This window comes from Paralichthys olivaceus, chromosome 2 (assembly GCF_024713975.1).
Source record: "Paralichthys olivaceus isolate ysfri-2021 chromosome 2, ASM2471397v2, whole genome shotgun sequence".
NCBI classification, from domain to species: Eukaryota; Metazoa; Chordata; class Actinopteri; order Pleuronectiformes; family Paralichthyidae; genus Paralichthys; species Paralichthys olivaceus.
In genome coordinates, this window is record NC_091094.1 from 25,228,915 (window position 1) to 25,474,444 (window position 245,530).

Genomic DNA, 245,530 nt, shown 5'->3' on the forward strand with positions numbered 1-245,530 from the left:
ACAACAACATAAATCTTGTCTGCAGATAAAGACAAAAATCAAGCCTCTGATCTGAAACAAGAAAAAACAAGAACATTTGATATTAAAAATATACTTGGCAGCATGAAGGGGGGGGGGGCATGGCTCACAGCCTGATGGTCCCAGGTTTGAAGCAGCTCCACCTTGAACAACAGAAGCGGTTAAAAAAGAAGGTGGAATGACAGTATGAAGAGGCCTAATGCTGCGTATATTGCCTGAACTTGATTACATGACAGTTTTGTTTCCACTACCCTGGTTTCATTTAAAATGTTCTTTGAGGGCCTCCTCCAGTACAGACCTTTGTCTCATAGTTACACGTCACACTCCTCCTTCCAGTTTCTGGCACAGGCCAACTACAAATAGTTTGCATTGTTCGGATGCATTGTTGCATCAACCAAAAGCTTAAGTTTAAACAGAGGTGACAACGAGACAATGAGAAACTTTTGAGGTTTCAAAATTCATCACACAATCAACCAGGACTGAAAATGACTTTATAATCCTTCAGGCAGTCTTTGTTGCTTCTACTTATGTGAAAGCTCTTTGTGACAAACCCAACCTTGGTATGACTGCAGTCATGTCAAGTTCATAGAGGCTCATGATGTGAGAATGTGTGAAAAGAAGTACATGTGTAAGTGGACCAGTGGAGCTACACCTTTTCACTATAATAAACTTTAGTAGCTTTTTGCCTGGATGGAATTTGACTTTTTGTCACATCCTGACATCTCCCAGCTCTGTTCTCTCTTTGCTTCAACTTAATGATACGTACGGTCAGGTCAAATCTGCACTCAGTTCCTGGACATCGGCTACATCACACTGAGCAAAGCGTTAATTCAGGCAGGTTTCGAAGTCAAGCTCAGCCACAATCCATCATCTCTGAGCCCTCAGCTGACCACCTCCTACATTCAATTGGCAAAGCTCATATTGTGCTGTTTCTAAGCTGCTTTACCCTGCCTCCCTTTCCTGCTCACACCCCAGCTCCTCCTTTTCACACTGAATCGGTCGTAATCAATATCACGTATTGTCATTGATGCTGCTCTGTTCTGTGCCGGGGTCATTTAGCTGCTGCTCACCCTGACTCACATGAAGGCTTATGCAAGAGTCTTCTCTCCCTACCAGAGGCTTTCCATGTATGCATAAGGAGGGGCAGGGAGGTTCCAAACCAGAGCCACACTGCTGAATATAAATAATTGAAATCAATTAAATTTGGACAAAAAAGACTGTAAATAAAAAATTTTGAAGGCATTTACAGAGCTAATTTCAAATTTCTTATTTCCAAAGTCCGAAAGATATTCAATTTAGTTAAAAATACCACCTCTTAGTCATGAACAGTATCTCTGCCGATCACAAATCTAGTGATGACCTATGAACAGCCTAATGTTTTTTGTGAGTTTGAAACAAATCAAGTTCATAGTTGTACTCAAACAAAGTTGGGACAAGTGGACGTCTGGTGATGTTTACATCCACCAAGAGAAAGCCTTTACTTTTTACTCTAATGCACTTTAGGTCAATTGTTTGCATAAATCATTTCTTAATGCTTAAAAATTAGATTTCAAATGTTACAAATTGCGAAATGTTACCCAGTTATAATGGAATACGATTTGAACAGGGAACAGGGTAAAACTCTGTGAAGACTAAATAAATCCCCACTTCAAGATAAGTGTCTCAAGGAGAAAACTGAATTTTAGTTTATTCCTATTTCAGAAATAACTTCAAAGGTTTTGGAGGGTTGCTGAGAAAATTTATGAGGGATGAACTTTTCAAAATCAAACAGCAAAGGAGAAGGAGAATTTAATTTATTATAATGATGCAGTACAGATTAAAAATGTTCTTAATATGGGTGAACAATATTGAGCCCAAACTGAGGGCTCATGGAGACTAAATCGGTTGAATTAGAATCCATCATTTTTTTCATTGGACTGCTGCAACATTTTCATACTCAGTATGCACTCTTACAATCACACAACTACATTACACACAATGCAGCTTCTTTTGACATATGCACCAGGACAACAGATTGCTATGTTGTGAACACACTCAAGACTGTAGCTCTCCACTGCACACAATGTTTTAATACAATAGTGTTTGCAATAGCACTTTGGCTGTTTGGCAACACCCCCTCACAGAAGATATTTGTAAACTAGCTTTGTGTTTTAAGTGTGCTGTTCTGTAACATTGGGGAATAATCCATAGTTCCCTCGGTGCATTCCAAAGTTTAGTGCAAATCTGACGAAACAAAACAGAAAGAAAACAAACAAACGAAGGACACCATAAGGCAACAAATATAAATATATCAAAAATAGTCATTAGAGAGCTATCTTCATTACAAAAAAGGTACAAAACCTTTGTCCTGCACCAGTGAAGTAGTCCATATGCTGATATTTTACTTCTAGTTCCTTCACTGAAGACAACACAGCCTCTTTGTAAATGTTTGCTTCCTCGAACCATGGATAGAAATTGCCATGTAAAAAGGTGGACTTGCCCTTTAAGATCGTCTTTTTTCAGTGGCTGTGAGCCACATTAGATGACCCTGATGAAGTCCACAAGTTGAAACACGTTGGTCTAACAATAAAGTTGTTCTGCATCCTGCAGTGTTGCTGGAGATTTGACCTCTTTATACATATACAGCACGACATGTTTACTGAAAACTCTGGCTCTTTTGATGTGGAGACACTGGGGGTGCACCACACGACAGGATGAGCTTGGAAAACATCCAACAGTCTTGATGAACTTTTCTCAGTGGGCGACCTCTCGCAGCCACAGGTGTTTTCAAAATGCAGCTGATAGGTAGATGTTGTCATAAATACGGCGAGAGCCTCTACAGCTGCTTCATTCTTCACATGGAACTGGACACATCATCACTGTCTGGGATTGTCTGAATATATTTAGCCGGAGCTCATAAACTGAGGTGTCAGTTTCTTTTATTGGGGGATGTAGTGAGATACATTTAGTGCTTGAACCTCCACACTGTCTGTCATCCTGACAAATCCAAGACGCCACAACATCACAACAGAGAGAGAGAGAGAGACTGCATGTAGCTAATCAGAAAGTATGAACCGAGACGTCATGTGTACGGCAGCACATACGAGTCTGTCTCCTGTGTCGGAGAGAGAGGGATTAAAAAGATGAACAGAAGAGGAAGAAAGGACATTTGTTTGAAAGCAGAAGAAAATAGAAAAGTGGGGAAAAAAAGTGAAAGGGTACAAGAGAAAAGGGAAGATGGAGAGGAAAAAAGGACAAGTGTAGAAAAGGGTTTTGTAATCTTGGTATAGTGGTGTTGTGCCGTCTCCATGGCGACAGGCACAAAGGCCTGTGGTTGGCCATTGATGGCTAATTGTATTCTTCACAGCTCTTTTGTTAATTGTTGTCTGCCCAGCTCCCACTTCCTGCTGGGCCACGGCACAAAGCCACGAACAGGAGGGATTAGAAATGGCACATCAGCTCCCCCAATGCACAGCCAAGCTCGCTCTACCTCATTCTCTCGCTCTCTTTCATTCTTTCTCCTCCTCTTTTTCTCCCCCTCTTCTTTCTCTATCACTCCCTGTCCCCATAGAGCCGCACCTCCTTTTATCTTCACACCGTCTGCACTCCCATGACCTCACCAATTTCTTTCTTTCTTTCTTTCTTTACATGAGGTCTTCACTTGTTTAGTCACATTTTTATGATGTCCTGTCAGCCTGCTGTCTTCATTGAAAGTGTTATTCACACATATAGATAAGATAAGCCCAGACCAATGCCGATAGATGGATGGTTGGTTGGTTGGATGGATGGATGAATTGATGGATGGGTGGATGGGTGGATGGATGATATGATTAATTGATGGATGGATGAATATATGGATATATCAAGTCAAGTCAAGAACAACAAACAAACTTATGGGAAACATTAATACTTAAACAAACATCAGTGTGATAAAATCAAAGCTACTTAAAATGACAGAAATCCTGTTATTTTGGCTTCTTAGTTTGGCTCATATCCCATCTATTAACATGGAGGACGCTGGGTTTATGGCATATTCTGCAGCCAGCCACCAGGGGGCAAACATGATCATTTGACTTTGCTTTTGAAGTTGTAATGTCATCCATCCTGCACATAAATTACATAATATATAATTTAACAGACTACAACATTTTACATATTATGACAGTGTTAGCAGCACTGTGCTAACAGCGTCAGCAGAGTTGTCAAAAACCCACCTTGTCTGCTAGTCCCATCAAACCAAACACAACCAAAACATTTCTATTGTTGTGGCAAACTTACAAAATAGCTTTAAGACACCAGAGTGGACAGAGAAGCAGCTAAAACCCCATTGTCTAATTTATCCACACTGGTGTTAAAATGCCTGAGGTCTTAAGAGTTTTATTTTAAAATCTGTCTCTGATTTGAAAAAGTGATAAAAAAAAAAAAATAAGTGTATGGTTTAATATTATTTTAATGTGTGGCAATAATACAAATGAGCATGGGTTCTGGATGAAATATTTTGTAAAAAAAAAATCATTCTGTGTAATGTCTTCCCCTTAAATTCTGTGTGTTTGGGTTGTTTTTTTTATTTTTTATAAAACTTTTATTACAAATGGTTTCCAGAACAGAGAATTGGTAGTTTTTTCATACACAAGGTCAACAAACAAGTTAAGTTTAATGTTCGTGGAACCGTTTTTTGAAAACACTCACTGCTGTCGAGTTTGTCAAATTGTTTTTATTTTTTTCTTCTGTTCTATAAGAGTGGTGGCAGATAATTTGGTGGGAACATTCTGTTTCACTTGTTAAACAATGACTCCCTTTCCCGACTTTAAATGTACCTTCTTAGACATTAACCCCCCAAAAATGTATTTGAGAGTATTGAGATGATAAGTCATCTAACTAAAAAAGCAAATGCTCTTAAAGATGGTAAAAATAAATAATGCAACCAACTCATTTATGAAATATTTCAGCCAAAATATTATTTTAGGTTGTTTACGATCTAAAGTGGTGTAGACACAATATAAAAGGAGCTTCAAGTGATTTGGTCACAGTTCACAGACGATGAGTTTAAATCACACTGAAAACACATGTGCAGAACAGGTTACACAGGTAACTTTCCACTGTCAATCATCAGCCTCTTCAGAGCCTCTTCAAGGTGGGAATGTTGCACCTTTATGCTACCTTATCATTCTGTATAAATGTTATGAAGCTGGAATAGGGGGTTACTGTGTTTCCACCTTCATGCTGGCAGTGGATTCACAGAGCTCGATCAATGTCAGTGTATAAGGGGGAGCCTGTGGTGAGACAGACACAACACATCTCTGATACGAAAATGCTGGCATGCTATCTACAATCACACACAAGGGGGGGGGGGGGGGGGGTGGTAATATCTCGGAACTTGTTTGGTTCAGTAGCATAATGAGGGCAAGACAACTTAACTTACTAATGTTGAACAATCGACAGCTGTTTCACTCCAGTCCACTTGATGCCGGTAATTCAGGAGACTATACAGTAGTGTTGATGCTATATCCATATATCAAACTATGGCAGTAGCTCTCTGTTGGCGGGTGTGTAGATTTGACAAAGTGCACCAAGTGTTTATACTGATGTTATGCTAAACCTGCCTCCAGAGGATGTTAAAAACTTCATGGATGTTTTGATGGGCCACTGACAGGAATAGAATTTAGATTGAAGTAAGGACACAGATTTTATATGCTATTGCTGAGATTGACCAGTTTAAATTAAATGCTATAATCAGCATCAGGTATGTTTAGCACATTAACGCCCCCCCCCCCCCTTTGAGTCTGTCTCTGGATTAAATATCGATGTATTGGAGGACAAGAGTCTGTCAGTGTTGATGGGAAGTAACCCCTCAATAGTCATCAATAGACTGATTCATTTGTGGTAGATCAAGAAACAGATTATCCCCCCCACCACCACCACCCACCCTCTCTCTCTCTCTCTCAGGCCTGCACCTGGAAATCAGTCCCTCTCCCTTTAAGTGGGAGGTGAGCGGCAGGGCGCTGCATGCAGACTGTGACAGTAGGAAACCCGCAGACAGAAAGTCACCGGGAGTGAGGAGGTGAGAGCACAGGTCCGCTCCGCCATCTCCAAAACGTTTACGCACAGCGCTGCAGCATTCCGCCTCCCTCCGTCTCTCTCTCTCTCTCTCACACACACACACTCTCTTCCAATCTCTTTACTCTTCATCGACAAAAGAGAAGAGAGAAAAAAAAATCCACGACTACTAGCCGGCTGGCTGTACTCTGAAGGACCGGGAGCAGCGCACGGAGCAGCCTCTGTCCCAAACCGCAGCGCTTTGCATGCGGTGAGCAGTCAAAGTGCTGAGAGGAAGAGGAGAAAGTTTTTTTTTCTTAATTTGTAGACTACATCAGTTTTTTTTTTACCCGTGGAGAGACCAGGGCGCACGAGGACTGGTGAGTGCTGGTTTACATTTCAGTGTCATCAAATGCACTTCATGCGTAAATATCCTCTGTCTTTAACAAACCCTGTTGGTTTCGAGAGTCCCAGCAGAAACTCTCCGTGTCGTGCAACGTTTGCTTTGAAAACTTCCACAACTCTCCTGACTGTAATGTGTGGAGCTGCGATGTTGGGATCAAACTATATATCAGACCATAGGGAGTTGTTTCAGAATTCCAAAAAACACCGTGCGCTAACTTCCCTGCATCCAAACACAACTTTACTCTAAACTGACTGAACTTCTCTACACCTCCACCACCAGCAGCAGCAGCTCCACCTCTTCTACTCTCTCCTGTCGCATCTTTATTTTCTGTTTCTTAATGTGCCAGAGGCTGCTGCTGCTGCTGCTCTGCATGGAGAGCAGCTCATTGGGGATGGTGAGGATGATGATGATGGTGATGATGGAGAAGGTGATAATGGTGGTGAGGATGATGTTAGATCTGCTGGCAGGTGCAAATGAGCGGCTATCAGCAGGTTCCCCTAGAATAGGTACAGGTGTCAACAGTATCACAATGATGTGAAGTTGTCCTAGAGTGGTCATGTTTTTATAAAATAACATCAAGAAGTACTAAAATAACATCTTGCCATGTGGTGGTTATCTAAAAGTGTAGTTTATAGACAGCGTAGGGTGACGAAATGACACTTGCTGTACAGAAGTGGTCATTTAGCACATAAAGCACATGAATCATGGGGAATTGTAGGTCAGTGTCGTCTATGGTCCCACCCAGAAGGTCCTTTAAGAGCCTTAAGGGGTCCTTAGCCTGAGAAAGGGCAGGAGTAAGTATCTGTCTGTCTGTGTGTGTGTGTGTGTGTGTTAAATGTGGATCAACAGTGAGGCAGAGTCGCTGTGAAACGCCTGAGGACAACCTCAGTGTGAGATCCGCTGCTGGACGGACAGACAGCAGGTCTGGGACCAGTTCAGAGGTGACGTCTCAGGCTCGGTGCAGAGTGAAAAGTGTGTGAAAGCTTGTGGGCATTCTGCCACGGCGGGGGTCGCACTGAGCAGTGAAGTTGTAGATTTGTGCGTATGTGTGTGTTTGCGTGCTTGTCTTTACAGTGGCTGGTTGAATACAAAGCTGTCCGTCAGTGGGGAGTCCCTGACCTTTCTTTCCGTCAGTCTCCTTTCTTTCCTCATCCGCTCTTCGCTCCCATCTTCACACCCCCTACTGCTGCCACCACTCCTTTTTCTTTCTTTCTTTCTTTTTTTCTTTTCTTTCTTTCGGCTTGAGAGAGGGACTGTCATGCTGCATCTCTATATCTCTAGTGGTGAACAGGACACACACACACACACACACAGGTGCTCAATCTCAAGGAGTGGTTTGGCATTTCACCTTTCACCTCTGCCCCTCCTCCTCTCCTCCTGCTTGTGCAGCTTTGTGTTTCCAGGTGAATGGGTTCATGGAGGAAAGGTGACCTGGGTGCTGTCTCCGTACTCTCTCTGTCAGTCGCTCGGGTTGAGTGCATCATTCACCGCAGTAGATACTCGTCAGTGATTGGCCGGAAGGTGTCAGTTTAAACTGTGTTTCAGGACACATCAACAGTTCAGGCACTTGTTTAAATCAAAATCGTATTAAACTGAAAAGGAAAAAAATAGCAGGTATGGTGGAGTCCATCACTTCTGTATTGGAAACACTGTGGAGTGAGTTATAGAGATTATAACACAGCGAGACGAGTTAAAAGGGGAAAAGCTCCGCAAAGAATTGTAAAACATAAAAAAAAATGTGTAAACTCATGCTCGGGTTAGTTTAATATTACCCAGAGCATTACATTCAAGTTAAAGTGTTAAACAACCAAGTAACGTGAAATAAAATACCTGGCGATCTTTGAAAGACAACAACATTTACTTTTTACCCTCCTCGGCACTCGCTGCACATTATTAAAATGATTCTAACCCATTTCCTTACTCGTGCCCTTTTTTTGCCCTCTAAACCAAAATGCAAATACCCTTTACAACAGCAGTAACTGTTTTTTTTTAAGATTGGCAGGTGTTGACTTCAGATATTAGCTATGCTATGGTAATAAATATCAGAGGCACAAACTGGGAATTTAAAAACAAACCAACCCAAACATTTGTTTACAGAAGAAAATGTTCAGAAATCAATAACAGTTAGTTTTATATCCTTTCCCCCCTAATGTTAGCATGTTATATTGATTAAGACTCGGAAATACTAGACTTCACCTCACTTTTTATTTTTGTATATCAGGACACTTTGTTCTTTATTTGTATCTTATTTAATACATGCGTAAGAATTTTGATTAATTTGTTAGATTGGGTATTTGATTTGTGTGTGTGCGTGTGTATGTCTGTTGTGAAGTGAGACTGTGCGGTGTCTGTGTCTGTGTGTGTGTGTATGTGCACTATTTCCTTCACATCCGACGTCTCCATAAGGGCAACAGAGCAGACAAAGGTTTTTTCCCATTTCTTCTACTGACCTCCTATATCCTCTGGACATTGTTCTCTGAATCCTATTGAACCAGGAGTCCACAGAGGAACACTACAATATAGAATAATGGTGTGTCTGTATGTGTGTGTGTGTGTGTGTGTATGTATATGTGTGTGTTTGTGTGTGTGTGTGTGTGTGTGTGTGTGCATGCTCCTCAGCCTCTCCTTCAGCACAGTGTGAGGCCAAGCCAATCACACAGCACAATGCTATGTACGGGGACGCCTTGTGATCTCTTTAAATAAAACCTTCTCGCTGCATTGTGTCTTTTGGAAGAAATCTCCAGAGCTGTGAACGTAAAAACACTCAGATGGTCGACTGACTGACATATCGCTGACATCGCTGACGCTAACAGTTTCATTTACACGCCGGCTCTGACTTCAGGCCGAACAGTAATTCAGAACCAGGATTTATAAACGGCGTCATGTTGTGAGAATCCCATCATTCTGTTGACTAAATTACTGCGATAAAATTAATAAAACTTGACTCGATGAGTTATTGAATTTTTTATTTTACATATATGAAGAGTTTGGGCTTTTGGAGCTTTTTAGAGTTTTAGAGCTGATTGATTCATTGACAATCAGTTGTAACTGTTTTTGAGTTATTTTAAAAGTAAGAGATTGTTACTTAAAATTAATTCACAAAAATACGAGACAATGTTTTTTCTATGATAAATCAAGACATATTGTGATTCTTTCTCATTCTCCTTCATTTAACCGAATAAAACGTCTCATTGAATTTAATATCTATAAAGCGAGACCTGCAAGACTTCATATGCTGCAAAAACAATAATTGAGAAGCAAAGGATCTTGAAGAGTATTATTTTATAGATCCTTTTAAACGGTTGAGAAGACCAAAAGTAACTTCTAACAATTTCAGGTTCTTCAGTGCGTTCAAGCGTTACCCACATATACACAGAACAGCAGGCACAGGATAAAAAGGGTAAATTCTGCTCTGATCTGCACTCAACACGTGCTCACAGGACTTTTCTGTCTTATACACTCATGCTACATGTTTTAAACTTCAGTAAAGTGATGTGAATTCGACTTTTCACACTATTGTATTTGTTGTGTTTTACTCTCTTACAGTAAATAGAAAAGAAATTGTCTTGAGACAATATGCTGCAAACATATTTGTTGGCAGACCAGCAGTCATAACTTGACACCATTATGATTAGTTGATCAGTTTAGTTAACGTCATCATTTTGAAAGCAAAGATGTCAAAACCTCTCCGGCTCCAGCTTTGCATATTCTGCTTTTCTTTGCCTTGTACGATAGTGCACTGAATGTGTCTGCATGTCAGACTGTTGGTCAAATCAAAAAGGAAAGGTTAATATTGGTCTCTGGAAAATGTACAGATAAAATGTGAAGTTATCAATTAAGGTGTTTGACCATTGTAGTTTTTTGTATTTTGTGAGAGACGCTATTGAGGTGAAGGGTCTGATATGGGTTTGTTCTCTATGGATCCATGTTTGTGTTCAGGCCTCATATGGGAATCAAGTGTCTCTCTTCTTTTCTGTGCTTTAAAAAGTGGATAAAAGTTTTATCTGGGTAAATTCTTCTTTATACGTCCATCTACACAGTTTCTGTGGCTCATAGTTTCTTCTTCTGCATTATGGAAGAGGCTGTTGTCCTCATGCTGAGCCATTATGACCTGAGAACACAGTTGTCAGTGATTCTTTATGTCAGTATCACACACAAGACATATACATCCAGTGGTAAGTGCTGAGAAACTGGAGTTGAATGTGTTTTAAATAATAGCTGACGTGAGAAGGTCATCTTGGTCTTTGTTTAAGTATCAAGACACATCTGATCTTCACTTCTTCACATCTTTTTATCTGGGAGGCAAACAGGATGAGGAAGAGCTGTAATTATAAGCGGAGATGTTAAATGTGTCAGGAGAAGCTGCTAGAGTTCGTGTCTTTGTTAAGGAAACACAAAGGTGGAGCACTTCTTTCATGTTCGGCTTCCATCTTCACATCTCTCCTCTTTCCTCACTGGATTTTTAAAAAAGACACTCTCCACTTGTTGCCTTGTGGAGATCAGAAACACACACTTGTTTGCACACACACAGACACATACATAGGGACACAAAGTTGTTCACACTGGGCGGGTGATAAAAGTCCAAGTCCTACTCTTGTGATGAGCCACTCTTAGAGACAACAGCCCACACAAACACTCACACAACCCCTGTGAGCATCTACACACATTCAAGGTAAGATTCCTGCTTCACATGCAGAAACCTTCCTCTTTTTTCTACGAACCCTCAACCAGATGAGTGAGATGTGTTTGACTCACAGGCTTAAGTCTCTTGTTGACTTTTCATGCGTTTGTTTCTGTGGCAGATTCTTTTGAGACGTGTGTAAAAAAAAACAAAAGCAGCAGTGATCAGAATCCACCTGCTCAGGTTTCTGTTCCTATAAAGGTTTTTGAGTAAGTAGGAGATCTTGCTCTGTCCTGCACATACATGGTGAACGTACCCTCTGCCAGCTGTGCCTTGAATGTTCGCTCAGTGGTCCGTGCAGCTTGACATAAGCTCATAATAACATGTTAATAATGCAGGAGTGAAGCCTGTGCGTTCAGCGCTGGCTGGTCTCTTTATCAAATGCTGTAAATCAGTTTTGGCAAAGAAAGAACGGAAGCATCCTTGAACGCTGCCTTGCATTTCCCATGGCACTTTTCAGCAGTCTTTAATCCCTAGAAAAAAAACACACACACACAGGCACTCAAATTTTCTAAACTTTCCCTGCGCCTGTGTCGAACGTGTGCACTGTTGTCTGTTTTCATTCAGCATGCAAACGTCACAATACAAGCTCCTACAGGACTAAGGTGTGTTACATTAAATACAGAGACAAGAGGGAAGCTTTTGTCGGGAAGTATGTGGCGTGTTTCAGGTTCTGCTCTTGGGAAAGGGCTGTAACTGCAGGTTTCTTTTGTCTGGTTGTTCCCGTAACGCTGGACACACAACAGCCCCATATTGTTTGGCACACGGGACAGGAATACGCAGGTTTACATGCTTTATGTGCCACAATAAAATGCTGTAAAAGCTGCTTCTTCCTTTACAGAGGGAAAAGAATAAAAATGTCAGAAGTTATATATATATAATTTAGAGTTGCTATGACCATAATACATTTATAGCTTAAAAAGGATTGTGCTGGATGTAATTAAGAGGTTATTATGACCAAAATAATTAGGATTATAAGTTTAACAATTTACACTTCCAGAAAGACAGAGGGGCTATAAACTTTTATACGTCTCTGCCCCTTTTACTTGTTCTTCAGCGTTATCCGACAGATTTTCTTTCTCATTAGCAAAGACCGTGGATAAAGGTGCATAATTAGCTGGTTTCCATCCTCTTTCCAACTCATTTGTTTATTCCTGCACCAATCGAGAGAATTCACAATCACTCTATTGATAGATGAGCTTGGCGTGCACAAATAAAAACATGCAAGTTTCCTGGTTCATTTACATGACTTTCCCGTCTTGAACTAAACAGTGTCGCTCGTTGTCATAGTTTGTTGATTTAGTTTTCTATGAAATATAACACTCATGCACATGTGTCTGTGTGGTCGTTTGCAAATGACCAGAGACCGTTTGTTTGTGACACCTTAGTCCACTGGCATGATTTGCATTTTGCACTTCAAAATCTGTGAAATCTGAAGGGACAGTCGGCCATTATGTGCCTGCTTTGTATAAGTTGGTTTCTTGTTTGAATATGGCATTTGTGGTGTGTAAGAAACTTGTTTATGCAACAAAATGTCTATGTCAATTTTTTACGGCAGTGTCTCTTCAGACCTTGTGTGATTCTTTCAATAAAGGTCAACTTATTTCTGACGACATTGGGAAAATTACCAGCTCACTCGCACATCCTGCACATTGAGATAAGTTATCTCTGTCTCTGTCATGTACACCTTGCCATTCATATTCAGATGTAAATAATAAGTGATCGGTGAACAGAAAATGTATCCTGTATGACATAAGTCCAAAAGGTTGTATGAGCACAAACACCGTCCTGCTACACGCCGTCAGTACAAACCCTAAACTTTTGTTCCTATACTTCCTCTGCTGGCTGTTCCCAGGCCGCTGGCTGTGCCCCTGCTGGAAGATAAGGATTTTTCCGTGTTTTAATTCTTTTTCATGTGTCTTGGTTATTATCATTAGTTGAAGTGTAACACAATTGAGGGAGAAACCACCCTGATAAATTTCAGCATGTTGCATTTAACCAATTTATCAGCCTGTCACCTCCACAAACAAAGACTCCTGCAGACTGTAAGGACGTCAGTACCGAGAAGAAGAGAGAAGAAAAAGAAGAGTCATTTTCCAAAACAGATGTTTACTGTAGCTTATGTAATTGTTATATATTTTTCCTATCATAATTTTTAATGTTATTTAAACAGGAGAAATAGTGTGAAATAGAGGTTTGTTGGGGCTGCTGTAAATACCAAACTTCAGCATTTACAGCAGCAGGAAGTTTGTTGGCCTGAGTCACAGTAAACTACATTGTGTGTTTGTGCGCTCATGGTGATAAAGACACGTCCCGGTGCAAAAGTGTGGCACACTGATGTGTTTTAAATAGTTTATGGGCAACAGCAGTGGCACACAGGATGATACAGTATGTCACACAGTACTTGTTAGCTGGATCAGATCATTGTTGGTTTTGGTATTTTAATGGATTTTACTCAGAAAGTAGTACATAAAGAAAAATCACTGGGCTTGTCCTTTTACACAACATTGTCTGTTTTATCAGCCATCATCATCCCCTGTGTCTTACATTTCTACCTTTAATCCTTTATTACTCATTTGTTTAGTTGCATCCAGGATAGCGGTTCAGTGCAGGTACACAGGCATTGATCTTGTGATCAACAATCAGAGAGACAAAGCTGTCGTGCAATCATGGTGGTAGCAAAGAAAACTGTCAGGTTACATTTTATATGCAGCAATGAAGCCTGTGTAGAGACAAGTTCAATGGATGGATCAACCAAACATTCGACATTTAACTGTTTTCCGTTATGTACCAATTGTCAAAAGGGATGCAATGGATCTATTGGCAGAAACTAAATGTAAAAAATTCATAGTGTGTTTCATCTAAATTGACCCAATTGTTGTTTTCTTTACCCTATAATGGGTCTGCCATGTTTTTTACAATAGTCCCAACTGGACAAACTAAAACCTTTTGAGCTTTTATGACAACTGAAGCTACCGCAGGTTGTCTTTCATGTTTGGAAGGGGAGGGTGAGGTGAGGGGTTTTCAGCTGCAACAAGCAACTTCTCCACTAGATGCGCCTAAATTCTACACACTGAACCTTTAACTGAAACTTGATCTAACCAGGTCATTTTTGTGTCTAATCTAAAATAAACCTCAACCACAGCCTCATAACATGTTTTCCCCTCCAACAATAATTTGTAACAGTTTTGGAACGTGCAGAAAAAAAGGGTTGGTGTGTCACCTCAGAAAACGCTTATATGTGTTATTTTAGAGGGCGTAGACGTATTTCAATGAATCCATTTAAAATATCTTAATTTTGTTTAATCTATGCTCTGCCATGTTCCTGACCTGAGGCTTACTGGTCTGGGTTCTGAAAAATAATTATATTATGGTTTTCGTCAAAGTTGGTAATGTCGGCATATTTGACTACCGTACATGCAGTAGCGTGAACACTGAGCAAAACACTGACCCCTACTTTCCGCTGTCACTTTACCACATGCTCATGCTATGGTTCATATAGTTTTTTACCATCCACACAGACACTAAGACCTTATAGTTTCAGCTGTGGAAGGCAATTCAGTTTTCTCTCTCATGCACAAAAGTTCTTTCACTCTTCACTTTTCCTGTCACTCGGTATCTGTTGACAGAGACAGCCATAGACTGAATTAATTGAAACTGTGTAACTCTGTGTAAAGTGCTTTGATTGGTCGATTAGATTGGAACTTCTTTATAAATACAGTTCATTTACCAACAACTGCATGACAGGTTTCCACAAACTCAGTACTTCATCTCACATTAGCCTGTTCAGGTCGGTTACTTCGCTCTGACTCCGGGTCGGGTTCGGGGAATATATAAATGCGGCCTGAGCTGCACTCTGGTGTATTTACTCTTTCTGCCTGCTGTTTGGTGCTGAGCAGGTAGAGTGTATTGGCCTTTTTAGAGCTTATTTGTTGAAAACAGCTGCCGGCTGTGGCTGAAAAACACCTTCTAAAGGCTGAGAGAGAAAACCAAAGCATTCGAGTTGTGGGCTGGACAGCTGTAAAGCTCTGTGAAGCTGAGGGGAAGCTGCAGATCAGGTGCTAATTCTCGGTACATTCTTACACATTACAGTACACTGATATTACAAAACACTCGTTATAACAATGTTACTTGTACAGTAAACAAACTCTGGTGTCTGCTGACATTTTCTCCTTCCTGTCTGTGGTCCTGTGTTCATCGCCTCTCTGCCACGTAACTCGACATTTCTGTTTGAATGGATTTCCCTTAGTTGTATAACATAAGGGTTAATGGAGCATAGCTTGATTCATTATTTTCCCCCCACGAGTGTTCCTTCTGTGTTTTCCTTTTTCCAGACGATCTGCGGATGTATCAGCTGTGTAGTCAGTTGTGTGGTCAAGGCCTGTTTGGAGCCAGGCAGCGTGTCATTACGGCGGCCGGCCAGCAACTTCAAACATGATCCTCAGCTTATTGGAGCTGGTTAAGACCTATGGTACTAAGTTGTTTGTAGCATAAGCGGCTATGCTTGTGAAACACACATACACACACACACACACACACACACACACACACACACACACACACACACAGAGAGCGAAGACCTCCTGTGATTTCTCAATGCGGAGTCGAACAGGCCCTCAGCAGAATCACCTGTTGTGTTTCTTACTGCTCAAAGGCGTTTCCATAGTAACACCTCAGAGCCCAGGCCCTTTGGTCTATAAGACCCTCAGCAAACATAGAACCCCACCACCACCATCACAAACTCCATAAAAACACACACACACTCACACACACATTGTGCACACGTGGGTGCTTTTAAGAAGCAGCGGTGAATGGAGTGAGGATATAAAGTGTGCCGGGCTAAAGGAGAGAGCACATTGTGAGAGTCGGGCCTCCTTTGTCTGCGCTAGCCTGAAGGAGCAGGGGGTGGGGGGGCTTTGTGAAGGAAGAGGAAGAAAAAAAAAAGTGGCCTTCATACGCATCCTTTCTTCCCTTTCTCTTGTTCTATCGCTTTATTGGGAGTGCGTTTTGTCGTCTCTCCCCCATCCTCCCTCTCCTCCTCCTCTCTGATAAATGCCACAGTAGCCTTTCGCTAGACGCCACAATAGACGACCTGTTTCAGAGAACGCAAAGGGGTGGGGGGTGGACGAGAGAGAGGGATGAGAGGGAGAGAGGCATGAAAGGAAAAAAATGGCTGCTTTTTAACCTGTGCGTCTGAAAAGCAGAAGAATAAAGGGGCCGTGACTAAAGCCTGAGTCTTGTTCTCCGCTCTTTTCTCTCTCGTCAGTCTTTGTGAAGGGCACAGTTGTGTCATCGGCCTATTTATACATCTTATTTAGAGAGAGAGAGAGAAAGAGAGAGATGTAGCAGGATGGCAACATAGCAGACACGTTATAGGCATGTTATGATTGGTTTTAAAGACGTTAAGTCACATCAAGTCAGCAGAGCTCTGACTTTAATAAACTGAACACTAAATTATCACTTACTGAGCTGTATGTCATTTATCTTGATTTATTTAGATCCCTAAAATGAGTAAATATAGCAATACCATTCTATAAAGTAATTTATTATATGTGAAAGTGTACTGAATCAGAAGTATCAAAAGTAAAAGTGAAATGGACATCAGTAGTGGAAGCACAAAATAAAACGTAATACAATAGTGGCTTAGATTGTAGTGGACTTTTTAAACTCTTGTAGCTCTATGGAGCAATTATTACCTGTGTTTTCAGATTTTTGACATGATTGTACCGCTACCATTGTATAAAACATGTTTTCTCCATTTCTTAATCATTTTTATTTTATCTGGTTATGCCGCAACAAAACACCTTAAAATACACACAGATCACAGTGGAGGCATTACCTGGTGAGTGCTGTGTGACGGGAGTGCGGCTCGTGGGGCTGAACCCGGCTTGAGTCTGACAGAAAAGTCCGAACAGTCAATGAGTGTTTTCCTGTCACGCAGTTGTTGTTACATGTCACATGTGTTCAAAGTTTTCTTCATATAAGCTACAAATTCTAACCGTCACTGCTGGTCCTTCAGCCAATGTGAACTCAAATATTATGTTTGATAGTTTAGTCCGAGCTCCACCCTCTGCACCCTCACCCTGGCGTATTGTTTCTGGTCTCGATGACACTGAAAATCACAGTTTGATCATGAAAGTGCATTTAAGCAGCGTATCAGCTTAAACGTGCACTTACCGTGGTTCACATACTGTTGACGGGAAACGATAACTGAATGAAGTAGAATCTGTGAGATGTCACTTTAAAAGTCCTTGTGTTTTTTTCTGAGCATTGATATTTCTGTGCTTGTACAAACCTTCACAACTTTTCAAATGTGTTGATCCTTCTGTGCTCACGCTGCTCTACTTTTTCATTCCATTTAGTTCGGTTGATGAAAGAGATAACACCATTCATTACTTTATAAAGTACTTTCTAAGCAGGAGATATATGGTTTACACTGCACCAGGTTAAATAGAGAAATCAAAGAAGCTGTTGTGTTCAGCCATTTTCCAGTTCTTTGGAAACTCAACCAGACCTCACTCAGAGATGAATGAAACAGAAACCAGAGTGAAGATGATTCTGAAGAACGTTCATGTTGGACGACAGAGCGGGCTCCTCCTGATCGCTGATTGGACGCTGCACTGTGATTGGGTTCTAACTTTCCAATCAGACTGAGGTGTGAAAGTTCGAACTTTTAACCTCAGTGTCACAAGCGGTTTTCTGTTTCATAACATTTATACAGGAGATCATGTGGCTTTTATTTACTCTCAAGCGCAAAACCATACCGATGTTCAAATTGACCAATCGAAGGAGGAAAATTCATTTTGACAAGCGAGCGGGTACAAGCTCAGCCTGCGTGCACATACACAGACTACATAAACACCATAAACACCATAGGTTCACACATGCATTTCTTTCTTCTGTCTTTCTGAAACCTCACAGCTGATATAGTATGTCCCCCGAGTTTATTCGCCTAATATTATTTTCTACTAATTTGTGAATATATTACAAGCTTAGAAACGTATTGCCCCTTGTTTTTGAGCAAAATATTTATATTAGGCATTAGTTATTAATGTGTGTGAATGAATCAGCATCATATATCACTTTGTTCTTTTGACCTTGTTAGGTCATTCTTACACATATTTCTATCCTCTTCCTCTGGTATTGATTTAAAATGTATTGCATCATTTGGTATGATGGACTAAAGTGTGAGATAGAGATGTGATGCAGCGTATACGTCCGTGTGTGTGTATGTGTGTGTATGTGTGTGTGTGTGTGTGTGTGTGTAGTGGGCGGGCCTCTATGGGGGCAGCCCCTGAACTCCAAGAGGAAACAGGGAGTAAAATGTAGTCTTTGTGATGTCTCTATCACTCTATCGCAGCGCTGGAGTTCTCAACACTGGTCTTTGTGTGATGAACTGACCACAGAACAACAGCTCCATATTGGGGCTTGTAGCTCTCTGGGTCCGATTCTCCACACACACACACACACACACACACACACACACACACACACACACACACGCAAATACTCAGAACAAGAAAAAAAAGCCCTAACAAAAATTTTTGAGGAAACTGAGTGTGTATTCTTGATGAGCTCATTCTTTGGACTGTGCACTATGGTTCAGTACCCTTGACATCAAAAGGCCAAGAGAACAGAGGAAGAGAGGGGAAGGAAAGAAGAAGAGAGCAAGGCTTTTGTGTCTCTAGTCCTGAGAGCTCATTCTCTAATGAGGCCCAGTCAGCAACGCAAGGAAGCTTTGTTCAAGAACTCTCTGTGTGTGTGTGTGTGTGTGTGTGTGTGTGTGTGTGAACGTGTGCATGTGTTGGACACTTGATGTCAGTAAAATATGATTAAAAAAACAAGGTAAAGAAGCAATGTGAGATATCAGATGTGTAAGGCAAAAAGGTAAAAGTAAAAATCTGTGTGAAGGTGTTCTTGTACACATTAGCTGGCGTAAAATCTGTTTTATCGAGTTTTTGCTGTAGGTGTTCCCTGAATTCCCTAAATGTTATTGAGTGTTGCTGATCACATTGGATGAATAATTGACCAAGCTGAGCTCATTGTACCACCTAATTGTGTGACTCCTGATGTCAACCCCACACCGCTCAATAGAGGAGTGAATGCCAAGTGAGGCCCCATAGCAGACAATCGCATGTGGATGCTCATGCAGCTCTATTTATCCTGGATTACACCAGATGCTGTAATTCATAGGTGTGTTTGCACACACATGCAGTGGGTCCATGTGGTTCAAGTGTACAATCTCCAGACATGGGGTCAATGCAGTAATGGAAAATAATCTGAATAATCTAGGTAATTTGAATTTCATGGGGTATAGTTTTCATCAAGCACACCATGAAGGGGGAAGAACAAAGAATTGAATTGTCTGTTTTAAATAGTCTCAACACAGTGTTGTAAATGTAATGTAAATGTGCTATAAAGCAGCTAACTGCAACACTGCAGTGGAATGAATGCTGAATATGTGAATAGTTACAATGTTCATATTCTGACCTGTTGTTAACTCAGATAGGTTCAGGATTTAGATTTTTATCCATTTACAGGAAGGATCAAAATTAGTGTTGTATAACTCTACAGTGACATTTGTATCTTTTTCTTGTTACTATTGGACTGCCAGTGAATTTAAGGGTCAGTGTCGGGTTAAAGTTCAAATAGTTTAACATTTGGCCTCCGATCTGTAAGAATGCGTGTCATGGTTGGTTCATGTGATGCTGCACTTTACAACAATGTTGCTTGACAGGTAAAGCCACTTTAACATACCTCAAACATGTCCTGTTTATCCCTTTTACACACTTTATGGCGAGCTGAAGACGAGGGCTTGTTAACTTACCACAAACTGAAATAAGATGATCAATATAAAATGTACGAGGGTGACAAAAAAATCGATTAAACAATTTTTACAAGGGTTAATTTTAGGTTTCACATTGTCACCCACCTGCAGCGGCTGTAAACAGATTGAAAGAGATTTAAAATATGTGCAGGCCAGTTCTATTCTGTTCTATTTATCACATGGACTCTGGCGGGCTCCATCTAATTTAACACATTTAAAAATGATTCAAAATTCTTTATAATTCTCATGATAACCTGAAATTGTCATAATTGCAGAGCTGTGTGCAGCTTTGCCCTGCTCTCTTTCTCTCTGTCTTTCTCTCTCACATACACATAAAGGTTTGCTTTTTTATTTCAGTTAAGTTTGAGTTAGTTCAACAAGTGATTTTATAGTTTTAGTTTAGTTTTTATTTTGAGGAAATGACTAGTTTCAGTTTAGTTTTTATTTAGTCTTAGTTTTTCCAGGTATTAAGAGAAAGCCTTGACTTGTAGACGCTGAAAAGTGATGAAACAATGTGTGACACCAAATATGGTTTAACAAGTCCTTTTATTTCATTCTTTAACCATCACCTGCAGGTCGGGCAGTAATCGAGGGAGAAAATGAAACAAAGCTGAATTGATTTTTTTTGTAATTTAATTTAAGTTAAGTTTAATTTAAGTTTTATTTCAGTTAACTAAATTATTTTTTCATTGCTAGTTTTAATTTTAGTCTCAGTTTTCGTTAATTATAATAACCCTGATACACATTGACACGTCCGTCACAGTCATATTGGCCATAGACAGCACTGGGATCTGTCCTGCCACGTCTGTGGCCCATTTGACTGTCTGTCAAAACTTCCATAAAGTTTTTACCATCTTTGGCAGGCAGACCTCTTTGTAACACCTGCTGTAGCTTGTCACACTGGTGAACAGGAGAGTGATCAGTGGGCAGTCACACTAATAACAGGTCAGGTCTCCCTCAGTTCTCAGCGTTGTGCACAGCTTGTCTGCCAGGTTTTATTCAGAAACAGCAATATGTTGACATGCTGCGTGGTCAGTTTTATTACAGTCTGTTAGCTGTGAAACCTGTGGCAAAGAATATCTGGTCAGATGGTTACAAAGACCCAGGAATGTAGAGATAGTGAACCAGGTCTGATTGAAATACATATATATATGTTTTACTGTTAACTGAATTGTATCAATCAGTCAAATCTGTTGTAGTGGTTAATGTACACTACTGGACACAGAGTGAGACAGCAGAAATTAATGACGGCACCAAAATAATGTCAAAAAATAGGTTTTTACCTAAGATGCACACACTATACAATAGACATGAAGCTAAATATGAGAAAGTGTTATTATTTGTACGTAGTCAGTTGTAACCATATTGCCACAGAAGCAGCGAGTACAACTGCACTTTGCTTGTAACGCACAAAAAATGTGCGTTACAAGGAGGGTATTTTTATTCTATGTGACAGTTTTCTAAAACCATCAGGTTTTAGGCATAATAATAAAAAAGGAGCTTCATGTTTGAAGGCACCTGGAATAGCTTGAGGTTCTTGAAAATGTCTCACCTCTTATCTGAAAGGTGACTTGATGTGACTATCGAGTAGTCAGATGGTAGGTGGGTGTTATTTCTAGTAAAGCAGCTCTAACATGTTAAACCAGAACTGACTCCGTGCTGTCGGTGCACGTCTTTGCCTGGTCTCCATCACTTTGTCTTTCTTACATCATGTTTCTCGCTGTACTGAAGCTTTGGTGTCGTCCCTCAGTTGTAAGTCGCTTTGGATAACAACATTTAAATATTGTTTGTCTATTACTGCTGCAAAGATCTGGACATTGAGACTACAGACTCAGATTTCACAGCTCCTTCTCTACTCAATTAAAGATTTTATTTAACAGCTTCAACAGCAAGTTATGATTCTAACTTTGTTGCGTCTATGTTGTGTTGTCCTCTGGCCTCGACTTTCATTATTCTGACCCCGCTCTCCCCAGCACCGGTCACATGTCCAGGAATAATAACTAAAGATTAAAGCCAACTTTGTTAGAAAGTGTCTTAACACAGTCACTGTTTTATGTTGGACCGGTATCACGCACATCGAGGCTGCGGTGAACGGTTACCTTTGGCAGCATGCTAATCATGCAAATGAAGCCCCTGTACTGTCGGATGTGAAGAGGCTCTTTGTACTACCCCCTCATGAGTGGAGAGATGGGGGTAGGAGGAGGTATAGGAAGGGGAGGTTGGCTAGGTCAGGGGTAGCAGAGAAGTACAGTAGAAAAGACGGGCGTTAGTGGTGAGGGAGCGCAAGTCACTATGACTTGTGTCGGTTGCTCAGTTCCAGTCTGGAAGCGCCGTTGGATCCCCTCACATCAACCCGGCTGCAGCAGGTCAGTACAGATGATGGAAAGAGAGGAGGGGTATGGAGGGATGACCGTGCCAGGAGTGTTGTTTTGATTTTAGTTTTAGACTTAAAAGCAGCATTGTTTTCAATTTACTTTCAGTGTCACACTTTCTTTATATTAAATAACAATTTCTTCTTTATCCTCAAACTTTTCACCAACTTAAATTTTTTCTCTGATGTGCTGAATCTACACACAGATAACCCTCTCTGATTACTAATCAGAGATTTAGGTTTAGAGAAACCAGTTGATTCACAAGAACCTTTTTATTAATTTACTAGAACCCGGACCAGGCCCTGTAGGTCCCAGCTGGCACAGAGTGCTGGATTGTTTTATCAACCTTAAGCAAATAAAGCTAACTGTGAAACATTTCCCTAATCATTTGTTTATACATTGCTTCACACTTGTCATAACAAGATGGCCCAGCATGTTGCAAGGTTACCGTAAGAGCGCTGTCACCAAACGTCGCTAACAATTGAACATTGTGTGAGAAACTTATTGTTAAATGTTTCCCCTTCAGGCAGAACTATGATGGAACTGGGTGTGGAGATATGCAAAGATGTAGGTGGGAGATATTTTACATTCTTTTTTTTATTTTGATAGATAGTTGTACCTGAGCCAGCTGACGGAGGCATACTGTTTCTCTCTGATGTGCTCCTGCAGAAAACATCCTGCCATTACACCTGTCAGTCTCAGGGATGACAATGAGAAAGTCTTTATTTGCTTATCACCAAGTAAACCTCTTTAGATTCCTAACACTTTATCCTGCTGCTCTCCACTGCTGAGACTCGCTCTCTCTCTCTGTCAATTGTGCACTCTCTGCTATTCTGCCTCAGGCACTAGTTGGAAAGTGACAAGGAGGATATAAACCTAACAAGCTGCTCCCAACGGGAGGGGAAAGAATGAAAAACACTGAGAGAAAGAATAAGGAAACAAAGGAAAAGAAGAAAAAAAGAAAGGTAGAGAACAACCGAAAAGGATTTGCTTCGCCAATCTCCCTGGGGGTGAAATGTTAGGTTTTTACGTGTTAGGACTTGTTGGGTAACTGACGGTTTTGTGTGAAGTGATTCTTGTGTCGTGGGAAGTGTAAGGTTTCAGTGTTGTGAGAGCTCAAAGGAGAGGAGCTGATTTTTATCTGAAGGTGGAGACATGTTCCCTGTGCCCATTGGCACCCTCCATCGCCTCCTCCTCTGCTGCAAGTGGAGCTTTTCAGTTCCCAGTGGGGAGACAAGTGCCTAAAAATCCTTTTTGGCCTCCTATGGCAGCCATGTTTTCCTATGTCCTGCACGAAAAATGCTACTACAAAGATCAATTCCCACATTTTTATTAAATAGTTCCAACGTTTTAATTGTTTCATTCCCATGTTTTTATTAATTTGTTTGCACATGATTAGTGTAAATATGCAGAGAGACTGCACAGACCAGTCTGTGTTCTATCATTCTCACTGTCCAAGGACAAGTCTCAGAGACACTTTGAAATTAAATAAAAACTAATTGTACCTAAGCACGCCACTTGCAATACAATATTTAACACTGTATTGTGCCTTAGCGCTAGGATGTGTGCAACTCAAAATAAGTAAATAGAAAACATATGGAAACTCGGTACTGTGTGGTGGTATCGTACCTTTTCAATTATGGATTTTGCTCTTTTCTGCACAGCTAAAGCACCAGTGCAACATGTGGCCCTGCAGTGAGTCTGTGGTGCAATGAACTAAGTGTTGTTTTGTTCCCGCAGCTATATCACACCCCCAGGAGATCACTTCAATATGATTCAAAAATAAGCTTTTCTTGTTTCTTCAACATGATCTTAGGTTTATTTTTACAATTTCCGTCTTCACCTTTAGCACTGACATGAACCATCATTTCAATATCCAAGTGACAAGCCAACAAGGAAATTCTATCAATGTGAACAATGAAAGTGATACGTAGGAACAATGACCGAAACTGACTCTCATTTCAAAGCAGTTACAAAAAGTTACGACTGTGTTGTGCTGGCTCTCTGTATACACAAAATTATCAAGACGTGAGAATTAATTGTAACTCATGCGCACACGATTATTATGATAATCAAAAGCAAATCACTTTTTTTTTTGTTTAGCCCACTTTCCGAATAATTTGTAAATTTGTCTCAAAGGACCTACAAGGTCAAAATAAATATGTCAAGGACATCGTCTGCCCTTAAAAGGATAGTTCAACCAAAAATGAAAATTCACTCATTATCTACTCACTACTATGCCGATAGAGGGGTGGGTGAAGTGTTTGAGTCCACAAAACACTGTAGGAGTTTCAGGGGTATGGGCAGCTTTATAGCTAAATCAATTGAAGTGAATGGTGATCACTTCTTCAATGTAAAAAAACAACAGAAACAATTATAAAATGGCTCCTTACTGCTCCTGTGGTGTCATCCAAGTGTCCGTTAGCCCAGACATTCAAATTTGACTGAAACAGCATTTACACCATGTATCAGATTTATATATATCAAACTTCTTTTTTCAAATAATATCCCAGATGTGTGAAGTAATCGGTCCGATTGCTCTAAATATATAAATACTGCCGTGACACTCGTGCGTAGTGCTACGTGATGGATGCACCTGAATGGAAGGATTAGGAGGAAACAACGGTTCAATGATTGCAAAGATTTTTTGTCCCATGAAAATGAATGATCAGCTGATATAGATTCTATAGATCTGTGATCTTGGATCTTTGTGCTGAACTGAGTCCAGTATCACCACTGACAGAATCGAACCAACAAGTTCCCTCACATTCTGACAGAGTGAAGCGATCATATTTTTGCCTCCACCTTTGAATTAGATTATTTTTTATTTCAGGCTCTGTTCTTTCAATCCTCCTCCCTCTCACTCACTGTATTAAAAGCAGCTGCAGCAGTGTATCAGGGTATTTTATTTATCAGTGACATCACTGCTGTCACATCAAATACATTTTCTTTGCGCACGCCATTTACGGCTTTTGTGCGCACGTAGTATGAATGCTACGCAATGTTTTATAAATGATTCAAAAACACCTTCAGGAGTCTCCAGCAGTAGTTTTCGGTCACTTTGTTTTACTTTGTGGAACTGCAGCTGCTCTGAGGTCGTTTATTCTGATTTCTTAGCGGCGTGTGGTGAGCACCTATAAATGCTGGTGTAGGTGATTGGAAAACAGGCCTGAATCAGATAACCTTGTAAGAAGGCATGGCTATTCAAGTCATGCAACACGCACACACACACACACACACATGCACACACACACAAGGTCGAGTTCCACATGGGTGCAGTCAGCTGCAGATAGGCTAAGTGTGTGTTTAACTAGATGAGTGTGATGTGGAGGGAAGCGATAACCTTGACTGGTTTGCATTGTTCTGGCTAAGACGCTAAAGGCATTGTTTAAAAAAAAAACCGCACACCTTGACACATTCCTTGCTGTCAACAGCTCTCTGGGTCGCTGAGATTCTGTGCATACCTCTGCATTGGGTTACACACACACGCGTGTATGTGTATGTGTGTGTGTGTGTGTGGAGGCGTGTGAAAGCCACCTGTGGCAGCTCTATAGTCCAGCCTCTGTGGAACGTAGAGGGGAGACCCAGGAATAACTTCCAGCGTGGGACAAAACTCAGTGTGCTGCCACTGACAGGCCGGACCCCCCACTGTCGCACAATCAACCCCTCGTCGATATCGACGGTTGTTGCTGCGTGTTGGCTAAACAGTTTGCCGCCTTTCCCTCTTGGACCCCCCGTTCTCATTCCTTCCTAATGTTCTGCAAAACCACACCAAACCTGAAAATAGCAATCAGACGAGATTAGGGTGATACATAACCTTGTGGGTTTAAAGCTGCCAATAGCTGATATTTTATTCCAGTGGTTACCACAGATGGCAAGTACAGGGTGTCAGGGTGGTGAGACACTACAGCTGAAGAACGAAGTTGTTCTGTTAAACCTTTGAAACAAGATTAAGACACAGTAAGTGTGATATTAAAGTCAACAGTAGTCAAGCAGGTGGCATCAGATGAGTTGGAGTTGTTGGTCCACCACTTACAGCTGATTTTAATGTGCTGCAGGGCAGCTGCGTGAAATGGTTTTCATACAATTCATGGTCTGAACACACACAGACACACACACACACACACACACACACACACACACACACACACACACACAAACTTCCATTAAGCTGTTAAAGTCGCTCTCCTTTTTGGTAACTGGCTCAATTGGTTGAACATAATTTTTCTGATTTGTACAGATTGGCTCATCAAGAAGTTTAAAGGAAAATATTTTCTTCCTGTCATTTACAGTAAAATGTCTTAAGCAAAAGTCACACAGAAGGAAAAGATATTTTCTCACATTCACGTTGTTTGAATATCATGTTAATATCTTTTGAAATATCCTTTGTCTTCTTGAACAATGGAATGAAGTAAAAACTAAGTTTTTCGGAGAGTTTTATTTAGTTTAATGTCTACTAAGAATGTTAATTGATTTAATAATTGTTAAAATAAAAGTAGAAGAAGGAATGGCCTCAATTTAATCAGTGATAATGATATATATCATGGTACAGTAAAAAGGTTTATATATAAAGTAAGATGGGGTTGTCTGAGTTTGAATAACTCAAAGAGCGCATCCTGTTACACAAGTTTGTGGAAGTTGCTTTGAGCAGTAGATGAAACAGTTGATTTACTAGCAGCTGCAGCAGTTAGCTAGTACATCCACTTGTGTTAAATATTTTACTTGATTCTACCAATTTGTCACCCCACTCTACAATTCAGCTGTTTTGAATCATAAGAACTCCAACGCTAACCCTCAACCTTAAATCTGCTCTTCTAGTTCTTTTATACATGTTATTCCCACTCAGTGCAACTGGAAGGCAGCAGCACATGTGAGATTGTGATTCCTTGTCATCGTTACACAATCGGCCCAATGGACAATAAGAAAATGTTGAAACCATGTCTAGCATCATGGTCCTGAATCAATACCTGAAAATTGTTATTATCCTGATTTCAAATTCTAGTTTTATCATCAATCTTGTATCTAACACATTGGTCATATGACTCACTTGACCATTAGGGAGTGAAATGGACCTTGTTAGTTTTGAGAGACTCAACAGTGTAATGATAATGGCAGAGGTATGTCAACATGGTCTGCATTCATATAACACTTTTCTAGTCTCAAAGTGCTTTACAGTACAGTTTTTTGTTCCATTTACACACATTCATTCATCTATGAGAACGGGAACAGCCATCAGGGGCAATTTGGGGAAGACAGGGATCTAACTGCAGACCTGGTTAGAGGACGATCCGCTGATGACTCACAATGTATTCACCTTTATTTGTAAGACACATATTATCATAGAGATACTAATACTTTAAATAGTTACGTTTGAGAGAGTTAAGTAAGGGGGGCATCTTCTTAGAAGAACTTAAAGGAACCTCAGAGAGTTTTAGACTTCTAGAGGTGCTGTGGAGCTGTTGATAGGCAAATGTTTTGTGTATATTTTAACAGTATCAGCAGGTACAGGTATGTACCCACATGAGTATGCAAGTGATGTCATACACATTCCAGCTGGCGGTGTCACTCTGTTTCACCGACAAATAGTTGGTGGTGGCAGTTTGCCAAGGAGATGTCTAATTGTGCCAGCTAAAGCTAAAGCTAAAAGCACAAGGGAGAGTGTAGCTATAGCAAACATGGTTTGTGTTGCACCAAGTTTTGATCTCATTGCCTCCTCTGTGGAGAAGATCTCCAGCGAGCGACCACAGAGACGCTGAACTCATTGCATCTCTGTTTGTAGCAAATGACCCCGTCTTTACTGTTTCCCCTTCAAAGCTGCATTTTTTTGTGCAGCGTAGAACGCACATAAACATGCACCTACACGTGCACACACGCACATATGACTTTGGAGCCTTAGACCCTGGCAGACAGGTGGCTTTGTTCAGAATCACAGTGTGCAGGCTGGGAGAGCTGGGTGAAGTGGAGTGGTGGGGGGCTCTAATCATTATTATGCTTCCCGCAGAATGGTGGCGCTCCGCTTTTTTTTTTTTTTGCCGTGTTCCCGAGTTGGTCGGCACATTCCGCTGGCATTGTTATCCGGCCTGTTTCCTCCGGCCGGCGGCTTTTGTCAGCCTCTCCCCCATTGTCCCGGCTTCCTTTGTTCCCCGGCTCCAACAATGGCTTTTTTTCTGCCTCTTTATATATATGTGCACTTTTTGCCCTTGTGTGTTCTGTTTGTTTTGTTCTGCTGTCTGCTGTGTTTTTCTTTCCTCCTGCTGCAGAGCTGGGAAATAACACACACGCATACGAACACACACACACACACATACAAGCCCAAGTTGATTGTTCAAGTTCACTGTGGTTCAAACCTCTCTCACTCTCTCTCTCCCTCACTGAGATGTTGTCTGCCTCCCTCCTCTATACCCTCCTATTATCTACTGTCGGACACACTCACTCGCACATACACACACTCAGACAATTAGCATCTGTGACTTTAGCTGATGGTAACACAACCAGCAGCAAACCTTTGACCACTGACCTAAAACAGTGGCCCCTAATTGGAAAGACACACTTCAGAAAGCAGAGACTCCAACCCCCCTTCCTGTCTGGATGAATCTAGTATAATTATAAGTTACATTTTTACAACAACATCTTCCAATCACCTCTGATCTTTCCTTCTTTTTATGACAGCCATCAATGAAAATCAATATTTGTTGCCTCAGTCATTTAGGCTCAGAGGCCGAAATCCCTCTTTCCCCAGGTGCACAGGGTGTGAATGTGAAACATCAGCGAAACTGCAATAGTAGCAACAGCAAAGTGGAAGTGATTGTAATGAGTGAAAAGATCATTAAGTGAAAGGGATGCTGAGAGTCAGTCATGTAAAAATACAGCAGCACAACATTCATGATTTTTGTATTAATTTGAAGAGAGAACAACATTTTATACCAGTTAAAGAACATTTACATTCAGGTCATGCAAAGAAAACAAATATTAATTTTTAAAACTTATCTAACCCACTAAAATCCATCATTCTTTCATTTCACATCCAAAGTTATCTATGTCATGGTCTATATTTTCGGATCATATTTCCATTGATTTCTCAGGGAATAATTATTGGATCTTTATGTAAGTAGACATGCTATTTATGAGGTTAGTGTGCAATTTGGTTCAGATCCAAATTAAAATAAGAATCAAGTGAATTTAAATGTGGTTTTATAAGGGGACTGGCAGAGGTATACGATCTACTAGTGGACATTGAAGTTTGTTCACTAAACTTTTCTTCCTTGGAGTGGCAGCCCCTCGCCAGTAGGGGGTACTGCAGCCCCCTCAGCACCCCTACGTCCAGTGTTCTAGGCTAAAGAGTATACTATTTATTTTGGTGTCCACGAGTTTTCATCAACTTAAGCTTTTTTTGGTTTGGACTGAAACGTTGCTCTGGTTTATGACCAAACACCCACAAAACCCAATATATTCCCATCAGCAACATCGCAATCGACACGTAGGACACCATGGCATACATTCCACAGTAGATACCATTTTGCTTTGCATTGAGCTCAAAGCACCGCTGTGCCTGACAGTTGTGCGTTGTGTTTGTCTTACAATAGAATGGTTGATCCCAGCCCTCCTGCGCTGCACCTCCTCTCCGGCGGGAATGTCAGCATGGCAGGTGTTGGTGTCAAAGTAGAACAGGAGGAGTTCGGTGAAGGAGGAGGCGTCATTACCAACGCGGAACCTCCTAAAACATTTCCCTCACGCAATTGGTCAGGAAGTCAGCCGCTGGAGGCCCGCCAACTAACCCCACCGCTGTCCCGCTCCCCTTCGGTAAGGACATCAGCTGGAGCATCACAGTTTATTATATGTCAAAGAAGTGAACGTGCTTTTCCTGAATCTGCTCTGATGATTTGTCTGTCTTTTTTCTCTGTGTCCTGCCAGGAGGGCTCGCCAGGTAAGGAGCTGACGCACAGGCAGAGCCCCATGGGACTGAAGGAGGTCAGGACACATGATCGACCAGAAGGGCAATCCAACTTCAAGGAAGGTGTGTCTAAAGAACATGTTCCCTCCTTCAGTGTCCGCGCTGCAGCGTCAGGACTAGTGTTCACAGAGCTGCCAATTCAAAAAAGAAAAATATCTCCAGTTTGTGAAGATAGTATTTAGAAGATGAATCATGGCTGTGCACATTGAAGAAGACTTAAGGCCTCCACATGCCAAATACACAAAAGCGGTATCTGTACAAAAGCTTTTAATAGATTTTTGTTATCCTGTTAATTACCTATTCTCATTGGACAGGCAGGCTACAAACATATGATGGTATAGAATATAATGTATTACTGCAAATTAAACCACCCATTAATGTCAGCAGCAGAATTGTGAAACCAAAACAATCATATGTATTATTAACAGATGTGTTACAGTTGTGTCCATATTAAATTACAGCTGAGGGAAACAATTAAGATTTAGCACAGCAGAACATTTTAGTTGGAAGAGCTGATTCTGTTCAACAAAACAAAATGCTGGAGATCAGGTAAAGAAGTAAAGTCAAAGTGCACATTAAGTGTAAGTTAGGCCTGAAAGAGCTGTTTAGAGGAGACATGCTCTCTGAAGACATTTAATAGTATGAGCACTGGTATAATATAGTATAATAAATAGATAATATAGATATAATATAATATAATATCAAGCAACTGACTGGGGCCATTTTACTTTATTTACTTTTAAGATTTAGAATAGTACTTTTAGTATCTTCCCAGTGTAGTATTAGCAAGGGGTAAATTCCGGAGAATTGGTTATGGAGTTTACCCAGAGTTTGCCTTTTACACATGCACAACACAGCAGGAGGTTCTCCGCACAGACACGTTAACAACAATAACAAATCCTCCGCATTATTCTGGCAAAAGACGGAGCAGCCAAGTGCAGCAGACAGAGACTAGGGGAAGTGACGTATTAACTCCGCTGCGGAGATCACATGATTTTGTTTACAGCACCCTCTTCGTCTACAGATGGAGAGATTCCATTCTTTTGTTTTCATTTTTGCGTCCTTTCACGCATCAGAAGAGTCATCAGCCCCCCCGCCCACAGGGAATCCGGCATGTGTTCTCACATCGACTTCTCCAGAATTTCTACAGACTTAATACTTAGAGGCCAGGCGTGTGTCTCAGCAGAGAATCTCATGTTCATGTCTGAATAGAGCTTTAGCCATGTAGTAATTTTGCACATTATTTAATTTGGCTTTAATGAAATAACGTTGTTCTGCAAAAGTAATTACTGGTGTCTTAATGTGTTACAGTGACACTTTGCTTGCTGTTACCAGCTAAGTTACAACAGCTAGGATTGTAGAGGTAGCCTGTGTTTCGTATGACCAACAGTTTTACAGTGTTAATCAGCATGAGTCAGCAGACTTTAAAACAGTGTACGAACCCGACCTGAGCCCAATAACCTGTACCTAGAGTAGATTAGAGCTTGTATTACCTTGTACACTAAGATATGCATCTTTGATAAAATGCAAAAGAGAAACTATTGTGAGGTCACATAAAAGTATTGCAAGAGAACGCAAAACTAATCCTCTTCGAGGGCTCTGTAGTGGACACCAAATTCTGCCATTTTTCCAATTTGCATATAGTGACTCTTTTTAACTGAGGTTTGATTTGTGTCTATCATTGATCTGAACACATTTCATCAAATCAATTCAAACTGAAGCTGATGCAGTTTTTTAGACCAGAGAGTGTTTGCTGCACTTTATACAACTCAGTACTCACCATTCGAAACCTTTGTATCAGTGCAGATCCACAGTCTGTGCACCTCTGACCTCATCATTCTCTCTCTTGTTCACACACTGCATATACAGGTCCATACAATTTTCTCATCGGCCAGGCTTTGATGACTCCACATCTGATGGGTTTAAGTGCACTACCTTCTGCTGCTATTCAGCATTAAACAATAAAGCCTGCTGGAAATCGATGTGTAGAGTGACAATTTTCGAGCAAAGCGAGGATGCTGTTTGGTTCCTGAATGGGTTTCAGGGAATCTGGGTGCTTTTTGTTTTTGTACGATTTTGTTCAGTCCCCCACATGCGGAGGAGAAGGCTGCTCTTCAAGATGCTCCTGAGACTCTGCCTGCCCTCAAGTCTTTCACCAGCCTGCACTCCTCGCCTTAAATTTTTCTCAAATTCTCCCTACTCACTGACCTTGGATTGTTCCTCTGCCCAAATATTGATCCACTCAAACACTCAAAACTTCTCCCAGACACACACTCTGCCCTTCGCCACCTCAAATGCCTTCTTCAATCAATGCCATTAGGGAGGCGGAGGAGAGGCTGAGAGAGAAGTTTGGCGTAAGATGGATTTTATTCGAAGGAAAATATTTTTCAGGCATCTAATGTAGCCTGTTGTGTCCTGTTAACAGTAATGCCCACCATTGAGAAGCTGCTGAATGCTGACTGGAAGGAGAAGCTTCTGGATAAAAGCACAGTGGGGCCAGGACAACTGAAAGGTCAGCTTTCAGACACCGTCTTATACCATTTATATAGAGTAGAATTATTTCACACACATTTGTGCAAGTACCTGCTTTATGTTTTAAATCTGCTATTAACATAATTTGCCTTAGTTCAAATGTGATACCTGGCTGTGTGAAATATTTTGTGGGTGAAATTATTGGTTTTTGCTTGTGTGCTTTCTAAAATGAGGATACATTGTGACAACAAACATAGTAAGATAACATTTAACATAACATCTGACCCCCCCCCCCCCCCCACACACAGGAACCCAAGAGTCTCTGGCGGAGAAGGAGCTCCAGTTGTTGATGATGATCAACCAGCTGAGTGGTCTGAGGGAGCAGCTGCTGGGGGCGCACTCTGAGCAGAGGAACATGGCCGCCCTGCTGCTGGAGAAGCAGCAGCAGCAGATGGAGCTGGCTCGACAGCAGCAGGAACAGGTACAATCCAGGCATCTGCCGTAGAACATCATCAAGACAAGCAAACATGGTGTCACTTTAAAACAAATTTCTGTGTCTGCACTGGCTGCTATCCTTATCTTGATAACAGCTGTAATTGGACCTTCTGACTAAACAGACCCAGGAACTGAGCCTGTTTGTGTGAAGAAGCGTGAAGATTATGCAAATCAGACGTGTATAACTGTAAATTGATCTCTGTTTGACGTGTCATATTTGCATTGATGTATTATTTTTCTGTGGTGTTCATGACTGTTTTGTTTGAATGAAAGTTAGAAAGGAGAAGTGAGGATATGATCAGTTTACACTCTGTCTTCACTTATATGGATATTTTGCAGAACAAGCTTTTTTCTTCCGTGTTTAGTCTCATTCATTCACAAACAGAGTTTTAACTCACTAAGATTTTGACAAACACCTTCTGAAGGGCAGATATTCAGAAACTCTGTGTGCACATGTGTAACGGAGCGCTTGGGAAAGAATGACATCACAGCTTAACTCATACATGCCCATGCACCAGAGACAGCAACAATGGCACGTAATTACCTGTTTGGGTAACACTGCTTTGTCTGTTTATACATTTGCATCTAAATTTATCTTTTCTGCTCCACATTACCGGTATTCATAACCTTGCTCTATATTACTCGGACCACAGTGTTCTTCTCTGGTATTCGATGAATCATTGATGTAGACTTTTTTCTTTGTGTTTTAGCATTTTACTATCTCCTCACTCTATTTACCTTTACTTTATTCTCATGGTACTACAACATTATTCTTGTAAATTTACAAGAATTTAGTTGTAATAATATTAGTTTAAGTCGTCATATATTTTTTCTCCTAAATGATTCACTCTTTTCTCGCAATATTCTCAGAATATGATGACTATATTTAATCAATTTTTCAGATATGTTTTCATATTCCTAATACTTCCCCATTGGTCAAAGACTCAAAACTAAAAGTAGGTTCCAAAAAGTTTCTTGGATTAGTTGCTGTCATTGAAAACATCCAAACTGGCTTCACTTAAATATAATATAATCAAATGTAGTAGTGTGGTGTGTTGTGGTGTTTCGAGCTGAGATGATGATTAAACAATGGACCATGGCCATCCACACTGGGTGCACTTGTGTCACTGTGTCAACTGAATACCCTCGTGTGTGAAAATGAACATGTCCTGTGTCTCAGATCGCCAAACAGCAGCAGCAGCTGATCCAGCAGCAGCACAAGATCAACCTGCTCCAGCAGCAGATCCAGGTCAGCTCCTCTCAAGACACTCACACATCGCCACACATCACAGCACGAGCAGCAGGGGATAACACCTCTGCATGAGCTGATCAGAAACCTGAGCTTTTATGTAAGGTGTGTTTGTCCTGCCCTGTCCCAGCAGGTGAACATGCCCTACGTGATGATCCCGGCTTTCCACACCAGCACCCAGCCCCTCCCGGTCACCTCTGACCCCCAGATGACCCTGCCATTGCAACCAATCCCCTGCAAGCCAGGTCAGTCATCAAGCTAGTAGAGCGGTGTCATGGTTACCAGACTCGTTTGATCCAAATGTGGAGGGTTTGAGATACACAGTTGATGGCTCAATTAAACTGGAAGAGGACACAAGATGATGTCATTCAAAAAGTGCCCACCAAATTACAACAATATGAAAAAGAGAATAGAAATAGGACAGCTCTGTCTCAAACTGATTGAATTGAGGAAGATTACAGTTTCCTCATCACACAGACCTGATATTTGAATCTGCCTCCTCGTCAGTTTCTTTTATGTCTGGTTCTTGTGTAAGAACTGGAATCTGATATTCCTCTCTCCAACTTGCGTGGCTGTGGCTCAGGAGTCAGAGCGGGTCGTCCACTAACCATAAGGTCGGCAAATTAATCCCAGTCTCCCCCAATCTGTCCAACAGATTCTCATGGGACCTTCTCATGGGACCATGCCCAAGAGGTGGTCCCATGATATATATGTTTTCAGGATGTAGCCTGAGAGGATAAGAAGTGCATTCTTATGTGAATCTACTGAAATGATTCTTCTATTATACAATTGAGGGCCTGTTTGATTTCTTTCTGGCACAAATCACTACACAATGGTTGACAATAATATCAGGTAGGATTTTACAACTCTGGAAATTCTTTTTATTTTGATCAGTAATTTGCTTGATTCTATTTAATCCAAGGCTTCCATACACTGACAGCACTGGGGTTTATCAGTTCTTTCATATTCTATTCTTACATGGCCTATTATGAAGGGTGAATGAGCACTTGACTAACCTGACAATGACTACGTTCTCTGAAGGCCAGAAAGTTAGTGCTGAAAAGTTGCTGTCACCGTCACTATGGCTCGTAGAGCCTCCATCCATGCTGGTACATCCTTGCGCTCGAGTGCTTTTCACGAGAAATTTCAGCATATTTGTGTACTTCAACTCAAGGCCTGTATTCCAGAGAAATGAAAAGGCATAGGTGAGATACAAACGTAGACTTCAATTGAACAATATGGCAAATAGCACCTTTCATACACTCATGCTTGTACAGTTAGCAGGCTATAGAGGGCACCGCTTAGGAGGGCGCAGCTTTGTGCAGTCTTGTTTTTTACAAGTCTTAAAAGCTGTGCTCGTGGGTGACCTTGTCTTCTCTATCTTTTCAAACCAAACTGATACAGACAGTCTTTAAAAGATTGTAGGTGGAATTCATGGATAGCCATTCATTTGCTTTCTTTATTTGAAGAAATGTGTGTGCTTCAGAATGTTTTGACGGATGAAGGCTGGAGGACTATGGAGTTGTGTGGAAGAGGCCAGCTGAAGCTACAAATTTGAAATCCTGTTTCCTCTGCTACACTCTTTAATTTCATGTTGGTAGAATCTTTTTATTTGCTTGTTCATTTGCATTATACTTTGTAGAGTTTCTGTCTCATTAGCACGTGGAGATAAAACATTTTCTAATTCAGAATTTTTAATGTGCTTTTTACATACAAAGAGTATGAACATGTAGTTGGTTTAAATGTATCTTAGCCCATGCAGTGTGCGCTAGAGTCCTGCACAGGTCCATTTTTGTAAATTCAAACCCGAAAAGCTCCACATGGAATGCAACCTGTTACCTTTAATTATCTCAAAAACTGCTTTCAGACATGCACTGAATTGGTAGAATCTTAAGACTGGAGGGGTTGTATGTGGGAACACCTCAAGTCAGCGGCTCTGGATTTTCTCTGGAGTTTATCGTGTAATTTTGAGTGGACATGAAGGGGTCAGAGGTGTAAGAACAAATCCGTACAGCTGACTCATATAAGATGATTTAGATGTTACATTCAAATTCTCACCCGCTGCCCACCTGTATTTAATTGTACCTGTGCCTGAACCTGTGAATTTAAGTGAATATGATTTTTAATCGTTACACAACTGATCCAGTGCAGGACTCGGATTTGCAGTGCACCACATCTGGATGTTGTGTTACTTCACCTTTACCCATGAATATCTCCGTCAGTGAGTTGTCAAATCTAAAATGCTTACACACATTCCGGCCTGATCTCTTTGTTGTTCTACTGAACGGGCAAGTCATGGCCTGTTTTGACTATTAGACGATTTACCACGAGCAAATAGAAATGTGTCTAAGATTCAAGATTATGCTTGATGATAACTGTCCCTTTAATAGTCACTGTTGCTATTTGAGTTAGACAAAGCTAAAAACTGCCAGAAATAAAGTAGTGAGCTGAATTTTTAAAGTAATCATGATATTCCTGCTGGACCCTGACACCATAGATCATCACTAGGCTGGTTTAAATCATATTTATTAGACTTGTTGCTATCATTAATAACATCTTTACACTCTTATTGTTTCATTATAACTGTCAGAGCTGAAACCTGATGGTGCATAACTATTCCTGGTCCCCCTCCCTTTTTCTCTGCTCACCCCAACCAGTCAAGGCAGATGGCCGCCCACATTGAGTCTGGTTCTAGAGGTTTCTTCCAGTTATTGAAGGGAGTCGGTAAAGTGCTGCTCATTGTGGCAACTGTTGGGTTTCTCTGTAATTTTTAAGGTCTTGACCTTCTATTTAAAGTGCCTTGAGATAATGTGTATTATGATTCAGCCCAAACAAATAAAACTGAACTGAATAATTTTGCAATTTGTTATATTCAGCACATTTAAATCTGTGTTTCTAAGTTTGATCTTCAACCAGTGACATTGTTTGTCATCCTCATTCTCCACAGCCATGGACTATCCTATGCAGCTGATACCGAACCCTCACCCCACCCCTGTGAAGAGGAGCAGCGGTTCTTTCCGACAGGTACAACGTCATCACAAAATTACAATGAATTATATGTCAACTGTGAAAATGTTCATCTCACTGCATCAAATTAAAGCCCTAAGTTCAACACAAACAGTATTTGTAATGCATTCACCACTGGAGCAGGAACAGTGGATTATGTGTTCACTTACTGTTTATGTATGAGTGTATGTATTGCGATCTGTGTGTAGGTGGTGTAGATAAAGGAAAGCTCTCCCGATTAAACAGATAATGTAGCCTCTTGGTATTTTGAAGCTGAAAAGCCTTTAGAATACACCACACCCTCTGTCAGAGGGTTAATGTTTGTAGTTTAAGTGTGTGTGAATGGGTTCCTCCGTGTGTGTGTGTGTGTGTGTGTAGTGTGTATGCAGGATGAAGTGTATTTGAATGACTTGTTCTCAAGCAGAGAAAGACCAACACAAAGGGGAGAGAGGATGAGGTGAGCATGAAGACAAAAGACCAGAAACGCTACAAAGGTGTGACAGATGCGCTCCGACACGCCAAATCTACCATGCAGAACCGGAATACGTGCACACTCTCGCCCTTTACAGTTAAGCCTCAATGTGTGTGAGTGGCCCCACCCTTATTCATCTGCTCTTACTGTGTGTTTAGGAGGCGAGTCAACCATTGAACCTGACCTCCAAGCCAAAGGGGATGGAGCTAGGGAAGACGCCCAGTCCACAGAGCCTAGAGCTGGGATCGCTGGCACTGCAGGGGGCTTACAGACTCAGGGACCTCCAGAGAGAAATGTCCCACAGTCCACAACGATCTGCCCTCAGTGAGTTCCATTGTGATGGGAATGCATAGTCACGAAGGAGACAGAAAAGAAAAACATCCTCACATCTTCTCTGAGGATGTGCAAATCAAAGTTGCGGTGTCAGAAACTCTCTGTTTTTTCGGCTTTGTTATGATTACAGGGTTTAAGAGGCCACCTTCGTGCTTACAGATCATGTTCTTAAAGATACTCTGAAGAGCTGGTGACTACTAGTAGTACTATGGAACAATGCTTTTGACAATATGTCCCCATTTGCACACAGGTTATGTGATAAACACACTATGTCCATACTACGTTTTCTGTGTTTTCAAATGAAAAAAATCTCTGTCCACACATGTTTTTTTGCTCTGCTTCAGTTTTAATCCCCGTCCATACCAACAAGACACTAAATACATATCACATGACCGCTCACGTGCACTGGGCATGGGTGTGTTTACAGGAATTGATTGAATATTATCTTGTCTCCTACACATGTAGACAGTTGTATCATTGTAAAAAAAAACTTTGGAGTAATGTGGACGCCGGGTGTATCAATAGGAGAGTTGTCTTTTCAAACAAATACAAACTCTGGTTTTCTCCTCAGTCTTGGTATTGATCTTATTATACCACTGATTCACAATTGTTGGTGGTAAAGCATCAACAAATTTTGCAACTTGTCAATAAAGACAGGGAAGAAAAGAATTCTGAGCTTGCAAACAATCCAACAAACAATTTATAATTCTTTTAAAAATTGGCTTTGGAGATTTTGGAGGAAGGAAATAAGGTTCCAGGGACATAATGTTGATGGAAACATAATGTAGAAAACAAGATACCTTTAAAGTCACTGTGTGTACAATGTCTTTAGAATTATTCGTAATCTTTCACTATCTAGTAGCATATTTGTTTTAATCGGCACATAGCAGCTTAAAATGAAAGGAGTAAAACCTTCACTGATTCAACCCACAGCTTTTATACTTGGTGGTGTTTTCCACCTCTTTCATTTAAAACATGTCATACAGGGCAATAAAAGCAATGCATTCCACATTTCTAAAGCATATGCTTTGCCATAAACAAAAGGAACAAAAGGGAAGTCAGCGTTGGCTCCAGTTGCCAGAGAGTTAATAGACAAGTGAGCTAGGAGAGCTTTCAGAACAGTACCACCCCCAGTGTTTGATTGACAGATGATGTGTGATCTGAGCAGACACACCACAGTAATGATCGCCTGGCAACAAACATGTGGTTAACTTCAAAGCAGGATCTCTGGGTTATCACCCTGGAAATGAAGCTTTTTGGACCTTTACATACGCAGGAACAGCTGAGTGGTAAAGCTACTTTATGTATGTAGAACTAGTAACTGTGAGACAAAAGCTCAGGCAGCAGACCCTCTACATAGCTAGTTCTTCTTTACTTTCACGACAGACTGACACAGATACCTTTAGGCTCTCGTCTGCACCAATCACAGCTGTACTTGAGATACTGTACTTTATATACACATGAAAGACAAAATGTACCATCATGTCACATGATAAGCAAGTAATGGACATACAGTATTTACCCAATGGAGACGTCCTCCTGCTTCTATTCTGGATCTGATTCAGGCTCAAACGTATGGATGGATTAAAGAAGTGCAATGATGTTCTGTCACGTACCATTTTCTGTGTTTTACTATCAGCTATCAGGACCTTCACACAGGTGGTCAAACGCTGGGTTAACTTGGCCAGTCAGAAGAAAGTTCACTTTTAAAGAGGCCTGAGCAAATATTGCCTGTTTCAGTAGAGGCTCAATGTGAGGTCTATATAACCGGCAGTTTGAGATGAATAAGAACTTTTTCTTGTAAGAACTGTGAATCTTGCAAAGCTATTGTTGGGGAATAAAAAAATGATTTTGTATATTTGAAAAGCACATTGTCATCGGTATATTTTCATCATAGCTGCCTCTGACAATTTATCTTCCTCTGGCTAATGCCATTTTTTCCTCAAAACGCTCCACATAGTTGTTTACTTCATGGTCGCTTGGTGCTTTTTGTCTGCAGGTTTCCTTGGAGACGGCGATGTGGTCACCCAGGCCATCCACGATGCCCAGCTGCTCCTGAAGAGCAACAGCAGCGGCGGGCGAGAAAGGGAGAGAGACAGGGACAGAGAGAGAGACGGCGGGGAAAAGATGGTGAGTTGATCCTCCCCCAGTTAACACACAAACACACACTTGGACTGCCCGATATCAGGAAGACATGCGATAACGTTGTTGAATGTTGCAAAGATGATATGTCTTGCGATAAATATACCAATGCTCAAGTATTTCTGCTTTGGTTTCTAACATAGACCCCATACAGTGATTAGCCTACGCAGACATTGAAAAACATGAAAAGCATTATTTCCATTTCAACAACATGGTTTTATTAAGAAAAATCCACTTGGCTAGGGACGCAGGGAGCCATGCACAGCTCCACTAAGTCCACTTACAGTGTTAATGAGTCTTTTCATACATATTTAGAACATAACAATTTTTACAGTTTTTTTGCAGCTATGTCAGTGATGTACTGCTCCTTTATATGTCTCTATCATTCACACTGTACACTGCGCCAACTGCATCAAGCCAAACTGAGCATACCCAGTCTGGATTTACACATATGTTAGTGAACAAGAAGGGCTGATGAATGTGCGCGCTTCTCTGAAGAAAGATTTAACAAATTTAAGTAAAGTGTCGATCATTATGTGATGATCAGTGTTGATATTTCGGCTTCATTTCAAACAAATGATTAAACTCTAGCGAGTCAGAGACGTCAGCTGAGTCTGTGAGAGAGAGAAGAGAAAGTTAGAGAGAGAGAGCGAGAGAGAGAAAAGTGAGCGATGTTACCTTTCCCTTTAGTTCTGGTTCTATAACAAAGAAGCTACGCAATTCTTTTATATTAATCAACTGCTAATAGATATTGATAACGACAAAATGTTTTTGGGCCATTTGGGGACAATAGCAACATGTTGTGGACACTGACATCACCTTTTACATTGATGTGGCTAGCATGTTAGCAGTTTGGAATTAGTGACAGAGCAACAGAGCAAGATTATCATTCATGTGGACTCAACCTGATGAATGTAAGTTCAATATTCACACTGTTTTAGCTCCGTTTTTGGCCTCCGCCAACTCCTGAGCAAGATATCCAGGTCTTTAGCTGCTAAATGCTGCAGTATGTCCATACTTACTAACATGTGGAGGTCTAATCAGGGGTCAGAGTCAGGTTTAGTGTTACAGGGAGTCTTGCCCCTCTTGAGGATTTAACTGACAGGAGATTATCCCAGCTGTAGTAACCACACAGTATTTTAGGTGTTGCCCTCTGGAAGGTGCAGATATGTAAACACTGCACAAAATAGACAAAGAAGTTATGTCTCTGCTGATTCCATTATTAATAAGAAAAGGGCTGTATTATTGAGTAAAGATTTTACTTGCTGCTGTTATTGTACTTTTTGTTATTCATGTTCTACACTAAAAAAATAATAAATAAAGTTGTTTTAACCACGTAACATTACATGGAAATTGTGCTCTTACAAATCTTAGGTCTCATCGTGCATCTATCTAGATTTGTCATTCATGTGCAATCTATTCAAACTACTTGAAATTATGTATTTCATCTGGAACCCAATTGTAACAATCCTTGTTTTCTATTTTTTGTTTTGGTTGTTTTAAAAATTGTCATCTATTCTGGTCTTGGTTTTCACGCTCTGAGGTGGCTCAAGCTCCGGTCCCTGCCTCATCCTGGAGCAACAGCTGCTGCAGCCTCACAATACCACAAAGGCCTCAGTGTGGCATTGACTGAGCCACCTGCCCTCTTCTCTTTGTCCTCCATAATACTGTACTCTGTGGCTCTCCTCCTCCACTCCATTATCCCGCTCCATCGGGCCTTTGCTGCTTTAACACCAGTACTGTTGACTGACCTATTTTGGTATTCCACTCCAGCGCATGTGGGATAAATAATGTTTTACAGCAGGAGAATAAATGATAGATAATATGGCGATGGTGCGATAGCTTTGCAAATTCAGAAGTTGTTACATTCCCATCTCTGCCTTGTCTCCTTCACCTTTCCTCCCTCAAACAATAAACATCATTCTTCCTCCTCCGTGGTGTTATAAATCCCTTTCTTTGCATTTACAGCTCTGCATTTAAACAGCAGCTGATAAAGCGAACGTTACCTTAAATAGCAACCCATGTAACACATGTGTGCCACAAACACACCCCTCAGGCATTGGGTCATCTTTTACTGCGGTCCAAATTCAAATATTCCCTTTGTGCTCGAGTGTGAATATTTGTGTGCATGTGCTGCGTGTCTGACTTCACCTGTCTTTGTCTTCTTTATGACCACAGGAGTATAAAGAGTCTCCTGAGCAGAGGGACGACAGACATGGCCGGCCCAACCCAGAGGACCACCTCAGCAGTGACTCTGAGGGTAGGTGTCCCCGGAGGAGCCTATTTAGTACTCTTCAGTGTTAGGAAGTAACACATTGATGCTAATAAGTAATAGGTAGTATAACTAGTGGTGTTATTTCAAAGCCAGTGCACTGGATACCATTATAAACTTGACTATTATTCCCTCCTCAAGATATCACTCTGACATGTAAGGTATCTTAAATTAACTTCCATCATCCCCAGATTCTTATATATCAATAAACATATTGTAAGGATGTAAATACAAAAGTATTTTTGTACGTTTCTTGTACAAATATCAGGATGGAATATGTAGGTGAGCAAAGTGAATCATTGTTCGTGCTAACATGTGTGCTAGCTGGTAGTCTTGACATACATGTGTCCATACAATGTTGTTTTTCAATAATCCACTTTAAATCCATTGTAAAGTTGAAAAAAACTCACGTGTCACAAGCAGGTATTAAGCCACAGAATCGTCTATATTGTATAACAAACTTTAACTAGTCATAGGAACCGTGTGACTGATATTAAATATATATATATATATATTAAATATCCAAAAGGCTACAGTGTACATCTTCAAAGAACAAATGAGAACACATAACTTGAGCTTATTCTTGCCTCATACAATTGTAACCGATCAACAGGATGTTTGTATGTGAAGAGAAACTTTACCTTTAATGAGTCTAACCAGTATTAGAATATTCACACCCAAAGGTTAATAACAAGTAGTGTACCCCTCCCTGTGACGGAGACATTACATTTAAGAAAGAATTGATGACATATTCCAGCTCCAGTTTAGTGTGGTCCTCTGACTGTAGCCCTCTCCCCTGTAGGTGCTCTGTCCGTTTCTGTCCCAGGCAGCTACGCTGAGGCCCGGCCCCCTCCCTCCTCAGGCCACATTAAGAGACCCATGAATGCCTTCATGGTGTGGGCCAAGGACGAGCGCAGGAGGATCCTGCAGGCCTTCCCTGACATGCACAACTCCTCCATCAGCAAGATCCTGGGTGAGCCCTGCACTGGGTAGGGGTGGGTTTCACTCTGTGTCTCTATTCTGAGACACTGTCTGGCACATGTGAGGACACAAATATACATCTGCTGCTCCGACCGACACACACACACGCATGCACACACACACCTATTTCTGTATGGTGTGATGGGGTGATGTTAATGAAAATGTAGTGATCATTAAAACAAACATGTTCAGTGTAATACCACATCTGTTATAAAGGACAAACAGTTTTCTCCTACATTTGGAAAACTGAAATCATAATGGAACAGTCTCATGCTAAGCACTTGGCCTGGTATCATGGTAAAATGTGGCCCTGGAAACATTTACTCCAGCAGTAACTACCACTTTTGGGGTCTGCCTCCCTCCCTGCCTATCTATCTGCCTGTTTCTCTGCTGCCCTGTCCGTCTGTTTGTCTGCTTCCTTGTCTGTCTGTCTGACTCCGTGTCTGTCTTTTTGTCTTTCTGCCTGTTCCTCTGCATTCCTGTCTGCCTGTGGACAGATTTCTCATTGTGATTGTGTCAAAACTGTAAAAAATACAAAGTGTGTACAGATGTGTTACAGGTGTGTCAACGATAGTCCTGGTCTGATCCCTGAGTACTCAAGTAGTACCATTAATAGTTTAATAGAGTACTCATGGATTGGAAAGTTGTTGGAACGTTGACTGCATTGCTGCAGGTGTGATCCCATCACAAGTTGGTCTCTAGTGTTGGCTCAGATCACATATGTCTCTGGATCATTAGATAAAATGAGGTCTCAGACTCGGTTGACCATGTTGGTTAGCAGAATGTAATGGTCACATTGATGTTATTTATCATCCACTGCTCAACAAAAAGTGAAACTGAAAAAGTGAGGAGTTTGCAGTGACTCTTCCTGCTGCAAACTGAGCATATTCTTTTCCTCTTGTTCTACTGTACTCTGCACTGAGAAAGGCCTCTGGAGACATATTTGTTGTTTACTGCTCGTGTTCAGGCCACAGTCACTTAATTTTAATGACTCGTCAAGACAGTTTTGGAACATTTAGGGATGTTTCATTATCTTGCAATTACCACTTGTGGCCAGAGCAACTGCTTATTCAGCAGAAGTCACACAGGCTAGTCTCACTTTAAAAGGGACTTGAGTCAAGTAAGTTTTAATTGTGATATTGAGGTAAGTTTGTAAAAAGTGTTGCCCATGATCTTCTTTATTTTGTATGAGATTGATACAAATCAAAAGATAACTGCATTTTAAAGGTTTTTTAAAGGCAACTTTTAAAGTTTGACCTAAATTTGACTTAATGTTAACTGAATTCTAACTTAAAGAAAATTTGACAAAAGGCAAAATTATGTTATCCATTTTGCCTCTATTGGACGCAGACAAGAAATGACATGAGAAAAGCCTTAACTGGTGTCTTGTGTTGAATCGTACACGTCTGTGTGAATGAATTCTCCTCGTCTGTTCATTCACTCTTACCCTCATGCTCCTTGTACCAATACATCTTTGTCTGTAGGTTCCAGGTGGAAGTCCATGTCCAACCAAGAGAAGCAGCCTTACTATGAAGAGCAGGCGAGGCTGAGCCGGCAGCACCTGGAGCGCTACCCAGACTACAAGTACAAACCCCGGCCCAAACGGACCTGCATTGTGGAGGGGCGGAGGCTGAGGGTGGGGGAGTACAAGGCCATGATGAAAAGCCGTCGGCAGGAACAGAGAGCGACCTACACACACAGGTAGAAACCAGTACACCCAAACACACACACAGGCCAGTTCGCTCTGAGTGTGCACACAACTTGAGATAATGTGGCTGAATTTGTCCCTGGAAGAAAACACTGACAATTCACTCAATTAACAGGAGTTTGCTCTACACCTCCCAGAGCTCTTCTTTATTCTTGAAACACAAACAAACGTAGAGTACTGATGCAGCTCGGCTGTTTTCACTCTGTCCTCGGGGATGAATAGCATCCGTCGCCATTGTTGCCGGTAAATCCTTCAACTCAGTTAAGCTGCAGCAGTTGGAGTTTGGAACTGTTAACAGTGGTTGGTTTTTAGTGGTTTTCTGCATCACTGATGTTTTTCTTTGAATCACAGATGTACTCACCTCATCTTTTCTCTGTGAGACTCTTTTGAGAAAGAAACATTTTTGTTACTTGATTGAAATCCAAAGGAGGTACAGAGATGTTTTTTATTTTGTCGTTCTGGTTTCTAGTTTGTGTTGTGTTGCTTTTAAACTGAGGACACTTAACAGAAATTAACAAACAATTTTGCACATCACTGTTGCAATATTGGTGTGGGAGGACACGTAAAACAGGTCATATTAACTTCAGTTTCAATAGCCAGACAGACAGTTAACCAAGTAAACAAGCATCCACACCTGTTCGATTTTACTGAGTCCTGTGTAATTCCACTGTTGCGTACTTTGACTTTGTACGTAAGTCCTTGATTTGAAACATAGGAAAGTGTTGAGGACTGGTTCACAGTCATTTTTAACCACAACTCAACGCATGGAAGGGTGCTATCATTAGCATGACTAACCTATTGCTTTAATGTGGGACAAAGCGTCACCACCACCAGGAATAACTTGCAATGCTATCCATTGACTGCATGTAAAAATGGATGGCATGACTGCTCCCCAAAAGTGAAGCCAAAGCCAAATCACCCCCTTAGATTGTGTCATTGTAGTTGTTATCACACTGATATACGCATGTTCATGTTCATAGTATCCATGTTTCTGAAAAGTTGAGTATTAATTTATTGTATAAAAATTGGGTGAAATGTGATGATTGACAGCTGAGACTGAAACGTTCAAGCATTAGATTGTTGAGACCTTGAAACCAACTGCAAACTGATCAAATGACGTTATTGGCTAAAGAAGGTAATGTTCGTATCTGGGATATTTTGGCTTTATTTCTGGATAGTGGCGTTGTCCATCCTTATACACAGTCTAAGTTAATAGTAGCAAGCTAATGCTAACTGGTTGAACTTAACCTTTTGATGTCTTCACGGTTGACAAAAATAGAAACAAAGGACCCTCCCAAATATTAATACTTATGTAGATTGATATTATAATCATCAGTTTAGTGTCTGAGAACTGTTGTCATTTTGATGAATTGCTCTAAATATAATTTGGGAAATAATATCCCTGACCTTCAGCTACAGCTGTGGTGTCCGATCACAATAATGGATTTGACTACAAAACAAATCAAAACATAGTTACTGAATTCATCCAGAATGGACTGAGAACCCTGGAGACAATTCATTTAAGCTGTTGACAACTTAACAGCACCATAATCTGTAGCTTTTACTCTGCACGAGCAGCGCATGGAACAGAATTTCTAATTCACTGGACATTTTTTGCATGTAGTGAATCTTGGTAATCGCAGTTAAACTTTTCCTTTACATTGTTCAGTACCAATTCTCCCTCCTTTGACTTTTTTGATCACAGAACTAGGTGCATTTTTTCATATTTCTACTTGATTTCACCAGCAGATATTTATATAAGCAGAGGTGCTTCACCTAACATGAATGCACGTCCAGAAGCAGAGGGGCCTTGAAATACTGTCGCTCCCTGCACCACGCCACTCGATTGTGGCCATAGAAAACATCCACGCAGAATCTCAGGCGCTCTGACCAAAATAGTTTTTCTCTTTTTTTTCAAAAACAAAAAAGTCTTTGCAATCTATATTTCCTCGCACAAAAATGAGAATTACAATTTTGGCTCAACTTCTTTTGAAAACCAACAATCCGAAAACATTATCATTCATATTAATTTGATGTATATTTAATAATACGGTCACCCAAACCTCACCAGCTCCATTATAAGTAAGATAATTTTATGTTTGACAACCATCATGTTACAGTCTAACTCTATGTCTTTTCAGTCAAACAGAGCCGCAGCAGATCCACTACTCCCACAATGATGGACAGTACGCTGGCAGCACTGGCTCGGTCTCCGTGGCAACCATGCCTTTTCACCCCGCGTTACTGGAACATTACCTGCCACAGGTCCCGCCCGCCCCACGTCAAGTGGAGGGCCACGCCACGCCCACTTCCCTGCCCAGGGAGAGAGAGAGGGAACGAAAGAGGGAGCAGCCTCTGTACAGCGAAGGAGAGGAAAGTGACAGGGGAGAAAGGAGTGAGGGGGAACTGGTGCTCCTGACAGACTGAAGGTGGGAGACCTGAAGAAAAAATTAAAAGGAAGATGGAGGGGCTGCGAGGGTCGCTGCGGAGGGGGTGGTGATCTTAGTTGACAGCCCGAGAGGACAAATGGAGGATGAACCATGGAAAACAGGGATGGCTCCTCTGTAGGGAAATGTCACACATGCTCCCTTGTCAATTCGTAGTCTCCAGCAAAAGCTGGCCCTACAAACACACACACACACACATGAACTTGTAAACTCTTATCTTACTTATTTCCCTTCATAGGCATCATTTCATCAGCTGCTTTGTATTAGAATACAGAATTGGATTTTAATGTCATTAATGTAACGTTTATGGTTTAATCCCTTGCTTATTTTTTATCACCATGTTGACTTGGTCAAACACAAAATACCCCCAGGGCTTAGATTCACCAGAGGAAAGTGTAAAATTAAAACCATAAAGGTTCCACAGAATCTGTTGGACAGCTGATGGAACAGCCAAGTTAAGGCTCTCTGGCTGGAGCAGTATGTCTACAAGTGATGAAGCTGTATGTTTTCAGTGTGTCAGTACTGTCCCCTGCTGGCAACGGTTGGTTACAGCTAAATCCAACCCTGAGTACTCATGGCTCACCTTGTCTGGGTTTGAAGACAGTTAATAATAAAAACATCACATAGGTGCTATACTGGTTAAAAAGCTGTGTAAATGGAAAAAGGTTAGACCTGCACACTGGTTCCAAAACACAACATAGGACAACATTGCACTCAAGGTAGACCTTTGCTATGTTAAAGGAAAAAATAGACCTAATGAAGATGAATTGCACTTGGATCAGTTTGTCAGTGTGCAGACATTATTGGAATTGGGCAAGTTATAATATCAATATGATCTCAGGCTTGCTGTTATATCTCTGAGCGTAAAGTGTAAGAGTCTTTTTGTGTCTTTTAATCAGTCTCACTAAAAAAAACTAAACAAGGGGGCAGGTATCTGGTAAATTGGTCGTTCAACATAGGTACACCAGAGTAAATATTCTAGGTCTGGGATCTCTCAGTGCACCTATAGGTTTTCAATCCAATATCAATAAAAACATTTTTAACCCTAAATATGCTGTAAATTGACAAACGTCTATTCCTCGCCCTCCCGACATCACACTGTACTGTTGAGCTGTGCTGCATTAGGCTGTATTTGTGTGTCTATCAGTTCTCATAGCACGGTGGGTCGACCCGAGGCCTACCTGTTTTTTATACCTCTGTGTTTGCTTCTTTGAGTGTTTATTGATTGTCGTGTTGAGCACCTCTTATCTGTGTATTCAAATGTCTTTTAAAATGCAGCCCCCCGCACCACTGCAAGAAATATTCATTGCTTTTTTCCCTTGAAAAACGATGTTCATTTTCTTGATGCTGGTGTGTTGGGGCTTGTTCCATTTTTTTTCGAATTTCCTGAACCTCCACTGGAATTCATTTCTGACTTGAAGACTGAATATGAAACTAAATTACATTTTTGCAGTGACAGATCAGTCAGTAGCCAAACAGTCTTCTCATTTCATCTTTCACTTTGTTCCACAAACAACTTACAGATAAGACAGATCATCCCTGTCCCTGTTTCACACTGGAGAGGAAGCAGCTGGTATAACCTTGCTCTCTTGTGATGGATTTGGAAAAAGACTAAAACAAAATACAAACAATGGTTATTGTGACAACTCCAACAACTCTGGCCAAAGTAAAAGGGACACACCACTGGTCAAATAATGAGAACAAGACACCTAAAATATCCACAAGGCCCCATGGCTGTGTTGCTACTTGACAAAAATTAACTTGCTTAGGTACATTGAGATTTATTGAAGCACTTAGAATAGGCCTATATACCATGTTCTTAGAAAGTAAGGTGTGATTTGTGGATGGATGTAATCACACTAAACTGGTTGATTTGGAAATTAAAAATTCTTCTCTTGTAGAAGCCTATACAAGTTATTTTTGTATACATTAGCTGTGCGGTTAGACATGTTGATTTGCCTCATGCTGCAAACTGTGCTTTAAACTCCCCTGAAGTTTCAAGTAAAACCACCTTAAGGGTGATTGCATTTTGAATAACTTAGGGAACAAGACAGCTTTTGTTCCAACAAGCATGCTACCTGATGCTTGCGGTTTACTTTCTGCTAAGTGGCTATAAATTCCAAAATTGACAGAATAACTCAGAAGATGAGAAATGCTGAGTAATCTGAGACTACAGAAGCTTAATTAGGATTCTGGTGCAGTTCAAACAATATGTAAGACCAAAAGAGCTGCGTGGCGTCCTCCCAGTCTAAATGAAGGAGGTACTGAGGTTTTTTTGTGCATTCCACAATTACTTATCAGCAGCTCAACACGAGGCCGCGTCAAGTAAATACAACCATAACAAAACGTGCTACAACCTCCTCGTCAGCATGATCAGCTAAAAGCATGTTGCTATTACCCTGTGGTAACCTGTGGCTAACACTTCTGGCCACATGGGTAGTGTTGGTGTCTTTGTTCTCATCACTCAATAAACGTGTTGACCAGTGGGACAATATAACAAAAACTCAACACAAGGTTGACAAATCAAAAAAAGCAGGGAAAGAAATTCCAGACGTCAGGGCTGTGTAGAGTAAGGATGCTGGCTTTTGTGTACAGAGATGGATATCAGAGGAAAGTGTTTATCTTATTTTGGTGGAGACACCATGAGGAGTCTCCGGCTGTTACCCCTGCTGATGTACATATAAAAAGAGACTATTTTGTTTATAAGAGCTTGTGTAATTTAAAGGTGTACATTTCTCTATGTTTTCAGAGTTGTGTGTTTTTTTTCTTGAAAGACAATAAATTGGTTGTGTAAATTGTGTTTTGTTTTTTTAAATGCACAAGTTTCAGGGTTGTGGGAAACTCTCCCTACAGGCCCTGGTTGGTTCAGTAATTACTTTGCTTTATATTTCAGCTCTCACAGAGGTCGTTCCCTGGGTTATACACCACCTCAGCTCAACATTCACATATTAGGACACCTTGTTCCATACCAGATTTTTTGCCTTGCCACATGTCAGTTAACCAAAAGCCAACCAGGACACTTTGAGAAGCAGATATTTTAACACTAACACTGCTGTGACATGTCGACTATATCTGGCAGGAGTAAGTGTGATCAGCTTAACACTTGGTTCATGGGATTGTGTGATGTAGTAATTGCATGGCCATGTTTCCTTTTAGTAAAATGCAATTATAAATGTTGCCAATCCATTTATAATTACTTAGAATGCCACACTTTAAGCATAGAATTAATCAATCAGTAACATGTCAACTGGTTTGCAGTTATTTGTTAGCATGACTTTAATGGTCGTGGTATTCCCAATTTAGAATGAGCGATAAGAAAAAGCCAGTCAGTCATAAAAATAATAAATCATGAGTTCTTCAATCGTAATTAAGCAGTTCTGATTGTAGATAATTGACTAATAACCATCGAAGTGAAGAGTGTAATTATGAGTGTGGGGATTTGACTGACATCACCTGAAACAACCCACGACTATCAACTGCAAAGATCCTGATTGGTGCACAGAAATACATGAATGTGCTGTTGCAAATCTCTCAGATGAAAAAAAAACTGAAGACAGAGAAAAGCACATTCATGCATGATCCCATTGATCATGGTAAAAAGCTAAAAGAAAAATAACACAAAATAGCTTTTCACTGACTTTAAATGAATATTTTTTTAAGTATGATGATAATCTGAAATTGTCCCTGTAAAACCTTTGAGATTACTTTCTTAATATTAATCTGCTGCAGATTCTGAAAGGTATACAAGTGTCACTCAACACACAGTAGCTCCCACTGGTGGTTTGGTAGTGAAATGCGTTTTGATAATTCTACTGGCACTGATGTAAATGGCATCAAAAGACTTCCGTTGTCTACCATCATGGAAGTCATCACCATGGTGTTTGTCAGCTTGTGTGTGTGTGCTTTTGGCAGGATGTCCTCCAACACAAGCTCCGCCTTTCTTCCTCCTGCCAGGGCCATGGAACAGGGTCAGCTGGCAGACAGACACAAACACAGGAGGGAACTGGAGTCTCAACAAAAGAAAAGTCCCATATTGGCTGTTTTATGAATTCCAAAGACATTCTGAGACCACAGAAACCACAAGTAGACAGGTTTTTCCTCATTTTATTCATTTTTATGGAAATATTTACTGTTAAATAATAACTGTTAAATAATTCTTGCAACTCCTACAGAGATGTGAAGGATCACTGTAGTGTAAAGTAAGCTTCACAGTATTTCTTACAGTATTTACATCCTCCATTTCCACTGGCCGCACACACTGACTCAGTGGATGAGCACATTACAAAGTAACATCTACAGGCCAAACGCTGGCTCGCTCTACATTTCATGTCAAAGCATTTACAAAAATTGAATATCGGCAATAACAAGAAACAAAAATAATCAGTTATCTGTACAGTGTTTGCACACAAAAATAGTTAATCTCAAATGAACTGCAATGCAAACTCTCTGAAGCTAACCATTTTGGTATGATTGGAAAACAATAAAAGAAAATGTGTGAAATACATTGTTAGATTCACCCAATAAATAAACCCTTTTTAAAACTGCTTTCAAACACCCTAAAAAGGCCAAACACAAAGAGGGGGAAATCTTTGATGGCCAGAATAGAATAGGAAATTCAGACAGACAGTCTGGAAACAGAGTGGTCACCACAGAAACTGTGAAAGTGTATCATGAACTTCATGAAATATTCACACTAGCTTCTCGTTTGGCTTAGTGTCACCTTACCTAGTATGTAGTGATGAAGTCAATGTTGATTCTTTTAAAGTTAATAAGAAACATCAATTATTCAGAGAATCAATGTGATACTTGCATGAAGTTTAACTTCTCCTTTTCATTCTATGGAGATTTTCAATTTTCCATTTCAGTTACACAAGAAATTGGTGACAAACATTCTGATTCTACACTACACGGTGGGTAGGGTGAGAAAAATTAGCGCAATCCTGTGAGGAATGTTTTTAGTTCAACCCTACAGCCTTTAACACTAGTGTCCAGACCAACTAGTTCCCGATTTCATTTCAGAGGAAATATAATAAACCTGCCCTAAAGTGTGTCAACAGATGAGGTCCACTCAGGGTCAGTGTCCATTAGGTGAATGGAGAAGCTCATCGAGTGCAAATGCCCTCTTCATCTGGGCTAAATTCCGAACAGGGTATTAGGATTGTGCATTCAAGCAGCAAGCTCACTAATTTGGCCTTTGTCTTCAAATCTACTAAGCAGATTACTCCACTACTAGGTCCCTAAAATAAGGGCCTCTCGATTATTCTCACACTAAAAATGAACTACTGCTGTGGATGATTGCGCTTGCGGGGTTTTTTTTCCCAAGAAAATTCTGTTGGTTGGTTTTTGCTCCCAAATAATTGTCTTCATATCAGTTCATCTTCCTCTAAGTAACTCTTCAACCCATTTAGCCTCACAGAGCCCTAAAATGAGTTATAATTCACATTCAGACAGCTCTAATCATCACCTCTGAGTCTCAGAACCATGGACACATTTCAGAAATAAATGTGATCCCTCTAAAACCACTATTATGACTAAAAAAACATCATCATCAGTTAGTCTCTGTCGGTTCTGTTGTTTAAAAGGCCGCAGCTCACCTGGGAAGTTATTTAACCTGTCAGTTGCACAAGACCTCGTGTGGGGGACAAACATTAAAGCTCAGTGTCAACCTCCTGGGGGGTCAATGTGTGTGTGTGTGTGTGTGTGTGTGTGTGTGTGTGTGTGAGAGAGAGAGAAGTCCCTCCTCTTTTCTGCAGCCCAGCATGAACTAACACTAACAGCTTCAGAGATTGTAGTTTACGTTGATCAATCCGGTCCGAACAGATCAGTGATACTTCCTTTATGGGGAGGAGGACTGATCCTGTCCTGTTCATTATGGGAGTGTGTGTGTGTGTGTGTGTGTGTGTGTGTGTGTGTGTGTGTGTGTGTGTGTGTGACGTTGAGATTTTAAAATAGTTTACCACCTCTCAGCCTGTTGTATCTTTTTTCTGCGACACGACTCAAAATGACCCGAAAACAGCTGAGATTTTTATCAATCTTTGAAAAAAAATAGACAATTCATAGACTAATCAATAATCAAAAATAAGTGATAGTAAATATGATCTTTAGTTTTAATCAAGTGATATCAATTGAGTTATTTCAGCCTGGAACTGGAGATGAAAGAACCAAAGAGAAATCCTGCATTCCAATCTGGGAATTTCAAGTTTGCAAGACATGGGTATCCATCAATCAGGGAAGGTCTGACAATAGATGTTAACAAGTTGCATTAAGGGAAATATAAAATCAGTGTTTCGGCAGTTTGAACCCATACTAGAGTAAAGTCAGGATATTTTAGTTTATTCAATTTTGATTTGATTTTTATTTATCCGTCTCGTCTCCCCCCTAAATGCAATATTCAATTGCCAGAGTACCTCTCTGGGCCAGACAACTAAAACTGCAGAGTAATAACTCCAGAGTGGACATGGTGCAAAGAGACCCAATGGGAATCGAACCATAGCCTCAAGCTGAGATGAGGAGCAGGTTACTAGAGCTTTACATTTGCAGAGTGAAGTCAAATTTGGAAATCTGAACATCCACATCCTTGTTCAAAAGTCTCCTCTCATGTTATCTGGTACATCCCTTCTCTGTAAACGTACTTCTTTCAAACTGCACAACTGTACACTATTTTCTAATTTTCAAGTTTCCAGACCGAAATGTGTTGCTGACTCAAGTGACATCACTTGAGTCAGCAACTTATATTCAATTTATATTTATAATTTCATGATGTGGAGCAACAAAAAGTTTTCATAACCTTTTCTTTCATATTTGCAATAGAACTTCAAATACTGGAGTCCCACTTTAAGGGCTCAAGCTTTTTGAAGTGTTGATTGAGGATCTTCTCTTCACTGGAAGGGACAGAGGTGATCTCATGATGGCCAGTGAGGCCCAGAAAACCCATTCCTGCCTCTTTTTTAAAGCTGACCCTCAACACAACTTACGCAACGTGTGATTATGTAAGACAAAATGAGTCTGTCTGCGATGTGACTGGATTACAGAGTGGAGCTGAGAGCAGTCTCTAATGTTAAGTTGTCCTGTAGAACAGGTGTTACTGTCTCACGTCCGCGGACAAAGTGAGGGATGAAACTTGACTGTGGTGGGAGGAGGTTAAAGATGGTAAAGTGAGGAGCAGTAAAGCATTAGAGGAGGGGGGGATTTTCCAACAGGTCTGGAAAGTTTAACAGAGCGTGTAGCTTTAACCATAAAAGTCAAGGAGGTGGAAAAAGAAATGGACAGAGATTAAAGTGGCCTTCACATGAGTCTCCTTCATATCTACTGCTGCTCCCCTGCTCTAACTAAAACAACCCAAAGTGAACAGAAGTTGACCTGAGATGTTAAATAATCTACAGTATACGCATAAAAAATGCACATTTAGTTACTCTATCACTGACTGCTAGAACACAATAGTGATTCAACCTACTGCCAGTCTTTGAGAAGCTTTTCCTTTTGCCGCTCCGCACACTCAAGTGTCAGGTTGGTCTTTCCAGGAGAAAAGTCCACAAGCTCAAAGAAAAGTGTTTTTCATATTTCAGCAGCAGCGACAGCAGTTTGCTCAATAGTTAGAGGAGGACCCGACAGAAGCTCAAACAGCATCAATCAGAGGTAAGAAGACCGCACAGTGCCACTCATAGCAATATATGCACAGGTGGACTCTGGGAAGTACAGTGCAGAATTACCACAGCAACAAGCACTTAGCACCAAAAACTGAGAAATGCGAATGACGGATCAGGTACATTAGAATTTTAACTGTTAAAAGGAGGAATGGTCTCACTGCACACCATATGTAGAATTTGAGGAATCCCAGGTGAAATGCGTCTGTAGCCAGTTTCTGTCTGTACTAAGGCCGTGGCATTAAGCCACAGATACAATGGACAGAGAACAGGACAAACTAACCCTCCTAACAGTGTCATCCCTCTTCTGACCTTCATTACCAGCGATGTTTTTGGCTCGTGTGACGGACAGTAAAGCAGGTTTTAATCAGTGATCTCTACCCAAACTCAGACTGCTGCACTCACTACAACTGGTTCAGCTGCCGAGGGAAAGCAAGGCGTCAGGTTTATAGAGATAAATTAAGAACATACACAAGCATACTCTCACATACACACAATGAACTCATGGAAGTTTTATAGTTGTTGAGCTAGAGTTGTGACAGATGTGGAGCCAAGTCTGGAGGAATAAAAGAGCAACTGTGCTTGTTGCAGAAAAAGGATGCCAGGTAGACCAAGCAGTGCTCCATTGGCAACTGGCTCACTGAGAAGAGTTCCCACCATAAAACCTGTTACACCCTCCTGCTCATCATCTCGCCTCATCCTCTTATCTCCTCTTATTCTGGGATCTGCATGGCCATTACTGCAGGTTTGGTCTTGAAGTACTGGTTGAAGCGAAGCACAGCGTATCTGCAACAAACATAAAAATAAAAATCCTATTTGTCAGTTGATTAAACAACAGTTGGAAGGACCGATTGCTCATTAAAATGTTTTCGCCCCAAGTAGAAACTAGTTAGCCTAGCATGCTAGGTTCCACCAGTTGCAGCCTGTCAAATTGGGGCGCTGGGGCACGGACAGCGGATTAGTGTTGGTTTATGTTTCTTTAAATCTATTTGGTCGAGCTCAACACCATCACTGAGATACTTTCACTGCAAGATGACCGGCAACTGGCGACTTCGGGTGGAACTGCTACAAATCCGATAATTTCTTAACAAAAACACCCTCTCATATGAAAAAAGAGAGGATAAAGGAGCTTGGTACAAACCAACCACAGATTTACAGATTCAGCAGCCAGCAAGTGATCGAGGACGAGCTTACACCCGGGGCTTCTCTCCTCTTGTTATGAGAAACAGAGTTGACTGACTGGATGTCATGTAATGTCATGCATGTAAGTCATGTCTTTTATTGCTTTCCCTGTTTGCTATTTTAAAGAGTCTGCACAGACGTACTGTGGATAACGACGGGGGTGTGAGACCTAAAATATCTCTCTGAAAAATGCAAACGCCATGACAGTTCCCACAGTCACTTAGACACAATGAGGCCACATTTTTGCAGCGATGAAGGCTACAAGAGTGGCATATTTTGTGTTGTGTTGGTTTTGTTGAGTCTAGTTTAAGTTTGTTTGTCCAATACATTTTATCACCAGTCGCCACTTGTTTCCACCTATCATAGTGGAATACAAACGTGCACATAAAACATACTAGTTCCCACAAGGAAAATGTATTATAGTTAGTTTAGCTTGCTAACGTTAACCCTGATTCACACCAGACTATACTCTCATTCATGTAATTTTAACATCTGCTGAGTCACTGGTAGTTCTCATACATTCATTGTTTTGTTTGTCTTAAATTATACAAAGGAGGATAACTATCTAGCATTAGCTGTCTCTCCTGCATGGGTCCAGTTGTGGAGTACAGTAAATCACCAAACAGTCAATACTCTTTTCGTTTGAATGCATTCAGGATAAAATAATTTAATAATTAGCTTTACCAGACAATGAACCTCTTTAGGGCCACTTCCTCTCTGTAAATCACTAGTGGAGACAAACCTGGGCTGCGTCAGAAAGTCCAATTAATCTCCTTTTCAAACCACTATTCCTTGATCCTGATGCAAAATGTCTCCACTCACCCTTCATTTTTTTTTTTTTCAAAGTACAGTAACTGCATTTGTAGCAGGAGATATGTGCAGACCGTGCAGTTCAGTGATAAAGGAAAGTTATTGCTGTACTTTTAAAGAAAAGTTTAATATGCTTGTTTTTTAACGTGACTCCAGACTGGACAGATCAGGAGCGCAGATGATCATGTGACGATTTCCGTTAGTTCTGAATCTTATCATGAGAATAAAACTGTTATTTTATTCCTATATACACTTGGACCTGCCCATGTGCAACTACAAGGTTGCATCACTTTTTTATGTTGCTGCCAAAAATGTCTTCTTCTTTCCTTTCGTATAGGATGGTCCTGTGTTTCCCATGCTTAAGGAGATAAAATAGGAACAAATGAATTGAATTTGAACAGCTCTTATCATGAAGGCCTCTGACATACTTCCAGGTCCTTTCACTCAGTTAGGAACCTTCCTGAGAAATGGACAATTTGACTCTGGTGTCTTATTGTTACCGGAGTGTGGGCAGGAGGTGTTAAGCTGAATGGACGCTTATAAGGGAAACGAGAGACAAGCTGACTTTGGGTTTTTCAGTTTCAACCTTTCATTAAGTTCTGTTTTACCCACACTGACAGATTCTTTTCAGACAAAGTCCAAAATGTAACTTGATGTAAGCAATAGTCTACACAGGGGGCACCACACAGTCACACACACTTACCCAAGGAAGTCAAAATCGATGGAGGAGTATTTTGCCTGGATGAGTGCCCAGAAGCCCCAAAAGAAGTGAGAAGCCTTGTGGGAGACAAATCAGATATCAGGTGTGGTTAAGTCATGTGAGACATAGGGTGCGAGCGTGTGTTTGCCAACATTTTCTTCCTCACCAGAGCAAACTTGTTGACCTGTACGTAGAGCGTCTCCAGCTCACGCGGGCTGACCTCCTCTGTCTTCTTGGTGAAGAGTTTGTAGGCCTGCAGGTAAACTTTGAGCCAGTCCATTTGCATTTCCTGACTGGGGTACAGCCCATAGTCCAACTCTGCCATACCTGATCACATTAACTTGTGTAAGAAGCTATACTGCAGTATATGGATTTATGATTTACTCTCACAGAAAAATCACGCTGTGGTTCAACAAACCTGCAAACTCGTTGAAGTGGTTGCCGATGTCGAAAGCCTGGTAGTTGTAGCTGGAGTATTCATAGTCTATGAACCGAACATGACCTGAAAACACATCACATGTACAGAGTATTAAGATTTAAGTGCTTAAACTTGGTATCTTCACTCCCAAAAAGCAACTAAGAACACATTTAGTCTGAGAAGGGTGCAGCTTTAATCCTAGTGAGGAAAAATGGAATGCCCGACTTCAGAACTCAACTAACCGTTGATGTTCCGATAAGGGCAGAGTGGCACCCAGTGGTGTTATTGGATGTCCTAACAACTCATACATTGACAGTTTTAGACTATAGCCGAGTTTTTAGACATTAACTGTAGAAAATTTATAGAAAAACGGGTCCTAACATTTTCCAGAGATTGCATTTCACGTATTAAGAATGCAGCAGGAGATTGTCCGAATCTTTAACAACAACAACAGAAATTTTCTGGAACATTTCTAATACTGGGTTGAGCATGCAGAAGGCAGGACATAACTTTGATGCCCTATACAAAATCCTGATTGTTTGCTGTCCTAAATGGTGGAACGAGCTCCCCATTGACATCAGGACAGCAGAAAGTCTTCATATCTTCTGCCGCAGACTAAAAACACATCTCTTCCGAATACACCTTGGTTGAGAAGTTGGTGTTCAATAACCATTGTCAACTATCAAAAATATATTATATATATTGCACTTACATGTAGCACTTGTAGTTTGGCTTTTTTTGGTACACGGTTGAATGCACTTTGGAAGTCGCTTTGGATAAAAGCGTCAGCTAAATTATATGTAATGTGTAACTCCACATCGCAGATACAGTATCTGTATGACGTTTAGTGCTGCAGTGTGATGAGATCACTCTGTTTGTTGTTGATAAACAAATCTGCAATGCCTTTTTACCATACCCACCCTCTTTGCTGTTGTGTATGATGTTCTTGCAGAGCAGGTCATTGTGGCAGAGCACCACAGGGGAGCCAAGTGTGGAGAGATGCTCCTTCATCCACACCATCTCCTGCTCCAGCACAGCCTTGCTGGGAACCTCCTGCTGGATCCTGGGCAGCGAACACAGAGACGTTTCAAGAGAGAAGAAAAGGTCAGCACACTTCAGGTTCTGCAAACACAACACTGGGCCCTGTGTGCATGGTAAAGGAACGTGACAGGAAAAAATCTAAGTATTGTGGATTTAAATAAACCACCCTTCATTGTTTTGGTATTGTTGCTGAGCAGGAACAAACTATGTGGGATGAGATCGACATGCACTGACAATGCACAGGCTCTGCGGGGCACTGCCCAGCTGTTCTCCTTGGATCACAGTGACATTATGTTGGACCTTTTCCAACTGTGTGCATGTCACAGGCCCAGTGAACGTTGACGTGTCAGATTCAGTTCACCTTTGTCTGTCTGACAGTCGTATAATTGGCTAGTCGAGAAATGGTTAAGTCACAGAGTCAGAGTCTTAGCCAACCAGGCCGGAGTGCTGAGCAGAGATCCCTGTGCTAACTGTAATGGGCTTATAAAACTTAATCCACGGTCACAGTCAGCCTGATAGCAGGAGATGAGAGACAACAGAGAGGGAGGCTGGGTATACAAACGCACACACGGAAAACATTACATAGTTTCCTGGAGACTTTCTCTAATCTTAATAATAATAATAACAATAATTATTACTACTACTATCCTGACTCCCTCCTTATAGTTAAAAAGATCCTACAAGGAACTTTTCATTATTGATGATTTTAGCACATCTGTGGACAAAGGCTGTAGTGTTTCCACTGTCACCTGCTGTAAAAACCTTGGTCCAGAAAGTATGTGTAATTGTTTGTTGAAGGATTAAAATAAAAGAGAAACTAAAAAGACAAATGTAGCAAGTTTAGGACACACACTAAGAAAACCATGACACTGCAGCACTCATTAGTTATTAGTTAATAATATAATATGTATTACTTTAAATACTCTTCTCAGACCACTGTCAAAAATAAAGATACATAAAATATGAACCCATTTGTCAGTAAAGACAATCTTGTAACAATATTATAACTGTAGCCCGGCTAGCTTCCCTCGCCTCTGTTTCCTCTCCATCTGCCTTAACATGGACTTTTCCACTCCGACTATCATAAATTGTTGCTCTGACTTCATGGGTAAACCGTCCCGGTGAAAGAATTGAGAATAGTTTATAGAAAAGGCAAATCTTCTCACTGATTGTCTCATTTGCTGTTGTAGGTCATAAAAAGGCGGCAATATTAAAATAAGACCTTTTCATAACTAGTTAACACCATGTAGGGGCTTTAAATTATTCATTTTATGAGGAATTGCTTTTTGTCCTCATAAGCAAGATAGGACTCGATTCTATGACTATGTAAAGAGATTTAGGTCTCCACAGCATTAGTAATGCCTAGACAACACACATCCTCTCCTCAGAGTCTTCCTGACTCGCTGCCTCACCTTCACCTGCTGCTCCTCCCAGATCATTCACCGGGAGGAGCAGCATTCACTCCCTGTCTCACACAATTATAGCACAGACGTCATAATGCTGATATGAGGGATGTAACCAGTGTTTAATGTCATCGCTAATAAAAGAACATGGTATTACACTGGAATATCACACGTCACACAGACATCTGCCGGTTCTTTGCAAAAGCCCATTAAAATGTGGGTTTTATACGCCGTGCTCCAGACGGTGTTGTAACAAGTGTCTGCTGTCCAGGAGTTGGGCAATCGAGCTGTCTGTGTTACCAAGGAAGAGAGGAAAGTGACCTGATACACAGAGCTAAGCAAACATCTGCTGGCCCACTGCATGCCTCAGACTCCATAATCCAGTGGCCTGTTACTGTTACAGTTATATAAGCCACATGTTGGACTTAATCTAATAGCCAACAGAACAAAGATATCAGCTGTGACTGGGCAGCTGGCCCGGTTATGAAACTGTCCACCTTTGTCCACAGGTTCAGTGTCAAGATACAACGTGGCCAATCTTCAGCGTGAACTCCAATTAACTCTACAGTGTCTGATCAGAAAACAAACTAATTATCATCAAGTGTTCCCTGCCAATAGCCAATATTAGCATTTGCAGCTGTCTACTCATAAATTTGCCAGAAACATTGTGTGGTCAGCATTACACTTTATTTCTTCACTTACAAAGTGAAGCATTGCTGATGTCAACTCTTGTCTTGCTTTTATTCCTATCACCTCTTTGCTTCTACTGAAGTTAACTTTCTATCCTCGAGGGGCGTATTGTATCCCTTTGGCTTGTAAATGAAATGATGACTGAAGTTGTTGGCAAGTGACCATCACCATCACCATCACATGTTGATAGGTACAGCACTTTTAACTTCAAAATAACAAGACTACAAGTCTAGACAGCCACGCTAGCAGGTCTGCTAGTCTGAACTTATGTATAGTAACACTATGTTTTCAATGCAAATATGCTAACTACATAAGCCCCCACAAAAGACAATGGTTTGTCCATTGACGATGGCTGACAGGCATCACGATGTTGAGCCAACATTGTAATAAGATCATTGTGACAGGATTACGACATACAAGATAAATGGGATAAATAAATGCATGATGGTATATGTTGCTCAGCCACCATCAGTTTTACACTACTTTTCACAATGCACTGTAGGATACAATAATTCTATATAGGATATAAAAAAATGCAACAAAATGCTCACAATATAGTGATTAGTGAGTGATTTCAGCAGTCATCATCTCTTTTCAAGCTTAGGTTTGGAGACTTTGAGATTGGCTAGTTTTGACGGCTAGATAATTACACGTTAACTTCATTTGATCTTTTTTGAATGGAGAGAGTACCTGTGTAACATCTGCTCCTACAGAGCTGCATCACGTTTAGCTTTGATGTTGCTAAGCCAGAGAGCATCTTGTCATTGTGCTATAATGCAACCTGAATCTCTCTCCAACCACATGATAGTTCATAGTACATGGGGTGGTATTTTGTGTCAGGTTGGGTTGAGGTAATTGATAAACACATTTTTGAGGGTTGTGTGGTGCAGACTGGCTTTCATAAAAGGTTCGGCAGGACTCCAGATCTGACCTGATGTTGGAGGCTTGCTCTGTGAACTCTGTGGCCACAAGAGAGAAGTATTTCCTCATCTTGATCCAGAGGTTGGGTTTCGGGATGCAGCCGTTGTGTGCATGGATTGCATGGATACGAGCCATCTCCCTGGCTATCATTCTGAGAGCACGCACACACACACACACACACACACACACACACACACACACACACACACACACACACACACACACACACACACACACACAAGAAAGAAAGAAAGAAAGAAAGATTACGACAGGATTTTCAACATATAACAATTACATTGTTTTCTCCATGATTAAAAATAATTCCAAGGATCCAGTGATATGCTTCAGGGTTAAGATAAGGGAAGTTCTGGGAATAAGTATAATGAAAACAACTGAGCACTTCATGTAATACACACCAAAGCCATTGAGCATTACCGAATAAAGAATTTAATTTGACTGCTTTGGGCACATTTCTGTTATAATACATACACACTAGCAATTCTTTTGTAATAGGGATGTCACGATATTAAATTTTGGTGCCACGATTATTGTCAGAGGAAATATCACGGATGTCACAATTTTCATGATTATTGATACTATAGAAGGACAAAGACACAACAAACAACATCTAATTGTATAGCTAATGAACTAAAATATGTATTATTATCATCAATATCCAGTTTGGCTATTTAAAAGTAATTTATGTAAGCTATTTTATGTAGTTGCCTTATTGTGGAAGGTTGGTCAATGAATTTGTGTTTCCTGTTGTCATAGGCAGTGTATCTGTATGGGACTTTTATTGTGAAGGGTCACTGAGGGAAGTTGTTCTGTTTTGGGAGCAAGGTGTTGTTTAGTTGTGGAAAAGTAAACTGTCCTGTTCAAGCCACATTCTTCATGTCCTTATTATACTATTACCTCTCAGTATAGGTAAATTAAACTCTCGGCTACATTTATAATGGTTAATAGAGAAGTGCGTGTCAGCCGCTCATGCGGAGCTGGTCAGGAACTGAAAGTAAACAAGGATTTCTCCTCTGATAGAGTTCTTTGTCCGGCCTTGGTGGAAATAAGACTTAAGTCAGTTCCCTTTTCTCAAGTAACGTTTCAGTGGCTGGTGCAGACAAAATGTGACTCGCGAGAGAGGCTGGACACCATAGTTAGATATCATAGTTTTTACAATTCTTATGGTTAGGAAAATGTGACGCTATGAAACTGTGGATATTATAAAATCAGTTAAGCGTGACATCCCTGTTTTGCACAAATGTATTTTTGTTTGTGTTTGTTATTTGTTTCATTTGTATCATCTGCATGTATCTAATCTGTGTATGCTTTACTTTGGTCTCTCCTGCTATGTTAAGGGCATTGAGCAAAAGTCTACCTCCCAATATTTTATTAATGTATCATCTCTGGGCTACGCCTGTAAAAATCCTGAGCAGCCCAATGACTCTACCATGTCCACACCTGAGCAGGGAAGGATCCCGGACATCCTGCGTCCCAAGAGCGTCACCCTGCATGAACTCATAGCAGATGCCGTTCTGAAAGGTGCAGTAGAGGCGGGGAGCACAGCCATTTGCATGTAGCACCTAAGCATGAGGCACACAAAAAAAACACAGCACATGAAACAAATCTGTGGTGCTTAAAGAGAGTGCACACACACCCATTTTTACACTACCTGAAAGCTTTTGAGCTCATTGTCTCTGTCCACAATCAGCTCTGTCTTGTTGCCGTATACTCGCACCAGCACCACATCGTCCGGACTTTCCTCCACGTAGCAGCCCACCAGCTTGTTGGTGGTTCCATCAGTGAAGAGCTGGGAAGAAAATGATTCATATGATATAGTGGAGCAGCCTGCAGTGTACAGCACCATGGTGGTTCCAAAGCAACATTCTTGAATCAGTATCACACGTATCTTCAGTCCACAGTTGCAACGGTGCATGTGATTGTTTAGGAATATAAATAAAGATAAAGGCTGCACCTAAGACTAAGACCAAGTCTCATCTCAAGCCAATGAGCAAATTCTTTCTTGTTGTTTCAACTGCTGTTTGGATAGTTACACCAATGACATTTTTCAAAAGCACCAACAGCATAACAGATGAGGGGCTGCAGCCAAAAAGGTTATTGCATCAGATATTTGTCAGATATACAAACAAACAGATATATAGGTAAATTCTTTTGGGTGACAGTCTCATTTAAAAAACTAATGATTGATGGGTAGCACGATTAGAAATCAACATACAAAATGAAATAAATAATAGATACATTTACCAAATGTTTCACTAGTCATGTAAGGGGATATGATAGTTAGAAGAAAACAATAGTACATTTTTTTCTAGTGCAGTAACATATAAGTCAGGAGGAAATGGTCTGATATGAAGTTAGATGCTAAAAAGTGTATGCAAAACACATGTACACAAACTGTATAAGTTGTCATGTTGAAATCTATATTATAATGGCAAAAATAAATATTATTTCAATGTCCATTAAGTTTATTGTAGTTATTTGTCATTAATTCTGTTATCATTTCCATTAGTCATGTTAACTTAAACTTCTGGTCAATTGTTTTTTTTTTTACATTTGCACAATGGAGGCACATTGAATCGTCTGCAGGTTGGTGCTGCTGTTGCATCAGTTACTGAATAAATGCTGCCCAAAGAAAAGTCTCCCCTGCATCTGAAGTTGGGCCTTAATTTTCTGGATCGCAGCACCACTCCAGTGGAAGCCTGTGGGCCAAGCCCATCCCACTGCAGCAAACACAATAACAACATATACATGTGCCCCCAGCCCAGACGCTCACTCACACATATCTGACATTCCACACGTGACTAACCACAAAGATGGGCGCACAGGCATCCCGGTTATGACCGTACATACACAAGCACACACGCCCTTGCTACCACATGACTGATCCTGTCTACCCGCCACACAATACGCCGCTAAGACCAGCAATCAATACATCAACAGACAGTGATAAGCTTGGACCCAGACAGAGGTAAACATTCATCCATATACTGTCTGACATTTTTTTTTTCCCCGATCAGTGGGTCTAGGTTCAGTGGTCTGGTAGCACGGCCTGGAACTGGCTTCCTTTGGCGGAGAAGACTCACTCTGTCTTCAGCGTGAGAAAGTTGTAAAAGGAGAGTGCTGCTCTGTTGCTACTGGCACAATCTGTCTGTTTTCAGGAACTCTGTGTGTGTGAGAGATGTTTGGAAATGACGGTTTGTATTTACAGTAAAAGTCTTCCTGTCCAGGTGGAGGAACTAAGCAGCTGTTTCTGTCAACTGTGCCCTGCTGCTTCACATCACATTTAACACTTCCCGCTTTCATCAAAACAACAGTCCCGCTGCTCGAGAACATCCTTCCTGACACATCCAAAATAACCAACACTAAACTTAATCTCACATCTTCGTCACTCGATCATCTGCTGTGACTTGAATATATTGACAGTCATGCAGCTTTGCCATGCCACACCTGGACAATAGCTTCCGGTGGGAAAAAGCTGCTTGGATGACAGTCATTGAGAAAAGCCACGGAAGTCATGGCTTTCAGCAAGCGAGGTGTTCTGGGTGGCAGGTGTGTTGTCAGATCCACAGAGATTAGCCAGCAGGATGTAAACACACGGTTGCCATAGCTGGGTGAGAGTCACAGCAGTAAATGGCATCACTCCATTGACTTTGATCTGACAACGAGAGATGAGTCACTTATGAGGAATCACCTTTGCATCTTCCTTTGTCTGACAGGCTGATCAACATACCTGACCAAACCACCACCATCAGCATTGGTCAAGTAGCTCATTAAAAATACATTGTGCCAAGCTTTGTGAGTCAGCAATGCCACTGTATTAGTCAACATCACATGTACTCTGAGGTTATGTAAATATAAGAATATCCCACTGACTTGCACATCCCTAAATATGTCAAATGTATGCAACACTACACTACACTCTGCATCATGAATAAGTCCATTTTATAATTTGTAAAAATATTTTTTCTATTTTCTAAAACCTCTCTCGATTTGTGGGTCATGAAAACACCAAGAACAATGACCGAAATAAGTTCATGACTTTATATTTTTATACCTGGCAAACTTGTATTATTACAAATGAATCTGAATGGAATGAACTATACGACTAAACTTCAAAAGACAAAGAGTCGAGACACTTGTAAATCAAAAATTTAAACTCTAAGTCTGCTAAGAATAATTTTTTTAAGTATTTGAGTGATATGATCACATCATATCACTGAGCTCAAGTCACATTGAGAAGTTCAGAAATGTTTATATTATTAAATACACTGCTCAAAAAATGTTTTTGTGAACACTTAATCTTCACAGTATAACACCAGTTCAACTGTCAGAAACAGACTCCATGAGGGTGGCATGAGGGACTGACGTCTTCTAGTGGGACCTGTGCTCACAGCCAGCACCATACAGCTCGATTGGCATTCGCCAGAGAACATTGAATTGGTAGGTTTGCCACTGGCACCCTGTTCTCTTCTACAGATGAGGGCAGTTACACTGAGCATATATGAAAGGCGTGAAAGAGTCTGGAGATGGTGGTGGATGTTATGCTGCCTGTAGCATCATCCAGCACAACCGGTTTGGCTGTGGGTCAGTGATGGTCTGGGGAGGCAGACCCTTGGAGGGTTGCACAGACCTACATGTCACTGCCAACCGTACCTTGACTGCTGTTAGGTACCGGGATGAAATCGTCAGAGCGATTGTCAGACCTTATGCTGGTGCACTGGGCCCCGGGTTCCTCCTGGTGCAGGACAATGCCCAGCCTCATGTGGCCAGAGTGTGTAGGCAGTTCCTGGATGATGAAGGCATTGATGCCATTGAATGGCCCTCATGTGCCCTTGACCTAAATCCAATAAGCACCTATGAGACTTTATGTATTGGTGTATCCTACAACACCAAGTACCACCACAGACTGTGCACGAGCTCACTGATGCCCTGATCCAGGTCTGGGAGGAGATGCCCTAGGACACCATTCGCCGACTCATCAGGAGCATGCCCAGACACTGTCGGGGCTGCATGCAGGCGGGGGCCATAAACCCTAATGAGTCACATTATGAGTTGTTGTGATGAAATTTGTGCAAGTTGGATCAGTCAGATTTAATATTTTTACTTTGATTGTCAGCGTGGTTTTGAATCCAGCCTTCAATGGGTTGATGATTTTGGTTTCTGTTGATGGTTGTTACGTCATTTTGTTCTCAAACAGAAAATTAGTCAGTCAAGGTGGTGGGAAGGAGGAGGAGGAGGAGGAAGAGGGCGTGGCACTGTAGGTCCCACGACAACGACAGGCATGCTATCCGGTTGTCAGATTTAGCTTCTTTCTCGATAAAAAAGAAATGTAAATGTAAATATATTTAACTATAAATATATTTAACCTACAGATGCCGCTATTCCGCCTCATTGCGATGCGGCCTTATTTTAACCTACTGTCTATGCATGCGGGGATGCGGAATATTTATATATTTATTTATTTTCGGGGGGACGTAGTCAAGGCGGGGGCCGTTGTTGTCAAGGCAGCCGCCTTAACTATAAAGCGCTGCGGGAAACCCTGCCTTCTGTTTTTTGAGCAGTGTATTTCATTTCAACAGTACCACAGAAATAGTTCAGACACCACACTTTACATAAAGTATATGGGCAGTATTACTTCACTACTTCTTAGCAACTAAGATAATAACACAAACAGGCACATAATGCAGCCACTTTATCTGAACTGTAGTTTCAGACTGATCGCATTAATCGCAACACAGACTGATGTTTCCCGTGCTCTTTCATTGGAAAGTGGTAGAGCTAATTATAAAACAGACATGGTGAAGGCAACAGATTAATATGCTATCTTGAAAAGAGGCCATAGTCATACTTTAGAATACTCCTGCACTTTTCTTTCTTTTGCTGCCTTGATATTCATTTGAAGAAATCTGTTGAATTTATCCTTTTTCTTTTGCTTGATTTTAAAAAGCCTGACCTTTCTGTGTGGAGTCTGCATGTTCTCCCTGTGTCTGTGTGGGTTTTCTCATGGTTCTCTGGCTCCCTAGCATAGTCCAAACATATGCAGGTTACATTCTTTGGAGACTCTAGACAGATGGAAGGTATTAATGTAAGACTGAAAGGCTGTTTGTTGGGTTGTATGTCAGCCCTGTGATGAGCTGGTGACCTGCCTAGGGTGTACTGTGCCTCTCGCACAGTGTGGGCTGGAATTGACTCCAGCAACCATTGAAAAAGCGATAAGCAGAGTAGAAATTTGATGGATTTTGATTTTTTTTAATTCTCATATCAATTAGTATAAATTCATAATGTGAAACTTGATGATTAACTGGTTTGCCAAATTTTAAAACATTAAAAAACTAATGTGACGAATTAATACTTTCATTTGTGAAAAGAAGCAATTAATTTTAATATATTTATTTACTATATTATTTTTAAGTTCTATATATTATATTTATATTTTTTTCTGTGATTTAGAAAGCCAATAATTTTTTTATCATAAGGATTTGATAACGACCTTAAGAATCATTGCTTTTTTTAGATAAGAAAAAAATCAATATTAGTTGGCTCTATGAAAAGTGCTTATTTTAAAAAAATTCCGATGTTATGGAGCCAAAATATTAATTGATTATGAAAACCATCAACAGTTGCAGCAATGCTTTTATATTAAGTACTTAATTAATATTTTCAACAGCAGCAGCAGTAGTTTAACTTAGTTCTGTAACTAATAACTAAACACTGTTGCAGCATTCTGTCCTGCGAGCATTGAGAGCAGTCTGTCACTGAAATCTGTGACTTCAGGATGAAGCTTCGTCCCACTGAGTTTTTTTTTCTGCAGATCTGGTTTTACAGTGTCTCTTTCATCCACAAGCAACAGTCCGTGAGAGCTTTTTGCTGTGACAACAAGAACCGAGTCTACAGGAGCAACAGTTCCTCTCATGCACCTCTTTGACCCTGGTTTCTGCTCCAGTCACTATGAATTCTCATGGACATCTTTTATGGAATTGAAAGGCATTAAAACTCAACACCTAGACCCTAATTTGTGACAATATTCTTTTATTATGGTACTATAATGTGCAATTTTACTTAAATATAACTAACTACTATTATCATTGCCATTACTACCTTCTATTGCCACTTCAGTTAAGCGTTAGTTTATTGTCTCATCTGTTCTGGTTCTGCCTTTACAACTAAGACACTTTATATTACTACTTTCAATTTAAATTCCATTGTTTAACCTTATAGTGCACTGTAATACTCTATTGTATATGGCACTGTTACGGTAACCTTGGAACAAGCTGACACAAGAATTTCATGGTCTTCCTATCTTAACAACTAGAGCAGTTACATATTTGTATATTTGCCCTAATGTCAACTGTATGTTTGCTATTTTTGTGTTTTCCCTTAAATGTACGGATGTCTCCTCTATATACATAATTTTGCCTTGTACGATGCAACTGAACTACAACATCAGTCATCAGCTTTATTTGTGGGCATTTGTTCTTTGTCCGAATGACAATATTCTCACGAAGACAAAAAGAATCGGATTATGGAACATGAGAGTTTAATTCTTCATTTTAGAGAGTATTGTTTGGACGTTGGGCTGAAATACAGGTCTTTCGATATTAAAACAGTTTTTAAGTCGATTAGTGTTGCAAATACCATGTGTGCATCAAACTGTAAACGGCATATGATATATCACTGAGCTGTTACACTTATACGTGTGGTAATCGTTTCTTTTGACAGTATGCAGTGACCTGTCATGTTTCTATTACTTAAACACTGAGGCTGAGTGCAGCCAGCTGTAACAGCCTCCATTAGGTGTGTCTTCTCCCCTGGGCAATTAACAATCCTCATGTTTCCCAACCAAACTGACCCCATGTCCCCACCAGCTGCCACTGACACCAGGGTGACAGTAGGCTTCCGTGCAGAGCACTGGCTGCCCCATGTTGTGTACTGTGGTCACATGAAGCTGTCTGATAATGGACATGACGTTAGCTCAACAGATATGATATCCCCCTCTTGTCTTCTGTGCTAATCCACTAACCGTCACTAGCTTGCTAGCATAGTTTGGAGTTCTAACTGGGGGCGTCTTGCTAGCTCAGCCCACACTGTTCCACTGAACGCCTCATTGATAAATGACAGGGAGAGCATGTCAGTGGGTGTCGTGTGTTAGTGAAGCACAGCGGGGTGTCGTGTTTCCACGGCTGCCTCACACCGCTGCAGAGCTGTCAGTCTCAGCCTGGCCACACGGTGCTGAGCTGCTGCAGCTAGCTTAGCGGTTAACGTTACCTTGGTCTTGACACGGCTAGAGTCCCATGCCGGTCTCAGCTCTTTGATGAGCCTCATCGCCCCCCCCGCCACGTCGTGTTCGTCCACGAAGATGGGGATTTTTCTGATGACCGGCGAGCCCACGGGCACATGGATCTGCGTCTCCATCCTGTAGCCGCGTATCTGGATCGTTAATCTCCGAGTCCTTCACTTCCAGAAACCGCAGCATGCAAAGTGTCGCTCGGTTTACAAGCAGCTCAATCCTCAGTGTGTGTGTGTGATTGATCGAGAGGTTGTTATCTTGCTAGCTGCAGCGGTGGTGATGAGGAGGAGGCTGAGGAAGATGACGGTGACACTGCCGGGTAGTGATGCTGGCCGCCGGTTTATCTTGGGAGCAGTCAGCCTGTACCACTTCCTCCTACTTGGCTCCGCCCTCCTGGGATCATCCGATTGTACCGCGGCCTGAGACGCACCACGACCGGACACGCCCACTCCCCCCCTTCCGAGTGCAGCCGAGTTGAGCCGAGTGAAAAGAGACGCTGCCTTCATGAGGAAATTATGGAATGAATGTGACTCCATTTATTTCTTTATTCAAAATGTACTCACACATATCACAAACTAAATATATGAATCTAGCCAGACTTCAAGTTTATTTGTGTCATCCCAGTCGTATCTGTAAAACTCTGTATCTCAGTGGGATGATCATGAAGTAAGATAAGATAAGATAAGATAAGATAAGATAAGATAAGATAAGATAAGATAAGACGAGATAAGATTCGAGGGGATGTCCATGATGGATGTCAGCTTTGCTAACACCCTCCTCCCCCCCACCTCCTCAATCAGGTCCAGGGGGCACTGCAGGACAGAGATGGCTATTTTTACCAGCTTGTTGAGCCTTTTTCTGTCCCTTTCAGTGCAGCTGCCCCCCCCATCACACCACAGCATACTGTGGAGGCCAGTACAGTGTCAAAAAAAGTCCTCAGCAGAGTCCTGCACACTCCAAAGGACTTCAGTCTCCTCAGAAGATGGAGGTGCTCCCTGGTTGTCCAGGTGAGAGAGGGATCTGTGCAGCAGGTACAGGACTGCATCGTCTAACCCGATGCCCAGACGATATGCGAACTGAAGGGGATCCAGTTCGGAGCTCGTAAGGGTCCGTAGGTGGTTCAGCACAATCCTCAGGTACACAAGGTTGGGATCAGAGCAGCCAAGTGCATGCATGTCCCAGAGTTAAAATGTTTAATAGTAATAATAAAAACACTGACTTCTAAAGGTCCAGTGTGTAAGATTTAGGTAAAAGGAATCTATTGGCAGAAATTGAAAATAAAGTAATCCTAGTCATGTTTTCACTAGTGTGTTTCATCTAAATTGTACTGATTATTGTTTTCTTTACTCTAGAATGAGCCCTTTATATACTTTATATTTACATCAGGTGGGGGTCCTCTCTACAGAGGCAGTCATGATCTTTACTGTCGTCCAAACTGTATAAACTAAACCTTTTGAGTTTTTATGACAACGGAAGGTTTCCACAGGTTCTTTTTCATGTTTGGAAGAGGAGGGTGAGATGAGGAGTATTCAGCTGCAAAATGCAACTTCAACACTAGATGTAACTAAATTCTACACACTGATCCTTGAAGGCCCATTCTGGACTTGTACAGTACATTTCAGATCTTTTGACTCCACATATGCCCAGTTTTACCTCAGTGAAGACCCGACTCACTATTCCACAGTCCCAGCTGAGGACCAGAGATGGCCAGGCTTTTGTCAGGGCTCCCGCTCTGTGGAACAATCTGGAAATCTTTCTGTTAATCATTTATCCTCTTTATATCCCTCTTAAAAATACATTTTATAGTTGTGCTCTGCCCTATTCCTGTTCTTACTAACTATTCAATCATTTCACAATGTTTTATTTTATCTTGTTTTTACTCATCAGCATCATCTGTCTTTTTATTTCTGTATCTGTGCTTATGTTGTGTAATCTTGCTTTTGATTGTTTCCCAATGTTTTACCTTTCATTTTTCATTTTTTAATTGGAAAACACATTGTTACTGTGTTTTGAAAGGTGATATATAAATACAGCTTGTTAATTATCATATTATAATCAAATTTAACAACATTACTTGGTTTCAGTTTCTTTTTTGTCTTATTATAGAGTAATAATTGCAGAACAAAGGTGTTATATATGTTGTGTTTGTTTCTTCTTGTGCATATTTAAGAGGTTATGTTGGGGGTTGTGCTAAATACAAGAAAACATGAGTATGAGGCGATTATAAGGTTTGGTAACTAGCAGCAAAATGACCACTAGTGAGTTTATTCAATCATAATAACACTCGTTTCTGTTTTATCTACTTGCAAACTGAGCATCTTTGAGTTTTTGGATGAAATAAGAAATACTGCAAGAAGATTACACCCCAGACTCTGGAAACTGACTGTGATGCACATTTTACACAATTCTCTTTCTTGTTTTGCTCCCTCACAACTTCAAAGATATTTGACACACTGAAGAGAGAAACAGGATATACAGGCTTTTTAAACCAGTTGGACTGGTTATCTACAGCTGCCATGGGATTACAAGTCACATCTCTGACATATTTCCAAACAAGCAGAATGTAAATGACTTCACCCATTACCAGTTTGGACCACTTGAAACTGCAAAAGCAAGAAAAATTAAGTCTCTAATCATGCAATCTGTGGAATTGTCTGCACTTATGTATGAATTTGTCTCATGATTTTATCAGACCTTCATCTAACTTACAATAATTAACAAACACAATTTGTTTTAACAAGTAATGCACATTTCCTTGTTCTTGTCGGTTTTTACACATCATTCTAACATTTACAGTGTAGGTAGGAAAAATGTGACACCCTCAGCTAAAGGCATGAGAAGTTAGGAGTAAACAACCCTGTCCAGTCAATGAAACCATCCTGAAGGTGTGAGGTAGCTAAACACACGAGAAGCATCTGCTGTTTTGAAACAGTTACCAAAAAGGTCTCAAAAGAAATCATTGATTTGCATGAATTTGCCAAGTGCTACAAAGTTTAGTCCACATTCAGACAAACTGTCCACGAATGAAGATGATTTAAAGGTCCAGTGTGCTGGATTTAGGTGAAAGGGAACTATTGGTAGAAATGTAATGTAGAATAATCCTCATGATGTTTTCACTAGTTTGTTACATCGTCCTTTATATTTAAATACTTTATATTTACATCGAGGGGACCCTCTCTGTGGAGGCCGCCATGTTTTTTACATTAGTCCAGACTGAACAAACTAAACATTTAGAGCTGAAGAACTGAAGCTACCACAGGTTCTTTTTCATGTTTGGAAGGAGAGGGTGAGGTGAGGGGTGTTCAGCTGCAACATGCAATTTCAACACTAGATATCACAAAATTCTACACACTGGACCTTTAATGGTGTGTGTTCTCATCGAAAAAATAAGTAAATCACTGTGCGTCCGAAGATTACCAAAGAGATTATTTAGTAATGATATATTTCTACCAGATGATCAAATGTCCGGGCGAAAAAATTCACTTCTTTCTCCACCAGCACTGTGAATATTCAGTGTGTGTTCAGTAAAGACCTGAAAACTTGTGTTTGTATGTTATCAGCCAAAGCAAACTGTGTCACTTTTTTATGAACAATCACCACTTTGTTCTGGAGGGTTCATATTGTCATGCACCTATTTTCTAGCTATTGTAGATATAAGCAAAACTACTACACCACCTGAGAGGAACACCACCATGCTTGCAGTACCAGCTCTCAGCCAAATGGTGGCAGTACAGTCGTAAAAAAACAGGCTGACGTGGTGCAAACAGGAATGGATGAGTCCCAGGTAAAGATGAAGTTTTGATATCTATACATTCAGTCATTTTACAGAAGAGATCAGAGAGATCCACTATCAGATTCATCAGGGTGTGTTGTACATGTCACTGTGACACTGTGTCCCCTGTGACTGTTGCTTGAAAACTTTCCTCTTTTACACCAATACTGTATATATGTTAACATAACGTTTTCACATTGTGGTGTTGGGATTACATAATTTCACTTGCTTTTTAATAGGGTTCCATTGCTAATGACATTCAACTAAAATCATTTTAAAAGACAAAAATGACTTTGCTATTCAATATTTTTTTCGAACTTCACTCCATGCACACAGAATATACGTTCTTCCAAGTTGGATGCTGCTCACCCTGACCTCCATCATCACCCTGCTGTTGTTCACCAAAAGAACCGCAGATGCCAGGCTTCATTACATCACACTTGTTTCCTGCATTATACAGGTAAACACTAGGCACTATGGTGACATGGACACACATGCCCTCGCTACATTTGAGCTTTAAAGACTGGGTTTTTACGTTTAATTTGAAAGAGAAGGAGAGGAAAGAGAGATGGAGGAGGAAGGAAGGAGAAGAGAAAGAAGAATCCCTTTTAACCCCCCGACCCCTTCTCCTTGCTCCTATTCTTCCTCTCTCTAAACCCTGTGTCTACCATCCGCTCATCCCACCCACCCCCTCCCCTCCACTCCTTGACCTCCACCTCAAACCTGTGGATATCCTCCCTTTTTAAAAAATAAAAACAAATACATTTATTATTATCATTCACACATCTCTTGTATCAAGTCTTCTATACAATACATGTAAGTAATGATCCCATATACAGTATTGATTGGGGTGTAGATACCAGGTACTGATATGACTAGATACTGATTGACAGATTATACCACCCAACGGGAGCAGGTTTCAGGTGTAGGTTGGTGTGCAGTGTCACACACCTCCCTCCCCTATGGATGAAGAGCCATTGGTATTCAAATGTAGTTACTTCTGGTTTTAAAAAAAACAAGATGGCGCTGGACAAAATTCCAACGGCTTTAAAACGGCAGCTCACAAACAAAGAGGGAGCTCTGTTCCATCGTTGCAGAGCTGCATCATTAGAGTTCAGATATTGATATAAGACACAGATTGCAGCCATTAGAAAAAGACTTTGAGTATATAATGAGTATTTTAGAATCTAAAGGAGGAAAAAATAAAAAATAATATATAAAATAAGAAATGAAATGGTCAACAGAATGATTCTTTCTTTTCAGTTTTATTAAAAAACATCAACTTGATCTACTGTTGATCTACTGAGTGGGCCATGTGGCTTTCATAGTACTGCCATACAAGCCAGTAACCAGTCAGATTTGACTTTACCCTCAGCTTACCCTCAAGTTTGGCCTGTATTGTTGATTACAAGGCCACAACACTAGATGATGCTGTTGTACAAAACTGAAGTTATGCCCCCCGACATCCACTGGTGGCCACTAACACCTGCTAACGTCTACTGGTAGTTGGTAACCTAAATTATGCAGAACACCTTTAAACATACAAGGGATATTCACCATATTGTCGTATATTCAAAAAATATATAATTTGATTTAAAACTGATGTCAATTTAACATGGATGGAAAAATAAGGGACCACTTAGCGACTTTGAAAGCTCTGAAAAGCTATATGTAAATGCAATGTAATATTATTATTATTACATGGGTCCTAGCAGCATTTAGTTTTCAGTGACTAAAAAGCAGCTGACTTACTCTTAAAACACAGATGTTATTATGGACTAGCATGTCTTCTGCTGTACCACCTCACACAGCTTCCTTTTACAAAGTGCACCTCCTGTTAGGTACACTTACAGTTAGTTTGAAATACCTGGATAGACATGAAGAGAAACTCTGAATGTGCATTTGTTGTGTGTTTCTAATTGTTTGAGGGAGCAGTGGATGGATACTGTGGGTGTTGAAGATATTGAAACAGCAAGGAATGTTAAAAAGGTGTTCACGTCCAAAATGTGAGCAACCAAAACGTATAAATGTTTACACATGAATACTGGCTACTTTTTGTTTTGCAGGACATAGCGGGATGTGGATGTTTTGGTGTCTGCAGTCACACCCAGACATTGTGCGTGAATGTTTCAGCTCAGAGCTGCACCTCTACCTGTAGCCACATGCCTCATCTGCTCTCCCTAAACTTCATTCAGGCTCTTCACCGGTTCTCAGGAATGCAGTTAGTAAATCCTGCATGTGTGTGTGTGAGGATGGGTAGCTGTGGATATGTGAGTGTATAGAAGACTCAAAGTGTGTGAGCCTCAGCCATGACCTTGTACACAGGTGGAACAGCTCAAAGGTAGAATGGAGTTCCTGCGATATCTCAAGAATGAGGAAATGTTTACTTTGTCACACACTATAGTGCTGTTTACACACACACACACACACACACACACACACACACATAGATCACACCTCTGTTGAAAGACTGAACACAGGGCCTGCCTCTTGTCTGACCTAATTTCTCATGTCAGGATTCATGTTGACACACTCCTCATCGATCACAGATTGCATGATTAGAATGAACTGGGGTGTTTGGTAAGAGGCACCATGCTTTACAACATCCACGTGAGAAGTATTTACTTTCACACACAACCTCATAACATTTACTCATGTACCCACAGAGAGGACGTGGATCTGTTTTAAAGTTGACAGATGTTTTATGAGAGACCGAACAATGTGCAGTTTATGATCGACAACAAAGTCCAAGAATGGAAGGTCATTTAGGATGTCTGACCATCTGGATAGTTTAGAGCACCCAAGGACTTTGATAGAATTTAGTGTTTGTCTGCTGCAATGTCCTTATATGTTTCTGTCTCCACTGCAAAGAGACACAAATCCCTCTTCTTGTTTAAATATTACAAATGAGCGTGAGCAGCTAATTTTCAGTTTAGCAAAATTATTTCTAAAAAAATATTTCAGTGTAAACTGCAAGCAATCAGATAAATATATGTTTTTTATTAAACTTTCCTATCAATTCAATCTTCCTCTATTAAATAGTACATTTCATTGTCCTCCTATTACACATTACTGTTCATGATACTTCACCCTATTTTACAGTAATATGAGTAATTAAAACCAAACTAATTGGAAAAACACTTGAACAAATATCAGTGTGATAAGAATTACTTAAAATGACAGAAACCATCTTTAGAAACATTTATTTAATGTGTGCTTTGAGCTTTTAGTTTGGTCCATATCCCAACTGCTAACATAGAGGAGGTGAGGTTTGTACGGCGGCAACCAAAATGTTTTGGTTTCACTTTTAGGGGTCTGTCATGTCATCCATGATTATGTAGAGTCTATGGTACACTTAAAATAATGCTCTTTTCACTCTCACTCCTCCATTAAAACATTTCTCCCCATGTCTTATCAACGACAGTCTTATCAGAGATTTAGGTTAGTGATTGTCCCACTCTAGATACTACAGATAGCCACACCTGAATACACAAAGCACTGAGATCACAACAGACTGTTTGCTCTATCTCAAAATGAAGCCAGATCAAACAGTCGGTCACACACAGTGGCTCGAATAAATAAACCTTTCTGTAACCCCAAAAGTACCACACTGGTCGTATCCTTTTTTTAAACCGTGCTGGAACCCCTGTGACAAAAGAGAGGGAAATTGATCAATGATCCAGACCAAGGTGTTTCCTTCAGTTGGTGAACAGCAAAACAGATCTGAAGGAGAGAGAATATTGGATTTACTGCACCTTCATCAGGTGCACAGAAACATGACCCTTGAATGCTAATGTCATGCTGTACCCTCTGCTGTTTAAATGGGTAACTGTTTGTTGTACTGTTTGCCATAGCAACTTAAAAGGTAAATAGATAATATGTCCGTTCCCTAAAGCAAGTTTTTGAATGTTTAAAAATGTTTTTACTGCAAAATTGATGCTAAAGATTTAAATGTTTATGCCATGTCAAGTCGGAACAACTTGGAAGGTTTCTGAAAATGTACACGAGTTGCTCATGTCAACAGATGTCCAAATCAACATCATTTTACAATCTTTAAAGGTCCAGTGTGTAAGATTTAGGTGAAGGGGAACTAATGGCTGAAATTTAATGTAGAATAATCCTCATCCTTTCTTTAGTTAATTTCATCTAAATTGTATGAATTGTACTTTTCTTTACCCAAGAATAGACCCTTTATATTTAAATACTATATATTTACATCGAGGGGACCCTCTCTGTGGAGGCCGCCATGTTTTTTTACATTAGTCCAGACTGAACAAACTAAACACCTTTTTAGTTTTTATGACAATTAAAGGCTACCACAGTTTCTTTTTCATGTTTGGAAGGAAAGGGTGAGGTGAGGGGTGTTCAGCTGCAACATGACATTTCAACACTCGATATCACAAAATTCTACACACTGAACCTTTAAATAGTAGCTTTTAATTTCAACTTTTCAAATGTTATACTTTTGTCACTTGCAAACTACATATCCATCTCTCCTAAACGTACCATGCTTTATAGCCAATATAGATAGTTTTACTTTTACATGCGTGTTTTAAATGATTTGTATGTCTGCCACACCTGACCCTTGTTCTTTGCTCTTCAGTAGATATCAGACAGAGGTGTCGTGGTGTTTAAGATTCTTTACACATAAATACAACACATGTTATTTACAGATTCCATTTTTTTCCACATTCTGCCTAAAAAGCACATGAACCCAAATGAAGTCAGAACAACGACCTCATAACTCTGAAAACGGGACCTTCTGGGGAGCATGTCAATGTACAGAGAAATGGTGTCTGTCCCTGTGAGAAGCGTTCAGCCTTGTGAAGAACAAGTGCACAACCTTTATTCACTCCTTGACATGACGTTCTGAAACACAGTGACCTGACCAGAAAAGGTCACAGATCAATAAAGAAGCGAGTGGACAATCCTTAAAAAATGGCCAATAGGTGTTTAGAGACCTTGTAGGACCTGACGTTTAGAGACCTTCATATCCCTGCAGGGTCAACGTGCCCTCAGTGAACTGGACACAGAGCATCTGCACACTTCAAAGACATGTTGCATGTGTGTGGGTTGGGAGTGTGTGGCTGTTTGTCTTTTTGTTGACCCTCAGAGGAGCATATGGCCAACACAAAGCCCAAACCTAGCTCCTATCAATACTGATACTGCCTGACTCCTCCTCTCAGAGGTGAACGGCAGGACGCACACACACACACACACACGCAAGGCAGCAGACCCCGCCTCATTTACAGCCCCTTCATCTTGCTCCCCATCCTTTCATTTTCAGATCGGCTCCTTTCACCCAGAACAGGCAGCAGCTGTAGGGCTGCCTCTCAGAGGGAGGCAGGACGACAGCAGCAGGACTGAGGGGACTGAGCTGCACATTAACTCCTAATTATCCCAAATAAACACACTCATATACACACACATGCAGAGGAAGAGCAGATTAAGTGAATATTTATCTTCACCCAAACAACTATTATGTGATTTATGTCACTCTAGGCTTATTTTGGTGCAATCATATAAAAACTCAGACAGAAGCACGACCTCACATGTGGAAAATCCCAAAGCAACGACTGATATTTCATTTTTTTGCTGCCATTTAAATTGCTCTGACAGCAAACTAACAATGTATATATAAGTACAACTGAAACCATTATTCAGTTATTAAAAGTGAGGATTTGGTGCATTTCTTTTGAATATTTGTGTTAATTTGTCTTTAACTATTTACATGTTTGCACTGGTGAAGGCATCACTCTTTTTTTTACATAGCAAACATTCATTGATAATCAGGAGATTGAACCATATTTAAAGTGGTCATATAGTTGCAGCTGAACTAGCACTGGTCTGCTGTTTTGATATTAATATATGTAATACCTGATATACATTTAATAATTTTAGTAATTATTTCAGATTATGCTTATCATATTATATATTATTATAATACTTATTAAATCATTGTTGACACATGATTCTAAATGTAATGAAGTGTGTTTACAGTTTGGTAATAGGACTTTTACTGAAGTGACAGATCTGAATAAAATACTACATATACTCTTCACTGCAGAGTGTACTTTTTATATTTTTATGAAGTCCTTTAAAAGTAGATTAAATATTTCCCAAAAGTCAACAAGATTTTTACAAAAAAAACATTTTTATGCTGTATTATGTCACATACTGAGGGCCACATAGTTGTTATTGTATCTACCAGGACAACGCCGCACTACAGTAAAGTGTAATGTTAGCATACCTTGACCTTGACTGTCTTATCACAGACTCCTCCTCCGAGACCTTAAAAGGAAGAACAGTTTCCTACACACAGCCAGAGGAGCTGAACTGAGCTCTGCCTGCCTCCACATGTTGGTGAAACAGGCCACATGTGATAAATGTCTTTTTATATCTTCAGGACAATTTCCATGTCTTTGAGAGAATACATTTGTTTGACTTAGGGCAACATTTGTTAACCAGCAGAGACTGACACAGTACACACCTTCCCCAAGGTAAAATCAAAGGATGAGTCACTGCACTTCCACCATATTCAGATTATTCCAGGGAACGAAAACAAAGACTAAACAATATATGAGGTTTTCCACTCATGTGATTTCAGATGACTCATCTTCCAGACAGGAGGCTTCATTAGTGAGTGGTATACAAAGGTGAAATTATATGGTCTTAACCCAGACAATCTTATCTTCAGTGGGACTGTGATTCACTTTAAGCGGTTTTATTGTCCATGTTTGTTAAGACAGGAGAGTTTTCATCTTTGCTGGTCTCCACACATTCCCATTCATAGACGTAACAAAGCTCCTGAGTTTCTACTTGTACGGTTGGTGTTGTTGGTGGAATGCAACCATGGTCGTTCCAAAGGGTTAGAAACATTAAGATCATGAGTCCAAATTCCCCTGATCTTTTATTATAGCCACCAAACTCTGTAGAATTCCAAGATGTTTTTCAGATAATGTATGTTTATTTAAAGGAAAACTTTCTTGTAGTTAGATTGATGTTAGTCTGAGCAGTGAATTTAAAGCTACTGATAAATGGTTGCCAGTATGTTACAGTGAATATGGTCTCATGTGAATGTGTTTGGAGTGTGAGTGCAGCAGAAACCATGAGCCACATTTTGACCGAAAATACCAAGAAGTTTTAATCCCAGGAACTTTTTGAGGAACTAAAACGTTCCTTTAGACATCCTTGCATTTCCACCTGGGAGGATTAGGCTCAGGATGGTTGATGCATTTTTTTTATTATACCTGACACAATTTCAATGTAGGTGATATTTACATCCTGATATATATATGCAATGAGAATGATTATTTGAAAACTATGTATAGATAATATGTTATGAAAAATGTATTTCAAAATGTATGATGGAGTTTTGATGGCAGTCTTCTCTTCTTGGCTTTTTCAATTCATTCTTTTCTGACTTGCTGAGGTTGTGTCCTGTTATGGCTGAATTGTATTGTCTAATTGAATCATTGTAGATGTGATTCACCTGAGGTGGTTGAAAGAGTTAACCACACTCGCCACCACAGAGTCTATCAGGCCTTTGGTGTACCCTATAAATATAGGTGGTTCTCTTTCAACCTGAATAAGACCCTACATGACATTGTATAATTAAAATCTTTGTTGCAGAAGTGAGTGCAGGCTCTATTGTTTTTGTTGATTTTCTTCAGACCACCTCGCACCATGTGATGTTTCCTTTTGTTTTTTTCTTCCCTGTACTTAACCAATCACAATTATTCAGCGCTTTAAGCCCCATCCTAAATTTGCATGCAGGCATACTTTTGGAAAGTACTACCTTCCTGAGCAGGGACTTTTTGTGGGTTACAGAATTTCCCCAGAACTAAATTTAGTCCTCACACCCTGCAGTGATAACAAGCTCCTCCAAACACTCCTGGTTCATGAGGAGAGCTCCTGTCATCAAAACACAGCTATGGATGAGCTGTGAATGTGTGTCGCTATCAACCAATTACTGTCTGACCACATGTTTGTCCGGGAAACTCCGTGTGATTAATGCTCTGAATGATTTAACTTGAATTGACTCATGTCACTTCTGCCGGTTCTGCAGGAGGTTTCTTCCACCCGGGAGTTTTTCCTCCCCACTGTTGCTCATGCTTACTCGATGTGGAACAAGTTGGATTTTGTCCTTCTTAAGATCTGGGACTTTTGGGTAGCACCGTGAGACAATTGTTTGTTGTGATACCATGCTATATAAATACATTTGATTTGATTCAGTTCCACAGTCTGAACAAGTAATGTAATTAGAGTTAAGTTAGATGCATATAGATGTGATGTATGGGGACTTTGTTTTTTAAATTTCAATTAACAACTGGATAGACTGATTAGGAGGGCCAGCTCCGTCCTGGGATGCCAAGATGACCCAGCGGACGTGGTGGGACAGAGAAGCTGTCTTCTTTGATGAACAACCAGTCTCATCTCCTGCAGGACACCATCACAAAACTGGGCAGCTCCTTCAGCGACAGACTGATTCACCATAAGTGTCTGAAAGAGAGGTATCGCAGGTTGTTCCTTCCTGCAGCAGTTAGACTGTACAACCAGCTCTCCCAGGAAAACTACATGCACCATCATTATGGACTTCACTTTAACACCTAAAATCTTAACTGTGCAATATTCATCTGTCTGGGCAATATCAACGGTTCATGTGCAATCCATTCACTGTACATATTCTCACACTGCACACATTTCCCTGTCTTTACACTGTTTATACATAGAATTACATTTATTTTCTTCTTTTCAATATATTTTATATTCCTCACACTTGCATGTTACTCACTCCTTGCTGATGCATTTTGACTATTGCTGCTGTAATACTGCAAATTTCCCAATTGTTGGACTGATAAATCTTATCTTATCGTATCTTAACAAAAATGTTTTTAAATTATGTAATGAGTATTCAGATCAGTGCGTAGCATCATCAGGTTTCTGTCCATTTAAAATAAGTGTCAACAGTAGACAAGACTCCATAAAAGCACCTATAGCCAAAAAAAGAATTTTTGTAAAGTTGTTTTTACATAATTTTACTTCTTTTTACATGGTATTTGCACATATTGAGCTTATATAGTGCTGCTAGATTTGTTTTAGATTACAAAAGAGCCAGACTAGTTGTGTTCAATAGGACAAAAAGTGCAAACAGTTACTATAAGTATTAGTCTAAATGTATTTTCCACATGATGGTGTACATCCTGTCTCGAAGATATTTATATAGTGGCTGCAGTAGGATTCTAGTGGAACAATAATATATTCTTCTTCTAAAAATAAACCACAGGAACAATGTGTGAATACTTGTAATACTAAGGACATGACCTCGGTGTTGTAATGTGAAATTTGATTGTGTGAGTAGGGCTTTAAAGGATTATTTTATAATCAACTAATCTCTCAGTAACCATGCAATTACAAAGAGGGTTCACAAATCCAAATCTATCAGGATGATCTTTTAACTCAGCTTTCTTTAGTTTCCACGTCCAGCGCGGGTCGAGAGGGGATTCAAATACTAATTCAGCAGATTAACCTCCCGCAGGACTCCAAGGCAGGAATCAGTTTTTACTCCCAAAAAATTGTAGACATAAATAAATTAATCACAGGGACCATCTTTCCAAAGTATTTATGACTCTACTGTTATTCTTTGGGAGGACCTGTTATGACGGATATGCTACTTCATTAGTGCAACTTTCTAAAAGCAAAGCCTTCTACAAAAATTAATCAAATGTAAATTTTATTATTTTCCTTTTTGCACATTCTGGTCTATAGTAACATGAATCTCAGTTATCTTTTATCTTGTCTTCATGTTTGTTTATATGATGGCATGAAATAATCAGTCATCAATAAAATAAGATAAGAATTAGATTTACAAATCACAGTTTGCCACATAGAGCTTAACAAAGTGCTGCACATGAGAGATATGCTACTTTTGAATTCTCAGCTGATTCATTTTCTGCCAGATGGCAAATCGTTTTGGCACAAGTTCTGATGTACTGAAATATTTTCACTGTGTATTGCTTCACGCTTTGTAATTCACCTGTGATTTGCGTGTATGTGGTCTAGTCATGGGAGCGTAATCAAGATGCTCCCTTTGCTCGTGGCTGTCAGGTATGTGATAAGTGGTGGGGTCAAGGTGTGGAAAGGTATTTCCGCTGGGAGTTGCTCAGTTTCAGTCACTCGGTAAGAAATGAGAAGAGTGGGCGACTGCAGTCAGAGGGTGCTGAGTGTCAGGAGTCTTTTTACATTTCATTGTTGTTGCTGCCACACAGGGAGTGAGTCAAATCAACTCAATAATCATTCCGGTAAAGGTGAAAACTAAAACCCACCATGACTCACTGTGGACTGTTGTGGATTGTTTTGTCACAGCTGACGCGTGCCACAGAATACCCTAAAACTCTGCAAACGCACAAACATGACTCAGTAGTTCTCACATCTGCCACACTGTGACACAGATATGAGATGGAAGCTGTATTGTGCCATCACTTGATATGTGAGTTGTTATAGAGATGAACAATAGCACCGACATCCTCGAATAACTAATTATAAATGGTGAAAGCCCCTTAGGCTACTTGTACTGTTACACACACATGTGGTCAGACTCTGCACTCAAAAGGGTGGAGTCGGTGCAGTAGTATTTCGTTCCCCTCTCGAGGGCATCAGATCTTGACTTGATGCGCCGGGAAGGAATCCAAGGTGAGGCTTCCAGGGAATTACGCTGCGTAAAACCAAAGGAGAGAGGACTTTCTGTTTCGAAATCATATCCTGTGTACATTTTCATAGTTGGGTTTGTATTTGGTGAAATCTACGAAGTAAAAAATCTGACTTTATGTGAAGTCATGGAGCGCCGCGCATTTCCCCCGTCGCGCTTCGACCCCTCGCCGCGAGCAGCGCGTAAAAGCCAGTGGCTCCGGAGCACTCTGGCACATCACCACTGCCCAGACCCCAGCGTGGAGAACGAAATCGTCGTCCTGGCCACAGGCATTGACCAATACCTGCAGGAGGTCTTCCACCACCTGGCCTACCCCAACCGGGACGACACAGTGACTGCGGAGGATTTCGCCACGCTGTGCGCGGTGCTGGGGCTCAACGGAGCGGGGAGGAGGACGAGGATAGCAAAGGACGGGACAGGAGATGGAGAGAAAGACGAGGAGGATGAAGAGTTTATCAATGTATGTTCTCGGCTGCCCTGCCAGCTGTCATTTAAAGACTTCCACTCTCGGCTCTGTGGGTATTTCCGTGTGCGCAGTGCGCGCAGAGGCACCGGGGATTATGCCTGGCGCTTGCCCCTCACTGAGGACACGGAGCTGGTGGAGAGACAGATCCGACTGCGGTGGCCGCGGGTCAGGCGGAGGAAAAGTGTCAGTTTTGATCTGCCCGGGGACCAGAGTGGATCTGTACCCAGTAAAAGCGGAACCTCAGGAGACCGTGAGACAGGTACTGTACCAGGACGACATGTTGTTAAATATTATTTTCACCATTCTATATATCATGATCTATGGTGACTATGTTGTTGTACCTTGTAAATGACTATTATCTCCTGACTAATACACAGCAGTCATTGTTGTGAGGGAGGTAAGAGGGGAGGAAACCCTGCAGGCTAAAAGCACCAATTACTGCAACTCGTTTCCCCTCCTGTCATTTTTCTCTCAAGCAACAGCACTCCCCCCTTTTCTCTGTTTGATGCCGTCACTCCTCTTCCATCTCCTGCACCATCTGCTCTGTCAACTTTCTTTCATACAGGAAGAATAGTGTGATCATTTACTCCCTCACAAGTCCTGCAGTCCCACTGAAGAACTTTGCCCTTGCAAGTGTATCTGGTACATAATTATTTAACACTATTGATCCATCAATGTGTAAACCCATTATTGTAGCTGCTTGAGGTGGAGCCAGTTTTAACTACTACTGTTTCATTCAGTGGTTCCCAGCCTAAGGGCCGGGCCCCTCATAATTGTCCCAGCATGTATCTGGAGGATCATGAGAAAAGTGATTCAAATCTTTTGTCTCAATGAGAGAAGAGGATGAATGTCTAATGTTAGTTTGAAGATAAGTTACCAACCACCAAGATATTTGCTACCACTATGGAAGTAAGTGACATATCAGTTGTGTACCTCAGCATCATTGGGTGTTTTGGCCTCGCAAGACACCCTCTTCTAAGACAGGCCCACCACTGGCTGATCAGACCTGGGTGTGTCCCCTCTAACATTCGGGCCCAGTTGGGGTCTTTCTTCCTGATCCAGAGCCATTGGTTGCAGCGTTCTGCAGTGTGTGATGTGATCCCCCCCCCCCCTCATGTCTATTACAGTACAATTTTCAATATATTTATTGATCATTATAATCTCATCATATGTTTTTGTAAAATCCGACTGTTTAAAATAACAAAGGACCTTCTCCAGGTGAGGTGTCAGCTCTAAGGGAGCTAGTGGAGGACCTCCGCTCGGCGCTGCAGGGGAGCGATGCTCGCTGCCTGGCCCTGGAGGTGGCTCTCCAAAGGGCGAGGAGCTGCACTCTCCCTTCTCCCTCCAGCGGCACCTCCACGGTTTCATCTCCCACAACTTCCATCACCTTTGTTCAGGGAAAACTGGTCCCAACGCACAGAATTAAAGGACAGTGCAGTGGGGCTGGAGGAGACGGGGTGAGGAGGGCGGCAAGGTCACAGGACATCAGGGACCCACTTCTGAGGGAGCTGAAGCTGATTCGCTCTTCGCGTGACGGACAGCTGGAGGAGGCCATCAAGTTCAATGAGCGTTTGGAGAAGGAGCTGCAGTGGGCGTATCAAGAAGTGCGCAAACTGCAGGGGGTGGAGTCTGCACTGAGGAAAGAGAACAATCACATCAGGTTAGTTTTTATTGGAGTTCTTAAAGTCGATTGCAAGAAGTATGGACTGCAGAGAAGATGATTTTGCGTGATCTCCATCAGGAGGCGAGCGGAGGAGGCCAGGGAGGCTCTGAGTTTGGGGCTACAGCGGGTTCGGCTGATCCAGGAGCAGGCACAGGCTGTTCCTCAGCTCCAGACCAGGATCAGTCAGCTAGAGACTGAGCTGCACCAGTACAGGTAGACACTGTGTGTGTGTGTGTGTGTATCCATTTAAACATCATTTGCCTCTGTGCTCTACTGATTTAAAAAGCCCTCAGTAACACACAAGTGACAACTTAATATGAGTGTAGAGTAAAATTCATAGTTAACAGAGAGACTTTGTAACCCTTGTCTGTGATTAAGATCATACACAGATTCATCTGTGCATTAAATACATTTCTGATGGCTGTAAAAGAAACATTTGACATAACACACCATAAAAATTAGAGTCACAGATGTCTCTTTTCTAAGTAAATAGTAAAAACATGACTCCCACAACTTCATTTATTGCTATTTCTCTCTCTCTCTTGATTCATGCTTATTATTCAGGATCCTTATTCAGGTTAAGGTCATCAGAAAATGCTGTTTACATGGCAGGGTCTTACTAATCGGCTTGACATCCGAATGTTGTTGACGCTGCATGATCTAAAACATCATATGTGGTATCTTTTGCGACTCTACTGTATGTGTGTGTGGTATAAGTACACAGGATTGTGGTACAACAACCTTTATTCTGTGTGAGAGCAGTGGAAAGAGGACGGTTTTTATTAGAAAGGTCAAATTCAGTGGATCCATTACAGAAGAGGTGAAATGACCCACATACAACAGCACAGAATTTCAGTTGTTCTCTACCTTTACCTCCCTCAGATCCTGCTGTAGCTGCCTCTCAGACTCCTCCTGTCAGCAAACCTATCCATTCAGAGCAGAAGACACCTGCAACGGGACAGGTGTGTGATGACTCACTGAGCAATTAAGGTTCAGAGATCTTGTGTTCTTAACACAGCTTTTGTTTGCAGTTTGTCTGGGGGATTTAGAAAGTTTTGTATTGGTGGGTAAAACATTACTCATCTGGCAATTATAATAATTACCTTCAATATTTGACAAAACACCAACTTCTACATGTGCATGTTCATAAAGTTGTCTTTGGGCAGTGGTTAACTAACTACCTCTGTTGTGTGCAGATGCAGAGTGTCTGCAGAGAGCAGTGGAGGGAAGAGCTGCCTCTGATGAAGAGGAGGAGGACAGGGGGCCAAGGGAGGAAGGAGAGTGGTGCCTGTTAGAGGTGAAGAAGCACACCAGCCAACTGCACAGCTGTGGGAAAGGGTTAGCAAACATTGAGCACACACACACACACACACACACACACAGATTCATCCTTTATCCCACCCCTGCATACATCAGCATCTCACCTTTTCTTTATCAGAACATGTTGTATTAGTCCCACATCATGTCTGGAGCTTCAGTGCATAACTTTCTTTGTTAATGGCCAAAACATCTTGATCAGCCCCTGGTGGCTGGTTGCAGTATAGGTCATAAACCCCTGACTTGTGATTGGTTGCATGTGTACCGCGGCTCTTCTCCACTATTACAGAGGAGGGTTATAAATCAGTCTTTCCCTGTCCTCTAGTGGCTTGTGTATATGTTTTGTGAATATATACATGGTTTAAAATCCCAAAGTCCGCAGAAGAGGGAGCTCTTCTCTCTCACAGTTTTCTGGAGGGTGATGAAACGCTCCAAGTGGAGTTTTCTAATACTTCCGCCCCATCATCACGCCCCGCGGCTAGTCCAACAAGCCCCCAAATAAGATGGCAAAGTGCAACCTAAGATGGGAGGAGTAGAGAGCAGCGTTTGTAATGCAAGTTACTATAAATTTAGTTTTTTGGTGCTGCCTTCAAAACACTACACAGAGTCCATCCAAGCTTAAGTCTCCCGGTCTACAAAGTTTACCTGTTTACTAAAGCTCAGCAGGTTTTGGGACATTTTTTTAAAATATGTTTTAAATGAATTACACCTGTATAATTAAAATAATTGTCAGTGTTGTGTTTAATTGCAGTGACATTCACAGCTATTCACAGCTTCCTTTCGTCCTGACTTTCTGGGACTCATCACCTGGCCAATCACAGCAGACTGGGCTTTCGAGCGAGGGGATAGGAGCTGAATCCAGCTGTGATAGTGTCCCGATGCTGCAGCAATGAATAGAATAAAGAAACTGAAGCGTTTTCTGAACATTGGAGCCTGTAAACCTTTTCGTAAGTAGTGCCCCAAATTAAAATTAAAAACCAAACAAGCATAAAAGGTTTCCTTTAATACGTCACAGATTCTTGCTCCAAATGACGTCATTAGCACAAGATGGCCGCACCCATATCCAGGGTATTTTGGCTTCACTTCACCGGCTACAATAGGTGCTAGCCATTATGCTACGTGAGAAATTCCAATTAGACTTTGTGAAGTCAGTGTAGATAGAGGTACAGTTACACACACACACACACACACACACACACACAGAAACTCACACAGCACACACACAACCATTAAATCTCCTTTGTCTTTTTCCAGATGTCAAAGCCAAACGGTCCACCATCTCTCTCCGAGTCACCTGCATGATAAAAACCTCACCAGCACTCCTACAGACAGCAGAGGGAGCCCCGGCTGGAGGGGACCAAACCAAGAGCAGCAAGAGAGAAGCAGGGGCCTTGAAAAAGAAAAGGTGAGAGACGGATGATGCTAACTGCAGTTAAATGAGTTCCTTTGAGACTAAGTAACATATTTAAATTGCTGTGGGCAACAGGGTCAGAGAATTAACTGACATTGATTCTGTGTTGTGGAAAATAGGATCGTATTTCAAAGTAACAGTGAATTACTCAAGGATGAACATTGAACATTACCTGTTAGATTAAATATCACCATTAAAGGTACAATGCTGCAGGTAGAAAGTTAAACTCAGTAACTCAAGTCTTTTGTTTTAGACAGAACATATTTAAATCTAAATGTATTTCCATTGTATTGGAAGCTGTGCTTGAAAGTACTTATATACACAAATATACATTTACATATACAGAAAATACAACTGCAACATAAAATACACCAAAACTGTATATTGTATGAGTAAATAATAATAAATAGTGACACGGTTTCATAAAGAAGGACTTTTTTTTCTCATGACCCCTCCACCCCAGAGACCCTGGCTTAAACCAGACAATAACAAGAACACCACCTTACGGCTGCTGCAGTTTTAACAATCACAGGATTGTAATTATGACAATGGGGGGGTAATCAGACTTCAATGTAGAGAACACTCATGCACAGACATGGGTTTAAGGCAAGAGCTGTTGTTTTTCTCAAATCCAATGTTCATACACAAGAAGTCAATTGAAAAGTAAGTAAAAGGCAGGCAGAAAACAAGTTTGCACACAAGTTTAACAAAACACTTCTGGCAGAGAAGGAAGGGCAGACTATTTTTATTATAATTATTATTATTACTTGGCAGAAAAGTGCAGGAACAGGAAACTCTTCAGGTCTATAGTCATATACTGAATACTATCATTTGTAATTTATATAGAGTAAATACATACTTTGAGTCACAAGTCACTTCTATAGGAGTATTTGAAGATCTGAATGCTGTTTCCAAAACTGGTTTAGCTTGTTTGCATGAATTTGTTCTTCCTCCCGGCAGTGGCCTGAGGAAGAGGAAGAGCAGACAAGGCTGGAGGAGAAAGAAAAGACGCGTCTGTCTCTGCTGGAGGAGAAACTCACCGCTGCCCTCACACTGCTGCTGCAGCTACGCAACAAGGTGCAGCACAAACACAGGACACACACTCCACACACCATTCACATCAGCAGCACGCAGACACACCTCTTCACTGCCATCTAGAGGTCATTCCAGGAGGCCATTTTGAGTCGCTGATCCAGATCCCAGTCATTTATGCTGGAGAGCTACTATCATCACAAATCCATTTACTCATGATTGTAATTGTGTGCAGACGGTTCTTTATACTTCTTATTGCATTCAAGGACAGTGGAGGTTCAGTTCAGGGGGTGTATCCCATAATGCTTCTGGGCAGATTGCTTTCACAGGTGTATCTTATACACAGTATGTGAACATGTTGCACTCATGATGTGATTTGATTTTTAAAGCTTGTTTTTCTTCCTGTAGAACATGTCGCGCAGGGTGCTGGGGAAAATTGTGATGGACGCTCTTGATGTCTGCAGTAGGGCTGGAGACGGTGAGTCAGTTCAACAGCTTTCAAATGGTCCCAATATTCACATTTTAGTGTTGCTTCACTTTTTAAAGGTACTTTTCAATTTCTCCACCCAGGACGATCCAGGGTCCTACAGGTAGCTGATGCTCTTTGCCTCCATCTGTCCTCTAGTGATCTTCTCGGAGACGGAGGGGACAATGGAGTTGGAGGAAGAGACAGCAGAGACAAACTCTGTGTTACATCTTCTGGGTGTCAAACCAACAGTCCCAACCCTCTACTCATCTCCTGTTGAACAAGCTACTTAGATGGTACTTTATCATTGTCCTACTGTTTTGGCTTGTTTGCACCCTTATAAATCTCCCAGTTGTGTATTACAAATTTTAAAACTGGTTTTAATGTATTTAAAGTTTAATTTTATTTACTTCATTAAATCTCTAAGCATTGTATTTAGAATTTATTTAATGTAAACAATTAAAGGGGAACTATTATGCTTTTTCTTACTTTCAGAGGTACATATAATAATAAAATCTTTTATACAAACACTTGGAACCTCGTGTAAAACTTAATGCACAAACCCTTGAAGAGAAGAAAGGGAACTGTGATTATTTCATTCTCTGTGCTTTCTTGATCTGGGGAATATACTTTCCACTGATAAAACCAAAACAGTAGTTTCACTCATTTTTCACAGGGTCACATAGTGTAGGCCACTTACAGAGTAAGTAACAGATAAACAACCCAGGGAAAGAGAATCATGGCAACTTATGAAGGAACGAAAGAAAACAAAAGAAAACAACTTTCTAAAAAGGAAAGCAACACTGACAAACAGCAATAACAATTAAAGTCACCATAACCTAACAGAAACTAAAGGGTCACACAAGCAACAACAGCACACACAAAAAGGATCACCAAAGTTAACACACACACACACACACACAGCTCAAATGTTGTTGCTGTCTGCTTCTCTCTGCCTTTTAAACACCGTGGCCTTGATTGGTGATTGTGCCCAGTCTTGCACACTCACACTGCAGGTGCAGAGAAAAGGGAGGCACCCGAATGCACACTGGGGAGAGAGAGCAGAGAGAAAACACAACACGTAACACATGAATATACATATTGCAAGTGAGTCAACTTTAAGGTTTCACTTGAAAAACCCACAATGGTGCTACAAGTAATTGCTGTTTAAATATAAGTCCTATATTCTCTCTATGTTAGCCCTGTTTTTGGTCAACTACTTCTGAGGGAAATGTCAGCAGTTTAAGCTTCACCAGCAAACTAGCAATTGATAATTATTTTTATTTTAGTTGTTACTTAAAACAAGTGCCTGCTGAAAACTACAGACATAAACTAGCTAGTTAGTGAACACTCTGGACGTTGAACCACCGGAAAGAAATCCTCCACAGGAGGTAGTGGAGACTAGCTGAGCTAAAACAGAGTGAATAATGGATTTCCATCCATCAGGTGGCCACAAACATGCCTCAAAAGGATTGCTTGGGTTGGCTGACATCTGTTGTTTGCTAACACATTCACATCTATTTAGATGGATAATAGCATTGTGCTCACAATTTGTTTCCCAGAGTTTCCATGTGGACAATAAAACTTGTTATTGCTAGTTTTACGCTCATGTTAATGGGAATACAGCTAGATTGAGTGCTTTTTGTGCCCGGTATAACTTTTAGTTATAAATGATAGTAAAATTTTCTGTAAAATGTGTCTATGTAGATGTGCCCAATAGGGTTCTTATATTTTAATTAATGTACTTGTGGGTGAACTTTCACTTCCTGTTGGGAAGTCATCTTGATCTAAACAAATAACATATCGATATAAATGACTACAAAAATTTTAAGGTACACTTTCAGCGTGTAAAAACCGAGTTAAGAAAACAATCAGTGCATTTCCACTTAGAGAAAAACAGACACACTGACAGGGGGATGGTATGAAATAATATAGTCCTTTATTTCCAGCAATTTACAAAGTCCTGCAGGGAGAAAGCCTTCCTCCTGCCTCACAGAGGGAGGGCTTTTACAAGAAGAACACACAGAGAACATAAAGACCTCAGCCCCAGCAAGACTGTACATGTTTCAACATCCGTTTTCTTCCTTATAGGCAATATAACTGGCTGGGACAGGTGGACGTTTAGAGTCTGAATAAAAGTCTCGATGTGGATGTTGGCAGCCTGAGGATCAGCATGGTTCCCTGTGAGTTCAGGGGCTCGAGGGTTTGAAGCACTGTGGTTAACAAGGCAGTAGTTGGATGAGAGGATTTAAAGGCTGCGTGTGTTATATACCAGAGGAAACCTCATTTTTTGCACTTGTACTGTTTGTAGATTGATATATTACTTCTACTGTTTCATAATTTGATTTCAGACCTTTCATGAGCCCTATAAATCCAACCTGCTGGTTTTCCTCTCAGCTCGTCCTGATCTTCGCAGATTCACATGAACAAAAGCTGACGCTGCCAGCCCTTACAGTCTTTATTACATTACACATCATAATCAACATAATGTACATCTTTTATTAATCAAAACTAATCAAAGAGATGCTACTCAGTGGCACACCTAGCTCCTGATTGGTTACTCTGACTTGAGCTTGGCTCTGATAGGTTAAGGCCTTTCTATGTTTTATAATACCTGCATGAGACAAGGTGTGTGTGTGTGCGTGCATGTGTGTGAAGTGTGTAAGACTGGTATTAGGCACTGTGCTATTCATTAGCATCACCAACATCCTATTGCGGCATATGCCAAAAAGCTCTACTGGCCTTTGCAAAAAAACAACAAAAAAAAAGAACACATTAAAGAGAAGAGAAAATGACAACAACATGATTATAAAGAAACTGAGCCAAAATGAAATTACAAAATAAACAACCTTATATATAGAATAAATATAGTATGTACAATTTGCTTTGTGTGCTTCTAAAAATAAATAGACAAAGCATTACTTGCCCTCTTATAGAAGTATTCACAACTTTCCATTGACATAGAGGCAGAATGCTGGCACCTGGTCAGTAAGAGAGTGGAGTATACAGACTGAAAGATGACGGATCGAAGGATGCAACTTTTTCAACATGGTAAATGCTGTAGAAAAGACAAATGTGACTCAGGGTGGACACAGAGCTGCACAGAGAAGTTGGGCAGTTGAGAGAATCCCTGTGGTGCCCTCTGTTGTCCATTTTGCAGATTACAGTACTTTTGTGTTTGACCAGCGTCAGAGAAGTTGCTTCATCTTTACAGTGTTTTTTTTTGCTCAGTGAAATTCATGACACAATAAAAGAATCATCAAGAGTTAAAAAGATTAGGGGAAGGAATAGAAAGAAAAAAATCACAACTTTAACATCATTGAAACATAGAAAAAAAACAGTCCGACCAAAACAAAAGATTTTTGACGGATTCAAAAAAAAAATCACAATTTGCACATTCTATGTGCCCTGCACATGCATTCTGCTGGCCCCTTTCAAACAGCACAGAAGTTTGACAAGCGCCGGATAAGCATCACATGCAGGTTTCTCCTAAGACACTGGGCTTCACCTCTGGGTAAACGTCTGTACTCGGTACAGCCTGTCAAGTCAGCTCACAGCTTCCTTTGTCATTCCCCATCTCACAGGTAAGCCCTCAGAGAGCGAGTCAGCTCAGGTCGGCTGAGTCTAGTGGAAGTTTATGTGTGTGTGTAATTATTTCATTATTTTTATGTATAATAAGAAGTTCTCTATAACTTAAAGGACCCAATCACACCAGACACTACCAGAGCAAAATGTATTTGTATGTCTGAATATAGATATCAGACAATTAGTAAAGAACTTTGTTTGCAACATGAACGTCTGACTAACAACTCACTAGAGACTGCTTCTCTATCACAAGGGCAGGCAGTTTATTCTAAATAAACCATTTAGTATAAAATGTATTGGTGTAACACAGCTAATATCTTAGCTTGCCTCAGATTCCTATATGATAGTGCCAAAATCCAACAAATTCAGCAGAGTAGGCAGTCATTGTTCCAGCGCAGCTACATTTGTTGCTGTTTTCTGCTGGTGTGACTGGGTCCTCAGACTGATTTAAGTTCTACCCTGATCTTTTAGTGAATCTGAATCTAATAGAAACAAAATAAAAACCAATAACACCAACATCCTCATCTGATAAAGAGACCTGTTAACCAACCTCACAGAACATAATCAGCAAGGCTTTCACTTGAACAATTAAGTGGTCCAGCGCGGCCTAAATGTTTTTTAAGAGTCTAAATCAAATACATACATTTCCCAAATTTCCACACAACCAGTACCTTCACTGTGGGGTCAGACTGTGCAAGCTGAACCCAACTGAGCACATCCCGTGAGCAGACTTAGGCAAATGAACTCACTTTCCTCCGCTGTACCAGCTGGGAAAGCTCTCCAGGTTTGTTCCAGACCATTGCAGCATGTTGAGCCTCTTGTCACTTACTGTAAGCTTGGCTTGGGCAACACAACAACAACTAGAAGCTTGTTCAAGTAGAGAGCTGGCAGATGGTTTCATACGGGGGGACTGGTGCTATTCTCACCCAATTAGGACAAACCGATTGGTACAAAAAAAATAATCTAAGTGAGCTGCAACAAACACTTAAAGTGTGTGCATTTTCCTTCCTTACAAACAGCTGTCTGCATTTTCCACACACTACTTTCCACAGTTTTGTGTTTGCTCACTTTTTAATGAAAGTTTCTGCCGCAGGACATATCACAACTGTACTTTTCAGCAAAATTGGTAAAAATGTAACCTCTGTGAACTCCAGAGGTTTGATGGATAAGAGACAGATTATTGTGTGAACAAACACACAGGTATCATTAATGGAAACATTTGAATAGAGAGGTGGAGCTGAGTCTGTCCTGTAGCAAGATGATTTTAGCATTTTTTAGGCATTGATCTGATTCCAGGCTCCTTTTTATGCAGGAATAACCTCAGAAATTCCAACATTGATTGCCTGCCCTGGCTCAAATTTAACTATCCAATGATGAAAAAGTGCTTTAGCTTGTTATGTTTGTGGTCCAGTCCCCTGTATTAAACCCTCCCCAAGCCTGTTCCCTCCCACAAAGTAAAACAGAGAGAGCCTCGTGTATTCTATTAAATCAAGAATGAAACACATTCGATTTCATGTAATATTCTTTCTGGATACATGGCAAAGCACTTGGTGATTTTTTTTAATGTAGTTTTTTTTGCCTTCTTTGTCGTCTTGGTTGTAAATTGATCTTCAAAAATGGTAGGGCTAAAAGTCCCCATTGAAAATAATGAGGACTGGTCATCCAAATAGAACAGATATCGATTCTTATCAAATACATTATTTACCCACAATTATAATCATTGTGAAAAGAGTGGTAATAACAGTAGTAGGACTAAGTTATTAAGTAATGGAGGAGTAGTGGAGTTTGTGGGGTTGGATCCATCAGGTGCAGGTTTGTTGGGTAGTTGACAAGGAGATGTGTATGTTTCCATGGTTTCTGCAGTGAAACTCAGATTCTGTCTGGATTCTTGGCAGCAGCTGTGGTGCGTCAGCATCCTGAAATCCTACTGCCCTACTGCCCTACTGCACTATACCCTCAATGAGAGCCCTACAAGAGATTAGCCCTTTATGTAGACATACATTCCAGTTTCAGATAATGGGTGAGGTTTATCACTGTCCATGTGTGCAAGTGTACAGTTTTGTTTTGTTTTTGTGCGTGTGTCTGTGCGTGCATTCAGTTGCCCACATTAGTGTCTGTGCCCCCGATGAACCAGTGCATGTGGAAGCAGAGGGCGAGGAAGCCGGTTCCCAGCAAGTCACCCAGGGCAGTCAGGTAGGGGATGGAGAAGTTGTCGGGGTCCATGCCTCGACCCCACATCCAGTGGACCATCCAGTCTGCCAGGTAGAGGAGGATAAGCACCTGGGGGAAGACAAAGAAGAAGCATTCTTCATTCTAGTGGAACCACACTTTCAGAAAAATAAAGATAGATATTCCTGGCTGGGGTCAGATTTTACACTTTCATTATCTAACAATAATGAGCCCAAATCAACCAATCTCACAATATTTTGTGAGATTCTATCTTACAAATTTTCAACAAAAATGGAAAGGTGACAGCCAATTGTAAAACAATACTGCAACTTTAACTCTTGAATGTTAAAAAAAAAACACTTCGTTGGAGGCTGATCTTGCACAAAAATGCACTTTTTCCCAGTTTTGAAATCATCAGGATAGTATAACTGTATGTGCCTACACAAGCAGGCACACAATGCACATACACTCTACAACAGATTTCAGATCTGTTTCCTTTGCAGAGGAGTGTTCAGTCACTACTTGGCAAATGTTTATATTTTATACCTTTTCTCCTTATACTTCTTTTAATATTTGTCTGATATTTTCTTATATTAAGACTTGTTTTTTAATTCAGTGTTTACTGTTTTTTACTTAAATCTGTGTGGATGGGGAGACCGAGAGTCTGAGAAATTTCATTTCCTCAATATGTCTGTGTATGTATTGCAGATATTGACAATAATGCTGACTTTGACTTTTGACTTTGACTTTGATCAACCATAATAACAGCAATCGCCCAGCTTTTGAAGGGAATAGGAGATGAAACTCTAATTGTTTTACTGAAGGTAATGACCAAAACACACCCTTGATGAAGAGACAACCGTGATCCTGGTGCAACAACCTTTATTTTGTCCTTAAGCTAGTATTTTAACATGCCCTTAATGCTCTCATATGCTCTAGACCTGCTTTGTCAGCCATTGTAACTAACATTACCAAGTTAGCAAGTACTGTTTAACTTTTTGCCATCATCCAGTAAATGTCCTTTATGACCACAGTGATGGCTATTTAGTAGAAAGTACACTGTCTTGCATTAAAGCTCTAAAAGTACTTGGTTAATGGAGATGATTACAAACAGGGAACTTCATTCTGAGATTCATTTCTAATAGGTTCTTTAAATAGTCCAAAAAACTTTTACAGCCCTAATTTACTTCAACAATAAAACAAAGATGGACAAATCAACTTCTTCTTTAACTGCTTGTACGGAAAACAAAGTGTATTCATATACACGGTGTATGTGTGCCTGTGTGTGTACCTGAAGAAGTGCAGCAGCCATGTAGAAGGAAATGAAGATGGGCGTCAGGGTGGTGTGTCCACCCCTAAGGGAGTTGATGGTGTAAAGGAAGACGAGGTGACCTGGGGCAACCAGGAGGAAGAGCACACGGGCCGAACGAGAGTTCACAGCTGGAAGAGAGAGAGGAGCCACTTTTAAACTAGCCACATTAGTAATGTTAAAAATGACTGTAACAGGTTTGAATTCTGAGAAAATTAGGCGTTGCTCTTTAAGGGCAGATGCTGGAACTAAAAGGCATAATGGAAAAATGAGCGGAAAACAAATGGAACATTCCACAGCTGCCCGGTGACTTACTGGAGCCTAAAAAGGAGGTGCAGGGTGTGGGGCACTTCCTGGGGGTGAGGTTGGGATCCCCAATGGGTAGACCGTTCATGTGCAGATAGGTGGAGATACGACTGGCCTGAACCGCCACCAGGTTTCCTCCCACACCTGACACACACACACACACACACAGGGTGTAAATATGGAAAAAGAGAAAAACACTCTTAGTATTGGCATCTGGCTTCGAGTCAGTATCTGTATCTTTTGCACAAGAAATAATAAGAACTTGGCATCATGGAGATGCAAAGTTTTTCCTCCACAATAGAAATATGTTACCTCCATCTGTCACTCTTAGAGAAAAGTCACGTGATAACACATATGCTTGCTCTGGCATACATCACACATCTAACATATCGTTAATAAAACAGATGAGATGTGCTGACATTTAAATACACAAAATTAAACTTCTCTATATTTATTCCCCATCTCCAAGAATAGAACGTCCACATTGACCTCTAACTTAGAACTGTATATTTTCTACGTAGTTATTTGACTAATTACCATATTATCTGCAGTTATATACACCACTCACTTGCCCTTTTTCTATAACTTCCCCCACATTCCCAAAAGGCATCTTTAATGGGTCATGTGAATGGAAAAGCTTCTGGTTTTCAGTTTCTTGGCTCCTTACCGTTGATGACCGGGGTGAAGACAGCCATGCCAGCAAAGTTTGGGTCGGTGACGGTCTTGTCGAGGATCAGACCACCGACACTAAAAAACAGAGACAAGTGGAAAGAACTGAAGTTATTGCTTTCTCTTCTCGGCCTGTGATTATAACAGAGGAAAACACAAAGAACAATCTGAGACATACAGACAATAAAGAAAAGGTATTTGCATAAATGGCATCAAGTTACAAATGGTGATCAACAGTGGAATATCACGTCAGTGCCTGAGAGTATGTTTCCAGTATATGGACAGTAAAAGTGATTTTCATTGATTCTGACTAAAGACAATGATGCCTGCTTGCTGTACCTGCTGATTGCCATGGCGATGATAACCGGCTCCCATCCAGAGTAGAGGACCTCTCGGGTTGATGGGATCTTCCTGGCTATCAGCACCCATAGGGGGCACATGGCCACAAACACTGCACACACCAACGGGTTGGCATAGTCATTGTAATCTGTAAGAGAAGAAGAAAAGGTGGCTTTACAAATCAGGCATATTTTACTGAGAAATCTGTGGATCAATCCTCTGAAATGAGAAGGTTTTTTGAGTTTAAAAACATGCTCACAGATAGTGATTGTAATATCTTTAACATACACTTTATCATGTCTTTAAACTTTTATTTCAGCAGGTTGACATCCATATAAAAAGAACTGTGTGGGCGTTATTATGACAGAGGACAAAATGTAGGGGGTCAAAAGCAACTGGACATTTGGCTTCTAAATGTTTCTTGTAATTTCAACATTACTTCATGTAGAAAAAAGCTCACACTTTGCTAAATGGCTCACACATGAAAATTGCTCTTTCAATAGAGGTGGAGACTTCTGTAAATATGAGGCCTGGAGAGGTGACATGAGGTGCAGAAGATAATTAAGAAGCTAGAGAGCAAGTGCACCCAGAAAATGTGTTGAACAAGCTGACTAACAAGTAGACTGAGGAGCATGACGTGTGGATGACTTGATCATTTACATGGTGAAGACTGCACAGATGTTTCATTGTCATGCTCCAAAGAGCAGAGTAAAGACAGAGAGACACCACAACAAGCAAGAGGGGAAGGAGGCTGCAGTGAAGCTCTGAGAGAGAAGCAAAGTGTCTGCTCAAGTCTGTCAAGGATTTCTCTAAACAATAATAAATCAGATGATCATGTATGTTAATCTTTCCAGTTACTTTTGAACCGCTTAACTTTGGACAAAATGTGTTGAAAGGATACATTAATGTAGTGTTCATGATTTTATTTTAATTTCTGAGTGTATATAAAACATGTAACTGTCTAAATACTGGCCCGGGGTATTTGTTTTAAGAGTCTATTGTTTGAAGTACTCGATCATTATTATCATACAAGAGTCCTTAGGTTAAATTAAATGTGACCAAAATCAAAAAAAGGACAGAGGAACTTAGTTGCTGGAGCCTGAAGTGGTAAATTACAGATTTAAAATATATTCAATGCAAATATTAGTGCACCAGTTAAAACCTTTTTATCTTGACTATAATAAAAATAAGCTTAAAAGAATTTCATATTTTCTAAATGGAATGTAAGTTACTTGTGCTTTAGAGGAAGAGCAGGATTGTGTGGACTGACAGTAAGTACCTTGTCTTGTCTCTAGGAGGCAGTGTTACAACTATATTAACACCACAGGAGACTACAAACCACCACAAACACTTCTTTAAAAAACAGAGTATGTCCACAAGACCCAAACACCAGCTGTGTTTTTGTGTGTATGAGACAAAATAACCCAAAAAAGCTTAATATAGCAGCAGACTGTGGCATTTAAAGTGAGTAAGAGTGTCGGGTTTGTGGACACAGACTGATGTAAGAGTTATGAAATGACTCCACACTCAGTCCTGTGTGCGCCAGGGTTTGTTTGTCTGTGGCGTGGAACCCAAGGAACTGTGGGTCGTTTGGCTGAGCCGGGGGTGTGTCGCTGGTGAGGATACTATCATGGAGCGAACAATACAGCTGCGGAGTTTCTCGCCATAAAACACAGCGAGGTCAGGTGTGGGCAGCTTTCATCCTTATTTACTGTGCACAGCTGGACACAGAGTCACATTTCCCTCACTGTACTCGCCTGGTACGAGATCATCTTCACAGAGGCTTTTGAAGTAGCATCAGAAATGTAGCCACTGTGATGAAGCTTTATCAGAACTATTGCTTCTGTATTAAGGATTCTTTCTTGCTGGTGGGTTTTTGAGACACTGGTGAATCATTAGAGGCTTGACACATTTGTGTATTTATGTCACATCCATGTTTTTATCCTTTTCTGCACTTGTTTCCATTGGCAGAAATTGTTTGGGAGAATTGGAGAATAAAGTGGTAATATTATGGAATTTGTACAAGAAAAACTTTACAAGGATAAAGTCACAATGACGTGTCATTTTACAGTTTGATTATCTGAAGATCAGTCTGTTGTCTGTGTTCAAATTTGGAATATGAAGCTAATTAAGTTACACTTTGGTAATAGTTGCACAAATAAGGTAATATTACTTTGTCACATCAGCTGCACTAAATCATAAGTATCATCTTTGAAATGATTGTGTAAGAAACTGTCTATTTTAAAGAAAGAACCAAACTTCCTTGGTGAAGGAGGAAATGTGTGGTAGTGGTGGTGGTATAAATAACTTTATTCTCATAATATTACAAGTTTCTACTCAATAAATACTTTAGTCTCGTAATATTACCACTTCCTTCTCAATTGCAACTAGTTGTAATCTTACGACAATATTCTCATAGTCTCAGATAATTGTTGACGGCCCTCACACTCAAAAAAAGACAATCTATCTTTATTAGCTTTATCTGTATGAGCAGTAATATTTTACCTTCTAATTTGATTTAATTTAATACGACTTTATTTTACTTCCCATCTCCTCATGAACTTCTTGCCCACCTCTTAACAGCTTAAAAATACACAAAACAACACAACCGTCCTCTCTTGAAAAACTGAGCACAATGCAACCATTGATGAGGGGAACTCTGAAAGTGTCAGATTTAACTCAACGTGAACTGGGTGTTTGACTGCATTACCTAGTTCCTTGTACAGTCCTGTTGAGATGCCTGCCAGCAGGGACAGGGTGATCAGGTCTCCCAGACTTGCAGCTATTGGTGTGGCCACATTGTCAGGGTTGATGCCCACCTTCCTGGATGCAATGATCACACCGATCATGATGAGCCCTGTGGGATTTTCAACATTGAGTGTTTTATGACAAATGACTTCAAACCAGTGTTAAGAGCAGAACACAGTTCAGAAGATTACAGGGTATTATCAAGGCTATAAAATATACAATACAGCCAATACTAATAGAAAATGAACAAAGCTAGTGAATGAATCAAAGCAATTTCTAATCATACTCTACAATAATTTCAAATTGCACTGCAAATACTTTTTTCTTTAATAATCCAATGTCGACCTGACATTTTGCAAAATCGACTTTAATCTTTGGTAGCATGGTTATAGAAACATGTCAGATGGGACAGCACGACGGTTCAGAGAAGAGACACTTTGATACTCATTGTTGTGAATGTCTGACTTTTCATTTAATGGCATCATGAGGTTGACATTTATGGTTTTAAATGAAATAACTCCAGAACTGCTGGATGGATTATTATGACATTTGCTGCACATGCTCATGTCCCCACCAGGATAAGAACAATTCGGTAAATAACTTTTTGTCTTGCTCCTTCAACTGGTCAAATAAAACTTAAGAAAAACAAAACAAATGTTCCTATATTAGCAGGCTAACATGGTTAATGTGACGGCGAACATCCTATGATAAACATTATTCCTGCCAAACATCTGTTAGGCATTATCCCTGGATCATATCAGCATGGTCACGTTAGCATTTCGCACCATTTTGTCTCACAGAGACTAACTCCGACTGGCTAACTAAAGCACAGAGTCACATGAATCACTGACAGGCCTGATGACATGTTTACACTGTGATTATAACTCACATCCTGTATAGTGACCAATTAACTTCAGTTTGAGACTTCCACTGCAGCTACTTATTTGTATGTCTACTGTTACAGGTATTTGTAGCATTTTGTTAAATGCTGTGTTTTTGGACAAGTGTTCCCCCCTTGGGAAAGAATGAGAAAATAAAGTGAAATGAAATGGTACCCAGCAGCAGAGAGGCTATGAAGGCAGTGGCCACGCTGGAGGCGCACAGCAGCACTGCGTGGCCGAGCCTGAAGCGTCCCTCTGGGATCCAGCCGAAGATCACAGCAGCTATGGAGGCCAGGAACCCCACCACTGTGGCCTGGACCTGAACACACACACATTACAGTGGTTCATGCAGCCATTGAATGCAGTCATCACAACTCCAGATGTTCTGAATACGTGACTGTGCTGTCACATCAGGGCACCAGTTCCTACTCACTGTTGAAGCTTTGCCTTCATGAATAAAAATGACATATTCACTTACTTAACACCATAAACCCAAGAGAAAACCTCCATCAGTCATTAATTCACTCACTCACAGTTATGCTTTTATTCTAAGAGAATATCATCTCTAAACACAAAATAATTAAAAGATTAACAAATTAACACATTTGGAAACTTTGGTGACATCATGAGCCCTGGTGTGAGCCCCTGTGAGGATTCTCCAGATATTACATAACAAGCCCACTTCAAATGACAGCCCCACAGGAGAGGTGACTGACTCTCTGAGACACAATGAAGACTTCATTTTGGTGATTGAATAGTGTTTAAATATTCATATTAATATATTCACATGCATATATATATAAAAACATATATATATGTATGTAGTATAAATACACCAGCAGAGGATATAGATATTTTCAGGTATTCCTGCTGATCGACCTCTGCTCATGTTGAGGCTGGTTGCATTAGAGCTATGTTACATCACCAAGCTCTGCAACGTCCAGCTGCTTTGACAGAGGGTTTGACTTCACGTGCTGGAAATATGGAACGTTTGTTAATCAAGTTTCTAGTCACATATTTTGTACAGTATCCGCTCAGTGAAGTAGTGCAAACAGCAGAGAGGAAGAGGCCGCAGTGTGAGCACAGGTAGTCAGTCATTATGAGGAAGTATTTGATGACACCAACCAGCAGCAGATGTCAAGGTTCACCAGCAGATGTTAGCAAACACCAGCAGAGGTTTGGGGACGTATCATCAGTTGTGTACAAATGTACAAACCTGGTTTTGTACATTTCAATTTTCAAAGTGTATTTTACTTTTGTCGCAGTTTACATTTTCCTAAAAAAGAGATTTGCCTTCCCGGCTTTAAGTTTATCTTTGTCTAAATTTTAAGACACACCATGTCAGTAGTGAAGCCCAGGGTCATAGGAAGTTACACCCTTAACTGAGGAAGGGCTGTGTCCCATAGCCATCATGTTTTGTTGAATAGTGGGTTTGCAGGATTTTTGAGAATATAACTTGCAGTTGTTTCCATTTTCAAGAAATTCTAGTCAGTATCAAGAGCTGGATCTAATTGTCTTTGTGCAAATGCTGATATAAGCTTGTTAGCTTCCAGTTCCCAATCCACAGTCCAGTTTTTTTAACCTGATTGGGTTGAACAACTTACTACACAGGGACGGCTGTAGTTCAAGAGATGGAGTAGGTCGTCCACTAATGTTGGTGGTTCGATCCCCTGGTTTGTCTGATCCACATGTCACATGATCAATAAGCTACATAAACCTAACGGCCCCTGATGGCTGCACATGTGGGTAAATAACATGAAACACAAGTGTTTTATTCTGAATCTGAATCAGATCACACAATAAGTGGGAGTTTTACTGTGAGTGTGATTGGCTTACTGGTTTCTGATCGGAACATGTGTTGAGAACATGTCATACATGTTGTATGTGCCCCATCATGATCGCTCCTGGTGTTTACCGTAAACACTATTGACTTATGTAACCACCCTGTTCCCTGGTCTGGCTGTAACTTGATCTCTTAAAAAACTTTGTAGATGAGAACCAGGGTCTCCTTTTCTAGTTTTCTCTTATTTTAATTTAGAGAACTTTATTTAGTTATGATGAAGAAATGTGACAATTTAATCGTGTAAAAATTGTAATCAGTTTTTTGTGCATGTATATGATAAAGATCCTGGACCCATGTCCCTGTCACAGAAGTGCAGCTAAATGACAAGAAACATCATCACTCTGCATCTTCACATCTAAATATAACGTGAATGCAAAAATTCACTTAAACTGAAAAGGATGCGATATTGGATTATCCACTAACTGCATGTAAACTGAGCTTTAGAGCAATATGACCATCCGACTGAAACATTTTTTAACTCATTATCTGATTCATTGCCGTAACCAGATTTCTCCCAGTAACGTGGTTTGTTAAGTGCAGGTTAACCGGGTCAGATGCTCCGTGACACTGGAGTTGAGTGTTGTGTGTCGTTTACCTGAATGAGGGCCAAGTTCCCCATGATCATCTTCCACATGTCCTTGGTTGTGTCCATCTGACCAATATTAGCCTGAAAGAGACAGAAGAACACACAAGGTCAACACATTATCGTCTGTGTGTGAGTGTGTGTGTGTGGGTGGGTGGGTGGGTGCACAGTGCGTGTACATGCCGTTGCCTCTTGGTCCCATCAGAACAATAAAATGTCAGTTCTCTGGACAAAGGCACTCTGATCTGATCCCCCACCCTGCGGCCGCCTCCACTTATCTCATCTCCTCTCTTTCACACCAACACGAGCGCGCACACACGTACACATACACACCAGTGGTCTCAAGCATCAAGTATCTGTAGCGACAGTGGGCTACTGTGTGTCCAGAGCAATGATCCTAATGCTCATCCACAGTGAGAGGAGACAAACAGAAGATCTCCTCTTCTTTTCTGTCCACTAACATTTACATATGCAAAGGGAAGGGAAACATCTGGAGACATGACAACTCATACAAGTCTGGGCTTCCTAACTCAGAGGATGAATTGTGATCTGAAAAAAGTAAACGGTTATAAAACTAAATACACTAAATTCAAATTTGATTAGGGAAGTGGAAATTCTGGTTTGTGAAAGATCGGGATGATCTAATCCACTGTAGTTGGAGGCAAAACCAAAGAGAACGTGCCCCAAATGTTCCAACAGTGTGTACACATTGAGTACGGCAACGTCGAAGCTCTCACGCAGCTCCCATCAAACCTGCTTACTGTCATTTCCTGCAAACAGCATTGAACCAACTGTTCATTACCTGCCGAGCTCCACAGCAACTAGCTGCTTAGCAACAATTTAGCGATTAGCTGGTGTAAATATCTCACTGCTTAAAATTCTAATATATTTGGCTCAATAAACTTGAGTAAATATTTGACTTGAAAATTAAACGGTGGCCAGAAACATGGCTGCAAATGTTCTGTGTACACATTCTGCTGTAATGTGTACGCAAGTGTTTGCTCACACGTTATCCATTATTCTTAGCTTTTTATGAGTAATCCAGCTTTAGTTTGAGGAACTTGTCCAAACTGTCAAATTAAAGATTAGCCTACAGGAGTATCTTCAGGACTGAATACTAATAGTGGGGTGGTCTCGATATTAGTACTGAATTCTGAGCTCTCAATCCCAATTCTCAGGTTTAAACACTGGCTTCCAGTTAACGGATTGATTGATATCAGAGCCTTATTAATTCTACAAGACACTAAACTGACTATATTTCTGACATTTGATTTATATAACGGGTCTCTCAGATCTGCAGGAGCTGGTCAGCTGTAGTGGTGCAGAGTTAAAACTAAACAGGGTGAAATGGCATTTAGCCACTATGCTGCCAACTGCTGGAGCCAGCTCCCAGTAGATATCAGATCTGCTCAAACTCTGTCTAACCTATTATATAATTTGAGCTTTTATACAGTTTCTATGGTGATTTTTTAAAAATATTTCTCTTACCATTTTACCTTTCTAATAAATGTTTACATTTTTTTGTCAAGCACACTCAATGACCTCTGTCTATGCATAATTTACCTTGCATTGCCTTAGTTATATGACTTTGTGGGTGTTGACGTGTGAGATAGTGTGAGTGAGAGAGTCAGTGTGTGTGTGTGTGTATCGCACCATCCCCACTCAGTATGTCTGGCAGCTTGACAGGGTAAACTCACCAGCTTGATTGACATGTTTTTAGGTTTGTACGTCATTATAAACTGCTTATCTCCCAGATACACAGCAATGACAACCATGCAAACATCACACCTTGTACATCAGCATCATGCTAATATGCGCATGGACATCTCCTTGTAATAACAGGCATGCCATCGCTCACAGGGTGGCACAAACACAGATAAGGTGGTTTAAGGCAGCCAGATAAGAGAGAACTAAACATCAGCACACAGGACTGGGAGCACCACTCAATCAATGAACTTACTGTACATGTGTCTCATGTCTAAGAGTCTCATGCAGCTGCATTCAGGCAGAACCTTTCATCTCTTAACCTCCTCAGGATCTCATTTAAGGAGTCATTATTTCATACAACAAATGCTTTAAAACTAAATTTGCTTGCAAACAAGTGATGCAGCACATGGATGAAGCTCACATAAGCATCGCCTGGTGTTGTGTGAATATGTTGCCAAGTCCTCTGCTTTTGGTGTGTGTGTGCGTGTGTGTGTGGATTAGTGTTTGGATCATCAGAGAAATGGTTGTGAAAATGATTTATGATGAATGACATAAGGTGTATGAGAGGCTGATATACCCTGAGATTTGAAAGCTTCAGTTGAATTATAACACCATTAATTTTCCACTGGAAAATCTGTTGTTTACAAGGTTGGAATCCAAACAAACATGAATTGAGTGTATGTCGACACATTTAATACACACAAAATGAGGATAAAGTAGGATTTTGTAGTGGTTGTAATCTCTGATTATCGTGTAACGTACACTGTTACACCTGCATTGCAACTTACAGGTGCTGCCAAGTTTCAATAATTCACAAAATATCCTTTTCCAAATCCGTACAATCAGTTAAGCTCCAAAACATGAGAGGGAATGAAAGAATACTGCGAAAACAGCCACTAATTTCTTTTTAGTCAGACCAATGATAATGAAAACAGGGGACAAGCCTCATTACAGTAAAATAGTCAAAGACAAAGAGGTTAAAAAGACAAAAAGGGGAAAAAATGAAAAAGAAAACACGGTCATGTGAAATGAAAACTCCTACAGCCAGCCAGTATGAGGGATTACATGATTTTTTTCAGTAATAAGCGCATTAGGAAACTTACAGTGGTCTTAATCTCCTCATAATTAGCGGCAGTGTGGAAAGAAACGTGGTCCCGCTGGGGCCAGCCAGCAGAGAGCCAACAGTAATGTCTCAGGACAAACACCAGACTCTGGCGTACTTTGTGATGATAGAAGTGAGAACACTTTTATGTTGAACTGAAAACCTTTGCTGTCAATATGAAATCGGCCTGTATCATGGTTTCTACATAGTATAGTTTGTATGTTACAGTGATTTATTTCAAGACATATTCAGTTATACTTTGAACACAGCTGTGATTCCAAAGATAAAGCAGCTAAGTCAGTTTTGAAGTGTTGGTGAAACACTGTTGAAGCAACTTCCAAATCCTACACTGATTCACCTTCACCTCCGTGTGCTGAATTAATATTGAAAAATAACTCAAACTAAACTAAAAAAAAGCTACCTGGGCCTTGTGTATTGGCCCATCAATCTAATACAGACTGGGATCATTCTTTTCCGTCTACGGAAACATCAGACTTGACCTATACACCACTTTACTAGTTTCATAAAACAGAATGTAACACTTAAGTGCTGTATATATACATTTAATAAATTGTAATTTTTACTATCAAAATAATAATGTGATTTTTCTATCCATTTAGATAAATGATGGATAAATGTATGTGTTGTTTTCCATTGTGTTTTCATACTGTAGACACTGTGTTCAAGGCCAATTTCCCACAAGGACAATGAAGTCTATCTTGTCCTATAATTTATCAAACAACACCAGACACCTGGTAGCAAAGAATAGGAAATCAATTTCAAGTGTGACATTCCTCCAAACTGCTGACCCTCTGTTTTAAGCTCCTGCCATTAGCTCTCCTTTTATCAAAGTGTTCAGGTACCGATGCACGACATAGAATGAAGACGTAGATTTAGAATAACATACTGCATAGATCGGCCCCATTACCACCAATACCTCATATTGGCTCATAACCAATCAGATCGTTGGATCCCTTTTTGAATTGTAAGACCTTGACTAAATAATATAATGAAGGTAAAAAATCAGTGCTAATACATTTAGTCGATACAATAAAGATTTGTACATTTGGTAACTTGCAGCTCTGTAGCTTGATATATAGGCATATAGAAACACAGCATTGGGAACATGAATGTGTTGAGTGTGATTCACTTGTGTCACCTGTCTAATTCTCAAAGTCTTGTTCCAACCAATTTTTTACGGTGTGAATAAGTTGAGCTGTCCTTGCTGGGTGGGCCGCTGCCTGCAATGCTGATCAGCCCCATCACCTGTTTCCTACAGGCCAGTGGAAAGAATGTGAGGATTGGTGCGCTTAAGAGCAACACTAATTTGGTAATAACGCTCTTATACCTTAATAACTAAGGAGTCTGCTGCTAACCTCTGGTTAGCTATGTTACAAGGTCAGTGACCCCCTCAAAGCACACAAAGGACAATGGTACTGTTCGCTCAGAAAGAGGCATTCTAGTGTTGGTACAAGTGACAGCATCAGGTTCTACTGGTGAAAAAACCTGTAACTCTAACAACACAGCAGAGTTAGCCTTTCGGCAGAATGGAAATACATTTTTGTTCACATCATTTCTTGCTACTCAGTCCGAGATAATTAACATATTCAGACAGAAGTTTGAAAGCTGAAACACAGGAAAGGAATGCTGCTATCAGTTTTTGTGAAACTCAGGTCATGTTGGCAATATGACCTCTGACCCCAGGAACAATCAGCTTTGATGGATCTTAGAGGTTATAGGCAATGAGACAGATTGGGTAACTACGGAGGGAACGACTGAAACAATCCTCCAAGTTATATTTTCACAGGTTCACAAGTTTTGTAGAATTATACAGAGGAAATAAATCAAATAATTAAACAGATATAAATACTGTGTAGACATTTTTCCAATTGATTAATGGAATATAATAGAAACTATTACGGAGATCAATATCAGTATTGCAGACTTTGCACAATGTACTTTTGTTGGTGGTGAAATCTGGAGATGCAGCCGTCGCTCCCTATTACATTCCAGGACCTTTTGCAGCACACGCTATCTGTCTCACACTTTCCTCAGCCAGGATTGAGCTGCTCAGCTCATTGGATTTATGTAAAGTTATTATGTCAAGTCATACTTAACTATCGGTGACTCACTAACAATGTAACCTGATCTGTCAGATTGAATAACTGTTGAACATGCAAGCTAGGTTAATAATACATATTTAATATTATGCTGAACTTAATTCAAAATCTTCTTTTGCTATTTAGCAATCAAGATGTTCATTGCACAATCAGTAAGACATTTTTATTAAATATTCTTAGCGTCAAGCTCACAAAGGGACTCACAATGCATGCACATTTTTTGCAAACTTAGTGCGACTATTAAACCACAAACACACACTGGTACATTTCTTACCGCTGTGGAAAGTCTGGATGCCAGGGTCATCTCTAGGTTGCCTTTGAGCCCCAGCAGCGCTGGTACTAGGATGAACACCTCCGACACCTCCACAAACACTGTCCAGTGCTGCAACAATGACATGTAATATCAAAAACAACAGTCAATACAATACAATATTGAAATGAACATATCTGATTCACAGAGACACACTGTCACATACACTGTCAAATGAATCCTTATTTGGGAGCAGAATGTCTCCGGGTCTGTGTAACCTTGTTCTTTCATATTGATTCAGTGGTGTACCCAGACCTATATGATGGAACAGATAGTCTGTCCTTACAGTATGTATCATGCTGGCTTTCCTTTAACAACAACAAGGTCAGTGGGTCTTCATGCTGAAATGATTTATTACCGCCCTCCTCCATTCATTCTCCTCTGTGCATGGTGAAGTTTCATGTTGCAGCTGAATACCCTTCAGGTCACCCTCCCCTTCCAATCATGAAAGAGAACCTGTGGTAGCCTTCAGTTGTCATAAAAACTCAAAAGATGTTTAGTTTGTCCAGTCTGGAAAACTGTAAAAAACATGGAGGCCTCCATAAAGAGGACTCGCTCCTGATGTAAATAAAAAGTGTTAAAATATAAAGGGCCTCATATCTCACTAGAATGTATGATGTATTACATCACTAGTTATGGTAAGAATGTTACTACTTAAGCAAGTACTGACAATTTTGTAAATACACATTGCTGGTGTAAATATCAAAATCAAATACAACTATTGGTATAAGTCTGCCTTCATGTATTCTCTTAAGAGTGTGTAGAGTTTCTAGCTTGGTTCCACACCTCTAAAGCACATATTTAATTTGTTGTTATCCAGGTCTAGTTTTGTTAGCTGGAGAAACAGTCATCGAACTGGATCTTCGTAAAGGCAGGATTAAGAATCTGAACATAAGCCTATATTCTTTCCTAGCTAAAGCTACAGTGCAACAATCTTGAAATACAGCAGTGGAAGAAGGGCGTCAACTGTGTCTTCAGAAATAACAACTGTTAAATCGGCTGTTCAAAGTATTTATTCCAAGCAAACAAAATGGTAGCAAGGAGCTAAATGTTTGCTGTCTACATGAGCCCCCCGAACCAAAGACGTAGTGTGTAGCAAAAAGTGCAACTTGAGCAGGTGGTGGGCTTACTTGAGAAAATTAAAAAACATGTCTAGCATGTGCAAGTGCACGTGATTGTTCAGCCATGCTTCCACATCCTAGTAGATGGCCTTTCATGACGCTTATAGTCTGTATTCTTAGACCTGATCCTTGATACCCTCCTCCCTGGCAGCTGGCCAGTCTTTTAGAGGTGGGTTGCCTGCGACTCCCAGGGCTTGGTCAAGTGCCACTTTCTGCTGAGCATCCATTGCAGTTGGTGCAGTGATAGCAGGTTTGTGTTCTACTGTGGCCAGAAACAAAGCAGTTGCTGAGGCCGAGGCCATCGATCTTTCTCCAGTAAAAGTGCTTATCTTTGGAGCTGCTCCCACAGGCCCCCAGCACTTACAGTCCAGTCTGCCCCTAGCTGAATCAATATTCACTGAGGCTGGCACAGAAAAGAAAAGAGAGGGAGAGGAGAGAAAATAGACAAGGGCAGGAAAATAGAGAGTAGCGGATGTTGAAGCAACATACAAACACAAGTGTCCTGCATTTCTCACACCAGCAAGCCTGCATATCTGTTTCAGTGTGTTGCTCCCACTGTGTATCCAGATGTACAGATCTGATAAGGGGTGTCGTCTTCACTTCACTGTGAGTTGTATCAGTAGGTGTGGCACCAAAACTCCAGTGTGGGTTAAACTCCTTCTGTCTATCCCCTTGCTGTCGTCAGGCCAAGCACAGCTCTCTTCTAACAGCCAACCCCTCAGCTTGGCTCAGTGCCCTCTGCCAACCCAGCAGACTTCTGAGCACCTCTGAGAGCGCTCCTCTCTTCTTTCACAGCCACAAGCTTTCAAGCTTTCTCTCTCTCTGTCTCTACTTCTGTCTCAATCCCCTATCTCCCTCTTTGCCTCCCCGTGGTGATATATGTTGTTGTCTCCATGGAACACTGGCTCCGAGCCAAACAAGCCCTCCCTCCTCATGGCGACCTCCTTGCTTCTAAGAACTCTACAGGACAACCCCAGTACCACTGTGTACAGACCTATAGGAGCTCTGGTATGCAAGCCCCACAAGGGTCGAGTTGCCCAGTTGAGTAACATGGCCCCATTTTATTTGTGATCACAGTACTTGCAGTACTAAGTGAGAGGCTGAACATGATGGCATGTAATGTAAACGGCACTCAGAGTGTCGCAGCACCAGGTGGTGTGTGTTTTATTTTCCTGATGCTGACGCACAAATAGTAGAGTTGGGGTCCAGCCTCATATGCTAACACACACCATGGAGGGTCAAATTTAAAGCCTGTACTGGAGTTAATCATGAAATGTGAGCTTCAGCAATGCAACAAGACCTTATTGACATTACATTGACGATCACGAGGACCTGCATTCAGTGAATTTAAGTTGGCTCTCTATCTGTGAGGGACAGATACAATTTTCTAGTGACACAAATGCAATAGAGTTTCATTTCAATGGTGTCATTAGGAGCATGGAAGCTCTGCCAAATGTTTTTGCAAAAGTCCTGATCAAGCTTTATGCCTAGTCTCAGAGAAGATTTCTACTACACCAGAGTTATTGTGTGTACAAACAAATAAACAGGGAGGAAAACCTTAATGAAAAAAATTTAATTACATTTTAAAAATGTGCTTTAGTCCCTGAGAAACATTTATTTGATGTTTTGATTTTCTTTCTTGTGGTTCATGTCCCATCCAAGGGTTAGATGAGGGTGGACAGATGGCAAAGCCTGACCTCTCTGACCAAGGAGACAAGCAACCTAGAACACTGCAAGGATTCTGGACAGAGTGAAAGATTAGCCAGTGCTTGGTGCAACACAAAAGCATTCTGACCTGCTAATCCTTTCAATCTCTATCACTCACATCCTAACCATGATGTGAGTGATAGTCAGGTGTTAATAGGTGTGAGCTAATAAGTTGTTAATGATTACTAGGCTGACCAATATGAATAGAAGCAGTCAATCAGTGCAAATGATTGGACACCATTGGCTGAAATGGATGAAATGGTTTTGGTCCATTAGATCATATATTCTTAACTTTGGGGGCTGACAGACTAATCCTGAAAAAATAAATAGAATACAGCTGCATACGTTTTGAGTATGAGCTGTAACAACTTCTGTCTCTCAGAGGCAGATAGTGAAACCAAGTAGCTGAAGATGATTCATTTTGAGAGAATAAACCCACGCTCTGTTTTCACAGTGGTTTCTGAGTAAAAACCAGACAAGTGGATGTGGTTGAAGTGAAATGGTGTCTGGTGGGCAGTGAGGGCTTGGCTGGTGTTTAACCTTTATGTCTACCATGATTTCCTGTTTACTGCTGCCTGTAGTTTTACTGTTTGTTTTTGAGGCTGAAGTCCCACCTATTTGCTTTATTTTTTCAGTCTACAGACACCACACGACAGACAATTTTTTGCAGTCTTGATTTATAGTTTGACCATAATACAGAATTGTAGGTGATAGAACCTAAAACTGTGTCTTGTGACTGCAAGTCACAAATCATCTATTTGAGCTTTAGCACTGGCAACGCATGACCTTTACAAACCATGTTTAACCTTTAGTCCAAGTGAGCCTGTCAGTCAGCCTCAGACTACATGTCTGGGGCTGTGAAGCTGTCTATCAACCCAGCTTAGACACAACCATGCCGACTTCCGTATGACAGAAGTCGACAGTGGCCGACCCGTTAACCCAAAGCAATAAAGAAGTGGGCGGGGTTTCATTTAAACCAGGTTAGAAAAAATACGAGCACCCTGGTGGTGAGAGACTGACAGTATTAGGTCATTCTGCCACTGCTGCTACCAAGTCACTGAGCAGAACTATGCAGACGCCTTGCTCCTCTATACCAGTCTGGACAGTCTTTTCTGGGCCACCCTTGAATTGGAATGTGGACAGAAGTTCTGTGTGTGTGTGTGTGTGTATTCTACAGATAGTCCAAGTGAACAATGTTCAGAAGGTCAGATTTCAAAGAAGTCTTAAACAGAGTGGTGTATAATGCCAAGTCATGCACTGATCCAAGCCGCAACTTCTAAACTCAGACAGACAGACAGGCACATTAATTACTGGCTCAAACATTTCAGAGTTTTCAAACTCACGTTTAGCAAAGGAACTGGCACGGTCAAACCAAACCAATGAGAGAGAAAGAGAGAGGGAGAGACAATTACCTTCCGGCAAGGGCAGGGAGGATTAGCTGAGTTAGCGATTCACGGTATCATGGAAGGGGAATTAGGCAGTGAGACAACCGGCTCGATGCTCGAGATGAACCCATAAAAACAGTTGCTTCCGACAAGCTTCACTTTGCATCTCATAGCAGACATTTCTTTAAGGTTTGCCCACAGTCACAAGGATGGCTGACTCGAGGGGAACGATAAGGCCCTGTACCATCTGTATCTCCTGCTTCCCTGCCCCACCTCTGAAGGAATTGTGCACTGAGTGTTTTGGAAACTGGAGAAACCGCAACAGCATGGTGCCTAAGTTGAGGCAGCATGAAAACTTCTTTGACCTCAAACCTCTGCATTCCTGGTTTAGTGAGGATACCTAACCACATAGTAATAGAGGCTTTGACACCGCACTGTGTTTTGTTTTCACTCAGACTCTAGCCCAAGTAGTGTTCTGCCATTTCAGGTGCTCAAAGAAACAACACTTATTCCCCTGCCTGTCCCCCTCCCCTGTGTGCCGAGTTCTTGGGGTCTGCCATGTTGGCATCAGTATGCGTGTACACAATGTGCCTGGATTGGTCTCCTGGCAGCCTGACACCTCCAGCTTTATCTGCACCACAAGCTGACTTTTAAGAAATATATGACCTGTCCGCATGACTCTGGCTGGCATTTCTACACCACACACTTAGATATACTCTGAGCAGAATGGTAACTACGATGAGTTCATATAGGAAAAGAAGGAAAGACAGACATTATCAAAGTATGTCACATTTCTAATGGAATGATGAGTGTGTGACACTTAACCATCCATTCCTAAAGGCATTCCAGCAGATAGGCAGCAGACATGCCACAGCCAACAGGGATTGCTTAACCAGTTAATTCAAATGCTCCATGGCCCCTTACTCAGTGCAACTCAGTTCACACAGTCTGCCTGGAGCACCGGCTCTGCTCACAAACACAACTACAGTGGATTAACTTAGATTAACTTTACTGGGGGGTTAAACAAAACAGAGATCCGGTTGTTTCTCACAAATAACTGGTCTGTAAGAAAAGGGAACCTCAGAACATCTGAACGAGGGTTTTTAGACATTTGAATACAACTACTACAATACTCTTAAATTGTTGGTGGGAAATTGTTTCAGCTGCTACACTTCTGAACCTCCATTAACTTCAAAACAGTAATGCCATCGATCATTTCCATTACTTGTTTACAGGGGCAGACCCTCTTTGTCGATATGAAGAATATTTTTTCAAGGGGGAACTAACTACACTGAATTGTTTATTTTGCTTTAGCAGTTTCTTATTAGATAAAAATTACATAATTAATTTTATTAGTAAATGCTGTTTACTCCCTATAGGATTTGGATCACTCACCTGGACGATGTCTAGCACCATTCCTGCTGCCACTGTCCCAAACCCGGCCAGCAGGAAGGGGAAAACCACCTGTAGGCCAATGGAGAAGGAGGTCTCCTTGAGTGGAACCGGTGGTTCAGGGCTCTGGTCGGTGCTGGTGTCGTCACTCTCGTTGCTCTGACTTGCGTTCTCCAGGAGAGCATCCTCTTCCCGTTGACCTTTGGCGTTGGCTCGGCAGTCCAGCGCCACCACAATCTCTGACCTCTCCTCATCCTCCCCGGTCTCACCGGCCCTCTCTGCGAAAGATGTGACCTCTGTGAGCTCAAACTCACCCCCGGTCCCTGGGCTCACCTCCTCAGAGCCCTGGGTGAGGATTACCGGGTGGACAGAGCAATTGGAATTGAGGTGGGCCGGTGTCAGGGGGCCTCCCTCCTTCTTCACCTCAATGGCCCCGGAGGACATGTCGATGTCGGGGAGTTTTTCTTGTTCTTTCAACCAAAGTACCATGCGGAAGCCTTTGGAAGACAGTGGGCTTGACAAAGAAAGGTCAGCGCACCTTGGCCTAATAGTTTTGGCAAAGTCAAAATGGAATTTTCTTCCTGATCTGGTTTTGAACCTGATCAGTCCAATTGATTTATCCCATTAAAGAGGTTTACAGGGAGTGAATGTTGCTATTAAAGACAAGGAGAAAACTGCTCTGTGAGAAAAAACCTGCAGCAAGGCACATGCAGCTGAGCGTCTGCAGAGCCCGTGTTCCTGTCGGTGCTTCGGGAGCAAATCCAGTATGTTCTCCATTCACTGCAAGGTGCTCAGGGTAGGCCGACAAAAAAAAGAAGAAAGCATAGCTGATCGACACAGAAGAGAAGGGAAGGCAATGGGCTCGGGGACTCACCACAGAAATCCCCTCCAGGCACTTGAAAACAGTCCTCCAAAGTGCAGTAACAGTTTAAATCACAGGTCTGAAGTGGCCAGAGTGCAGCGCAGGCTGGTCATGCTCTCAGTCCACTGATCGTGTCAGACTGGTTAGTGTACCGGGCTGGGAATGTCTCACCTTACACCACGTGGCTGCTTGGAGGTTTTCAAGTGAGATATTTAAAGGTCTGCAGTACAAGGATTGAATTACCGGCTGCAGAGAAGTACTTCCCCAACCAGGGTGGACAGTCACCTGGGAAAGGAACAAATTCATTGATTATTAATTAACTATTTATTTAAAAATTCTCCAGCTTTGTTTCAAGTTTATTCCCAAATAGCTAAATAGCTAGTTGATCTCAACTGCCTCTGAACGTGTATTTGAGGTGGAATTATCAATCCAAAATGTAAAAAATATAGTATAGTGGTGTTCAGTATTTTTTTTATTGAGTTTATAATACATGCAGAATAAATTAAAATAAAACAGCTTGAAGACAAATATTTGATAAAAGTGTGGATGGTGAAAACTTTGTAAGTATCATAACTTCCTTTTTGAGTTCCACAAACTCTGTGTAGGTCATTGTCACTGACACTCTGGCAGAAGTCAGTGAGAATACAACAGTGAGTTTAAAAACTGTTTCATCCAGTGACGAATTTCCTCCCACCGGCTAAAAATATTCCCCCATTAACAGAGGTGCAGCCTTACATCCTCTGGAATCACACGCACCACCTGCAAAGCAAACGCAATGCAAAGAAAACTAATCCTGCCACACCTTTCAAAATAAACAACACCAGCATCCTTTCACAAGCACATTCTGAAACCAGGGGGAAAATATGTCTTACGTTGAAACATTACCCACAAAAGGTTAATCTAAGAGAATTTAAAGGACACTTCCTTCCCAAATTATAGAAATGCAATCAACAGCCTACCAAATAGTATTTGAATATTTGATCTGTCTTCTATTCTACAATTATAAACTGTAAGGTTTATGGACATGCATGGCCAACACCAAATCAAACATAGCTGATGGATTAAGTAAACTATTCCTGTTTGTGAAAACAAATATGAGATATTTTGCAGGTGAGGCTGACACATTTCCCTCTTCATTCCTTAATTCCATTTTCTAAGCCAGTGGCTCACAAACTTTTGCACTTTAAGGACCCCTTCACCGACATTAACTAGACTGACAACCGCTATTTGAAAAGTTTTTTGCTTTTTTAATGTTTTGTGACAGGAACTGTATGAAATTCAGTCCTAAATTAGTCAAACAGTCCGTAGTTTGCCAGGGACCCCCCTGCAACCTCCCAAGAACCCTTAAGGACCCCCAGACCCCACTTTGAGAAACCCTGATCTACGCAAGCATTAAAGAAATCACCTGAATCATAAACAAACACTGATTTAGGAGGAACAATGGCTGAAAAACTATTTTGGGCCTATTGAAGTCAGTTTAGCCTCTGACCTGACAACACACATCTGGCACAGATGTCACAAACTCTGTTCCCTGACTTTGCGCTTACATAAATAAATACGTAACCACTTTTATTTTGAAGGCCACACTGCAGGCGTCCAGTGTCGCTGCTGCTGACTTCACACAGCTCTCATCCGCCTGCATGTTGCGACATCCGCACACAGACTGTGGCTTTCCCCGCTGGAACAATCCTCTGTTTAGTAGTCAGGACCAACACCGCCCGAACCCAACATGGCAAAGGCGTAAATTAGTGCTCCCCTGGTCAGGCCTGAATAGACGAGCCCTCCTTGTTCTATTCTGCTGCTCATTTAAACAGGGCCAGAGGGCTGCGTGTTCCAGCACCGGGGCTGCGCACCCGTGTCACTGCCACTATCACCACGAGTGTATAACTCATGCAAAAATCATGAAAGCGCATGCACCGTCGTTTTCCACTCTTTGTCATCCCCACACATATTTCATCCACCGAGGGAACAAGCTGTGGTTCCTACGGTCTCTGTCTCCAAGTGACACCAACTCATTCTCTTTCTGAAATAACAGCAGGTACACTCACACAGAGGGGGGGTGGGGGTGGGGGGGTTGAGTTACCTTTCAGTGTCAGCGGTCCACGGAGGAGATGAGTGAGAGAACAAGGACCCCGAGTAGCTGCTGCATGTGTCCCGCAGCTCCTGGTAACGCGCTGAGGCGTGGACGCCGGTGCGCACGCCTTATGTACAGTTACCGGCTTCGCGCAGCTCAATGGTTAATGCTGGTTAATGGTTAAACCCTCCCCTCCCGCGCGGTTAAGGGCTGTGTCCTATAGTCTCTCCCGGCCTCCGGTTACATTGCACCCGTCCAGTAGTGGTCCCTGCCGCCCGGCTGCCTGGATACATGCGCATCTATAATCGACCCGTCCGGTGCAGGGGGCCAGGAAGCCACAAGGCGGGCCCTCCTCCTCCTCCTCCTCCTCTACACTCTGAGATGACGATACAGGCAGAGTACCCCCCCTCTCCTCCCCTTTCCCACCACCACCTACCTCCCACCCCCTTTTTTTCTCCATTGCGCACAAGCAAGTCCCGTCCTTCTGCCCCCGTGCGTGTGGAAATGTGTGCCCGTGCGGTGCCAGCCTCCTCCACAAGCCTGCTAATTTACTACCAAGCCGAGATAGAAGTTTTAATTTAACAATAGGCCCATGTTTCTGAATGAGTGGCCATGCACGCTTGTCGCCACTGACTAACTGATCCCGGGTTGGATTTTAGTCACTCATCCACCAACTCATGGAATAAATAAAGTCTTACACAAGAGAAAGTGTTGAAGTTGAACATAGTGACCTAAAGCACAAGAAAGACACAGGGATTAAGGATAAAATTAGTTATTGAGAAAAACTAATTAATATTAGTATTCATTTTTGCAACCCACAATGAGTGCTTATAATGTGACTTTATGACTTCAACACCATTTATTGTGTTATTGATCTCCTACAACTACTGTATCCATATTGACAATAGAACATTTTTTAACTGTCTTCTGTTGAAAATGTGTTTATAGACTTGTGTGTGGAGTTCTCCAAGGCTCAATCCTTGGGCATGTGTCATAAAAAACACCCAATATTTACCCTAGTCCAATGAATGGATCTGCCTCTATTACATTTGGTGCAAAAGAATAAAGGTTGAGAATGGCTGCTCTACTCAACTCTATGTCCATCAAGACCAAACACCAAGCCAGAGATCTCTGTGCAATCATTGCCTCAGAGTTAAAACTAAATTTGCATTCATTTTTGCCACAACACAAATAACGCTATTTCCCTCATGTTATTATTTGTGTGTCGCAGATTCTTTGCTTTTTGCATTTCAGTTTGCTTTAAGTTATTTTACTCTGAGCTGCACTTATTAACTACAAAATTACATTAATTAACATGTGCAATTAATAAAACGTGTAGCACAGAGACTTGACATGTGAAATATGGCATGCCAAATCATTTGACCTCGCTGTTTGCACATCCTTTAGATGCAGAGCAATATCTGAAGCCATGTTTTTTGCCCTGTGACAAAAACAATATTTACTCTCCTTTTAGATCTAGTTTGGCTCTAGTTTTGTGTGAAATCTGCAGTAAAAACATTGACCTCATCTTGATAGTATTCTCTGGATTTGTATGAGTTTATTACTGCAGTTTTTGCTCTTTAATGTTCACATAGTCACACACAATTTTCACATTATATTATATATTAATAAGACCTCCTTTTCTCCTAGGGACTGTACAGTATGTGCATGTTTTGTTATATGACAGATAAATTGCCTCAGCCTCCTCATGCTGTTCCTAGGAGAGCAGCGGCTCTAACAACGTCCCCAGAGGACCTGCAGCTTTGTTGGGCTGTTTGCCTGTTGCTATACAGCCGCTCGGCTCAGCATCAGCAGCCCCGGCATTGCCCAGAGAGCAGCAGCTACAATCCATCCACACACCCCCACCCGAGCCCACCATTTGCTGGCAAAGTTGTGAGCGGAGCCTTTTTTTTTTTGCACATGGCGTAAACATCCAGTAATGGCAGGGGCATGAGTCAGTCACACTGCGGCACACTGTGGTCTGAGGGTGGATGTGTTTGTTGCTTTTTTACCTAGAATCATGGGTGAGCAGGAACTTGTGACTTGTTAGGGGGAGCCACCTGTTCCAACAGGCAGGTTTACTCAGTTACCTGGAACAGCCCTTCTACATAAGGCCTTTATCTGTTTTGTCACATTTGAGAGGGTTCTGTTTGGTTTTTAATCAGCAAAGATTTCCAGATAACACAGTTGGACTGTTTTCTGGAAGAGATATCTGTTCATCTATGGTTAGTGCAAATAACAAGAGTCACATTTCAACTTCATTCTGTGTTTTTTTGTCAGCAATCAGTTGTGTGTAATATCTCAGGCTTATTCACTTTCATTCAATTCAAAATGAATTTATGTCTATCTGTTACTGTGAAGGAGATATCCACCACTGCATTTTATTCAAAATAATTAACCAAACAAAATGAACTAAAACTATTTTTGACTGGTGCAGTTTACAGACCCATAAGCCTCTCTGTAAGGCAGCACTCACCCAGTTAGATCATTATGACCTCGTTTTTAAGCTTTAACCTTTTTGTGTTATTTGATGTGATTTTTTCCTTTTTGATTTGTTAAAAATGAAACAAATACAGTTATGTAATATTTAGTTGAAAATCTGATGACGATGCCGGTGAAGAGCTTAGACAAGTTAAGTTAAGTTTCTCTTCATGTTTTAACAGTTTTGTTGATGATGAAACCGACTTTATCTGCCAAATCTGCTCTTTGTTGTTAATATTTTAACTCATGTACAGTTTACACAAACACACAATCATTTGTAAAAATGAAATCACAGCCACATTGTTTGAGCTGAGCATGTCTGTCATTCATTGATAGGATGTCTGTCAAACTGAATGGAAACAGAATGGTATCTTTCATGTACTATCTTACAAAAATCTTTAAAGCTGCAAGAGTCAGTATTTCCCATCACAGCATCAAAGGACAACTGAATGTGATGAACCGTACGATAATTACCACAGACAATGTGGCTTTTCTCAGTATCCACAGCATTTGTTTTTGCGTAATTTAGCTCATTGCCCTCGACTAGCTGATGAACACTGCAGCATTATATTTTTCACAAGTCAGTGGAAATTAAAAGAGACCTTAAAAAAGAGGGAGTAACCTGTAGGCTAAAAAGTTTAAACGCCTATATTATTTGCCAATTTATGCAGGTATTTATAGATTTATTCACTGCTAACAATAAGTATAAAACAAATGCAAAATTATTTAGAAAAAAAATCCCCTCTAGACAACTGCTGTGAATCCAAGTAGACTGCAGAAAATAACTTTGATATAGTATTATTTTCCAAAAAGTCAATTATTCCCTAAGGTACAGCTGCTTTTTTTTAACATTGGTATTAATGATGGTTGTCAAATGTCTTACTGAGACAGAATCACCATGCAGTACCAGAATATGTCAATTAAAGCAGAAATGGAATCACTTTAATGATTTTTATTATTTACACCTTTTCTTGACACTTCAAAATGTCATAATTACTAAGTCGTCGCATGTTTTCTGCTGGAAAAACATGTAAAAAGTCTCTTGTTTCCTCCCGGGGCCATTTCAGTACGTTTTTTTCCACAGCCTTCCTAACCTCCTTAACTACCTTGGTATATAATTTCTGAAAGGGGCCTTAATGATCTTCAAGGAGCTGATGCAGTTACCTTGTTTCCAGATAGTCTGGCCTGGTGCTGCACACTGACTGTGGCCCTGTATGAATGCATGCATGGAGAGTGGAAACTCACGGGTTGTCCTTAAGAGGATTCAGGGGCTAAGAGGATTCATTCTTAGGTTCAGTACACATGATACAGTATTCAATAGACAAGCTGTGAGTCGTATTCATCACTAGCATTTCTAACAGGATATCCTTTGTGTGTCTAAAAACGCATCATCTGGTGAGTGTAAAATATGTGTCCTGAAGGAGTTTTCCCTGGTACGAGACACAATCCTTGTGCTTACCAAATTGAATCACACGTTTGTCCTGTATCTCTAAGTTGAAACCGGTAAAAAAGTCTTGACAAAGATCTTCTCCTGATCAGAGCAAAGCACTGATCACTTCTGTATTGTTCATACCACGAGGACAACTACAAACCTTTACATCTCAAGGTCTCGACCTTACTATGGGAGGTGCCTTGATATTATGTACATTACGATTGTGCGTGATACAAAATTAATTGAATTGAAAACCTGGGAAAAGATTGTTCATATTTAAAAAGGTTTTTCATCTGACGGTTTATCTTAAACTAGTTTTTAAATTAAAAAATTTTCACACAGAGAAAGTGCCTGGAAGAAAATTTAATTTTGGGAAAAACTGGCATTGATTTAATTCAACCTATCTCTATAGCACTTATCCGTTGAGGATCCGGGTCACCCTTCATTTGCCCCAATGCCACCCAGTTGACTTTGGGTGAGATAAAGGTCACAGGGCAAACAACCATTCACTCTCATATTCACACGTGTGCAATCATTTTAGAGACTCCAATCTCAAAGTGTTGGATTGTGGGAAGAAGCCACAAAGACACAGGGAGAACATGCAAACTTCACGCAGAAAGCCCTTATGAGCCGAACCAGGATTTGAACCTTCTTGCTGTAAGGTGACAGTGCTAATCACTGCACCACGCCGCCCTACACCTATCATCCCCCTCCCTTTTCCCAAAAAATGTATTTATCCAGAGAGAAGACATATTGTAATATTTTGAACCAAATGTTGAATACGGAACAGTGTGACCTTACTCATCTGGCAAATGTTCCGTGTAACTATACGAGAGGGTATGTAAGGTTAGGAAATCTACCTGGGGACGCCTCTCGGAAGATGTTTGCTTTAGAGCGACAAAAAGACACAGACTGGCATTGAAGGGTGAAATAGCTAACTGAATGAAGACGTGGTTTATGTGTGGACATACAGTACAGTGCACTATGGGGTCCTTCTGCTGGTTAATGATCCTCCAACCTCCTTTTCCAAACCAGGAAGTGAGGTGAGGAGGGGAGACAAAACAGCACTGGGCCCCAGCAACACATCGGCAAAGTGGCTGTCCCTGGCAACGCCAAGGCGGTCTCTGCCAGTTTTGGGCCACTTCTGTGCCGGGGGGCTTCTTTGAGCCCAGAAGAATGTCGGGGGGGAGATTTGGAAACCTTCCCTTAGCTCAGGATGAATGGCTGTCCACCAAACATACTCCCCCACTCTCACTCGCTTCCATCCCCTCCAATCTTCCAGTCCAGAAAGCTGCGACAGGCCCAAGTTTGAGTTTTCACTTTTTCTCCTCATTCTCCTGAGTCATACTCTGAGGAGAGACACCCCCATCGTCACCCAGTCACTTCTTAGCCAAAATGACTTTCAAAGATATCTAGATTTATCAACTTTATTACAGGAGACCAAGAGACCATGTAAAATGGTGGTAGATGGAGAATGTACACTAGCTAGTGCTAACTTGCTGTAGCTGTCTGTAGCTGTCTCTCAATGCAAGGCTGTGTCCTTCAGAGGACGCAGCCCACATAGGAGGCTGAGGGCCGAGTAGACCAAAGCAGAACCAAAGTAAGACAATCTGGTCCAAAGAGACTTCTCATGATCGACGTCATCAGCTTGTCCCACCCTTTTTTGCTGTTACCTAGCAACAGAGTTGCAGTTGAACACAACAAGGACATTTTTTATGCCCCTTGGATTTCAATTGAATTCAATCGAATACCTTTTAATTTTATTCATGAGTTTTTTTGCCATGCATTTTAAGAAGCAGTTTGTTTCCTAGCTAAGATACATGCTATAGAAGTAAAGTATTTTTTTTTCAAATGTGTCATCAAAACCTGTGAGGTGACGTTGCCACGTTGGAGAGGTTTGTAATTGTTAAGATCTTTAAAAGGTAAACTGTATGTGTGGAAAGCAGAAGAGCAGAGGTAGATAAAGGTTTGAAGGTTTATTGTATAAACTGTGTGATAATATGATTCAAACAAGAGATGGTTGCAGGTAAGTTGAGGTTGGTTTGCGATAAAAGTTCCAGGTTTCCATTTCCAGACCAGGTTCTTGGTTACTGATTTAGCATTCTGAATACACAGCTGTATGTTAAAGCAGGCAGGAGATGGCGGACACAGCAAATCAGAAATATAATCAAAGCTACACGACAACTAACCAAATGTTTCTCATACTAAAGCAGAAAGGAGTTGGTCGTACTATTTCTACCCCATTGTGAGACTGGAGGATGTGGCAGAGTCTGGTTGAATGAGCAGGGTTTGTATAGATCTGGAGGATTCTCAGGTGAGCAGCTGAGAAGGCAGGAAGCCGAGTTGATTGACAGCCATGCCCAGAAGGAACCCACAAGACACTCAGACAGGAGCAGGGACAAAAGCCAGAGGAACAACATGGAGGAGCAAAAGGTCCTGAGGCTTCACATCCCAACAGCAATTACTTGCTTGGTACATTATTTGTTTTGCATAAGTTCTCTTATTCTTCAGCTGTGAACATCAACACATGTTGACTGATAATCTCATTAAAACATGAAGCTTGCCAACGCAGTTCAATGACAACTAACTGAATACTACTATTACAACAAAAAACTAGATCCACTTTGAATGACATTTGAGTATTGACGTTGAGTGGACGCCCTGACCTTTGACCCCAGACTCTAGTAATGAATGAGCTGGGACCTTTCAAATGGTTGTAACATGGAAAAACCAGAGTGACGATTGATAAAGTTACTTATTCAGACAGACACTCTGCAACATAGAAATCTGTTTGTAAATGACAGAAAGGTGTTAGAGAGTAACTGGCAGCTTGGTGTGTGTGTGTGTGTGTGTGTGTGTGTGTGTGTGTGTGTGTGTGTGCATGGGTGGGTGAAGAGTAACCTCCTGCAGGCAGCACATGGTTCACCCATTAAACAAAACAGAGATCATCATCACATCATGGAGAGATGGAAATGGAAATATTTAGTTTGAGATCAGACCAGTGTGGAGCAGACCTGCCCTGTGTTAAGTGTTTTTTTTTTAAAGTTTTAACCTGTTGTGTATCTTGTATAGTTTGCATTACTGATTCGCCAATAATGTAATGTAATGAATTATTATCCTTCTGCTATTTTAGATTACGTTGTTGTCCATTTATTGGATTACAGTAAAACAATCAGTATGCAAGGACATGGTTGAGTTATATAATCCATTCAAACAAATGTCACACCTGCGTCTATTTCTGTCAGTTGGCTTTTCATTGTAATGTATTAGCACATGTGGACTGTTGTGAATTGTAATGTGTAACTCAAGCCAGTCTGAAGTCATGGTTTTCATAAAAATAAAAAGGATTACCTCATCAAAGAAAACACAAATTATCTGGACAATGGTTGGAAATCTTTGCTCAAACAATATTCAATTTAAGAAAAAAATGTAGATATTTTTTAAAAAATTAAACAGTCTAACCTATTAAAGGTTCAGTGTGTAGAATCTAGTGGTGAAGTTTCATGTTGCAGCTTAGTACCCCTCACCTCACCGTCCCCTTCCAAACATGAAAAGCTCAGCATGTGGTGAACTTCAGTTGTCATAGAAACTCAAAAGGTGTTTAGTTTGTCCAGTTTGGACGACTGTAAAAAAACATGACGGTCTCCATGGAGAGGACCCACTCCCTATGTAAATATAAAGTATTTAAATATAAAGGGCTCATTCTAGAGTAAAGAAACAACCATTTGTACAATTTAGATGAAATACACTAGTGAAAACATCACTAGGATTATTTTATATTCAATTTCTGCCAATAGATCCGTTTAAGTTAAATCTTCAAGGTCACTGGACTGCTTCTTGTTCATTCATGGAATGTGTATAATTGTATAATTTTTTTGACTATTAATTGGAAATTGAGCTTCAACGTTGAACTAGTCCAGTACTTGATCCCATGAAACACAACTTGTCATGAGTTAGTCTCAACTGACAACAATAATATTTCAACCCAATTTTACAGCATTAAATAAATGATTAATATCAAAATTATCAGAAACATGAACATACATCTGAGCGGTAATAATTACCGAAAATGACAGAAACCATCTTGTATCTTGAAAAATGTATTTGAAGTGTTTTGACTTTTTAGTTTATCCAATCTGTGGACATGGGAAAGAGTTTATGTCCTACATTGCAATCAAAAAGAAAAAAAATCTGCTTCTTGGTAGAGCCAGCATCCCATGTACTGAGGCTTGAATGTCATGTCTCGTCCGTCAAGCATAACAGATTTGTCCTCTGGGTTGGGAGTGTAAATAATACCATTCATCACATACTTTGAGCAGACTACTCCCACCACCACCATGTACCTATATTCACACACATAGACAGGCACATACGCACAAATATTGTTCTGAAATATTTCAGTGTGTAAATATACTTGTTCCCATATGTTATGCAACAGGTTCAAAAACCTTGAGCTCAGAAAAAGATCACAGCTGATTCAGGACACTGTGAGTTTGTGTCCCTTTTTTCCTTTTTTCCTCTGTCACACTCACAGTGACGCACAGTGAAGGGACATGAAGCAGAGTCTGCAGCATGTAGCAGCTGAAGGGTCTAATGACATGACTTGACAATGTTCTGCGTTACTGCAAATGAGATCATCTACAAAACATTAATACTAATATTGACCGGTTGTTATTCATCAGACTGTACCTTCCATGCAACATTCTTTTCACCATTTTCCTCTTTGAAGATTAAACTCAGTTAAAATGAACGGAGCAAACTAATTTATAAATATGTTGTGTCATTGTCTTGGCTCAGTTATTAGTGTGCCTTTACTATCTATCAGGGGCAGCATAAATAAACTGTGGCTGAACTTTCACTTATAAGATTATAGGCCATTTGCATTTTCTCTTTCCCTTTTCAGACATATTTTCCATTAAATACACATTTATTTCCGTCAGTCACGTATTTAAACTTTGTGTCAACATTCAGGCCAGTGTCACTGGTGTAGGCTAATACCCGCCCCCACTCAGTGTCTCTGCTGCTTTTTCAGGGAAATTAGTCTAACTGAGTTAATGTGGAAAAAACACAGAGAGGAATAGAGCAGCCACAGAGAGCGCTCAAGACACGCAGCCTGCCGCACTTGAATGCAATCAGCCCGTTTTAGATTGGATGATGTCTTGAATGTGTGTGTGTGTGCATGAGTCATTTATCCTCACACAGGAAGTTAGCGTAGATGTAGAGTAAGCTGTGAATAAGCATTGACCTCAAGAGCCTGAACAACCATCAAACCTGGCTGTAACATTCACTACACTAACATGCACAAAACATTCAGGTGTTTGCCCTTAATCCAGAAAAAGAAAACATTTCTTCTAAAATGCTCCATGTTTAATAAAAGCAAATTTTCTTCTATTAATTCCCTCTGCCATGTAGCCATGCAGCTCTGGTTAATGTAAAACAAATGAGGGCTCGGCTCTTCCTAACTTAACTGCCCCTCATTGGGTCCAAATAAATGACTTCATAATGTTTAAAAATAGTGTGTTTTTCCAGAAATGTGGGCTTTTATTTAGTGTATGCATCCCTGCCCCAGCTTTGGTTTGTGTCCGACACACAGAGCTGACAGTAAATTCTGTCACAAACGCTACACATGAGATGCTCATTACCAATGTGCTGTATACATGTAAAAAGAAGGCTCCTAAGACATGAACAATATCGGCATATCCTTCTTCTTAACAGAGAATCTGTTCTACCGCAATAGATACACAGCAAATTGCAAATCTGGAGTTTCAAAAATAAAACTCTTGCCATTCAAGCAGGTTTTCAGAGTACAAACATTCAAACAGTAGGTAGGAAGAAAAACAGATGACATTTTGGAAGAAGACAACAGCTACTTGAGACAATGCTGAGATACACACACTAATGTTTTGCCAGTCAGTGTATATAAAGATGGGTGGCGTGTGTCCACTTCCTCCCACTGTACCAGAATGACACAAAAATGTGGACACAGATGTGGGTGCTGCCATCTTGTGCTGGTGTTGGAATTTGGAACAAATATTATAGCCTCAAATAAACAAACATATCAGAAACAAGAGCATTTGAACTTGACGTGATGAGAACTACCAAAAATCACAGAAAATACTTGTATTTATCTTGCACTTTAACTTTTTAGTTTGGTCCAAATCACTTTAACTAACAAACAGACAGGGATTATGACCAATACTGCAGCCAACCACCAGGGGGCAATAGTCGTCCATCTTTATATGCAGTCTCTGGCAAACAATTCTGTTATGCATATTGATACAGATTTCTGATGACAGGACAGGCAGAGGACTGAATGCAGTCACATAAATATGTTGATGCAATAAAGCAGCTTTTTGGAAGAGACAACAGGCCTACAGTCAGATGTGTGGACACGATGGCAGAAAGGTCTCCAGGTGCAACAGGAAAATAAAACAGGAGGCTGATACACAGGAAAAATCATTGAATAGAGACAGAAATGTGAGCAGATGGTTTGACGGTGAGTGGGGACAAATGATATAATGCTGCTTTCCAGGCAACTCAGAGGCTGAGATTTTCTGATCTGCAATAAAGAATACAATGTCACATGGCACTCAAAGTCCCACTTCCTACTTCTTATCTTGCAGCAAGACTCCGATTTTATTGAGGGACAATTGTCTATTGTCACACAACAATGGCGGCATGGAGGTGTTGACTGTAAATGCAAAACTGTCAATCAAAGACTGACACATGGACAAACAAGATGTCAAACTGGCCAACTCAGGGTCCGGACAGTGTTTCCAAACTTCTCTGTTTTAGCGACTCTAAGAGATCAGACGTATCTGTAGCAAACATAGTTGTATGAATGTAGCCTTTGGCTCTGTGGAGCAGGGCAGCTTGGAAGATCATCATCTCATTTACCTACTTTTCTTCTGGGGTCTTCAACCCATAGATATCTCGGGGAAATAGTCAGACAAGTTCTAGAGTAAGAGAACTAATCACAGTCTCCAGGGCCATAAAGGAAAGTGGTTGGCTTGGGAGCAGGAGCAGTGGACTAGCTGGTTTAAGACAGGAAGGCTGCAGGCTCACTAACTCCAGCCAATTTGGCCGGAATGCAGGCTGAGGTGTTAGCATGCTGGAAGGTAGCGGAGCAAAGACTTGCTGACTGGAGTCCAGACTGGAGGCTAACAGGCCACACTGGGACACTGGCTGGTGGTTAGCACATTGAAAGACTGGCTGCTGGCCAAAGCACTCAGTCGACCCGCTGTCGCCAGGACTCACACTGAAACCCGACATGTACACACACACACTATCAGTGTGATCTGTCTTATCTAATACGTGTCTCCGCCCACCTGTTTCAACTACTCCCCATTTAAATCAACTCCAGGGCTCTGACCAGATCACTACATGCTGATAGCTAGTAATGCACTGGAAGCTAAGACTTGTTAGTTTGGTGTACTGAGCATTTTGCACTCAATACTTTTGATTATTGCAGTTTAAGGCAGGAAAATGACTCTTCATGTTGATGCACTGATTACTAATATCTGTCTTGTTGGTTATCTTTATGTAATCATGACAACTACTGTATGTGATAGCGTTAAACTGACAGCTAGTTTATCATCACAGCCACTTATAAGTACTATATGCAGTCAGCTTGCACAGCTTTGATTCAAAGAAGCTCTCACATGCTCATGTTGGAGTGCATGTGTGTGAACACTGCCATCTAGTGCCAAAGAAGTGCGATACAAAACACAATTCCCATTTATTCTATTGAATATGAAGACTCGTGTCCTATACGATTATTTGACATAACAGAGAATGATCAGGTAGGATCAAATAAACTGAATCCTTAATACAATGAAAATATTCTACAGGTGACAATAGTCTTGTGTTGTTTATAATGACAGTAAACATAAAACCATGTCTGAAGTCACAAAAACAAGTCTGCGATATCACAACTTGACTAAAAAGTTAGTAAGTGATGATAATTACTGCACAGCACATGTTGCACAAATGAAACACTGAATAAAAGAGACATTTGTATTGCTCAGGAATCAAATGTGTACAATCATCCTCTTATTTGCCTAAACCAACACGTAAACACATCACTTAAACATCCATTTGGTCATTTCATACATCTAATCTCTTCATATATGCAGTTCATTTAAACAGATCTATGGTAAAAATCACAAATGTGCACTGTTACAGCACAGATAAGTGGTAGTACAGCATTCTCAGTGTAATAACTACAATACACTAGACCAGAAATTATTGATATTAGAATCAACCTCCACTCACTGTTGATGCTTCAGTGCAAATGTTGTTACTGTACAGTTTTATAAATAAACCTCCCTCTTTTGTAATGACTTTCTTTATATAATATTGCATGTTTCATCAAACTAGATAAAAATCTTATATGGAAATCACACTGTCTACATATGCTCAGTTGTTAGCAAGCTGATCACAAATAAACACATTTTAACAAACATGAAATGCATGTACCCAAAAAACACAGGTCTTCCATGTATTTTCAGTCTATAGTACTAGACATGTTCGCTACAAAATGTTGTCTTACCCAAAGTATGCACAACAACGTACAACGCAGAAGTGTCACATACTGAAAGTATCAGGAGACATGAGTTGGGGTGAAGAAAGAGCCAGCTTCTCCATTGTGTGCTTCCATATGGGTCTCAGTGTCAGTGCAGTCCAACAGGGGGAAGTGTTATCTGTTGCACACGTCACGACTCCATCTGCCTCAGTGTTCTCAAAGCTTCGTACACACTGCACTACAGTCGGATTCAGGAGGGTTGCTGGAATCTGATTTGGGGTCAGTCTCAGTCTATAGGCTACACACACTCTTCTTCTTTCACATAGAGGATCTCGTGGGCTGAGCTGGGAACCTGAGAGAGAACAAAATATAAAGATAGTGAAGATTTAAAGGCTGGGAGAGTTTCTCTATTGACATAGTAAGTGAACACGGTCCCTTGTCAATAGCTGAACCTGTTTTAGGTCAGTCTGCCAGGTATTGTATTTTAAGAATAACAGGTACGAGTATTAAAACATAACCAGGTCACTTAGTGGAAGAGCAAACCAAATAGAATTAAGAGTTATCTACCTTAAAACAAAAGTCTTATTTTCTTTCAGACCATGATACAAGAATCAGGTTAATAACAATCAATACTGTCAATAATTAGATTAATTAATATTGAGATGTTGGATGACACTCATGTGCAAACTCAGTCACTTTTAGTGGGCTAAAGATTTTTCCACAAGGGGGAGCTGCTCAGTCACTCACAGAACAGTTTCATTAATTCTAAAGTGATAGGTGCAGTGTTTTTAATGTTGCAGGGTTTTGTTTCTCTCTGGCTGCTTTCTTTGTGCTTTTATCTCAAGGATTTACAGTCTTCAGTGAGTATTAAAGAACAATATAACATATTTTCTATATGTGAGTAGCCAACTTTTAGTTATTTCTGTATTAACTGATTGGAGGCGGACAGAGCTCACGTTACGTCATACAGTTCACCAGTCAGCATTTAGCAAGACTGAATCAACTGACTTACAATTGCAATGTCACAATTTTAGTCATGGATACTTGATGTTTTATATATGAATGAAATCAAGTGATTGGAGGCTTTAAATGTACAAAATGTAACTTTGGCGTCTCGCAATCAAAACAAGACCCAGTTTGAAGAAACAGTGAAGCAGCATGGTAACATTGGAGTGGTTGTCTTCACCACCATTCCCGATGAAAATCTATCTGACGAGACTCGTCATCATTATGAATCATGTTCATGGATGAGATAATTTACGTTTTATTCATGTTAGGCAGCAAATGAATCATCGTGATCTATTATGAGTGATCAATACAAACAGTAGAAGGGAAAAACAGCTGACAGGCTAACTGGCTAACAGTGTGTTATTCCTCCGTCATATGTCATCTGCCCCAAAAGTAAAAGCAGAAATAAGCAAAGCCACAGTTAAACAGATCGGTGTAATTAAAAGTCTACCAAAATGAAACGTCATTGTACCTTGAATATAATTGGGGATTTGTGTGTTTTGAACTTTGTTGGAAACATTTTGGATCAATAAACAAGTCAACAAAATAATAACATAGGTCTAATTGGTTTTAGATAATTAAATGAAGAAATGTCATAGAGGTACATACTACATCTTTGAGTAAACTAAGAAATACAGATTGAACATGGTAAGCTTGAAATTGCAGTTATTAATTTTTGTTAATTCGTTATCTTTAATTTCTCCAATTAAACAATCTATAAACCGGGATTAATATTAAGCTACTTCAGGATCAAATCTGATCTGAGATGAAGTGTCAATTGTCTGTGACCTTTCTTAAAGTGTCATATGTTGGGCTTAAGAGTTCCTTTCCTTGGCAACAGCAGCTGACAAACCTCAACTCTAACTAACCATAAACTACTTAATTTCTTCTAATTGTTTTTAAAATATTTTCCCTACAATTCTACTGTGGTGCAGGTTGAACTGAAGCTGCAGGTCTGAATCTGTAGCTCAGACGGTGTTTGGTTTCACATAGTTTGCATTAACGAGTCCTTGAAATCTCACGTTAGGCCACAATGTTGTACAATGTCCCTTATTTTGCACAATCCTCAAATGGTGGCTTTTCTCTACATCACCTGTTCTGGTCTCTAAGTGTTCAAATTAGTATTGAACAAATCTAATTTCCTTCACTGAAGGCAGGAATAAACTGGAGTAAACTCTGCACAGCACTTCACTTTCTTCTGGATACTTTTCTCTTACAATTGATTCTTTGTAATCCATAGTAATATACAAGGTATATTTGCTTTGATTCCAGCAGAAATTGTTTTCTAATATCCTGCCCGACCAATCAGTCGACGGAGCGGAGGCCTGATTATGACTGATTTACAATTTAGAGAGTCAATAAATCATCTGAGAGAGACTTAGATTTAAGATGAGAAACAGAAGAAACTTCTGTCCCTGAAAACACAGTTGAAGCTGGAGAAGGACTTGATGTCCATCGCCCCCTGGTGGCTGGCTGCAGTACAGGTCATAAACCCCGCCTTTTCCACTAATTTTCACCTTCTTTCATATATGTCACATATCTAAAATCAGACATGTCCTGTTTCAAAAAGATGCAGAATAATTTGTCCACGCCTTTGTCACATCCAGACTTGATTATTGTAATTCCTTATTATCAGGCTCCAGCAGTAAATCGTTGAAGACTCTGCAGCTTGTCCAGAATGCTGCAGCACTGGTCCTGACAAGAACCAGGAAAAGGGTTCACATTTGTCCAGTATTAGCTTCACTACACTGGCTTCCAGTTAAATCTAGAATAGAATTTAAAATTCTCCTCCTCACCTACAACGCCCTTAAAAATATGCCACAATTATAAAGAGCTCATAGTACCATATCTCCCCACTAGAGCACTGTACTCCCAGAATTCAGGCTTACTTGTTGTCCGTAAAGTCTCTAAAGGTAGAGTGGGAGCCAGAGCTTTCAGCTCTCAAGCTCCTCATCTTGCATTTTCAGTTAGGGAGGCAGACACACTCTCTACGTTTAAGAGTAGGCTTGAAAACTTCCTTTTTGATAAAGCTTATAGTTAGAGCTGGTCCAGGCCTGTCTTTGACCTGCTCTTAGTTATGCTGCTATAGGTCTAGAATGTTGAGGGATACATGACACATGGAGCTTCTCTTTCCTCTTCTCCCTCCTTATCACATCAAAGAAATGAATGTCTCATCAATACATGTTACTGACTTGACTTCTTCCCCAGAGTCCCTGTGCCTTATTGTTCGCAGATCCAGGGCCATCGTGGATTATGATGATGGATCGCGAATCAGAGATCGTGATAGTAATGGCAGATCCTGTATCGTGCTGGCTGATCGTGATCATATTGGCGGATCCTGTATCATGTTGCCATCTGATCATGGATAGTGGATATGCTACAAACTGTTTACTCTAAATAATGATGTTCTCCATTGCATGTGGCATCTATTGCACTTCTGTCCATCCTGGGAGAGGGATCCCTCACATGTGGCTCTCTCTGAGGTTTCTATGTTCTTTTCCCCTGTTTAAGTTTTTTTTAATTTGTTTTTTCCTTACTCTTATTAAGGGTTAAGAGCAGAGGATGTCACACCTTGTTAAAGCCCTATTAGAAAAATTGTGATTTATGAATACGGGCTATACAAATAAAATTTGATTGATTGACTGATTAGTGCTCATGTTTCTGATTCATTTGGTTTTGATTAATTATTTGATGTAAGGAAAACAAGGTGAAACATCATGACTGACACTTGACAGAGACTTGGGATTCGTCAAGCCATGCACCATCCCCTGATCACTTCTGTGCACACTGGCTCCAGGTGTGCAAGATGGCAGTGGTTTGGCTTCATATCTGGAACGCCTTGTCGGTTTTTATCAACAGTTTGAATACTATGGATGAGCAGGTTTAATTTTGATAATTGTGTAGTAGAGAGGTTACTCTTGGTCATTCCTGCGCTGTTATTGTATGTATTTGTTATTAGATAAAAGTGCCGGTTGTTTCATGACACTGCTCATCACAGGGAGAAGTAGGACGTTACTCTCCAGCACTGTGGTGTGAAGTGAGTAAAGCAGGGACAGATGTGCGTAGGTGTGATCCTCATGGACAGACATGCAGTGAGTAAGTCGACAGACAGCTACACACATCCACACACAAACGTGAACTCTCACTCAGCAGCAGCTGCTGCTCCACATAATGGGTGATATTATAAATAAACTAGAAATAAAAATATTTTATTCCTCTTTTCTAAACAGTGAGCATCAGCTGCTAAGTTACTGTAATTACTTTCTGCTCAACAGAACAAAACCTTTGCAGTTACACTGAGGCCTTCTGTACCTGGTTGACTCCCCCCACCACCAGGAGGCGGTCTCTGATGACAATGGAGGAGGCGGAGCATCTTGGGAAGCTCATGGGTGCCAACCTCTCCCACTTCTTCCTCTGAGGATCAAAGGCCTCCACTGTGTCCAGAGCCGAGGGTTCATGACCTAAAGGATATAGGAGGACATGAAAACACATACAGTCACAGCAGACATATCCAAACACGTATATTTCTTTTATACTGGCTCATATTTCGAACTTATATATCCTGAAAATCTCATTTATCTCAGATTTACATTTACATCAGAATTTAGCTAAAATGCTGCAGCTAATCAGGTGTTTGAACTATTTTTCTATCCAGGGGTTAAATTTTGAGGGTGGGGAGATATTTTCTATGAGGGCGAGTGTTCACCACAAACCGTAAACAGCTTTCATTGCAACTATTTCTCAAAAGAAAGCAGCACCAATTAACACGGTGGACGTCATGCTCCGTGGATGTCATGAGAAACTCAAAAAAGATGTTGCTGTTGAATTTGATAAATCTCTTTTTTTGATGCTGCAGCACAAAGTGAATTAATATACCTCCTCTGAATTATTTATGTTTTGTTTATTTTGATGAAGCCAGCATAAAAACGGATTTGAGGGAACTTTAGAACTTCAGAACTTTAAAGTCTCAAAAGACAATAACAAGTCAAATATATATTGTTCAGTCAGGAACACTATGTCATGATTTACCAATTAGATAAATAAAGAACCCCCCTGGGTGTAGCAGGCAGTGTACCTTTGTTTAGGATGAATATCGTTTGCGACCGTGTTTGGACTCGGTGCTAAAAGGTGGAGGCTGGGGTGGTGGAGGCAAGCTGCCGGCAGAAGGCGTAGATGCCAGTGTAGCTGAGCAGGGATCAGTGAGGATGAGGTCGTATTTAAAGAGACCGCTTTGGTGAGAGAATGGCTGTGATTGGTGGGTGGATGACGAGCACCCATAACCTATTGGTAGCTGGCAGCTGAGCACATGACTCAAGGTCTTGCATGAACTAACGCAATGCTTCATTAGTACTTTTCTTAAAGAGACAGCCAGTGCCTTGTTATTTTTTATTAATATAAGATATTAGAGTTTAGAGATTAAATTTCCAGTGCAAATATAATTGTATGTAAGTAATAAAATGCCTGAAATAATAAACTTGATAAGGCAGAAATAGCTCTGATGGTGCTGGAGTTGTTCCTAATGATTTCACTGCAGGCTATAATCCTATGCAATGGTTATCAGTTTGCTGTGCTGATGGTCGATTAATTGAAAAGTTACCTTGGGGACCTGCACCAATTGTACAGTACTAGCTGTCAATCACACGGTGTCTACATCCGAATGCATACAGTTGTTTATTGTCTATTTGACCCTAAATGGGACCATAATACAAAATGAACATCTTGACTTTTATAGAAACAGAGTCCTCATTCGAGAGAACAAAGTTTCAGACAGACAGACAGACAGACATTAAATGCTTCAGCTGATAAACCAGAATTATTGCACTGCGGTTGGATGCCTCCACCAACCAGTGCAGTTTCAGTGAACATATTTCTAAATACTTTTTTCCCCAGATTCCTGTAAGGTGACTGTGACCTTTGACCACTGAAATGTAATCACTTTATCTTTGAGTCCAATTGAATTTTACCAGATGTAATGAAATTCTCTACGGGCAGGCCTAATACATCACATTTACAGGGAATTGAGGCGTCTGTGAACTTGACCTTTGAACACGAATGTAATGAAAATCCCTTTAGTTATTTCATGAACTGTCTTCAAAACAACACCAGGTCATGTGACCTTGACCTTTTGACCTTCTAGCACAAAAGTGTTATCAGTTCATCTTTGTGTCTAAGTTAATGTTTGTACCAAATTTGACCATATTTCCTTGAGTTGATCTTAAGATATCAAGTTCAATAAAAACAAACATAAAAAGCAAAGTAATTAAGCTTTTTAGGGCGACAGTCATTTTATTTTGCTCTTATAATGGTCTCTCACCTCGAGAATTCATTCAACTCAAATAATTAACATGGGAGCCTTTTTAGTTTAATTATATTTTATATCATATATACTCATTAGTGGGCTTGCATTTGGCTCAGACCAAAACTCTCCCTGGATATAAAGGCAGCAGGAGAGCTGCCACAGGGAGAAACACATGAAGTAGAGACTGCCACATATGAAGATAGAGACAGACAGAACTAAGCTGCTGCTGCTGCTGCTGCTGCTGCTGTAAGGTTGTGTTTTTGGCTCTAAGGTTAGTTAAATCAAGTATTTTAGCTGTTTCTTTTAAATGAAACATGCTGAAAAGCTATTCTTTCTTCCCAGTCGGGAGTAAAGCTGACGCCCGCTCCTGTTCCTGGTCCCCGGACTCTGAGGCGCAGGCTCATGCTTTTCAATGGGGATTAACTTATTATTGGAGCCACCATCAAGTGGCCACTCAGTGAACTGCAGTTTTTTACACTTTGGCATCAGCTTCACCTCTCAGACCCGGCTGTTGCCGCTTGGTTTCTCCCTGTGGCAGCTCTCCTGCTGCCTTTAAATCCATAGAGAGTATTTGTCCAACTGGACTCAGCTGTACCAATTTACCCTCCCTAGTACAGCTGGAGGTGCTCTCCGAGGCACCCCCACGCCCACATCATTCATTCATTCACTCACTTCATCCTGACACCAATCACTCACTTCGTCTTGGATGATGTTGATTTTGATTTGTTTGTAATAGCTGCCACATTATTAACACTGATCACCACATACTGATCAATACTTCTCTTACATGAGCAATCGCTGTTTTTATAGCTGCCCATATTTACAGTCATTGACACATCGGTAAACACAGATTGGGTAAAACCAACTTGATCTAAACGAACACAAATAACAATCATGCTTATTTGCATATAGAGCGAGCTGAGAGCTGATCACAAGGGCTCACAACTCTTCCATAATAGCATTTGCTGATACTTGCGTGCGCCCCAGTGCAAATATATAGTCAATCGATGGTTGTTGGGGCGACGGTGACTGATTGGAAAATTTTGCAGAAGTTTTAGTTTACCATTTGTCTCTCTTACCAAGTCCTCCTGCTACGACCATCCGGCCGCGCAGGAACGCAGCAGCAAAGTCAGCCCTCTTTGTTTTCAGTGCCACCGTCTCCTCCGACTTCAACCACACACCTACAGACAAAGAAGAAGAAGAAACACGAGCATGAATTAGTAAATGTGTGAGTGTGGGTGGGCAAAGTTTTCAAAGTATTTGAGGGGAAGTCCAGTGGCACTGTAGTCCACCTTCAGATGAACACAATGCTGCTGAGCCTGTTTACGCAGAGTGACCTTCCACAAACAGGTCATCCACCAGGCAGCTGCAGTGAGGACTTGAACATACAGTGCACACACACACAGACACACCTGGCAAGGGCGCACAAAGGTTATAACAAACAGACAGAGAGGGGACAGGAAGGCTGGACCTGGAGGTCAGAGAGGACATCTTTGTTTGCCTGCTCACTCATCATTTTTATGACTGTACTTACATGAAAAAAACTGAACTGATGAATAAAAACACTGACACTGAGGTTGACAAGATCAGTTTTGTTTTTGTCTGGGCCATCTTCCTATTTAGTATGGAAATGAGGTTGTATGCCAAATATGGCTGCTCTTAACTCTGAACTCGGTCCGAAAGCATTAAAATTCAGCTGGACTCCTGCAAACTGCAGTTCATCTGAGAATCTTCAGAAACACCAGCTTTCCTGTTTAGTAGTGGGTTGTTGAAACCAGAGCAAAATGGCCCCACCCATACATACAGGGAGTCAGCTGTTTTCATTCTGGGCTGATGTCATCTGAAAGCAAAACTGAATTGTGGCGCAGTTGCTTCGCAATTGATATCAGCATTGAATGTGCAAAATGGAAAAAAAAACAAACCCAGAGAGAGGAAAAAAATTACCTCAAGCTGATGATACAACATGAAAAGATAAATAACATGTACCATTTATTTACACAGCAGCTCGAGCAGCAAAGGGTTACTGAGGCTGCTCTGGGGGAGAAAGTCAGGGAAGAAATGCTTAACTGAACAAGAACAGCACTTGCCTCCAACAAGACCTTACATTCCCCTTAAAGTCAGTCAATCACACCAAATTTTGATAACACTTTATATTAGGGAACACATATCAACCGTTAACTATAGTTGCTTATTAGCATGGATATTAGAGGCATATTGGCTCTTTATTAGTCATTATAAAGCACTTATTAATGCCTTATTCTTAATGACCTTATTCTGCAACTACTCCATTGATTAACAGTTTTCCCTTAATAACCTCCTAATTACTGCTTATTGATAGTAAGTAAGGAAGTTGTTGCACATGAACTACAATTAAGAGCTTGGATACGTTCACTTTGTGTGTTCCCTAATATAAAGTGTTACTCAAATTTTATATCATCCCTCTAAATATTGTTTTTCAAGATCCAATAATTATTCCTTGGGAGATGACAAAGTTGTGAAAAACTATTATTATTTACTATAATAATATAACAACAGCAGTTTTTGGATATTTCTTTATATAGCAGAGAGCTTCTGTTCCCTCTATGACTGGTTTCTTCCAATTAGGTAGTGACAATTATGGAGAGAGAGGCCCTTGTCCACAATCCATAAGTGGTCAGTGGACAGTGACCTTCTCTTGAGCACGCTGAGGAAATAATCAGCACTGTTTATTTATTGATTCCCCTCAACTTCTAGAGGGCGGGGGGGGGCCTGCCTACAGTGAAAGCAGAAAGTTCACGGTGACACTGGGAGCCCTTATCAGTCATTACAGATAACCTCATTACAGATTTAAATAGCTGTCTGTGGAGACTATGCTTAAGTAGGTGCACCAGAGGGTAGAAAGGACAGAGTCATCGTGCATTGGTTCATTAGTTGATAAAAAGAAGACTTTCTGTTCTGTGAAACGAGAGAGAGACAACCGTCTACACTTATTCTGAACATGTCTTTGCAGTGGATTATTTTACCCTCTAAATGAGCTGTGGAGGTTCAAAAGCTGGTCCTGTTATCATACATTGTAAGACAGCTGCTTATGTGCAGTGTGTTGGAAATAAGTATCACATTTCACTTCATCCACCAACCCAAGCCAAAACTCATATTTTACAATTATTGAAGTTTGTTTGTTAATGCTGCGGTAGACAGTTTTTTTTACTTTGGGTGGAGGGTAATAGGCCTCAGTCTAGTTGTAACAGTGCAACACTTCTTAAAGGGGTATTCCACAGTTTTTCAACCTGGGCCCAATGTCAATGAATGTAGGTGTGTAAATAAATGGTACATACAAAAACCTAATAACGCACTAATAACGCACTCAAATTGTTTTTGTGGGTTTTTTCTTAGAGGATGGCCATAGTTCTCGCCCCACAAGATGTCTCACTCACAAATGTGCAGCAGCTAGTTACACACCCACATTTACCAGCATAGGGCCCAGGTCCAATAACCAGGAATTCTGTGGTTCTATCCCAAACTCCTCCAGTCTGCTTGCCAAAGTGTCCTTGGGCAAAAAACTGACCCTGCAAATTGTCCCTGACGGCTTTGCCAGTAGTGTATGAATGGTGTGTGATTAAAACAAATTACAGTGCATAGAAGTGCTGTGTGAATGGGACTTTTCTATTTAAAGCACTTTGTGGGGTTGATATGACTAAAAAAGCACTATCTAGTCCATTTATCATTTACGTAAAGGATAATTTATTCTAAAGAGACATTTTAATTCTGCATTAAACAGGTAACTTGAAACTGACTATCATCAAATTTTAAATATCCTGACGGCTGTCCCATTCTATTGGATGGAGCCAGCCTGTCGGCACAGCAAGGATGGTAACAGGATGCCTACACATATTTGTTAGGCACAAAAGGGGAGGCTGGCTAAATGTTCCTTTTCTTGGTTGATTATTTGTAAAATGAATGCTGTATTTCTTTAATACACATCATGCTCAGACATTTACAACTGCGTCGGCTACTTGTTTTGCTGTGTTAGCTTGTTAGCTTTTATACTACTGTTCTACTCTGAGTTGAGTGCACTCAATGTGCAAACATTTAGCTGCTGTGAACATGAGGACACTCAGACCAGAACTGGTATTAACAACAGTGAATGACACATTCCACCTGCAGGACAAGCCCGTGTTGAGTTCATCTTGCATTGTGTTGCTTTAACAGCCAAATGTTTCCACTCGTCCCATAGATGCCACTCCTCTGTACAAATATCCCAACCAACCACTGGGAACTGTTCATTACAATGAGGCACAAATGATGCCTCAACTGCCCCCCCCCCCCCCCAATTGCTAATGCCAAAATGGAAATGCCACCACTGGGATTTAAAACGCAGGTGCAGTGGTGAAAAGACCTGCTTTTTGCTTATCTACCTATGAAAACAGCCATTGGCAGCTATAATCCCAAAACAACATAAAACAAGAATAAATCGAGCCGCAGGTGTAGAAGACATCACAGTTTTAATTTAATCTCCCTAATTAACCGACACTTAAAAGTCATAATAACGGCTGTTTTCTGAAACCTTATGCAGTGCAGAGGTGACATTTTACTTGATGCTCAAAGCTTCCACACTAATGCTTCTCTCCTGAAGTTTTCTCTATTTTAGGTTTTGTTGCTGCCAAGTCTTGTTTATCTGTAGGAAACCCAGACTGAGGAGAAGCGTGACAGAGTAAGAAAGATAACTTCATTAGGGAGCGAGGGAGGGAGAGAGCATTAGAAAGAGAGATTGAGGCAGAACAAGGAGAAAAAGCACAAGAAAAGCTTTTTTCTTTTTCTGAATCTCTCTCTTCTCTTATTATTTCTGATCCTTTTTTTCCATTTTCTTTCTCTACGTCTTCTACCTCATTGTCTTCTCATTCTCTTTTCAATCTCTCTGCTCTCTCCAATTTATTTTCAATCTTTTTCTTAAACTAAAGGCAGAGACAACAAGGTCAAGAGAAAAGCGAGGGAAAGATAAGTAGCCAGATGGTGAGTTTTGTTGCTCGTTGCAGCATTGTGATCAGGAGCTGTGTTTTCTTTTCCAGTCTGCTTAACTTACAGGGGAGACATCAGAGTAGAGAACACAGCTGGTTCTCACCTCTGAGGAAAATCCTCTCTATGTGTAATTTACTGTTGTGTTACATCAATCTATGACATTCAATTAATCCCATCCTATTTTGTGGTCAAGAACAAACTATCGAACCTCCAGACCTGCAGCAGTTACACAAACGCATTGTATCTTGCTCAGATTCATATTCTTTATTAACTGGGGATGATTTAATGATTTAAAGAGAGATCTACCTTTAACATCTTAGTTAATACTAAGTTTATTATGACCAAGTTTGGTTTCTAATGTAAAGATACAGATAATAAATCAATAATAATAAAAAATTCCATTCCCCCAAACAAAAGATGTAGCATGGAGCAAGCTGCTGACACAAATGTAAAAACCTCAGTAGATCAAACTGCCTTCATTTTTGGCCTTTAAGGTCTGACAGTGATGCATCCTCTGAATTGTAACACAGCTACAAACACCTGCATTGCATTCTGGTCAACAATCACTTCCTTTGCTGCAATTGATTAGTCAGTTTGGTAATTATTATTGTTACACCAACATTTTCATTCTTCTATTTCTCTTTATACTAGATGCTGGGAATACATACTGTGATATCATCATTTTTTTCCTTTTATCAAGCAATAGCAAATAAAACACAACATTGATCTATAAAGTGAGATCAGAATGCAAGCTACCACACTAGTGATTCTTTTTTAAACAGCGCTTACAGTGTTAGGGGCTGGTTTTTATCCTTTAAATTACAGTTGTGTCAACACATCCCGATGCAGACTTAGGGGTCAGTCTTTTGAGACTGAGCTGCGACTGCAGGCCTGATTCCTATTTGCTTGGGAGGGAATTTGCACCAAGATTTTCTTTGTAGGACGCAGGGAAAACACCAGCATGTTTTATTCTATTCTGCTGGGAGACAGGACAGGAGAATAAAGAGGCGGAGAGGCAGGGAAAATACAGAGAGAGAGATTACAGACGGAGAGAGGGAGTGACAATAGAACAGAGGAGATGAGGCGATCCTCTGAAGACCGGGCTTTGTAGTCTGTGTGGTGGTAATTTGGTCCTCAGCTCTCCTCTGTAATTGTCCCTCATGATTAAAACTAGAAACGGTGATTGGTTCTCCGTCTTTGATGGATTCTGTCTGTGAAATCCCAGAAGCTGCTGACTACACAGACAATCCTTCTGGACACAATCTCACTGTTACTTTGTTTTAATTACAAACTGCTCCACTGTTTTGACAGAAAAAATGTCTTTATTCTCAAATCTGTCTCATCCCATCTGCTTTTTTTTTCTCTTGGTCAGTTTTTACCATCTGAAGCTTGACATCAAGCACAACACAGGAACACTTGTTAATCGTTGGTCCTTGGAGGAATGCAACATTTGTGGTAACTGTTGCTGTTCCCTGAGCTGCATTTGATGAAAATGTTTCTAAATTAGATGCAGTTACAGCAGAAGAATTTGTTAATCTAGATTTCTTTTTCCTTAAAGGTAGGGGTGGTATGATGTTGTATATATTAATTATTGAAATGCTCTTTACATCTCAATAGCCATCAATAAATTACGTAATCTAAAAAGAAGAAAACGTCACGTCTGTGGCCCTCGAATGATTATAATACTGATACTAGCAGATATATGTTGGTTATTTAAACGTGGGTAAACAAGCTAAAAACAGCTATTGACTCCTTTCCCCTTTCCAGCATGCTGGATGTCACAAACACATCGTAACCTTTATTCAGACTGAATAAAATGATTGGCTGTCATACTGACTGTCACTAACTGACCTTCCTGCCTGCATGCACCCTTCCTATGCTCGCTTTGTGCACGACTGGCGTTCTCAGCCGGACAGACATACACAGCTGAAGCACAGATGATAGCCAGAAGTTGAGCCAGGGAAGATTTGGCTGCTAGCAGTTGTCAGTGCACGTGTATGTGTTTTGGTGACATAGCATTGACGAGAGATGGGAAGTGGTGGGTTGAATCAGTTGCATTTTTTCACAGTATGTGTAGCCTTCTCCTGCTAGCCTCTAACACTGCCAGAGCATGGGGGTCCAGTTCCCACCTTAACCCAAACCTAACCCTGGATCACCAGGTAAAACCATCACCACCAACCTGTACAGCCTCATTAAAAACAACCTTTGACGCTGTCACCCCACTAAAAAAGAAGAACATAAATGAAAGGAGATTAGCTCAATGGTATAATTCTCAAACATGTGTTTTAAAACAGACATCACGGAAACTAGAGAGAAAGTTGCATTCCACCAATCAATATGACTTTCACCTGGCCTGGAGGGATAGCCTGATAAATTACAAGAAAGCACTTAGAAATGCCAGAACCTCTTATTATTTATTATTAATAGAAAAAAATAAGAACAACCCCAGGTTCCTCTTCAGCACTGTAGCCAGGCTGACAGAAAGTCACACCTCTACTGACCCATCTATTCCTCTAACCCTAAAAAGGGATGATTTCATGAGCTTCTTTACAAATAAAATAATAACCATCATGGGAAAATCCACCACCTCCTCCCCGTGAATAGCACATACATAGATACATTGTCTGGTCCTGAAACCATAGAACCACCTGTAGCATCAGATTTATGTTTGAAACAATTTTCTTCTATTGATCTATTGACCTGAACTGACCTTATTAGTTTCATCACGTAAACCAACAACTTGTCTATTAGACTCAGTCCCAACTGGACTTTTTAAGGAAGTTTTGCCCCTGATTGACAGTTCCATATTAAATCAGATTAACATGTCTTTGTTAACCGTCTATGTACCTCAAGCTTTTAGCTAATTATAGACCCATATCCAACCTGCCCTTCATTTCAAAAATCCTAGAAGAAGCTGTTGCTGACCAGCTGTGTGATTACTTAGATAGTTACGGTTTGCTCGAAAAATTCCAGTCATGATTTAGAATCCTTCACAGCACAGAAGCAGCACTATTGAAAGTCACTAATGACCTTTTTCTGGCTTCAGATGATGGACTTGTCTCTGTACTCGTTCTGTTGGATCTTGTGCAGCATTTGACACCATAGATCGAAAGATCCTGTTACAGAGACTAGAACAACATATAGGGATGAAAGGAACTGCACTTGACTGGTTTAAATCATATTAATCAGATAGATTTCAATTTGTTAACGTCAACAATGACCCCTCCATGCACATGCAAGTTAGTCATAGTTAGTCATAGTTCCACAAGGTTCTGTCCTTGGACCGGTACTCTTCACCTTATATATGCTCCCCTTAGGCAACATCATGAGAAAGCACCACATACACTACCATTGTTGTGCAGACGACACCCAGCTGTACATTTCTATGAAGCCTGATGAATTTAATCACTTAGTTCAACTTCAGGAATGTCTCAAGAACATCAAGGCCTGAATGACCCAAAACTTCTTACTTCGAAACATCCTGTCTCAGAAGGATGCTGAGAAACTAGTCCATGCATTTGTTACCTCTAGACTAGATTACTGTAACTCTTTATTATCAGAATGCCCCAGGAAGACTGTAAAATGCCTCCAGTTGGTCCAAAATGCTGCAGCACAAGTGCTGACAGGAACTAGGAGAAGAGATCATATAACCCCAGTCTTAGCTTCTCTACATTGGCTCCCTGTAAAATTCAGAATAGAATTCAAGATCCTGCTCCTCACATTTAAAGCCCTCAACAATCAAGCCCCTTCATATATCAAAGACCTGATACACGACACTGTACTATCCAAATAGATCACTTCGTTCCTAAAACACAGGCTCTCTTGTTGTTCCAAGAGTCTGTAAGATTAGAACAGGGGGTAAAGCATTCAGCTACCAGGCTCCTCTCCTATGGAACCAGCTCCCACTCTGGGTTCTATGGTCAGACACCATCTCTGCATTTAAAGTTAAACTTAAAACATTCCTTTTTGATAAAGCCTATAGTTCTGGATCAGGTGAGTCCTGAACCATCCCTTAGTTATGCTGCTGTAGGTCTAGACTGCTGGGGGAACTCCCATCATGCACTGAGCACCTCTCCACTTTATTTATTTTAATACATGTCAATGACTATTTCACTTTTTCCTCCCATAGTCTCTCTCTCTCTTTTTCTCTCTCATTTCAGATATCTCTGACCCCGGAACCTCAGGACAACAACTATGACCATTATTACTATTATTACTTACAATACTTCAGTAATTAATTATTATATGAAGTGTGCCTGTTATCAATAATAACTAATAGTCTTTACACTGTTATTGTTTACATTTTAACTAGTCAGATCTGATACCTGATGGTGCTTAAGTGTTCCCGGTCTCTCTCGCCTCTCTCTCTCCCCCTCCTCCCCCTCCCCACTATTACTCTCTCTTCTCTCCCCTCTTTTCCACCCATTTCTCCTCTCCTCCCCTTTTTCTATACTCACCCCAACCGGTCGAGGCAGATGACTGCCCACATTGAGTCTGGTTCTTCTAGAGGTTTCTCCCTGTTAATGAGGGAGTTTTTCTCTCCACAGTCATTGTGGGAACTGTTGGGTTTCTCTTTATTATTAATATTTTAAGGTCTTGACCTTCTATGTAAAGTGCCTTGAGATAATGTATATTATGATTTGGCGCCATACAAATAAAACTGAATTGAATTGAATTAAAACAAAAAAAACTGCTTGTTTTTGGACCAAATAGTTCCAGGTAGCACAGAATTTAGATTAGGAACCAAATAATTCTCTTGTGCAAACCTATCTGTTTCCACAGCCTCTAAACGCCACGATGGGGCACAACAAAAGCACAGAATCATTATGGCTGCAGCTCTGTCATTTAGCACCTCACTAGTTTAGCAGTGGTTTAATGGGTCCAACCCTATTTGGAAACCAATGCAGGTAAAACCGCAGATCAGCCAGATGGGACAATCTAGGATTTATGCTCATATGCTCATCATCCCCTTCAATTATTATCACACGCTCAGCAATTAACCTTTATGAGCAGCGGTGAAAGCTTTTTTTCAGCCCCAGTTTTTGTCTCACAGGTAATACATAGTGTGCTTCATCTTTTCAGAGGAGGTTGTTGTTGCTGATGGCAGACATGTGCAATAAAGACAGAAATATAACATTATCACAATCTGTGTGATCATGGTTAGCACATTAAAAATAGTGAATTAATTTTCATCATAGTTAAGCAAACATGCACCCAATAACCAAATACTTCTGTTGTGTACTTTAAGTACTTAGTATTTTGAATTGCATATCAAGACTTTGTTCCTAATATCAATTCAAACATTTTTTGGCACCCAGATTTTCATAACTGTATGAGTGAGGTTCTAAACATTCAGCCAAGAGGCTCACATCTAACCAATGTAGTCCACCTAAATTTTACCTGGGCGGCTGCTGCACAGCTCACCAGTTAGAGCTAGACAGCAACAACACAGGTTTGATTCTGGCTTGCATCCCTTTGCTGTGTTTCATCCCCCTTTCTTTCTCCCCCTTTCACATTTTAACTGCCCTATCAAATAAAGGCAAAAATGCTTTCAATGAATTGTTCATATGATCTCCAAAACAGGGACTTTTCTGGGACCACAACATTAGATCTAAAGTTAAGGTTGCTCAGGTCCAGAGGTCTGAAAATAATTCTTGTGTTCTTAGAAAAGGGACAAATTCTGAACAGTGCTGCGGAAGTTTTAGCTTTGTCTTTCATGGTCTCTGAGTTTTCTGCCTCTACCCCAATAGTGGTGAGGTGAATAGAATTTTTTGTTCTCACAGCGTTGAATCCTCCATTGTGCTGTGGCGGAGCTAGCGATTTCAGAAACCGATACCTTAAGAGGAAATTTCTTTGAGCAATTTAAGTGAACTGACCCCTTAAACAAATTTCTAAGAGCAGTTTTCCATTCGCCATATTAATGCTCTTTCACAAAACAGTTTTTTATGTTTTCTGTTGTACTTGTTGCTTATCAACAATGCTGAAACATCCCCTCACAGGCGTGCGTCTCAATTCTTTGCTTGGAATGGAACAGTAATAGAATACTGTGTGATAGCAGATTGCATGACCATGTGTGCATGCGTGCGTGCGTGTGTAGAGATATTGCTGCAGATGGATAATAAAGCAATCTGTTTCTGGATCTTGTAATCTAAAGCACTCCTCATCTCCAGCCCTCCCTCCCTCCACTGCTCATCTCCCATCTCATCCCCACCAAAATTAGATTGGAGAAACGGGGTACGGCTGCCGTTGCCGTATATGTGTGTGTCCACGTGCATGTGGATATGCATAGTGAATGCACGTGAACACTTGTATTTGTGTGTATGTGAAGCCGTTTTCTTTCCTTCTTTCTCCTTTTCTATCTCTTACGTGCACACACACGCAAACTTCCTGCCCATTATCATGCATTAACATTATCACTGCATGTTCTGCTTTATTTGGCTTCCATCCTACCAATCCTGAATTGTGACCATATATCCAGCTGTCTGAAATGACTTATTGATTTTTGCTCCCCCATTTCTCCTTCCGGTCCCTCCTCAATTTGTTCACCTGTTACTCTGGGGTGTCTTTGCCAGATAAAGGGATAAGTCATCTTGCAGTGTTGTGGGACATGGCGTGTGCACAGAATTAATAGAGGAACCACCCTGTTTGAGAAGAAAACCATTACTCTTCGTGGTGAGCTTGATGTTAATGGCTGCTTTGTATGACGGGAAAGACAAAATGAAGACGGATGCTGACAGTGGAAATGGGAGATGAGAAAACATTTGCTGATACCAAAAAATATATAATGATACCCATAATCTGTGCTGTCTAATTTCAATCTCTTAATTAGCCAACTTGAACATAATGACCCCAGGGAAATACAATATGCATATCATCATTTATCAGAGTGAGATGAGAAGATCAATGATTTTGAGGCTGTGTGTGAAGATGAACTGAAGAATTTAGCATTGTCTAGCTTGCCATGGTAGTTAGCTCTAGATCTGAGGACACCATGGTTCGGCATTTGACTCCTCTAATGGTGCAATGAACAGTATAGAAGGATCAATGTAGAGGAAACCAAAGAGTTTTTTTATTCCATGCATCTATCTTCTTTCCTAAGGTTCCTCCACTGCCCACAATGCAACTTGAATGCTGACAATTTGAAGAGTCTGGTATTTTACTGGTTGATGTAGCCTCAAGGCGCTAGCCATAATGAGATTTGAACTATGGGGGTCTGGTGAGCGCATTTTAACAACATACACACATAGATATGACTTTACAGAGCAGGCCCAGTGTTACGCTGAAGTCTGACAGCCTGCTGAGAACTGTATAGCTGCTTTCAGACATGCACTGAACTACGGAGATCCTCCAGACATTCTCTGGAGCGGCTGTATGTGTGGACGCAAATGTCAGAGTGAGAGCTTCCAGACTCCAATGTCAGAACAAAGCAGGAGATCGTCAAGAGGATTCAGCATAAGCAAATGGGTTTGTTGAAAATGTTTCTAACCCACGATAGTGCAAAAATGAAGAAAATCAAACATCCTCTGGAGTTCATGTCCAAAATGTAATGTTTGTCATGTGAACGGGCTCAGTGGAAGTAATATACAAAATCGCATTAACAAACTAATACATCTTGTTTTGCAATTACAAAACGCACCTGACAAACAAATACACTACATATTTCTAATAAAAAATGCTTCACAAACAAATAGCTAAATCACAAAAACATTATCCCACAAGTACAAAGAAATTTGTCCTACATGTACAAAAATGTATTGTCTATTATTAAGTACAAAAAATATTATTTTGTACAGAAAGTAGTACAGAAATAGATGTCCAAGTACGACACAAAACATATAACCTGACTTTTGTGACGATTTTTCCGCCGTCACGCTGAGGATTTTCTCACAAATGTCCTGAGTAATTCTCCCCCCAAGTCACAACAGCAGGTGGCGCTGTGAGCCAATTTACAGGCACCAGGAAGTGAAGGGTCAAGAGATTGACTCTTCACTTCCTGCTAACTTGACAGACTGATATCATTCATCTCATCCGCCTCTTACAAAGACAGAGAAAGAAAAAGTATCAGTCACAAACTACTCTTTCTGGCATATGCAATCTAACCTTTGCAATGAGTCAACACATCTATGCACTTGTGGTTTTGGATCCAGAGCTGTATATAAACAGCAGCATTATGTATACATGACTTTCAAGTCCTTCATCCCTCTTGACATTTTGTCTCCGGTCTTCACTGAAGCTACATTCTGCTTATAATAAATGATATATTCAAACGACTGTTCCAGCTGGATTGTTCTATACACATTCCACTGCAGTTCAAATTTACATATTTGGCATATTCAGAAAGAAAGAATTTAAATAAAGTTCAGAGGTTCTGAGCAACCATTCTGATTTATAGCTCAGCAAGAACATTTATCATGGTTTAAGTTTTTTCAAAGACAGAAAAGTTCATATGGCCAAAAGATAAAATTATAAATAATTATGAATTTATTATCAAAGCTATGGACATGGAATTAAATTCAAAATAAAACGTGTGTCTGTGTGTGTGTGTACTTTCTGACCCACTTGTAATGTGTAGTTTCTGGGATAAGACTTGGTTTTGGGGTTAGAATTATGTTTAGGTTGAGGTTTGTCAGGCATTTAGTTTTGATGTTCAGGTTAGAGTAAGGGGCTAGTGAATGCATTATGACAACTAAGATAGATGTACAAACGTGTGTTTCTCTGTACCTTGGTTAGTGTCGAAAATGTTAACATTCTTGGTGAACTTGGAGCTCTGGTGTCCTCCTCCTTGACGCAGTCCTCCAAGCAGACAGAGCCTCCCGGCTGTGTCCCATATCACACCACCATAGGACCGTTTACAGGGCATCAGGGGCAGCGTTGTCCAAGAGCGTGTCTCTGCATCATACACCTCAAAGGCTTTGACTGGTCTCTTACACTGACGGCCACCTTTAAGATAAGGTCAAATGTATATGTACTAGATGAGATGCTAACAGACAATGCCTGTTGTAATGACTGTTGTAATGACTGTTGTTTGACACACAAAGTGCAACTATTGCAGTATAAACACAGCCACAGGGGTGCGTTTGTACCTGCCACGTAGAGTTTGTTGCCCAGCAGATGTGTGTTGGCATCGTAGCGTGGGGTCAACATTGGAGGAAGTAGCGCCCACACGTCCTTCCGCAGGTCATACTGCTGCAGGATGCTACGAGGGAGCAAGTCAGCACCCATTCCCCCGACGGCCAGAGCCCGACCATCTACATACGCACACACAATTTAAGTTTAGTCTGAGAAATATCCATCACAACATTCCAAAAAGAAATAACAAGTAATCAGCTTGTGAAAGACTAATCCCAGCTGGTGGAAACACCTCACCGGCACTGTATTTTATGGAGTGTTAAAAATCTGCTAGACTCCAGAGCTGGATGAGGAGTGAGCTCGTGTCGAGGCAAGAGAGTGTGACAGACAAGTGGAGGACGGGGAGGACAGCGAGTGCAGCAGCAGAATAAAAATGCAGAGTCCACGTCTGGCACTTTAGGATGACACCTCGAGAATAAGAATGGAAGTGAGGGTGTGAAACAAAAGAAACTAAAGCATTAATCATCAGACTCGAGAGAAATAGCTGCGGGGAAACAATCTGCATTTTTATTATGTTTTTTACTTTATCAATTTTTCATGTTTTTCATTATACAGGCGTTTCTTTTAAATTTTAACCTCAATGCATCTAAATTACATAAATAACAAAGGAGGGGGAAAAAATAGGTCTTTCCAAATAGGTTATATTAATTTGTGTGATGAAAAAGCTCATTACCTAAAGTTCATCATCTAATATCTGGAAAATAATGATCCTGCAAATGTCAATAAAATGACATACTTTAATCAATTCTGTGACTGACTATCCATTTAAAAATACCATATTTGTTTTAATTTGTCGCTATCGATCACTTTGTCAGACTATTTGTCTCTTTTTCAGCTGCTGGGGATGAGTTTGGGGATGAAACTACAAGCAAAGGGCTGAGGATCGAAGATTGGTCAGGGAGATGGAGAGAGTAGCATGATGAAGCCTATATGAGGCCAATAAGTGTGTGTGTATGCAGCATCTATCTGTGTTCCTGCAGACACTGACAAATGCACCACTGGACTGAATACAAAGTCATCCATGGCTGACGAGACGCTCTCTGAAAACACTGTTTATCTTTATAGACGGCTGGGTGAAATTCCACAATGTGAGAATTAATCAGAGCGTCAGAGCCCAAAAAACGGATCCACTGAAATCAAATTGGAAAACTTACCTGAAAAACTTTTAAGTTTAAAAACAAAGTGTAGCGTTTGAAGTGTTGTAGTTAGTTTAATGACAAAGGAACATTTAAAATACCACATCAGCAATAAAATCAATCTAAAAAGGGACAAACAGTAGTTTCACGAGTTTGCAGTTACAAGCTACAATTAGGTATGTTTGTCCAAACTCATGTAATATGATGAAATATGAAAAAAGGATGGGACTAAGTATTCACTTCTTCCTCCTTTTCTGACATGATTTGTATGTTTTAAAAGTGTGTTGTTAGAGTTCACTGGGCCTTTTTCTTACTTGCATACATTGATATTTTCATTTTTCATTTTATAGCATACATGTTTGAAATAAAAACCTAACCTAACCCTGAAAGTGTTTTATTGTAACTAAACAATTTAAATGGATTTAATAAAAAAGCAATACATGAATTAAGTTTTAATTTTTTGTTTGTTTTGACCTTGACCTCTGATATAACAACCAAATTGTAGAAGATACGATGAAATTGCTTCTGGTATTTCCTGATAAATCCCTTTCACAAAATGTGAGATCACAGTAACCTCATCTTGTGACCTTTGACCACCAGAATCTAATAATTTCATTGTTGATTCCAAATGAATGTTCGTACTGAAGTTGTAGAGATTCACTCAAGGTGTTCCTGAGAAGCAGCCCAGGCCGTAGGAATAACAGTGATGAAGTGAAATTAGGAGCTGCACACAAAATGAAAACATGGTGCAGAGACAGCTCCCTGAACATGTTGGCAAACGAATATGTGAAGGAACATTGTACTTTGATGTAAAGTTTTAAAACTTCAGCGGTTTGCTTCTGAATATGCAGCTTGATGAGGTCTGCATCGTCATCATTTTCTCTTGCAATATGCTGGAGAACATTTATTATGAGCCTCTAGTGCACTGCATAAATCCGTGCATGCAGAACGTGCTGCATACTCCACAGTATACACTCTACAGCAGGGGTCAGTAATTAGGATCAGGCACGGTCCAGTATTTCTACATCAATCACTGAGAGTACAGCTTTGTACACTCACATCCACAGTTCATTCCCCATCGTCGGTTATTTGTGTACATGAGACAATACAGAGCAAGCTGAGGAATTAAAGCTGTGTTTAAATTCAGAGAAAGTCTCTGGATTATATTATTCATAGGTACTATTCATATGTTCAGTAAATCAAATGTAATCTCAGCATCATGTTGTTTAAATAGCACAGTGTGCAGTGAGGAGCAGTAACAGTGGGTTACATGCCTCCTCTCACATGGGGGCTGTATTAGATGAATTGAGTTCAGATCTGTTGAGACACTCATCTTTGTCTTTTTACATTTATCTGGAGTAGATGTAGTGTAAACTTCCAAATATGTTGCTGCAGGGCCAGTTTTAGCCCGCAGGCTGCTGCTTATACATCTACTCTACACTATGGCCTCCAGTGTCTCTGCTGCCACCGGGTGCCCTAATCCTAACGTGGATGTGTTTTCTGTTCAGCTCTGACTACTGCAGCAGAAATGTCTTCCCTCTGGACAGGTCTGGACAAGTATATACTTCTTAATATATATATTTGATGAATTCATGATAAAAGTAAAAGAAAAATGAAAATGTTCCCGGTTTAGATGTTAAAGTAATATTATGCAGGATTATATATAATATCTTTTATCTACAGCTGCTTTCAGATAGGCATTGGACTCTGGATAATCTCATGACATTCTCCAGAGGGGCTATATGTGAAACCTCCAATGCCCAAGTTCGAGGCTGCAGAGTTTCTCTGACCAGCCCCCAAGAAAAGGTCAGGATGAGCCAATGTGAAAACAGAGCTTGAGATCCTTTTGAGATGTCAAAAGAGCTTTTGGTGATAAAGCATGACGCCTGTGTCGATGTGCTGTTCACAAAAAAAACAGCTGAATTTACACATTATGTCCTGCAACAGATCCAATCATGCGGACATCTTCTGGAGTTCGTGTCTTATAATACATTTTTAAGTATTTTTTATTTTGTTCTACTATTTCTCCTCCCACACACAGTTTTCATCCTTCATTCAGTCTCACTGAATAATACAACACGTCCTCTGCTGCCTTTACGAAATATATAACCAATAACAAAGTTCATGCTTAGGCTTGATTTTTCATGCATATTAAAGTAGAATGTGTTAAATACGCCACTTAATGGAATTCGACAGTGTGACTGGGTCGTGGACAGATCACTTCATTTCAAGTTGATGGAAAGAGAAAGTGTTTTTCCTCGGTCGTCTCTGGAGCCTTCCATTAATAATGATTTTTCAGTCATTATACATTAATATGAGATTTGCCCCAAACAGCTAATGCATTTTAACACACAACACCACCACGCTGCTGTCACACTAGAAGCCTCTGCTCTATGTTACAGTATTAGTTTGCAATCAGAACACTAATTATAAGCCCTCCTAGGTTTAGGTTAGGCTCCTGGGTATAGTGTGAACAGTTATTATGTTCTAATTCATACCTTTTACGGTGATGGAAATACCCATGAGGGCCTCGCGCAGAGCGCTCCTCTTCCTCCACCTCCCCTCCTCTATGTTGTACATCTCCACCACCTTTAGGGGGCTCTGGTCCTCACCCACTCCTCCCACCACCAGGATCTGCTTTCCAAGGACTGCCACAGCTGCCCCAGCACGAGGGGTGGGCATTGGGGGCAAACTCACCCAGCGGTCCCCCTGCAGACAGGAACATGGAGCTGCAGTCAGGCAAAGCAGTTCCATACAAACCCAAAGAAGATCAGAACATTTTAAGATATCTGGTTATATTTCAGTTACATCTTAGTTAAAAAGAAGAAAAACAAACAATAATGTGTGATATAGAGCGAAACAGTCACCACCCACGTTTCAGAAAATCTTCGTAAAAAGAGTTTTAAGTCTGGAAACAGGACGACCAGCTTTGAGATAAATCGTGAGTACGTAATTATTTTCAGAGTGAAGAAACTAAGCATCTCATAAACCATTGCAAATGATCCTTTTCCAACGATTTCCACCTCATTTCGTCTTGAGTTAAACCTTATAGAGTTTTTCACCTCACTGACTCTTTTCCTAAAAATCTCAAACCACAGCATGTTGGAGAGATCCGATAATAGCCGACATGATTATGGCGAGCTCCACCAATCAGTGCTCACATCTAACCTGAGGATTGTGGTTAGTGTATTATTTCTATTTGACATCTTGAACAAAACATGTTTTATTAAAAGTCAGTTGACATCATTCAGACTTTTGGCTTCTACAGGAGCATGTCACATTGTGAGTGTACACTTGGATGCTTGCAATAGGCTGATAATCAGATATCTATTCAGAGAAAGAATGGGATTTTCTCTTCTAGAACCATGCTGCTGAGCTCTTTTACCAAGTACAGGTCATATTCCCAGTCACACATGTGTTGCACTCGATAATGATGACACACATGATGGAACAGAAGGTTTTCGATGATGTAGGAGTAAAACTTTTCTTCTTTTATTTGGTGCCCCTCTACAGAGCCAGGTTATGATTTATGAATCAGGCAGGTTTATGTCCAATTTAAATGGATATGTGACAGTATCTTCAGTGTCTTGAATAAACTATGATACATTGGTGAGGTGGAAATTGAAATGCAGCAACTGTACAGATAGTTCTCTATGACCCATTTTCAGTGCATTCACTTCAATAGGGAAAATTAGCATCATGTGTAAGTATCATGCGAACACATGTGAATGTGTCTTTATGTTGTGGCTTAAAGACCTTGGAAAAAATATAAATCACTGTTTGAATGTCTGTAGTGTTTTACAAGTTCATTGTTGCACTGAAATGACTTCTAACAGCACTTCTAAAAATGGAATATTAGACACAGTTTCCAGGTTGGATTTGTTCTGTACCTCAGGAGAATAGAGCTCCAGGCCGGGGCATGGCCTCCCCGCAGCGTCGCAGCCCCCCAGCATGTACATCTGCCCCCCCACCTCAGATAGAGTGTGGTAGACGCGGCCGCTGGGCAGTCGTGCGAGGTTCTGCCAGTGAAACTCATGGACTGAGGGCACCGCCATGGCCTCTGCACCCCCGGGACAGACCCACCGGAGAGGGGAGGGAACAGGGAGGAGGAGGAGGAGGAGGAGGCTTGGAGTCCGAGAAGTTTTGGAGGTGGGTTGATCGAGGAGAGCTGAGAAGATTGAGGTGTGAGAGAACCGGAAGAATGTGGAGTCAGGGCCCCAGGGCGAAGAGGAAGTTCTTTATTGGAACGGTAAATCGAAGGTAAGCAGTGGGAGTGTTGGATCAGTTAAAGACCAAGCTGCACTCTCCTTCCCTGGGGACACTTCGCTGCACTCAAGCTGGGCCCTGGAGAAGATATGAGGTGAAATGACTTTAGCAGCATTTTAGTGAAGAGCTGCGTGTACATTTTCTCTTGAGTTACAAGGGTGGAGGTTTGCAGTAACCTATAAAATGATAACGTTCTAGGTTTACTCAAGTACTTTAATACAGTTTCAATACTTATACTACACTTTTGATTGCACCTCAACTACGAACTGTTATGCTGCAAAGATTATAGTTAAATCAATAACTTGATCAAAAGAGCAAGTAAATGGCAACTGATTGATCACTGAATTAATTAATCAATTTACCATTTTCTTGAAGCAGATATTTTGACTGTTTCTTACACCATACAAGTAAATGCATTGGTTTAGATTTGGGGGGAAATGTACAGGAAATGTTCACTATTTTCTGTGATTGTCCAAACCCCCAAAAACAAACATCTTAATATAGAAACCAAATGACAGATTATTTGATAATGAAAATTGTCATCAGTTGCATCCTCATCTACAATTACTATTAGTTTAACACAATGAGCATATATCATTCTATACCTCAATAATAGTTTTATATTTTATCATTTATTATTATTATTATTATTATTATTTATTTATTTAGTTTAGTTCATGGGGAAAAGTATATTGCATGTGCCACTGCAACACAGCTTTTGCCCTGCCCTATATGGGCATATAAACATATTTAATTCAACAAGATAATGCATACAATGACACGATAAAATGATCATACGATCATAAGATCATTCATGTCTAAATCACAGGTCTCTTTTTAAAAACAGTTTCAACTTGAATTCAAAAGATTCTGCACATGGATTCCCAAACAGGACTAGATGATGACACATGAAAGAATTTACAAAAATGAATGAAATGAGAATTTGTCATACTGATGGTTATTTGGAAACTCTAAACTGCAGTATGAATGTGAGTGAACATGGTTGTTTGTCTCTGTCTGTTGGCCCTGTGATAAAATAGTGACCTGATCCAGCTCCGCTCCACCACCCTCATAGGATGGTGGATGGATAGATGGATACGGATCATATAAAAAATGTATTGGCAGAAAAACAAAGGAGAGTAAACACTTTTACATTTACATTGATTTGAGGAATCTATGAAACATCTCCACCTTAATTATTATTTAAGTCCAGCACAGCTCACTTAGCTGAAACTGCTAATATTATGTGTATGACAATGCACCCTCAATTACATGTGAATATCCACTTGTTATGTTACTGAGAGTTAATGTGTTTGCTTGGATTTAGAGTCATCAACAAATGTGGCAGGTTTACATGTGTCTAATTAAAAGGAAGCATCCAGCCAGAGCTATACAACTCCTAATGTTCTCACTTAGAGAATAATGCTAATTGTCACTGGATTGTCAGTGCTCCTCAGGAACACTTCTCGCTGTGTGGTGATCACAGTTTAGCCACCTTTCCTTGTAACTACATCACTCTACCTGTGTGCCCTGTGACTGAATCTAAGCCTCCTGCTCCTCCTCCTCGCTCCCCTCAGATGAGCAGCAGCTGTAATGTGGTGGAACTGAAGTGGCATCTCTCATCTTTTACTTTCTTTCCATGTTGTGATGTTTGGGCTCTGCTGTTGTTGTCTTTCTTTTTTTTTTTTCCCTGAGTCACCCCTCAGGAGCTTTGGTTCCTGCATGTAACCCAGTTCTCTCCCGCCAGCGAGGAAAGAGGGAAGGAAGCATCCAGAATAGACCCACGATGCACTGCAAACCTATTTCTGACTGCATCACCTTAAACGCACCCAGTATGTAGACCTCATGTGTCACACAGGAAGGACTAACAGAAGTCAATACTGCCAAAGTCAGGTGTGTTTTCAGGAGGTTAATGGGAGAAGATTTAAGTGAAAATGTGACTGCTGTTAAATTACACAGCTGTGAATTCACAGTCTTTCAGCAGTTTATTCATCCAGTTTACCCCCCACATTCCAAACCTCCACCCCTTCCCCCTTTCCTCGATATCCCCCACCCATTTCCCCATCTCCCTCATTTAACTGCCATGCTTTATCTACCTGTCATACCTTTGATCATCTCACAGACGGAGGAATAAAGCAGAGAGGGTGAAGATGAAGAGAGGACTGTCCTTCAAAATCAAACCTCCCCCATTTGAATGCGTGCGGGTAGGTTGCCAAGCAACAGTTAAGCTTTTCCCAGGAGCTGTCGCTTGTTTTTTTTTAATCTCTTTTGCACGATTGCTTATCGCTTGGTTTGCTGTTAATAATGGTTTATGAAAAAGGATGAAAAACAAATAAAAAAGCAGTCGCTCTCCGATAGGCTGACCCCGGCAGGCGTGCGCTTGCTAACGAGGCAGGATAGTTTTCTCCCGGCTCGACTCACAGAGTGCATTAATTGCAATCTGTAACCGATTTGGTTCGCCACATCGTTTTTTTTTTAATTAACTGCATGAACAGCTTGAGATCAACAGTAAGCCCACCAGCATCATCTAAAGTCATTTACAATCAGCATGCCTCCAACTTGAAACTTTTAATTAGGTTGCATAGTTAGTCTCCCTCCGCTCGCTCCGTGCAGGGACCTTCTTTAGATGTAAAGCCACAGAAAGCTTCATTCATTAAACGAAGCATAATGAAATGAATGTTAATTTCATATCATGTCTTATCACTGATTAGTGCCTTATCAAGCTTCCATCCAACTCTGAATGACAATAACCATGATTAATGACAAACAGGTTGTAGTGGAGGAGCAACATCTGAACTCAGTCTGCTGGTTCTCCTGCTCATGGACCTTAGATGCATGAATATGTAAATAGTGAGATTGCAAACGCTAACCTGAAGCCAAGACACAAATCCAACCAGTAATAACGTTTGATACAACAAATTGGAATATTTGAGACGACTAAACTGGATCCAACTACACTGCTATGTGAGTTAATCCCTTATTAATCAGACCTGGAAGGAAGAAATCCTGCATTACTCTTCCTGAGAAAAGACTCACAAGAGGGAATCAGATTGAATTAACGCTCACATTTATAGTCCCACATTATTCATTTTTCATCATGTTGTTTTCAGATGCAAGTCTTTACAGACACGTTCTTTAGCTGAAACATTATTGAATTAGTAAAATTGGAAGAATTTGTGGGTAAATCTGCCTATTGGTTTTTCACACTCAATTTCCCCCCATTTTCTAACCTCAGTGGAGTTCATGGAACAGTTTAGCATCAGAAGCCCGTCAGGACAAAGTCTACTGCAGTCTTGTGATCTTCTCTCTAGAGTTAAAGGGCATCTGTCTTGAGGGTACTTCAGCAAGTGTGAAAAAAATGTTGGATAAAGTCTCCTGTGTCTCCTGAGGGAACTGCATGAATTCTGATAAAATGTCTCAAGTTACTTAAGTAACTGTCAGTTTAGGCCCCCAAAAAAACTTCTCTGCTGTAATGTAGAGGATCGTGGCCACATCAGTCATTACAATCTTATGGTAATAGGTAAGAACTGAACTTTCTGGTTCTGTTGCATCAATTCATAGCATTTGTTTTAAAACTGCCCACCATGAGTTAGTTAATATTATTATAATAAAAAACTTAATTACTGGCTCTTCTCATTTAACACATACATGAATATTGTCTCTTATTAATCGACGATGACATGACTTAAAGGAGGTTTAGGCGCTGGGGTGGTTAAAGCATTAAGCTGTAATGGCAGCATTGTACACATGTGTAAATATAAATGGACATTTCTAGTCAGGTGGTGGTCTGATGAGTTAGCCTATGGTTTGGAAGGAATGTAGCAGCTGATGCAAACAACAGACAGGAGGCTCCTTCAGTGCTAATACTGACTAACAGTGGTTGATCACGGATGGAGGCTTTGCTGCCATGTGGACAACAGTTTGCTGAAACAATTCTTTCTTCCACTTGTTAAATATGCCATCACATTTTTCAGATGTTCACCATCTGCTGCTATTTTTTCCATCTACACTAAAAGAACATTTTGTCCTCACATGGTTGCTCCCATGATACAACATGATGTGAGCACAGTGCAGGTATGACAAAGAGCACATCATAAATATTCAAAAACAATTTAAATACCATTAATATGCAGCTGATGTGTCTCACTCGCACCTGTAGTTTGGTTCATTTGGTCCGGACCAAGGACTTTGCAACAGGCTGCAGTTTCAGCTGCTCAATTTTTTGTACTGATCAGGGATTCATGTGTACAATGGCTACCATAAGTTATTAGACCGCTTCTTCACAGTTAACAGTTCACAGCCAAAAAATAAGAAAACTTGCTTGAAATTAGGCTAAAATAACCAAATAAACTATGGATGGTCTCTCTGGCTTCACAGCACAAATTAACCCCACTACCAAGCAAACCACTTTCTCAAGTGATCTTGGTTCAGTTGTTTGGTCTGAACCAGAGTTTTATTGAATACATCAGCTCAAACTGTACTAACCAGGCAAACCACAATGCAGAACCAAACTTTTAGCTATAAAAGAACCATTATTCAGGCCATTCAATCTCCTTTAAAGGTGTCCATCCATGACCTGCAACACAAACACAGTGGAGGACAGACCGAGAGGACACAGTCTTACTCTGTTGGAAAATTATACAACCGGTTAGCCTATATACACACATCTAGGTCGTTACCATGGCAGCCAGTGCAGATGGTTGCTTGAATCTGACATGATCAAAGAATCTGGGAAGACAGATCTATATATTAGAGTTCAAAAACATGATTAGTCTAATGAACGGAATATTCCACAAGAACAACTATTGTTGCTGTTGAGTTTTACACTGAACAAAAATCCTGCACTAAATATGCAACGTTTGAAAGACATTGATATTTACCATCCAGAAGGTGTCTATTGAGAGACCTACTGAGTGGTATTATGAGAAATGTAGGACCCAGAATTTTAGACAATATAGAATATAGACAGTGTCTCTTGTCCCCTGCTGATTAAATCTGATCTCATCTTTTTATGTAATTTCTTATAAATCTTCCAACTTAGTGGAAGTACAGTTTTAAAAATGCTAGACTAACCCTTAAAATATGAACTACTTATATAGGAAAGTGTCAGACATAGAAAAAGTGGTAAAATCTAAATCCAAAGAACATCTGTTTGCACTTTTGTTTGTGATAAAGGGTAGTAAGCAAATTTTTGCCAAATCCAGTGCCAAAGTGGCACCACTCTTGTGCCTGTTCTGCATTAACATGTTTGTGTTGAGTTTGTTTTCACAAAATTACAGGCCAGTAAACAGCCCTCATGGACATCATGGGGTCCTATTTTACGCTAGACGATAAGCACAGTGATGGAAATGTCTTGATTCAAACAAATGGAATGGTCTTCTTCTAGTCCAGCACACACATTGTTTAAACAGGAAATACACTTGAATCAATCTGAGCACTCATGGATGTGTGGGTCTTAAAATGAAGTGTGGTCAGACACATTTTGATCAAATTCATTATGAATTTATGAGGAAAATGATTGCTTTTGACCTACAAAAATGTGATCTAAAATCAGTGGCGCAGTATTTCTCTTGTATTTTAAAGTTTCAGTATGAAGATTGTAATAAAAAACTACATTGGTGGGTGCACAACGTGTGTTAACTCTAATCTCACACAGAGGATCTTTTCCTCTGTAGCAGAGTCCTCTCTTTTATTACTGGAACATTTCAATAATAACAGCAAGTCACCAAGGTGCAAGCACCCCTGGCATTTAAAGAAAGAGGGGGGGATTAAGTCCTTTCATAATTGAACTTGTGCAGTGATCATTTCTTCTTCTACTGTTTAACTAACAAAAGTGGACTTTGGAAAATGTGCTTAGTTAAAATAGAGCACATGATGTTCAACAATAAACCACATTTCAAATTTAACAGTAGCCTGTAAGCTGCTATAAGGTTTGAATTCTTAAAAAATAAATAAAAACTTCCAGGTAAAGCTATGCTTTAATCCTCTTCTTGCTTGGCCTGTGATTTGAGAAAAGGCTTCAATAGCCTCCTTCACCAGGTTGTGTTAAGTGCTGTGACTTATTTTTTTATGATTTAGAGGTCAGTTGAATGCTGGTAGTGCTTTATTCTGGTCTACTAATGACCCTCCCTGTACTCTCTCTCCCTTGTTCTCTGTTGGTGCTGGCGGTTCAGTAAGGGATCATTTATTGACTTGTATTTAATTAGTCTGCAGTATTCAAATAGTGCATCTGTGCTGCAGTCTGTGGCTGCCTTCAGTACAACACAAAAGTTGGCAAGATTTGTTAGTATGCACAAGTATGTGTGTGTGTGTGTGTGTGTGTGTGTGTCTAGCAATAAGAATGTGGGAGAAGAACCCTGGGCTGTATCATATTAACAGTATTTCACACTGGCCTGGTTTTAACAATGCTGAATTTGTCCCCCAGAGCTTCCACAACAGTTCTCCCTCCCTGAGTCTGATACAATCTCTGCTGTTTTGGCTCAAACAATCCTTATCTGGTGAAGTTCAGCACAGGCCAGCTTCATCATGGCAACCACCTGCTATTGATACAGATCTATTTAACTTCAGGAGCGAGAAAAACTCTATGCAAAGTAAAGAAAGTGGATATGCAGCAATTCTGGTTTACAGGCTTGTGAGTAGATACATTTTCATGCAATAAATAGGTTTTATAACTTCTTTCTGTACAGAAAAAAACCTAAACTGTACGGTAAATAGAAATAGCAGCTGCATGCTGACATATTCACGTTTCTTAGGAGAAGACGTTCAACCAGCACAACATGCTCCATATGTTTCTTAATTAATGTAAACAGACCTTTTTCACAGCAGACATTTTGACATGCCAGTTTTTTATGGTTTAATGACATTAATGATGGCTGCATTCCTCATACAACAGGTCCTGCTATTGTGCGTGACTGCTCACTGGAATAGCTTTCTGGGACATTAAACAGTAGAGCTGACATGACTGAGTTTCTGTTCCTCCAGGGGAAATGGTCCCTTTCACCAATACCTGTCCATCACCACAGCATACAATGCAGTGGCGGCGCCAACTCTAGGACAGAGGAACTTGGTGGTGACCCTGGATGGGGAACTGTCGCTCCTTGCAAACATTGCAGCAGAAGTGCATACGGGATACGTTCAATGTGCTCATCAGACATGCATGTCTTAACTTAAAAGAGATTTTAATTTAACATGTTGGTCTCAGAGTCATGTGCATGTCAGTGTTACAACAACAGTCTTACTAAGTATATGGTCTGTATTTGATATAGCGCTTTTCTAGTCTTGATGACCACTCAAAGCACTGTACTGTACGTCATTTACCCATTCACACACACATTCATACTTTGAGGAGTAATTCTGAGTTCAGTATCTTGCCCAAGGACAACTTTGGCATGGAAATGGGAAAGACTTGTTAGAGGACAACTTCTCTACCCCATCAGGCTGGATATCATTTTCATATTACTTCCCCGTGCAAAGAGGGTGGAGGAACAAGGGTGGAAGCACAATTTGCAGAATGGAATGCCTCTCTTCTCTCTGCTAAGCTAACATTTACAGTGACCACACTTGTAAAGCAGTTTTCCAGGCTAAACATGCAGTGAAGTCACAGTCACTTGAGCACACAGACTGTAGCCACCGATGATCAAGTCACTGTCCACTGTTTAATGAACAACCCACTCTCTGTCCTCAGCCACATTCGCCTATTGTCACTGAATTATTATTTTCTTAGTATAAATATTAGATAATTTCCTAAATGTGACATTTTTTTCACACATGACAAAATGGCAAACAACGGCCCCAACTTAATGTCTTTCCATCCAACACTTATTAATTGTCTGATATTAAATAAGAAACAGTACTCTGTGATATATTAGAGGATTCACTGTGAAAAGCAGGAATGCCCCTTATGCTCAAGATAGTCATTTATTAATGCTTCAGCAGCAGAAAATTTTTTCACATCAATCACTGATACAGCCTGTGGAAGAACATAAAACACTATTGTTCCTTCAAAACGATTTTCAATAACTGTTCTTTCTCTCTTCTCCCTCTCACACAGGGTGCAAAATATCACACTAGCCCAATGAGCATTGTCTCTTCGTGTGATATGTGTATGTCTGGAGCAGTGGCGGCTGGTGAAAAATATTCTTGGTGGGGCTGTGTCGTGCCATACTCAGTTTTCAGTAACCATCTCACTACGATTTAATACAAACTGCAGGATACCAGTTCTTTGTGAAATAGTAGGTATTTATTTAATCAATAAACAAAAATAAACATGGCAGTCATTTTACACAAAAACAGATAGCTAACAGTTTACTGCATACTGCACAAACCAATTTCAAAAAACTAAACTTCGAAAACGAAATCAAAATAATATATACAAAAATAATATTAATATAAATAATAATAATAATATATTGATAAATAATGTAAATTATTAATAGTTGTTGCGGTGTGCTCAGATAGTAAGTAGTAAAGATTTGTGTATGCTCTGCAACGATGTGCATCATATAGAAGTCAACCTGATAACCCCCAGGGGCAGCCATTTTGTGTAGTTATAAAAATCGCCATGGAAACTGTTGCTTCTTAAAAACCTTCTTTAATGATTTTTTAAGGGGGCAACCAACAAAGTGATTGCTGGCCTGCAAATCCTTAGATGTCGATCAAAGGATCAAAGACTCTACAGACTGTAGAGGACTTTGGTCCTTTGAACTACCAAACTTATAAATAACAGACCATCAACTGAGAAGACCACAGTCCTCGTTTGTGAAGACAACAATCCTGCCTACGGAGACAACAACTGATTTGTTCAGTGAAAATTCATCAAGAAGACACTGCTCTCTTAACCACAAATCCCCCTTACCGAAATGGACATTCTGGTAAAGCATTTATTTTTAGAAATGTATGTCCAGGTTGTGTTGAGTGGACTTTTAAAAATGAATTCCATGTTTCTGTTTTTCAGACTTGTGGAACATTGAAGTATAAGTTTGAGGCTCTGAGAGAGACGTTCAAACAGGAGGAAGAGCTCCAGATAAGGTTTAAGGAGAGAATAACTGCTCACATTGCCAAACTGGCTGCAATAAAGGCTCTGCAAGAGGACAATGTGGCTCTGAAGGAGAAGGTGGCCCCTTTAATAAGGGATTCCAGCAGGGTTGATCTTGTAGTGACAGAGGTGGAGGACAGGGAGGCTCACAGCCAAAAGATTGACTCAATCGACAAGGAGACTCAAACCAGCAAGCTGCCTCAGGATGATCAAGAAGAGCTAATGAAGCTCAAAACTTCTTGTCATGAGGTCTGCCACTGTCATGAAGCTGATGTTTCCAGTAGTCAGCTCAATGGAGAGAGTAAGGATGAGATCACTGAGGAGAAGTCTCTCTCCAGTGTTCTCCCTGGGAAGACAAATAAGCCTTTACTCTGGAAGAGAATCCGCCACGCTCTGGGGTTGAGAAAACCACAGCGTTGGAAGAAGTCAGCAGCGCCCATCCAACAGCACCTACGCTGACCTTACCTTCTTCACCGGCTTGAGGACTGTCAGGGTTAATGGAGGGATTTGATTGATGTGATTACAATAAATGTTTTTTAAATATTTTTACAAATACTTTACTGGTTTTTGTGTGTTTTTTAAAGGAAAAACAAACTTGAAGAACTTTTGTTTGACCTTCGTATGGGCACACTCATGGAAAACGCAGTGTAGTGCTGCTTAAAGCTGTTCATTACTGTATATATCTGTCTATTATTGCGTGCTGAAAACCAATGATTTCAGCCAAAATTATGTACTCAAAGGAATAAACATTGTACAAATATATAAAATGTCTTTCTACCACATCTGTAATATTCAAGGTGATAATCTCTCACAGTGCTGTTGATAACAGCCCACATCAAGTCCCTCAACTTCTCTCAGTGTGAAAACAGATGAATATATAATAAATATGAGCACTGTTTACAGCAGTGGTGTGTGGAGATTATAATCACATCTAAACTGTCATATAATTATGGGGATTAATAAAGTATTCCTGATTCTGATTCTGAACTTGCTTCAAACTGTTCATTAGACGTGTTAATTAAATGGCAAATTACCACAATAACATTAAAAACCACTTGAGGCATGTAAGTATATGTAGTACAATTACGATAATAGATAAATCAATAGGTTTTGTTGTTGTATAGTTTCAGGGTAACTTACCTCTGTTTGGTTCGTTGTTGCGGCCCCAGGGCGGAAATACGTCACCAATCAGACAACGTCGATGAATGAAACAACTTTACTCATCATTAACTATAAAATATTTATCTTGCACATCTAAAAAAATATGTACATATATTTTGAAATATTTTTATTTTATTTTTTCATATTTATTTAAATGTCTTATGTCTTATTCAAGGTAATTTGGTGAGTGGTGAGAGGTGGGGCGGCGCCCTAGCACCCTCTATTGGCCAGCAACCACTGGTCTGGAGGAACTTCTACGTACAGTGACACATATCTCTGAATGACAAAATGCTATCTCTTAAGAAGCTTGATGGAGCCAGAAGGGTTAATTAAAAAAACCGCTAGGCCTTAAAGATCCAGTGTGTAAGATTGAGGTGAAAGGGAACTATTGCCACTGTAGAATAATCCTCATGATGTTTTCACTAGTTCTTTTCATCTAAATTGTATTAATTGTAGTTTTCTTTACCCCAGAAAAGTCCCTTTATATTCAAATACTTTATATTTACATCGACGGGGTCCTCTCTACGGAGGCCGCCATGTTTTTTACAATAGTCCAGACTGAACAAACTAAACACCTTTTGAGTTTTTAAGTCAACTGAAGCTACCACAGGTTATGTTTCATGTTTGGAAGGAGAGGGTGAGGTGAGGGGTGTTCAGCTGTAACATGAAATTTCAACACAAGATATCACAAAATTCTACACACTGTACCTTTAAATGCTTCTCCGTGCTAAAAGTAGTGTAGGGTATTTGTTTCTGAAACACATTTATGTTATTTGTCAAAATCCTCTAAACCACAATCATTTAATTCGGACTGAAGAAGAAATCATGGCCAGAAGTATGTGAACAAGTCACTCAATAGTAAGTTTCTTGCATTTAGGCAGTGCATGTTCATTTGTTTAGGGGGCGTAGCTTTGACGATAGATTGGAGTGGGTAATATGAATGCTCTTGCTAGCTTTTCCAGGATTACCAACCCTAGCTTTAAGTTTTGTTCTGAAGATGTGCAGTCAGGTTAGACTGTGAAGCACAGAAACTGGTACATATTATATTTCTAGCTTCTTTGGAACAAACAGAAGAGCTCAAAGTGAGAGCTTAGATCGATTTATTTGATATAAATAAATAGATAGATTTATAGATAGATTTATTTGTATAAATCTAGATAGATGGATTATATAGATATATTTATTTGTCCTTTCAGAAATTCATATACTCAGACACAAAAAACAATAATAGAGAACTAAAAAGTACTAAAAGGGGATGTTCTTTGTCTTTAGTCATAGCTCACTCGTTCTTGCTGTTGTCCAGCAAACTTACTGTACATATGAACTACTTTATGCAGTTTATTTCTATTATTCACACACAGTATAAGTGAAGAAACCTAAAGACGTTTATAATTCAACATAAAATTCGAAGAAAAAACGAAAAAGACGCACTTCCCACTGTGTGGGAGTTGACAGCACACCACTACACAGTATGTCGAGTACTAAATATGGAGTCAAAGTGGGGCAACTCGACAGGGTGCATACCACGTGGTTTGTGCACATGGTTTGAGTACCAGGTCCTAGTTTTATCATTCTGATTCAGTGCTAACATTTACTGCATGTAATTCCCCTGCTCTCTAACCCTGTTTTCAGTCTCGCCTTCACTGTCTCTATCAAGTAAAAGCAAATATACAAAAATAAAAGAGGGAGATAAAGTAAAGATACAACTTGTGGATTGCTTTTGGGGAGGATTAGCAGGACAGCAGCCCTCACTTTCACTGCTTTACTTCAGCACATAGCACATAAACTGTGCATGACACTTGTATGGACTATTAGCTGTAAAGGCTCGAGGCACGAGAGCTCTTCTTCACTATGTGAACACACAGGACATTCCAGCGTGAACACATTCAGCCTCTCTGGCTGACAGATCTACAGCTCAGCTCCTCTCAGCCAACTGAATCACCGCCTTGTTCTCCACAGTGGCTCCAGACATCCTACTCCAAGATTAGATGAAGCTCTGGGGTTACCTGGCTACTCAGCTTCGACTGATCTGAAGGTCCATGCAGGATTAGGTGATGGCAATGGAGCAGGGCAGAAAGCTAAAATCTGTGGGCTGCAGGGAGTCGCTCAACCAAGACTCTCGCCTGAGTTGGACCTGACCTCTGGATCAATAGGCCAGAGAGAAAGATCGCTCAGCCTCCTGACAGCAAAGGGAGCCAATGGCTGCTCTTTCTGCTAATCTTATCTCTACTGTGCACACATAAACGCAGCATGTGCTAGCTATAATAAATCAACCTCAACAGACAAAAACACTGGGAGGGAGAAGTAACAATGTAGACTAATAATGTAGCCACAACCATGGAGCACCAATAGTTAATACTGCGGTCAACAGGGGCTTTGTTTACAAAACACTGCGTAGGATTCATGCCGTTAATGAAGTTTAAGTGAGCAAGAGTGAGTACGACACAAAATAAAAAAGTGGTCAGATTTAAAGGCAAAAAAAGAATTGCTTATCATTGTCAGAATGTGAGGGGACTACTTGAACTGGCTGTACATATTTTAACCATCCGAAACAGGATTATTAAATTCAGAGACAGCTGCGATATCCCCATATAAACTTTTACAGAATTGTGTTATTCCCAAATGGGGCTTTAAGCAGAAAGGTAAAAATCACATACCTATCAGCTAGTGGGCGGAGATCTTGTGTTTGTACTGGGATTGTTCGGTTCGGACAGGTCAGTCTAATACTGGACTTCTTCAGCACATAGATATGTATAGATCTATAGTCATCTTCATGGGCCAGGAAACCATTGTGGTCATTGACAGCTCTTTTCCTTCTATTTGTGTACTCCTCTATCAGTGCCAGTGCATCCATCATGCAGCATTATGCACGAGTGTCACCACAGTATTTATGAATTTAGAGCAATCGGGCTGATCACTTCACACATTAGTGGGATCCTGACCTCCATTCTGGGGCATCATTTGCACATCTGTGCGCTCTATATACCTGAGCACAGTAATTATTACAGCAGTGATTTTACACACACACACACATTCTATATAAACTACAGTCGTACTTGGTGATAGGCGCAGTGTTATAACAAGATATTCTTAAAAACTATTATTCCCACATGCAGTTTTGCTGTAATCTTTTACAATTGAAGGTTCTTATGGAACAGTTGTGTTGTGCAAGCACAACTAAAGCTGTTGGTTTTATTGTCAATGATGAGGTGGATCAATAATCTGATTCAAACCACCTCCTCACGGCTGCATCGTTACTTTCCAGTTTCCAAAATGTTGGTATGCATGGGTTAAAATTCCACGTCAACTTTATTTTCATATATCTCAACGTTTGCGTGAGAAGTGGTGTAAGCACAAAATGGGTTCTGAAAAATGCGTACGCAACGGTTATAAAGCCCAAGAGCTTTTAGCTCTGTTGCTGCTGCTGGCCACCTCACTGCGAATTTTGTCATTTACATATTTTCAACAAGATTGAAATGGCAAAACGCTCCAGCCCAGCTGTTCCTGTGTCTCTGTTTGTACTGATGAAGTAAATTAGCAGGCTAAATTTGGCAGCGCAGGGTCCAGGTCCTGTAATGAGAGAGCTGAGACTAAATCAGTTGTGGCTGATTGTTGGCTCAGGCTGCTGTTGAGCAGTTGGCGATTCTCTTATCTACCTTTAAAAGGCAAACAACTCACTCGGTTTCCCTCTTTCCCTTGGCTCTGCGTGGCTATCCTCATGTGCGCTTGTGTGTCATTTATTTGAGTCTCAGGCTCCGCTGACAGATGCTGTAAAAGTAAGAACACTGTCGCCGTAGCAACTCAAGAGTGCCATCATGTCTAAGAGGAAAAGAATAGAGCACCTAATTCTTTCTCTCGCTATCTATCAGCCCATTACATGAACAATGTGACCATCTCTCAGCCTGTAAAAAACATTTCACTGGGAATGCACACAAACTGAGATTACCAGCCAGTTTAGTGTGAAGATAAGAGGTATTATATGTTATATAGCAACTTCTCACTGGGCTTTATCAATTGATATGTATTGATAGTAGTTATAGTGAATTGATGAAACTATATTCGGATAATTTCTGTTTTATTACCTAAGTAAAACTACTAAGAAATGCTATTCTGATACTGTACATTTTCTGCTGTTTGTATAATAATACAAACAAAAAATAATACAACATTCAATTATTTGGTGCTCAACGCAGAAAATCACTGGTTTAGGAAAATATCAAAGTTTCCCAACAATAATATAGAAAAATGTGTTGTACGCTCACTATTTTATTTTTTTTCCATTTGGGATGAACTGTCTTGAGCACATCATCATATATTGCGTGATGTAAAACCAGTATTGTAATGTTGCACACATTATTAACTGTGGGCTGGAACCCTGTTTTCTTTGTCAATAGAGTAGACCTGTGTCGAAATATACTGTATATCATCAAGTCTGTTGGGAAAGAATGTAGGAAAACATTTTATGTACAATGTGTGATTTTTAAGAAATAAACTCTTCCACATAATGCAATAATGAGTTTGTAGTTTATAAATCAGCATAAAAGGTGTTCACTTCCAGCAGCTAAATTAGTTTAAATGTTCTCATTTGAACAGAAGGAGATTAATAAACTGCCATAGATTCTTGTGTTGATGTGAGTACAAACTGCAGCAGGGGACCACCCTCCAACACACAGCAGAAAAGGGGGCCAGTGTGGGCCAATGGGAAAAAAGAATGGATCATGAAAATCAAACCTCCAGACTGGGGGCCAACAGAAACGTCTGAGTGAAATGTCTTTACATGGCAGGACTGTCGGAGAAACAATTATCAAGGTCACAACACTTCTTGAGGCTGGCTTACGCTTAAACCACCTCCAATTGACAGGAAGACTTGCAAAGTGTATGACATCATAATGACATCCCATGCATCGGATTAGGGGAACACTAGATGGGGTTTAACAGCGAGGATCCTGTGCAAGAGGCTGAATGAACAATGGAAACTGAAATCAGTTGAGTCAAAACAGTATCAACTGGGAAGGGGTCAAGGGTCAGGGACCGGAGGTCAATGGATGGCCCCATAAAGAAACAGAAGATAAATACTTAGGTCACATGACGACCTCACCATATCTCACTAAACAACCAAGCAAAATCCATCCAGTGAGGAAGACTGTGAGATGCTCAGGAAAGCTCCAGGACATGTGCAAAAAGTGTTCAACTGTGTGTTTTGATTCTTAAATGATTTAAACAGATAAAGGGACATTTGTTATACTGAAGAATCTGATTGTGCCAGAATACCAGCAATATATATATATATAATGACTGTGTGATAAGGGTTACGAAGAAAAACACAGTGCACAAATTGTTGCATTTTCATAAACAGAACTAGATTTGTGTTTCATTTTCAGAGGGCCTCATGATAACACTTAAGGTCAAGGTCTAACCAGCACAACTGTATATGGTATATACATACACAAACATATTTAACCCCCACACACAGTGTAGCTCTTTGATGCTCAGATGCACAAACATCTTAAGTTTTCATCAGAGACTTGAAAGCAGTTGAATACAGAAACACTCCTCAGAAGCCGCTGTGGTTACATTTTGCATGTTGCTGCGCCAGGAGCCATGGAGACGAGACGGAAATAGATACTGGCACTTGGGAAAAAGCAAACATTAGCGGAGCTGAGAAAACGAAGCTTGATGTATGCACGGACATGACGTGCCTGTGCCAAGGAACATGCCTGCTTGCGTAAGACAATGTATATTGAATATCCACTGTACTGTATTCTGTCCCTGAGGCACCCCCCCCTCTACAGCTCAAATACTCATATATTCACAGCATAGTGGTTCTGCTCCCTTTCACTGCCTAGCTGTGTAGGAGTCAAATTAGAGTGAGCTGATCCGGTGTGGCAGAGCTGTGAAGGCTCGAGTGGAGAAAAGAGCAGAGGAGGAAGAAGTGTAAGGGAAACACAGGAAAGATGGTGGGGCGAAACAGAAAGAGAAGGGGAGCAAGGGTGAGGAGTAGGAGAAGTGGACTCTGTTAATGGATGGAGGATATTACATGGGGGGCATAATGAGAGGGAGGGGCAGCTTAATGAGGGGGTGATTGAGGCTGCATGGCAAAGCTAAGGGGTATATGGAGCACATGCTCTATTACAGAGGGGAGTTGGGGACATCATAATCCCTATGGTCTTATAAGTAATTACTATGTGATAGAGAGAGAGAATGGTAAGACCTATCTACTGTCAGCAGAATTGGAATTAACTCCCTAACGGCTTTGCTCACCGCACCATGCTTTTATGTTTGTGTGTGTGTGTGTGTGTGTGTGTGTGTGTGTGTGTGTGTGTGTGTGTGTGTGTGTGCGTGCTGCCTGTTCTCCTGCCCTTTTAAGATCTGAGTGGTTGACTTTCAGAGTGAGAGCATTTCTGCATAGTGGCGGCATTTTCCTCTCGGGCTTCGTGCATTTAAGAGTTAGTGTAAAGTTTGGAGGCGTGTTTATGGACAAAGGAATCCTTAGAATACATCTGTGTGTAGATCATAAGACAGCAGGAGGTAGAGTCAGGTGTATTCTGGGCCTTAAACGCAGCAGGCAGGCTGCTTTTATGCACCCGTCCAGGAGATGCAGGCTGCTCAGCTCTGATCTGCTACAAAGACAGTTTTATCGTTAAGAAACAAGAAGATTAACACCCACAATATGTTTCCCTGTGTGTGAAGTTGAAGCAAGACACTGTGACTTTCCGAGCTAAGTGGGATGACCTTATGAAAATAAAGTTTATTACCCTTTGTGTTATTAGTTATAGCCGATCTAGACAGGTCTATTTTTGGACGAAGTCACGCAGTAGTCTCAAAACCCTGCCCTTGATCTCTCTTTACACACATGAAAATTAGTCCAGCATCTGTATCATATGTTCTGATACATGTTTTTAAAAGCTTGACGACTACCACTACCACTTTCGTGTGACTTCAAGGTTATTTTCTCCCTTGTACTGCAACAATTAGCAAAAGAAAACAAATATCTGTACCAAATATCATCATCATATTGAGAATATTTACTCCGAGAGCTGTTAACTATGAAGCAGGGTTCAGGAGTTCTCTCACACTATGAGTCGGGGTGGGGGGCTTTGTCTCAGGATTACATCAAAGGGTATAGAGTTAAAGCAGCTTATACCAACGCACATTCAGCAAAAACAGAACATATTATATGAATATATTATTTGTTTATCACTACATGAAGAGACTAGGGATGTAAATGATAATTTATTCATGAACAAACAAACACACACAGTGTCCTGGTTTAAGGAAAGAAGTGTTGCTGTTCAAATAAATACCTAACTTAAAACGGTACCGGTGCCTAAATGGTGCCAGAACTGATACTTTTTTCTTTAAAACATACAGTTAATGATAAGAAAGGTTCTGCTAAGGCAAATTGGAATTTGAAATTTGACATATTAACTCTTAACAGTTTAAAGTATACTTAACTTTAATATACAAAACTCTCAACAAATTCACACAACAAAATCAGATAATAAATAAAACCCAACCCAACTACTATAATCTATAAATAACAGTTTAAATACTTAATACAGCAAAATACTGCAATAGTTCCAAACTAGTCATCGATCAACTGTTTAGCTTTAGGCATTGTGTTGTTCTGGCAACTCGAGTTTGAGGTAGCTTGGGGGCTAACATTAGGGGCTGCCAGAGTTACGTAGAGTGTGTGTTGCATCCAGAGTTAAATATAATGTTAACTAGGCACATGCAGCGATGTTTATGTTGGGGCAACTGTTTCAGTATAGGTCAGCCAGCGAAATGAGACACCAAAATCTGCATTGTGTAGGATTACGGCACACAACCGGCACATTGCTTATTCAGTTTATTTTCATTGTAGGCCCACAAGCTGCTTTTTGCCTACCACTACCATATGGAAGACAATATGCAAACAGTGCTCCTTATTTAGCATACAAGATATGTATGTAATCCACCATTCTGTGGTATGAAACAATACAACACATCTGCCACCAGTCGTCAATCAAACGGTTACTGCTGTCATTTTAAAATCTTAAAATGTCAGTCGCCTTGTCAGAGGGAGATGGGCCGTCACCCCAGCAGCGCTGACTGACAGATAGGCACATCAGATTTAAACTTCCTCCCTACTTTGACAGGAAGGAGCTCCATCTTCGGCGTGCCTTCCGAGCAAATGAGCAGGCTAGTGTTACACTAGGGCCGGCATCGAACATCGATTTAACATAACCACTGCACAATATGCATAGCATGTGACTTTAATTGGTATTTATGAGTGTGTGGAAGGAAATAATCAATTATTACAAGAACGGATGAGGGCAGGAAGTAGAGATGAGCCAGGGCGAGTGCGAAGGATAGCATGGGGAGAGGAGGTGAAGAAGCGAGGCTCTTCATCTAGAGGAAAATTAATGACACCACTGTACCTTCAGGCTGGAGTCCCAGGCAGGAGACCCTGGATGATTTCTCTGTGCTCCAGTTACCTATGAAGTCAAAGAAGACAACACTAAAACTATATCCTGCACCTCTGCACCTCTAGAACATAATTTAGCTTCTTTTAGCTCATTGTTTCAGATTGGCGGTCTGTAATTTTACCCCAGTTCTTTTGAAATCAAACAAAATGTGTCCAAAGCACTGTATGTCAAAACCTGTCAAGTAAAGCTGCCATCAAGTGTTTCCTCAGATTTTATATTATTTACTTATACTTCAGAACCAGTTTTTATTTCAATCACAGTTTTGCCAGTTCAGGACTATTTCATTTTGTCTGTCTGGCCTCTACGGCTGCTGTCTAGGACAAAAAGTGTGAATATTTTTCGGTCAAATATGAGAGGTATATATTTGGAGTATTGGATTTCAGCAATAGCTTCCTGAAAAAAAAAACGAATCAAAAAAACTGATAAATCCCCTGTGCTACTATTACACAGCACTGAACAACAGCAACAGGCTAAATCAATAATGTCAAACATCTAGTCAATGTTTTTCTTTTCCTTAGAAGTCAGCAGAGACCAACAGAGCACAAATATTTGACTTATAATCAGGTAGTCACAATCATAACTCAGCTGTTAATTATAAAACTGCATTTAATTGAAATTCTATGCAAAACGTTAGCTCACTTTACCAAATATCACTGACACATTGTTCCACCCAAACAACAGTTTGGACATTGAGGAAAGTTTAGCTGATGTGGACCACTGAAGCACTTATATTGCTGTGTCATTGTAAGTTGAGAGTTTTCAAACTTTTGAGGAAAGAGTGAATGTAGAAGAAAGTGACATTCCCCCCCAGGGAGAAGCCAAGAAAAAAGAAATGTCATTCCTGCTCCTGTACATCTGTGCCCGGCCTGAACCTAGACAGACTGAAGACAGACTGGTGCATACAAAGTAAGTGACCTTTCAGATAAGGCCTGGATGGTCTTTATAGTCACTGTCATTAATGTCATGGGGACTGTAACAATAGATCCATCATCATCAATCACTATGCCATGGGCTAGGGAAGGAGTTTAAAAACCTTTTCAACAATGACAAATGATATAAACAATCCACAAATATTCAAACATGAGCTTTCTGAGGAAGAACAAATTAAAAGTATTCTATTTCTAGTCCTGCAATTAACCCTGCCTACTAAAAGATTATTATGCGTTATTTACTTCAAGGTGCTGTTAAAATGTGTAGTTTTGTCTTGATAAATGTTCATAATATTTTGCCAACTCCATTTATATCAATATCGACATGTAGTTTTAGCTAAAAAACACATTGTTATCATAAGATATTGTTAATTAGAGGCCGACCAATTTATCATGGTGTGACTCTGACTATAGAATCCTTTAGCTGACATTGTATTGGGGTTTCTTAGTTTGTAACTTTTATTCCACAGATTGAACAATGCAGAAAAGATGTGCATTTATATTAACATTAACACGTTCCTTTTATGTTTCCTTATTTCTAGTTATTAATAATACATTTTAAAATATAAAACATCAATTACATTTCTTTGTTGTTAGGTTTTGATTAACAGTGATACACCATTCATGTTTGACATGAGGGATCGCTCACTTGTGAGGTTTCAGTGTTAATTGTGGTTTCTCTCCATAGTTTTTCTGTACTAATGTTGAGGGACAGGACACAGTCTGACAAAACTTCTACAGATTGCTGAGGTAAACAGTGTTTTGTGGTTATGGGGTTAGGAAATGTTTTACTCCCTAATATTGGTATTGCTCCTGAAAATCCCTGTCAGTCTCTATTGCTAACATCTTTAATTAATCACCATTCTAACGCGTTCATCTTCAGACCACATTGGAGGTAATATTACATGATTACATGGATAATATTTTTTTATCTGGCTGCTCCCAGGTCATGGATCGTGGTTGCCACTACTGCCATTGCCCTGCCTGACATCCACTCTTGTTATTATTATTATTATTCATAATTCTGTGATTAATATTAACTTGTATACTATTGTAGCATTGTTATAACCCACCACTATAGCTATTACCACCACTGCTAACCACTGCTACTGTCATCATTGTCTTTCATTGTAATTGTACAATATGTTTCTGTTGCTTAGTTCTGTACACGTGACATCCGTTGCACGTCTGTCCCTCCTCTGTGGCTCCCTGAGGTTTCTTCCACCTTCTTTTCCCTGTTCAAAGGGTTTTTTTGTGGGCAAGTTGTTCCTCACTGGAGCCGAGGGTCTAAGGACAGAGGGTGTCACTCCCTGTACAGATTGTAAAGCCCTCTGAGGCAAAATGTGTTTTGTGAATTTGGGCTATACAAATAAAATTGGATTTGATTTGATTTGATTTGAATATACAATGGACCCTTCAAGGTAGTCAATTGTCATACAAGGTCAAATTTAAAAAGTGTTGTTTATATTGTATAATAATCCTGTAAAGGCTTGGACACATGTTTTAATGAAGACCACAGTTAGCAATGACAAAAACACTTTTACTAGTAGCCCACAATAACACAGCCGTAGCTTGACTGTGTCTCAACAACGAGCTGAAGTTGGAGAACAACACATTTACTTTCTATTACTATGCAGCCTCGTGTAACGAGTAACGAAATACAGCTAGCTCGAGTACGAGCTTTACTTTTAAACTGAACCAGGAGTCGTGAAAACCGCAGAGCCGCACACCAGCACCAACCTCCCGTCTCCAGCCACTTACTTTCCCCGGTCCTGTCGCCCCCGCTCTCGGCGTGCGCCGCTTCGTCTTCCCCTTCTCCTTTTCTCTGGAGGAAGGATGGAGAGAGGAGAGGAGGTTGAAGCGGATCCGGGGGACGATGGGAGGCGAGGCTCGCCGCGAGGAGCGTCCGCCGCACGTTGAGCCCCCGAGCCGGGGAGAGGAGCTGTGAACACGGCGGGGCTCCTGCTCACAGAGCCTCGTGCATCGCCATGATGTGGGTCACGGATGAAGGATTGTTCTCCGGCTCTTCCTCACACAAGTTACCGTCCATCCCTGCGATGGTACGATCCGGGGAGAGCCTGGGTGTTGTGATAACCTACATTTGGTGAAGAGGAGCCCACTCACACTACTTCATGTATTTATAATAACGATATGTTGTGTGTTGAAGTGGGTGTTTTTCGGTCTCTCGGTGAATTTGAAGTTAAAGTGCCAAGGAGTGTTTTAAAAATTAAACATATCCAAGGAGGAGAGACAGATTTACATTAAATTAGGTTGAAAAATAAAATCTCCATGTACATAATCTTCATCTGATCTACAGAAGAAGAAACAAAGCACATCTGTGTGATCTGGTGTTTTAGAAACCACACCAGGGCCTACACTGCATACATGTAGTATATATACTTAAGAATATGTATAGTGTGTAGATAAACACAATATAAGAATTACATTTTCATCCTAATATTTAATCATTATTATAATCATATTTTAAAAAATGCATTCTTATTTATTTGACAGTGCTCAACACTCAAATATCAAGGAAAAGCACAGGTAGATTCAAGTTAATTACCCAATTTACACCAGCCTGGATCTTGACCACATGACATCCCATCCACACATTATCTATTATCATTTTAGTGGTGGGGGGTTGGAGCCAATCCTAGTTGACATTGTGTGAGAGGTGGGCATTAGTTTGAACTGGTAGCCAGTGTATTACAGAGCCATTATATACCCTTTTTACACCACAATTAGCAGGCATATGTAGGGTTTTTTAAATGTGGATAAAAAGTAAATTGACTCCTTTCCCCTTTTGTTTTCCCCCCGCTGCTTCATGTTTGACGTCACAAGCAAACTGAAAACTAGGACATCCCGCTAAATTGCCGTGTTCTCATGTCAAATTACCATCAATAGCATTCAGACCCACAGGAAATTTAGATTCTCCAATTATCCTGAGCTGCATGTGCTTGGACTGTGGGAGGACTTTAGGAAAACCTACACAGACACAGGGGGAACATGCAAACTCACACACAGAAAGACCCTGGCTGACCGCCAGGTTCAAACCAGAACCTTCTTGCTGTGAGGCGACAGCGCTATAATCAACCCCACATGAAGTAGCCTATCGGTCTAAATGCACCCAAGGGTTAGGCGGCTAGCAGTCATTGGCCAGCAGTGAAGATGAGATCAAATGAAAACCAAGACAACAGCTTTAGGGATGCAAGCGTGAGCTGGACTGAGTGATCTGATCCCGTTGTGGACACTGGTACACATGGTCGTACCAGGTGTAATGTAATCAGGTTAAATGATTATCTGGGCACTATTAGGAGATTAGAAGCATTTTACTGTCAACATCAATAATCGAGGCTGAATTCCAGTTCTGTTCCATTTGGCTCAAAGGGAGACTTGATGAAATAGAGCCTTTGTTAATATGAAAGTATTTTCAATTCCGGATCTGTTACTACTACTTCACACACACACACACTCATGTCCCTGTTATAACTCATTTTGGTTTTATTCATATTGACAAAAACCCCCACGTGTCAGATAAGAGACCTGGTTATTCATATCTCTGCATGATTTGTGCACAGCTGTGCGAGCAAATGAACCACAGCATCACAATAGAGGACACAGCCAGCAGTTCAATTTATATTACAATGAGAGTCCCCTTCACAGAGCAAGGCTGTACAATCCTTCCAGCATCAGTACAGTGTGTATAGTAGTGACTTTATTGATCATTCTGAAATAATTAAGTCAGACTGGCAGACTGCCCATGCCTGAAATGTACCCAGTACAACCTCAGAGCTACTGTCTTCTGAACAGATTGTGCTGCGTTCAGTTACAGCCACCACAGAATGCAGCGATTACATTTCTTGTAAAACTTGAGTTAAGACCAGAATATTTAAGTGTTTTAGCCATATACAGTCTATGGTTTTAGCATTTAAAAGTAAGAGCATGTATAATCTGCATGAACCAATAGCAAGAACTTCGAGGTCAAAGCCAAACAGCAGTGACTCCACTGTTAAGACCAACTAGTGCAAAGCTAATTGTGTTTAGTTTAAAATGATTTCCTTTAATAGCCTGTTTGTTGAAATGGAGAAAGCTGTAGTAGAAATAAGAATTATTTTGTTTGTAAATCTTACTTTCAGGATTCAGTCTACAGAACCCTGGAGCGTCACAAATGCCAAAATAGCTGTTTATTCAAACTTGGTGAAGCTTGATCGGTACACTGAACCCGAACTGGAGAATTGGTTGTCGTTGCTGTTGTCATGATCAACAACGTCACTTACGTTGATGAGTCTCAGCCGCTGCTGCTGCTGTAGAGCACTGGTCCCCTGTATATTCAAAGTTTATTAATATTGAACATATCCCATGTCCGAATTCCACCAAATTCAAAACTGCACCTCCTTGGGCCCTTAACAATATACATGCCAAGCGTGAGGTCAATAAGATGAACAAGTCTTAAGATTTTAGCCCCTCATATAGAGAGACAGATTTCTGGCATTATTCGACAGATTATAACTTTGAGATAGTGATGACAATGATTAACAATCTTCCAAAAAAGGTAAAAAGATCATATATATACAGTATATACAAAGTTTGTATGACTTCAAATCCCGCTTCTCAACTTTATTGTCCCTGTAAGTATTGGCCACAATATTTCCCCACACACATCATTCTAAAACCCATAGTCTACACTGTTTCAATTAGGCTGTATGGTTCTGTGTGATCGACAGTCCAGCTTTTTTGTTACCGTCAGTGCCTCTAGGAAATCAAGCCCAGCCTATTTTCCTAAAATTGGTCATTTTTTGCCTCCTGTCTGTGCTTCTAAATCCTTGCCCACCCCTCACCCCTTTCCCTTTCTATTTTTTAAGCCATACAGAGGGAATGTGGCCCAGAAATCCAGCTCTGAAGATGGGTACCAACTTGCTGTCAGCACTGCTTTCTGCCCCCCAGGGACCTAGCCTGATTACAGCACCATCATTCTCTCTCTTTTAGTTCCGGACACACACACACACACACACACAGTTGTGGCGCTGCTCTCTCCATGAACATCTGTACTTTGCAGCTCATTCAGTATGCCTTTTCAACAGCATTATTATTTTCTAAGAGCCACACATTTTCTCGTCTTCTGTCTCTGCTTTTTTCGGGCTCTGAAGTCTCCGAGTCTGAGACGGAGATCAGTGTGCTGATATTGTTGTTGATGACAGTTGGTCAGCCACATAATTGGCTTGTCGACACATCACTCTCTATCACTGATGTTTCATTTGGAGCAGAACATTGGTCTGGAGGAAAAAAATCCGCTGCTACATCTATAATTCAGTTGAGACTCAAACTATCTGCAGCCAGCAGTTTTTACTTGGCAATGCTCACAGCCTACAGCAGTTGGCACAGGTATGAGATTTGCCAGGAACTGTTACTGCAGGGGTTTGTTTCATAGCAGGTCAACAGGAGCTGTAATGGGGCCAGGGTGTTTTTTTCAGACTGTTTGAACCAATTGCAAAACTTTTAACAGAGGAAAACTCATTTGACAGAATATATTAAAACGTCAACTCACCAACTGGTGACCTCTTAATAGACCGTTTTCAGCCATTTTGAAATGCTCTGGTGTTAATAATGACATTAGCAATGTGATCTGTTTACGCACAGAGCCATCATTCATTTGATCAGTAACAGTACTATTTCATTTCAAAATGGCTGCCAGGAAAAATATACATGATGTGTCTTAATTCAGGGGGTGCAATGCTTTAGAGGACGCGGTCTACCCAGCTCACTCATGGACAGCAAAGACCCTAAAAATGAGACCTTATGATTTACAGAGGCTTTCCCTGATTGCCATCACCAGCTCATCCCACCCTTGTTGCTGTTGCCTAGCAACAGAGCTGAGGTTGGACATGCCGAGAAAGTTTTTATGAATGATACACAAACATTGAACATCTTGTCGCTTGCTGGTGCCATTACCTCTTTGTAAAACGTTTTGTCACTGAAGCCTTAACATTTTAGGATAGTTGGGCATAGGATGATCCAAACATTGGAGCCTTTGTTTTCCACAGATGGAGGGACATATTTGTTATCTGCATTTGAAGGAGCCTTTGAAATGGGACAGTCTAGTTGCACAGTTGTGACACAATTGGTCTTCAAATAAAGCCCCAAAAAGATGCAGCCCCTGAATTGAGGCACAACCAGTTCCAACATTACAACTGATGTGTTTGGCTGATTGGTTCAGTGGTGAGTTGCTGGCTGTCATTTCAGAAGTTAGAAATGGGAAGAGAAAGATGAACTATTTTAATGTATTATTCTCCTAACTATCTGATCCAATTTAAGTTTCAAATGTAACAATATAGCACAACAAAAGAATAAGATCAATGGTTCTCATGGTACTAACCCATTTTACCAAGCAGTAGGAATACTTCTTTGCAGCAGTGTATTTTTTTAGGCTCTTTGTAGGCCATCTAGCCAAATTTCCTATATAAATAATACATTAAAAACAACTTGTAACCACAGTATCCATACACTCTGCACTTTCAGTTATTTAGAGGCTTCATAATACTTTCTCACACACATGTTTTTAACAGTCCATAACTGTCCACAAGTCCATTCGTCTTTCTACACTCACAAAGGGTCAAGTGATCAATCCCCCTACCACAAAATACAACTGATATGGGCTGATTTTCAGAAGCCCAGAATATACCAAATGATGTCAGTGGTTGTTTACATATGATGCTTTTGTCAGTTTGTTGCATTACACTAGTGTTTTCTATTTTTTTCAGGTATAAGGTCTGCAAAGTTTAAAAATGTTCTGAAGTGTTTTCTCCGCATTGTCATGTCATGGTCCCCATAGCAGCTAGTCTGGCACACCCCCTAACAACACCAGATAGTGCTAGAGCAGAGGGCAACGAGTATTTTCTACATGTGCCAGAACAAGCTGTCCAATCACAACAGAAAGTGCCAGTTGGCCAATCTGACCAGACTGGGCTTTTTTTGCTTTAGAAAGTTTGATAAGAAAAACATAACATTTTCTTGGTCTGTTGTGTGAGCAAAAAAGTGTCTTCCAGGGGTGTAGCAACTTGTCCCTACTTTCAGTCTTTATGCTAAGCTAGAGCAATCACCTCATTACCTTATGCACTGAGATGACTTTCACATATACTGCTACTTTGCATGAAAGGGAAGCATATTTCCCAGGATATCACAATATTCTTTTAGCACTACAGCAATACTGTCACTTTATTAGAGTGTGCCTCCAACTCAGTTTGGAAGAAGGCCCTGTCATGTTTCATTGGGACAAGTCCTCCATGCACAAAAGAAAATGTTTTCCTAGTTTTACATGAAGTAGTATGAATAACCTGTGCCTACCAACCCCATCCAACACCTTTGGGATCAACTGGAACCCAATGTGAGCAGGTAACAGCTAACATGGCAGTTTGGAAGCAATTACCAGCTGCCTGGTTCCAAAATCTGTCTGAAAACTGAAAACTGAAATATGGAGGCTGTTAAAGTTGTGCTATCAGGAGTGTGCATTACTTTTTACATTTCAAACTACTCTAATAATTTATTGACCTCAGACATTTATTAAAGACACATTCATTAAACATTATCTCTCAGTGCAATATTGCATTATCTATTGAAAGTTCAGCTAGTCAGTAAGACCAGTAAGATGGGACACAATGTGTGAACTTAAGACAATGCATATTCTGATGAGTGAAGGCTACACGGCAGAAAAGTCTTCCCCATGCACAGAGACGAGTGAGCCCCGGGCAGAGCTTCACTTCTGGGCCCGTCTCGCTAACCGCCTGCCTTCATCCACTTTGATCACGCAGCCGAGGCGAGGAAATTCAGGAGAGCTCGACTTCAATCATCCAGTGGAGCTCCGTCTGTGAAGAGAGTCAGTGTAGTGTAGCGTTGTGTGCTAGGAGACTTTTGTATGGAAATTTGTTATGGGGCGGGGGGGGGGGGGGGGGCACCAAAGGTTGCTTTTCAAAAGAAACCTTTGAAGTTTAAAAAAGTGTACATGGATGCAAAGCAAGACTAGAATTTACAAGAGTAACCAGTCTGTGTCAGGCAGAAATGAAACAAAGATGAAATTCCTCAGTTATGACCTTCAGGTTTGAGTCAAACCGCTTTTCTTCCATTCCAACTTGAGAAAGTCATTTGACAGTTTGTTCTGGTTGTCCCTGTGAAGACTGATAGTCTCAGCACAATGGGATCTGATGTCCTCCATTACACAGCAGCCTTCCGAGTCTATACCTCTTTCAGATTTCATATGAAGAGATTTCAGCTGTTCCTACAAGATGATAAGAGTCAGCAAACAGTGTCAGAACTCATCCATCATAACTGCTACAACAGTGAAATGATATAACATCTACATCATTCAAACGGTGGTGTAACGCCTGATTTATTTGGCCACCTGGGGGAAGTGGAAACAAGCTGTGAGCACAGTGAAGCATAGTATCACATTTTATTATTATTTGATTTACAGCTAAGTAGTAGCAGTGGCTTACATACACATCCAGTAAGCACTGAGCAACATTATCATTCATCGAGAGTCTGATGGATAGAATTACATTTCTTTCTGCAACTTTTTGAGGCAAGATGTGGTCGTCCATTGAGGTTGTTGAATGCAGACAAGGAATGGAGAAAGTATTTAGGACAAAAATATTTAAAACAAAAAAAAAAAGTCTTCAAGCTGAAGATTGGGAGTTGATCCTCAAGTCATCCAGCTGCTGATGGTCTACTTCAAATATGTAGTGCTCACTGATCATGGACAACATTATACTGTATTTGTAATCCCAAGTTGTTGAAAGCAATGATTGTCAGCGCTATCATTTATGATGCACAATTTAAATAGTGTAAAAAAGGGAAATATATTCATCTACATTACACTGGGGTTATCGTAGCCAATCCCAATACCTTGATAATACCTAGAATGGGCTTCGTAACACCTATTGTCTTTTTCAGGATGAAATATTTGTTTTTCAGCATCAGCTGCTGGTACTGAAGTAACAGTTGGACATTGTATGATGGACATTGAAAAGCCATGCCGTCTGTGAGGACATCCAGCCAAGCTTCATTGCAGTTGACCCGTATTCACCAACAACCATGTGTTCTTCTTGCATTAGCAAGAAGGAATTGTAAGGACACTATTCAAAGGTACATCATCCTCTAGTCTATTTTTTATAATTTGTTAAAATAATCCTTGCCGTAAATCAGTGCCTTTCTGTTTTGTTCTCATATCATCTTGGCAGTTAGAGTTGCTTACATTTGACAGTGAGATGCAGTTGAAGCTTTCCCAACCTCTCACTATCTCATTTTTTCTCCCAAGCCTGGAAATGCATCAAAGCACAACCCACTTTCTCTTTGCACCAATCTTAAGGGACTGGACGGTTCAGACTGGACATGTCACTGCATACAGCTCTGTGTGAGCCATGCACCCTTTTCTGGATGACACCCTGTATGTGTGACAAAATAATTACAATGCTGTCAGGAAATACAAAAGCTAATGTAGCTAAAACAATTTGTTTAATGTAGTACAGTAAATGCCTGTGATACTACATTGTTTTGGGAGAATAAGCTGTATGTGAAAATCTGTGAGGGGCTGACGCAATCTTAAATACCCAATTCAACATGCACCTTGTAACCACCACCAGTCTCTGCTGGTGCTGGACAAGGCAAGATTATTGTATGAAAATTTAATATCAGCCTGGAGTGTCCCATTACTACTGAATGACATGTAATAAATTCACCATCCTGCTTGTCCAATTCAAATGTGTGATATCAGGTCTCTTGTCTACCCACAAGAAGTAATGATTTTACACTTTAAGAGCAAAACAGAAAGAAAACTGTGAATATTTTGCAGACTGAACTCAATTTGTAGTATTTTCCAGCATGAATGTGTTTTAATTGTACAAACAAACAATGGCAAGGTGTCTTAGGTAAATGAATTCTGAATAGTCGTCTTAACATTTTTCAACAAAATAACACGGCCATTAATGACAGCAGAGCCATGTCCCTGGTAACATTTCTGTCAATTTAAGGAATTGAATGACATATAGAGGAATCTACATTCTATAAGTGCACAATGAAAAACATGTACGTTTTTTATCGACTAAACCTATTGTAACTCCAGAAATCTCCGTCTGTCTACAGCTGTGTCGCATTTGGTGCAATTTGAACAAGGGATATGTTCTGCTGAGTCGAACTTCACTGAAATTGGAATAAACAGATGAACAGCTCTTTTTGCAGCAGTGAGTGTGCAGCTTCAGAGTTCTGTGGACTGAGTCCAGCAATTGTCTTTATTTGCCTTTGCTTAATTACTGCAAGTTACTTCTGCAGTTTCCGAAAGAAAGCTGCAACAGTCATCACCACAAGTCAAGCAAACAGCCCATTCCATACAGGCAGGTTCAGAACAGGCACTGTATTATTGTATCTTAAAAGCAAAAGTTAATAAGAGAAAAAGTGATTACATTACAGACAGTGAAGATAAACAATTAGACAATATTTCACCGACAGACCACAGACCACCCTGTCCACCACATGCACCAGGATTCTGACAAAGAACTGCACCACTGATTCACTCAGGTGTAATTTCATATAAACTCTGCAATACTTCAATGCCTGTCAATACAATAGCAGCCACTATTAGCCGGTTAACAAGTAAGTTGTTAAGTTCACAGGGCTTAAAGTATCCTTTAAGCTAACCAAATAATGTAGCATATCTGGCCTTGAAAGTAATGCTGGGTTACTTCTGTTGTTGGTAATGTCAGACATGCTTATGTTTGCAGCTTATGCTAGAGCAGACACACTAATGTACATACACATTTTGTGTTTTGAGTTTTTGCATATAAAATGCTGTAAAACATGTTCTCTACAACATTAAAGATGTTGTGACACTTGGCTGAGTTGCAGTGTTCTTGATCAAATCTTGACAGAATGGACCTTACTCCTAGTTGTCCCATAACAGTAGTAGATTGAAACACACATTACATCACACTTTCCTTTTCCATTTTCTGAAAGTTTGGTTAAGTTTGTTAGTTATCTGTGGATAAAGAAACATGATCCATTCAATTGCAGGCTTGTTCTAGTGTTTTGGTTTGAGAAAAAATGTTTAAAACATATCATCATCACTATCCCTTAAACTATTTAGTCCAGCCCTTTACACCAAATTTAATCTTTTGATGGATCATTAGAGCCATGTATTTACCAAACGTTTACATAATCAGCAGCTTCCAAATCTATCTAAAAGCCTTTTTTGAGTTTGCTTTATTCACACCAAGTAAATTTAACCTTGGTTACATACATACTGAATTACCTGATACAAGTAAGCATCTGTTTTCTTATGAGTGCTGGATATTTAATTTTGAAAGGCACTGGCACATCAGGAAACCATCCCTTGCACTGCACCGGTGGATGAGGATGTAGCTGTAATCCTCACAATACTGAGCACAACCTATTTTGGCATTCCACACCTCCTTCCATCATCCCCTCATCTCCTCATTTCCTCATCGCCTTGTCTCCTCTCTTTCCATCACATTGCTCCTTACCTTCCTACTGGACGGCCCCACCTACCACCACTAATTTCCAATGGAAAGCAGTCATGATGAGCTTCATCTTGTTGGGGGCCATGCTAATCATGAAAACAAGTAAACAAGTGGAAAGGTGAGCAGAGTGCAGCGCAATCAATATCGCTTCTGTGGTTGATTGGTGTAGAGGTAGAGAGTGCATGCACACACAAGCGCACACACACACACACACACACACACACACACACACACACACACACACACACACACACACACACACACACACACACCCCACAGTGTCATAGAGGTCAACCTGAACTAGACAATGAGGAGGTGGGATCAATGTTAAGTGGTTGTTGCTTGACATTAACACACGCAGGAATCTCACAAAGTAGGTCTGCTCTCTCTCTGACCTCTTTTCCTCATTTCCTCTGACAGCACACACACGCACACATGCACGAACACACCCACACAAACCTGAACATGCTCACATATATACATGAACATGCTCATGCCACACACACGTTCACACCTTCATGCACACTTAGACACACAGACAGGGAGTTATTAACAGTTTCTCTCCATTAGGGAGTACAGCTGCTGTTATCGTGCATTTCTGCTGCTTTACTCGGTGCGTTAATGGCACTAATTTCCCGGGAAGAGCCTCCACCTGGCTTCCATGCCACTCCATCAGCCTCTGATTAAAAGCTGAGTGTTAATACCAGCACTCTGGTGATCTGCTGTGCTCCTCTGTGTGAAGCAGGGCTTAGATTGGGCTGGTAGCTTGAATATCTGAAGAAAGCATCTGATGAGGATTGAATCGCTCCAAACAAAAAGATTTGATTTGTCTCATGAGCATTTTATGGAAGTGCAAGTCTGTAGAGTGGCAAGGCTTTTTATTGCAGTGACTTGTGGGATAGGTGACTCAGAGCAATAATATCATCCATTTTAAACAAGTTTATAAGCAAGCATTGCATCCCATGCATCTTGCCTTCAGATCAGATTTTTCAAGGTCATCTTGCAACAATTCAAAGCATCTTCATTACTTCTGTGGGCCCTCTGTCGTTCCCATAGCAACCCCGCTGAGCTGACAAATGAGAGGCACGAGAGTCGGCCTCCCACATACTTGGAAACACACACGCAGGAATGCGCGCACACTGAAAACAAATACACTTACACACACACATACTTGCATAATTACGTCTGGGGAAGCATCGCCGCATTGTTTAAAATAAACCAGGCATCAGAGGCGAGGTGTTGGAGTGAGATTGTCGTACACAAATAGCCCATTATGGCAAAAGTGGAACACAAGGAGTCTCCTATGAAAACAGAGCGTTCTCTCTCTACTCTCCAACTCTCTCTGCTCTGTGTCTGTGTTTCTCTGTCACTCTCTCTGTGGGCAGGCCGTGTGTGCTCTATGCTCGTTATCAGAACAAACAGAGAGGAGCATGGACGAATGGAGTACACACTATGTACCAGAGACGGGAGGATGAAAGAATTAAAAAAAAATGAGAGCAAATCAAACACCAGGCATGAGAGAAACACCAGGGATTTGTTTCTATTGGCGTACACCTATTTCCATAAGGAGCTTTGTCATTTTCATGCATTAAAGGCATCCTACACCAAAACACACCAATCCAAGGGATAGTCAGCCCCTGAAAAAAATTAATATCAGTTCCAGTCCATTTCAGATGTACGTTTTCCTGGAGGGACTAAATAAAGAAGAGGAAGAGACTCTCCAAAGGCTGCGATAGGCTAGTGATGAATAAGACATTGCATCAGAATTAGAGAGTCAGTGAAATCTCCTTCCTGTCTGTTCTGTTTGCTGTGAGACAAGGGAGGTATCATTACCAGCTCTGTCTTTTTATGTCCTTGGAAGTGTGAGTCCACAGCGTGACAAATGGTGAAATAAATCTAGCAGAAACAGTGCTGAGAGAATCTGCATTATAAAATCCCAAAACTGGCTTTGTCCTCAGGCTGAGGACATACTGAGGATTTGGTGTTGAAATGAAGTGTCCAGGTACTAATGTATTCTTCATAAGTACCTGCAGTCTCTATAGTATTTTGATGCGTTAACTGTAAAAAATATTTTCTTTGGACATTTTGGGTCTCTGGTGTAAAATCATTTCATTACCTCAAGTTGTCCTGTCCCCTTGAAGATATCTGTGATGGGAACAGGCGGCTGCAGACTCAGACCCAGAGTGAGTCTGAGTACGACGAAGGCAGCTGCACAGTCAGGCTCCAAGATAACGTTATCGTCTGCCTTCTGCTTAGAAATTGTCATTTTACACCTCACAGTAGCTTCATATGATTCAAATGCACATTTCTGATCTGTTTTTAGCATAGCTGGCATGCTTTAGCTTGTAAGGATGATTAGGCTTTTTGTTGTAATCCTGAATATCCTGCCAAACCCTGTTTAAAAAGCTTGATGGGACTAAAAAAGAGTTGCTCGATTATCTAGATGAAAAAAGGAATTAATTGTCAAATATTCTAGTTCAACAGCCAAATCTAATTAAACTGACAAAATTGGGCTGATCCCTATTTATAGCATGCAAACGTCATCATACAAACATATGGATGTCACCATTCTACACTTTATTCTCCAGTTTATTTGGCCTAGTACAAAATGTTGGGGGAAAAAAAATAAAATGTAACATATGCAATATAATTCATGGACTGATACATAATTATCAGATTTTTTATCTCAATTATCTTCTATTGGTCAGGCTTTACTACTTATCATACTGGGTTAGCATCACTTAACTGGTGTTAGCATACAAAACACAAAGTTAAGCTAAAGCTGAGAGCACAAAGTCAAAGTCATTACAGTGCTATTTGTTATTTAACTTGAGACCACAAATATGGACCACATGGTGGCACCAGATGAGAATTTGGGAATCATTAACTTCAGTGGCAATATTTAAGTACAATCCATCCAGTAGTACCTGAGACAGGACACGCCCTCAGATCTGATGACATGTATATCCATTTCCATACCATTTCCACCACATGTTCCTCAAATTGCATTTCAAATTCAGCATCTTCATTGGGGTGTACATACTGACGACAGTCATTAATAATACATAAGATCATACCTAATAACAGCTCATACAGATTTAAATATGCTCAGTATATATAATCAGAGCCCAAAAGGTATAAATATGAACTGTTAAAAATATGTGTTTGTCGGACACGACTTAAATTCTCACTCACTGAGTCCAGACAACTTTAGTGTTCGACCTTCAACTTTACAGATTAAGAACAAATTGCAGCCGCAAGTCTGACCCGTGGCTGGAAACTGGCCCTTGCCATGCTGTGATGCAGTCACCCATCAAGCTCCTGAATCTCCCGAGGGAGACACCCTCAGCCCTGATGTCTGGATCTCTACAGAACAGAGTCTGCTGAAAAATCACAAGCAACTGCTGCAGTCCACAGAGAGCAGAGGAAGGGCTGGAATCAGACGTCTGATAACAGTCAGATGGGGCTCAGACTGTGACTGACACACAAACACACACATGCACACACACACACACAGACGGATCAGAACTTTGATAAAGCAGGTTGATTACATAAAGGTTTTGCAGTTGAATTCCTTCGACCTGAGTCACAGAGGATTTAAATCAGCCTGATCTCGTGCGACAGTTGCAGTACTTCCATCTACCATTAGGTGTCCCTGCTCCACCAGTTACATCAATAGTCTGTGCTGGCCTCTTGATGAGGACTCTCCTCCTTACTCCCAGTATTCTTAGAGAAAAGGTGAAGGGACCTGGAGTGTAAATGAAATCCAGCAGCTTTGCTGTTTATTTGCTTTTTTCTTTATGTGTTATGTGTGTTTGTACTTCCATCATTATGAAAACCAAACATCCCAGCTGACCCACGTCATAATGATTAATAGTTAATAATGTGTGTGCAAAGCTTGTTGTCATTGTCATGTCAAAAAAAGGACATTCAGACTTAAAATGGATGTAATCTTCACAGACCTAATATTATTATATATTTTATATTTTTATATATTTTATCACCTGGGTTTTATTGTGAATTTCAGCTAAAGCTCAATCGATGTATTGATTAGCCAATTTCATCAACCAGTATTGGACTACTACATGATAATATTGTTGTGTCAAACAATGTCACTGGATGCTTTTTGCCAAATTTCTAATTTGTTATCCCTGTGCAGAAAAAGCAAATCCCATTATCTCCTGCAAATTGTCCAACAACCGACCAAACTATATGACCCAATACATCAATATCTTACCTTACCTTAATTAGTTTTGGCTTCATTTGACCTATATGGTTTACCCTCTTGGAATATTGTTCGGCAACAGTAGGCAGCTGTTTTTGGCAAAAATAACTTATACACTACCTACCCATCAGCAACACATTTAGCAGCTAAAGACCCAGATATTTCCCTCGGCCATTGGTAGAGACCAAAACCAGAGTTAAAATGAGAGTGAATATTGAACGTGGCCACAAACACCTCAAAATGGAACTGCTGTATATGTTAGTTAGAAACTGCTGCCCACAAGTGGCCAAATAAATCAGTTATTGAATGTTTGAGATGAGGGAGAGATGAATAATTAATTAAAAAACACACTGACTTATGGTTTTCAGCATTAATATCACGTCCTTATGTCAAACAATCCCCCGAACATGACTTTTGGCTTTACTACTGACAAAGGACCATTATACCCACAAGTTTATGGGGCAAGCTAGTCTGAAAATAAAATAAAGATATCATCTTTATGTTTAAACAGGTAAAGGTTGTGTAATAAATGAGTTCTCAGGTGCAGTATTTCATTTGGCAGAAGTGGTCAAATTTTTGGAGAATTCACAGCAGAGCGAATTAAAATAGACGTGTCAACATCTTGGAGCCAAACGATTGGATTGTGGGTCCATAACTCCAATATTTGCTTCATTATCCTCTATGTGTTCCTCATTTACAAACCCCAGGCTGCCCGAGAGTGATTTCCTGAATAGTTTTGCTGGTATAATGTGCCCCTTGCATGTTACAAATTTGTAACACATAAATATATTCCTCAATGTTTCAGTCAAAAATATCATGAAATTAACAGCTGGGAAAATTGGAAAAACTAAATGGTCGAACAATCTGGAATGTTTGAGGATGGTGAACCATTAAGAGACTTCAAAACAAGTATAATCTTTTAAAAATGTATCCTCAGTCATATGCCAGTGTAAGACACTAAAACTGCAGTAAAGTGATCTCTTTTCCTATTTCTAATTTTATACAAGCTGGAGTCAATCAATGCTTTTTTTGGTAATCCTGAATATAGTGAATTACAGTAGTCCAGACGAGAAGGTATAAAAGCATGAGTCAATTTTTTGGCATCTTCCAGAGTGAGGTGTGGTCTTATTCATGCAATGTTTCTTAAGTGATAAAAGGAAACATTGTTTATGTGTGGATACAATTTAATACAGGTTCAAGTTTGCAAAAAAGCAGCAATAAGATTTCTCCTAAAACTTCCTTGACCTTTACAGAATTTTCAATTACTACCCTGGTGTTGGATCCTGTTCCTGGGTCTACCATCCACATTAGAAGATAATTGAGATGTATAACACAGTATAAATACAATTTCATTATTAGCTTATGAAAACTACAGCTACAACTGCAACTCATTCAATGTAAGGAATTGTGCACATTCATATTCACCAATGATTACTTTTTAGCAGTGATGCTAATTTGTACTATCTGAGAACACATCTCTGGTACTCTGCCCACCCCTTCAGGTTATTGTGAGCTGTGTGTAGATCAACTCACAGTAACTTGAGTGGCCTCTTATATGTTCTGGTGGAATTGAATCTATGAAGATCTCTTATTTGTGTGAGATGGTGTTATGGAAAATAGAAACATTTTTAAAAGGTATATAGCATCTTTTGTAAGTATCATACATCTATACATGAGAGCATTGTGAACTAGTTTAAAATGTTTGCTATTATTGTTTTGCTTTTATGCATCGTATTCTATTTTCATTGGATTTTGTCCCTGTGTTATTTCTTAATGTCCCTGTACAGCACCTTGAATCTATCTGTGTGTACTAAAGGTTTATAAATAAATTGCCTTGCCTTGAACTGAATTCAAAAGCATTTGGTTCATTGTTAAACTTTGCATAATTAAGTTTGATGAGGAGATGTTATTTGGATCCTGAGAGCAGATAGGGAGCCGAGCACAGCTCCAGGTTTGCAGCTCCAGAAATGGCTGATTCTGATCCGGGGTTCTGACCAAGAGAGCTAGGCGTGGCGAACAGACTGGCAGGAGATGATGGACTGGAGGCACCGCAAACTGGTGTTAGACAGAGGTCTGCAACAAACTAGAAGTCGTCAAGCTAGAGTTGGCTTATCTAAAGGTGACTGGATGATCTGGTAGAGTCTGGTTGGATGTGCTGTGTTTCAGCAGAGCAGGAGAGAGGCGGACGGAAGTTGAAGTGGTGACACACCTATAGATTGACTGCCACACCACAGACATGGAAAACCACGTGGGAAAGGTGATGGATGATATAATTTATCTATGTTCGACTGAGTAATTGGATGAATGTGACATTCTCCTCATTGGTCCACACAGATTCAATGTTTTCATCTGCTGCTGTGTGACAAGAGACACAAAGGTTGCTTCAAGACATGGACTGAAGTTGAGACATTTTTCCTGAGGTAGAGGACCTGTAGTCTATGTGAGAATGTAAATGTTCCTGTCAGTTGCTCTTGATATTTCCCAGAAGTTTTTCTGCCAGCACCTTATCAAAATGTCAGAGTGAGCCCATGTGAGAACACAGCAGGAAAATGCCTGGAAAATTCACAAATAATTGGGCATGTTGATGGACATAAAAAGAGGAAGAGGAAGAATACTAATATAACAGGATGAAAAAGAAGAGCCTTACACAAAGACGTAGAAGAAGATGTCAACTTGGAAAGACAATGAGATTTAGGAGCTTTTGGTGGCAATGTACCGTACATGCCATGTACTCCCTCCTGCTTACCTGAATGTTCCAGATAGTTTTCTTTTCTTGTGCATTCGTCCGACCCATAGACTCTATATAAAGAGGTCTGACCCAAAATTAGGAAGCAGACGGTCTATGGGCAGACCCTGCAGTTGCAGCAGCACAAACATGTGGAGGCAATGTGTGAGAGAAAGACAGGGAGACAAAAAGAAAAGCAATCCCTGTCACACACTCTCTGTTTCTCTCTCTATCATTTGGATCATCTCCTTCCCAACATTTTCTTTTCAGTTTTTCACCTTGTTTTTCCACCATTGATTTCCTGTGTTTTTTCCCCCTCCAACTGCTGCTTCTGCCCTCTGCTCCTTTTCTCCACTTTCTCTATTTGGTTTGACTTCATCAATGATTCAGCCTCTTCCATTTAATTCCCTGAGCAAAATGGAGACAAACTTCAACTGTTAGAGGAACAACTGGACTGTTTGAATTACACAGAAGTGATGGGACCATATAGTGTTGTTATAGGAGTATAAAGATAGATTTTAGAAATCACATCTTCATGAGACAAAGTTCATACTGTTTTCTTTTTTTAAAAGGATACAGGAAGAGTGTTGGATATTTAAATATTGAAAATTGAAATTGAAATGCATTTTTCAGTAACAGTATAATACAAAATGAAACTAATTATACAGAGGTTCTACAAAACATATTACTGGCCTTGTTTATTCTCAGTGAGAGTTTAGTAAATTCTGAAGTTCAACTTTGAATAGAATCGTGAATCGTGAGCCTATAGGCTTAGTTAGCTGTAATGCTGTCTAAAGATAACTGCAGGTATCAGTGGTGGACTGCACGTCAGGGGCACCGGGGCATTCTTTTTTGCCTTGAACTGATAACTTGACCAGTAATAATAGCAAGCAGGAATGAGGTGACGGACCTTTCAAATCCACTTATCATGCAAATTGTGTAATCACGGTGGACGTGACATCTCTTGGTGATGCACCCAGCAGCCAAATGATCTTACAGTTTCACCATCTAAAATCATTGTAGCAGCCTTGCACCTGCTTCTGAGTAACAAGTCACCGGCGAAATGGAAGGTCGTGATCAGAAGAAAATAGAAAGGTGGAGCATAGAGGGAGAGGATCAAGAAGAGACAAGCTCTTGCCCCAGATGCAGCTAAATACAACAAAAGAAGCGACAAGTCAGTCAAGTGACTCTCACACTGTGCAGCAGTACAGGACTACAGTCAAACCAGCCTCCACTCTGAAACACGTGGTTAAACTAGCCACCACTCATTTCATGGTGCACATTGTTTCTAACCATTAAGTAACGAGCATGTTAGAGTGATTTCACCTTCCTGTAAATGGGAGGTCACATTTGTTCAGTCTGTGAATGCATGAATTAATGAATGAGGTAACAAATTAATAAAAATACACTAAAATAATTAAACTGAATGAAGCAATGATATGATAAATTAATAAATAATAAATTAAATTAATGATGAAAAAAATATGACTGCTTGTGAATCTATTTTAGACAAAACTGAGAATTTTTATTTTATTTTATTTAACTCCACACAAAAAAACACAAAACATACAATTTAAATAAAAGCATAAGACAATAATCACAAAGGACAAAAAAGGACACAACTGAGTCTTAGTTTCAGTATGCATTTCAAAATGAGTCGAATATACTGTATATTAATGTCATGACGTGGAGACGTTCCAAACGGTTGACTCTATGTCAGCCCTGTTTTAAAACACTGGGTGGCGTTATGAGCCATGTTCAACCAATAAATGTAGATTATTTTTTTATTTTATAATAAATGTGATATAAAAACCAGCAAGATAAAAAAAAACACATTTAAGTGAGCAATATCACTTCACAACATTTCTAAAATTGCACAGTGTATGCCCAAAATTAAAATACACAAAAAGTGTCCTACACCAACCAGTCTGATTATAGGAGTTGGCGTATTTAGAAAAAAGGTGGTTGTCATATGTTGACCCACAATGGCAAATTTTCCTTATTTTGCATATGTCTTCACAGATTTTTACCTGTCTGCTTTCAAAAGAAAGTAAATCAGGAATTTCCCCCTTAAATGGCAAGACTGTTCTAAGACTGAACATATTAATCTATGTTGAACACCATTGTAAGACAGACTGCACTGCAACTGTTCACCTTCAAAACATGACTTCACTGTGTTAAATGTGTGATTATAATCTGTGTTTGCTTTCTCTGGTATTTTTAATTTGTACGTAAAGTGTTAAAAGCACAACATGGATAAAATGTATTATTATGATTAGAATCTGGTTGTAATAAATTATAAATAAAATGAGTACATTTATTATAAGCACAAATCTGGATTAGAGCTGCAAGACTGACTGTTGTTTGGGAGGTTTTTACTTCATTGGTTTAGTCGAAATGTTTCCTTCTTTCACTCAGTACAGTTTTGGATGTGGTGGCTATATGTGGCCTAAATACAGCATAGGATTGGACTTGCACCCAAATACTTTTCTAGATCTAAATATATTTTATGGTCATCATCATTTAGGCAGAAAATTCAAAGGGGCTGCTAACCCATCACTTGGTCTAAGTCCCCTCAGAAAGTCATCCTGTTTTGAAGCAGGCAAATAATTTACTCGTGTAAGTCACCAGGACAAACAAGCATGTAATCCTCTGATGCTTTCTGCTGCTCGCCCCAAAAACAGTCTCCAGTCAGGTGTTGAGAGGAATTGATTTTGTGAGGAAATGTTGCTGCAGACTTGTCACTTGAAAGAACTACAGCGGCATACAAAGTGGAGCAGGATGTTCCGCTGACACAGCGAATTATGATCACTCAATGCCGCACCCAGGAGACACAAGGGTGACTGTTAACAACAGTCCTACCTTCCAAAACCCAAACAGCATCAACCGTTCACCTTCAAGTCAACAGGCAGGTCGTATTCCAGAAATGTGAAGTTGCTACAGCACAATTATTGTCCGTCTTTGATGTTTTTTTTTCTTCCCACTGTGTCTGCGGTGCTGGGTGGGTGGAGGTGGAGAGGTAATGTGATGCAGAGGAGCGACCGGAGCGAGACGACTCTCTGAGAGAAAACCCTGGTTCACACAGGGTGGCTTACACTGCTGCTTTACTCTCTGTTCACACACACACACACACACACACACACAGGCAGGCATATTCACGGGTGTGCAGACACATACAGTGCAAGCAGAAGCTGACACATTCTCACACACCCTCACATGCACACACATTCACACATTCAGAATGGCTTATGAGTTGTGTGCCTATACCAGCCGCAGTATAGCCCATCTGTGAAAAGGTAAATTGAATTTTACAGGCACAAAGCCGACTCCCCTGCAGTCTTTAGAAAAAAAAGCCCCACTTTGTGAGTCTAAAGCTTTTCTAAAGCTCTTGTCTCTTCATTGCTTTTTTTCCCAATCCTTTCCTTCTCTTCGCTCCCTCCCTCTCTCTGCCTCTCCCTCTCTCTGTGGGGAAATGAAGGTGTGAGAAACACTGATCGATATGCTCATTAAAAACTTGTGTCTTTGGGAGGCCTGCAGAGGCTCTGCACAAGGATTTACACAAACAACACACTGAAACAGTGCGCTGAAAAAGCCTGCTTTGTCACCACAACACTGCCCGAAACTCACAATCTCAAAGAGTGAAAAACAAACCCTCTCTTTTTCTCTACCTCCCTCCTTTTTCTCAACTCTTCCTCCTCCTCCTCTCTCCCCTACTGCCTGTTTGCCTACTCAGAGATGTAGTTAAAACACTTTTGTTTTGCTTGTGCAGAGGATTTTCCAATCTGTTCATGTCTCTATTATTAGTAGCTCCAATATAGCCTGTGCTTTTGTGTGGAGGTAACACGTGCAGCTACACACACACACACACACACACAGACTCACACACACACACACACTCACACTAGAATACTGTAAGAACACATTTACTGTAAGAACACTTTCTGATATGTTCGAATTCTAATTTAGTAAACTACATCACCTCCAACGATCCACTGTGTGTGTGATTATAGGAAATTAATTCAATCAGCTTATCACATTGAGAAATGAGCATGTTTCAAACTATTGTTCATTATAAATATATATAAATACATAGGCCTTTACATCATTTGAGTATTATAATAAATGCATGAGGTGTACCTGTCGTGTCTGTACTTCTGGGTTCTGTGCCACAGTGACAGCATCCTGTCCACACAGTTTGCTGCATTTAGATGCATCTTGTGACAACATTTTTCTCTTTCAAATTCTTATTCTTTCTGGCCCAACCATTTTTTTTTCATCTGTCTTTCTTTTTGCCATTGTTTTCCAAGAAAAATACTCTAAGCTGTCTCTGTAATTACACAAACCTGGTGGAAAATAAACTGGCTGTCAAAATTTGTATTTTGGGAGGGGCCGCTAGGATCCCCAACACAATATTGAAAGTATTGGACACAGACAGCGTTCAGCTGCTGCTGTGAGGACGAGATTAACATGGCCGTGGACCATACAGCAGCTGACAGATATTGGAAATTAAAAAGTCTCAGACCACCGGCTGGTCCTGTCTGGAATGAACCGACCAGTCGGGAGTCTTTCCGAGCTTCTCAATAGCCAGCCCACCCCTAAGTTTTGAGGTTAATATTTGGACATCAGTAAGATGCTTGAATTTGCGTGGACATTCAGGCCTTTCTGTTTTAAAGCAGACTGTATATGAAGGCTGGGATATCACATATTGCTCACAACAACACAACGAGCAGAGCCATTTTAACTTGCGTACAATCCAGTCGGATTTTCTTCTAACCATATAAATTCTGACACAAATGCAAAGAATCCACTAAAAGTGTTAATGTATGTTTTAACTGCCACAAACAGGGGTAGAATCTCTTCCAGTGCTGTTGATGGTGAATCCATCTGTGACAGATGGTCAGTATGTTTGTTTAGGAGAGAGGAAGAGAGAAGAGTGATAGCGAGGCAGAGTGCTGTCCTGTTCTTTTCGCTGCCACTCTGGCCTGTATTTACTGTGTGTCTCTGATCATGTCTCTCTGTGACCTGCTGTTTTGCTTTGGATCCTGCCAAAATCTTGCATATCCCACAATTTAGTTTGCAGCAGTAACTACAGGATTCTCACCTCTACACAAAAATACTCAATATGCACATGATGCACTCTCTTATAGGGGATGGGAGGATGATTGAGTGGGGATGGCAGAATTGGCATGTTGGTTGGGACCCCCCCTCATATCACAGACAGGACTCAACCACTACTCCTCAGCCAGATCGCCATATACCCAATGGTGTAACACCTCAGCCGACTTTGATCTTTTGCCCGTACTTGGAAAGCTTTGTTCTCTGCTTGCCTGCCTGCAAACTAATCTTTGTTCTCCTCTGCTGAGGATCACCTGCTTCACCTTTTGTTTGCCTGCCACACTCTGCCAGCTCCCTCAGCCACACCAAATCTTGGACTATCAGCATTCTACCGAATTTAGTGTTGAATCTCGTCTGGGACCTAGAGGGTCCCAGTTTGCTTGTAAAACCTCTGTAAGAGTCAGCACAGTCAGCACTATTGCTTTGTATATCATGACTTTGACTTTTGTATTAAGACCTCCCTTCAAAGTTACTCTAATACTTTTTGTTCTTGTGCCCAGCCCTACACATCCTAACACTACTGGTTCCCTGGAACCCTCAGGGACATGCCAACACTCCAGGCAGTCACAGATCCATCATAACTGTATTTTCTCAAAGGTTCATCTGTCTGTCTGTCTTTAACAGACAAATTATCACCACTATGGAACAATACCATAGTTTCAATACCAAAAGCAAAAAAACATCTCGCAAACATAAGCATGTTTAATTCCCATTTTCTTTACAATCTTACAACATATGTCAAACATGTCCTCCAAAAAAAGTGAAATGGTCATATGCGGTTGCAAGACAGTACAATTGGTTGAATAATAATTTCATAATTTACCTGGGTTGCACACTCGAGTTGCTGTGGATGATGATTGACTGTGGCGACATGTTTTAAATGTGACATTAAAACAATCGTTTGGTTACAGTCATGAAGCAATAAACTGGCTGCACCTGCATTTGGTTAGTGCAGTTCCATTAGCCTGTATTGTGATACATGATTGTGGACGTTTGTACTGTGGTTATGGTCTCAGTTTTAAAATGATAACACCCATAGTGGCCAGCTATAACTACAACAAAATAAAGACAAGGTGTATCAAGTGTTTTGGGAATTAACCCTCTTTAATCACATGTAAATTTATATCTTTCTGTTGTCTTGTTGAGAGCCTGCAGATATTATGCCCTACTTAAAAATTCATCGAACTCATACATGTGACTCAGAAAGTTTCCAGAAGTGCACATAAAATACTTCTCACTTACAGTAAGAATTGTAAAATAACGGCTTCCACCCTTGGGTGAAATGTTTGCAGTGTGTTTGCTCAGATGATAGGATAGGATGCAGACCGGTGCTCCGTTTGTGCCTCTGGTTCACAGAGTTGGACTGGCCAGCTCTCGTTGCCTGGGTTACCGCATCCCTTGTGGATGGTCAGCTCGCTGTTGCTATGCTAATGAGAGTATATCAAAGCCACAAGCAGCGGCGGCTTCCTGTCAAGTGTATGTGTGCGTATGTGCATGTGTTTTATTTTTCGGTCTGACACCACAGGGTCACAGAGAGGCTAGAGCTTTTAACTTGAAATGTCACACCAATTAAGAATTTGTGAAATTAAGCAGGCAGTATCAAACTTAGCATTTTATTCATTTGGCCAAGAGCTGCTCCTACTTGGATTTTTTTTTTCTCTGTCTCAATGTTGTGTCTCCTCTCACCTCCCCTACTGACTCTTCTTGTACTCGCTCTTATTTCATTATTTACATCCCCTTCTCTCCATGCATCTTTATTAGGCTCCCAACATCAACCCCAGATAGGAGCCTCTGCGATCACTGTCAATTAGCAGGGGAGCCTCTCAAGGGAAATGGCTCGCTTCTCTTTATTAATATCGCAAAACAACCACACAGCACTCTGATGTATAGAAAAGGGCTTTCTCTTTATTAAAACACACTCGGAGCAGCAGTGCAAACCATACAAGAGCGTATCATCAGACAGTGTAAGGTGCGTTTGCAGAGATTTGGGTTTTATTTACTGAGAGAAATACAAAGAAAAACTGTGTGGGGAAGCGGGAGGGTGCTTTGCTTTGTTCAACACAGGGACAGATATTACATTATCATTTCATCATGGCTTTCTGGCAATATGGCTTTTTCAATCAGCAGATACAGACATTATTTATTCATAGATGCATTTTTAAAAGGCACACAAGATACATCATAACCAATCTCCACAGAGTTGACACAATCAAATATACATGAATATAATATTAGTGAGGTGGGGGGTGAGGGGTGGGGAGGCAGGTGGATAAATGAAACTTTATTCATATGGAGAACATGGAGAGGAAATTAAAAAAAATGGGGGACCGCAGTGGGGAACATTTACTGAGCCACTTTTATTCCTCTGCTTTTTCCACGTCTGTTCCTTTGCAGAGATTTTCATTCTGTTTGGTTAAAGTGGGCTCTGTGTGTGCGTCAGTCTGTGTTAGCGTGAGAGAATCTCTAGTGTTGAGCCCTTGTGTGTGTGTGTGGTCTGCCAGTATATCCTTGCTTTAAGGCAAGTGTCTCTTTAATGAGGCTTTGCTGCAAAAGGAGCTCCCTAGGAATCTCAACGTGCTCTGCATTACAAACACACACTCTCTGTACCACGTAGACCACTAGCACATCCTCTCCTCTACCACACACACACCATGGAGGTTGATGTGTGTGTGTGTGTGTGTGTGTGTGTGTGTGTGTGCCATGTCAAAGCATTGAGTGGTGGATTTCCTGAACAGAGTGAGAGCTTGTCAATGAGAGGACAACCTTCCCGATCAAGGAATCTGTTTCCCCCCACTCAACCTCGCTCTGCCTCTCACACACTTTCTTCCTCCTGCCCTCCCTTCATCCTTCTTCTCCCTCTCCCGCTGTGATACTCTCTGACCTCATGTTTATGTATCCCATTATGTCGAGCTGTTTGTCAGCGCTGCTCTGTCAAAGGTCCCTCCTCCTCCTCCGTTATTCACTCTCTATCTCTGCCTGTTTCCGGCCGCAAAGGCCCAGAGATACTCACAGAAACTCCATCTGAAGAAGGAGATGGTATTACACACACTCTGATGCCAAAAAAAACAAGGTGTTGAGTGTGTTGTTAGGTGGCAGCGAGCGTGCAGGGTTAAAAGGGGTGAAAGAATGTGCGAGATGCTACAAATCAAACACAAATCCAGTCAAACAAACTCAAAGCCTGTATACCGAGCAAAGCGGCATTAATGGATGGAAAATGCAGAGTGGTTTGCTCAGTGACTTTGGCCTCTCACTGCATCAAACCCATGGGCTTTTTGTTGGTTTAGACAATATCAGTAGCTTAGTGAATGTTATGAATAGGCTCAAATGACACAAAGTGTGTTTGCTGTGTGAGCAGAGAGGCTCAGTGTCACTGAGAGCAAATCCAGAGCTTCCTGGACAAAGACGCAGATGGTGAGTTTGGAGCTCTAATGAACTGTAGCACTTTCCAGAATTGACCCAAGATACAAAACAAGTGTGTGTGGGTAAGTGTGTGTTTGTGTCTTTGAGTAATGCCACGTTCCATTGTTTTGTTTTTTTACTGAGAATGAAGTGTTTAAGAGCAGATCAGCTCACAGTAGTGGCCCTGCTGAACTGCTCTTAATGAAAGCCATCAGCCTCTAATGAAAAGTATTGTTCTTGAACACAACTAAATCAAAATGTGTTTAAAGTGTGCACTCACAGAAACCACACACACACACGCACACACACACTTCATCAATGAGCATTTGGCCAAGAGGTCTCTGATAGTGACTCAACACCACAGTTACAGGGACCTAACACCCCCTGAGAAATCAAACTCTCATTTAGACCACAGCCACTGCTCAATATACCTGCTCTGGTATCGACCAGCTCAGCGGACGTTTGTGTGTGTGTTGTGTGTGTGTGTGTGTGTGGATGAGAAAGAGAGAGAACAGGAGGAGGAGCAGGATGAAGTGAAAAATCTGTGGAAAAAACAGGGAGAGAAATTGATTTATCTCCATTGATGATGGTGATTTCACATGAGATATGTGGGGCACCTGACCTCTTCACAGCCAATTAGAAAAGTTTATCTCTGTTCACAAAGCAGCTCAATATACACCTTTTCCTTTTTAATTCATGTGTGTGTGTGTGTGTGTGTGTGTATAACCTGGGACAGTTGCACAAGTTGTTAAGATTTATGGATTCTGTTAAAGGTGATAGTGTCCATCTCACCATGCATCCGCTTTAACCTTCAACCACCATAACTGAAGACTGACCTGTAAGTGAAACTGAATATTTGTCTGGCAGAGCGGCTGCTGACTGCTGCAGTTTTTTTTAATTGCTGTCATTTAATTATGGCACTTAATAATCAAAAATGCTCTGAGACCCAATCTATGGTGGTGAACCAGGGTATAACCCAAAGTATCAGTTATGTTCTTGGTGAGCATTATTACAGTAAGTGGTGCAGTGAACTAAATTCATAAATAAAAAAGAAATAAAATGAAATTTCATATCTTAAAATGTCAATTGCAAATGTTTTTTAAAATGTGGAGGAATATCCTGCTAATTTGAACTGAAGAGAAAAGACCCAGTCTTATCATTTTAATCATGAAGTTTAATTTAGTCATAACAATAACTGCTCAGCCTGTGTAAAAAACTGTTGTCAGATGTGTTCTGTACTCTGACAACGAGAGAATAACCCTGCATGCTGATGTCATCAGGGTAAGACTGGAGGTGTTGGTAAAATAAAGGGAAGTCTAAAGACGTCGCTGAGTGGCATTATGGGAACTGAAGGATCCAGTGATGTTCACGTGAGTCCATTATGTTATTCTGCTACTTCCAATTTGTCATACTTAACGGAAGTGACAAAGTAAATGTGCAATATTACTACATATTAATATTATAGTTACTTTAATATTATGAAATATTCCATATATCAGACACTTTAATTTGGCTCATCTAAATTATTTTATTTACATATATTTTATTTGTATGCACCATTTGTCATTCATAACTGGACATATTGAATGAGCCCAAAAAAGATCATGTTAATAGATGGTCACCTCCCCCAGGTTAATGAAACCCTGACAGTTCCTCAGTGAGAGCTACGGTCTTGAGTAGCACTGCACATCAACTGTGCCTTAACATGCAGCTAGAAAAGCCAGTTGATAGTCGTTCACTTCAACCAGACCACAAATCAATTGAGTTCATATCTGATGAATGGCTTTTGATTTGTGAGAAGTACATCTGTTAAAGCTGCACCACGTACAAATGCACCTTTCCTATCAGTCAAAGAGAAAATGTTGAAAGGTTTTGACTTTTCATGCTTAAAAGGCACCGAAATTCTGCCATCAAAATGTTTTATGGCAGTAAATGTTTTCTATGAGATTGAAGAAAGTGAGAACTTGTCCCCGGGGGTGATGGCTGCACCACTTCATCACTTACACCCCCTCTGGACGAGAGTGGGACGTTCACTGACACCACTTTTAACAGAATTTCTGTGTAGGGAGTTCAATCAGTTATATCTCGCCGCCATTTGGGGCTGTCAACATGTTAAACTGCCAGGTGCAGATTTAGCAGTGATTTATAAATACATTTAACTTGACTTAATTTCATCACTCCTCAGGCATCGACCTCAACTCTCGAGGCTGTCAGAATTGCTTTTCTATCACAAATGAAGTATTCGCGGTCGGCAGGGAACACGAACGGAGATAGGATTGGCTGGGGCGGGTGGAGTGCTGGTAATGAACGTGGCGCCGACACAAGGTTGGCACAGCAGGCTGCAATCTAATCAGTGCTGCACCTTATTTTCATCTAGACATGGGGGAGAATTAGATATTTAACGGCAGCAGTTTTATCTTCCAATCACGCGGCTTAGGTCTGCGCCGTGGACACCTTGTTAAGCTGCTAGATGTGTCCAATCAAACGGCGTAGGTGGGATGTCAGCATGAGTCCACTCATGTGTGTGACTGAATGTGTATGGGTTCTTTTAGCTGGTTAGCACTCTCCAATCAGCGATGTTTGTGTGTCTGCGATTGCCCCGTATTGGTGCTTGACGTGTGTAAACCAGCACAAATTGGCAATCAGGTGAGGTTGGCATGGAAGAGGGCCTCTCCTCACTGGGATCCTGACTCCAATTGGCCCCCTCTCTCCTCTTCCATGCTCTCATCCCTCTCTTCCTCTCTCACCGCAGCCATTTTAACTCGACCCTGACAGGTGCTCCTGGCAAAACCCATTACAGTCTCAATTATGCTATGTGTCTCTCTCCTCCTCTTCCACTCATTTTTATCTCCCGTCCCGGCATCCCTTTTCCCAGTTCCCTCGTCTGATGCTCTGGGACTGGTGGGAGCTCTAAGCGACCGGTGCTGGTGCTTCCCTCCTGACTCTATCACCAGTCTATCAGCGCTCTGCATCTCAGTCCTCCTAATTAGCCTTGGTGGGACTATCACTTTCCCCTTCATTGGGAAAAAGAGAGCAGATGTGGGTAAAAGAAGGAGAAGTTATGAAGGGAGAAATAGTTCTATGTGCATTGAGGGTTTCACTCCCCGAAGCAAAGCATGAAAACTGTCATGGATTGTCTGTTTGGCTCTCGGTGCTTTCAGAGATTTACCCCTGTTGCTTCCAAACTTGATAGTAACTTTGGTACCAAGCTGCCTGTGTTGATAACAAGTGTGTTGTATTTATTTGTTCGCAGACACATGGACAGAAAGAGAGGAGTTTATTGTTCAATAAAGGTGTGAGAACCGTCAAAGTTACAAATATATTACATGTGTACCGTGGTGAGATGTGCTGGTATCACAGTACCTCGAACTACACACAGCATCAGCCTCAGAGTCCAGTGTTAGCCAATAAATGATGCTGATGATTTTACGTGTCGTCAAGATTGACTTTGATTGATATAGCAACTTAAAGGGCTTAAGACCATGAGATGCCTTGATCAATCAAGGCTTATTTATATTTTGTCATATAATGATTTCCACTGACTAGAGTTTGCACGATTCATGTTTTTGGGGAAAATGTTCATGAAGTGTATAGGGAAATGGAAATGATTTACAATATAAGCCAAATGTTTAAGCTATTAAATGTTTTTTCTTTTGGTATGTCTATCTGCTTCAGAGGCTGACAAATGAAAGTTTTTGTAAACTTTGGTCAGCAAGTGTCCTGTAGGAAATATATCATTAACTTGCAGTTTATTGACAATCCTTGAAACGAGACTCCATTTGTCATACGCAAGACCAGATCTAGCAAATCAATTTGTAAAAGGACTCATTGGAAAGGTTGGATGTCGCTGATAGATATGGTAGCATCAAGTGGCCGTCACAGTGGTAGCATGTTTGAACGCAGCCTCAATGGAAATAATTTGATAATGTTTAGGGAGTTTTAGTTCCTTCAGCAAGGCGCCATCACAGACCAGGTTAGGAGATTCAGTCGCACACGTGAATCAAAGGAATGATTTGATATTTTGGGAAAAATGGTAATTTGCTTTATAACCAGGAGTCCCTTCACTAAATACAGGGTGTGGTGTTGTCCTTCTTATCTCACTTTTAACAGGAAAAAAACGATTCCATGAAACTGGTTGCTGAATTCAGAGGTGAGAGAAAGGCTCTGCCTCTACAGTTCCCCACCTGGGATCATTCACAGTATGAATTTATGTATGCTCTCATTATACAGCAAAGATCCTTGGATAGAATGGCATATATTAATATGATAATACTATCTAACCTAGCTGTGGCTCAGTCTCCCTTTCTCCCCCATCACACGTTTACTTCTCCCGCTTTTGCCCTGCTACTTCTGCTTTGTCTTTCTTTCCTCACTAATTCCTCTCTCTCTCCTTTCCCATCACCCTCCCCTCTCTGTCTCCTGCAGGTGTGTGTGTGTGAGAAGTGGGGGAGAGAAGGGGGATGGCTACGAGGTGTTGAAGGAGACGGGCGAAGAGGTACAGGGAGTAGCGAGTGATGAATCTCCCTGCTGTCTATAACACACTCCGCTTTGCCGGCTCTTCCCTCGTTTCTGACCCAAATCTAATGCGACAGGGCTCGTTTTTGCCGTCCCCACCCACACACATGTGCACGCACTCACACACCTCCTCCCACCTCCCCCTCCACACTATCGCAAGAGTCGTGCAACACCCCTCTATTTTTAGCTGTTTGTCCTTGAGTTACAATCCCTGAAAATTGCCATGATCCATAAAGGACTGGGTTGGGGTGCTTGAGGGAAAACACACATCCAACCCCGCCAACACCATCTCCCTCCAGCCCGCCCCCACCTCACCACCTCTGAATGTGTGTGTGAGCAACAAATTGTTACCCATTTCAAGTCTTTCACCATTACTGGAGCGAATATTCCTCTCATTAAAGAGGTGAAATGGAGGGAGCGTTAAACGAGAATAATGCCGACAGATCAGGCAGTTTTTTTCTCTGCCCCCCCCCCCCACCGCACTCTCTTCCCCCGCTTCAGAAAGTTATCCACTGTAGCCAATTAGCATGACTGCTCTGTCTAGCATTAGCACCTCTCTTCCGTATTCAACTCGCGCTCTCATTACCATCTTTACTCTCTTCCACTCCTGTCCTCCTCCAGCCCCTCCTCTCATTCTCTCTCTTTCTCATTAGGGCTGCGTCGTAACACAGTGAATCATAATAGATGCTCTACACTGTGAAATGGCTTTAGCGTTGTCTCATTTCGCCCCTTGTAGTAGGAGAATGAGCAAACAGACAATCTATTCGGCACAGGCACACATCACCAGCAGACACAATCAGGGCCGTCCATTAATCTGTCGTAAAGCAGCTTTTTGCCCGCCTGAAGAAATCCCTGATATTCATAGTCAGAGTGAAAAAGGAGGCTAATCTATGGGAGCTGCCATGCAAGGCCATGTACTATTCACTGATAATAAATAGATGAACTGGAGGAGGAGAGTTTTGGGGGAGATGTAAAGGATGGAGGAGCGAAAGCGATTGTGGAAGGAGAGGGGGGAATGAGGTGGAAGGCCCAAAGGTAGATGGAGGTGAGAGAGAAGATGGATGGGCAGATGTATGTGTGTGCGTGTGTGTGTGTGTTTGGGGGAGTGGGAGTGTGGGTGCAACCGGGAGCGGAGACAGCAGCATCGAGGCGTATTCTAAGCCCTGAATGTAAATATGCGTGAGGGGATTATCACAGAGTGCCAGGCGACGCTTTTGGGGCTTTGTTTCCGTGACACCGTGACGTTGGCTTTGTTTCCCTGACAGCAGACGTGTGTGTGAGTGTGTTTGTGTGTGTGACATCCAGGCATCTGTTTCCTGCTGGAAAAGGTTAATTACATCTCCACTGCCTGACTAGACGTGCCATGCATAATCACACACGCTAATGAGACCTGTGTGTGTGTCTTTGTGTCTTGATGTGCATTCTGAAAAGGCAGGTCTGTAGCAGCTGAATGGATATCTTAACCACTTGTTTCAGCTTTGAAAGTCTATTGTTGCAGCCAAGAAGTAAGAAGAGCACACACACACACACACACACCCTCACACACGGTCATGCACTCATACAGGTGACAGCTGGAGACGCACCGCAGTGGCATTTACGGACAGACACTCCACTCCCACCGGGGGACATTAATTGATGAGTCTGTGTCAGTGTGTGTGTGGGTGAGTGTGTTTGTAATTACTTGTCTCACTATTGAGGAGACAAAGATGCTACAGCATCAGAGGAGGGACTTCTCACAAACCCTGTTGCTCATTCTGACCCTTGACTCCTATCTTCACACTCCAGCTAAGCTGCTGATTGGACAGCTGCTCGGCTTTAGATCAGGCCCAGCTCAGCGTGAAAAGCGAGATGGGCTGCGGCCCTCCTTGGGTGACTTTGGAAATTACGGTACACTTTCTCACTTGGCTGAAGTTTTCACTAAGTTGATCTGACATAAGCAGGGAGGTGAGGAGATGCAGGGCTCTGCCGTGCTTTGGTTCCAATTCAGCCTTAGTGGAGGCGATGTGGTTCAGGAGGAGGAGGGAAAAATGGGGCCTGGTGAGCAGGTGTGACTGAGAGGAATAATGGGTTTCTAGAACCTGTCGCCTCTTCACACTTTATACAGTACATCAGTTATGGCAAGACATGTTTTTTTTTTTTGGAATCACGTCAGCAGAAGTTCTCAGTCAGCTGCCAAGGGAAAATTTGAGTGCAGCAGGAATGGGTAACAGGGATGAAATACGAGTCCACAGGCTTTTCATCAATCTGACTCATCTTTAGAAATATGGCTCAAGGCAACTGTGTGGTTGATGAGTTAGAGAATAATAAACTTCAGGAACAAAGTGAAACCTGAAGCCTTCGTCACGGATAGTATCGTAAACAACATAACATCTTCAAGGGTTTTAACCAGAATAAAAAATACCCAATTAATTCAGAATCTCGAATAAAAGCCTGTGGATTCTAAATCCCCTTTACAATACCTGTCTCCCCATACATAACATCAGACAGTGTCTGATATTATGAACACGCCCAGTTCCTGTACTCAGGAACCCTGGCAGCACATTCCTGTTCATCAAAGGATGAAGCCCGGTTGGGAAGAGACTGTGGCCGACAGCACCTGCAGCTGTCACACCTCTGTCTCCTGATCCCTCCAACGTGCCACCTCCTCACCCTCCACTTCCTCCACTTGCTCCTTTCTCCTCTTCCTCCGTCTGCGGCAGAAGCCGTTCAGGCCACAGAAGCAGGCGCAGGTGAAGGGCATGGCCTATGTGACGTGCAGCATCCACGTATACCTGCGCATGGAGAGGAGAGGGAGGGAAAGGAGGAGAGGGGAGGAGAAGAGGGGAAGGAAGGAGGAGAGATGTTAAAATATTTTACCGTCGTATGGCAAACTGCCACTGCTCATGGGGAGTTTTCTCCCAGGAACTCTTTTGATAACACTCAGATATCTGGAATCAAAGAATATAGTTTTCCAAATACTGAGGCAGTTACTTTTCTAACGAGAACTTCAAATTGAACTCGGTGATGAGGAGTTTTTCCCTCATTTGGTGAGTCCCTAACAGTTTGCCTGAAGGATTTGCCTCAAGTAAAAAAAATAAGATGGAGGAAGTGAGCAACTAGTTGCCATTTCATGCTGTGCAGTGCTTTCAGGGACGCTTTCAGCAAAAGTGCCTCCCAGTACAACACAGGCCTCAGTGTTTAGATCTCACTCCTTTGGATCTCGTTCCTGTTGTGGCACAATTATTTTACCAAATAGATTGTAGAAATATAACAACTTGGTGAACACAACCACACAAAATTGTGTAGCAGGACTCTTGCTGAAACACATTAAATTCTCAACCTGAATATATATAGCTTTAATGTTTTGTCATCTATTTCTAGTTTAAGAAGTGATTCACATAAATATGCTCAGACTTTCTCTATAGGATAAAAACATCTTATTCAAGCTAGTAAGCTAAAGGTATCCATCTTAGGCTACATCCACACTTTTAGATTTCAAATGCATCACTTTTTCTTTGTTTTGCACCTGGCGTTCACGCCAACAAAGAAATCTCCAGAGTGTCCAGCTGTGTCATAGCGTACAGAGGCAGGACTTACTGTATAAATACAAATAAATTCTACTGATCCCGTATTTTTATCACCAAAAGCTCTTAAATCTTGTCATCATCAGTGTGTTGTACTTCTGTGGCTCCTCTTTTTCAATGTGGGACATTTATACTCTTGATGTTTTTCAGTTTTGCATCTGTCCTGTGTTAGAAACGTCATCAATACGTCCACTCGCTCACGTTCCTGCTGTTTTCTCACATGGGCTCATTCACATATTACCCAGAGCTTTTACTAGAAGGCTGGCAGATGTCCGCAGCAACTGACTCAGACATTTGCGTTCTCCGTCTGGATACCTTAGGGAGATTATTCGGAGTTCAGTATGTGCATGTAAGCAGTTTTGATCCTTTTCAGAAATAAAACACAGCATCAGCCTCTTTAACTAGTGTTGAATGCAACATGGAAATCTAATTACACAAGTTGCTGATCTTGTCGTCTGTGCTCGCAACATCCTCCTCCTATCACCGACAATTCACACAAATGTATGCAAATTGTCATGTGATCTACATTTTTAGATGTTATGATATGGACGGAGACTATTTCTTACAAGGAGCTAAAACACTCTTCAGGACGAGATTGCTTTGATCATAAACACATTGACTCACATCTGAGTTGCAAGGATGTTATTCCAGTATGTTTATAAAAAAATAAAAAAAACCTTTGTAAAAATCATCCGTAACAGAAAAGGCTGTGGCTACAGTTGTTCACCAGGAGGACATGGTAGTTCTAGATATATTTTTGCCAATTTCCTTCCCTGATTGTTACTGAGCATAGCAACACATTAGATTTACGTTATGAACCTCATTGTAATTCATCTACAAAAAAATAAATTACATTACTTTGGTTTGGGGATATGCTGGCTGAAAATGTTGCTATATCAGCCACAAGAAACTGATCAAAGACATGAATTAGAGGTCGAACGAATTCTATTTCCTTTGGCTCCAGCTGCCTGTCACCGAACATTTTTATGCATGAAATGAATGTGACTGACTTTAGGATTGCTGGCGCCCTTGTGAACTTAGTCAAGGCCTGTTGGGTGATTACGAGTCACATTCAACCCTGAAGTCTACATGGCCAGAGACATATTAATCTACAACATGACTTCAGATATTAATCACGTGAGATTTACTTTTATTAACACTAACTGCAAGCCTACAGCGACCGGTGTAATCCAGTTAATACGCATGTATCTGACGGATGTCGATAGAATCCTCAAGGCAGATTCAGTCTGTCTGTGTGGGCTTGTCTTTCACGTTTCCGCAGCGCTCAATGCAGAGAAAGTTACTGAGGCCCAGTCAATTGGTCATTCCGCTCATACACTGCGGTAAAGATTGGCATGGCGGTCTATTGAGCGCTGTCACTCAACGACGAGAAAAACTCCTTTACCATTATGCTTCTCACATTTTTCTTCACATCCATATTTGCACTTCAGTTACTTTCGTTCTCCTTCACTGCTCCCCCCCCCTCACACACACACACACACACACACACACACACACACACACACACACACACACACACACACACACAGCCAGTTAAGGCTCACTAAACTTCCAACATTAACATTTTTTGCTGGCTTGCTAGCAGCCAATGGCAAACCAGTGAGGAGATTAGGAGACACAAGGTGAAACTGAGAGCTTCATTAAATACCAACCTGAGTCAGCAGCACTAGCAGGCCTGGCTGGAGGTTTATAGTGTGTGTGTGTGTGTGTGTGTGTGTGTGTGTGTATGTGTGTGTGTGTGTGTGTGTGTGTTTGTGTGTGTGCAATGCAAGTGAGAGGGAGTGGGTGACAAAAACACAGGCACAGAACAAATATAAAGTGTCATGCATGTGTGCGTGCACATGAGTGTGTGGGAATTTGTGTGGGTGTGTGTGTGTGTGTGAGAAGCTTTAGGGATTTATGTGCACTTCAACCTGTCTCATATGGGGGCAATTACCCAGGCTAGACTCTAGGCTGCCTGCAAGCGGAGACAAAAATGCCTCAGGCCAGTCGTTGTGTGTGTGTGTGTGTGTGTGTGTGTACATACAGGGTATATGCTACCTCCATGTGCTCTTCTTTTATCCTTCCTCTGTCATTCCATATATCCATCTAATCCTCGTCTGCAGATCTCCCACTCTGTACCCAATGGCTTAAGACCCTATGTGACATGCCAGAGAAAATCACATAGGAATAGAAAGCCATAAAACACAGCAGCGAGCGAGTCACGCTGGTGGCAGGAGTAAACTTTTCACTCCTCGCATTGATTCGTGTGTGTCCGCGAGCGTGCGCAGCCCTCTCACTTCATGCCTTTAACACTCTCAGCTTGTTTGACAGCTTACAAGGCCCTGCAGAGGATTTACAACAGCGCAGAGACACCTCTCTCCACTGTGTATCCTTCTTGTCTGCCGCGAACTCTCCAGTCCCTCCCCCCGTCCTTCGATCTCTCTTTCTCTCACCCTATTCCCTTCTTCTTCTGCCGCCCCCCCCCCCCTCCATCCCATTTCTACACGCTCGCGCTCCATCCCCAGCCATGCTGCCAGCCATAGGAGATAGTGTCTTGTTTTGGTGGTGTGTAATTACTAGGGGTTCTTTCACAGGCGAGTGCGGAGATGAGACAGATGAAAACACAGCCTGCAGACCCTCTGAATTATTAACTGGTTGAAAATGCATGAGTCAACGTTAACAGAGAGAGGGAGGCAGAGCAGCCCACGTGTGTCCACAAATACACACATAGATGAACAGCCACCGGCCAGAGCAGAGCGTGGCACCATGCATGAACCAGCCGTGATGGGATCCAAGCTGAGGTTACACCGATATGTTTGGCTGAAGATAAAGGCTAATGAAAAAGGAAATCAGCTATTTGAATAATTAAAAACTTTATAAAAGTTTCACTTGTAAATTATTCATCTCTAGGCATGCCTAAAATTCAGCTGAATGGCTGGGTGGCTCATTCTGCTCTAATAAGATGTCACTCCTGCAATTAATGTATTATAATGGCTCCTGACCTGTGTTGGGGTTTTCAACAGACACTGACACAAGTATTTATCTAAGATAATCGTGAAACAATGTATGGGCTGATAATATTTAACTCAAAGCTAGTGTTGGTAATCTTGGAAAAGTTAGCAAGAGCAGGCAACGTTTTGAAAATACCTCCAACCTCCTCCCATCAGCCCTCTCATCAAAGGTACACCCCATAACAACTGCTAGAAGACAACTTTTCTGTGACTCGCTCTGTAAAATATGGTAAACACTCTTTAAACACACTTTAAACAAGTTTCCCTTGATATTAATCCGTCACCAACTATAAATACGAGGGAAATTAATATATAAATATGAATATATTAAATCAGCCATTAAACCATAGAGAAGCATGGTCCCAACCAGATGAGCACAACATGTTTTTAGATTTAGGATTTTCTCAGCTGCCTCAGGGCGGTGGGCTCAGTGGTGGTAGTGGTCTCTGAGTTGTAATCTGTTAAACATGGCTGGATTCCTTCCAACAATATCTTTGGCTTTGAGGCCTAAAAACTAATTGTGGCCCCTAATCTTTCTATCATCATCTATTATCCTCCTGTAAACCCAGTTATACTACCTACCTACATGAACTGTCATGGCTTTAATCTTCAATTATGATTAATTACTAGACTTTAACATCTAAAGTGATTATATTTCTGACAGCTTTGTCACCACATTATGAGGTATTTAAATCTGATACTTTTCATAAATAAAATAAAAAATACTTTGGAATTAGCTTTCATTTCAGATGGGGATTTTTCGTATCTCCTCATCATCTTATAGCTGCTTTCATACACGCACTGAACCCAGGATAATCTTCTGAAATTGTCCGGAGAGGCTGTATGTGAGAAGGCAAATGTCAGAGCGAGTTGCTTTGGACATTCTCTGCAGTGATTCCTGCCAACATCCTAGTATAAACTCCAGGTAATGTCTGAGTCAGTCCTTGTAAGAATGAGGGCATATTGATGCAAAACTGGAAAACCAAAAAGATTACAAATATCTCAGGATGAAAAAGCAGAGTCATACACGTAGAAGACACTGGTGATGATGTCAAGAGAGCTTTTGGTGACACCAGTGTGGAATTATACAATATGTCCTTCACCTGCCCTATGTAGAGTTTCCTGTTGTGAACTTGTGTTACTGGATAATCTCAAGCTGCATTCTTCATATACTATATGTCACATATGTCAGTGGTGCCATTGTGCAGACATTTTCCGTAGTTCATGTCTGAAATACCTAATTACTTGTGGAATCTGGTGAATTCTTACATTTGCCGTCAAACACGAATAACTTAGTTAACTGCCTTTTTGATATGTGCACAACTGCTTTAGATAATGTCGATTCTCTGAAAGGTTTCTCCAAGTCCAATTCATCTTTTGTTTCACCTTGAATTCATGAAAGAATCTGTTGCATGAATGAGGACGCCTGAGAGACAGTGGAGGAAATAACAGCTGAAATTGTTATGACAACCTTACAACTGTGAAATTAAAGATGCAACAGCAAATCATTTTCCAAAGCTTATCACCTCCAACCAGCACAGGCCCAGTTTCCTATTACACAAACTGATCGATTAGTTAACCTAATCACAAAAGCGTGATCAGATCTTCCTGACTTTAGCGTCCCTTCACTGGCTGCCTGTCCTTTTTAGAATTGATATTAGATTTGACTCCATGGCACCGAGCTTCCTGGCTGAGCATGTCAATTATTTCCCACCAGCAGGAGATTTTGTAAAAAAGCTCCTGTTAGCTATTCACTGGTCAAGGCCGAGGACCAAGGGTCACAGGGTTTTTTGCTGTCAGGGCTCTGACACTTTGGAACAGTTCACCAGAAGAATCAGTTTACAAGAAAACTCACTGCCTTGTATTCATATATCTCTCAAAATGTAATTCTGCTGCATAGCTCCCCTCATGCTTTGACAGACAACACATATATTGAAGTTTCTGCTTCAAGAAATCTGATTTTTTTACATGACCAAATCGTGTTGTTTAAAAGTTAAAAAATAACCTTTTGCAACTCATCAACTCAGTGCTCTCTGATGGACTAACTGGGCAAAGGACAAATCATACTTCCCAAATCAAGCAACTAAGGTCCCCATGGGATGTATGATTGCATTAACTGTATAAAGCTCTCTCTGGTCACATGAAACTCTGAATATTACATCAGAGCCGTCTCTACAATGACAGATTTGGAAAACATTATATTTTGGGCATGCAGATCGTTCGATTTACAGGTGGTGAAGTTTTAGTCATGGATCAGCACCAGCCATGAACACAGTACTGTCAAATTAGACCACACGTTGTTTTTTACCATTTAAAATTGTCACTGATTTTCCATCAATGCATTGATGTCCATTTTGAGGGTTGATGGAAATCGGGAAATTTAGAGACAAAATACATCATGAATTGTACAAAAGAGTTTTTATGCTAAAGCAATTAAGAGGAACACATTTGAGAATAACTGTCACAACAAACATGTAACTCATGACTGATCAGACGGGTCCGTTTCTAGAAAAGAAAAGAGTGTGTCTCTGAGTCAAAGGCCCTCTCTATATTTTAAACCAAAGGAACTGGTGGTTTTTACTTCTTCGAAGTAATTTGGCTGTTGATAAACATCTTGCTTCAAGTTTACGACCTCTACTTCTTCTGTGTTAATAACAATCATGTGTAATTCCGCCACCTTCTGATGACACGATGCAGCCTTTTACTGATGGGAACATGCAAAATCTAATAATTCTTCTTTTTTGCAACATTCATATTCACTTGTTGTGACTTAGCCAAGCGACATGGGAGACTGTTCTAACAGCTACATTAACTCCATCCCTCTTTTGCTTCTCGATAGCAGGCAAAGTGCTCTGTGCTTCCAGGAGTCAGAGACACAGCATTGTGTAGCAGCGAGGCAGGGGAAGGCCAACAAGCTCTGGCATGGTGGTGTCTTTGTCTGACAGGTTTCAGGCCGATGAATCCACCTCATTCCCAGAAACTCTTTTTCTGGTCATAATTGTTCTGATAGTGATCAGTGGGACACAGGAATGTAACTCTTGGGAAAAGAAACAGAGTAATGTATATCACTCACAGGAATGTCACTTTAAGGAATAGGTTGACATTTTGGAAAATGTGCTTACGGAGATCTTGGAGAGGGATTGTTGGACGGTTGTTATTTCTTTAAGGTCAAAAGTAAATACACACACACACACACACACACACACACACACACACACATGAGGTAACTAATAGCCACCCACATACATAAACTATTTAGATAGTTCCTTGTATGTGGTGAACAAAGAGCTACTTTACAGTTTGGAGGGCAATCCCTTCTCTTTTCGACAGACTGCTCTAGCAACAAGCACGGGAATGTGGAAGTCAGAGGGCTGGAGAGACATGCCGAGATAAGAAGAAATGAGATAAAGGAGCAGAGTTTTAGAATAAAGCGGGGGTGGGGGGGTGGGGGGGTGCTCGGAGAGAGTTTAAAGCAGGTAGGATTAATGTCAAAGTCATCCATCCTTGTTTTAATCCATCTTCTTCAACCACATTCCTCTGAAAACTCACTCCTCTTCCTTGTATGCGCTTGTATATGTTTATGCGTGTGTATTTTTGTCTATGCATGTGTGGGTAAGCTGATTTGTGTCTTATCGAGATCCTCTGTGGAAACAGACAATGTGGTTTATTTATTATCTTCTTGTTTGGACAACAAGATAAGGCGATCATTGTTTGCGAGCGCATATGAGCATGTACACGGGTGTGTGTGTGTGTGTGTGTGTGTGTGTGTGTGAGAGAGTGTGAGCATAGCGGAATAGATAAGCTGAGTGTTGTGCCTTTGAGTTTGAGTGACAGAATCCTAATGCTGATTCCAATGGTCAACAGCCCAGAGATCCTTCACTGAAAGCTTATTAGACCTGCATTGTTTACCATGGCATCCTTCAGTCACTCATACAATTCATAATCACTGTATGTGAGTGGAACGCATACAAGCAGGTGCCTGACGTCTTCTCATGGAATATAATTGAGTCTTAAAGTTGTTAAACATGCTTAAAAAAAGGTGATCGACTTTTTCCCTCTTTGCTTTTTCCCCAGTGTGTCATGTTCAACATCACGAACATACACACAGAAAACTGGAGCTCTCTCACCACGCTATCTTGCCAAATTAATGTATTCAACCTCTAAAAAGCATATATATATAAAACATTATCCATTGAACAGTCCTCTGAATGTGGTATAAACCAGAGGTTATGCACTGCAATGGCTTTGAATGTGCCGATTTACAAAACTGCTTACATGTATATTTATTTTTGGGTCATTTGAGGCATACTGTAACTTATAGAATTCATAGAGTTGTTTAAAATACAAGAAAAGATCCTAAAAATTAAATGATTTTATTTTACTTACTTGTATTCGTCGTCTCAGCAGCAATCCTGCATTTCTCCCACTTCCCTTCTTTCTGGCCACATACAAACCCTTTTCCTCCATCTTATCTCTATATCCTTCTTTTCTGGTTTTGAGCCCCAGTTTTTAAAACGTACTATCACTCAAACATTAAAAACACAGTGTGTCCTGGATTCCTGTACTTGTTTTAGCTACTTGCACAAAGTTTTTTCTCTATTGGTTACATTGTTGTCCACCCCCTACTTTACCTTCCCCTCCCTGACTCTCTTTCTTTCTTCCTTCTCGTGTCCCTCGCTCCCGTGTCCAACACAAAATGCCCTCTGTCTGCCTCTCAGGTAAAAACCCCCACCATCAAAACCCCCACCTCAGCCTAGATAACATGGAGTGCAGTTTCTGTTGTTCCTGCACAAAGACATCAAGCGGAGGGTGGGATGAAGAGGGAGGGAAAAATGGATATATGTATAGAAAGAGAGAGAGAAGGGAAGAAAGGAGCAAAGAGGAGAAAGTCAGGGAAAAACTGATAAGGTGGTAAAGAAAGTGAAGCAGGAACACTGAGGATTGGATGACGTCCTGTCAGGCATAGGTATGGTGTGTCGTGTGCATAAGTGTGTGTGTGTGTGTGTGTGTGTGTGTGTGTGTGTGTGCAAGTTCAGGTATATTACGGTGCGTTAGAGTCTCAGTCTGTCCTCATGGCTAACTGTCTCCCAGGCTGGTGAACAAAGAGCGTATTGACTTCGCAACACACAGGAGCTTTTTCTCTTCTCCACAGGCCAGTGCTTTGTGCTTTCCTCCCCCCAACACACACACACACACACACACACACACACACACAGACCACCACATCCATCATTCTACCTGCTACTGGATCAATCCGCCCCTCTCCCCATGATGGCTCCAAACTCAACATTATTATGTCCCTTTGGAGACTTTTTTATGTTTAACATAGCAGTTTTTTAAAAATATCTATTTATAATGGGACTTTTATTCATGTTCAACAACTGTCCTTGCACGCCAGGTAATTTCGACTATGAATAAAATGACTTGATCCACCTTAGTTTGAGTTTTGAAATACCCCTGAAACCCTTCTTGCCATGAAATGTAGATGTGGACTTACAGTCAATCAACATCAACAACCACTTAAAGTTAAAATAGCCACAGAAACAATGGTGTTTAAAGAATCTCAGCTAAACTACACATTTCTTCCCTGAGGCTGTTCACAATTTAGCTTTGTGTTGTCTGTTGGCTTTATGAGCATCGATCTTTCCCCCTTGTTGAGCGATATCACGCCTACAGAGAGCCAATAGGGCGCTGCAGAGGCGCATTCGAGCTACGTTAATTATAAACTGCAGCTTCCCAATGGGGAATAAGGCTTAACGAGGCCCGGACAGAGAGCAGAGGGATTACAAGGTCTCACTAACACTGCAACTGTCCAGCCAACCATTGAGCTCCTCCATGAAGTTATGAATGTGCTGAATTATAATGCTGTAAGGCAGCGGCAGGAGCCTGACAGGGGTTGTGTGCTGCCTGTGAGAGCGACAGACAGGACGGAAGGAGAAACAGAAACAGAGAAAGAGAGAGAGAGAGAGTGAGTGTGTGTGTATGTGCTGAGAGATTTCTAGCTTCCACTGGTTGGACAGATTACCTGAAACTGAGAGGGAAAAAAATACGTAACGAGTGAGAGAGAAAGCGAGAGAAAAGAGAACAGAAAGGTCACAGTGATCCCAGAGTGGTGCAGAGAGAAAGAAGGATGGGGATAGAGACAAGAAGGAGGGGAAGAGTGTCAGTAGAGAGAAAGTCTGTTGAATGAGGATGTTCAGCTCAACAAAAAAAAAGGTATTTCTCACTATAATACAGTCTATATGTAGGTTAGAGAGATGACAATCTATGGAATGAAGGGCACGATTCACAGTCCCTCCTTTGTTTAAAAAAGCTACAGCTCAGCGAAAGTTAATGAAAGGCCTCAGCAGTCACCATTTCAAACTGATACCGCCATCAAGCACAGTGCTACACCGGCACTAGGGTGGGCTATAGCTATGTCACAAATCTGTGCAGCCCCAGTCCAGCCCCAGTCCAGCCCCCCTAGGCATTTTAGTGGACTAACCAACCCAGTTAGCAGGCTGCATGCTAATGCCGCAATTGTACCATATGACCTGTGTGCATGGTGAGGGGGGGCGGTTTCTAATCAAAAGAAAAGGTTCAGACTCCAGACTCAGAGTCTGTCTACGAGGAAAAAAAGATGACATGCACTTCTCCTAGTGGCTGCACTGTGGATATTTTTCATTTACATCTGAGCTTGTGATAGACATTTACTCTGTAACATTGGAACCAGTGTGTCTGCAGCTATGTGTGTCGGCAGCTATTATTGTTTGCAAAACAAATATACTTGTGATGATAACCAGTCTACGTTAAAAGTGACAACTGTGGTCACACTATAGATATTGATGATTTCATTTCTGATTTTGTGATAGCATTTTTTTTTCCTGAAACATAAATGCACTTGCACGGTTTTCTTGTTATGCATGTTGCGTAAAGTCCATTCTTCTGACTTCTGGATGTGTTCCTGTTATAAGTGTGGCTACATGGGCGCTGTCCGGTGCTGAAAGATGGTTTTTTCTTTGTTTGTTGAATATTCTTTGGCCAAATTCAATTAAAAACTGTATCTATATTGATTGTTCTGTGTGTCATATGTGTTTATAGGGAAAATGAGAATTTCCTTTTAAAGTAACTCTGAATTTTTTTTTTAGCCCCTTGCACGTCTTGGTCCAGTCCCCCCATAGTACAGGTCGAAATCATCCCGCCTGCTGACAGCTGTGCCAGCAGTGATCTAGGATAGAGAAAGTATAACTAAAAAATGCAGTGTATTAATGTGAATAGAAAAGTGCTGTATGAATACAGACCACATGCACACAAAGTGTTGACTTCAGATGCCAATTCCACATATTTCTGGCCATACTGGCCTTCCATACTAACGACACATGTGCCACTTTTACAGCACCCTCACGGCGAAGCTATGATTAGGAAAGGAGTGCTTCACAGCATGGAGGGAGTGGAAGATTGAAGTGTGCAAGAAGTTATTTGAATTTACACATACTTGGTGAGTATTGTATTAAATAGATGTGAAAAAAGTGAACCTGTTGCTTAAGAAACAGACAAAGAAAGCAGATGCAAGCAGCACAAAGGGGAAACAACAGAGAATCAGAAACAGGAAAGAGAGAAGAAAGAACGAGTGTGTGAGAGAGAAAGAGAGAGAGAGAGAGGGCACCCTGCCCTATTTATTCTGTCTGTAAACTGCTCACAATGCAGACATGGCAACTGGCCGTGTGAGAGAGGAGATGAGAGCAGAGAGATGGGCACAGGAAAAAAGGACAGGGGACAGAAAGTCAGGCCAGAGACAGGATTAGTGATCAAAGAAAGCAAGCGGCCATCCTGAAAGCCACCCCCCAACACACACACACACACACACACACACACACACACACATTCATGGACAGAGGGAGAGAATAAGGGAGATTACGTTTTTTTTCCGTAATGTTAATCATTTACCCTTTTTCTACCCAGCAGCACCTTGGCTGTGAGAATGAGCACTTTATGCATAATGCCATTTGCATTAGCCCAAGTATATATGTTAAAAGGGCAAAAATCCATGCACACACACACACACACACACACACACACACACACACACACACAAAATAAAACATGATATCACATCTAATTATTCTCGTGCGGAAATTCTGAGCTGGAAACAAGGCATCTGAAATACTTTAATTCCTCCTCAACCTCTGTCTCCTTGACTCTGATGAGTAGCTGATGAAGTCATAAACTACGGGCCGGTGATAGTAATTAGGCCGTCAAACAGCAGCACAACAATCTTCAGTACTCCTCCGCTTCCCAGAGGAGCACTGGTGGGAAAAAACAGGAGAAACAACAGCAGAGGAAGGAAGGAAAGAGGAAGCTTGCAATGTGAGGAGGAGGGGGAGAAGAACTTTGTGAGAGCTCACATCTAATCAGGGAATCCTCCTTCTCAATCTCTCTGTGCAACACACACTTGCACATTAACACACACCAGCACAAACACACAGAGGCTTGACCTCCACGAGCTGATCGCTCCTTGGTACTCCATCGCCCTCCCACCGGCTGACCTGATTGGCTAATGACGGCTCATTTATCTTGATGCAGCACCTGCAGTGTCTACAAGATTTGTGTGTGTGTGTGTGTGTGTGTGTGTGTGTGTGTGTGTGTGTGTGTGTGTGTGTGTGCGCTAGAAGGAGTGTGTGTATCAAAATGTCTATGTAGACACACGCACGCACGCACACACACTGTATATCTCATCACAGCTCCACCAGCTTTATCTACACCAGCACTGCCCTTGCTGCAACAGCTTGCACACATTGGTACACCTAGGGGAAATGATGGAGAGGAGAAAGAAGAGGAGGAGAGGATGGAGGTGGTGCAGAGTAAGAGGAGGGAGACAATGATAAAGGAGGAAATGAGCGGGGTGGAAGGAGGGAGGAAGAAGAGAAAGGACGAGTGAGGGGAGTACTAAAAGCAGCATAACAGGCGATGGGAGGAAGAAGAGAAAAAGCAGATCAACAGGAGAAAAGGAGAGGATGAAGAGGAACAAGAGGAGGAGGATTAAAAGAATCGCAGAAGAAAAACAGGAAAAGATGTAAAAGAGAAGGGAATGGGAAGAAGGAACAACCAGAGGAGAGAATGGAGGAGGGGAGTTCAAATGAAGGGGAAAAGGGATTGATGCATGTTTTATTCACTCTCACTAACACCTCTTTAATTACCACAGCTGAAATCACTGCCTGACTGTGATCACTGCATGAGTGTGTGTGAGGTGCTCTAATACGTGGAATGCACAGCCATCATTAATTATCAAGCAGGCTGAATAAGTGGGGCCAGCCAAAGGAGCCCAGCCATCCTATGGAGGCTGTATGATCCCAGCAAACCTGAATTACCTTCAAATGCATGTAAGCAAAATTACTTCACTTTGTTTGAGTCACTCCACTTAAAAACCTAAAGGAAACATCACATAGATTACAACTTGGCATTTCACTGCTACGGCCATTGGTTCTATCATAAAACGTCCAATGGGGCAACTACCACAAGTCCTCAGAATAGCAGGTGGGTTAGCAACACACTAACACCACCACGAGGCATTATAAGGTAACATGCAGTCTGCAAGTAACAAAACAAGTTCACACCGTTGCAAATATGCAGATGCATTTGATTACAATGCTTATAATGGACAGTTTGGCTCATAACTCGACTACATTGAATACATGCCTACATTTGGTCAACCTGTGGTGCTACACTGTTAACAAACCAGACTCATGCAGTATCGGCTGAGCAGGATGAACAGGGAAGCAAAGCAAACCAATGTAAACTGATGTGAATCTAAATCTTTGGTGGTTGAGTCCAACAACTTGTTTGCAGAACCACCATTCTCTTCACCTACAGTTTTTTTTCTTCCTGATGCTATAAAAACAACCACACAACCTTCACCATTGCCTACAAGAAGAGTCATTTCCTGAGCGACCACAAGGGGTCAAGAGTCGGAACACTGTTAACATTGCTGTTTTAACTCTATAAGGCATATTTAGTAAGTAACACACTTACTATATGCTTCTGAGATGTGTACATCATCAACAAAATCAACACTTTATTAAAAAGCGTGTCGAATATGACACCTGCCTTCTGGTCCCTAGTGGACAATCAATGCACTGCAGGCATTAGCTGGCCTATTGCCAAATTCAAAATTCAACATGTTTATTTTACCATGAGGTTTTGTAAAGTTTTGTCATTTTTTATATTCCAAGTAGACATATGAAAAGTTTATGTACAAGTGTAAGTTCAAAAACTAAAGAGGATAAAATGCTTCTGTACAAACTATTCCAAATGCAATGAATGTTGTGGTCAATAAATTGTCATGAAAGCCAGATGATTCAAAAAGTATTATATTATATTGTGTTAATGTATATATTATAAAATGCAATTACGAATTGTTTCATTTCAACTATTGTTAAATAATATTTCATCCTCAGGATGGAGCAACTACACTGCTTACTTTACTTTCTACTCTGCATCAGCGACAGCCGTGTCCGGAGGCATCATGTTTTCATGTTGTCCGTCCATACATCACACTCTTGTGAAGGAGAATTCTGATGAACACCTTCGACATTTCTTCAAATTTGGCTCAAACATTCACTTGAATTCAAGGATGAACTGATTAGAGTTTAATGGTCAATGGACAAATGTCACTGTGACCTTCCAACAAGTCTTTGTTGACTCAAGATCGCATCCACAAATCGTGACAGAACATAACACAAATTTTGTTGTTTTTAACACATTTTCCAAACGGTTAAAGGTCAGAGTCACTGTGACATCATAATGTTCTGTAGAAAACACTTTTCCGGCCATTATTTAGCACCAAATTTCAGGAGCAGCAGGGGAGATTGTGACCATATTTCCTGCAACTTGACAGGTTGGCGGAGGCACAGAAGCACGAGGCGGTAATTCTAGTTTTATATAATTTGATTACCGCAATCTCCTTACATGTAATGCCTTACTCATCCATCTCTCTTTCCCATCTCCTCCTCCTCCTCCTCTGCTTCCTGACTGCAGAGAGAGGAGGGTTTGCATGTATTACGTCTGCTTTTGTTCTTCGCTGTCGGCTCGTTGTCAAAAAAACAAAACAGGAGAGAGTGGAGAGGAAAAGGGCAGTTAGTGAGGGAGATGGAGGGCAGGTGGGGGAGTAGAGGATGAGCTGGTCGTGGTGTGACGGACATCCTGACTGTCAGTAGATATTGGAAGCGTCCCTCGCTCCTGCAACCCCCACCCTCACATCCCCGTGTCTCTCTTTGTGTGTCCTTATCTTTTATTTTCTCTCTCAAGCCAGGTGCTGCTTATCCAGCCTTCAGCACATCTTATCCCGGCTGCCGCCACATCCCCACCCCCCCACCCCCGGTTTTATCGCTTCGCCACCACAAACTCACACTTTGACATATTAAGCCACACACTCCTACACCCGTCTTCCTCCTCCTCTACCCCCTTTCTACATCTTCCGTTGTTCTCTCCCTCTTCGGGACCACTGGAGGTGGCTGACGGACCGTGACCTATCCTATCTCTGCTCTGGAGCCGCCTCTAACAGACAGATGGGGCAGGCAGACAGACAGGTAGGCAGGGAGACAGACGGGTAAAAACACATCAAGTCCAGATCTGTATCTTAACTCCTGTCTTGGAGGCTTAATCCTGCTGATTTCTCCACCGCAGCAGCCATCTACTGTAGCATCCAAGAGCCGGAACAGACAAATCCATACAGCTTAAACTCAGAAGTCAAGTGTTCTGTAAGCAAGTCACACACTTTAACATCTCATGTGTTTATTTTCAGCATTATTTTGTTGGCAGTGTACGCAAACTTCATTCCCATAGGCTGTGATGTTTCCAAATCTCCAAATCTAAGGCATCTTATTGTCCTCACGCCTCCTGTGTCCAGCTATGAGTTCGCAGTGTGTGAGCTTTGGCAGCAGCTCTGCATTATTGCAGTATTATTTCTCACTGCTACAGCTTATTCGCCTCATATAATTTAACTGGTAAATTTGCATCTAATCTTTGAACTTTTTTTCTCTTTGAGTGCAAGTGTTGTAGCTGCTGGCAGTAGCAGCAGGAGGGCGGGAGGGAGGGAGGGTGGCGAGGCTGCCAGAGCCGAGCTCTTCGTCCTGATTTAGAATTAGATCTATTTCTGTTCACCCTCCAAACCCCGCCGGGAAATATTTAAATCTGCCATGGAATTTGTGTGTATGCACATGTGTGTGTGTGTGAGAGCATATGTGAAACAGAAGTGACGAAGAATGAAAGAGAGTGAGAGAAGAAGAGGTAAATTGAACATATAAACTGTTGGCTGGTTGTTTGAAAATGTGCATGAAGTAGAGAGCTTTGGCAGCGAGCTTCACTATGAGCGGTCATGCTAATTAACACAAACCAGACAGAATGAGAAAGAGAGAAGATAGAAAGAATAGATATCGCTATAAGATAGTCAGAAGGAGAAGAACAAAAAGGCAAAGGAGGGAGTGTTTGCAGACTCGATGTGAACAAGCGGGGAGTAAGACTCAAGTCGTGGTCAGTAATTCATACGCAGAGCACGTACAGACTGAGCCGAGCTCACCCTCTGGCTACACACACATAACGGGGCATTAACACACTCGCTCACAATCACACCAGCAGTCTTGAGCCACAATCTCAACTCCACATCCGAAGCTACAGCCATCCAAATGTCACCGCAGGCACCTTTGACCCCTGTTAACACAAACACACACCCAGACAAAATCACACACACTACACCAATAGAAGACACACACTTCTACAACCAAAAGAAAAGACAAGAAAACTGAAAAGTATGTTTACCGGATAAGGAGCAAACATACTCACCTCAGGGTGGAACCCGGTGCTCAGCTGCACGGTTGTGGAGAAATGACCCGCTGTACCCCCCTTCCTCGCACACATGCACGCCGCTGTTAGTGCATACACACGCTCAGCGACGAGGTGTGTGTAAGGACAATGAGACTGGACTGGCGGGAGCTAAGCAGCGGGAGTAGGAGGAGAAGGAGGAGAGAGGGAGGGAGGAGGGAGATGCGTGGTTGGGCGGGAAGGTGAAGAGAAGAGAGAGAGAGAGAGTCTGGGTGAATAATGAAATACAGCAGAAAAAAAAACATGAAAAGAGTCCCACTGAAGCCAAGTCCCTCTTGTTCCATTTGTGGACCTGTGTGTATGTATGTCACATTATAGAGTGTAAAATATGCGACCATCTATGTCTGTGTGTGCATGTGTGTCACATTTCAGAGTGTAAAATGTGTTAACATGACTATGTGTGTGTGTGTTAAGGCTCTGAAGGTTCGCCTGTTGGTCTCGTGAGACTTGGCGCCCTGGCAGAAAGTGTACCAAGTGTGTGTGTGTGTGTGTGTGTGTGTGTGTGTGCCCTTCTCTCCATCCTGTAGCTCAGCAGCATTACAGCACATCTTATGTCTTCTTATCTGAGAAGCTCTTCAAGTCTCCTCTTTGTCTTCATCTCTCTCTCTCTCTCTCTCTCTCCCTCTCCGGGGAAATACCTCTGCCAGTGTCTTCGAAAAGGTCTCTCGGCCACTCGAGCTACTAAATTCTCCTTCTCTCTCCCCGTCTTTGACTTACTTCTCACTCAGATTTGCACTGTAAAAAATCCAGTGTAATCAAAACCCTAAATAAGTCATTTCACCATATTTTAAAAAGACATCAGATCTTTTTTGAATAAATAACCTAAAGCAAGCAAGAAAGAAGGAGAGACCAAAACCAACATATATTAATGCTACGATCAGTATTCTCTGTGGAGCTGATTATCTTGTTTTATCTCCTTTTCAGTACATTGTGACGCAAAAACCCACATCCCCCTTAATTTTATATTAATCCCACAAACACTTAAAACCTGCAAGAGGTTATTGAGCATCAAGTGAGTATTCATCCCCAGCTAAAATAGTCGAATAAGTACCCAGCTGTTTTAAGAAACTATTTGCTCTTTCTTTAAAATGAGGTTATATGTGTTTGTGGGTCTCAGAGACAGACAGAAGTAGAACGATGCTCTAACACATGGTTGGTTTGGGTCTTTTCTTGGGATTAGTTGACAATATGAAAAATACAGATAAAAACAAGCCTTATCCCTCAATAATTACACCAAAAAGATTTGATAAGGACGAGGTTTATGAAGTGTGTGCAGCTCAAGGCAGCAAACACACACACACACACACACACACACACACACAGTCACATCCACACACACACACACAGTCACATCCACCCCTGAGCTCCAGGTGTGTGCGAGTGTGTGTAATTGTGTGTTTGCCTGTGTGTGGAGTGCAGAGCGGGCTCAATCCTCCGGCTCAGCCACAGAGAAGCCAATCTCCACATCCAATTATTTGCTTCTCAAAGGCAGACAGATGGAGAGAGGGGGGGAAAACAGAGAGCGAGGTAAAGACGCACAGAGTAAGAATTAAAGAGTGGGAGAGAGAGAGAGGGAGTCTCTTTGAGTGTCTGCACAGGGGGGAATTAATTAGGATAAAAAAGAAATGTAGGGAAGAAAAAGTCTCTTCTCCGCTCGAGAATAGTTTCTCAATTAGTCAAAGTCCCAAACAGAGCCTGTGGACACAACTGTGGCGAGCGAGCTAGAGAGTGTGCTGGAGAGAGGGAGAGATGGAGATCAAAACCCTCAATGAAAAACGCCAAAAGGGACAGAAGAGCCGAGGTTGTTAAAGAAATGATTGGCAAGAGCATACTACATGTTGTATGTATATATTTTGTGTTCTTGTTTTGTGTCTTCGTACCCTCCTAAGGCGAGCGCTGGCTGTCCTGCCTCCTCAGTCCTGTTATTCTTCTGTCAGTCCACTTCTTTTCTCTCTTCTCCTTCTCCCTCCTTCTGCCCGTGCAGGATATTCCATCAAGTCTGGCTCATGGTGAGTGGAGGCATCGCTGGGCTCCAAACATACTTCAGCCTTCACTACCTTCTCCTCTGTGACTATTCTTTTCTCCGTTTGCTTCTCGCTGTCGTCTGGCCGGAGCATTTTTCTTTCTTCCCGGCTGCGGTGACACACCACACGGCATAGGGGGGTGGAGGGTTGGGGGTTGAGGACATGGAGGGGGCTGAGAGACACGGAAAGAGAGCAGAAACAAAAAGAAAAGGAGAAATTAAGGGATGGAGGGAGGTAAAAGAGCAAGTGTAGGTAGATGGAACTGCGAGCGTGGAATGACGGGAAGAGGCAGGTGGAATGGGTAGTGACACATCGTGGAGGTGTGTGTCTGCGTGTGTGTGAGTGTGTCAGAGCACGGGGGCCGTCCTTCCAACTGACACACACCAACGAGGAAGAGGTGGAGGAGGACTGATAGATAGATAGATAGATAGATAGATAGATTCCTTCTCACCTCTCCCACACACACTCACACATACACAGACACACACTAACACACACATATATATATATACACACACACGTACACACACCCACTTGCTTACTTCATTATCATTCACTGGATTTGGCCATGATACGCATGGCTAACCTACTCACGGAGACAGAGCTGAGCCCTGAACTGAATCCTAATGGAGGAGCAGGAGGGAGGATGAAGAGGAGGAGGGGAGGGAGGAGGGTGTATCAGGCGAGCAGGTGTCCCCTTGACGTCTATTGTTCCCTATTAATGTGTGTCTATGTGCGTGTTCAGATCTGTGCAGCGTGCGCGCATGTGTGCACGAGCAGGAGCATGTGAGCTTTTCATTGTGGTGAAGTGGCTGAAACGATCCACACGTGCATCTGATTCACCGACGAGCTCCACTTCTATTTCTGGGGATTCAAACTGCTGTGAGCTAAAATTCCAATCGGAAAAAATGTTCAGCAAGGATTCAGTGTTTCCCCAAGAATACCTGGCTTTGGAAGTTGTCAGTCATTTTGAAAGTGTCTCGCTGACAGACAGCTCAATTCCGTTGCTCATAAACACAAGTCGTCGTTTTTTTTGTGTGGCAGTGATGTCAAACAGATTGAAATAGCAACATGAGAATAACTTGGTTGCAAAAACACAAAAGCAAATTCTGAAAAATCTTTTTAGGCAAATTCGCCCAGTGATCAGCTATCATAAGATTGAATGGGGGCTCCATCTTTACATGTCATCCAGTTTTCCTTTAAGCTGTGCGACTTTAGAATCGTTGTTAAATTCTACCTCACACTGCACCAGTAAATGGTCTGAGATGTGAAGCCAAAGCTAACGATTTCCAAGCTGGCGTTTTTGTCAAAAGAGAAGAAATCGAAGTTAGTTTGCTAGCAAAGCTTAGAATGGAGAAACATGCTGCCTTGGTCATATTTCATTCTGTTCACAGAAGAGCCCCAAAAAAGAGGTGTTACCATATCGATCAGGTGGCTCAGAAGACGTGGGCTATTTTGCACACTACGTTTGAGGCCACTACATTATAAAATGATCACTATAGCTTAACTCTGAATACTAAACTGTAAGAGCCCATTTAATCCCTCGTTTTTTTCTTGTAGTGCATTGCTGCTGCCATAAACTACATTTCCTACTGTTGTGTTTTGTCACTTCATTCAAGAGCAGTCAGGGAAAAGTTGTTGATTTTGGGGGATTCGAGTCTTGACTTTGTTTCAACTGTTGCCCCTCCCGTGAACAAAACATGACAAATGCTACACAACATGGCTGGATTTTGGTCTGACCCCTAAAATGGGTCACGTCTACAAAATCTGGTCAGAAACGGGCTCAAATCAGACAGTTGAGGAAAGGCCGCACTGAAACACCATGTTGTTTGAACAGAAAATGCTAGTTGTTTTCATACCACAAGATTGTGTTTGGTATGTCAAGCTTTGAGGTCTGGAGCTTCCGTACAATGTGATCACTTACGTCTCCATTATATCCTCACCCCAGGGTTCATAATTCTTCTGGGGCTTTTCTACTTTCACTCTAATCTTGTAAGCCACCATGAAGTCTTCAGAAGAATCAAAGTTTGATATAAGCACACTTATGGTGATGTGTGATTGATACCTCTCTTCTATCTGTAAATATGCAGCTACAGCTCAGCAAGACTAACGGCCTTATCAGGGATCTGATAAAAATAATATGACAGAAATCTTGCACTATGAAGCTAATGTGTTTTACTACTATAGTTGTTGCAAAAATTCACAAAACAGAGTCATCAAGCAGTGAGGATGATGTTGAGGTCTTTTGGAAAAGTAGGAAAAACAATTGGGTGAATCCAAACCTGAGCTGGCTTCAAGAATAACATTGCTTGTTTCTAGATCTGTTTCGCTATGTCAGTGGTGCAGTTTGATGCTAGTGACTCTTTCGAAAGATGGACGTCATTTGGAGCCAGAGTTAGAGCAGCAATGATCGCAGTGTGGAGCTGTGGTAACAAGGGCCCGTCGATACACTCGTGTCAATCTCAGCTGTCAATCATTACGTCCCACCCACTTTTTATCATCAAACTAATAAAACCAAATTCATCAGAAACATAAACACTTGATAAGTGTGATTTGAACTACCTAAAATGACTACCTGAGAGCAAAACTTTATACTTTTACTTTTTAGTTTGGTCCATGTCCCGTCCACTAAGATGGAGGCTTATATTGCATCCAGCCAGCGGGGGGCGATCCAGATGTTTTGGCTTCATTTTGGGAGCTGTCATGTCATCCATCTCTATTTACAACCATTGTGCAATACGATGCAAGCAGTAATAGAACACAACATTAAAAAGAAGGTGTTGTCTGGATCTGCAAATATTCAGGGCACGCTCCGAAGATCAAGGTCAGCAGTTGTTCTCTGATCTGTGTTCTTTCTGCCAGACCTGATAGTGTTCCTGTTTCTGTCCCATTGGCTGAGCTGCCTCCTTGCTTACTTCGTGTATTCGCAGTGCTTATACCCTCTTGAGTCTTGAGAATTTATCAAGTTTGTTGCAATCACACACACACACACACACACACAGTGTCTCTACTATATCATAGAAACATTTCTTTATTACTTAATTGTTGTGAGTTATGACTTGATCAAGTCATAACTTTTTGGCCCCAGATAAAAGTCTGTAAATCTAGTTTTTTATGAGCATCATGAACCAATTCCTGTGTCTATTTTTTTCACAGATGGTAGTTTCTCTGGGGTGAGTCTCCTCACACAAGGGGGGGGGGGGTGGAGATAAAGTTGGACATCTTACCTGTCTGCAGCGAGGCCTGACGCTGCTGTCGCTCTGTCTCCCCCGCTCTCTTTCTCTCATTTCCTCCCTCGCTCTTGTCCACTGGAGGTAGCTCCCGAGGCTGTCGTCGCTCTCTGCCCACGTATTGTATTTGGCACTGCAGCTACCTAAAGGGGTGAGCTGTCCTCCCCCTCTGTCTGTGCGCTGTCCTCATCCTCCATTTCATCCTCCTCCTCCTCGTCATCATTCTGTTGAAGTAGGATATGTGACTTAGGAAATGATACTGTGTGGCCATGCAACTGCACTTGGCTGTAAGCATCATGAATGCTGCTGTACATTTCTGTATAGGCAAGGATGTTGCTTCCATGTATTTCAACAGTTTTTCCACTGTCACCCTGTTTCTTTCTCTTGATGTGGACAAATGTGTCCCACATGTTTGGCTTCATTTCCTTCAGTGCTTCACCTAATGTTAAAGGTAACAAAGCAAATTAATAACATTGCCTAGAGCACCCACACTTAAGCCTAATTCGTTGTCAATCCTTTATTTTGCATTCAGTATCAACTGTACCCAATTCCAAGCAGTTCTGCAATCACCTGCCACCATCTCTCTCTAAATGCTGCATCTCTGTATCATGTACATAGTCTGTCATTAAAGCTACGGTTGGTAATCCTGGAAAAGCTAGCCAGAGCAGGCTACACTTTTAAAAAATGAGCCCACCCCCTCCCATCAGCCCTCTCTTCAAAACACATTAACGTGCAGTAACAACTGCTAGAGGAAGACTTCTCTGTGACTTGCTCGCTAATCTCTGGCTATTATCTCTGCTTCAGTGGTGTATGTCTCCCCACCATCCGTTAGCTGATTTATTCTGGGAGGTGATGAAGTCAATCAGCTTATCGGCTGCCAAGTTTGCATGGTCAGCACACTCTCCTCAGACTTTTATGGATGCCCCAAACCATACATTTGAATGTGTTTTAAGTCTTATATGATGGATGAATGCTTCAGAGTTGATGTGTGAACGGGACTGACTTAACATGAGGATGCAGGGTTTTTTCACTATGTTGAAAATTTCTGACAAAAGCTACAGGCATCTGTAAAGGCCTAACGAGAAAGTGAACAGCTGGGTCTTAAATTAAAAAAAAATCAACCTTTACTTTAATTTTGACTCTATGGGAATATAGGAATAAAAGAAATGAGAGGAAGAAGTGGATTTTCCTTGCAACTATCAGACACAGGAAGTTTACACTTCGACATTTTTGGTTTTGGTACATTTTTTGGTTAGCTTTTCCCTGCTGTTACCAATCATTTTGCTTACTTAAGCTTATTGGCTGCTTTAGCTGCAACAACCTGAGAGTAGTAAGAAAGGGTAAAACAGCAGTCAGCATATTTCTGAAATTTCTGTCAGCCGCTGTGTCACATGTGGCACATTTTTACAGCTTGTTGTTCTGAGAGCAGACACCAACATGGAGGAGAGCCAGGAGAAGAATATGCCTGTGCAGAAAAGACTGTGTGCTCCCGCTATGATTTCACACTTCAAAACGGTAGTTGGCTCAATAAGTATCGACACCATCTTTTTCTGCAGCTCCTGTTAATGTTGTGAACAATCAAATCATGTAATTTTGCTGCATGGGTAAACGTTAATGAGATTACATTGCTGGCAGGCAAGCACCAATTAGGTGGAATTAATCAATTTAGAGGGGAAGATGTGCTCTAAAAGCATTTGTTATGCATTTACAGGTTGGAAGAATGAATAAGATGATAATGGTTAAGATCACCTTGACCCTTTCTTGACAAACATACCCGATCATATGCAAACTTTTTCCTTTTTGCTCTGGTGGATAAGAAGTCATGCAGAAAAAGATGCGCTTAGTATAATAGCATATTTTTTTTAAAAAGTAACTTTTAAATCCCAGTCTCTTCCTCTTCAAGATATAAATTGGATAAATAAAACTAAGACATCCTCACAGACTAGGGCAGCATGGTGGTGCAGTCGCCTCACGGCAAGATTCTGTCAGGGGTCTTCTCCAGGTACACGTCCAAAGATATGTTGACTGGCTACAGTAAACTCTAAATGATATGGATGGATGCTCATACTGATGTGTGATACCCCAAAGAAGAAAATAATGAAACAATTAACACACGTATCGCTCAGCTTGCAGCATACAATATGTTCATGTAATGATACCAGTGTTCACAGTTTAGGTGTATTATTATATTATCTTACTTAACAAGCTACAACAAAGATACTAAAGTATATGTCACCATTTAAAAAGAACATACTGAGGTCCAGAATAAAGGATGAGTAAGACGGGTTTAATACCTGTGGTCTGCTCAACTTCCTGACTGAAATCTGCATTTATAGCACACCCTTAGACAGCAACTATGACCTGTGATGTAATATTATGGATAAAAACTTAAAAACACTTGTATTCTTTCCTGCAAAGAACACAGACAATAATACACTGCCTTCATGACTGGTTATGTTTTATTTATCATCTACATCTGCTAGTTGGTCTCAAAAAGAATAGGAGGTGATCAGTTACCTTTTATTTTCAAAAGTCAGCCTCTCTGGAATCACTGCATCGCACACGTTGGACACGGCAGAGACATGCAGCTGATGAGCCTCAGGTAGACTGGGACTGCACACGCTCACCAGCCAGGGCATCTGCTCAACATTACACTGTTGAAAAGACTTCACACATCTGGTCTGCGATCATGTTTATCTACTAAGGCTCATATCTGGGTAACGTAATAGATGCTTTATTATTGAAAAAACAATGTAAGATTCTTGGTAGTTATTTTTATTGTGAATTTATTTTTGCATTTTACTTTTTTTCACAGCTCCTGCTTGCGCTCTCTTTCTCTTTGTTTTCATCTGCTTACATTCTGCACTGATCCACACTTCAACATAGAGATCTCAGCGCTGGCACCATGTTAGTATAAAAAAATGTGTTCAGAGACTTGGTTGGAATCTTAATCTTCTAGCCTTGGGCTCTCACACACACATTCTCATTCTGTACTGTGGAAACATGCCCATTTCTTGTCACTTCATTATCTGTATAGTCTCTCATTTGTGCCATGTGTTTTTGTTTTTACTCAAAAAGTACTGGGTGACGTAATAAACCTGTTTTTGGTTTGTTTTGTATTTCAATAGTTGTAATTGTACATGTAATGTTATCAAACAAGCCCAGTTACCTTCATCATATTGTAATTTAATTGGGTACTATGAATCTCTCTCTAATATAATTATAACTGAATTTAAAACAATGTTAATATCCAACTTATATTTATAAATATATTATGATGTATATATCATGCAAAATTATTATATTATACAATTTTATAAGCTTTTATTATCAATTAATGTTAAAACTACATATCTGCCACAAAAAGCTATGGTTGATTTGTTTGCCTTTAGACCACAAACCACACTAACCTGCACCAGGGTTTGATTTATACATTTCTCACCTGCCCGAGCAAGTCTTACAAACCAGGCCAAAGGTCCAGAATTGTTTTTATACGATTGCAGTGCCTGTTTTAAACCTGCTTGTTTGGGATGGGCTGTTTATTTGGCCTGCAGTAATGCTGGTTGTAGTTTTCTTTCTGAAACTACTAAAGTGACCTGCATTCACTGAGCTGCAGAAAATTGAAGACTGGCTGCAGGATTCAGTCCATTGAACTCTGAAGCTCCACCACTGCTGCTGCTCAAAGCTGTTCATTTGTTTAATCAAAGAACAATGAAGCTCCACTCAGTACGCAGAACCCTGAACTGGAGAATCTGTTTTTTAAATCTGATGTGCATAAATACAAACAGATATGCTACTCAAAGTATTTTGGTGCATGCAGGAGTGCTTAGAACTACCAAATAACAAACAAGTGCAAGTGCAAATACAAAATGGCAGTTGTTCTCGTTTCATAACTTTCCTGAGAAGAAAAAGCACCTTGGCATATAAAGAGATATAACTGATGTTTGTAGGAGCTGTGTTTAGAGGGTTGCTTTGAGCGCTACAGTACCCAATATCTAAAAAACTTGAAAGGTCATCAAGTGATCTCAGGGGAGAGCATAAGATAAAAATACCACAGCACTGAGTCCTGGGCTCAATTACATGAGCGTCAGAGCCATGAAAGTCAATTGCATATTATTTGCAATTTGCTGGCACGTCATCTAAACTCAACCCCATCTACCTAACCTGTAGGGATTTGATATATCCACAGTTTAATTTCATAGGATTTATTTTACCTGAGCTATTTCCTGAACAAATTATTTAATTGCTATGTTTTGGTCTAAGATAGTTTGAGTCAGGTCAGGATCGGTTGTTTGCAAAGTCTGTGAAGGTATTAGTCATCTTGCAAGAACATTTTCCAAAGAGGTCTTGCCCAGTTTTATTCTTATTCTAAACTAGTTGGAAGCTAGATACATTTTTATTGTAAGGGGCTTTCAAACCTACCTTTGGACTTTTCAGTTTGGACTGAACCAAAATAACAGGTGTCAAAGGTTCCTCAGACAACGGTCTGTACCAGTGGAGCAAAGTTTAGTCTGACCAAAAGAGGAAGTCTGGATCAAACTAAACATTTACTTTGCATCATTTGCAGAGTGAATTTATTTATGGGATGGTTCAAACTTTCGGACCAAGTGGAACAAGTTGAGACAGTATTATACTTTGCCTTCAATGATATAATCTGTGAACATGTCGTAGTGATACTATTATGATATTACAGTGGAAACTAAGTTAACAAAGTGATCCACTTCCTTATTTTTAAATTTTTCTTATAAACTTTATTCCTAAAAGTTAGTGAATACAATAGAGGAAATGAAGTCACACCCTAGTCAGACATATGCCTGTATATAGATCAAGTATAGGTAGAGGCAGCTCACATAGATGATGACAACGGGACATATGTAAGTCATACAAAAAAATATTTTTTCTGTGACAGTTTTATAAGGCTACCTGCTTCACTCACAGCAGTTTTGTCATGATCTGTCCCATTTTTCAGTTCAGTTTTAGTTTTATAAACATCAAGGATGGACTGCAACAATAATTCAGGCCGGGAATTAGACTCTTTTCCAGGCCACCCCTTTGACGCAAAGCACTGACTCTAATTTTGTAGGCTAACTCTATTTGTTGATGTAACGGCTACCAGACGAGAAAACAAGTAGGCGGCACAGCAACTAACTGCCCTCTCCTTTTCTGTCGCCAGAAAAGGCAAAAAACAGCCAAGATATGATAATTCCAAGGGCTCTTAATTTGAAATTCTACATCAGATTGTCCTGATATTGTCTGGGTAACAATCTGAGGTGGTGGTGAACAGGTACTTTCTCAATGACAGTTATTTTGTTGTTTGAATTTAAGTTTTTCTTCATTATAAAACGAATTATTTTAAGTCTCAATTTTCTCTGAAATGGTTTCACTTTTTTTCATTTTTTATCATTAACTGTATTATTTATCATTTTTTCATTCAGTTCAACTAATTTGTTACCTCATTAATTGATGAATGCATTCACAGACTGAACAAATGTGACCTCCCATTTACAGGAAGGTCGATTTAGGTGAAGTGAGTGGTGGCTAGTTTGACCATGTGTTTCAGAGTGGAGGCTGGTTTGACTGTAGTCCTGTACTGCTGCACAGTGTGAGTCACTCGACTGACTTGGTCCCTTCCTGGTGAATATGTCTAGAGCTACAAGAGCTTTTCTCTTCTTAATTCTCTCCCTCTCTGCTCCACCTTTTCTTCTGACCAGAGCCTTCCATTTTGCAGGCGACTTGTTATGATACTATCAGAAGCGGGGTAATATCTTGGGCTGCTATGTGTGTCGCCGTGAGACGTCACGTCGGACATGATAATGTTGGTTACGTTGGTTGCCAGATAAGTGGATTTAACAGATCCGTCACCTCATTCCTGCTTGCTATATTACTGCTGGTCAAGTTATCAATTCAAGGCCAAAAAGACCATCAGGCCAGCGGGAAATGTTCCTGATGCACAGTCCGCCCCTGATAATCATTTACTTCATGTGTCTCCTCGGTTGTTTTACCTCCTGTCATTGTCTACATTTCTCTCTCTTGTGGTTTTCTACCCCCCCCCCCCCCCCCCCCCCCCCCCCCTCATGTGTTCCACCTGTGTCTAATTATTCCTGTCTCCCTGGTGCATTTAGTCTCTGTGCTCCCAGTCCACTCTGTCAGCTCGTCTGCTCAGCTTCCTGGTGTTACCTCCTGCTGCTGTTCTGGTTCCCTGGAGTTTGCTCCTGTCTCTGCTCCCTTGTGTTCTCCATTTTTTTTTAGTTAGTTTCTTTGTTTGCATCTTTCTCAGTATAGTTAGAGGAAATATTGCAGATGCTGTAGAGTTTTAAAGGTCCCATATTGTAGAAGTGAGATTCCTATGTCCTTTCTTGATATAATTTTATTCAATCTGTATTTTACGGACTCTCAATAGTGGGTTTTTTTCTGCCTCTCCATCAATCTTTTAATGTGTTGTATTAAGTTTTTGTATTATTGTATGAGTTACACTTGGACTGATAACCAGCTGTTATTGTATAGGTACATGTGTGATTGTTGAAAGCGAAAGATACTTGCTGTTTGACTTCTCCACTTATAATTCACAATCCACATTTTACTATTGTTGTCTGAGCTGCCCAATCACCTCCCTCCTTGATGGTCTTGGATTCTGCAGCCATGCACTCCTCCTAGCCGGCCTTGACGCACACACAGGAACAGATCGCCCAGAGGCTGTAGTCGCTGATGAGTTAGCTGGAGGCAGTGGCAGATCCAGGGACTCTCATCGGAACCTGGCCCAAGGATCTTAAAAAAAAAAGCATGACGATTAAATCCTGGTTTTTGCAAATGTAGTATTGCCAGCGATGGGATTAGGGGAGAGAAAAAGTGAAAGCAATTTGGAAAAAAATGTTTGTGAAACCTATTAATCTAAAGCTCATGCTTAACAAATGTTTAAAAGAAAATTAACAATGACGTTAAACTGGATTTTTTCTCCAAAGCCATTTCATGTGTCCCATATATCCCTTTGCCCTGGTAAAGGGTAGACAATAGTATAGTTTCTCTTTATAGTCTAATAGATGTACAGAACATGGTGGCCCTGAAATCTGCTCTGTGATTGTGCCATTTTATGCAGATCTTTGCATGCCCACTCTCTGCATTTTTACACTTGCTACAGTTTTGACAGTCGACTCGCTCCTGTGAAATCCTGCCCTAAAGTCTCTTAAAAAGGTTTTGCTGGGTGTTTTTCTTTGTTTTGATTCTGGGGAGCCATTGTCATTCACTGTTTGATCCTGCAGGCGTTAGCAAGCCCCCTGAGATCAAACCAGTTAGTAAAAGCTGTATGAAGATGCTTAATTTCTTCCAGCACAAGCAAGAATAAATTGCTTGCAGTTTTTCTGTCAAAATAATAAGAATAAAGGCTGCTCAAATCATTTTAATGTGGATGTGTTGAGCAAAAACATGAGAAGACAGAACAGCAACATGCTCTGTTCAGCACCACATGTCTTTTTGGCCACATTTTTTTATCATGTTACTCACCATTCATCTTATTCTTATCTTCTCCCTATTCTCTGCTGCTGTGTCGAGCCGATATCCCCACATGGGTCATTTAAGTCTCATCTCGTCTGACCTAACCAAATCTGCAGTCCAGTCGAGGAAACAGTCAGTCGCCTGCCTTAACTGTTGTCATCTTTCCTCATCTCGTGACACCTTAGTGACACCCAGAGTGGCACTCAGCGGTGCCTTCACCTACAACTCCCTCTCAGTCACGCTTTCAATTGCAGTTGTCTAATTCTCTACTGGCATGTCAGTCTGGAGCCTGGATATGAGATTTGTCAAGTTTGCGACCAGAGGTGGGTGGAAGGGTGGGGGTGTGTGGAAGGGGCCTGTATCACGTAATGCATAGATGCGTACTATGTCCTCAATGTACGGTTCGCAATTCATTTTATAAATGTCAGATGAAGCTTGGCGAGCCATCCAACCCCACCGCCCCCACTCCTCATCACTCCCCCAAGCCTGATGGGTAATATTCTTATTAGAGATCATTTTGATTGGCGTCCTCTGCCCTTTTCATTGCCTGGGCGACAGCGGAGGGAGGGGTGTGCGTGTCTGAATAATGTGTGCGCATGCATATACTGTATATTGTGTGTGTGTGTGTGTGTGTGTGTTTGTGTGTGTGACTGGATGTTGAGGGTTTATGTAAACAGAGATTAGAAATGCAATAAAACTGTCACTGGTTGAATGCTGCTGTCATGGCATCAACCAGAGCGCAATGTCACTCTTATCTACCTATTTTACACACACACACACACACACACAAACACACACACAAACACACACACACACACACACACACACACAGACACACACACGCATGCATGCATACACTTAGACATATTTGATAAGGAAGAGGAGAGAATTACAGTTGGATATTGAGCATTTTAAGGCAACTCGCATGTCATTATTTTGGCGTACCAGCAGTGTGTGTGTGTGTGTGTGTGTGTGTGTGTGTGTGTGTGTGTGTGTGTGTGTATAAACAGTGTCACAGTGTCTATTGAACAGGCAGCTTGCTTCCCTATTTTTTGTGGTGCCACAGTGTATTTCACGGTCGCTCCTCCGCTGTTTGTATGTGAGTGTGTAAGAAGGGCCTCCCTCTAGGAGTCATTTGCCATGCCTTCGGTACACGATTGTGTGTGTGTAAGTGTGTGTTCGTGGACATGCATGTGTTTGTACCATGGCCGAGGCCCTGATGGCTCCCCAGACAGAGGATGAGTTGGCCTCTGCCCTGGTTTCCATGGCAGCTGCTGGCTTTATTAGACTCTCCCTTTAGCCCCCACAAACATGCTCACACACACACACACACACACACACACACGCACACACACCTCTTAGTACACCGATGGGGCCACAATGCCACCCCACCCCGAGGCGCTCGCATTTTGGAGCAGTTAAGAAACTTGTCAGGAATGAGAGATGGGCGATGTGTGGCTAAATGAAGCGCAATGGAGAAACCGTCACACGATTTCACACTTGAGTAGCCTCCGGCGCTGCTGCTGCCCCGCACACACACACACACACACACACACACACACACACACACACACACACACACAAACACACACGCACACACACAGGCAGGGTGAGATGAGCTTGAAATGAGAGCCAAGGTGAACATCAATACAGCCCTCCATATCTACGCTTGGCAAGAACCATTCTAGATCAATATTCTTCAGACCAAACCAATGTCACATTCTGTATGCTACAAGCCAGACAGCATTAGAGACGGTCCAGCCAGCATCAATCAGCTCCGAGCTATCCGTCCAGCCACTTACGTGGCTCATAACATGCTTCATAAAGGCTGTAACCACCTCCACACATCCACACACACTACACTAACAGTTGTATCTGATATAGAAGTAAATAATGCAGTTGTGGATCATAAGCCTTATTCATTAACACATTGAATAAAATGCTTCATACACTTTTTGAAGGTTAAGGACATTGGTCATCTTAATCCAGATGTGTCCCAAGACATTCAGGGCCCTGACACAGTAAATATCTTGTTCCAGGGTCCCTGTGCTGCTCGGCCCTATGGACCACTTTCCAAACTCATTTTGTGGTTGGTGAGTGGGACACTGGCTATCCTCATCATTTTTAATCAAAGATTACTAGGTTGTGTTTCTGAGGTCCCAGTTATGTTCTAGGAGGACAACTGTATATGTGAGGGCTTGTTTGGAGGGTGGGTGGTGTTAATCATCTTAATCCACTGTTGTGGGGTGCTGTAGTGGATTAGGATAATCAGTGGTTTTCAAACACGGGGTCAGGACCATAATTGGGAGTCAATCAAAGTTTAATCAAACCTGTAATTATGTTAAGATAATTAAAGTAATTTGATAGAAAAGGATAAAATGATTTGACGGTGTTCATTTTACAGTCAAAGGTGAAATCATAAACTCAGTTCAACAGGATCTATTTTGTTGTCATACAGTTATAGTAGTTTCTTCCTGCATCATTAATTTACATTGAGACCCTTTTATAAATTGAATTCCAAGACTTATCTTCTGGTGGAGAATGAATGAATGAACTGATTGTGAGTATAAACACTGGTCACTGTTCTGAATCTCATACATCAAACACACTGTTTGCTTTCAGACCCTGAGTTGCCATCATGATAGCAGAGTAAAAACACAATTCTGCTACACAAAATGATGATTAGTCAGGATGTATTTTTCTCGAATATTCACATTTGATGTATAGTAGTGTAGTGAAATAATGTATCACGTATGAGAAAAAAAAAACACAAACTCAAGACAGAGCAGCTGAACCAGTGCCAGAGCCTCAGTGGGCTGGGACATAAGGGAATAGATCATATTTATACAGCCTGGTCTCCATAGAAATAACATCCGTATTGAATATTTCTGCAGCCCATGATTTACATACAATGTCAGTGTTTGCTGCCAATGCAAGAAGAATAAGTCCACTGTTTGAGTAGAGTCATAAAAGGCAACAATCAACACTGGCTTATTTAGTGTTTGATCAGTGATGATCTCCTCCTGACCTTCACCTTCATCACTGCAGGAGCAATTCACCAATATCGTTCTTTGATTATAGTAAACATGTTTGTATTCTGAATAGTATAGAATAGACTGTGTATTCTGATGCTGTCTGTATTTTATTTATGAGATTTGTTAACCAGTGCAACTAACAATTAACTTTGAGACTTCTCTACCAGTCCTCTCGCTCTCCTTATGTGCTAGTCAGTGAAAAAACCTAACATCTATCTTACTGTTTGTCATATGCTTTGTTCACTGTGGGGCCCTTGCCGACACATGCATTCACACATGAGCAGCGTGTAACCTCTCCCATCACACACGAAAGGAATAAAACCATTATCGCTGCACATCATGTGTTATGTTGCATTCATGTTTATTTTTTCGGTGTTTGTCAAATGTTTGACGACCTTGTTGAAAGATTTCGGCACCATCTTCGATTGAATGAAGATAAATTAATCAAGGGATCTTTGTTGTCTTTGCTGCCGTGAGGGAAAACGCAAGTTACTTGGTGATAAATGAGGATATTTATTTTAAGTGGCTATAAGCAAGTGAAAAAGAGATCAGAATCAAACAGATGACTAAATATAGCCCTTGAATAAAGAATTAAACTAGTGATTTACTTTGGTTATAGAACAAGAGAAAATGAACAATGTCTCGGATTTGAAATAGTTATTCAGAGCATTGATTCTTATCACATTGCCTACTTTTCCAGCAGTGTCTTGGAGTGGCACTTCAGTTTGACAATGTGTAGAGGAGTTGGTGCTGGCTAACAGTGGGCTCTCCCGCCAGGTTGATGCTCCCCGAGTTGCCAATGCAACGATAGTCAGTCAGCGGGGTTGCTAAACTGATCCAGTGACCTTACTCGCGTGGACGGAGCAGAGCTGAGGGGTGATGGTAGGTTTTGAAAGCAGGCAAACGCTGTTGGAAGATGAAGTATCGACTGGTTTCTGGGTCCGTCGT

General features: G+C 40.9%; 6 protein-coding genes across 12 annotated transcripts; 2 read left to right on the plus strand and 4 right to left on the minus strand.

The window, feature by feature from the left end:
- Window positions 1–5,960: 5,960 nt before the first annotated feature.
- On the plus strand, window positions 5,961–50,642 carry sox13 (SRY-box transcription factor 13). Of its 3 annotated transcripts, none has more exons than XM_020086285.2 (14): window positions 5,961–6,413; window positions 29,903–30,119; window positions 30,231–30,333; window positions 32,696–32,782; window positions 33,051–33,223; window positions 34,418–34,486; window positions 34,617–34,731; window positions 37,434–37,510; window positions 38,123–38,288; window positions 40,297–40,427; window positions 42,618–42,699; window positions 43,514–43,684; window positions 45,177–45,393; window positions 47,542–50,642. In XM_020086285.2, the coding sequence occupies exons 2-14, from the start codon at window positions 29,904–29,906 to the stop codon at window positions 47,825–47,827; spliced, it is 1,893 nt and encodes a 630-aa protein (XP_019941844.1). In that variant the 5' UTR covers window positions 5,961–6,413; window position 29,903; the 3' UTR covers window positions 47,828–50,642. The 3 variants fall into 3 exon arrangements, with proteins under 3 accessions (XP_019941844.1, XP_019941846.1, XP_069369324.1); XM_020086287.2 differs by having other exon boundaries at window positions 6,086–6,413; window positions 34,620–34,731; XM_069513223.1 differs by lacking the exon at window positions 5,961–6,413 and adding an exon at window positions 11,052–11,111.
- A 1,293-nt stretch (window positions 50,643–51,935) lies between these two features.
- On the minus strand, window positions 51,936–71,341 carry etnk2 (ethanolamine kinase 2). The gene is made up of 9 exons (XM_020087126.2): window positions 70,939–71,341; window positions 64,325–64,462; window positions 64,114–64,235; window positions 62,666–62,806; window positions 59,521–59,663; window positions 58,601–58,684; window positions 58,349–58,509; window positions 58,186–58,259; window positions 51,936–56,276 (listed from the first exon to the last, which is right to left on the minus strand). The coding sequence occupies exons 1-9, from the start codon at window positions 71,083–71,085 to the stop codon at window positions 56,204–56,206; spliced, it is 1,083 nt and encodes a 360-aa protein (XP_019942685.1). The 5' UTR covers window positions 71,086–71,341; the 3' UTR covers window positions 51,936–56,203.
- Window positions 71,342–85,129: 13,788 nt separating this feature from the next.
- On the plus strand, window positions 85,130–92,325 carry LOC109628883 (EF-hand and coiled-coil domain-containing protein 1). 3 transcript variants are annotated; one of them, XR_011239087.1, is made up of 10 exons: window positions 85,130–86,165; window positions 87,125–87,566; window positions 87,648–87,782; window positions 88,452–88,531; window positions 88,766–88,907; window positions 89,638–89,833; window positions 90,141–90,291; window positions 91,258–91,374; window positions 91,738–91,807; window positions 91,900–92,325. XR_011239087.1 is itself a non-coding variant. In XM_020086328.2 (9 exons), the coding sequence occupies exons 1-9, from the start codon at window positions 85,403–85,405 to the stop codon at window positions 92,086–92,088; spliced, it is 2,034 nt and encodes a 677-aa protein (XP_019941887.2). In that variant the 5' UTR covers window positions 85,136–85,402; the 3' UTR covers window positions 92,089–92,325. The 3 variants fall into 3 exon arrangements, 2 of the variants coding, with proteins under 2 accessions (XP_019941887.2, XP_019941886.2); XM_020086328.2 differs by lacking the exon at window positions 89,638–89,833 and having other exon boundaries at window positions 85,136–86,165; window positions 91,955–92,325; XM_020086327.2 differs by lacking the exon at window positions 89,638–89,833 and having other exon boundaries at window positions 85,150–86,165.
- Window positions 92,326–93,712: 1,387 nt separating this feature from the next.
- On the minus strand, window positions 93,713–120,332 carry slc41a1 (solute carrier family 41 member 1). The gene is made up of 11 exons (XM_020087086.2): window positions 120,017–120,332; window positions 117,075–118,218; window positions 111,431–111,538; window positions 106,240–106,311; window positions 103,976–104,120; window positions 102,883–103,029; window positions 100,173–100,320; window positions 99,832–99,911; window positions 99,174–99,308; window positions 98,841–98,989; window positions 93,713–97,660 (listed from the first exon to the last, which is right to left on the minus strand). Exons 2-11 carry the CDS (start codon window positions 117,558–117,560, stop codon window positions 97,475–97,477), a joined length of 1,656 nt encoding a protein of 551 aa, XP_019942645.2. The 5' UTR covers window positions 117,561–118,218; window positions 120,017–120,332; the 3' UTR covers window positions 93,713–97,474.
- An 11,302-nt stretch (window positions 120,333–131,634) lies between these two features.
- klhdc8a (kelch domain containing 8A) lies at window positions 131,635–180,009 on the minus strand. Of its 3 annotated transcripts, XM_069513274.1 has the most exons (9): window positions 179,631–180,009; window positions 176,893–176,949; window positions 157,902–158,355; window positions 156,510–156,720; window positions 152,830–152,994; window positions 152,468–152,686; window positions 139,831–139,932; window positions 136,765–136,913; window positions 131,635–132,796 (listed from the first exon to the last, which is right to left on the minus strand). In XM_069513274.1, the coding sequence occupies exons 3-9, from the start codon at window positions 158,064–158,066 to the stop codon at window positions 132,743–132,745; spliced, it is 1,065 nt and encodes a 354-aa protein (XP_069369375.1). In that variant the 5' UTR covers window positions 158,067–158,355; window positions 176,893–176,949; window positions 179,631–180,009; the 3' UTR covers window positions 131,635–132,742. The 3 variants fall into 3 exon arrangements, with proteins under 3 accessions (XP_069369375.1, XP_019942123.1, XP_069369382.1); XM_020086564.2 differs by lacking the exon at window positions 176,893–176,949; XM_069513281.1 differs by lacking the exon at window positions 157,902–158,355 and having other exon boundaries at window positions 179,631–180,007.
- A 23,335-nt stretch (window positions 180,010–203,344) lies between these two features.
- Window positions 203,345–231,150, minus strand: LOC138405367 (uncharacterized). Its single transcript, XM_069513293.1, has 3 exons — window positions 230,686–231,150; window positions 228,767–228,916; window positions 203,345–212,144 (listed from the first exon to the last, which is right to left on the minus strand). The coding sequence occupies exon 3, from the start codon at window positions 212,111–212,113 to the stop codon at window positions 211,979–211,981; it is 135 nt and encodes a 44-aa protein (XP_069369394.1). The 5' UTR covers window positions 212,114–212,144; window positions 228,767–228,916; window positions 230,686–231,150; the 3' UTR covers window positions 203,345–211,978.
- Between the last annotated feature and the right edge of the window lie 14,380 nt (window positions 231,151–245,530).

Excerpts from the sequence above, each read along its gene's own strand:
- slc41a1 (XM_020087086.2), bottom strand. The coding sequence starts at position 117,560 with ATGGTACTTTGGTTGAAAGAACAAGAAAAACTCCCCGACATCGACATG. Across the intron at positions 103,030-103,975 it reads CATAGCCTCTCTGCTGCTGG|GGCTCATCATGATCGGTGTG; the intron begins GTACCATTTCAT and ends AAAATCCCACAG. Across the intron at positions 98,990-99,173 it reads CACCTCCTTTTTAGGCTCCA|CTGTGAACTCTCGTTCGGCC; the intron begins GTAAGTCACCGG and ends TCTCTCTTCCAG.
- LOC109628883 (XM_020086327.2), top strand. The coding sequence starts at position 85,403 with ATGCGCCGGGAAGGAATCCAAGGTGAGGCTTCCAGGGAATTACGCTGC. Across the intron at positions 87,783-88,451 it reads ACTGAGCTGCACCAGTACAG|ATCCTGCTGTAGCTGCCTCT; the intron begins GTAGACACTGTG and ends TACCTCCCTCAG. Across the intron at positions 91,808-91,899 it reads CTGCAGTAGGGCTGGAGACG|GACGATCCAGGGTCCTACAG; the intron begins GTGAGTCAGTTC and ends TTCTCCACCCAG.
- etnk2 (XM_020087126.2), bottom strand. The coding sequence starts at position 71,085 with ATGGAGACGCAGATCCATGTGCCCGTGGGCTCGCCGGTCATCAGAAAA. Across the intron at positions 64,463-70,938 it reads CTAGCCGTGTCAAGACCAAG|CTCTTCACTGATGGAACCAC; the intron begins GTAACGTTAACC and ends TTTTCTTCCCAG. Across the intron at positions 58,510-58,600 it reads CCACTTCAACGAGTTTGCAG|GTATGGCAGAGTTGGACTAT; the intron begins GTTTGTTGAACC and ends TAATGTGATCAG.
- LOC138405367 (XM_069513293.1), bottom strand. The coding sequence starts at position 212,113 with ATGCCCTTCACCTGCGCCTGCTTCTGTGGCCTGAACGGCTTCTGCCGC.
- klhdc8a (XM_020086564.2), bottom strand. The coding sequence starts at position 158,066 with ATGGCGGTGCCCTCAGTCCATGAGTTTCACTGGCAGAACCTCGCACGA. Across the intron at positions 156,721-157,901 it reads TGGAGCTCTATTCTCCTGAG|GGGGACCGCTGGGTGAGTTT; the intron begins GTACAGAACAAA and ends TCCTGTCTGCAG. Across the intron at positions 139,933-152,467 it reads CATTTTCGACACTAACCAAG|GTGTGTGGTTGAAGTCGGAG; the intron begins GTACAGAGAAAC and ends CTTTGTCTGTAG.
- sox13 (XM_020086285.2), top strand. The coding sequence starts at position 29,904 with ATGGTTGATCCCAGCCCTCCTGCGCTGCACCTCCTCTCCGGCGGGAAT. Across the intron at positions 30,334-32,695 it reads GCAATCCAACTTCAAGGAAG|TAATGCCCACCATTGAGAAG; the intron begins GTGTGTCTAAAG and ends TCCTGTTAACAG. Across the intron at positions 33,224-34,417 it reads CTCGACAGCAGCAGGAACAG|ATCGCCAAACAGCAGCAGCA; the intron begins GTACAATCCAGG and ends CCTGTGTCTCAG.